Source organism: Pagrus major, chromosome 3 (genome assembly GCF_040436345.1).
Source record: "Pagrus major chromosome 3, Pma_NU_1.0".
Taxonomy (NCBI): domain Eukaryota; kingdom Metazoa; phylum Chordata; class Actinopteri; order Spariformes; family Sparidae; genus Pagrus; species Pagrus major.
This window is the reverse complement of record NC_133217.1, coordinates 21,090,019-21,378,376: the sequence shown is the minus strand read 5'-3', so window position 1 is coordinate 21,378,376 and position 288,358 is coordinate 21,090,019. Positions and strand designations below refer to the sequence as shown.

The 288,358-nt window shown below is 40.2% G+C and overlaps 2 protein-coding genes and 1 long non-coding RNA gene across 6 annotated transcripts in view; 2 read left to right on the top strand and 1 right to left on the bottom strand.

Annotated features, from left to right (window-relative positions):
• The first annotated feature begins 104,215 nt into the window (after window positions 1-104,215).
• On the top strand, window positions 104,216-105,250 carry LOC140993401 (uncharacterized). Its single transcript, XR_012178663.1, has 2 exons — window positions 104,216-104,350; window positions 104,821-105,250. It is a non-coding gene; the product is annotated as an uncharacterized lncRNA (long non-coding RNA).
• A 7,292-nt stretch (window positions 105,251-112,542) lies between these two features.
• phf14 (PHD finger protein 14) lies at window positions 112,543-233,847 on the top strand. 4 transcript variants are annotated; one of them, XM_073463080.1, is made up of 18 exons: window positions 112,543-112,631; window positions 117,458-117,568; window positions 121,765-122,504; window positions 124,154-124,286; window positions 138,647-138,806; window positions 139,596-139,707; window positions 141,035-141,172; window positions 151,101-151,247; window positions 151,604-151,874; window positions 153,802-153,908; window positions 157,126-157,221; window positions 165,946-166,052; window positions 166,303-166,434; window positions 173,466-173,616; window positions 180,666-180,728; window positions 184,371-184,492; window positions 206,450-206,567; window positions 232,528-233,847. In XM_073463080.1, coding segments are annotated over exons 1-18 (2,784 nt in total). In that variant the 5' UTR covers window positions 112,543-112,630; the 3' UTR covers window positions 232,603-233,847. The 4 variants fall into 4 exon arrangements, with proteins under 4 accessions (XP_073319181.1, XP_073319180.1, XP_073319183.1 ...); XM_073463079.1 differs by having other exon boundaries at window positions 173,466-173,628; window positions 232,528-232,695; XM_073463082.1 differs by lacking the exons at window positions 206,450-206,567; window positions 232,528-233,847 and adding an exon at window positions 186,866-187,312.
• A 24,210-nt stretch (window positions 233,848-258,057) lies between these two features.
• glcci1a (glucocorticoid induced 1a) overlaps window positions 258,058-288,358 on the bottom strand; it is a 54,049-nt gene continuing 23,748 nt past the window's right edge. Inside the window, exons 2-8 of the mRNA XM_073463475.1 lie at window positions 282,010-282,161; window positions 276,562-276,651; window positions 264,290-264,442; window positions 263,441-263,593; window positions 262,935-263,145; window positions 261,735-261,855; window positions 258,058-261,656 (exon numbers count right to left, since the gene is read on the bottom strand). Of these exons, the coding sequence (XP_073319576.1) occupies window positions 261,347-261,656; window positions 261,735-261,855; window positions 262,935-263,145; window positions 263,441-263,593; window positions 264,290-264,442; window positions 276,562-276,651; window positions 282,010-282,161 (1,190 nt within the window). The 3' untranslated portion in view covers window positions 258,058-261,346. The remainder of the gene's footprint in view (window positions 261,657-261,734; window positions 261,856-262,934; window positions 263,146-263,440; window positions 263,594-264,289; window positions 264,443-276,561; window positions 276,652-282,009; window positions 282,162-288,358) is intronic.

The window sequence follows — 288,358 nt, the reverse complement described above, 5'->3', positions numbered from 1 at the left end:
CTAGCGGGAGGCCGGCTGCAAAGGCGGAAACCTTTTGGAGGATGAGCGGGAGCCTGGGAACCACTGGTGGACATCGGCCGTACATCTGACGGAGAAACACTGGGGTTGGTCAGCTGGGGCGCCGACAGAGAAACACTGGTGGATGTCGGCTGGACCACCGACGGAGGAGCAGGAGCAGGAGTGGGCTGGGACGCCGATGGGGAGCCCCTGGCAGGTGTCGGCTGGAATACCGATGGAGAAACACTGGGGTTGGTTGGCCAGAACGACGAGAGAGAAACACTGGGGTTGGTCGGCCAGAACGACGAGAGAGAAACACTGGGGTTGGTTGGCCGGTCTTCAGACAGTCCTTTGTGAAGTTGAGGCTATCAACAACCGCTGCATAACTAAAGCATCCACTGATTCCAATGACTTGAAAGCATTGACCCCTAACCACCTCCTGCTTTTGAAGTTCTGGCATATGTTACCACCACCACATTTACGCACGTCTCCGATGGAAACAAGTACAGTATGTACATGTCGGATCTGTTTTGGATGCACTGGGTGCCTTTTTTTTTTGCTCCGACACATGTTAAGACGAATTAATCATATATGCAGCGTTGTGACATAGGAAAAGTGGCAGAAACAGAGTATCTGAGTTATATCAAATCTTTGGTGTGGGCGTCATCAGGTTTCCTTTGTGTAGCCTACTGTGTTGTGGCTATTTTTTGGATAATTAGTCAACTGCAATAACAGGTGTATCTGAGGCTGATGGGAATTGGGGCTGGGTGGTGTGGCCTTAAAGGGGAATTGCCGTTTTTTACAACCTGGACCTTATTTCTAGCATAAAATACGATCATTTACTCACCCAGATAACTTTGGTGTCATGGAGTCGTTCGGACGAAATTAGATCCAGTGGAGCGCCGTGTATATCCATATAATGCGAGTGATCGGGGCACCGAAGCACAGCCTCTATATAACGCATTATCTGCCGCGAAACTAGTTCATTTCACCAATATTTTGTTATGATACGCTAGTGCTATTCCCCTCTGAGTCCGGGGTCGCCTGTTATCAACATCCGGGGTCTGTAGGTTGACCTACTAACCTCTGGCTCCACTTGAGTATTCAGGTCCATTTTTAGCGCAACTAGCCAGAGCTTGAGTAAGTCCAGGTTGCGGAGAGGTAGCCTGTAGAAGCTGAACTTTGTCCAATTGGTCATTTTGTTCGGAGAATTTGGAAATGCGCAGTAACGAACCATAGCAGTGCCAAATTGCAGCTAAACGAGCCGACCGCCGCAGAGTGGCTGTGCTGTGGCTGCGCGCGGCGCTCAGAGATGACATCATCCAGGTCAGAGGTTAGTAGGTCAACCTACAGACCCCGGATGTTGATAACAGGCAACCCCGGACTCAGAGGAGAATAGCACTAGCGTATCATAACAAAATATTGGTGAAATGAACTAGTTTCGCGGCAGATAATGCGTTATATAGAGGCTGCACTTCGGTGCCCCGATCACTCGCATTATATGGATATACGCGGCGCTCCACTGGATCTAATTTTGGCCGAACGACTCCAAATGACACCAAAGTTATCTGGGTGAGTAAATGATCATATTTTATGCTAGAAATAAGGTCCAGGTTGTAAAAAACGGCAATTCCCCTTTAAAATAATATGATATTTTTAGGCTGTATCATGAAATACAATGTATATCTATATTTTGAAATGTCTAAATGCCTAAAAAGCACTTCATAAATGCTGGGACTGGGTGACAAAATCAAATATCACAATATTTTTGACCAGATGCTTTGATATTGGTACTTTCACAAAATGTTAACAATGACATTTTTGATAATCAATAGTAATGTGGATATAATGACTAAGTGGGTAAAGGCAAGTATTATGATGTGTTCAGACCAAACACGAGGCAAATTATTTGCGTCTAGCTTACATATAAAATCAATGATAAGACGCGAATAGACTCAAATTTGTGCCGTGGCACACACTGTGTGCATTCCACCTGCACCAGCTGCAACCCAATCTCTCACGTGAGCCATACATCCCCACGCTTGCCAGATTCTAGGGTGAATTAGGTGACTGTGGGCAATTTTCACATAAGTGTTCTCTTGTTTTTGATTAGCAACCTAGTTCTTATGTTTCAGATAATGCTAAAATTACATTTGTTTGTTAGCCGATAAGGCCTCTCAGTGGGCAGTTGCCATCTCTGATTTGAATTCACCAGTGTGACAATCGTATCAATTGTTGTCAGCAGAAATGCTAAAAATATTTGATCATCCTGTGCAGCGCAAGGAGGTATCTAAGCGTCTTCTCTCTCTTAGCCAAGGGGCTAGCTCAGTTGCTAACTATGCTGTTAGAAACTGTATGTTTGTTCCCCTTCATGTCAGTGTTTGTGACATGAAGACCAAGTGGAATAGTGGTGCAAGCACCTCCCACCGTTCCTCCCACTTTAAAAATAGAGGCCTGGATGAGGCCTTCCTCCTCTTTGTCTCCAAACTTTCACCAGACTGAGTGTGTGTTGGTGCTCACCTGAGTTTGCTATGTGTCTTTGAGGATCCCTCACTGTAAGTAGTGTCTAATCTTTTCATTTGGACTATGAAGTTTAAATATAATGAGGAACATTTGATATAATTTGCTAAATAGTACCGCGATTGAAATATCTTCAGCTTATTATTATTTGAAATATTAATTGTATTCTAATTCGCAAGTATTTAACATAATTCGAAGCTGGATTTCTAATTTGTTTGGGCAAAATATTGTCATTTGTTTCTTTTCTTTTAGAACCATGGCAATCAACCAGGAATCATTCTTAACCCAACATTCACATCATTCTGGGAAAATAAACAAATATTAATTGATTGCAACCTGTGTTTCCTGATGGTTTGTGGCTCCAGTTCAAACCATTATATCCACAACATACAGCATAGATTTCAGGATTCTAGCTGTAGAGAGTGGGTGGGATGAGGCAGCGCTACAAGTAGAATGCGAGTAGTTTTGGAAATATGCCTCAGCATAGCATAGCGCTAATTGATCCAAACTCTATTCAGGGAAGAAGCATTTTAAGAGTTTTTAGCCTGTCATCTGGCCAACAGACCTGATGGAGCACGAATCAGACTTTTTACTGACGGCATTATGATGTTGTTATTTTGGTGTCCTTTTGATCCATTTATTGCAATCAGATCATTTTGGGTTCATACCGATGTGGTGAAACAGATTAATTCATTCTACAGCTACTTGCTGGTCAAAGTTACTATTTATTGATTTTAACAATCCAATTAAGAACCTGCCACTCAGCGGGGACAGATGTACAGGTGCTCAGCGGCTGAGAACTGGGCACTGGTCAGCCTCAGGTAGCGCTGAAAGCTGCAGTCATCCAGACGCAACTCCAGACGGTGAAATTCACTCAGGAATAAAAGTTAAAAGTTCACCCCGCAATCAAACTTGCACGAGGAACGCAGCGCAAATATTTTCCTTGCGTTTGGTCTGAATGCACCATTAGAACAAGTAGAACAGTCTGATAGAACTGTAATGCAGCCTTTAAAACCAGGAAAACACTTATATACTTATATTATGATATAGCGATATCCATATAGAGATACAGATATATCTCAGACTGTCCATAGTTTCAAATCACGATAATGATGTATATCGTATATATTGCCCAGCCCTAATGGGAATGTTTGTATGAAATTTCAAAGCAATCAAACTGATTGTTGTTGATATATTTCAGTATGAACCAAAGTAATGACAACATCCCAAAGGCCATGGCACCAGCGTGGCTAAAAATCATTAGCAGGTATCCTGATTAATTAACAGCTATATGCTACACAATCCTAAATTCTCATACATATTTGTCTCTGCAGTGACTCGAGCTGAACCCAAGATTGTAGTGTTTACTTACACATATAGAAGCATGTAAGGTACTTCCATGTGTCCCAGTTGCCCAGCTTTAATACTGTGCGTGGCTTTGAGTAATCCACTGCAGACGATCGTTGGACTCTTCAAATCCAGCGTGCCTGCTCCTACCACAGAGCAGCAAACAATGACAAGATTACACTTTATACTGAAATATTCAATGGTTGAGCTCAGATGTAATCCCACGATTAATCAATCCTCTCCAAGAGCTTACTTTGATCTTTAAAGAATAAAGGACAAAGTACATGTTTTGTTTTGTTTTTTGCAGTGGAAAGAGAAGCAAAACAAAATATGTTTGTGTTTTGTAGGTTGGGGGATGAAGTCCACAGAGCTATTTATTATTTTGTTGATGTAGGTTTATTGTAGATAAAGCTTCCAGAGGAAAAAAATGCAAAGAGGAAAAGTTAAGGGTTTATTTTTTGCTAAGCTTAATTATATTTCTAAATGCTTCAGTGGGGTTTTCAAGAGCAGCTATCTGTAATGTGTAATATTTCATATTTATGAAGCATCTGCATAATAAAGATAAGGTATTCAATTAACCAAGCCATAAAAACTCCATGTTATTAAATATTAATCATTCCACATATTGCTTTGATTTCTAACTACTTAATTACAAACACACTGCACTGCTCCAGCACTGAGAGTTGGGCTTTTCGTCTTTTAGCAGACTATAAAGTGTTTAGCAAAGCACTTCACACACAGCAATAAAAGCATGTGTGAGCTCAGTGAGTGCCACCCAGGCCCACTCATGCTGCCCACTGCTCACACCACCCATGTGTCACATGCATATGTCACTGATTTTTTTCTTCTTCTAATGTCTTATTGTTATTACAGTAATCAAAGTGACATGCAGCTGGTTTTGAGAATAATTTTGTCATGTGACCAGATCCTTTCAAGTCCTCAATTGGTACGGCATACCGAGGTACACTCATGCTTGTCAATTTGGACCAAGTAAAAATGTACAAAAATCAATGTCGTGTTTCATGTGTATGAAAAGATGTGAGCCAAGTGGACTCACGGCGCTGTCTTCCAAATGAAACAAAGTATGTTGTTTATAGTGTACAGTACACATACTGTGTAAGTGTTCTGGCACCCTGAATGACAGGACCACATAATTAGCCATACCAAGATCAGGGTTCAAGTGAAAATTATTAGTTAAGGTTTGAGTGTAAAGAAACAATGTTGACTGTCTGTAAACAGAAAACAAACTATATAAAGTCTATATAAAGTTATTAGAAAGAGCTCATCCTTTACATTAAATTACATTTATATAGATAATGAATAGGATTGTGGTTTACATTTCCTCGTCACTGCTTTGTTTTACAGTTTGGTCAGTTTTTTTAGAGTTTTTTTTGCCTAGGTGTTCACAGTACATACAATACAAACAATATGGCGGGAACTTCTGGTTCACGATCTTTCTCTATTGTAGTTTAACAGTACACTAAAATATGTTTCTCACCGCATTTATGGCAAGAAATAGGCAGTGTAGTAACAGAATCTTGGTTGATATTTTATCAATACTGCCTAGTTCAGTTATTGTTGTAATCCATCCATGACCATATTAATATAGGCAATGGGTGTTTAATATAGCTGAGCCTATAAGTTCTTTGTTCAGTCTCTGTGTGACCGAAATGAGCCGTATTTCGTAGGCCTAATGATGAAGCCTAATCCTCAGTGATCCTCAGAGTGATCTTTAATTTACATTCTTGAATCACGTATGTCCATGCATTCCTTGTTCTGTGGACTAAAATAAAAAGGCATAGAAAAAGAGATTTTTGTCTTGTCATGTCATTTTAGGCTACATTATAAAAGGTATAGGTCTGTTGTGTTTCATATGACTAAGCCTACAATTAAAAATATTTATTCCTATCTCATTATATATCAGACTTTGATCCTTTGTCTGCCTGCTCATCACTGTGTCCAAGGCCATTCATTTATTTAAAAGATCTAGGCTATTTAATTGTTATTAATAGGTTATTTGGGCATTTTCATGAAAGTGACTAAAAAGTAGTGTAATAAGAAGTTTGTCTACTCTACACAGACAGTAATATTGTAACGTAGCGCTGTGTTGTAGTGTTGTCATTATAACAGCTGTGCCCAATACGGTGTGCCTCTGACCAGTTTGCTGTCAGATTGTTAGCAAAATAAAGAGCTGTAAATGTTATATTGTCTGTCATTCCTATTATTACTATTATTATTGTTACCGATTGTGGGCCGTAAAGAAGGCTAAAAATGATGGTAGATTCAATACATTCAAAGATACATTTACAGTTGACTACACGCCATCTAAATGGTAACTCTAAAGAACTCTAATGCATTACATTTCTCAGGAGATAACGCAGTAACATAAGTACTTTTAAAAGTAATGTTACACAACACTGCTCCCTGAGCAGCCACTAATGCCCAATATTCACTGCATAGAGAGATTTGTTTGCGTGAAATGACACACATTTTGTACTAACTTTGTGTGCACGCGTGGATGCGTGTGTGAAGAGAGGTGTGAATACCCACCAGATGCAGTTAAAGGTCAGAACAAAAGGGTGGTAACATTTAGCTGCTTTCCTGTTGATCAGACACATTAGCATATATAGATTAATGTAGATTAAATATGAATTCATCAAGATGGATCAATCAAACTGCCATAAAAAACAATTTAAATAACCTTTCTTTTCTGACATTGTGACCTTTCTATTATTGTAACCATTGTGGCCTGAGGGACATGGATTTGTGTCTCATCTGTTTCACTGGCTGCCTCATTGATAAATTCCATTGACAAATAAAAGGAGAGCCTTGGAAATTGCTCTTTTCCCCTCTGCTTAAGTGTCAATCACACATATACACACAATCAGTAAATTGAAGTGGCTGTCTCGGATGTGTGTGTGCGTGCATTTGTGTGTGTGTTTGAAGCAACAATACACCAAAACAGGGGAGTCAGACTGGGGCAGGAATCAGCTCTTTAGCCTACCAGCCATGGAGGTTGCAGACCGAGCTCCCCTCAGCTCTGCAGCATGAAATCCAGGGCTGTAGAGGGGGATTTGGCTTCTTGGTCTAAAGCCAAGCAGGGAATTGCATGACTGGCCATCACTGGCAGCTACACCCAAACCCGGCTACGCTTCCCCTCTTATCTGCCCCTCACCATCATGCTGCTGCAGCTCCTACCTCGTGGTGCATAAGCAATATTTCCACCAGCGTCATCCCCAAACCCTCCCTAGAGATTTATCTGGCTGTTGAAGTAGAAAATGAATATTTTACAGTTCACTTGCCTGATCAATTACCTACAAGCTGTTGCTGTATTTTGTGGCTGGTCGGAGAGAGCGCTTGTAGGTAGTGATAGAAAGGTCCATAGGGAGCCTTCTCCTCTTCCACAACAATGGCAAAATCAAAACAAGAGCAAGAACAAGAGCAAGTTGTGAATGAGATGGTCTCTGGTGAGCCACTCCTTTTTGTATGCATGCTGCTCTGGAATTGTTGCTAAACAAATTAAAGCTTTTAGGCATTAATTAGTGCAGGGTAATTTCTAGAGGTTACAGACACACTGAGCTGATTATAAGTTGCCAAGTGCTCCTTGATTCAAGACCAATTTGAATATTTACTAAATAAATATATAATGTCATCAGTGTTCACTGATTAACATCAAGCTGCATGTAGTGTCTTCAAGGAATTTCTCTCTTTTTTGGCCTTAAAAGTGTCTTAGTGTTTAACAGAGCCAGTCCTTGGATTTCGGTGGCCCACATAGCATTAAAGCTAATTATTAACTTGAAACTATTTGGGGCAATTTGGACTTGTATTAAAATAATAGATCAAAACAAAGGAAATATAAAATATAAATGATGCTTGCAATCCTTACTTACTTTAGTCAGCAAATACCAAGAAATTACGCTTGTTCTCATGAAAAATTAAAAATGTACTTGTTACTTTCTAGTCGTGGCTATGTTCTGTTTAATTCATTTAAAAACATGACTCTAATGTTGCAAGAAAAATGATAATCACATATCTTTATCCTGTGTTCTTTTATCCCATCTCCAATTTTCTCTTCTAACTCTAAGATTCCACTGGATGCATGTCTGCTGCGTTCTGGCTCCAGTACGGTTTTGCTCCGTCGTCCGTTGTCAGGCAACCCCCACCAGCTGCATTTTGAGTCCGCCACGGTGCAGCACCGAACAGCTGGAGTTACGAGACCAAGGAGTTCCCGCGATGATTACATAATCACCCACGACCGCAGTTATAGGTATGTGTTAGAAACACAACAACACGAAGTGTTCCCGACCGAAGGATTAGAAGAAGAGCTTGTATTTGTTTCTTTTTTGAGGTTTTTGTGCTGGCATCAACACAGAGTGTTTTATTTTGAAAATTAACCGGATTTGATGTTGTTGTTTCTTGTCTGACTTCCTGTCTGCTCTGTGCTGAATTCGGCTGAATTGCTGCGTCATGCTCCGGCATCCGCCAGAAATAGAAGTCCTGCGTATCTGCTCCGGAGGGCTGCGGACTGCCGGAGCTGGGACGGAGCAGACACGCAGCGCAGCAAACCTGGTGGAAGTTAACACAAAGACTAGAGTGAAACCTATCAGACACGTATTTGGTGGAATCGAGGGGTTACACCCTTGAGCATCAGTTGTAAAGTTTTTGTTTGGATCCATTTGTGTAATGTTACTCAGTTCCTCAAAAGAGTTGCAAATGGAGATTAATTACAGCACTAACAAGCAAACTCAACAGGATGACGCTGTTATATATCAACAACACATCAACCAAACACTACCAACAATATTGCTGCATTACGCACTGAATTCATGAAGTGGGAAAGTCAACACTGTACAAAGTTTGAGGAGCAACCAACACAGAAAACCACACTGATTGTGAAGATCCTCCTTACTGTTGTGGCCCTAAACAGCCCATAGAGTGTTTATGCCAACAGCCAGACCTGGTGTTTAGAACTGTTGACAGCCTGCTTATGGGTTTCCTCAGACACCATGGGTGGATTACTGAATGGACCTACAGGCCTGTGACTTTGTTTGAAGTGTCTGTTATTTAGAGTTGTCCTTGGAAAGTAAAAAAGCTCATTCAAAAGTAAATTTTTTTTGGTTTTATAGTTTTGAATCAGCACCTTTTGTAAGTGGATCGCGTAGCTCCTGAAAAATGAGGTGGGCCAAATTAAGGCAGCTACAGCTGCTATTTCACTGTGACAGATAAGTCTAAGTATCAGGTCGGACTCAGTACCCAGCATTAAAGGACTTAGATCAGGACAAGGGCTAAAACACTTGACTGCACTTCCCTAGTATTTTGCATCATATTTGTGGAGATGAGTGCCTGTGTGGATCTGTGGCATGAATAATTCCCAGCATGAAGAAACTACTGGAATTCAGTTCCAATTTTCACTCAATAGCAGCACATTACAGTTGTGGTTAACCTGCAAATTGTTACTGGAAAACGTGGATTGGAAATAGGTCATAGAAAGATATAAAGTATTCATGAGGAGTTGGGAAATGACCAGAGTGCTGAGAGATTCCCACAATAGCATATACACTCCCTTGGATGTTTTCCCCTTTTATTGCTTTTATAAATGGAATCATGGTCATTATAATTTTGGCTTTTTTTTATAAGAATTTACAAAAAAGAAACATCTATAATGTCAAAGTGAAAACAGAAAGTAATGTCAATTAATAAAAATATATAAAGTAAATAAGTGATTGCACGAGTATTCACCCCTTTCAAGTCAGTATTTAGTAGATTGTAGTAGACAGCAGTGAGTCTGTGTGGATAGGTCTCAATCAGGCCTGCACATCTGGACACAGCAATTTTACTCCATTTTTCTTTGCAAAACTGCTCAAGCTCTGTCAGGTTGCACGGGGATCGGATTTGAACAGCCCTTTTCAAGTCCAGCCACAAATTCTCTATTGGATTGAGGTCTGGGCTTTGACTCGGCCACTCCAGAACATTCACTTTGTTGTCTTTAAAACATTTCTGTGTAGCTCTGCTGTATGCTTCAGGTCACTGTCTTGCTGGAAAATAAATCTTCTCCCAAGTCGTAGTTTTCTTGCAGACTGAATCAGTTTGTCCTTGAGGATTTCCCTATATTTTGCTGCATTCATTTTACCCTCTACCTTTACAAGCCTTCCAGGGCCTGCTGCTGAGAAGCATCCCCGCAGCATGATGCTGCCACCACCATGCTTCACGGTGGGGATGGTGCGTTTTGGTGATGTGCAGTGTTTGGTGTCCACCAAACATAGTGTCTAGTCTGATGGCCAAAAAGCTCCATTTTGGTCTCATCAGACCAAAGAACCTTCTTCCAGTTGACCTTGGAGTCTCCCACATGCCTTTGGGTGAACTCAAATTGAGATTTAATGAGCTTTCTTCAACAGTGGCTTTCTCTTTGCCACTCTCCCACAAAGCTTTGACTGGTGAAGAACCCAGGCAACAGTTGTTGTATACAGAGTCTCTCCCAGCTCAGCTTATGAAGCTTTTAACTCCTTCAGAGTAGTCAAAGGTGTTTTGGTGGCCTCGCTCACTAGTCTCCTTCTTGCATGCTCACTCAGTTTGTGAGGACGGCCTGCTCTTGGCAGATTTACACACATGCTATATTCCTTCCATTTCTTAACAATGGATTTAACTGAACTCCAGGGGATGATCAGTGACTTGGAAATGTTTTTGTATCCATCCCCTGACTTATACTTTTAAATAACCTTTGCACAGATTTGCTTGGAGTCTTCATGGTGAAATTGTAGCCAGGAATACTGACTGGACCCTGTAGAAATCTGTTTTCACTTTGACATTAAAGTTTGTTTTTTTTGGTAAATTCTTGTCAAAAAAGCCAAATTATATTGACCATGATTCCATTTATAAAGGGAATAAAAGGGGAAAACATCCATGGGGGTGAATACTTTTTATAGGCCCTGTACATTAACAATGTATCAGTCAAGCTTAAGCCATCGGATGGTGGGTGTAAGCCTCTGTGCAAACTAATTTCACAAGGCCCCGATCATATACATGCATGCATCTGAGCTAAAGCAAACACACCTATAGATGCAGTGCTCGATTTTATATAAATGCTTTTAACATTTTATTCCATTAATGGGGATATTTACATTTATAATTTGAAATGGTGGAGAAGAGAAAAAAACATCAGTGTCAAATCTAATTTAATTATAAGCCATATGGAAACTGTTATGTGGTATTGAATGAAGGAGCAGAAGCACCTGATCCAAAAACTAAATAAAATTACCACGAAGCCCCAAATTAATATCATCAAATACATTAATACAAAAGGGAGGTGAATGACAGAAATATCTTATTCTTTTTTAGTTTCACATACACACACACACACACACACACACACACACTGTACATACTGTAACGTTCAACAGCAATACATACACCCAAAGAAGCCCTACACATACCTTTTACCAGGCTGGGTGGATTGTCTTTGTACAAACTGCAGGATACCAGAGACTGGGCTTCCCCTCATGTATACTTAGATTTGTATGGATCAAAAGCAGTATGGGAAAGATTGTGGTTTTAAACATCAACCAAAAAAACATGTTGCAGGGGGCATTGTTTCTGTTAAAACACAACAAATTTGTCATGCATGGCTTCTAGGGGACAGGGTTCCTATTTGTAACATCTGACACAAAGAAAATTGGCACAGTCAGAGAGAGGAAAAGAGAAATGTCTGAATGAGCTACATTTGAATATAACCACAATCGACTTAACATGACAAAACAGCCCATCAGGTTCATTTTAGCTAGCAGAACTTTAATGTGTACAGTGATACTAATCATAATAACTCTAGTAAGGAATTGACTGTTTCAGTAAAAATCTTTTATATGGCTGTTTACGCAACATGTATTGTTCAATGACAATATTTTTGAACATTCCATGATGACATTTTTAAACTTACTAGGAGTTTTTAAGTGGTTATGAAACAGTCAGTTAATTTAACACTGCCTCTATACGACCTACATGAGGAAACCAGACCACCAGCAAGAAGATTGGCTTTTTCTGTAAACTACACTTATTATAGTTATTCTTAATTCATGTCATTAGGTTGTATTCCAACTTATACAGTTTTAATAAGTCATAAAATTAAAACAACTTTTTGCTGAGGATGAACTGAGGAGTCTCACAGCCTGAGGAAAGGCACTGTAGTCTGCTGGTAAGGCACTTAAACAAAGTTTACTTTTACCCCCACCGTCATCATTTTGTCTACACGGGCCGCCAGAACCAACAAAAAAGATTAAAGTTCCTTGTAGTGGCTTTAAAGGTGCTGTTTGTAAGAAGAGTCATTTTTTGAGTCTCATTCCCAACTTGTCAATAACTGGCGCTTTGGGATTGTAGGACGGGTCGGCCACCATCCCAAAGCATCACTTTTTGACGAGTTGGGAAACCCAGAGCGTGATTATTTGACGTGTTGGGAATGAGATTCAAAAATCAACTTTTCTTACAAATAGCACCTTTAAATAATTAATTTCTACATCAATCCAATGTCCAGCACTAACGTAGAGGAGGTGTGACAGCCAATCTGTGTTGTCTGGGGTGAGCTTGTGAGGAAGTCCAATATGTACTCCAATCAGCTTCATGGGAGACATTGTATTTAATGCTGAGTTGAAGTCAACGAACAGCATTCTGATGTAGCTGTTGTTATTTTTAAGGTGTGTGAAGACTGAGTGAAGGGCAGTAGATATGGCATCCTCTATGGACCTGTTGGTTCTGAAAGCGTATTGGTGAGGGTCCAGGCTGGCAAGGATGTTGTCACATATGTTTATGCTGTACGGGTTGAGGTCCCTCTCCAGTCCCTACTGATGTCTCCTCTTTGCCTCCTTGATACCAGCTTATAGTCTTGCTCAGGCAGTGTTGTACGCTTCCTTGTCACCTGACCAAAAGGCAGCTTTTTGTGCCCTGGATAGAGCCCTCACTTCTCCATTCTTCCAGACCTTCTGGTTGGGGAATGATCTTACTGTCTTTGTGATCATGTCATCAACACAGTTGTAGATATATGATGTCACTGAAGATGTATATTTCTCAAGACTGATGTTTCTACTGAATGGCATCAGCTCTGAACATTTGCCATTCTGTGCACTCAAAACAGACCTGTAGAGCTGCTGTAGCTTCATCTGTCAACACTTCAACAGTTTTTACTGATGGTTTGACCATTTTGGTCAGCAAGGTGGTGCCTTGGTTAGCTCTGTAGCCTCACAGCAAGAAGGTCCTGGGTTTGGTCCTGGGTTCTATGTGAAGTTTGCATGTTCTCAGCATGCCTGCATGAATTTCCTCTGGGAACTCCTGTTTCCGCCATTATCAAAACATGCACATTAGGTTCATTCTCTAGTCAGAGCCCTTGACCAAGGCACTGGCTTCAGTCTGTTCTTTCTGCAATGTCTTCTTCTGGAGTGGAACTGGCCAGTCAAGTTCTTCCACACCAAACTCATCCAACCATGTTTTTATGGACCTTGCTTGGTGTTCTGGGGCACAGGCATGCTGCACAAAGTTGGAAGCATAGAATTGTCCAAAATGTCTTGGTAAGCTGAAGCATTAAGATTTCCCTTCACTGGAACTAAGGTGCCTAGGCCAACCCCAGAAAAACACACAAAGCAGTCAGGCAGGTAACATTCTCCTGGCATTCGCCAAACCCACGCTTGTCCATCAGACAGCAAGATAGAGAAGCGTGATTCATCACTCCAGAGTCCAGTGGCAGTGTGCTTTACACCACTCCATCTAACGCTTGGCATTGTGCTTGGTGATGTAAGGCTTGCATGCAGCTGCTCGGCCATAGAAACCAATGCCATTAAGCTCCCAGTGCACAGTTTTGGTGCTGATGTGAATGTCAGAGGTGGGTTGGAACTATTGAGTCAGCAGAGCGTTGGCGACTTTTACGCACAATGTGCCTCAGCACTTGGCGACCCGCTCTGTAACTTTACGTGGTCTGCCACTTTGTGGCTGAGTTGCTGTGGCTGAGTTGAATGCATACTGCCTGACTATACTAACACTGATTCCCCATAGCTCTTGCTGGCATGCAGGGAGATGTGTGTTAGTGGCTAGTTCACTAAATTCAACAAGCTCTCGTAGCTTTTTTAGTGCTTCCACTTTGCAGTAATACCACTTAAAGTTGATCGTGCAATATCTAGGAGGGAAGAAATTTCAGGACACTGACTTGTTGCAACGGTGGCATCCTATTACAATACCACACTCAAATTCAGTGAGCTCTTTAGAATGACCTATTCTTTCACAAATGTTTGTAAAGGCATACTGCATGGCTAGGTGCTTGATTTTATACACCTGTGGCAATGGGACTGAATGAAACACCTGAATTCAATGATTAAGAGGTATGGCCCAATACTTTTGTCCATACAGTGTATATAGTTAAGCTATGCCAATTAGTTTGCTAGTCAAAGAAAAACGGCAGAGAAAGTACAGCCAAAATGTTCCATTACTAACATGCTAGCTTGACAGCAGTGAGTAACAATTGCCATGTTCTTTGTTTACTTTCATTAAGATAATATTTAGTCTCTTCTTACATGTGAATCAGACATGAGGTAACGCTATTTTAGTACTATTGGTGATGACAACGATGCGCTCACAGTACACAGCCCCTGAGGCTGTTGTTCAGCAGCTAACTTAGTAGCACAAAGCACACAAAAGAACGAGTGATTGCAGCAGCAGTGACAGTCTTTAAGCTGCTAATGGATTTGCACCAAGCACAGCAGTATAACAATAAGGAGTAACTTTCACACAGGGTTGGCCATTTGCAATGGCCATTTTGCTTAGGTTTCCACAATTGTGGCATTTCAAAGACTAAAAAAGCTACGAGAGCTTGTTGAATTTAGTGAACTAGCCACTAACACACATCTCCCTGCATGCCAGCAAGAGCTATGGGGAATCAGTGTTAGTATAGTCAGGCAGTATGCATTCATGTTTTGGAAGATGTTTTGGAGAAGGGTTTTTTTCAGTTGGATACTTTTAAAATTTAGGTTGTACTTGTTCTTTTCTCCAATCCTACCAATCTACCTACGAGTCCTTGTTGGACTATGATGCAACATGAGCTCCAGTATAGTGAAAACTTGGTGCTCAGACTATCTTGGATGACACTAATATCATTTGCACACTGAACATGTCTGACAGGGTACAATTAGCAATAATTTCCAGGTTTGCAGTAGTCACTGGTGTTTATCGGCTAAGATCATCTGTGATGGAAACATGACTGTTTTCCAGCGCAATGCTAAGACGCATGTTGAGGGTTCTGACATTGGTGCATGAAATGTTTTCTATCAGTCTCTGTTCAAAAATGAGGTTAAAAGTAAAAAGAAAACAATAAAACAAATATACATTCTCTCTCTCTATAGACTAATTACCTGTCCATGCTGATAGAGTGCCACAGCCCAGGTTAAGAAAATATCCACGTAAGTCTGACATTCTTTAAACTCTGAAAGAAATTACTACTATTCATTAGAAAATGTTGCCAATTGTTACAAATATATATGCTATACCTAAACTTTTTTTTATTTGTATGAATATGTGCCACAGTTCCTTTAAAAACAGACTGCTTTGACCTCTTTCCAATAAGGACTTGGACTATACTGTGTGATTTTTATCTTCTGTCTGCATGCTGCTGATTTTCCTTTGAAGTCGAATTAGTGAAGTGTCTGATTATGTCTCAATCAAACACATCCATTGTCCTGCAATCAATGCCCTGATTGCAGAAGAGACAGAAAATGTACTTGGTAGTTTTAATAATGGAGTACTATTCATCAGGGGACATTCAGACACGGAAGTTGGCAAACCCTGCAATCCCTCCACGCTGCAATCTCACACTGATCACAACTACAACATATTGAAATACATGCACTGTGAGTGGCAGTGTGAAGTTTTATTTGGTAAACAACAAAAGAGAGGAAAAAAGCAATAAAATAAACTTGAAAAGTTGGTGAAAAAATCATTAAAATGTCCCCAACTATCACACAGGAGCATATGAGTTTTGTGATCAAAGCATTTCACAAAAATATCTTGGTAGACATTAAATTGGTACATTTCATATCCATTCACACCTCTCCTTTGACCTTGAAAATCATGTAAAAAATCAAACTTGACAGTTACCTTTACACTTTTTCTCTCTCACATACAGTTTCTAATTGTTTTAACTAAATCAGCTGCTGTATTTTCCCCCCAAAATATGTTTATTGTTGTTTTCTTGTATTGTCCAATCCACCATCAGAAATTAGGATAAAAATTAATAAGCTCAATACTTACAAATTAATTAATTAATTAGCTAAATAAATACAAATAAATAATACATTAAATAAATAAACAAATAAAATCACAAAAACATAAAATACAATTCACTCTACTGTTGACAAGGTTTTTCAAGTTAATTTACATTTTAATCTGTCATGATAGTCGTGTATGGTTCCCAGGGCTTATTAAATCTTTCGACTTGCCCCAAGCAATTTACATTAATCTTTCCATTCCAATACAGCTAGACAGTTCCTTTATCCACATTCCTAAAAAAGGAGCATCCATGTTCTTCCAGCAAAGTGCTATAGCTCTCCTGGCTTGAGGAAGTCCAAAGTCCAGTAGTGTAGTCTGTTTCGATGTATGTGGAAAGTCATTTGGGTATATTCCAAGCACGCAAGTTTGGCATTTAAAGGCTGTTAGGGTTACAAAGGTAAGGCAGATTTGGTTATTAGCGATCAACAATTACTTATAGTAATTATTAAAATCAATAATAAAAATTATTAATATAAATTAATAATACGGTACACCACCCCTGCACCCAATAAACCAGACCGGAAAACAGCCTCAAAAGAAGCGTGTTCACTTTAAATGTAAATATTTATAAAATATTTAAAATTAAAGGAACAGTGAAGGAAATGAATCAGAGCACTGACCATCACAACCAGCTATTATTACAAAACATATGCACGAATAATCACAGCAAATTGGGGAGGGGAGAGAGAGACTACCAATGGCGAACGAAAATGGCAGACGTAACCTCAGACCCAGAAGTGTACATGGATGCGCGTAGGTGTGTTTGTGTGCATGTTCACATGTGGGTTAGTAGAGAAAGAGAGAGAAGGAAGAAGAGCTGACGCTCGGAGCGCAGCAAGGAGGAGCAAACTGCCGTGGAGAGACACAAAACTTGCCTTTCTATCACTCAGCGGCCGGTGAATGAATTCAGGTTCGACTCACCTTCCACTGGTCCTTGTCCCCTGATAGAATTGTGGCTTATTGTGCACTGGCACGGCGGCAAAGCTGAAACTTGTGATGAGCACAAAGAAAAGGCAAACAGCAAGCACAATGTGTTACAGTGTAAAACAGCAGCAAATCGGGCTCTGCGGTTCACAAACTCACAAATAAATGTAGCTCAAAGCATACAATACACACAATAAATCTCTAGTAACTGCCAACACTAATTTGGCCTCACTTGTGACCACACTGGTGGCGCTTAGCTTGTGTCCGTCCGCCTCGTTAATCCAGCATGTTCCTTGGCGTGGATGAATGCCGTTGGCTGCTGCAGCGTCCTGCTAGCAGGCTGATGATGGCTGTTCTTTGCATTGTAGCGGAGGAAAAAGCCACATGGGCAAGAAAACGGGGCTGCGCAGCGGTCCCTTCTTGCTGAGGGGAAATCCTCTTTCTGCAGTGATGAGAGGCTGGATTGTGCAGTGACTCCTCTGGATCCAGAAAGTACATGCAGCAGTTTGTGGCTTGTCCAGGGAGGTAAAAGACTGTGGCCTAGGCGAAGGTAAAATCCAAACGTTTGTTTGCTCTCTTTGCGCAGGTGAATGCTACTGCTTCCAGCAACATATTGCAATGGGATTGCATGAGTTATGGAATGTAGCTGTACATAAGCTCTTGTGCATCAGGCTGTTGCACCAGAACTGACTGTGCGTTCAGTTGCACTTCCAGCCAATGGGAGAAGGAAGCTTCAAACCTTGGGAAACTAGCAACCACCGTTTGACTAACTGGACACTGGGGTTGGCGCACTTTCCTTTGTTTCCAAGCTATGTTAGTGCTTGGAGGCCATATATTAGGCTTTTGTTTACATGCAGGCCTCTCTATTATTTAGAGAGGGTATTTTGGGTATTTATTGTTTGTTTTTGTGCCTTTAAACAAGCTTCATTCCAGTCTATCTCATCAATGTCTTCCTGTATGTCCATTTTCCAAGCATTTAGTTTGTCGAGTGTTGATTCAGTACTCTGTGCAACTAATATGCCGTAATATTTAGTTACATGACCCTTCCTTTCTTATTTTGCAAGTGTTATTTCCTCCAGTTTTGACGAAAGGTGGCCAACACATTATGTGTTTATATTTTGAGGACGTATAGCTTTAACTGCAAACACTTGAAAAAGTTTTTGGGGATTTTATATTTCTGACATAATTGATCAAAAGCAAGCAAAACTCCATCCACATAAAGATCCTTTATTTTCTGGATGCCTTTTGCATTCTATAGCCTAAATCCCCCATCCTTTTTTCCAACTGTTCATTGCCCCAAATAGGAGTAAATTGAGATATATGGTATTTTTAAGAAAAGGGTTTTGTATGTCTTTTCAATGTCTTAATGTCTGAAGAGTACAGATACAAACTTAAAGCTATGGTCTATGATTTGAAAGATTGATCATTATTATTAACATTATTTAGATGGTGGTTATGGCCCAATAGTAAGACCTACACAATGTGAAGAGTAAAAGGAACCAAATAAATCCATTCTCTCTAGCGCCTGCAAAACCGCAAAGAAATTGACAAATAGCAGCCATGCGGTCCGCATGGCTGCTATTGGTCAATTTTTCCATCCAATCCCCTCGCTCACTCTCTTGCTCCTGGTTGCGTCTCGTCCCAACCCACTTCCGCATTTGAAACTACAAGCGGAAAAGAGGTTTCTTTGGCCCTGAGCAGGTAATCTTTCGTCTTTATTGTGGATGTTGTGACACAGATAACTTTCATACCGATGCTGGCTTATGACTGTGAAAGCTGCCGTCTCGACGGAGACGTTAGCCTCTATGTTAGTATTGTAAGCTAAAATTGCTATCATGTTTACACCAAATCAGCCTATTTATTTGCTCGTGGCAGCTAAATGAAGCAGCAAGTAATGCAAGTAAGATGAATGAATGGATGAATGAACCCCTCCGCTTCGTGTTGGGGTTTCATTCATCCTGTCCGGATTTATTTCTCCATAACAACCTCTTGCCCGGTCACTACTCAACTGTTTTGCTAACCCTCCTCCCGGTCTTGTCCATTTGTTTTCAACGAAGCCTTTGCTAAATCAATATGATGGATTATCATATACGCGTTACGATGTGTGTATTTGTGTGTCTTATCTGTCATAAACAAGAGATTACGGTTTACGGGGCACGTTTGTGTCGCGGTCTGGTGCTACTCAAACAGCTGGGACACAGCTGGTCCGAGGCTCATGCAGGTTTAGTTTTCAGCCACAATGTGGAAGTGATCGTTGTGATTAAAGCTGACGGCAGCATCTGTTAGTCTCTTGGTCCTCAATAACTTTTAGAAGTGGCTAACTTAGCTGTTGATAAATAGTAACTTATTACCTAGCTGTAACGTAACGTAGCTGTAACATGCTAATGACGTTACGCTAGCTTGGCTGTGGAGCTTAGCTGTGGACATTGTAATGACTTACACGATTTACGTTAGTTTCAACGTGCATTGTAGTAACTTTACCTGTGAATCCGACATCGTTACTCCGCATTCAAAGCTGGCGCCGTATTTCAGCCGGCTTGTTGCTCTTGTTGCTTGTTGCGGGAGGGGGTGTGTCGTGGGAGGCTCGGAGGGGAGAGTGATACGAGCTCTGAGGGGAGGGATTAAGGAGCACAGAGGGGAGGGGTGTGTGTGTGGGGGATGCTTTTTTAAAATCTTTCTCAGATCGTAGACCAGAGCTTTAATGGTAGTTCTGGAATGGACTCTGGATGTTCAGTGCATACCCAGGCAGGAGGGGCTGTTGTACAGAAATAATATGATGCTGAGGTTAGTTGGGCAGCCATGTAGTACCACCTAAGATTGGGAAATTGAAGCCCTCCCCCCTCATAAGGCAAGTACAATAGCTTAAGGCGGTGTCTGGCTCTCCTATAATTCCAAATGAATCAGCTGAATAGTTTGTGAAGTTTATCATAAAACATCTCTGGTAATGGCAGTGAGAGTGTTTGAAAATAGTATAAAAATTGTGTTAAAACAGTCAGTTTTATTAGATTTATTCATCCGACCATAGATATAGACAAGGTAGACCAGTTATCCAGTGTTTCAGTTACTATTTCTAACAGGGTTTCATAGTTTGCTAAGATGATTTCATTTTGTTCAGGAGTAATTTTAACACCCAAATATCTAAAACCTTCAGTGGAGTATTAACTATGGAATTATGTCTTTCTTCTTTATTAAGGAACATTAGTTCTGAATTGGAATTGCTCATTTGATATTCAGAAAACCCTCCAAAATGTTCAATTAATCTTATCAAATTGGGAATTCTGTTTTTTAAGTTCATTAGGAAGAATATAATATCATCCACAAATAACAAAATGCGATAATCTATCCCCCCAACTGTAACACCTGCTATTCCTAAATATATAAAAATGAAATAAAATAGTTACAGTATTGTTGGTTAGGATCTCAACAGTTGGGCTTGTGTATATATGTTTGTGCCGAATCCATTTAAGAAGAATTTCACCCAGCCCAGATCTTAAGTATATTAAAGTATATTAAAAAGATAACACAATTCCATTCTATCAAATGCTTGACAGGCATCACTGTTAGCAGTGCAGTGTCTGTTGCATTATGCTTTACATTAAGTATATTCAAGACACTAATAATATGATAACCTCTGTGTCTCTTTTGTATAAAACCTTGTTGGTCATCATTAATCAGTTGAGGAAGATATTTATCAAATTTTTCTTAGATAAATATCTAAGAATATGTCTATCTAATCTTTTTTGAAAGTGCTTTACAGTACAGAGTATTTTTGTGTCACATCCCAATAAATTAATTGAAAGACGAGCTTTCAGTTGGGGGCTTGTTTGGTTTTAATGTAGCAGCTGTAAGGTGGTTGCCCACAGTCTTCAGCCTGTGGGCAGCTGCTACATTATATACCAGTCACACCAGGAATCAGGATCTGCACGTTTATTCTCTATAAGAGTAGCACAGGGTACCGTCAATACACACACACAGCGCAGCAGGGTCTCTCTCAGTCTCCAGCACAATAGCTGTCCAAGTTTTTTTTTCTTTTGTTGTGTGTATTAAAACAACTTTATTATATAAAAAACTATTGTAAATAAAATAAAATGTACCTTACAGTTCATTTGAAATAAATAGTTGTAGGAAAAACAGAATAAAAATTCATGTGAAATTGATATCTACCGGAACAAAACTTTGCATTCTCTAGTTCACATGTAAATATAAGTGTCTATTCACAAGAAAAATAAAAGGTACATGTTAAATAAATACTGTTAGGCTACTAATTCAATGCAGTCCTTCCATAGACATTACAAATAACAATTTAACATCATAACGCACCTATAAGAGTAGCACAGGGTACTGTCAATACACTCACAGCGCAGCAGGGTCTCTCTCAGTCTCCTGCAGTGAGTCAGAGCATATGCAAATAATTAAAACGTTGTCAGATTTAACAGAAATTACTGCCGTTTTTGGCAATAAAACACAATGGCAAAACACAGACATACGTTAACAAAGGTCTATTGTTACATTTACGTTCAGTTTGAGCATTATAACACGTCTTGCCAGCACAATAGCTTTCCAAGTTGTTGCCAGGAGTGTGGACCTACGTCACTCATGCATCCTTTGTGTGTTTCATAAATTAAGCCCTCCATGCTACAACAGGTGAAATGGAACTATAAAGACATTTAATGTAAAACGATGTACAGAAATTTCAACTATGTGATAGAATATTAATGTAGGATATCACACATAGGTTTTGAGAATGTTCAGTATAAAGTATTGACCATTGAAAGTGTATATGTTCACAGTATGCTGTGGACAGTCGAGCTCTGTTCCATAAAAATACCTCATCATGTGGCTCATCTGTTGCTTTACAGGCCAGAATTCAAGGACTACGTTTGGAGCAATAACATCAAGTGCTGGAACTCTGTCGTTCTGTATTTACTCCTTGTTTAGCATTATCTGTAACTCGTTTGAATAAAGTCTTTAAAATGATAAATGCCTTTTCTTTACACTTCCAGCATAAACAACCATCCCATTACAGTTCTTACACTTTACATGATGCACTAATAATAACAACTGAATTAGGAAAGACTCTTGTTTATTGAATTTTTTGGAACACATGTAAATAGATAACACTACAAAAATAGTATACCTTTTATCATTTAGACAATATACAGTACAATTAGCATAAACAACTATATACAGGAAGGACGTCCAGAGGTTTTTTGACTGATTATAAACACAGGTCAGTGTTGGCCAACAGGTTAGGCTGTCGGTGCTGTCGCTGTTTCGACAGTGATTGTCCCATAGACAGAATAGCACAGTTACATATCTGACAGTAAATACAGCTTTTCAAGGACCTTGAAATACCATATTACTTTACAATATTACTTGTCCAACTCCTCAACTCCTGTGACTGAAAAGTCATCATTTTTGCAAAAAATATAATAATTACAGAAAACTGGATAAGGATGGAGAACTAAATGTGTTTACAGGACATAAAGTTACATCTGGATGTGTTTATGGGGCATAACAATTTCATTGATTCTCTCAAAGACAACACAGGACTTTTGCTATGTAAAAAAATAAAGTAATAATAAATGTCTGGGGTTAGGTGGGTGATGGGAAGCTTATGTGATAGGTAGCAAGCACTTATTTGAAGGAAGTGGTAGGTGCATGGTGTGCAGCAATTATGGTCAGTGTTTCCCACAGTTCTATTGTGGCCAGCTGACAGTCATGAATTGAAAAGTCTATTTTGTTAAAAAAGTATCTTACTAATATGTAATAGTCTCAAGCAGTAGGCTAACATGTGACTGTTTGGACCAGTACTTGAAGCATTTTCCTGGTGCAGCTAATGAAATGATGCCATTCCTTTTTGTATTGTATCCCTGCTAAGGAGCACATTCATGCACATACAGCAAAAAGAAGGGCACATGTATGTATGAAATGTATCCATCAAAGATACATATTACATGAATAACAGTGGTCTGATCCATGTTGCTATCAGCATCAAGTTACACTCACCTGTCAGAGAGAGACTCTGCAGAAATAGTGGAAACATCAGGGCATGGTTCTGCTGTGAACTGACGCTTCAAGGCTGGAAGTTGATGCGTCCCTCTCATAACTATAGGACACAGAAATAGACGACATCAGCACATTTGTACAACATCCAGTTCAAAGTCTATATGAATGAACGTCACATTAATACCATGTAACAACATCGGCTCACAAATACAATGCAAACCACATTCACAGATATATGCAATCTTCTCATGACCTCCTAACAGTGAACTTGGCCTTTAGTATTAGTCGAATTAGTCTGCCCCTCACATACAGCTCGTCTGGCTAATGTCCAAACAGCCCAGGGTAGCAGTGCATGTGTGAACACTGCTATGGATTAGAGCCACAGTACGTGTAAACATTGACCTGCATGTAAACGGTGACGTTACATGTAAATACGTTTCATATGGTAGTAGTCTATCATAGCTAGCTAGCTAACGTTACAGGCTACAAGCTGACGATGCTAACGATGTTCCCCCAACCAAAACAAACCAGCTCATTACCTGTCCAACAAAGACACAGCTACCATGGCATCCATTTTCAGGCCTTCCACTCCATCAGTTGTCTCCATTGTTGAACAGCCACTCCAATGTTGACTCTCGTTTCACCTCTTGAGCTACCCAACTTCTTTGTGTTTGTAGCCTTCACCAGTTCGGTGTTTCTTGTCTTGCTCTGTTTGGCAGTACAAGCTGCTGTAGGTACAGCTGCTAATGAAAAGTGTGTCTGTACTTTCTCTGCCATTCTTGTCTGTAAACAACGAGCTCACTCCACCACAGCTCCAGCATGCAGCAATGTAAATATGACACACAAGACAATACTTTAACATCAAATGAAGAGATTAGTTAAATGAGTAAAAACATAAAAAAGTGTTTCCCTTCATGAGGGAACCTTTCTCAAATCATTTTTTGACAATAAAGTACATATCCTTTAATTTCAGTTATAAGATATGACCTTTTAATCTTATTTACCAATTCACAAGCTAACTAACAGGTCCACACACACAGTGGGTACATTACATGCAAACTAATATTCCACTGATATTCTTTCGTGTGATCAGACCAGTTTTCTCTCAGCAGTAGGTGATAGTTTGTGTTTTCTTCCTGATCGTGTCAGTGACACAACTGTGCCATGCACTTTATACTTACAAACAGTTGTTTGAACAGTTGGTCCTGGAACCTGTAACTGCTTTGAAATGGCTCCAAGTGACTTTCCTGACTTGTTCAAATCAATAATGCACTCTTTCAGATCAATGCTGAGCTTCCCATTGTAGTGTTTGTGGCTGAGTCTAATGGCTGTATCAAACAAGCCCTATTAAAATGGGCCCAGAGAAGTCACCAGCTGTTATCAATCAGAATCACTCAGAAGAAGTTAAGAGGCCATGCTACAAAGAACATTTGATTCACACAACGTTCTATAATCACCAACATGATTGTTCAAGTTACTGTATGTACATTTTTGATCCAGCAGATTTGGTCACATTGTCAGAAGACCTATAATAAATTCATTATTGAACCAAACTTCATGAAGGTTTTTGTGACAAAGTAGTTTGTGTTCCGATCATTGTGGAGTGCACTGCACTAGTCTCCATTTTAGTTGCTGCAGGGCTGCACTAGTGAGAGTTTTCCCTTGGTGAAGTTTTGGGAATATATGCCTGTTTCATAACTTCATTTATTTTATATAAATGATAGTTAGATGGCAAATTAATTATTCTTGAGTTGTTTCTGAAAAGATTTGAATGTGTTTTGGAACAGCTAGTATATTGCTTGTTCATGCTAGGCTGTTTGGTTAGCAGTGCCCTGTCTGGTTGGCTGGTCAGCTGCTCAGGTTCACTTTAAATTGAATTGATATTGCCTGTCTAGAAACAATGTATTTCATTGTGTTGGACATTTTAATGTAGTTTTATTTAACCATTCTGTTGCTACAGGGCTTTCCCAGAAAATGTATTGTGTATCTTTGTAAATATGTACTTCCTTATGGCGTACCTGTAATGTGAAAGGCAAAAATAACTAAATACAACTAAATGTAATGACTTTTTGTTTATATATTTTGTTTCAGTTTTACAAAGAAAGGATTCAATGACACTTAAAGAAAGCTGTAAAAACAAGGAAACTGAGTAAACATGTTGATGAAGAATTTCAGTCATCCAGGTCAAAGTGCTGTATCTCAGGCAACTGGACGTGTTGCAGTTTCTCAAAGACGTTTCTTCGGTTTCTTGAAGATGTTTCACCTCTCTTCCAAGATAAACTGAGTACAGAACTTAACCTTATTCAAGCCTCATGACATAATAGGATCCACTATGTAAACTATCTGTATAATCTGATATGGAACATTAGATTAGGGCAGAATAAGTAAAACACACTTTTACCTAAAACAACAACAAAATAATTACAAATAACAGGTAACATAATTATATAAGCTTATTATTCATAATGTTATCCTGTTGCAGGGTTTGAATTGCATTCACATGAAGGCCATTCAAGACTAATGTAAGGCTAAGACTAATGTTTTATGTATTACTGTATAAATCCTGTAAGTATTAAAAAGGCTTTATTTAAACTGATCCATCTTGAATTTCCAGGACAGACGTTAAAATCGGCCTGTCACACCGCGGTGAGGGGTGTCTTGTCCTGGGTTTTTGTGTCTCGTGAACTTCCTGTTTTATTTTGAAAAGTAACTCTCCTCTCATTTCAGGTCACTTGCCCTTCCTCATGTGCCACCAGTCTGACGTCTCCCCTACTCCCTAATTGTTTCCACCTGTGTTCCCTCACCTGATGTGTCTTATAGTCTGCGTCTCCCTTTGTTCTGTGCCAGAGTGTTGTATTCGTCACGCACCCCAGCTCTCGTCCACAGCCTTGTTCAAGCCACGATTCCAAGTTTGTATTTCTTGTACTTTTCCTCTTAAGTGAGTGACCATTTGTTTGTAATTGTTCTCAGTGTGTTTCTAGTCAAGTCTAAGCCGTTTGTTTGCCTCCGGTGGAGTGCCTCTTTTGTTTCATTCATTTTCATAGTCAGCCGAGAGAGTAGTTTATCTTTATAGCCTTTTCTTCTTCCTCCGATTGGAGTGATTTTTTTTTTGTTACAAGTTTCATAGCCGAGTGAGCCAGAGTAGTTAAGTTCTTAGTTCATTTTTTGCCTCGTTTTGTTGTTGTACTGTTTTCTCAGCCTGCAGATTAGATATTGTGATTTATAGCCTGTTGGTTTGTCACCTTGCTTAAGAGTTCAAGTGAAGAAAACAAATTTCACAATAAAAGCCTGCTCTAATTGCTCTAAATCTGCTCCTGAGTCCTCTTTCCAAGTCCAGGCCTGACACGGACTGAGTCTGATTTATACATCTCAATCATTGTGGAAATGTGTGCATGTGCATGAACTTCATTTCTACTCATTCATGAAAGAATGTAGAAACACTCTTTCCATCATCCATTTGTATATCGATACTTTTATAAAATTCAGAAATTGAATCATCTATATGTTGACGTTGTTGGATGCTTTCAACTGTTTGTCATCTGAAGTCTGCATTCTGCATATGCAAGCAAAATGAAAAAAGTAAATTGATTAATTTTGACCCTGACTTGTGACTATCCTGTCAAGTGAAAAGTAAAAAGGTAACATTTGTCCTGAGTGCAGGGAATAAAGGAAAGTACAGAGGGTCAAAATATCTTGGAATCAAAGACAAACTGACATACCAACACTTTGGCGTTCGCCAAAAAAAGTTTAGCGAAAAGCACTGGCAAAAAGTAGGGCATGAACTCGGATTCATAATGGGGTTGGAAGTGATTATTTCTGGCCTGGATAGTGTAAATTAAATCTGACTTTATTTTGCTTCTGTTTATCAGGAGGGAGATGATAAAATAATCCGGATTGTGAAAATTGCTGGATTACACAGAAAATCATCACAATGGGAGTGATTGAGACTTTGCAAAGCGCATTTCTGTTTGGCAAGAAGTTGATGCAAGTACAGATCATCACGTCAGATATGAAAAAAAAAAAAGTAATTTAGGCTTTGTGAATTTTAACAGCTATTCCATGCTAAGAGCTGTAACAAAGGTTTTGGTAATCCTCAACCTTCATTCAACATGCAAGGCATACATGATTGAAAAGATTATGGTGGAAGTTATTTGATGAAAACGGCTGAAATGTGTCTGCTAGAGAATAACCACACCAAGTTTGCTCATGCGACAGCACAGGACCTGCACACTCTTTCTGCAGAATCCTGTCTAGCACTGAACCTTGAATTATGAACAGAAATCATACCCATTATCAATGCTCCTTTTATCTGTCCAAACCAACAGAATCCATTCCATCTCAAGCTCATCAACTCATTTGTAAAATGTTGGAAATTAATTTCAGTCTAGTCTTGCTGACAGTGATAGAGCACATTCACTAATTACATTGTTACCATAGTGACAGATTTGGACAAAGCATGGCGCTGCAGGTTTAATTTCTAAAGAACATTTTTTCCTTTTCAATAATATCTTTTATATCTGATTTATTCAGCATGTAAGTATTCAATTCTATGAGGTTCGGTGCTCACATTGCTCTGGTAAAGAGGCTAAAGCTTTAAGCCTCAGCACTGTAAAACACCAGTAAGAGGAATGAATGCATATAAACAAATGTTAAACAAGGAGGCAGACCTTTTATGACTCCTTTATCATTTTTTTTTCCTTCCCCGTTTTTTGTCCTGTTGTATTGTAATGTAGATTACTGTGTCATATGCCTCTAAGGGTTATTAAAAGACCTCCATTCTTTATTTTTCCACACACAAAGGGCAGCTCAAATAGACACTTCTGTTGGCGAGACCTCACTCTGTTTGAGTGCATCAGCTGTTTCTGATAATAATAATAATATGCAGTCAGATTTATAAAACCTCAGGTACCTCTGATTCTTTTTTTATGAATCTCAATCATTGTCGAAAAAAGACACACATGTACAAGCTTCATTTTCACTCCCACAATTTGCCATAGGTTAACACAGAGACATGTTTCAACATATAAATATCTAGCCCAACGTAAAAGAAGAAAAAGTACGCCTGATTGTGACACATCAGCCAGGCTGTGCATCAGAACAACTTCCCTTATGCACAACCACTAAACACTGCTGTGGCTATTTTTATTACCACCACATGTACCTTAATCCATCATAGTGGTGATATCTCAATCATCTTTATTAAACATCAGAAGGATGATCAATAATTAATCTATAGTGCTCATATTGAAACAGACTTTATAAAGTGCATCACAGTTCAGGATCAAATAAAAAGATCATTAACAGGGAAGTGATGGTTCCAATGTAAATAAAAAGAATGATAATTAATGCGAGATTTTTCCAAGCCAACCTCATCAGAAAAACAACATTATAGGTCTACTGTGAAAGCAGATGATTATGACCCATATATACTTTTGTTTTTAGGTGGCAACCAGGGGCGATTTTGGGATTCAAGAACATCAGGGGCTAAGGGGAAAAGAACAGGGGCTGAAGTCGTGCGCGCTTTGAACATTTTTGGTGAGTGTCAGTGTGCTTCTTTGTGTGTGTGTGTGTGTGTGTGTGTCTTCCTCGTTGGTTTGCTTCCTGTGTGTGTGTGTGAGTGTGTGTGTGTGTGTGTGTGTGTGTGTGTGTGTGTGTGTGTGTGTGTGTGTGTGTGTGTGTGCTCACACTCTGCTTGCTCTGCTACCCTCTCCTCCATCCCAGGATCTGAAAAACATAATCACAAAGATATGGAGTTACAATCCAGTCAGCACAATAAGACTAATAAGACTTTCACCGTTGTACAAAGAAAATAAAGATTGACAGTCTCTCTTGTCATTGGTTTAGTTCTGGACTGGACCATCAGGGTGCAGTGATGCAGTCCAGCCCAGCCTGGTAGACGATAGTTGCGGTAAAGTCTCATGTCTCTAACGTCACCCCACAGTTCCCTCTCATCCATCCCAGGACCTGAAAAACACTACCACAAAGATATGGAATTACAATCCAGTCAGCATGTACATAAGACTAATAAACATGATGCATTAGCATATAGACTTTTACCATTTGACAAAGAAAATAAAGATTGACAGTCTCTCTTTGGTTTCTCATTGGTCTAGTTCAGTACCTGAACTGGACCATCAGCGTGCAGTGATGCAGTCCAGCCCAACCTGGTAGAGACTAAACTCTGTACATACACTGATCACATCACACACACAACATAATTTTGCCATTTTGAGGAATACTTTCCTTCAACGGATAGCCCGGCGCTGCTTGTCTGGACTAAAACAGAAGATAAACTAACGTAGCTAACAGTTTGTTTGGAACAACACGTGTGGAAGGGCATGTACAGACTCGCGTGACGTGAGTAAACAAACCGGCTGGTTAGCAGCTTAGCCTATTTGACAGCTCCTGAGTCGTGCAGGCAGCTGTGCTAAACAGTTGCCTAGCCAAGTAACGTTAACGTTATGTCATGTGGTTGCAATTAAACTGAGGATAAGCTGTTGTTGCAACTCAAAACAAAACACAATATTTTACTGCTAGCCTAACTGTTACTGTTTCCACGTTAAGCGAAAATACCACTGTGCAGATGAATAGTCTACAGGTGAGGTGCTATCTAACGTTATCGTTACCTAAGGTAACGTTACCTGAAGTTGGTTCTTGATTTTTGCCAGCATTGCCTTTGGCCTGAAAAAGCTACGGATATCCATGTCTGCGACGTCTGCCCATGCTTGTCATGCTCTGTGAAGGAGTTACTTTTACGTTGTTGAGGCAACTTCTCACGCGCATTGATCTGTGCAGTTAGGTCTGGGCTCGTGTGGGCGGGTGAGAGTTGTGACCAGAGTCATATGGTTGTGACTGTCTGAAGTGGGTGATTTGATGTGTCTATTTCTGTATTAAAAACTGTCATTTTTGCCGGAAAAAAACGTCCAGGGCTAGGTTTAAAACATCCGGGGCTCTAGCCCCGGAAGCCCAGGGCTAACGACGCCACCGGTGGCAACCTCTATTGGCCATATAGAGCCAGCAGCATAGGAGGATGTCAGGTGAAGATAAAGAACAGATATTTCAGTGGACTAAAGTGGTCAACAGACAAACCTACATTGCCATAGCCCACCACAAGCCACACTAGCATGGCTAAGAATATTAGTATTTGACCCATGTCAGCTTTAATTTCCAGTTGTTGATCCCCACCCTCCTGTTGCAACCTAAAATTTTGTCACACATGGTATGCTATCCTGCCAACCATAATCAACATTTAAGGACTGACACACGAATTCCCTGAGTGATTACAACCACTGTTGCTTCCTGTCTCTATGGTAGAGGTAATTTGTGTTCCTATTTTGTACAGTATGCTACTGCTGCCAAACTTCTGAGAATAACAAAGAATAGAGATCATTTAATGCATAGTAGCTTCCCTGCTTCGACTTCCAGTTGATTTTTTAAATCTTAGTCTGTACTTACATGCTGTAGCATTTGACATTCTGTTGTGGCCCAGCAGTCATTTGTGGGTTTGTGGGCACCTTTACCATCTGCCCTCTGGTCTGGACTCAAGCATAAATGTCTGTGTATTTTCTCTCAGGGCTCTCTACATCTACATTCCCTAAAGTAGTGTTTATGTGTTAGTTGTGTGCTGTTTATGATCTCTTCTGTGTATTGTTTGTCCCACTGCATATAGTCCCTGAAGACTCCAGTTCTGCTCTTAGACAGGAGGTTTAATTGTAATTATGAGGTCATTTATCCAAATCACGGTCTGTTTATTTGCCGTTTCTGATATCTCTGATTTCAAGAAGGGTCTGCTTTGAGGTCATTAATCCAAATCTCTGTTTTTTTTTTATTTAGTCACAAGTTAATAATATAACTGGATTTAACATCTAAGGTAAAGCCAAATATTTGGTTTACAATGTAGTGATATCCTTCATTATTTTACTGATTTTACTGAGCTTTTGTCTTCAGTTATAAAGTTTGATAAGGTTGTATTCATTGGTGATTTTAACTTTCATGTCGATGATGCTGCCTTCTAAAGCTACATCTGAATTTCTTGATATTATTGAGTCTTTAAAATTTACACAACATGTCTCTGGGACTACTCATAGTGGGGGACATTATTTTTTTTCACTTGGTCCTAATATTGATAATGTTCTCACTTAAGATTTCCTTGTCAGCAATCATAAGTGTTAATAACTTCCAAAAATGTTTTGTGGACAAAGTCAGTGGTATCAGACCTCCCACCATCTTCATACCATTATACCATTAGTGTTCCCTGTTACACAACTCCAAATTCATTTCATCTCGTTTCCCAAGAGGACGTCACTAAATTGCTGCACAGAATTAAGCCTATATCTGGCCCCCTTGACATTCTTCCCTCATCCTTGTTTTTTAATGTCTTTAATTCAGTCAGCACCACTATTGTCACCATGATCAATCCCTCCCTTTCTACCAGCTCTGTCCCTAGCTATTTTAAACATGCCATTGTTCAGCCTTTGCTGAAAAAAACAAATTTAGATCCCCCCCTTCTAACAAATTATCGGCTTATATCCAAGCTGCCTCTTATGTCAGAATTACTGGAAAAAGTTGTTGCTTACCAGCTTGTAGCTATCGTTGAAACGCATAGCCTGTTTGATTCCTTTCAATCCGGATTTCCTAATCAGCACTTCAAATAAACAGCTCTTCTTAAAGTTAGTAATTACATTATGATGGATGCAAATGATGGGCATTGCTCAACTTTGGTGTTACTTGACCTCAGCTCCACCTTCTACACTGTAGATAATTTTATTCTTTCAATAGGCTAAATCAGTTGTTGGGTATTTCCAGGCTTGCCTTGGATTGGTTCTCATCCTACCTTGCCATTAGGAGTTTCTCAGCTACCGTGGGTCAGTTCATGTCAGACACCGCACTTCTGTCATGCGATGTCCCACAGGGTTCTGTTCTGGGTCCTTTATTGTTCCTTTATATGTTGCCTGTTGACAGATTAGTATCTGTTTTAGTGGCATCTGTTATCATTTTAATGCAGATGACATACAATTGTATTGTTTTTTAAACCTGATGATATTTATCAGTTGTCCATTTTAAATTAATGTCTGACTGCCATCAATATTTGGATGGCCGATAACTGCCTGCGATTAAATGCAAATAATACAGCTCTTATATTTGTTTAGGTTATTGTAATGCTCTTTTTACCTGTTTAAATCAAACATCCTTGAACCATCTTCAGTCTGTCCAAAATGAAGATGCATTTGCTTCCCATCAATTTCTGCATCCATTTTAAAATTTTAGTACTGACTTTTACATGGCTTAACTTCCAAATATATTGCTTACCTCCTTCTTCATTATTCCCCAAATCACGCTCCGAACACAAACTGCTGGCTGTCCCTCCAACATGCTATAAAACCTGTAGTGAACTCTAGATTTCTGTGTCAGTTTCATGAAGCAGCTAAAACATCTTCACCGTCTCCTTTTATTTATTGTCTTTTATCTGGTTTTACTTCCTTGTTGGTTTATGCTCCAGCTATCATTTCCTGGAACACAAGGAAACACACAGCCAACAAAGAAGGACAACTGGGGCCAACCCTGAGGCCTAACATGCCCAATATTTGTAACTGACCAGAGGTGTCATCAGATCCTTCCAATAGATGAAAGAACGCTAAATTGTTCCCCTCATTATTTAAAGGAAGAGGGAAATAGACGAGGCACGTGATAAAGTGAGATAATGATACCTCTCACACCTTTAATTTCCCTTAGTATCAAACGTTAATTTTAGATCGCCGTTATCGTAAACATTCAAACCAGCAGCCATAACTATTCCATAAGCACCGTTAGATTTGAATAGATAGGCCTATTTTTAATGCATAATATGTCATTTCTGCTGCTAGAGGTCTCTCAAGCAATCAAAACAAAACACAAGACTTTTGGCAAATGTGTGGGGAGTTTGGTGCAAAGCTGCTGCTCAAAACCAGCTAGCTCTGGAGAAGAGAGTCGGATGCAGATCCGGACCTTCTGGAGGAATCAACATCTGAAATCACATCAGATTCTGCTCTGATCCAGAGAAGTTTACCGACAGAAGGAGAGCTCAGAGCTCATTTTAACTTTTGGGATTAAAAAGTGGATTTATCTTCACTCCCTTTTACTACAGTTTTTTCTCGATTGCTAAAACACAAAACCTGGTTCCTGTAGCACAAAAACCCAAACCTTTTCGTCATTCCCAGAAGCACACACACATTTCCCATAACCAAAAACACAATTCACCTGTTTCCACACGTCTCAATACTCAAAACTCTTTCTGCAAAACCTTACTCAAAAGTGGCCAAATAAATCATTCATTGCACTATGTGTTCATTCAGCAAACACATGCTCTCAATATAATTAACTCAAGTTATCATAACCTAAACTCAGAGACCACACCCTTCTCCAGGTGAAAACACTCAGCCTAAAGATTGTTAACACACCAATCAGAATTGGGGGTCAATAAATAGAGCCTAGATGCAAGTTCATGTCCTTTGGAACAATGGATCCCAACCATGCAGAGGTTGAGAGACAACAGAGAGGACTGGGACGGGGACGAGGAAGAGGAAGAGGAAGAGGAAGAGGAAGAGGAAGAGGGAGAGCACAACAAAGACAAGTGATATCTGATGAAATCCGTGCCACTGTCGTTCATCATGTGGTGGTACATGGGAGGACAATGAAAGAAGCTGGCCAGCTAGTCCAGCCAAACTTAAGCCGTTTCACAGTTGCATCCGTTGTCCCTACTTTCAGGAGGGAAAACAGGTAATTTGCCTCATTGTCACTGTACATTTACATGTATTGTATCACAGTACATGCACAGTAATGTTGTAGTACATATAGACTGAATATCCACTGTATGCTGTGTAGTTTTTACTATACTGTATCACAGTACACCATAGACCAGTAATGGTCAAATTTCATTTTTGCAGAACTGAGAGGCAGCCATCTATTGGAGGCAGGCGGCGATTGCTCACTGCTGAGCAGGAGACTGCCTTGGTAAATGTGGTGATTGCCAATAATGCCATCACTTTGAGGGAGATTCAAACCCGCATTATTGAAGACCAGGGATTATTTCAAGGGACTAACAGCATAAGCCTGTCCACCATTGACCGGGTAATACAGCGGAACCACATAAAGATGAAGCAACTTTACCGCATGCCTTTTGAGAGGAATTCCGACAGGGTTAAGGAGCAACGATTCCAATATGTGCAGGTAATTGCTATACTGTACAGAAATGCTATAGTATGTAAAGACCCCTCTTTCATTCCAATACACACAGTACTGTGTTTGAAGTAAAATGTGTGTTTTTTGACTCCTGTAGACAATCTTTGAGATGGATGCAATGGCTGACCCTCATGAATACATCTTTATCGATGAGGCAGGGTTCAATCTCACAAAAAGGCGCAAAAGGGGCCGCAACATCATTGGACAGCGTGCAATCACACAAGTTCCGGGCCAGAGGGGAGGCAACATCACCATGTGTGCAGCCATTAGCAATCGTGGCATCCTCCACCGCCATGCCATACTGGGTCCATACAACACTACACTACTCCTTCAGTTTCTAGATCATCTGCACAATAACATTCTTCAACAGGAAGGGGAGCCAGGGCAACCAGAGCAAGCCCAATATGTTGTCACTTGGGATAACGTGAGCTTCCATCAGGCTGCTCTGGTTCGCACCTGGTTCAATGACCACTCCAGGTTCAGGGTCCTTTTTCTGCCCGCATACTCGCCTTTTCTGAATCCAATAGAGGAATTTTTCTCAGCATGGCGGTGGAGAGTCTATGACCGCAACCCATACACACAGCACAATCTCTTGGAGGCAATGGTGAATGCCTGTGAGGATATTTCTCTGGAATCTATCCAGGGTTGGATCCAACACACAAGGGGATATTTCCCACGCTGCCTGGCAAGAGAAGCCATAATGTGTGAAGTTGATGAAATACTATGGCCTGACCCTGACCTGAGACAAGATCATGCTGATGTTGATGCCGATGCTGATGAACCTGTATATGTGCTCAATATGGAAATACTGTGAATGAACCCTATTCTTGACATTTTGGTGGCAGTGTGTTGAATTAATCCCTCCTGTGTGTAACAAACACTCATGTAGTCTGTGTTTTGACAGCTAGTGTGTATTGTCTGAGGGTAAAAACTGATTGGGACCCAGAAGTTAGATGTTTGTACTGTTGGGTGTGAGTTTTTAAAATTGTGTGTGAAGATTTGAGAAAATGGTGAGTTGTTCCAGGAATTGTGTCTAAGCAATTGAGAAAAACTGTAATCTGAACCCAGCAGAGATCCACAGAGGTGACCTCTATTGTCAGATCTTTTTATACCGTAATGTTGACTGCTGACTGGAGCTGGAAGAGAAATGTGCTATACTTTATGAATGGAACTTTACAGAGTTGAAGGGAAAAGAACAGAGAAAACCTAATTCTCTGGTAAGTGCTGAGTTTAGTAAGAGCTGACCTAATTTCAAATACATACACATACCCTCAGTACGTGCTGTTGCTTGGTAGCTTATGTACAGTAAAGTAATCTGGCTGTTTTGGGCGATTTCTTTGGTTCAAATATTGGTGGAAACATTTTGGATAATGTAAGTACATAATTCAAGATAATATACAAAAACAGTCTGGTGATTTGTATACATTTTAATGCCAAGATCAGACATCTCTTTAAGTTTTTAGAGAGGACACTTAATTACTAAAGACCTTTTACCTGTTTAACTTTTAACTGAGCCTTTAATGACTGTTTGTACTGACAGCCAGGCAAATCACAGGTGTAACAAAAGCTATCAACATCAAAGAGGCCTCTTTTCCATTGACCTGTCAGTATGTCACAGCAGTAAGCCAGCATGTAATGCTGGTGCTGTGTAACTTCCAAACCTAAAGAGAATACAGCCATTATTAATTCAAGTTATTAAGCATGTCTGTGTCTTCCCTGCTATGACAAACCAACATGGCTGCTATGGAAAGGGTCTTACTGTTACTTCTTTGCTGCATTGGTGGACAGAATGATTTTTACTATAGTTTTGATTCTTACCATGTTTAATCATTTCTTGCTGGAATGAGAACCTGGCATGGCATTATTAAAACCGAGGGATTGTTCAGTATCTGTAGCTCATCCAGTGGGCTGTCCACACTGTGGGTACACTGTGGGTTTACTGTGGGCATACTGGGAACACAATTCTTGGACACATGGTAAATGAAAGACAACATGGAACCATTTAATATATAACTCTTAATAGATATGACTGGCGTGGTTTACTTTTCATCTTTAAATGTCTCTCCTCTAATGAAGGATTTTATTTTAAAATATAGAAAGGAAAAAAGGAGCATAATTGTTGTGATTTAATGTAAATTTATACTATATAAATGTATGGGGGCATACTGTTCCAATGTTTTGTCCTACTTTGAACCTGCATTATAGTGTTACAAAATCTGGACTCAATATAACTCTAAATGCATATGCAGAATAATTGCACTTGTGGACTTGAGAGTAGCAGTAATAATCTAAAAATCATATGTTTTTTTAATAATGCATTTATTGCAAGTGAGAGACACCTGTACATATCCAAGTTAGAATAAAAGTAATTCAGGACTTTTGAAAATGCTCCTGCGTTGCCACACAAGAGCATTTTTACATCTAATTCCTATACTATATGCTACCTTAACTATACACTGTCAAAGTTTTTTACGGAAGCACAACCATAAATTCCAATCCCCTAATCACATTTCTAATCACAAAATCACAAATCAATATTTGACATTTGTCTTTATCTGAAAGATAGGACATTGTTAGTTACTTTGACATACAGATTTTTTTTTTTTTTTAAAGGGAAAAAAGGCGTATATTTTAATTTTTAAAATAATTCTGCTCTTTGTTCTAATTGTGTCCAGACTATTGCATGGAGAGACTGACCCAGTAATATTTGTTGCTGCAGTCTGCCAATTTACCTATGACTTATGGATTAACAGTAATACATTAAATGCAATATAATATACAATAATATACACCGATCAGCCACAACATTAAAACCACTGACAGGTGACGTGAATAACATTGATCATCTCATCACAATGCGATGGTCTGCTGGGAAACCTTGGGTGCTGGCATTCATGTGAATGCCACTTGACACACACCACCCATCCAAACACTGTTGTGGACCAAGTACACCCCCTCATCACAACAACACTACCCGATGGCAGTGGCCCCCCAGCAGGACAGTGTGCCCTGACACATTGCAAACACTGCTCAGGAACAGCTCGAGGAACACAATAAAGGGCCCAAGGTGTTGACCGGGCCTCCAAATTCCCCAGATCCCAATCTGATCGAGCATCTGTAAGACGTGCTGGAGCAGGTCTGATCCATGGAGGCCCCACCCCCCAACATACAGGACCCAGAGGATCCACTATAAAACGCCCTGGTGCCAGACACCACAGGACACCCTCAGAGGTCTTAAGTCCATGTCTTGACAGGTCAGAGCTGTTTTGGCTGCACAAGGGGAACCTTCACAATATTAGGCAGGTGGTAATAAAGTTATGCCTGATTGGTGTATATTTCATTGTAGACTATAGTCTAAGTTAACAAATATTTTAACCACATAATTACATTTTCACTCAATTTCCAAATAAAAAATGACCTTTCATTAGCTTACCATACTTACACACAAACACACACTTTCCAGCTGAAATAAGCTTTATCCAAAACTAAACTATGCAGGCTTGTGGGCCTGCAGTATACACACTGGGCTGAGTGTGGGCAGCTGTTTCACCTGCTAATACCACCAGCTAACACAAATGTTGTCTCCTTAATAAATAATCAACCAAAAGTTCAAACTACATCATACTGAGGTAGTTTTAGCTTCAGGTGTTGGCTTACAACACGAATTACACTGCTAATACAGACTGCTACCACACTGAGAGCTATAATAATGTCATTAGCATGCTAACACGCTAATCCCAATTAGCACCATAGCTAGCTAATTATAAACTGGTTGAAGATAGCACAGTATTAAAACAATATGAACACGTATTTACCTTCTTCAGGCAGTGCTCTTCCTCATTAACTGAAGTTATGGATTTTTTTTAGCAAACGTTACTTCTCTGCCAAGATCAACTGTGTGAACATAGCTGGCAATAGGTCTGCTTTGTGTCTGGCTGCCATGTAGCTAACCCAGTAGTGTTATCTCAACAACTATGGCAAAAACTTGAGTTAAAAACAGACAAAAACAATAAAAAAAATTGCGTTAAGTAGAGTATGATTCCTGGAGGAGTCCAGACACAACTGAATTACAACAAGAAGCTGAGCTGCTTAAAAAAAGAAGAAGAAACTGCTCAGCTAGCAAAACCAGTTCAAACTGGATCTATCCTGTCAGGGTCACGGCAAGCTGTCATGGGAACCTTTGATTTAAGAGCTTTCATGGAGTCTTATGGACTTAATATTCATAAATAGACATAAAGTTTCATGAAATACAATTTAATATAAGGAAGAAAATAATGACTTGATGAAATATTGATAATTTTTAATGAGGTGTTAATTTGATAAACAGAAATTAACATGAAATTTAACAATTAAAAGTTCTACATGTAGTTTTGTGTCAGCCATGCTGAACATGAGAAATAAATGTGCGTCAGGAATAGTTCCAGCACTTGACGTGACTGCTCCAAACATAGTCCTTGAATTCTGGCCTGTAAAGCAACAGATGAGCAACATGATTAGATAATTTTATGGAACAGAGCTCGACTGTCCTCAGCATACTGTGAACATATACACTTTCAATGGTCAATACTTTAGACATTCCTGGACAAACTGTACAGATGTCCCACTGCTGGTTGCCCTCCTGTCGTCCTCTGACGGGATGATGTGCTTCACTCTGGCATGTCCTCGTCATCGGAGTCAATGATGCTCTCATCGTGGAAGCTCTGACATGCAATTGTATTATCATGAGTCCAATACGATATTCATGTCTGTCTGTGAATCACTGAGGGTAACAAAAAGATAAAACATGTAACAGGCCCACCACCTATCTTATTGTTTAAGCTTTGCCATATCTAACTTTACCATAGCCAGCTGCTACTAGCTAACCAGCAATAATTTCTGAATAGTAACAAAGTTAGCTTGACAGCTATCATTGCTAGCAATGGCTATGTTTATTGTCTACATTCAATATGATAATATTAGGTGTTTACTTACAGGTGACTGAGACATGAGGAAGCTTTTTGTAGTTAGATATTCTGATGAAAATGATGCACTGATACTCTTCTTCCCACTGCTCGTGAGGACTCCCCACTCCATTGACCATATTTCGGCAGTTGTCAGACAGTGCACACTCATGGTTTGGGGGGAGTGGCTTTGGAGAGAGGCCTGAGTGCAGAGGGGGGTTTACTGGCTGGATACTGTCAAAATCTAGCCTGGGTTTGATGGTTTCTCCATCTTACCAATCCTAGCTTTAAGGTTAAAGGGCTTGTGGCTGCCAGTTAAACATGCTGATGAAGGAGTGGAAACAGAAATTGAAATGGTGAAGCTGGTTTTTGGGAGTACTGCTACTACCAAGGAAGCCCTCCTTGGACAGCTTTTTTGGGGGGTGTGGGCAGATAAACAGAGCAGCCTGGGGCATGATGGGAGAGGAAAAAAATGTTTTGTAATAGCAGAGCATATCCTCCTGTCCTCAAGTGCAGCTTACCATATTTGCATTTCAACTGCATGTGCTTTGAAGATTCAAGGATTTCTCTGGATGTCTGGACATGTATCAGGGATTTCTGTTCCTTTACTGTCAGACAGTCTTATATGTACATGTTTACCTGCTCTGTGTACGCATGTACTGTACTGTATATGTACACACTGTGATGTGTAAAGTATGAATGATGAGTCAGTAGTTAAACCTGCTTTGCATAATCATCTTTCACCTTTTGTTTTTACTGTATATAGTCACACACCATGTACACTTGAGGATAATTGGAACGCTGTGTTTGTTTATTTGTCGTATCTATGCAGAATATAATGACAGCAGAGATTTAGCCATTGAGTAATTAGAATGATTAAGTAGTGAAAGACTCATCTTGTGCCATTACAATGACAAATCTCTCAACTTGAGGGAAAAGCAAAATTTAAAGTACCTCCATGAATAGGGCAAGAAAAAAATCAAAGCAGTAAAATGAGGAATGTTACCACCATGCAGAAAATGTGCACATTTTATGTGCGCAAGTTAATTATGCCACTTCAGAGGAGCTTGTGAAAGGATAAGGAAAGCTGCATAAATTTAGCTGTAATCCAGGCAGGCAGAACTCATTTGCAGGGATGGTCTTATCTGGGCACTGCAGCTTTCTCACAAAATTAACCTTGGATATTTGGGCCCAATTCAGCCAGCGTTTGATTCTCTCTCTCTCTCTCTCTCTCCCTCTCTTTCTCTCTCTTCCACCCCTCCCCCTATATCCCACTACACCCCCCTACCCTTCATTTTCCCTTTGTCTATCTCTCTCAGCATATGTGTGAGTTGAGAGTTTATCATTGCAGTGTGTGATGAAATAAATACACATGTAGATAGATAGATAGATAGATAGATAGATAGATAGATAGATAGATAGATAGATAGATTGCTTTCTAAAGCAAAGTCTTATGTAAAGCAAAGCTTTGCTTTCAAAATAAAGCAAAATTAAAGAAAGAGAAGAATATTTACAGTTAGTAAAATGCATCCAAAAAGAGGGGGAAGTACAACCACAACAAAATAATATGTAAAATAATTTAAAAATTTTAATTCTAAAAACAACGTATTTTAATAAAATAAAATAATAATTTTAAATAGCACCTTCCATACAGAAAATGTGTCTTCGGATGTTTAAAGAGTATAAAGAGTAACAAAGACAATTTTAGAATGTATCCACAAAAACGCGGGAAGTTAAAATAATATTAAATCGTACTAAATACAATAATGATTGGAAAGTTCTGAAATTTAGCAGAAGTGCTTATAATGACCCATAGTGGTACAATATAAATACTGACCAGTATTGAAGCCTGTGTAACTCCACAGAGTAGCTAGAGGATAGATGTAATGCGGTCAGAGTAGTAACTGACAGCAAACTAAGAGACAGAGAAAATAAATTGCTGTTAACACATTAAAATGCAATATCCAAAAAAAAGCAGAGCCTTTTGGCATTCCCTATAAAATGAGATAGATAGTCCAAACAAGGTAGTCCAGACATCCCTCTTCTCAGCAACAATTTCCAGCCCATCTACTTGGAGACTCATTTTGGCTGCCTGTATCTGCAATCTGCAGTCTTTACTTCTTTTGGTCACTGCCAGGAGCTCATGCACATAGGCTGGGTTGGGTTACATAGATCTTCTCGTAATTTGAAAACTTTGTCTTCCAGCGCAGCTCTCTTTTTTATCTTAACGGTACAGTACAACACCTGCATTACTGCTGACACCTGTCCATTGGTCAATAACCATGTCTCTCCTCCACCTGCTCATGCAGTAAAAGAGAGAAGAAATTTTCTGGTATCCCTGCCCACTTTATGCAATCAGGACAGAGAACTCCATAAAGAGGCAGTCCTGTCTGCTCTTGAACACATAGAGAGCAGGATCCTCATGTTTGCTGCTATGTCTGGTGGTAACCGCTGTGTGTTTATGTGGTGATGTAGAAAGGAAGGAGGGGATTGCTAACACAAAATGGACAGGAAGTTGGCTAAAACAGCAGATTTAATATTACAAACAGAGTCAGTGACAAGGGGCAACCATGATGGAAGCTACAACACACACAAAAATGGTTGACATTGCACCGAGAATATGAACACTGTTCTCACTTTGGTTATATAAGGACTGTCCTGCAGAACCCCCTGCAGGAAGTGGTGGTAGGACTTCTTCAAGTTCAAAACACTAAGATTGGCTGGTTAGTCCAGGTCAGTTCTCTTCCCCCACTGAACACAGCCTGAGCCAAGCCCTGCTTTCTCTTCCTGTAAACTCAGAAATGTTGTATTTACAATATTGATAAGGTAATAATACAAACTCAGAAATATGTTTTTTCCATAAATGAATAAACACTGCTTGAAGCTAGAAAGGTGGCAGGATCCGCCAAATTTAAACAAAGTAAAACACTAGGTCAATTTGATATTCAATTTATGCAGTCAGTTTATGCATTAAAATCAGTGAAGATTTTTCTCTTCTGATCAAAATCTCTCCCCCAAAACTACATAGTGCACCTTTAACTCCTCCACCCTCCCACAGCTTAGGCCACCACCGAAGTCGCAGCACATCTGACATCCTAGTGACCACTGCTTCAGGAGTTCAACCCTAGTCCAACCAAGCCCAAAAAGTGTCCTTTTAATCTTAAATGCCTCGTTCAGGTCTATTCTTAAGTTGCTGTTGACCACACCACTTCCAAAAAGGAAACTTTGAAAATGGCCCATTCAGATTCCATGTTCCAAACCTCCCAGAGAACATACGACAAATTCTTTTAGAGGTGGGAGTTGAAGACCTCACAGACGGGGGCCTTTGCCAGATGTTCCTGGCTCATCCTCACTACCAGTTTGGATTTATCAGGTCTGTCCAGCAGTCTCCCCCGCTATTTCACCAAACTCACCACCAGTTGGTGATAAGTTAACATCTCTGCTCTGCTCTTCATACCAGCATCCAAGACATATAGCCACAGATCCAATGATATGACCACAAACTCAATCATTGGTCTTTGGCTGAAGATGTTCTGGTACTAAAGAGTCAAATATTTTTTTCTCAGGAGTTGGTGGACACCAAGCAGAGCAAAAAGGAGGTTTTTTGATTAGTGGACTGACCTTATCAGACAGACATTATCAGTTATACACAAAAGCAACTCCAAATGATTTCTAGTATTACTCGGTGTCTGCTGATGTGTTAACAGACAACTGTTTGCTAAAGCCTGTTAACTCACTGTGGGTCAGATACTGCAGCCTGGTCAGTGGCCCTACGCTTCAAAGTTTCATGCTATAGGTAAACCCTTATAGTATTACTTGTTAAAACACCCCTATAGTGCAGTCGTATAAAGAACAAGTCCAAAGTCCACATTGGGGGCAGCTGGGGTGTTTGGCTAGATCATTCACAGGACTTTCCTTCCAGAGGCTGGATTGTGACCAAGAGTCAAGAGTGATTTGTTTTAAATTTATGTCACGTGTATTTTTACCAAAAGCATGTTCGGTCAAGTTGTATATTACATATTGTTGACCACCGAGCCTTTATTGTTAGTCTAAAAAAACTTACCAAGCAGCCAAAATAAATTTCTTTGGTTTGTTAACACTTGGGTCATATCAACTTTATAAGGTGATAAAATGCCACTGAAACCCATTAAGATCACCATTTACACCTGGGTCAATTGACTCTGCAGTAGACACAGGTTTTTATCACTTTGGCTCGGCTTTGATCGGTGATCAAAGTGATGATGATGTGTAATCAACATCTTGTGAGGGCGGAAAAAGAAATTTGGGATGCGGTTTTATTTTATTACTGGACACAGCATTTATCCACCATTTAACAGCCACTTCTTTCACAATGGGTCTATTGTTGTTTTCTCTTCTGTTACAACTGTTTCCGGCACGTTCGTGACGTGAAAACATGACATCAGTGACGTGCAATGTAATGCTTCAGATAAAAATCACAGATGGGCTGCCTTGCCTGCAGGAAGTGGGAATGGGGTCTATACGTGTAAATACATAAAAACCTGTGTAGACCCTCTAATTTTGGTGGAAAAGCGGCATAACACTGTTTGGCAGCATAGTTCTCAGAACTCCTCATATGTTGGAACTTATGGCCAGTGTTCCATGTCTTTGTTGCTGTCTTTGAATACTTTGTTTTTTAGACTTGTTATTGTTTCTACATGTACATGTTCAGACAGTAACGTTTTGAAACTTGCAGAGACAGGTAGGACTAGCAAGTCTTTTTTTGTCCTTTTGTAGTGATTTGTGAATCATTACTTATGTCCTCTCCTTGACAGGAATAGTTTCCCATTGAAACATACCCCCCTTGATCTTTTAAACAGGCCTTTCATACAGTACTGTGCTGTATGGTGTCAACTGTATTTAGTGCCAACATGATAGCAGTCATAAAGTATAATAGGCCATGAATAAGTCATAAGCTCACATAATGCGATAAATCTTGTCAGCATCTGAGCATGTACCCAGTGAACTTATATTAGTTGCCTTTATCACTGTAATTGAGTTCTGCAAGAGAGAGACACTTTCAAGGCATTCAAAATTATTGAATTGTCATTTGTCTTGTTGCAGAAGTGTTTTTCCGCTGATGCTGACAAGGTAATCTTCTACTAGGTGCTCTGAAAGCCAGTGAAGCAGCCGCAAAAGCTTTTTTTTCCAACTCTGACGCTTCCCATAATCCTTGCTGCCTGCTCCTCTCACATCATTTTGGCAGTGCGTCACCTGGAGACTGATGATCCTGACAACGTCACCTGTCCCAATCTGTAACACTAATGTCCCTGTCAGGTGATGCCAACAGAAAACATAAATCAGCCCGTCTGCCGGGCTGCTAATGGGACAACTCCTAATGTATGTATATCCCCCCTCAGATTCATTCTGTATGCTGGAAACATATGCTAATCACGCCTTAGTATCTGTGAGGCATGAGTCTTCAAAGTCAGCTACAAATCTAAAATTTAGATATTTTCATTTTTGCTTTGTTTCTTGTTTCTCTGGAAAAGGTGGAGAAGGATAAAGTGTTTACTGTCTTATTTTATAGTGGTATTTTCACCCTTTGAAACTTGTCTATTTTAGAATTTTTACATAAAAATATGTGTATGTGGATGGGGGATGAACAAAAGTTGGTAGGGTCCAAACCAGAGCTAAAAGGATAGTGATTATACTGACATTCATTAAATAGCCAGAAATATGACTCCAAATAAATATCTTTCTCTGTGTCTGCTGGATGTGTGCACAGACAATTGTTTGCTAACAGGTTCAGCATATCAACTTTATAAGGTGCTAATATCACCGTGTTGTGTTCACAGCTTGTACCACTGCCCTTAAGTGGCCAAAAAACTGAGTTGATGCTACCTAAAAAATTACCGTCCTCATCAATACATACATAGTGACCATAGTAATATAGTTCAACCGATTGTTCTACAGTTCACTATGTATGTATTGATAAGGAATGGTTACTCCATGTTCTATCTGCATCTGATGCATGCATGCATGTGCACAATCAGCTTGAGTTCATTGTTTTCTACTGTACTGGTCTGCCTGGCCAAAACGGACGCAGCACTACACACTATTTTGAGCACAACAATTGTTTCTACTGGTATTCCTGTAACTTGCATTGAAAGCGTGACATGGACGAGGAACAGTTCATTCAGTTGAAGTGAAGAGATAGTAGTTTATGGCAGCCATTTTCCCCTGATCATGCTTAGCGTAGGAACCTCAAATGTCATACTGATTTGTTCCAGGGATGTGAAAAATTATTATCATTTTACCCATAATGATTGAAAAGCAATTGAAAAGATAATGGATTGTGAAATTCTGGAGAGACATTGGGCAATTTTTTGACAACACATTTAATTAATTTTATTAATTAATTACCCATTGACTTCTGTTGGATGGCATCTACTGTTAGCATTCAACCACTTCCTAGCTAACATTACTGTTTGATAGCATTACACTTCAGGAAAGGTATAAATTAATACTAGGAAGTGGTTGAATGCTAATGTTAACTAATGGGTTATCAAATATGTTGTTTGACCTTGAAATATGGCATTATGTCCCTCCAGATTTTCACTATCCATAATCTTTTCAGCTGTTGATTAATCGGGAAATGGTGAAATGATACCAATTTTCAGATTTCCTACATATACACAACTTGCAACCTTGAACACAGCAGCATGACATTAATCCAGTAATCAAGATTCCCACCCTGAGTGTTACTTTAGAGGAAAATTGAAGCCGTGTGAATATGGTCTATACAGTCTCCTTTTATTACAATTAAGGTGAGGGAGATCGCCATGGAACTAAAAGTTTCTGGGACGAAAACACACCATCTCTACTTGCTTTAAGCTATTTTGTATGTCACTGTCAAAGAGAAACATCTAAATATTACAGTATAAAACGTGCATTTTCTGTTTGAAGTACAAACGTAGAATAGGCTACATTAGAAAACTCACTCATCTTTTACTTGAGTGGTTGTCTCCAATCTGATCTCCAGCACATGGTTTGGTTTGTTTACATGACGTAACAGAATGCATATTTAGCTGATTTAGTAGGAACAGCAAGTGTCCGATATCAGGTCACATCTGCAGTTAGGACACAGTGTTATGTTCAAAGGCTGGATTCTTAGTAATTTGCATTAGTACAAATGTTGATGTCATATGAGGTTTTCTTTAAAACCCAATTCATTAGTTAAATCTTATTAAAAAACAAAGACGTGTTGTTATGCTGGTCTACTTCCTCACACACACTGTACCACATATTGTTATTTAGAAATTTGCTTAAAGCTAATCCATGCAGAAGACTCACTGCTGTGATTTCATGGGTCACTCACTCACCTTTAAGTGCGTTGACATTTCAATATGCCTCTTACCTCAAATAGGGGTCTTCAACCAAATGGACTGCTTTTGATCCTCTCAGACATCTCTTCAGTGAAGTTTGATATATGAGCATTGTGGCTCACACACTGCCTCATTTATTCACAAGGGAGTTATTAGTCACCAAATGAGCTGAACTTCATTCAGCGGGACTTGGGAAATTCACCGCTAACCATGCTGAGAAAATGTAAGAACTCAAAGGAAGATTGTTTAGGACATAATGTTCATATTCTGAGACAGTGGAACATCTTTGCTGAGCATGACTTCATGACAAAATGAAAGCTTGTCTACAGAAAGATCCACCCATTAAAGTTATTTTCTATGGAGGTACAGTACGTGCATAGCAATGAAAGGAAGGAGACAGTTCCTCGCTATTTTTTCTCTAATTGGACTGAAATTAAGTGGAAGAAATTGCAAGACAATTAACTGTGCTTTTTTATCAGGGTTGCACAGTCTGAAGGAGGTTCAGTGGTGGCCCGCCTGCGCTGCCAGCCACAATCTTTCCCTCTGCTTTTCACAGCCGTTGTTTATCTCATTTTTCAATTAACCTCCACGATTTAACTCCCTTCATAGAGCTGGGCGCATGTTTGCTCCAAAGAACAAATAAAATGGTCTCCTTCTCTCTCTCTCTCTCTCAGTCTCTCTCTCTCTCACACACACAAATAAGCTATCTTTTCTTTTCCTGTTTCTCCATCTATCCCTCTGACTCCCCTCTCTCTTGGCTGCAGTGTTCTTTCAGCCCAGGATGCTGAGCTTCACAGAGCCTTGCAGGGTTTTAGCAGGCATGAGGCTGTATGTGTCAGATTAAAGAGGGGAAATCTGTGGCGTGCAGGGAGAGCTTTGTAGATATGGCAATTTGGTGATAACTTCCTCTTCTCTGCACTCTCCCTCCCGCCTCCTCCTACCTACCACCCTACTACCCTGTGCCTTCCATTTGGAAGAGACCACTGGTGGGCGGGAGGGGAGGAGGGAGGGCTGATGCCGCTGGAAAGCTTGGACAATCTTTTTCCCAGATCAGGTCCGCCCTGGCAGTTATCACAGGGATTGGAATACATGTTTATTTTATATTCCGACTGTTTCCGAATTTGCTTTCTAACTCTGCTGATCATGTACTTTAAATTTTAATTAAAATTTGCCTCAGACAATCTGTCAGCCTAAAATGATTCGGAGCTATATTAGAAATATATCTGGCCGTCACACCTGAGAAATTTGTCAATGCCTTTAATCTAGCCTATTGATTTCAAGCACTGCAAAAATGTGACACCTAACCTGAGAGAGTGAAGATCATTGTGTGTTGTTTCACATTACTCTAACACTGGTTAAAAGTAAGAGCCCAAACCCCATGACTCGACGGCTACTCCGTGATTAATCATCACTAATGAGGAAGGAGGCCCAGGAAATACACAGCAAATCAAAATGAATTAATTGCTTGAAGAACATAGAGTAGTAGAGTAATTGCATTACTTGTTTTCAGTGTCACATGGGTGCCATTCCATTTTGCAATCAAAGGCCAGTTTGAAAATCAAATACAATACCATCTTGAGGCTGCACCGCTTCTGACAAGGCTGATTGAATGAATGTTTTACCCAGTGCCGAAAGAAACACACATTGTTTGCCAAAGTCCCCTGCACCCCACCCCCTTTTTCCTCCAATGTAGGGGGAATGTTTATCAGTGCCGCAGTTCCATGGTTATGGATGATCCGAGCACGATGCAGTGAAGGTTGTCCCACCCCGAGGAGCCCGAGTGCTGCTTATTTCAGCAGAAAGCTTCAGCAGAGAGCAGGCGTTTAGCAAGCATAAGCACAGGACATGGTGGATGTGATGTCAACAGAGGGCCTCTAATAGATCAATCTGACCCTCCCAGATAAATCTGAGGTTTTATGATCTTGAACAGTGCTCTGGTCCTGCTCCTACTCAGCAAGTCAGATATTCTGGGCTAAATTGCTTCAAGAATTAAAGGAGTCAGTGGTAAAACTGAGTGTGCAATGATATGAACCATCAATCACTCTCAACATGTTTATCATCTCGCTTGGTTAAATAGATATATTTTAACTTTTTTTTCATGAAATGTCTGTTACATCTTCAATATATATTTAATGTCTAGGTTCAACCTATAGCAAGTTGTAAAATCTTTCAGCTTTATTTGTTGTCTTTACCTGTTTACACCTGTTTTTGTTTTTTGCTTTTTTTCCAAAATTCACAAGGAAAACCAAACTGTTTCACTCCCCAATACTGGATACAAAGTTAATTTCTCTCTATTATACAAAAGTGATGCATGGAAACGTCATACCAACAATCCTGCATTTCGTTGATCCTTACTTAGTACAGCTGAAAATGAAAATGTCTTAAATGATAGTGGTGCCACAAGAATGGTTATGGACTTGGCCCTTTGGGGTCATGAATGCAGCAGAATAAAAAAAAATTAATGGAACACTTTAATCACACATTAGATCTTGATTAACGAATTATTCAAGTTGAAAATATTTACTGATGTACATTTTAAAATTTGTTGAGAACCAAATGACGTAACAACAGTCAATGGAAACCAAAATCATCAACCCACTGAGGGCTGGATTCAAAATCATACTGAAAATCAAAGTAAAAATTGCAATCTCAGACTGATCCAACTTGTGTGAATTTTATCAAGGCAACTCATAATGTGACTCAGTAGTGTGTATGACCACCTTGTGTCTGTATGCACTCACGATAACATCTGGGCATGCTCCTGATCAGTCGCCGGATGGTGTCCTCCCAGACCTGGAAAGGGCATCAGTGAGCTCCTGGACCGTCCGTTGAATGCACCGATACATAACGTCCCATAGGTGCTCAATTGGATTTAGGTCAGAGGAACGAGAGGGCCAGTCAATGGTATCAATGCCTTCATCATCCAGGAACCGACTTCACATTCACGCCATATGAGGCTGAACCTATTCTCATCTGTGAAGAGAAGGGGGTGCCAATGGCAGACCAGCCAATTCTGGTGTTCTCTTGTGAATCCCAATCGAACTGCATACTGCTGGGCTGTGAGCACAGGTCCCACTAGAGGACGTCGGGCCCTCATGCCATCCTCATGGAGTCTGTTTCTGACAGTTTGGTCAGAAACATGCACACCAGTAGCCTGCTGGAGGTCATTTTGTAAGGCTCTGGCAGTGCTCCTCCTGTTCCTCCTCTAACAAAGAAGCAGATACCGGTCCTGCTGCTGGGTTAATGTCCTTCTACAGCCCTGTCCAGCTCTCCTCATGTAACAGCCAGTCTCCTGGTATCTCCTCCATGGTCTTGAGACTGTGCTGGGGGATACAACAAACCTTCTTGCGACCGCACATATGGATGTGCCATCCTGGAGGAGCTGGACTACCTGTGCAACCTGAGTGGGCTGCAGGTACCGCCTCATGCTACCATTAGTGACAAGGACACTAGCAGAACACAAAACTAGAGAAGAATCAGTCAGGAAGGATCAGGAGAGAGCCATTGTCTATGGCCACCACAATTAAAAACCATTCCCTTTTTGGATGTTGTCTTGCTTTTGCCTCTCCATTGCAACTGTTGTCACTTTCATTCGCACCAAAGCAGGTGAAACTGATTCACAATCACTTGTGCTTCCGAAAGGGACAAATTGATATTCCTGAAGTTTAACTGACTTGGAGTTATACTGACAATTAAGTGTTCCTTTAATTTTTTTGAGCAGTGTATTAATCTGCCCACTGGATTGTATAAAGTTGACATTTTGTCCTGATGGGGGCGCTAGAGGAACACTTATGGGTGTTTCAAAATAGAAGAAATGAATCCTCTGATGAGCATTAGTGTAAAGTTAATGTCATAGTAACCTGTCCATGAGACTTTTGTTAGTTTTTTACGTGCTAGAAATTTTGATGTGATGATGGTGCTATAAATGAAAGGAATTATGCAAGAATAACTAGAACTGCAGCTGCAGCTCGGTGGCGCAGTGGTTAGCACTGTTGCCTCACAGCAAGAAAGTCTTGGGTTTGAATCCCACTGTGGCAGGGCCTTTCTGTGCCTGTCTGGATGTTGACCCACCATCAAAACATTAACACTGGGTTAATTCTCCAGTCAGTAGCTCAGATCTGGAGTTGGTCCCTGGGCGCGTTCATTGCCCACTGCTCCTTTGGGATGGGTTGACTGCAGAGTACCAGTTACACTCAGTTGTATGTACCTAAATAAAGATTCCTCTTCTAACTGGAACTGGTTTTTAGCATGATATGTCTCCAGGCAGGGACTCTTACCAAACGTGTGAAGTTTGGGGCAGATTCAACTATGTACAGTCAACTTCCTCTGTCATGGCAAAACATTAAAGGTCCCATATTATACTGTTTTTCATCAATTTCACACAGCTGTCAGAGGTCTAACAACACTGTATTCGAAATGTATTGCCCCAAACCCATCCTGGTCCTGAATTTCAGCTGTCTGAAAGTCGCTCAAGTGAGCTCTACTGAGAGCAGGCTGTTTCTGTGCCTGCACCTTTAATGCTAATGAGCTCCGTCTGTCAACGCCTGCCTTGCCTGCTACACGCCCCTCTCAGGGGGAGGATGCCGCTTATGCTAGCGGTAGCATGCGCTAATGTTTACGGTGGATGTATCGCTATGGCTCGCCGAGATGCTGTCGTTCAACCATACCAGTTTGACCCAGAATCGGACCCAGAAGGAGAGGCTCCTGAAGAAATACAGACTCTACGGCTGCAGCAGGACTCCCCACTCCCCAAAACAAACACCCAGTTCCCATCCCCCACTGACCTGCAACAGGTGACATCTAAAAACAGCTAGCGAAAGCTGTGTTTGTCTCCAACACAGTCTCCAAACTCTTGGACACTGTTCGCATAGTCTCTGTCTCCAGTCTGCACATGTTTCCAGACTTTTTACTGTGACAACCAAGCTCCCTCGTAATATTATTAACATTAAACTTACTTCAAACGCCATTGCATAGCGGACCGAAGCGGAGCTAACTAGTTAGCCAATTTCAAGCTGACTTCACCATACTCATAGGCAACTGTAAATACTATCAACACGTGGCGACACTTACCTGTGGCTCGGGTGCAGTTGCTGGGTCCCGTATGGTTGGGACTGATCCTTTTACGAGGGTCAGTGTCGGGGCAAAGCCAGCTTTGTACTGACCCTCGTTACTGAAGCAGTCCGATGTGAAGTGGTTAGTACACACAAACAGACTTACACAAACTGTAGCCGGCACGTTGTCGTTAAAAATGAAATGCAACCACTGTCTCTTCTGTTCTTCTGTAGCTGGGACAGAATATAGACACTTCTCATTGCGCTTCGACATGGTGCTTTCGATAGCATAATGGCGGATCTCCGAGACGGTAATGCTGTACCTGGTGGGTGGACAGTGTGGGTGGGAATATTCAAATGATCGGTCAATGACGTCGGTGACCGATGCCGAATTTGACTCGCTCATCTGGAAACTGCAAGCAAGACACCGTCAGAAATCTGTATCTCACTCAAAAAAGCACGGATGGTCTTTTTTCAAAGTTTTTGTGTGTGGCAGCACCATAGACCCAAAATAACACCCCAAATCCCAGAAAAGGTGAGTTTTTCATAATATGGGACCTCTAAAATTCACTGCATTACCACAACCACGCTGTTGAACAAGTACTCAAGCATTTTTCATCGCAAGTGTGTTAAGATTGCTTTAAAAAAAATTATGGAGTTCAATGAAGTGCAACACCTGTAAATGGCAAAAAAATTACCACAGAATTCAAAATGGCCGACTTCCTGTTGGGTTTAGGCATGCCACCAAGAGGCTTTTTTGTAGATCTGATATACGTGTACTGAATTTGCTGCAACACTGTTTTGCTGTGAGGCTCCAGAAATGTTTTGTGGACTACAAGCTGGCACTTTCTATCAGCATGGGGGTAGTAGATGACCTAATTTTCCTTTTAGGGGGAGCTTTTCCTATAACCCAAGAGTTATTCGATACATTTTTAATATAGATTATATTGCAGTTTTAAAGAGACAATAAAGTTGCTAACCCTGTTTTCTGTCCACATACGTATTTGTATAACTACAAATTACACACAGCATTATTTATTGGTAATATCACATTAAACTTGAAATTGCTTTGTAAACGTGCCTTGTTTTGTACTAGTGCCGTGAGTGTTTAAGGCCATCACAGCCTTTCTCCTCTGTTCATACACAACCAGTTAAAAAAAATTTTTTTTTAAAAAAAACAGTAGCTAGAGACAAATTACCACTCAGGCATAATCCCTTTTCTCTGATCTCCCCCGATTTTGGTTTAATATATATATGTATCACAGGAAGGAATTATTCAAATAAAACTGCTCAGTGGAAGTCTGTTCTGTACCTGCAGGCAATTGAAGGGAGGCAGGGGAGGAGAGTCAAGAGAGATAAATTGGAGGAAAGTATTGAAATGGCCTCCAAGGTTTCTCTCCCTTATATTTTTCCTCTTACTTTCTCTCCTGCCTTCACTCTCTCAGCCTTTCTTTTCCCCGTATGTTGGTGGAAATCTTAGCTATTTTAGTTCATATCCCAGCTAAGCCTGATAATAGACTCTAGGCTGTTTGGGTTGATCTCCTAAATCAGACACTAGAGCACAGACCTTCAGCCTGCTGCATGAGCTCACACCCCAGCTTTGAAGTAATAACTGATAGGCTGTAGATAGCTGGTCAGTGCAGTTAGCATTCATTTGGAGGGGCATCAGACCAACATAAACATGGTTCTGGACTAGGGGCATGCCAACAGAGATAAAGAGCTGCTGCTAAACATGGGAAGTATGTGTTTTATATAGGAAATCTACTCTGGAAGGGATGGGTGTTATTTTACTGTATAACCACTACCATATACACCTTATAAGAAATGTGTGATCTAACCTAATCCTAATCTTTGCCTTTAGATTTATATAATTAATAATGAGACCCTGCTAACATTTATAATATAATATAACATTTCTGCATTAATTGTCTAAAAATCTAGACCTTTGTGTACACACATTGTCCTTAACAATTCCAACAATGTTCAAACCCAGGGAAAAGCATAATTTTGTTAAAGACTTTAGGCTTTTTTTTTTAGACTTTTAGACTTTTATTCATCCCACATCGGGGAAATTCACTTGTGACAGTAGCAGGTAGACAGACATACAATAAGTACACGAGCAGGTAGACAGACATACAATAAGTACAAGAGACATTAAACAAGTAGTAGTAGTAAAAAATAAAAAAATAAAAATGGTATTATTGCACAGGATGGCGGAGGTAGAAGTGGTAAATAGTGCAAGATAAGTAGGTGCTTATGGTGCTTATGGTGCTACATTAAGAGTATTGGTGTTGAACAGTCTGACAGCAGTTGGAATGAATGACCTGCGGTAGCGTTCCTTTTTACACCGTGGGTGAAGCAGTCTGTTGCTGAAGGAGCTGCTGAAGGCCCCCACGGTCACATGTAGGGGGTGAGAGAGGTTGTCCATAATTGATGTCAGCTTGGCTAACATCCTCCTCTCACCCACCTCCTCAATGGAGTACAGAGGACAGTCCAAGACTGAGCCAGCCCTTTTGACCAGCTTATTGAGTCTCTTCCTGTCCCTCTCTGACCCGCAGATTCCACCGGATACGTGTCCGCTGCGTTACGGCTGCGTTACGGCTGCGTTACAGCTCTGCCACGGCAGCGGAGCTGATAACTTTCACTCTAGTCTATGTGTTAACTTCCACCAGGTCCGCTGTGCTGCGTGTCTGCTGCAGATACGCAGGACTTCTATTTCTGGCGGATGCCGCAGCACAACGCAGCAATTCAGCTGAATTCAGCACAGAGCAGACAAGAAGTCAGAGACGAAACAACAACATGACATCTGGCTAATTTTCAAAATAAAACACTCCGTGTTGATGCCAGCACAAACACCTCAAAAAAGAGACAAATACAAGCTCTTCTTCTAATCCTTCGGTCAGGAACACTTCATGTTGTTTTGTTTATAACACATGCGTATAACTGCGGTCGTGCGTGATTATGTAATTATTGCGGGAATTCCTCGGTTTCGTAACTCCAGCTGTTTGGCGGAGCTGTGCCATGGCGGACTCAAAACGCAGCTGGTGGGGGTTGCCGGATGAGGATGACGGAGCAAAACTGTACCGGAGCCGTAACGCAGCGGATACGTATCCAGTGGAATCTCGGGGTGAGCTTCCACAGCCCCAGCAGACCACAGCGTAGAAGATAGCCGATGCTACCACAGAGTCATAAACATTTTTAACAGTGTCCTGCACACACCAAAGGACCTCAGACTCCTCAGCAGATGGAGACAACTTTGGCCCTTCTTGTACAGGACATCTGTGTTGTGTATCCAGTCCAGTTTGTTGTTTATGTGAACACCCAGGTATTTGTACTCCTCCACGATCTCAATGACCAAACCCTGGATGTTCACCGGTGCGGTTTGAGGAGCCTTCCTCCTGAAATCGATCACCACCTCCTTTGTCTTGCTGGCGTTGATGCGCAGGTGGTTCAGTTCACACCAGGCGACAAAGTTGGTGATGACCTTCCTATACTCCAGATCGTTCCCCTCTGCCACATGTGCAATAATGGTTGTATCGTCGGAGAACTTCTGGAGGTGGTAGCTGTCTGTGTTGTAACTGAAGTCTGATGTGTAGAGTGTGAAGAGGAAAGGGGAGAGCACTGTACCCTGAGGAGCTCCCTTGCTGCAGACTACCACATCAGACACAGTCGCGGAGCTTCACACACTGCGGTCTGTTTGTGAGGTAGTCGGTGGTCCATGCAGCCAGGTGGCAGTTGACTCCAGCTCCTTCCAGCTTCCTCCTGAGCAATGATGGTTGGATTGTGTTGAAAGCACTGGAGAAGTCAAAAAACATGACTCTCACAGTGCTCCCGGTGCTCTCCAGGTGTGAAAGTGACCTGTGCAACAGGTAGATGACAGCAACTTCCACACCAATGCCAGGTCGATAAGCAAACCGGCATTGGTGTGGAAGACGCTGTCATCTAGGTAACAGTATATGTATTAGGTCACCTGTCACCATAACTTCCAGTGAAAGAGGAAATCGGTTGACGAGACCAAACGTCACATGAATTAAACTTTACCTTATTACCTCATCTCAGAACATTTCTGCCTGAGTCACGTAGATAGATTTCAATCACTAATGGTCCCATGATCCCACGTTACTACACGTCTTTTTTATGATTTGGAGACACCTAGTAGCAGAATTTACCAGTTACAGCCAAATTTAGCTAGTGAGTTTGAACTGTTCAGAAAGCAAACACAAAACATAAATTACACCAGATGAGTGTTAAAGTAATTTGTACTTGTTACTTTTTTGTTGTCAAGAGTAACATAACGCGTTAGTTCTGCAAATCAAGTAATCCGTTATTTAGTTAGTTTTTAATAAAAGTAATCAGTTACTAGAAAACACTGCTGCCATCCAGTGCGCCTGTGGAGAGGCTTGTTAGCCTTGAAGTCTTGTCCTTACACCCAAGGGGAACCGACTGTCCTCTATAACTGCATTATAATCACTTTGGAGTAAAGTAAACTAGAAAGTTGAACATTGGCTGGCTAAGTCATTGTGTTTGAAAAGCCTAAATGCACTTATATAGTTTGTGTGTAGGAATGTGTTTTGTAAAAAAAAAAAAAAAGCCCATGCACTTTGATCGTATTTGTGCTTTTATTGTTTCTATGTAAGCACTCATAGTTTAGGGGTTCAGTAATTGCATTTTTAAGCATCATATACTGGCTATAAGAGCCCGTTGTTACATTCTGTCACTGTCTGTGGCAGAGACTGGGGTTGGTGTTGTTTTTTGTGTTGCAGAGGTGCATGGAGAAGCTGGGCGGAGCCGGCCACCAGAGCAGCTGAGACCCACACACCTGCAGCAGGTTGGAGAATCAGCGCCTGCTCATAAGCCCTGCTCTCGGCGTTACCCGCTGCCAGATGATTTCGTCTCCCGACGTGGTATATGGCTCCGGCTAGAACGAGACTGTTAGATCGACTAGTATATTGTGTTATTCTCCAGTGGAATTCAAAACTAACTTGTATTTTTCTCGTGTCCAGCTGCTACCGGCATCCCGACCACCTGTGTTCCTGCCTCAGCCGCCCAGCTCTCTGCACCTCTCCAGCCCGCTCCACTGCTCTGTGTTCCCCGGAGGATTCAGCCCTCGCCTTCGTGCGCTCAGCTCCGCGACAGGGATTCGGCCCCGGACCCTCCATCACCTGCATCTGTCCTTGCTTCCTTAATAAAGCACCTTATACCCCATTCCCTGCCTCCGCCTCCGTTTCTGGGTTCTCCTACCTAAGACTCAGCCCAACACCCGTGTTGTATTGTTTTCATCGAAACAGCTGTACAGCAATGCTATACGCGAATAGCATAGCTTACAAACTGTGGTTTTCTTGTCGACAACGTGAATGTTGTTGACATAACTCACTGGGAACTGGTGATTTCAAAGAAGCAGGAGGGGGTTCGAGTTCAGATGATGCGTCTCTTATATCAGCAGTTGCCATGGTGTCTTTTAATTGGTTGCAGCTTCAGGTAAGAGGAGGTAACGTTAACTCGCTGCACTACAACATGATGTGTGTTTTTTTTCCTTCTTGGCACGCCTGCCGGACATGATACTGGGGGGCGTGGCTAAATCCTTTGATTTCCAAGGTCGAGATCGTGACATCATTTCGATCGATTTTGAGATTGTGACACCCCTCGTATTTAATGTCCTGCTGTGGCTTGACTGGGGGGTCTCGGAGTTTTGTTCTGCCTGGGGGCCGGGGGCTGTTCTGGGCTTTCTCTGTAGTAGGCTGGCCTTGGATATATTGGACATTTGCAGGGGTGCTTGGTGGCTGGGGGACCGTGCTTTCTGTGGCATCCCAGGGATCTCCTGGGGGCACTCCAGGTTGTGTTGGGTGGCATGGGTTGTTGGCTTTTTTTTTTGCAGATTTGTGGGGTCAGTGTCTTTTGTTGGAGCTGTTGTCCCTCTATTCTACTTATGTGTTTTGTCTAACATTTTTAGACATTTTTATTAATTTCTCAGGGAATAATCATGGATCTTGTATTAAGGCGGCTGGTATCCATGAGTGAGTACAATTTGATGGAGATCCTAGATCTGGTCGGCTTAAATTAGCGATAAGCATTTATGTGTGGTTTCAAATTTAGAGTGATACAGGGCGACTGAATTCTCTTCTAGGTTTTTGTGCCTGTGAGTCCCTTGAATTGAATCGGAGTGCACCATTTAATTGCTGGATTAGCCTTTTATAATGCCACTTTTTCCAGTTTACAATGTGCTTTAGTGGTGAATATAGTAATGCCATATGATTTTGCTGGAGCAGTTATCCACTTTGCCCAGTTCATAATCCACTTCTGAGAGTCAGGTCAAATGTTTTAGAAGGTAATGTTTGCACATATGTATTTATGTTGTGTATTAATTTGTTTAGTTTTTCTGTATGTCAACTTATTTACTTCATTTATTTTCATCATTCATTCTGTTCATTATTTTGTGCATTCATTCAGTAGATTGTGCATTTATTTATTGTTCAGTGTTATATAGATATTTTATTTTATGTATACACTTATGTGTATTTAAGTGTATTTATTAATTTACTAGTCATTCAGTTACTAGTTACTCAGTTATTCATTCCAGTGCACCACTACCACTCCAGCCCCAGGTATGACCATGGAATTCCAACAACATCTCTCTGACTCAATGCCAACAACAACTTACATTATATCACATGAATGACACTTTCAGTTCCCCAGTCAGAGGAGAGCAGAATTAAACATACTACTGTGTTCTGTGCTCCTCAGCTTTAGATTACAGCACAGACTAATAGTAATGTATTCACACACAGAGATACACACTGTTTAACAAACAGATGATGTGGTTAATGTTTTTTCTACATAGGCTAACTGATGGTTTAAAAATAAAAACTGTAGCCTTTGCTTGCAGCTGTGTGTGAACCTGGTGGAATGCTGCTGCTGCTAGGTGCATGGTGATGATGCTGGCAGTCAGGTACAGCGATGGTACAGTTGGAGAGTCCTGCATAATCCCTCAGTGTGAAAAGCCCTGCCACTGGCAGCTCATTTTGCTACTGTGGTATCAGTTTGTGCTACAGCCTCCCTCTGCAAATCACAAACTGTCCCTCCAAAGTTGTTTATACAGTCAAAGCAAGTGACAACAAGTCCAAACCCGCTCAGGATTAAGGCAGTCTAGCTAACGGCATGCATGCTATTAGCTTTTGATTATGTTTTGATTATTTCTTATGCTGTTTAACCAGAAAGTAAAAAGGAGGTATCTGGCAGGTAAGCTGGTTAGCAGGTTGTGTCTACGACATGTGTTTTCTGTATTTTTAATGATATCTATTGAGAGAATTTTTAAAGTAATATTACTTGAGATTGACTGCATGTTTCATTATGGCCACCACTAAAACTGCCATATAAAGAACTTTAATAATTCTGGCTTTGTTTCATTAAAAAAAATCCAATGTTCTTTTCAATTTCTTGTGTTTCTGATCAGGTATTTTATGTGCAAATACAAAATAGAGAAACACTAAGAAGGGAATTCTAGTATTTTTAAACCCGGACCCAATGCTAACATATTTCGGAGTGTAAGTGAATGAGTACAAAAAGGTCTGGAATTAGCTGACTGCAAGGCTGCTATTCAAAGTGTCTGACAGCATTACAGAAATCCCAACAGAGATGGACCTTTTTCATGAAGAGTAATATCCTAACCCTAACCAGAAACAACCATTATGCTGCTCTTACCAAACAGCCAATAGAGCCAGAATATTTTTACACCTGCCAAGAGGATGTAAGGGTACAGTTGAACAGTGAAAAGACGATCCAAGATGGTTCTGGAGAGTTTTTATTTTGTTTTTCTGTTGAGTTTGAATGAAGTGTGTTTTACTGCAATATAATTACCTAATGTTCCTGTAAACACAGTCTGGCAACTTTGGCAAGAGATATAGACATAGCGGCTGTTTCTGATTAAACAAAAAGGATGTTACTCTTTAACTAAAAGGTCTTTCTCTGTTAGGATCCTTTCTCTAATGTTGTCAAATACTTGAGTGACCATGTCAGCCTGTCAGTGGCAAAAACAAACACTTTTAGAGGGTGTACATTACAGGTCAAAGTTGCCCCCAAAGATTATATTGTAGCCATTGTAGCCTTGTAACGGCTGCCACCAAGGCGCTCTGCTGGAATGATTCCAAAATGTTTTGTACCTATTAATCATTTACACACCAAAACATGTAAACAAACAGTAATTTAAATATACTGGAATAACACTTTAACAGGTCAATTTTTTCTTTATAATTCTCTTGTAAGTGTTAGCCTGCATCAAGTCCTCCGCCATCATCCGACTTAATGACTACAGACCCGTCGCCCTGACCTCTGTGGTGATGAAGTCCTTTGAGTGCCTTGTTCTGCCCCATCTCAGAACCATCACTGACCCATTACTGGACCCCCTGCAGTTCGCCTACAGAGCCAACAGGTCTGTAGATGATGCTGTCGATACTCCACTACATCCTCCAGCATATGGAATCCCCAGGAACCTATGCCAGGATCTTGCTTTCAACACCATCACCCCAGCTCTGCTGCAGGACAAGCTCTCCCTGCTGAGCGTGCCCGACTCCACCTGCAGGTAGATCACAGACTTCCTGTCTGAGAGGAGGCAGCACGTGAAGCTGGGAACGCATGTCTCTGACTCACAGACCACCAGCACTGGATCCCCCCAAGGTTGTGTTCTTGCTCCTCTGCTCTTCTCCCTGTACACCAATAGCTGCACCTCCAGTCATCAGTCTGTCAATCTCCTAAAGTTCGCACTGTGATTGGGTTCATCTCAGATGAGGATGAGTCAGCCTACAGGTGGGAGATTGACCATCTGGTGACTTGGTACAGAGAGAACAACTTGGAGCTCAATGCTCTAAAAACAGTGGAGATGACTGTGGACTTCACAAAGAGCACAGCCACACCCAACCCCATCACCCTGGGTGACTCCGCTGTCAATACAGTGGAGTCCTACCGCTTCCTGAGCACCATCATTTCCCAGGATCTGAAGTGGGAGCTAAACATCAGCTCTCTCATCAAAAAAGCCCAGCAGAGGATGTACTTCATGTGGCAGTTGAAGAAGTTCAGCCTGCCAAAGATGATGATGATGCACTTCTACTCTGCCATCATCAAGTCCATCCTCACTTCCTCATCACCATCTGTTACGCTGCTGCCACTGCGAAGCCAAACACCTGTCTGATCATCTGACCCCTTGTGTTTCTTGTTCCATCCAATTTTTATTTTAGCAGTAGCAATGTCTCAGACTTAACTCTGGTGAGTAGAGTTATCATAACCAATAGACATTATGGCCAAAGTATCAAAACTGAAATAAATCACCTCCATGCCCAAGGACAGTCTGGTGAAGTTTTGTAGTCCACAAAACATTTCTGGAGCTACATAGCGAAACAGCGTTGCAGCATTCTCCTAAACAACTGAAGTAGATGGGGATTTGTTTTAAAATGTAAAAAAAACAAAAACAAAGAAAATCATTAAATGACTCCATATAAGTCAGCCAGTATAATCCAAATCTCTGGAAGGCCAGAGGTCCCAAATTGACTTAAAATTCGTTATTTACATCCTTTTCTAAAGTAAAATTTTCACTGTAGCTTCTTCAAAATTTCACCCAACTTTCCATCAGCATGCGAGTGACCAGATAATGACTTAATTTTTAGTTTTGGGTGATCTGTTCCTTTAATAATGCTCACTATACATTGGTTCACATGGGAGCATTTTCATAGATGTGTTTGATACACATCTATAACGGACAGGTTTGATTTAGGGAAGCTAATGAGCCTGTATTAACAATAGTCAGTATTGTTTGGCAGCGCTTGGCAGTGGCACGGCTTAATAACATCTTCCCAATATTGATTTGATTAGCTGCAGCTTTGATCATTGACACTGTTTTTTACCCCCACACTAACATCTAAGCAGTATCTCAATCCCAGATAACTGTTCATTCAGTGTGCTAATTACACTGATTTTTAATAACACTGCCAGCCACTATCTAGAGCTGTCTTGCAAGTGGCAACCATGAGAATTATTCCCATCACTACCCTTCACTGCAAATGACATAAATGAAGCACAATTTGGTGTGCACCCACATTTCAATTCACCTTGGAGGGGGGTGGATGTTAATTGGAGACTATGGATGGAAAAATGTAATTCACGAAAGTAACTGTTGAGAGCTTGGAACATTAACCCAAAAATGGTTTAGGTACAATATCCTGTGCAGCCTATATGAAACGATTTTCTTTAGTTCATAATGTTTTTCATCAGTATTTATCATGTCGAAGTGAATCCTGAGGGAGGACAGTGGCTTCCTGGCCATTTACCTCGATTTGATGCCAAGGCTGAGAAACAAGGGAATCAACTTCCTTTGGAGGAGCTGTCCAGCAGTCAACAGATAAAGAGAGAAAACAAAGCTGAGGCTAAACCTGCTGCCAGCACCCAGCTTTACTCAACCTGCCAATTAACTGATTGTGGGCAAGTGATCAGCAGCAGCTGGCACCACAACCACTTCCACCTCTTCCATGTTAGATTCTGTAAATACATGAAAGTAGTCAAATTCAACCCCTTTTTACACACATTTGCCTTTTTATTTTGGAGCATGTAGATGCTGTTCTTAACTAGATAAAATGACATAGAAGAATACTCAGTCCATGAATCGTCAGCATACAAACACATAGAGTACATGAGTCATTTGTTTATGTTTGTATACTATATGTTGTAACAAGGGTTGTCAGTCTTAATTTCCTGTGTGCATAATAGGGTCCAAATCCCAAAAATTCTACAACATAGTTCACGCTCAAAATACCGTGAAACCTCATCGTGCACTAGCAGAAAAATTCTAGTTTTGATATTTTCAAAAAAAAGATTCCAAACTTTTGTAAATGTCCCATGCATATGTTAAGCCTCTTGGATATAAAGTGCTGCATGGATGACATATTTTTGTAGGCCTGGAAATTAGCATCTGCCTCAACTAAAAGCCTATGGGATTTTTCAAATCAATTTTGGATTATTGCATAAAATAGGCTATCTGGCAAACACAAGTTTATGTTACTTAAACATTTTGAAGTGTATATGAAACCAGAGGTAAGAAGCTAATGTTAGGTTATGAACTACATCGTGGTCACATGACTTTAACGTCACTACCACTAAGGAGCTTACTACACTATACACACTTTATTATAAATTAATCAATCTACCAGTTGGAAAGATAAGAGTTAGAAGAATAGCTAAACTCCTCCTGTAAAGGCAGACTAGTGGGTAGATGAGTCTCCGTGTTCAGCATGATGATGTTTAAGGTCCCCAACAACTTCTTTAGTCTCATTTAGCCACCTGCAACATGTAAACTCTTTATATTTCAAAAGTGGAGTATTTACTTATGTATTTTATGTTAATAACTTAATGTGAAAATCTCATAATCTTTTGTTAACCATAGACCTTATTTCAGGCATTTCACCGAAAACCTATACAAAAAACCGGCTGACTTTGAGACGAGGGAACCGAAGTGCAAAAATGCTAATTTTCTTCCAGCTTTTAGGACTCATTCCTGCAGCACTCTATACACAATATGTTTTGGTGAGAAACACTCTATACACAATATGTTTTAGTGAGAAACACTGAATGTAAACATGACTGTTTACAAGAACAATTAACAGCATGTCTTCAAGCAATTCTTTAAAGCTGCATTTGTTGATATTTTTGGCTACCCAGGGGCAGCAGAGCAAGATGAAAACAAATCATCTGTAACATTAGTAACACAATCAGTAACCTCAGCGGATGTGAGAAAACTCCTGCTGGGATTGAATATAAATAAGACTGCTGGTCCAGATAATATACCTGGCTGTGTACTAAAAACTTGCCGATCAGCTAGCTGATGTTATTACTGACATTTTAACATCTGTCTCACAGGAGACAGATTTGGATTGGCAGTCACACCGTCTCTACGTTAATGCTCAACACCAGAGCCACGCAGGGCTATGTGCTCAGCCACCTCCTGTTCAGTAGTATTTTTCGAACGACACCACCATCATTGGGCACATTATAAACAATGATGAGAACTCCTATCGGGAGGAAATCAACAATCTTGCAGAGTGGTGCACAGAGAACAATCTACTGCTCCATGTCAGCAAACCAAGGAGCTGATTGTTGATTGAATTTTGTATTGAATTTTGTACTGAGTTTTGTACTGAATTTTGTTGAATTTTGTACAGTTTTGACAAATAGTACACACAGTATATATACATATATATGGAAGAAAGGAAAAAATGAATAAATAAATACATAAATAAATAAATGGGGTCTCCTCTCCTCAGTCACAGATGGCTTTCTGGCAGGACGTTGCGAACACTTGCACTAATTAAACACAAATTAATAATAAATAAAACAAAGAGAACCTTCATTCCATCAAACTAAAACTTGATGCCTGGCCACCAAATAGGGCAAGGGAGGCTGATGGTTCTAAGGTTTCATCAACAGTGTTGGAAAGCACATCAAATATTGGTTGGCAAAAATGAAATAACTCAGGACACTCCCAAAAACATATGAATAAGAGTTCTGCTTGCAACGGTTGCACATGGGGTCTATATTCCAAGTGAACTGGGATAGTTTAACTTTGGGCCAGTGCAGTCGATTGAAAGAATGTAAACTGCATAAGAGTATGCTTCATACATATTGAGGATGAATATATTCCCTTCATCATTTTGGACCAAATGAGTTCTGAGATTTATTTACCCAAATCTGCCTTGCTCTGGCCTTTAAGGGAATTAAGACATATCATGCTTTCTGTCGTTAATAAAGAATATATATTTCCCTTCCCAGATTGATTGAGTCTAGAAGTGTGTCTGGAGGCTGTGAGGGGAAGGAGTTATATTTGATGATATGAAACTATGAATTTGTAAATATCTTTAAAAAAGTGTGGTCTGGGGATGTTGAATTTCTGAACACTGATTGTTGATTTTAGAAAAAAGGAGGCAAAGACACACACCTCTGTCTACATCAGTGGAGCTGAGGTGGAGCAGGTGAACAATTTTAGGTTCCTTCAAATTACCATCATCTTGGTCATCACACATCACCACCCTGGTTAAAAAAGCACAGAAAAGGCTCTACTTTCTATGGAAATTTAGGAAGGCTAAATTCCATTGAAAGATTCTGGTCAGCTTTTACTGAGGAGCAATAGAAAGCATCCTGACTGGAAACATCTCAAACTGGCATGGTTCATCACAGCCCAGGACAGGAAGGCTCTGTAGTGGGTGATTAAAACCACCAGAACATCACTGGTACCATCTACAGAGCATCAGTGACATCAGTGAAGTGAGCTGACTGCACAGAGCCCAAAGATACTAAAAGACAACACCCACCCAGCCACAGTCTGTTCACCCTGCTGCCATCTGACAACAGATACAGAAGTATCTGCTGCCAGACCACCAGACTACAGAGCAGCTTCATTCATCAGGCTGTGAGACTCCTGAACTGAAATCTGCAACACACCATTGTCTAAAATGGATGTAGCAGAACTCAAGGACTATACATTGACAATACATTTACCTTGTACCCTTGTATTATCACCTAATTATTGTTGCCTTTTTACTGTAAGCAGACCTAGTGACACATCTAGCAGACACAGACCAAATTTGCATACATTTGAAGTCCTGTTCGTACTCACTCAACTTTAAGCTGCTTTTCTAGTCTCTAGTCCAGAGTCCTGAGAATATCAGGCTCTTTAGCTGCCAAATGGTCCACTATGTTTACCTGCAAGTCACTGTGCAGCTGAGACAAGACTGCCATTTTGGTTATCTCTTTAATATTCTTTAGAACCCTAAGCTTTATTTAAAAAACCCCACTAATTTACGCCATAAAATGGGGAGATACAATTTACAGAAGATGTTAAAAGTTACATGAATGAAATGTGACATTTTTCAATTTCTTTAACACAAATTTAGCAGTTTGGTTGGTGGCTGGGTTAATTAGGAGCCAAGAACTCAGTATTTCTGAAATCATGACTACAACCCAACCTCAGCTTTAAATTGATTTTCTCTTTACAACAATCAGTTGTTGCACTATACATTTGCATTTTGCTAAGGTCAAGTATTTTCATTTCAATATCGGTTTAGATAATAATAAACAACACTACACAACTATCTTTAAAGCCCCAGAAAACTATGATGTTGGATATTTATGATGAGAAACAATCAATGTTAAAAAAACATGTTTACATTATACATGTTTATCTGCTTCATCAAGACTGTGTGGGTGTGGTTTTATCAGAGTTTGATTCAAATGTTGCTCAGTCCTGATTGGTGCAGTATACCTTTTCCTAACTGAGCACTACTTCTTTAAAGGAGACATGTTCATTTTCAGGTTCATATTTCAATTTGGGTTGCTACTAAAATAGTTTTGCATACTCAGATGTTCAAAAACATATCACCACTAACAATGCCATTTTGTATCAGTCTTTGTATGGTGTTAGCAAGCTAACTACTAATCAAAGTTATACACAGTTGCTAAGCAAATTAATTCCTGCAGTTTGACCCTGTCTTTTTCACACATACCTATAACATTATCCTCAGGACAAGTCTATCAAGTGAATTTACAAAAAGCAGCAACACACATGCACATAGCACTGAGGATCCCAGAGCAAACATGCTTCACATAACAACAAAGCAAAACATAACAAAACATAAAAAGCCAACAACGGAGCACCTGTGCTTAACTCTTACCTTGAACATAATTCTAGCACTACACTTGCAAGAAAACAATACCGGACCTTTACGAAGGTAGCTCTCGAACTGTGTGTGGAAATACTCAGATTATTATTCAAATGAGCCTCAACCTTGCGTAAGACGGAGGCCAAAATCTGAATGGCTTACTGCAATTCTTTCTGACACAGGCAGCCAACAAAAACTGAGGCACTCTAGATACCAGAGTTTGTTTATTTTGTATTTTCAGTCATGAAATTGAAGAGAGTTTGTTTATTCAGTTTGTTTTGGCAGAAAAAAATCAGTCAAAGAAGATCATAGTATACATAGTGCATCTTTCAGGTGTATGGGGGCCCAATACATTCTGCTTAAGGGACTGAAAAGACTTTATACTGAAGTATGAACATTACCTAGTGTACATGAGAAAGCAATTTGAGCCAGAGATCACAGAGAGAATGACACAATGCGGACCTTATAAGATATTTCATGCTCTGTTTGCATGTTTTTGCATGATAATATGATAGGACTTTGCTGTTTATTTGCTCTGGCTTACATCAGCCTCTGTGTTTGCTGTTACTTTTACTGCCCCCTGCAGGGCATCAGTACAAGGCACACCACACATAAACACATAAACACACACAAACACACGCACACACACACACACACACACACACACACACAACAAACAAATGTGCCCTTTTACCTTTTACCAGTGGAGCAGTAGATGCACATCCTCTGCAGGCTATTTGCAGTTGGATGACAGATTAAATACATTAAATCACCTGCATTAGTACATAATGACACACTGCCGATCCTCTTACAGGCATAGATTAATAAACCAATCAACACATACAACACTCCCATATTCTATTAACTTCATACACATAAACACTCAACTCATGACACTTTTTTCTCTCATTGTTAGTCTCATTCAAAGTTCTGCAGAGAGCCATGACAATTAATCACACAATGCAACATAGCACACCCTGCATGGTGTTCCTTGGGTCTCTAAATGGGGTAAATAACCCCAGCACTCACCATGCAGGGAGACATTTTGTCAAACAAATATGATCAAAACAAAACTAATGACGTGTAAATTGTTTATGATGTATTCTGAAATGAGCAGGCCCAGCGCACTGTCTGGGAGTAATCACAGACACCAGAAAGACATAATCAGGAGGAAATGAATATGAGCATAGCCGCAGCACACTTTGACACTCGGTGCTGTGTATTGGAGAGGTCTGAAGGTGTGGGATACAAATGTGTGGTGTCTGGCAGCGGGAAAACATGTGGTCTCTGCCATTTGTGCTCTGTGAGAAAAATGCTGTTTGAAGAGTGAATGACTGACAAGGATATGAAAAGTGTTCATCCATTTCTAAAAGAGCAATCACAATACTGAATGAAGTGTTATTTATAAGAGAGGGGAGCTCTATTGAATTTCCTGAAATGGTTGCTATTGAACAGTGATTCAATAAATGAACTTGAAGGGCATCATTACACTACATTTCAATTAGCCAACACACACTGGTTACCAACAACACTTGTTATAATCTACAAATTAGTGCTTTATATTTACAGGCAGAAACAACTATTGCATATAAGATGTATACATTTGTGTTTATTTAACAATATAGTAATAATATCGCTTGTGGTTTATTGAGGTTGAGCATGACATTTAAAAACATGTTGGTGTTACATTTTTTGAGTAGCATTTTCAAAAAGCTATCTGTGCCCCAACAGCAGGTGTATACACAGTGGAGTCAAAAAGTCTAAGACCATTGGTCAAGATTCTTATATTTAGTATTTGTTTCAAATGTAATACTATTTTTTATTACAAATCATAAAATCAGCCAAACATTCTGAGTGAAAAGCAGAATCTTTCAAAAAATTTGAGAATATGTTATTAAAATGTATGTTCCTTTTGTTCCCCTCCTGAGAAGTGGTTTAGAAACTGCTCATCCTCTAGGATCGTCCTACATGACAGCCTTTTTCTGACAGTACTTTTGTTGTTTGGAGTCTTGCATTCTCTATTTGGCTCATTCTGTATCTGTTTTGTTAGTTGTTGCTGTAAGTTGCTGTTGTATCTCTCAGAGATTTAAGCTTGATATATAACCTCAAAGTTGTCTAAATGTGTTGCTGACAAAAAAGTAGTGCAGGGTCTTAAATGTGAGTAATGTGCTAAGTGGAAAAACTTGATTTTGGACGAGAGAGAGAGATACCAGACCATGGGCCATGGAATAGGCTGATTCGAGACTAACTCATAGATTAATAATAATTTCAAGGGATGAAAATTCATGGATGAACTTCACCTTGCCCAGAAAGCATATGAGAGCAGGCAGCAACAGCGTTGGCAGAGACAGAAAGCTGCAGCTAAGTCAGACAGTGTTCCAGCTGCCTTCAGTGTGTACAGGAAGTCACAGTAACACTCACATCCTGTTGGATCTGATTTTGGTCTAGCAAAATATAATCAGACCCACAGATCAGTTTATACCTAGCCTTGAAGTGGTTTATTAATGACACGGAAGCCTGAAAACAGTAATAGTCACAGAGAAAAGGAATCCAAGACAATAGCTTTCATTATTGATCTGTCAGATATTTAGACTCTCCAGGTTAAGAAAAGAGGCATTCCATTTTCATGAAAAACATTAAAATCAAATGCACTGGCCCACTTAAGTCTTTTAAATATTCATGACTTTAAATTTAAAACCATTTAAACTAGACTCATATACATAATTGAGTGTTTCATAGTTCATTCCAAGCAGATGAGTTTGCCCCCATGAAAATCTTTGACCATGCTGCACCGTAAATATCGTGAGGAATGCAACATAATTGGATCACTTTAATCTAATATTATATCTACGTTGTCCTTTGTCCATTAGTTTAAAAAATACTTAAAGACAAAACTTAAAGTTCGGATTGTATCAAAATTTTGAGTCATGGATTGCGTTATGATGTTATTTAATTTTATGATATATGATATATAAATACCTATATTTATGATTTGTGAGATCGCAAGAAGGTTTGCTGTGTCTCCCTGCACAGTCGCAAGAGCATGGAGGAGATACCAGGAGACCAAGCAGCAGGACTGGTATCTGCTCCTTTGTACAAGGAGGAACAGGAGGAGCACTGCCAGAGCCATACACAATGACCTGCAGCAGGCTACTGGTGTGCATGTTTCAGAAACAGACTCCATGAGGGTGGCATGAGGGCCCGACGTCCTCTGGTGGGACCTGTGCTCACAGCCCAGCACCGTGCAGCTGGATTGGCAAATTGACAGCTTTTAAATCAGTCACTCATTGTGTTTCAGAGTAAAACGGCACACATCTACAGTGAGATTCAGGGAATTATCACTTTCAAAAGTAACAGTGGTAGTAAAACCGTTTTCACGTTACTATGGTCAAATTTTGCAATTAAGGTGTGGTTTACATGTGCGCTGAACTGTGGGGGTGATCCAAACAGATCGTCTTTAAAAGACTGTCTTCCCAACAATGACAGTAATGTAACTCCGGTTGAGAAATGGATCTTTGGCCTAAAACAATCATATTTAAGACATTTTACTCGAAAAAAACCTGCACCTCAGGTCATTCAAACCTCCAAAGTCCCCGAAACACTGCTGAGGACATGCCTTCAGTGTTTTCAATTGTAGCCAAGTCCCTGGTTGTAGTAGTAGCTTCAGTGTTATTTGCCAGGAACCATTGCCAGGATGTACCTCCACCGTGGGCCCCCTCCCACAACCAAAGCAGTGTGTGTGCAGCCTCTTTGAGACTTGTGCAAACCAAAGCCAGCCCCTGCCAAGGCAGTGAATAACCACTGCTAATCCCACAGGCTGAGGCTGGGGATCTTTCATCGGAGAACAAAAGCTCTGTTTCCACAGTCTGACAGAGGCATAGACACAGGTTTGTTTGTTATAGTCCTTTCAAGAAGCCACAATATTAAGCAATAAATGACAAGACCCACTGCACATAGGCCTACCTTTTATAAACTCCCATGACAAGCCTAGAGACTGGAAACAGGAAAATGCTAGAATTCATCTAAAGTGAAAAGTACTCCTGTCAACGACTCCAGAAGTTATTGACATCTTCTATATTAGCTAGCAAACTAGTCAACTGAGTTCTGTTGACAATTATGTCACTGTGGCTGTTGGTAATCAACAATTCACAGCATATGTATATATACAGTACATCAATACAACTCAAACACACTCAACACACTGAAGGATTTGTCCCTGTTTTTATGGAGTGCTAGTATTTTTCCCCTGCTTCCCAGTCTTTTGTTGGGCAATGCAAAGCCCATCCTATTGCTGTACTTGATGCAGAGAGATGAAAGGAGTATCAGTCTTCACTTTCTGGGTGTAAGTATATTTAATCAAATGTAAGACTGTTCGTTCAAATAAATATTGAAACTTTTTGGGGAAAAAAATCTTGCAATAAATTGCTTTCATTGCAAGAATTATACAGGAAGATCAATGTTAATCTCATGTCTGTGCGTTAAGTAAGGAGCTGGAGTCAGGATGTGTTTAGCCTAGCTTAACATAAAGATAGGAAACAGGGGGAAACAGCTAGCCTGGCTCTTGCCAATGTTCATAATCCCCCTACCAACACCTAACAATGTTAAGGAGGAGTGGCATGCAGGAAGTGTTTATCGCTGGACAACCTGATGCAGCAACTGTGTGAGAGTTATCCTGCTCAAAAAGTTGCTAAATGTGTGTCCCATGCTAACTTGTATATCAATGACATCATAATTCAACAATTAGTTAAAAACGTTAAGAAGTCATGCTAAACCTATATTTATTTACAGCCTTTTCAAGTCAAAATCTTCAGTCTGAAGTTTGACAGTCAGGTGTGTAAATAACGTCTTTTCAAATCAGTTTGGATCTCAGGGCTTCTGGAGACTTCTGGAGCCATTTTATTTATTAAGGAGAAGGCTGCAACGCTGTTTTAGGAATGTCTACGAAACTTTCCATCGGCATGGGTGTGAGTAGATAGTGAAAGAATTTTTAATTTTTTTTATGAAGTTTTCCTTCACTGAAGGGTGTTTCATTCAACAGTGAGTGTGACTACAAACAGCATTACACTATACTGTATATACACTACATACTATATATATATATTTACACATTTTGTCCTACAACATAAAATACACAATTAAATGTCCCACAATTTGATTATAAAGCGCTTATGTGTCTTAAAAAACGGCGGTTGCTAACAAGTGACTAAATGATACTACAAAAGTCAGGGATATTAAACATCATCATGCCGAACACATAGACTCATCTATTCACTAGTCCGACTTAACGGGTGGACTTTAGTTACTAACTATTCTAACTTTATAACTTCTAGATTGATCAATTTACAGAAAACGTATATAGTTATTGTGTAGTAAGACACTTAGTGGTGGTGGTGATGATTAAGTCATGCGACCGCAAGGTATTCTGTTTAAAGCCTAACATTAGTTTTTTACTTCTAGAGATTTTATTTATGCTTCAAAAATCACAAAAGTGGTGATCGTCTGTGAAGATTATCTTGCTGAACAAAACGTTTTAATATCATAAATTGATAATGATAATGATGATCATCCAAAATCCAATAAAAATTCCACAGGCTTTTTGTCAAGGGAACCAGGGCGATGCTATCTTCCGGGTTGGCCTTAAATACATCATCAAGACGCCACTCTATTCAAGGGAGTAGAATTAAGGATTGGACTTCATTAAAAAAATGTCTTAAAAGTCACTTAGTCTAGCAAAAAAGTACTAAGCATGCACCACTGGACTGTGTGCAGCTTCATGTACACTTGATCATCAACATCATACCTGCAACCAAAATGGTGTTCACTGGTGGTCATTTGTCAAAAAAAAGAGAAAAAAGTAACAGCATTCCTTTATTAATGGCTACAGTGTAAAAGTGTCCGCTTCAGCTAGTTGCTACTGGACTTTCATCCGGTTGACCTATTACGTCACATACCAAACAAGTTCAAAAGTGGCAAACTTGGGTTTACTTGGGTGTCCTTTAACTAAGCGACTCAAAATCCAGCTCTGTTATGCTTTCATTCTACTTTTGTGATTATTTTCTGCCTTCGCAAAGCTCTGAGAAGCCTATGACAGAATATCACCATGTTGCTAGGCAGATCCCATAAAACATTTACTGTAAACCAACATAACATCCTTCTATAAAATAATATTTGTAGGAAGAACTGTTTCCTTTTTCCCAGCACCGTATAATAGAATACCCTCTTTATTTCACAGGAAATGTATCACGTGCAGCACTGCCAGAAGTTAATTTACCATGGCGCAGATATCCCGTGCTGCTCTACCTGTTTTGATGTCGATGTAAATGGTTGTGTTTGAGGGCTTGAGGAAACATGATTTCTCCATACAATCTGTGGGCGCAACAGATGGATTTTCCCCTCCAGGAGCTGAATGAAGAAAGAGAACATTCAATATGTAATTACCTTCCATAGACATTGTCACAGTGTTGTCAGGAATTCTATATGCACCCATGACACTGGCGGTGTAATGCGAAGGAAATAAATGTTTGTTTGGCTTTGTGGAGGAGGGCGAGAACCTCCTTGGCTGTTCATCATGAGAAGCAGGTCGAACCCCCTTCTGACACTAGGAGATGTCTCACCATGCCAATGAGTTCCTGTCGCAGCACACATACAAACCCCACCAGATAAGTCTCTATGTAGTGTTTGTAATGGTTGTGTGAGACTCCGTCGCAATATATTTTTTATTCTTATTAACTGCATGGGTGCAATTTATTTTCCTCTCAGGCAATGGAGGTGGTTGGGAGTGAGGGCAACTCTGGTCGGAGCTGATAAGCTGCTCCTCACACGCAATCCTGCTGGAGGGACCAGATTTACCAGGAAGACAATGTCCACGAGGTCAGACGCTCACATGTGAAAAGCACACGCACAGACACATACACACTCATCTGTATAACTATTCCTGTGAGGACATCAGCTACATTTCTACCACAACCTCTCACCTCTCTGCTAGATAAAATATTTCAGTGGTTTTCTTGGATAAGAAACAACAGTTAACTCAGCAGCTGCAGCGCAGAATTTCTGGAGATGGAGTCTATGTTTATGTCTGTATGACTGGAATACTGAAACAGCAGATTGTGACAAATGGGGCACCACAAAATGAGGAAACTGGTTGAAAAAAATATTTAGGCACATATATATTCCAATAAAAAATGTATGTTTGCTTGTATTATTTGAAAAATTTGTCATCTTCTTGTCATCTTCTTCTTTTGTTGTTTTTCCTGGCTTCCTGCTACGGATTTTTGCCATGGACGACTTCTGGGTCAATGCCCGGCGCGGGGACTGTGGTTCATGTGCAGAACGCCTAACGGACTAACACAATAGTCTGACTTTTTCGAACAAAAAGTAAACGGGCTGATTGTGTTTACTTGGGGTTCCTTTAACTCAACGCCTCAAGATCCAACTCTTGTTATGCTTTTATTCTACTCTTGTGATTATTTTCTGCCTTCGCAAAGCTCTGAGAAGTCTATGACAGAATATCACCATGTTGCTAGGCAGATCCCATAAAACATTTACTGTAAACCAACATAACATCCTTCTATAAAATAATATTTGTAGGAAGAACTCTGTTTCCTTTTCCCAAACACCGTATAATAGAAACCCTCCTTATTCAACTTTTCTTACAAATAGCACATTTAAATTGATATATATATATTTTTGGTGGCTAAAATACGTCTTGCAGTTGGTACGGTTTCAGCAGTACAAAGCTCCTGTTCCTGCCGGTGCTGCGCGCTGCTTCTCCATCCAAGCGGAGAGCTGATGGTCATTTACTGCAGGTAACACACTGACTAGGGATAAGTACCTCATACAACCCCACATCAAAAGACCCTAACTATCCCTTTAAATTAAGAAGTTATACAATTTTTTTAATTTTTTTTCTTTTTACAAGTACATTATTGGCTCTCTTGGTTCATACCAACCCTCTCTTCAGGTAGAGATTTTGTCACGATGGTATAAAGCAATAAATTCAAGTATGAAGGGAGGAAGTTGGGTGGATGTGTGGGTCAACAGAATTGGACTTTCACAATGACTTTACTTTTGTTTTATGCATGAACATGATCTATCCTTAACCTTAATCAAGTGTTTGTTATTGTAACCATGACAACAATGGTCTACTTACCATATTTTATAGCCACTTACATCAACCAAAACCATGATCTTTCACTAAACTTAACCAACATACAGTACTTTAGTGCCTAAACCTCACCAAACATTAACGCTAATAATAGAACATAACTTAAACACATGCTTGCACACTAACATACAGCACATGCATGCATATCTCTTCTGTGACATCATAAACATAAACACCATCATAAAAATAAGGTAGTGAATCATGGTGATTACCGTGCATGGCATGTCAGCTCCATCACCTGAGTTAAACAATCCCAAAGTCATGATTATTCAGTTGTCCTGCTTGTTTGTTTACATAAGGAGGCCGGGAACAGCAGTGTGACGATAAGGGAGAAAAACTACAGCATGCAATGCACAGTCAGGGGCACAGAGACGTCTATAAAGTGAAAGAAGCACTGCACTGTCGGAATATGACAGCCAATCCATCAGAGAAATGGAGGCTGTGTCTAAAGCGCCGAGGAGAGAGTGCCTGGAAGTTTTATAAATAGTTGTGCCTTTTAAAGGAAATTGGAACTTGTCAGAGACATGCCATCTCCATTTTTTTGAGAATATCTCCAATAGAGGCACTATTTGAACATGACTGAAACATCATAACATACAAAGTGGCAGAGCTGAAAGCTTATCTGAAAACGATTGGATCTCTTGCTGCACTGAGAGGAGTCTATTCACAGCCCGGTAACATGGTGTCAAGGTGCCAGGGCTAATGAATCGAGTTTCCATGACATCTATTAACCTTGCTTTTACTTATGCTGTGTATGTGTTTGTGTGACTGATTGTGTCACTGTGTTTTGCAAACATCTATTTTTATTAGGACAGTTCATGAAAATCCTCTAGGGGCTCTGATTCTTGTTCTGCAAAAGTGGACAGAAGATTATGACTTTAGCACTTAGCAAACTTTCAGTGTAGTTAAATGAATTCATTAAGAATACTGATGTAAACTAATGTATTTTTGAAACAAATTAGTGTTCTCCAAGATACTTCCAGCTCAGAATGCCTTGATTGATCAATCAGGAGTCATTTCAAATGTTCCGCAGAGTCGGAAACACTTGCAGTACATTTCATTTTTACCTTAAAAGAAGAGTGGCAGGGATGTTCCTTCAGGCTCTGCAACCCATCATTACACATTATTATGGTGCATTTAAGTCTGTGTTTTTACTTTAGTCTTTGTTGGTTCATCTGTAGCCCCTTTCAAGCTACCTTTTCAAGGCGGGAATATTGAGTCGTTGTTCTGCCTCACCATCTGTATAAAAGTTACAGAGGCGCAATAGGGGGACAGTTTCATTCCACCTGTGATTCGCCAGTGGAAATAGTAACAGAGCTGCATCAGAGGTGACAGTGTTTCCCACAGAATTTCCTGAGACTATGGTGGGTGGACCTCACCCAGAAGAAAATTTTGCACATTTTACAGTTAAATGCATCAATCTGGTGCACTTTGAGAGAAAAATTAGGATGCAATCTCATAAATAACATTACCATAAATGAGAAATTATGGAAAATAGAAAATGTAGAAAATAATCAAATATAACACTAAGCTTTGGTTCTGCTGCCTGGTAATTAGTCCAGTCCTCTACACAGCTCTGGCTATACAATGTTAACACAAGCCTATTAGCTGTAGTCAGTATCAATCTATTGCTGTTCATCTTGTAGCCTGTTGGTCCAGACTTGTAACTAAACCTTGACTGAGAGACCAGATAATTGTTGACTTGTCTCAATCATGGGCAAAAAGTGCCCGTGAGTGCCATCTTCACTATATATTGCCTGGTCTGTATTGTTGATGGTGGTGCTGGAAGTGTCATATCATGAGCAGTTCATTGACACAGCTGCCCATTGCCATTTATCAAATGTATTAAATAATGTGAGGTGTATTTCAATCTCACATTTTTCAGGCAGTTTCACAAAACAGAGCTGGAAGTGGCTGGCAAATAAAACACAGACATATACATTATGTAGTGCCCAGGCAGGGGGGTCAACTAACCCCCAAATTCCCCCAAATCCGTGTTCGGTCTGTTTCTGATCCGCCAAGAGTAAGATAAAGATAAAGATGTTCCTTTATTGATCCCCCTTGGATGAAATTTGCAGGTAACACAGCAGTACAGAGTATAGATAGGTTTCACTCAAGTCTATGTGTGTACTTCTACTGGCTCTGCTGCGTATCTACTTCATTGCAGTTCTGGCAATCCAGACCCTTCCGCAGCATTAAGCCAAATTCAGCACAGAGCAGACAGGAAGTCAGACACCAAAACAACATCAAAACATCCGGTTAATTTTCAGAATAAAATGCTCCATGTTGACACCAGCACAAAAATCTAAAAAAAGAGACAAATCCAAGCAAGTCTACTCTTCGACTGGGAACACATTTTTTGTTTGTTGTTGTGTTTATAACACATACATGTGTAATTGGGATCGCGCGTGATTCTGTAATTACCACGGGAACTCCTCGGTCTCGCCACTCCAGCTGTCCAGCAGTGCTGCACTCAAAACGGAGCCAGTGGGTGTTGATGTTGAGCTGGACGTTGACCGTAGCGGAGCCGTTCCGCAACACACATGCACCCAGTGGAATTCTAGGGTGACTGGGACTGAAAGATGCTTTGCTGAGGCAACAGCGCAAAACGTTAGAGATCTTCAGTGCTATTATGAGAGGTAAAAAGCATTTTTTGGATCAATATGAGACTATGGGGCAGCAAATTAAGACGATGGCGGGCCACCAGAGTCTCATTAATTAATGGGAAACACTGGGTAAATCAACATATGTGTGAAAGTGTAAGCCAGCAGGGCAGGACATGGGTGTGGTGGTCTGATGGCACTCACAGTCTGACAACCAAACAGATCTCTCACCGGATATCACTCAAAATAAAAGAGAAATGTCCCACACGTCAACTCAAAAAGCAATATTGACCAGCAAGACCAGACAACAGTAATGTGGTAGCAGGTAGTGTCTTTGGCAACTTATATCATGCAGAAATGATATATGGAAAAGTCGCTGTCATGCTGTGACACTTCCGCCCGTCTGCCAGCGAGAGCCAAGCAGCTCTAAAAATAACAGGTATTTCCAGGAATAGCCTACCATTTCCCAGAATTAAACCCTCATACGCATTGATATCTCATCCTTTTGGTCTTCATGATTCTTTTTATGACGTCTAAATTTAAATGAATGATTAGCAGGTTCTGTTTTATTCTACATTGCTGTAGCCCATTTTTGATCATATATCATCTTACACGTGTTTAGAAAAAACATTGTTCATTGTTGCTGTTTATCACTGTCCAAGCTTGTAGCTACTAACGAGCTGGCCAAAACATAGCGTCAAACAACAAAATACTCCCTCTGTAATTATCTTTCCTTTCAGCCCTGCTGGTCTTGGTTTTTTTCTAGTTAATCTTTGGGAACCTGAAGAACGTCTGTAGCACACCTCTACGCAAGCCAGGAGTAAAATTTTGACACTTGTCACCATTACCCATTCACACACACATTCATACACTGATGAAAGAGGCTGCCATGCAAGGTGCCAACTTACTCATCAGGAGAAATTTGGGGTTCAGTATCTTACTCAAGGATACTTTGCAGCCAGAGGATCGAACCAGCGACCTTCCAATTACTGGACGACCCGCTCTACCTCCTGAGCTATAGCACCCCCTAAGTTACAGAGACCCCATGACTTACACATTACAACGGCAATGTATTCTGTTTGTCTAGCATTAGCTTTTTACCTCTGGTGTTTTAATTTAAGCTTAGAAAAATGACAAAAGTGGCCGCTGGACCAAACCTGCACGTATCATAAGCTTGTGTTTGCCAGAGAGCTTATTTTCAGTGATAAATCTGAAATCCAATTAAAAAATCCCATAGGCTTTTTATTTAGGGGACCAGAGTGATGCTAACTTCCAGGTTAGCTGACAAAAATACCTCACCAAAGTCACGCCACTTACGGTTTGCTCCATTGGACCTTATTTCAGAAAAACTTTGTATGGTAGTGAATGGAGAGAGAACAATATTTTTTTTTAATCGCTTGCAGTTTGTCATAAAAGTGATGAAATATAAGACTGTGAAAATATGTAATTATAAAGGCTACACACCCAACAGTCACGTTAGTCTCGTTGAACGGTCACCAAAACCTGTAACTTAAACATTGTAGAGCTGGTCCTATATATTAGCAGCTTGCAGAACTAACAAACTACCCTTTTACATAACTGCAGTTGTCAATAATGTCAGATTTATTGTTATTTTCAACTTTGTTAATACTTTTTCAGTGCCATGTCAGTGTTGGTGACGTTTGTTGAGTGAGACGATGTAATTCACTGGGCGGTTTAACACAAAACTAGATGATACTTTACTTTATTTACGACAAACTGAGACTTTATTGACTTGGAAAATTATCTTTTAAATTGAAAACCATCATATGTGATACTCATGGCAAAATTTAAGCCGGATCAAAAAAATCTTTGTCTCTCTCCATTCACTACCATACCATACTACAAAATCTTTCCAAAAAATGGTCCCATGAGGTCTCTATTATATATGTCAATTATAGACCAATCTCAAATCTCTCCTTAATGTTGAAACTGTTGGAAAAGTGGTTGCCAGCCAACTCACTGCCCATCTTTCCAGTAATAGTATTTGATCAGTCTCTTGAGCAATATATCAAGAATAACATGAACTGCCTTCTTCCAACTCCATAAAACTGCCCAAATATGGCCCATTGGATCAAAATCAAATTCTGAAATTATCCTACATACCTTCATATCCTCAAGAAAAGATTGATGTAAATTCACATTTCTCTGGCCTTCCTAAGACAGCATCAAAAGGTTAGCAGCCAGAGTCTTGACACGATATAAGATGTTTGAATGAATAACGCCTACACTTATATCTCTACATTGGTTACAAGAGCTGATTTTAAAATCCCTCTAATCTATAAAACTCTAAATGAACCGGCTTCCACATTAATTCTCCTTACATTCCATCATGTCCTTTACGTTCTTTTAGTGCCGGGTACTTAACTCTTCCCTGATATAATAAAAACTCTTGGTGGTTGAGCCTGTGCCCACAGAGTTCCACTTCTTTGGTATAACCTACCACTACACATATGGGAAGCAAGCTCTGTTGATATCTTCAGATCCACATTGAAAACACTTCTGTTCTTTGTCCATTATCTCTCCTGACTTCACTGGCTAGGAACCTTAATCACTGGCTGTTTTCCTCACTGACAATCCTGTTACGGATTCACTGTATGATCCTTGTTTTTAAATTACTCACCTTAACCATGTAGTCTCATTAACACTGTGACCTATGTATTTGTGTGCATGAGTGCCTACAAATGTACTTACATATTTTTTTGTATAATGTGCTGTTAAATTATTGGTCTTTTTTAGTCACTAAAGCCAGGCAGTTTTTGGAAATGAGCAAAAGTTGGCATGGAAAGTTTCATCTATTGATCCTTGCCAGATGTTAAAAATAAAACTATGTAAGAAATGAGAGAAACAACAATCTAAAATAACAGTCTTAAATTGTGAATTCAATTATGCTCTGGATTTGTTGGAAGGCCTTTTCCCCCTATCTATTTCCTGTATGAGACTATGAGACTATGCAACTTCTGGTCACTTGGGGCCATGGGCCACTTTTCAGTAAAACTTAAATAGTCTCCTCTTAAGGGGGCATTATTAAACTTTTCTGTGTTTAAAAACATTTTCTAATCTCTTTTTAATGCCAATGAGTGAACAGACTGTTATATAAGTTTTAAGCCTGTGGCCAGCTCATCTTGTGAGGCATATTCCATATGTGATGTGCATGCTCGCTCCCGACTGCTTTTCTCACCTAGCTCCTAGCTAGCAACAGAGCATCGCAGAAGCTCAGAAATGGAGTCACTAACAAGCGACAGGCATCGTCCACAAAACACATACCAACACAGACTGCTCGTAAGCCCAGAAAAAGAGAGTAACATCCACTGAAGCCAGTCTGGCCAGACAGGAATTGGACTCACGTCAGGCGAAAAGTAAAGTAAACATCGGTGGTGCATTTGAGTCATAGAGGGAGCTTCGCTCTGTTGTGAAGCTCCTAAACGATGCAGATGTGGCTTTCTTCCTGTTAGACAGGTACAACAAAGCATGTGAAATAGCTGTGGATGTCGTCGCCTTGTTACCACAGGTTAGTCAGGTTAGCTTTCTTGCTAATGCAGATGAACTGCAAAGTAACTAACGTAGCAATACTGCGTTGAGTGGATAACGTCAGCTAATTCATCTGGACTCCCCGGGACTGATACGGCTGGAAAATTGGCTGGCTTGTTTGAGAATTACTTTGTCAGCTAACGTTACGAAGCAGTCAAGGCCGGATCAACGCAGCATCACTATGTTACCACTGAAATGTCTTCTACTACAGCAATTGATAGCTAAGCTAGCTACTGCGATTAGTGGTGGATGAGCATGTATGTCACACAGCATTATCATTTCTACTGAAAATACCATTTTATTTTAGGGTTTGTGGTGAGGGGTGCTTCACCATGTCACAGGTGTGCATGAATGTGGTGAGTCGCCACATCCAGAGGTGGATGTTGACATCTGCCAAGGGCCTGTTGACAAGACTACATGATACCTGGTTCTGCAGCACATCAGACACTCTCACAGATTATTCTCAACAGATGCTGGCCTGAAGGATGTTGAGAAGTTTCTGACCTTTTGGTAAGACTAAACACCATTATCCTGTCAGTTTTTTATTATTTAATGTTAATTAGCTACATCCCTCAGCTGCAGCATATTATCTTGGGTAAACGCTTGAACTCTGCAGGGGGACTCAAAAACGGATAAGTCTCAGGCCAGACGACCCACAGGCTATTGGACTTGTAGTTGTGCCTCCACCAACAGCTGAACTGGTTGAGGCACAAATCCACAGAGGACAGATTTGTCAACCACCTCCCTACAGTCCTATCTGGTCTATCACAAAGAGCCACAGTGTTTGATTATGGTTCATGCAACAGTATAGAATTCAGGGCTACAAATCATGCCTGTAATGGCTCTTCTACTCAGTCTCCTTTTCTGTGGGTTATATGCCACTGTGATTTCATTTTGATTGAATATGACCCGCCAGTTTGTTTTTTCTGCCAATATGACACACATGCTTATACTTCATAGATTTCTGTGTATGTTTAGTCACGTAAACATACATTAAAACATTACACATTTACTACTTACCGCATGTTTTGTGTAGACGTGCATACGATGCACTCATGCTCCAGCTCGATCAGTCGTCTCTTGGACTGTCAACTGCATTTTTGGAGCTTCAGGAGGAAGATTGAAGGAAGTTAACGTGTTTAGTGCCACTGTGAAAGCCGAGAATGTGGTGTGTGTGAGAATCTCGTGGAAAACTAAATGTTTTCTGTCACAATTTCACATGGATATGATAATGTATGCACATGCATTCATTGTTAATTGTTTGTCCTGAACATTATTTCATAAATTAATTATCACCAAACTGTTACCTTGACAGCTCATCCATCAACATGGCTAGTATAATAGCAAATACAACCTACACCTGGACACTCATCGTGGATCATCAAAATACCTATAACCTGTTCCTAATACAGTTACACAATAGTAATACACTTTATTAACTTCTGTTGAACACTTCAGTGGAGTGATTATTAATAAACTGCATCCAAAAGATGGATGATGACCTCCACTTTCCTTCATCAACGCCTGGTGTCAGAGGCAATTCACGCGTGAATTTTAATAGCACAGGTATCCATGTGACCTCCCAGGCTCCTTAGTTTAACAATGAAGACAACAACTCCTATGATTCCATGTTACCTCAAGGTGCTATAGCCTAAACAGGCTGGACACACAGGATGCGTGTGCAGCACTGCTGCTTGGCATTACCTTTCGCTTTTCATTTCAGCGTCCATGTTAACAGGTTAGACCGTTCACACTGGATGCATGATACGCGCTTCTCATGCATGTGTCGCTGCTGGGCCACGTGATCTAGAGATTTAGGGTCTCGCCTATTTCTACCGCGACACGCGTGCAGTTCTCGTAGCAGCGGTTTACGATAGTTTTAATGTAGAATATGTCACAGACATGAAGAGAAAACACACAACAGGTGAGGGGCAGTTTCTTTCCTTTGCACTATCTTTATTTCAATTTCACTTTCTCTCCCTCCCTCTCTTTCCCCCTCGTGTTTTTCTCATATTTATCGATAATCATCCAAGGCAAACTCCATATAAACAGATAGGGCAAGAAGGAGCTGCACTACACAGGCATCCAGAGTGTCCAGCCTGTAAGCCATCATGGAGAAAAATAGACGATTGTCAAGTCTCATTTCCAGGTTGTCACATACATATGCTTTGGTTGGTGACTTGGATCTAAAGCATTGTTATTTGACAACCCGTGAATGAAACTCAACAATCAACTCTTTTTTTCCAACATTGATTACTGCACCTTTTCAATGTCATCAAACTTGTTTTTATTGTTTTGATTGAGAGACCCCATCGTGGCAGAATTGACATCCTATGCATTTTACCTCGGCTAAACATGAAGTACACCTATCATTGCATTCACATAGAGATGAAAGTTATCAAACATCTCTTGATTCTGGATAATCTCTGTCAGAATAACTTTGATTAAATTTTCAGAGTCAATGAAACCACAGTAAATTGATTCATGTCTCTTCCATAAGGGCTCCTGGAACTCCTGAAGGCCCCGGTTTGACAACCACTGAATTAAATAGTAAAGCATTTTATTCTATGTTCATCAAATTGCATTATCAGACTTATTTTAGAGAGAGCTGAAAATTACACTACTTTAAATATAATTTGTTCTGCATGCTTCAGATGTAATTGGTTACTGGTGGACATTTTATTGCTAGACATCGTTGAGCACTGCCAGTGGGGTAATAATACAATTCACTCTCTCCAGATGTAGAATGAAATGTAAAGGCAGCCACATGAAAGATAAATGCAGAACGTGGTGTCACATGATTTACACCATATGAACGGACAAATATTCCAATTTAAATGCAAAATCTTGAGGGGGAGCGAGGCTGTAGATCAACACAGACATTTTGGCACATTTTACCTCAGGTTTCATAAATAACATCCAATGCAATTACTCCTCTTCAAATGAGGTTTTAAACCTTACTTGTCATGCTGTGTCCTTATAGTAATGTTTTTATTTCCTAAACCCTGTGTTATTCTTGCTCTCAATGTAATAGCTTCTGTCCTGTGGCTCATCAGGCTGACTGATATCTGTGGTAGGACACTTTCTCAAGATCTCAGCTCTCTGCACTGAGCCTGCAGAGCCCATACTACTGCTCCTCTTAAATCAAACTTCACTAAAGTCACCACCATCTAGTTTTATTGTCTGCCGCATTTCATTCAAACTTGGATTAATGGGATAAGGGTAATTTCCAATGTATACAGTGTGTTTGTGCACCTCATTTGTCCCTTTTAAATGACTCCAGTGCTCTTGAATCACAGTATACTAAATAAACAGTTGAATCTGTGTGTTATCACTCAGGAAATTACTTTTAAATTGAACATATTAGTAATTCATACCTCTAATGGTACAGCTGATGAAAACATTATCACCGTTTGTGATTACTGTCTGATCAGACACATCTTTAACTCCTGGACAACTCCACAGATCTGTTATTTCTTAACCACTGAGTGTACAACCTCATGGACACTCCACCATTTCAATCAACCAATTTTATTGCCACTACTTAAGGTTGAAAGGCTCAAACTGTCCGCCATTTGATAGTTCTTCCAAAATTATATTGTTTGAATTGTCCATCAAACTATAACATCACTCAGTGTGAGGATAGCATGCACTGCTTTTCTTACAAGAATTAACAAATTTCAGTGGCAGATTTGTGAAAAGGTGATGTTTCTTCAATTCACTTCACAGTTACTTTTTAAACTCCAGATACACTATAGATTGGTGCAATTTTCTGGGGGAACATTTCTACAATTCTCCTGGATGTGCCCTACATTTTAGGGGTTTTGACAGGGGGAATGTGAGCCCCCCATTCAACATTCATTGACTTGTTTTTCCATTTGATCCAGAGATTTGTGTAGCTTTACTCACTCCAACCTTAAGAATAGTCACACTATTAGGCTCACAGAGTAAAGCATTTTACAAGATATGGCAACCCTTTTTGAATCATATGGAAAATAGACTGATTGGAGCCCTGTTGAGTCTGTGAGGATGTGCTTTACCACATGATCCTGGTTTTGTTTATAGACTTTAATTTGTTTTTACTGTGGAAAGTGTCTATTTGATGTTAATTTTGATTTGCTAATTGTTTGTTGTACTGTCTGTTTCCATATTTGGTTTTGGAAAAGCAAAATAAAATATTCTAAATAATAATATTTTTAATAATACTAACCATAATAATACATTTCAGTCCAGAAGGACTGTATGTAGAACTGCACAGACAGCAGAGGAAGGTGTACAAAGTGCAGGACTTTAACACTGGAGGCTGGACTCCTCATCCTGTTTTCCAACTAGGTTTAGGCTATTGAAACACTTTCATGTAACGTTTTAATCAGATTTAATCAGATCAATTATCAAAAGTACCCAGCCTACATGGATTATGACATATTAAGACCCATTGTGCACATAGACTTTGGGAGTGGGGGTGCCCCTTCCCCCTACCGACTGCTTCCTTTTACTTCACCAAATATTTTCTTTTAAAATAAAGAATTGTTGCTCTGTCTTAATTTCATTTCTGACTATATTTACAGTCATAAAATTGGAAATTATGAGTGAGAATGCCTGCAGTCAGTTATGGCACGCCAGTGCAGTTTTCTTTTATAAATTCCAAATCAACTTTAAAATGAGTTGATTCACATGTACCACCCTCTCCACAACCACATTGTTAATTCTTTCATGAATGTTGTCCTCTCACAGTGCAAATACAGTCTGTGCATGCAGCATTACGCACGAGTGGCACCACACTATTTATATGGTATGTTTACAGAGACCAGACTGACTGCTTCAAGTGCCGAAATTATGCATGACAATCAGTGATCTTCCCCACCATGTGATATCATTTGAAAATGGAAGTTTGATATGTGAACACAATTTATTTATTGAATTTTAGTTTTGGTGAATGATGCATTATGATATCGACTCGTGATGGGGATTTAGAGTGTAAAGATTGTGTAAGAGCTGTAACTGGGTTCATTTCCAGACCTTGATCATTTTTACGATCCATGTGTGCAGGAGGTTAAGATGTACTGGGTGAGCTGACTGAAGAAAGCAGAGTGTGTGCATGGAGACCATGCTGTCTCCAGTTTGCCCCTATGAAGCAGTCATGTTCACTGCAGTGATTCTACACACAATGTTAAACTTAAAATCGTATATGTGATATATGCACAGTATTAGTTCTTTCAAGCTATTTGATGTCGCCGTTGATTTCTACAAGGTCAAGGTAAACTTTATTATCCCACAAGTGGGAAATTTATGTGGTCACCATTGCATGTTCCATTGCTACTGTATAGCATTAAAAAGAAAAGAAAAAACATAAGTAAAAAGCATTAAGAGAAAAAAAAAGAAGACAAGACAAACAAAACAGTAGGAACATTGGGGAAACATGACAAGCATGTATGAATAAATAAAAATAGTTGAAAGTTCATATGGAGTAGTTTAAAGTGCTTAGGATTTTTTTTTTGCTTCAATATTTTTTTTTATTAAGGAAAATCATGATACAACACAAACAATGACATAAGCACAAAAATATTAAGTAAACATTGAATGCAAGTCGTGCATGTATGAAAATTGGATACGATCACGAGAACCCAGCTACCCACGCACACTAACTATTTAACTTCGCCTACCTGCCCTTGCCAACTACACCCTTCCTAGCAGTGACGGGCCTGGGCCGCTGCGTGTTCAGCTCCCATACCCGGACCCGCCCCCGCTGACTAAACTATAAAGTGCGCGAGCAGCCAGGTGCCCGTGGATCCCAACTTGATAGAATAGAATAGAATAGATAGAATAGATATACTTTATTGATCCCAAGCTGGGAAATTAAGGTGTAGCAGCAGCATTACACACAGAGACGAATGACAACACAGTGAAATAAAAAGAACAACCTAGACATATTAACATAGCAATATAAAAATGTAAAAATAAAAAGAACAACCTAGACATATTAACATAGCAATATAAAATGTAATATAAAAAATGTATATATACAAAAAATATGTATAAAAATGTATAAATGAGCAGTGTAAAAAAAAGAGCAGCGTTTTGTAGTGCAAAATAAAATATAAGGTGCAGTGAACAGATGAGGTGCAGAACAGTGTAAAAACATATAAAGTGCGTAGAGACTGTATGTTATGACCAGAGTTTTAGCTGTTATTATACAGTGTGATGGCATGTGGCAGGAAAGATTTCCTGTATCTGCCCCTTCGACAGCAGAGCTGAAGCAGCCTGTGAGAGAAGGTACTCCGCTGTCTGTCTACTGTGTGATGGAGAGGGTGCTGATCATTGTCCATGATGGATAAAAGTTTCTTCAGCGTTCTCCTCTCCACCACGGTCTCAAAAGAGTCCAGCCTGAGACCAAGTACGGAGCCAGCCTTCTTGATGATTTTATCAAGTCTGTTAGTGTCGCTGGCTCTGATGCTGCTGCCCCAACACACAGCAGCAAAGAAAATTGCTCCAGCAACAACAGACTGGTAGAAGATCTCCAACATCTTGCTGCACACGTTGAAGGATCTCAGCTTCCTCAGGAAATAGAGTCTGCTCATCCCCTTCTTGTACACAGCCTCGGTATTAGTTTTCCAGTCCAGTCTGTTGTCTATCACCACTCCCAGGTACTTGTAGTCGTCCACCTCTTCCATTACCTCCCCCCTGATCCGTAGTGGCTGTGAAGGCATCTTCTTCCTCCTGAAGTCAATCACCATCTCTCTGGTCTTGTTGACATTCAGCCTCAGGTGATTCTGTTCGGACAACTCAACAAAGTTGTCTACCAGTGTCCTGTACTCTCCCTCCTCTCCCTCTCTTACACACCCGACAACAGCTGAGTCGTCAGAAAACTTCTGCAGGTAACACGACTCAGAGTTGTACTGAAAGTCAGTGGTGTATAAGGTGAAGAGGAAGGGAGAAAGCACAGTTCCCTGTGGAGCTCCTGTACCACTGACCACCACATCAGACAGGACACTGCCCAGACGGACAAACTGTGGCCTGCCTGTCAAGTAGTCAGTAATCCAGGAGATCCATGCGTCGTCAACACCCATCACCTGCAGCTTCTCACCCAGTAGCAGAGGTTGAATGGTGTTGAAAGCACTGGAGAAATCAAAGAATGTGATCCTCACAGTGCCTCCTCCACCATCCAGATGCATATGGGCTCGTTGCAGCAGGTAGATGACAGCATCATCGACTCCTAAATGGGGCTGATAGGCAAATTGCAAAGGGTCCAGATACGTCCTCACCTGTGGCCTCAGCTGGGCTAAGACCAGTCTCTCCAGGACCTTCATCACATGAGATGTGAGGGCGACTGGTCTGTAGTCTGCCGGGTCGGATGGTCTCGACTTCTTGGGGACTGGAACCAAGCAGGATGTCTTCCACAGCATTGGGACTTTCTCCAGACTCAGGCTCAGGTTGTACAGATGTCCCAGTACAGGAGACAGCTGGCTGGCACAGGTCTTCAGGATCCTGGGTGTAATGCCATCAGGGCCTGCAGCCTTTCGCTGGTGTAGTCTTTCCAGCTGCCTCTTTACCTGGCCTGTAGTCACCGTTGGGCGGGGGTTGGTGCAGAAGTCTTCAGTGGAGGTGGAGGAGAAGGATGTGGGGGACAAGGAGGGGGGGCAGATGGAGAGGTGCTGTACAGGAGAAAGCTGGGGGGTGGGATGAGCCATTTGGGACAGTGTGGGTGTGTGGGGGGCAGGGGTGTCGGAGGGGTGGCAGGAGGTGAGCTAAACCTGTTAAAAAACTGGTTCAACTGGTTTGCTCTATCCAGGCTCCCTGATGTCTGCCTGTCTTTCCCCTTCATCCCCGTGATGTGCTTCATTCCTGTCCACACATCCCTCACACTGTTCTGTTGGAGTTTGGCCTCCTTCCTCCTGTAGTTGTCCTTGCACGTCCTTAGCACATGTGATAATCTCTCCAGTGGTAAAATGGACATTAGCTTTTCATACCAAGTTTTTATATCCGGAGGATCTCCGTCCAACCACTTCTGTAATATTGTGAGGCGTGCTGCATAAAGAGCAACTCTAAGAATGTACTTGTATCCACAGCCATAATTGAAGTCTAGTCCCAGTACAAGATTATGTGGATTTAAAGGTATAGCTATCCCAAGGGTTTTATTGATCTCGTTTTGGATAGCTATCCAAAAACTTTCAATTTTGGGGCATGACCACATTAAGTGACTATATGTACCACAACTGTTTTTGCATTTCAAACATAATGGGGAGCACATGGCATCATATTTACATCTGATATTTGGGGTGACATGTAATCTGTGAATAATCTTGTATTGGGTTTCATAGGATTTGTTGGAGTATGTAATTTTTTTTGCATTCAATAAAATATCACGCCACATGTCATCATCAATATGGGACCCAAATTCTTCCCCCCAAGATGTTTTACTATTAATAAAAGGGATGTTAATAAATAATTGATCATAAACATAGCTTATAACCTTTTTCTGTAAAGAAGATGCTTTCAGTAATATTCTTTCCAACTGGTTAATATGCAAATCATTCTTATATGTTGGTATAGACTGGAGATAGCTCCTAAGTTGTAAGTAGCGAAAGAATTGTGCTCGAGGAAGATCAAATTCGGACATAATTGGCCAAATAACACAGCTGGTTTGAAGTTCAAAGTTCAAAAAGTTCAAAGTCGACTTTATTGTCAAAACTGCAATATGTACAAGACATACAGAGAATTGAAATTGTGTTTCCCTCTGTCCAGACAGAAATAAGAAATATAAGAATATAAAATAAAATAGAAATATAGATCTAAAAATAAAAATAAAAATAAAATATGTACAGCTAAGAGACATTCGGGAATATAAAGTCCGGAGATATAATAGTGTGGAATAGGTATGTCAGTATTGGGATTGGATATAAATATAGATATAAATATGGCAGTTTGATATAAATATGACAGTATAAAATGGTGTAAACTGGTCTATGACAATGAAATTGTAAACATTCTTACACAGTGCAAATAGATTTTAAAGTGTTTTTGAGTTGTAAAAGTGGCTGGTGCCATGGGGGGGGGGGGTCAACAATGTCCATAGTTAGTGGGGGCAGCGGGCGGAGAAGGAGAAGGAAGGGGGGGCAGCGCTGGGAGGGAGTTCAGCATCCTGATGGCCTGATGAATGAAACTGTCTCTCAGTCTGCTGGTTCTCGCTCGGAGGCTCCTCATCCTCCTCCCGGAAGGCAGGAGACTGAAGAGTTGGTGGTTGGGGTGGGTGGGGTCGCCCGCAGTGCTGAGTGCTTTGCGGGCCAGACGTGTGCTGTAAGTGTCCTGGAGGGAGGGGAGGGAGGCACCGATGATCCTCTCAGCTGCTCTTACTATGCGCTGCAGGGTCTTCTTGCAGGATGCAGTGCAGCTGCCGTACCACACAGTGATGCAGCTGGTCAGGATGCTCTCGGTGGTTCCACGGTAGAAGGTTGTCATGATGTGGACTGGTGCTCTGGCTCTTCTCAGTCTGCGGAGGAAGTAGAGGCGCTGCTGAGCTTTCCTGGCCAGTGATGCGGTGTTCCTGCTCCAGGAGAGGTCCTCAGAGAGGTGCACACCCAGGAACCTGGTGCTGCTCACTCTCTCCACAGCAGCTCCATTGATAGTCAGTGGAGGGTGCTGGGTGGAGGCTCTCCGGAAGTCGACAACAATCTCCTTTGTCTTCTCCACGTTCAGAGAGAGATTGTTGTCTCTGCACCACTTGGCGAGTTGGCTCACCTCATCCCTGTAGTTTGACTCATTGTTGTTGTTGATGAGCCCCACCACAGTCGTGTCATCCGCAAACTTGACGAAGAGGTTGGTGTTGTGTGTTGGTGTGCAGTCATGGGTCAGCAGGGTGAACAGTAAGGGGCTGAGCACGCATCCTTGGGGAGCCCCTGTGTTCAGCACGATGGTGCTGGATGCGCTGCTGCCGACCCGGACTGCCTGTGGTCTTCCTGTCAGGAAGTCCAGCAACCAGTTACGGAGTGAGGTGTTTAGTCCTAAACAGTCCAGTTTCTGTATCAGCTGCTGGGGGATGATTGTGTTAAAAGCTGAACTGAAATCCAAGAACAACATCCTCACATATGAGTCCTTAGAGTCCAGGTGGGTGAGAGCTGAGTGGAGGGCGGTGGAGATTGCATCATCAGTGGACCGGTTGGCCCGATATGCAAACTGGTACGGGTCCAGGGAGGGAGGTAGGATGGATTTGATGTGCTGCATGACTAACCGCTCGAAGCACTTCATGATGATGGGGGTCAGTGCCACGGGGCGGTAGTCGTTGAAGCACGATGGGGAGGTCTTCTTTGGGACCGGGATGATGGTGGTGTTCTTGAAGCAGGTGGGGACAACAGCTTGGCTCAGGGAGGTGTTGAAGATGTCTGTGAGGACATCTGTGAGCTCCTCTGCACAGTCCTTCAGCACACGACCAGGAATGTTGTCCGGTCCTGCAGCTTTGCGAGCGTTGATCCTGGAGAGGGATCTCCTCACGCTGGCTGGAGTCAGGGACAGCACCTGGTCATCTGGAGGGGGTGTTGTCTTCTGTGCAGGTGTGGTGTTGTCGGCTTCAAACCGTCCAAAGAAGTGGTTCAGATCGTTCAGCAGAGTGATGTTGTTGTCACAGGTCTGTGGTCGAGGTTTGTAGTCCGTGATGGTCTGTAACCCCTGCCACAGGCTCCTTGTGTCTCTGCTGTCGGTGAAGTGGTGGGTTATCCTGTTGCTGTACTGCCTCTTTGCAAGTCTGATGCCACGGGACAGGTTGGCTCTTGCTGATCTCAGACCAGCCTCATCACCTGCTCTGAAAGCAGCGTTCCGGGCTTTCAGTAACCGATGGACTTCCCCCGTCAGCCATGGTTTCTGATTGGCCCGTACTGTGATGGTCTTGGTGTCCGTGACATCATCAATGCATTTGCTGATGTAGGCAGTAACAGTGTCTGAGTACTCCTGTATGTTGATGTGGTGGTTGTAGGTGGCTGCCTGCTTGAACATGTCCCAGTCTGTGGTGTCAAAGCAGTCCTGGAGTGCTGAGGAGGCACCCTCTGGCCACACCCGTACCTGCTTCTGAACCGGTCTGGTGACTTTGACCTTAGGCCTGTATGCTGGCATTAGCATAACAGTGATGTGGTCCGAAGCGCCGAGATGGGGGAGGGGTGAGGCCTTGTATGCTCCTCTCAATGTTGTGTAAACCTGGTCCAGTGTGTTGTTTCCCCTTGTTGCAAAGTCAATGTGTTGGTACACATTAGGAAACACTGTTTTGAGATTTGCATGATTGAAATCTCCAGCCACGATGAGAAGTCCCTCTGGATGGGCAGTCTGCTGTTCACTGATGGAGCTGTACAGTTCACTCAGTGCCTTGTCTCTATCATTGTTGTTACAGCTGGGAGGGATGTAGACTGCGACCAGCAGGATGGCAGAAAACTCCCTTGGTAGATAGAAAGGCCGGCACTTGATGATCATAAACTCCACAAGGGGTGAACAGTGTCTGCAAACCACCACAGCATCCTGACACCAAGCATCCCTGATGTACACACAGACCCCGCCACCGCGGGTCTTACCTCCTTCAATGAGGGCTCTGTCTGCTCGGTGGCACGTTAGCCGGTCGAGCTGGATGGCGGAGTCCGGTGTGTTGTTGTTCAGCCATGTTTCCGTGAAAACAAAAACACAGCACTCTCTCACAGTCCGCTGGGTCGATCTCATGAGCTGTATGTAATCCAGTTTATTGTCCAAAGAGCGTACATTGGCTAGTACGATTGATGGAAAAGCCGGCTTGTTCGGGTTAGCCGCTAGCCTGGCCCGGATACCTCCGCGCTTTCCTCGCTTCTGCCTCCTCTCGCACCGCCTGCGGCGCTTCCTCTGCGGGTGAGCTGCAGTAGTGGGGGTCGGCGACGATGCGGGCCGCTGGAGAAGGCCGAGGTTGTGAAGCTCCTCAGCGTGGGTCGGGTTTATCTTCCAGGAAAAAGTATTTCCGATGTCAAAAAGAGTCCTGCGGCTGTATGTGCGCCTTAGGACGGACAAACGCGACGAAAACGTAAAATTCCTCGAGCACACCGAGGAAGACAAACACGAAAAACACGTAAAACACACCATTTCGGGACAGAGAGGGGCCGCTGCGTCCGTACGCGCCGCCGGCTAGACTACTACGTTCGTTATAATGTGGATCTATAATTAACATTTGATACTGAGTGAAATCAAACACGTTATGTGTAGAATAATGTCTCACACATTTAATTTTGATAATCTGACTTCAGTTCATAACCTCACCATCTTGTCTGTAGACACAGCCTTCATAAGAGGTCCGTCATTCTCGTTCAAGTTTTAGCACTTTTATGATTTAATTGATATGTCTTTTTTATTGTCAAAATAATAATCTTACTTCTTATCATATATATTCTCATCTTTTTTTTTAATCACTTTTATACTTCTCAAATTATTTGAAAGTAAAGTCTTGGGAGGGCTCAGTCTAACCAGCCCACTGCTGTGTTGTGTAGTGCTACTCCCCATTTACAGCACCCTCTCAGAAAAATACCAACGTCCCTGACTGTGCAGTAAAGGCAACACAGGGTAAGATATGGGAGAAGGGCATCTTCCAGTGGCTGCAGATGTGGAGAAAATGCAGTTGTGGTATGAGCAAATGTTTATGTTGAAATTATTGCATATGGTATGTTGTTGAAAAGATGTACCTGCACCTTGCTTGTCAGAGGTAGGCTGAGGGCGGCTGGGAAATGAATGCAATCTCCATCAGCATATCGGTGCAGGAATCCAGATCCTCCAGAAGAGGATCATGATCGGAGTCGGACATCAGCTTTGAGGTCAACGACAAGGTTCAACACAGGGTAAATACAATTAATGCCATTTGTGCAAATGCATGAAATGACAGCTGACAACAGAGAGGAGAGCAGGTTTAAGTTTAACAGCAGAGACATGATTGGCTGATAGTGTTCAAGGCAGAATCTGGTTGGTTAAATGGAAAGAGTTCATGAAGAAACTCCCATGTCAGGTGAATGGAGGGAGCAGGGAGAGAGGTGAATGAAAAGATAGTCTTCCTGATTGAACTTACACTGAGCTTCATTTTCATGACATATTAGAGGGAAAAACATTTAGGGGGAAATTTGGATTAATCACTCCATAAATCAAAAATACAGTCAATATCCATAAAAAAAATTGTCGTCATGTTTTCAGGTATAAAATGTTATAAAAATCAGATGATGAATGATTTATGAACAAACCCCTCTGTAAAACCTTTCAGAATATTCCTGGCTTGGAGTATGAGAAAATTAATAGAGAAGCATCTCCCTGAGCTGTGTAGTAGAGAATATAGATAAAAAAAATAATATTAAGAAAATAGAATAAGATAGTTAAAGAATATAAAATAGATAGCAAAGATAAAACTTTTGCTAAGAATAAAACTGCCATTAAAAGGATGTGTTATTTTTTTTAATGTGAATTACTAAATCACACACACACGTTTTAAATCCAAAACACTTCCTGAACGTCAGGTTTGATATGTTACATCATTTCAGTTTTCCCGGAAACATTCAACCTCAATATAGTTTCCATTGTTCAAAAGACATAATTACATTGATTTCACAATCAGAATGTCACTGAATACAGAGGCATAATGAATAAATATATAAACACATTCTATGGAGGTGAAAAAGGTCATTTGCCTCTGAGCCGACACAGTACACTGTATAAATACACAGTATATACACACAGTATATAGTATAATTACACAGTACTCAGTATAAACACACAGTATAAATCAGACTGCAGCTCGTTCTTCATGCGCAGCTGTTTGTTAAACAGGTAACAGACAGAAAATCACAGACGCAGTTTGAACTTTAAGGTTGTGGGTTCACACAAAAAATCCAGAAGTTTAAAGTGTTTAACAGAACTTAATTTGCACAAAATTGAATAATCAGGATATCAGCAGGTGCATCGCATCCCAACATGTCCAATGAGAGAAAAGTAAAAGAATGAAACAGGAACTGAACTCAAACCACAAAACCAGAAGGCAAAGCAGATGCAGATGCAGCTGTTAGTTTCTCCAGAGATCAGCCATTGAAAAAATAAAGTGATCATCCAGCCAAACTGTTTGTCGTCTCTTTAAAGATATTTAAACAGGTATAAAGGACAGGATTGGTTATAATGTAGGACACAGACAGCAGTAAAATAATGCAGAGTACTAACTGCAAAAGAAAGAATATCTTTATTTTAATCAATCTGTGAATCAAGTTCATCACAATCTAATTTCCAAGTGTAGTTCTAAACTATATTCACTATAACTTTAATCACATAAACGTCTGAACTGATTACACTTTACACTGCAGACACGTTTGATTTTTATCATGGTGATGATGTGGGATCACAGGTTCAGTATTTATTAGGCTATTTTAAAAGTTCATAGATATCTAGACACAATATAAGACATTACAGGTGAATATGGGGAAAGCTAATAAATAGCACCATGAAGCTTCTTCAGGACTTATATTAAGTCAATTATTTTGTGTATTAAAAGTTTTGTAAAACTGTATGTTTGAATATGCAAATAGAGCTGTCTATTTAAATATGCAGTAATTTGACGGATCCCTAAATGTGTATTTTGTACATTTTCTTTCCATTTGTCTGAAAGAAGAAATGTTATGGAAGCACAATGGCCCAAAATCTCATAATTGACCAGTGCTTTGTTGTTTTTGACCCACAATAATCTCATACGGTATTATCCAGCCTATATTGTACATCCAGTGATGTTTTTATATCAAAGGATACAAGAGAAGAACAGCACTATGACGTTAAACTGTAATTTAGGTGAGCTCTCCGGAGTCTGGCTTGATTTAAAAAATAAAAACAACAACAACAACAATAACAATAATAATAATAATACTGCAGCTTTAAAATGCAATTCTTGACATCCACATGCTTTTTTGCTAATTGTATCCTCAGGAGGCCCAGTGGAATATCTTTACTGCCCAATATCCATTTGTATTTCTCAGGAGTTGTGTAAATGTTCTGCTTGGAAAAAGAAATTCAGTGAGTGTAATTCTGTTAAATGTACACTTGGCCTCACTAACATTATCAGTGCTATCTGGCTGCATCAAAGGCTCCATGTTGATCAAAGCAGGGCAGGATAGAAAATGATGAAAATGCTGATAGTGACGATGACAATGATGGCTACTGCGATATCCCCAAAGTGTTTTGATGTAAGCTGGGAAAAAAAAAAAAAAAACCTACCTCTTGCCAACACAATACAGGGCCATTTGTCATCAAGCAAGGACAGTTGTAATCATCCCTTTTGCTTCCCTGCCCCATCAGTCTTCCCCTTTCCATGTATCAGGATCAATCTAGGCTCATTTATTTTAATCATCTCTTATTTGCTAAACTGGCAAAGTCAAAGTAGGACAATAGAAACAAAGCTCATTTTGAATATGAGGTACATTTTTATGCAACTGCACCCTTTCAAAAGGAACTTGACCATTCCTTCATAAACCCAAAATAAAGTCTGAATACAGTAATTACATGATGAAATGTTTAAGAACATTTGTGGAGAATTACAAACAGAAGATTCAGAGGGAAGATAATTAGGGTCATCTTCAGCAGTCGTCCAGAATCCAATCTGACCAATTTTGGCAATTTTGGTACCAAACATGTCACGAGTTAAGGTTTAACAAAATGGAGGACCAAAGCGCAGACACACAGGAACACACACGAGGCAGGATAAGGGGAACGAAAAGTGAGTGTAACCCACACACTAAAAAGTGTTTGGTTACTATAGGGTTAACTCTTCGCGTTGTTTGTTTTGAACCTGTCGGCACCTATACTGACGTCAGGGCCGATCCTCCGTTCGTTAGACTGACGGAAAAGCACGAGAGGGAAGCACAAGGAGATAACCCCACGCATGTGTTTGGTGAAACCGAGAGCTCAGAGAAAACTGTTGAAAAGAGAGGAAAAGTGTGTGAGAGGAGGTGCAGCGTCGCCGAGCATGTTCGCTTACACTGGCGGATCAGGATAATTGTTGACTTACCTTTGAAACTCCGGTGAGTGAAGGCATTGATTATGTGTAGCTGTCGGCTAATACGGCCGTCGGCTAATACGGCCGTCGGCTAATACGGCCGTCGGCTAGCTAATTGGTCACGTTAGTATCATTTAGCACGGTAGAATGTGAGTTAAAACCAGTCGGAGTATTTTGGGAAGTTATACATGCTGAATATTGCTGAATATTGTATTGCTATATGGTGTTAATAAGTTCATCAGTTCGCATGAAAGCACTGTTAAAAATGTGTAAAGGTTAAAAACATGTTACTGTGTTATTTAAAATGCTGAATTTCATTGTGAATGTGGATGTGAGGAAATTCATGTCTAAATACTGTTAAAAAACTAGTAAATTCATGGGAGATTATCTCTATAAGTTAAAAAAGTGAAGAAATCTTGATTTGATTGAATCTGATATTTCATTTATGATGATATCATTTTTATTGAAGATGATAAGTAATTTGATTTGTTGTTCTGCACAATATGTGTAGACTGGTTTTTGGTGACCCCGGATCCACTGAGAGAAGTTGAAGATTGATGGCGAGCGAAGCCCACCAGAAGAACTCTGAGGATTTCTGTTAGTAGACTGGCCAGCTACTACAAGGTCCCCACTGTCAGATCGTCTTGGAATGCAACAGGATTTCCCAGATAAGCACATGAGCACATATACTAATACCTACCCGGGTAGTGTACATTAGAAACCCAAGACCAACAATACAAAGAACAGTACCAGTACAACAAGAACTGAACGAAAGAAACTGGACCCAGAGACAATTATTTCTTTCCAGAGAATTTTATTTTTTTATTTTTTTATTAAAAGTAAAGAGAGCTCTATTTTATTTGGGGTATTTTTGAGTCACTGTAACTGTGATATTTTTGTGTTTGTGTACTGAAATAAAACTGTCAGATTATTTACCTTATCTATGTTCTCTATTACTCCTTAGAACCTAGGTTTCAGTTAGCACAGATTTAATACCGGTGCTACATAAAATTGGCGAGCTAGCCAGGAGGAGTGGCTGTTGAATCTTTGAACACAATCTGACAGTATGGATGTCATAAAGGCACAGAGCATCAAGGTGCCAAACTCAGTCTTAGTTCATGGGTTAACAGGAACAGATGTAGATGAGGAACTAGTTGAGTTCTTGCAGGAATATGGTTCCATTTCCAGACTAGTACCTGTTGACAGTTCTGACCCCGACTTTAAGAACACAACCATAGTTGAGTTTCAGTTTGGTACAGCTATTGAAGCACTTCAGGGTGAGTTACCATGTCAAAGACCTACCTCTGACCCTAGTATCACCCACAGCGTCCAACTTTTGTCACCTATCTATAGCTCTAAGCTGACTTCTGACCTTACTCAGTCCTACTTTACTGAATTGAAGGGAGTTGCAAAGCTGAGTGGCTCAGACTATGAGAAGCTTTTGCTAGAAGAACTAAGCAGAATTCAGAAATCGACTAACAGTGAGGACAAAGTTACTCCTGAGGAGTCCTCCTCTGATTCAGATGTAGTGACCTCATTGATGACAGATCAACCTCAGCCTCCCCAGATTAGTCAGGCCACACCCAAACCAGACCACACTACCTTACCTGCTGCTGCTGAGAAGTCAGCCCCTCTCTTGTCACCTGAGCAGATCAGTATACCTGAGGTACAAAGGGTGATAGTTGAACACATTGTAAAAAGCAGTGACTTGTCCCAAACTTACCCAAGCTCCTCTAAGTTCAGACCGTTCTCAGGAAAGAGCCCCTGTCCAAATATGGAAGTTGAATATGACAGTTGGCGGAGTAATGTGGAGTTTTACTTTGCCGATCCCTCTGTCCCGGAAAGACAGGTGGTCCGGAAGATCATAGAGAGTCTCTTACCTCCCGCTGCCAACATTGTCAAACATCTGGGCCCTCTTTCCAAGCCAGACGATTTCTTGACCCTTCTTGACTCAGCCTATGGGACAGTGGATGATGTTGATGAGCTGTTTGCAAAATTTCTCAGCACCAATCAGAATGCAGGTGAAAAACCCTCTGCCTATTTACATCGCTTACAGACCACACTGAGCAAAGTTGTAAAAGGTGGTGGTGTTCCTGCCGCAGACCTTAATCGTCAACTGCTGAAACAATTCTGCAGAGGGTGTTGGGAAAATAGTTTAATCATTAGCCTTCAGTTGGAACAACAGAAATCCCAGCCCCCCACATTCTCCGAACTGTTGTTGCGGCTACGAACAGAGGAGGACAAACAAGCTGCAAAATCTAGCCGCATGAAGCAGCACCTTGGGTTCTCAAAATTAAAGGTGCAGTCCAATCCTTAAGTGTGTACTCAGATAGTGACATGACAGCTAGTACTGATGAGACGACACACACATCGACAAAGAAACTACAAAAGCAAATAGCTCAACTTCAGAGTCAGCTCACATCCCTCAAAGCTTCCATAGATGTGCCCACTACCAAAAAGTCACAGACAAAAGCAGCACAGCCAAAGAAAGGTAAGCTAAAAGAGACAGATAGCCACATCCCAGTGGGTGAAAGTGTAAGCAAGAGTAGCAGGAGGCCTCGGCCCTGGTATTGCTTTAACTGTGGTGAGGACGGCCATATTGCTCCCACATGTGACAATGAGCACAATCCTGATGTTGTTGAATCTAAACGAAAAGAACTAAAAGCAAAGCAAAAGGCCTGGGAAGAGCAAAACAAGGCTGATTTAAACTAAGTACTGTTCCAGTTGAGGGACAGACTGGAACAAATAACACTGAAAGTCCCACGCCTAAAGCTTTTCTGAAAACCTCATCATACAAACCCAAATTAAAGCACCAGGAAAAATTTCCAGAAGGGCTAATTGGCGGGAAATGCACAGCTAATGTTATTGTAGCTGGAGTTAAGTGCAATTCCTTGTTGGACACTGGGTCACAAGTGACCACGATATCAGCGTCATTTTATAATGAGAACCTATCAGACAGACCTATACAGCCTATCAGTGATTTTGATGTTGAGGGTGCAAATGGGCAAGCAGTACCCTACCTGGGTTATATAGAGGTCAGCCTTGAGTTCCCAAAAGAGTTCATTGACACGCTGCCAGAGATCTCCACATTAGCTTTAGTTGTTCCTGATTTGCGCTCCAACACTGATTTGCCAGTATTGATAGGCACAAATGTTCTTGATCTGCTGTATAGTGAGCATTGTCAGGACAGAGCTACATCTGACATTTCCTCTGCCTATAGCTATAGGCAAATTCTCAAAACTCTCAAACTCAGGCACACAGCAACAACCACCGGGAGGATTGGTTTGTTGACATTAAAGAATAACAAACAACATGTCATTCCAGCACGTGATAGGGTCAGTCTTGAAGGCTTCATTAACGCAAGAAACCCCATTTGTGAGAAATTGGCAATTTTGGAGCAACCAAGTTCATCCACCTTACCTGGGGGAATCTTTGTTGACTGCTGCCTTGTCACGTTGCCCGACCATGGTCCTCCTACGTTTCCTGTGTGGGTCAGAAATGAGACAGAGCATGATATAACTCTTCCAACCAACTGTGTTCTTGCTGAGCTGCATGTAGCTGATCAAGTTCTTACCCCTCAGAGCTCTTCTGGATCAGACTCTGTTACTGCAGCATGCTGTAGTGCATCTACTCAATCCTCCAGTCAGCCAAAAGAGGCTGAGTTGACATTCGACTTCGGTGATTCGCCTCTGTCTGGGGAATGGAAGGACAGAGTGACCCAACATCTCCGTACTTACTCTGATGTGTTCTCATGGCACGATCTTGATTTTGGCCATGCTACGAGAGTCAAGCACAAAATAAAGCTCAAGGATGAGGCGCCATTTAAACAACGATCGAGACCCATTCACCCTAATGACTATGAGGCGGTGAGGAAGCATCTTCAAATGCTTTTGGAAGCTGGGGTGATAAGAGAGTCAGAATCCCCCTATTCTTCACCCATTGTTGTAGTCAAAAAGAAAAACGGCGATGTTCGCCTGTGTGTTGACTATCGCAAACTTAACACACAGACCATAAGGGATGCCTATGCGCTGCCAAACCTTGAAGAGACTTTTTCAGCCCTTTCTGGTTCAAAATGGTTTTCAGTAATGGATTTGAAGTCCGGTTACTATCAGATTGAGATGGAGGAGGAGGACAAGCCCAAAACTGCTTTTGTCTGCCCTCTGGGGTTTTATGAGTTTAACCGAATGCCACAAGGGATAACCAACGCACCCAGCACCTTTCAGAGGCTGATGGAGAGGTGCATGGGAGACATCAACCTCAAGGAGGTCCTGGTATTCCTTGATGACTTAATCGTGTTCTCAGATTCTCTAGAGGAGCATGAGAAAAGGCTGCAACATGTTCTCCTGCGGTTGAGGGAGAACGGCTTAAAGCTGTCTCCACCAAAGTGCAGATTCTTCCAGACATCTGTGCGGTATTTGGGCCATATTGTCTCAAGGGAAGGAGTTGAGACCGATCCTGAAAAAAGTGCTGCCACAAAGACCTGGCCCATACCGCAGACACTGAAACAGCTCCGGTCATTCTTAGGATTCGCCGGCTATTATCGCCGTTTCATTAAAGATTATTCTAAGATTGTGAAGCCTTTGAATGACCTCACAGGAGGTTACCCACCACTGAGGAAAGGTCAAAAGACAGTTAATTGTGCTGGCAAGTATTTCAATCCCAGAGCACCTTTTGCAGAGAGGTGGACCCCTGCTTGCCAAGCAGCTTTTGAGTGTATCAAAGAGAAACTGACTTCTTCTCCTGTACTGGCGTTTGCCAACCCAAAGATCCCGTATGTCCTTCACACGGATGCCAGCTCAACCGGACTAGGCGCCGCTCTATACCAGGAGCAGGAAGGGAAAATGCGGGTAATTGCTTACACCAGCCGGGGAGTGACACCAAGTGAGAGCAGATATCCAGCTCACAAGTTGGAATTTCTTGCCTTGAAATGGTCGATAGTTGAAAAATTTCATGATTACCTCTATGGTAACACCTTTACGGTGGTGACGGATAACAATCCGCTAACATATGTACTCACCTCCGCTAAACTGGATGCAGCAAGCCATCGTTGGTTAGCCGCCCTATCCACCTTTGACTTCCACATCAGATACAGGGCTGGGAAAGCTAACCAGGATGCTGATGGTTTGTCACGGCGGCCCCATCATGAGTTGGCTGCAGACCATGACTCTCAAGAGGAAGCAGAGCGCATCCAACAGCTCACCTCACGCCTTCTGTTATCGTCCTCATCCGACCACTGCTTAGACTCACACACCGTTGCAGCTGTGTGTCACAAGCATCTTCTTGGTGAGACAGACAACCAGTTGCCTTCCATTACATTGGTTGAGTCTTTGGCTATTCATGCTGATGCCGTACCTGATGTGTATGGTGAAGAGGAGACATTTGGTCAAGTGACAGTGCCTTTGTTTTCTAAAGCCGACCTCAGGGAACAGCAGGAAGCCGATCCAAACATAAATCATGTGATTAAGTTGCTGAAATCAGGTGTTGATGTCCCACGTAACATCAAGGTTGACTCACCTGATGTCAGGTTGATGCTAAAAGAGTGGAAACGCTTTGAGATGAGAGATGGTCTTCTAACCAGGGCACGGCAGTGTCATGGTCAAACAGTCTATCAGCTTGTTCTTCCAGCTGCCTTAAGGCCAACAGTTTTCAAGCTCCTCCACGATGACATGGGGCACATGGGGTGGGAGCGTACCCATGACTTGATAAGGTCAAGATTTTATTGGCCAAGAATGGCTGCAGATATTGAGACCAAGATAAAGACCTGTGGGCGGTGTGTGAGAAGAAAATCCCAGCCTGAAAAGGCAGCATCTTTGGTCAATATCAGGACATCATGACCAATGGAATTGGTCTGTATGGATTTCTTGTCCTTGGAGCCAGACAGCAAGAATACCAAGGACATTTTAGTCATGACAGATCACTTCACAAAATATGCTGTTGCCTTACCTACACGAGATCAAAAAGCTACAACGGTTGCAAAATGTCTTTGGGATCACTTCTTGGTACACTATGGGTACCCGGAGCGCCTTCATAGCGACCAGGGCAGAGATTTTGAATCACGTGTCATCAAGGAGCTCTGCACTATGACAGGTATCCGGAAAGTGAGAACGAGCCCATATCACCCGAGGGGCAACCCAGTTGAGCGGTTCAACCGTACGCTCCTCAACATGCTGGGCACATTGAAGGAGGAGCAGAAAGTTCATTGGCGTGATTTTGTGAAACCTCTTGCTCACGCATACAACTGCACCAAAAATGAAGTCACTGGGTTCAGCCCTTATGAACTGATGTTTGGGCGACAGCCCCGGCTACCAGTCGACTTAGCCTTTGGGTTCTCAGTAAAGGATAAAGAGCCAGTGCCTCACTCTCAGTATGTCCGCCATCTAAAAGCTCGTCTGGAGGAGATCTACCGGCTTGCCCTGGAGAACTCAGCAAAATTGGCTGAGCGAAACAAAAAGCGGTTTGATAAGCATGTCAGAGAAGCTACTCTCCAAGTTGGTGATCGAGTCTTGGTCAGGAATCTTCGCCTGCGAAACAAGCACAAATTGGCAGACAAATGGGAGTCCACTGTGTACCGTGTTTTGAAACAGATGGAGAACTTACCTGTATACACAGTTCTTCCAGAGGGTGAAGATGGCCCCGCCCGCACCCTCCATCGGGATCTTTTGCTTCCTTGTGGTCATTTGTCTGAAACTGAGAATGAAAGTGCAACAGAAAGGCCAAAACCTCCCCAACGGCCGAGAACTAGGCAAAGCTCTCCTCAGTTACAGCAGCCTGACTATTCTGACTCTGAGGATGAGTATGTAGGTTTTCAGGGAGACCCACCTGTTCATACAGAGACATTCATTAAGGTGTATGATAAAAACAGACACTTAGAACCCCATATTGTATCTGATGAGCATGATGAGCCCGAGACCTCTAACACCCCATTACCTCTTACTGTAGGTGACCCTCAGACCATGCCAGATGAGGTAATGGAGGCTGGTCCTGACACTGACAGAATGGAGGGTGAACAGGGGTCTGATGACATAGTAGAGTCATCTAGTGAGGAGGTTGCAGGCAATACTGATACAGACGATATGCATGTGTTAGATCTGGAGGACATGGACAATGACCATTCAAACACTGACATACCTGACCGACAGACTGTGGAAGAGATTGAAACAGTTAAGACGAACAGTGACAACACAGACATGAGGAAATCAGACAGGGTAAGGCGAGCACCAGGTCGGTTTCATTACCCACAGCTAGGTAAACCTCTGATTTCCTTTGCTCAGAGTTTTCTCGAGGGTTTTAATCAAGCACTTGATTTATTTAGTAACGGTTCTGATCAACCAATTTATGATGTTTAAATCTCAGCATTAAGTACATGATGGGACTCATGCTAATTAAAGGGGGGAGGGTGTAACCCACACACTAAAAAGTGTTTGGTTACTATAGGGTTAACTCTTCGCGTTGTTTGTTTTGAACCTGTCGGCACCTGTACTGACGTCAGGGCCGATCCTCCGTTCGTTAGACTGACGGAAAAGCACGAGAGGGAAGCACAAGGAGATAACCCCACGCATGTGTTTGGTGAAACCGAGAGCTCAGAGAAAACTGTTGAAAAGAGAGGAAAAGTGTGTGAGAGGAGGTGCAGCGTCGCCGAGCATGTTCGCTTACACTGGCGGATCAGGATAATTGTTGACTTACCTTTGAAACTCCGGTGAGTGAAGGCATTGATTATGTGTAGCTGTCGGCTAATACGGCCGTCGGCTAATACGGCCGTCGGCTAGCTAATTGGTCACGTTAGTATCATTTAGCACGGTAGAATGTGAGTTAAAACCAGTCGGAGTATTTTGGGAAGTTATACATGCTGAATATTGTTGAATATTGTATTGCTATATGGTGTTAATAAGTTCATCAGTTCGCATGAAAGCACTGTTAAAAATGTGTAAAGGTTAAAAACATGTTACTGTGTTATTTAAAATGCTGAATTTCATTGTGAATGTGGATGTGAGGAAATTCATGTCTAAATACTGTTAAAAAACTAGTAAATTCATGGGAGATTATCTCTATAAGTTAAAAAAGTGAAGAAATCTTGATTTGATTGAATCTGATATTTCATTTATGATGATATCATTTTTATTGAAGATGATAAGTAATTTGATTTGTTGTTCTGCACAATATGTGTAGACTGGTTTTTGGTGACCCCGGATCCACTGAGAGAAGTTGAAGATTGATGGCGAGCGAAGCCCACCAGAAGAACTCTGAGGATTTCTGTTAGTAGACTGGCCAGCTACTACAAGGTCCCCACTGTCAGATCGTCTTGGAATGCAACAGGATTTCCCAGATAAGCACATGAGCACATATACTAATACCTACCCGGGTAGTGTACATTAGAAACCCAAGACCAACAATACAAAGAACAGTACCAGTACAACAAGAACTGAACGAAAGAAACTGGACCCAGAGACAATTATTTCTTTCCAGAGAATTTTATTTTTTTATTTTTTTATTTTTATTAAAAGTAAAGAGAGCTCTATTTTATTTGGGGTATTTTTGAGTCACTGTAACTGTGATATTTTTGTGTTTGTGTACTGAAATAAAACTGTCAGATTATTTACCTTATCTATGTTCTCTATTACTCCTTAGAACCTAGGTTTCAGTTAGCACAGATTTAATACCGGTGCTACATGAGCTTTAATTAAATAAAGCTAAAAATACAAAACACAAGGAAACTAGACAAACCAAAAAGGATCACAAGGACCAAAAAACCAAGTAGCAACTAAAAACTTAAACCAAGTTCAACCAAAAGCAAAGTACAAATCAAATGAAAAAACAAGGAACCAAAATCCAAACATACCAGATGGGGAAACGCAGGAGGAGACACTGGAGGAACACAGAGTAACAGGAGAAACCAGGGAACATCAGAGGGGAACGACCGAAACGAACTGACAGACACATGAGGGAGAACAAAGACTATATACACAGACACTAACGAGGGGATCAGCAACAGGTGGAGTGAGGAGGGAAGAGGAACAGGTGAGGAAACAAGTGGAAAAGCACTGGGAGGGAGAAACACACAGGAGGAACTGAAAAGCAGGATGCGACACACAAGGGTAAAACTTCAAAGTAAAACAGGAAACAGAAACAAGCAGACACAGAACCATGACAAAACATTTTAACAGGATTGAAAAAATCCATTACATTCATCATCATCTGCATGTTTATTTGGACACACTAGAAAACATGGATCATAACTCTATATGTTGTTTAGGGAAACAACAGTTTCACACATTTCGGGAAAACTGTTCATTTAATAACTTGCAGAGAGGTCTAAAATTAGACACGTCTATTGATCAAGAAGAGGCCTCATCAAGAATGTGGTGAGGGAGGCTTGTGGTTGTTTCTTTTGAGAGGCCATTGTATTCAAATAGCCGTTCTGTTTTATTGTGACTTTTGTAACAAAAAACAAAAACAAAAAAAAGAATAAATTTAAAAAAATAAAAAGAAGACTGTGCACAGTAAAATAACAATGCACTATAAAATATTAAAGTAACCAACAAAATACTGTATTAAATCTAAGTAACCAACAAAATACTGTATTAAAGTAACAAACAGTGTGCTGTATTTGATTACGGTAACCAACAATTTACTAAAAGAAACCCCATAACCAACAATGTACGGTAAAAAAATCACAATAACCAATAATATCCTGTATTAAATCAGAGTAACAAACAATGTACTGTATTTAATTATGGTAACCAACAGTTTATTGCAGAAAACCGCAGTAACCAACAGTGTACTGTAAAAACAATCACAATATCCAATAATGTACTGTCTTAACACAGTAATAAGCAATGTACAACATACACATCAATGATTTGCTGTAAAGACATTATGATTGTACAATAAAGCAGTTTTTTCTCCATAATACAGTCATAGATTCATAACACATCATACATACTGTATGTCACATCGTCACAATCTTAATAGTTTAATATATTCATGAATAGAGTGGTGTAGTCTGTAGTCCTAAAACCTGGAAATAGGGAAGCATTCAGGAAGTTTGTTTCAATAATGAATCTATTAAAGGTCTTCTGAAAATGTGACCAAATCTGCTGGATCAAAAATGTATACAGTAATTCTAATATTTGGTTAAATGTCTCTTGGCCATTTTCACCTCAGTTAGCTGCTTTTGATAGCCATCCACAAGCCATTGTGGGCCTCGCTTTCTCTGGGGAGGCACCTTGTAAGCTAGGCGGGTTCCCCTGAGGAGACTCTTGGGACCTGTCTGAGGGGTCAACAGTCCTAATGCCCGTCAGCTCAGAAATAGTCTTAGGCTGGGGACTAGCAGGCCCTGGAGCTGACAGGGGGCTAGCAAACACTGGAGCTGACAAAGGCTAGCTAGCTGGTGGCTAGCATACGCTGGAGCTGACAGAAGACTAGCAGCCAGGTGGCTAGCTGACACTGGAGCTGAAGAGAAGCTAACAGGTGGGTGGCTAACAGACACTGGAGTTGACGGGAGGCTAACAGGTGGCTGACAAAATCGAGTCTAATTGAAGGGAGTGCAAGACACAGGTGGACACAGAAAAAGGGCGGGAAATTCACACAAAGGGAGGAACCGAAAAGCAACACACGACACGAGGGCAAAACTTCTAAATAAAACAGGAAATCACCGAAACACACAGAATCATGATAGGCAGTACTTTAAGAATCTGGAAACGGATAAATCTAGACATTAAAGCTCTAGGAATCTACTTAATACACTCTAATTTGTGATTTAATTTTTTTTCTACCTGGAAACAGAGGTAGCCTATCTGTGTGAAAGAGGCAAAATTCCCCATACTATATAAATCACCTACATTACAGTTACACACAGCTTAGAGTTTTCCTGCCTCAAGTTTTTTCAGATATTTAAAAATTCGAGAATATGTCAGAAAGCATGTACATTACTTTGAAACCCTGCATAAATAAATTTGATCCCTCTAGACGTGAGGATGTTTCCTATTTTTATTGCATCCTACAAAACACAACTTTGTCAAACAGAACAAGATTCAGACAGGCGTGGGCAGAGGAGCTAAATGTAGAACTTAAAGATGATGTTTGGGATGAGTGTCTGAAGAGCATACATGATTGTTCAGTAAATGTGAGACATAATCTTATACAGTTTAAAACATATACACATATAGACAGACTGTATTACTCCAGAGAAAAATTACATCGCTTTTTTAATGAAGTCTCGCCCATTTGCAACAAATGTAAGTCTGTAACCAGTGATTTAATGCGCTCTCTTTGGTCATGCAGTACACTGTACACATACTAGAAAAAAATATTTCATTGTTTTTCAGAAGCCTGACATACTCATTGCTATTCTCAGAGCTACTAGTTCCTTGTCTCAGGCAAATAACTATGAAAAAACTGCTGTTTTATTGGAATGGTGATTGCTAAAAAGTCAATTCTGGATGTGTGGAAAACAGAAGCTGTTCACACAATGTCAAACACATTAGATCTGGAAAGACAGATTTTATGATGAAGACAGAGGAGATGTGTTCGGTAAGTTGAAATTTTTGCAGGGTAAACACTAATGTGCTGTGTCTATTGTGAAGCACCTTGCTGTACATACTGCTCTTTATATACTTTTGTATCTTTTTCTTTTTTTCTTTGAGAAGAAACAAACCTCTTTGTATTTGATTTAGTCATGACTGTGGTTATTGATACTAATACCTTCTGGATGTGTTTTTTTTAAACTTTGTTTGTGTATTTGGTTACTTTTCCTTTCCTTTTCTCTTTTTGCTCCTTTTTTCCATGTCTATTATTGTTACTCTTGTTCCTAAAGTAATAAACATATATTATATAAAAAATGTTCAAATGATGCTGAAGTCTTCGGTATGAATCAGCACTATCATCGCTGGTGCAATTTATGTGTGTAGTTTATTTCTGTGCATAACACAGTTTAAACCTCTGTTGAGGCGAGTTCAATTAGACAGATTGTCAAGGTAATGTTATCTGTAAGGCTCAGTTAGAGGCTGTCTACATCCACGGTTCATATAGCTAACTTTATGATGCACTTCTGAACGGAACAAGTGAGATGTGGATATGTAATTAGCTTTGGGTAATTCTGCTAACTTTACCAAGTGGCATGTCAACAATTATATATCACTCTTATATTATACTCTAAAACTAAAGTTAGTGAGTATTTTTGTACTGGGTGCTATCTATCTATCTACAGTATCTATAATATAAGCTCCGTTTATATTGACAATATGAATCTATTTTAATCATGTTGTCAGTTCATTCCCAATCCTGTTCTCAGTTAAATCCTAACAATTTCTACAGCTGGTTAGTGACTTCATCCTGGCTATGGCTGAATGAGGAAATGGCTGTTCAAATCCCCTCACTATGAGCCTCGTTTAATCAATACTTGGATCACACAGTGTGATCTCTACACAAAACTCAGGTTACGGCCTAGGGAAAACCTTGGATTTGTATTAACGGTGTTTCTAATATTGTGCTCCTCCATAAAAGTTTCATGAACGTAGTACTTCTGTAAAGGTCATGTAAAGGATTACTTTTTGGTGTAAAGATTTTTCTGTTTTTTCAGGTATCAGATGTACATTGTTACTTATAGTGCTTGTGAACCTCAGTTCAAGATCAGTCCAGTCAGTTATAAATACTAATATATATATATATATATATATATATATATATATATATATATATATATATATATATATATATATATATATATATATAAATCATCAAATGTTAATAGATCAAAGACAAAAAATGACATAACTAAATAACTCATGTTTTATTCCATTTTGTTTCAGGAGACACATTGACTAATGGCATTGGATGGTGAGCACTGAAGGCAATTTTGCACCCTGCAACATAACCCAACCTTGAGTAACAGGAGCAGGGGGGTTTGAGCTCTCACAACCTCAGAACATGCTTTTCACAAATGTGGATGTTGACTCAATTAAGAGTAGACTGTATGGTGACAGGAAATGTTTTGTGTCTTTCCTGCATAGGCACGAATCCTGTGAGAGAAACAAACATGCCACAATAAGTGATTTGTACATAGAGACAGGTTGCAGTGAATCCACAATATCCAATATCCAGATTTACTACCAGTGGCAGAAGAATTATTTATTCTTTTTTCAACCTTCTTCAGATGAAACCACGGCCACTTCCATGTGACTCTCTCTCTCTCATATCACTCTCTGTGGAGTAAGAGCTTGAATGCCACTCCTGTCAACAAACCCTGTGTTTCCAAAAAGCTCTTACAGTAAATCGTTAAATGATGTTATAGCAGACAGACTTCTCTCATAGATTAGGAAAACGAGAACCGTGTAAGTTTCCCTTTTGTATCAAGCCTTACTTAGCATCACATGTCTTACGATGTAATCATTGCATATGCGCACATCGCGATGTTGATGCTGAAATGTTATGAAGTGTATCCAGTGTGTGTGTGTAATTATCTATAATCATATCTTTCTGTATTTCTTATTTTCAGGGGGTATTTTGGGGGTAATTGAGCCTTATATATTGTATGGATCTGGACCTGCGGTACTCTTCATGTCATTCTTTTCTTGTTCAGAGGATTTATAGAGACTCACTTGGTGCCTTGTTGTTGACTTTAGCCATGTTGGTCAGTTCACAAAGTGTTTTAATTATCTTCAATGCCCCTGTGTTTTGATCATGTTGGTCAACTTATGTAGTTCAAAACGTATATGCTCTTCGTATCATTCTGCATTGTTTGGAGGACCATGTTGATATGTGAAGTTTAAAAAAAAAGTACAAATTGAATTTGTTTTTATGATGTTCTTGAATGTTATTGGTTACCTTCCTTTACCTCAGTGTCATGCTTTTATTTCTAAATGTGTCATATGAGCTGATGTTGGTTACAAGTAATTCCAACCCACTCAGTGTTTTCTTTTTCTATCAGACTTATTTTTATATTTGATTATACAGTATGTACATTTGTAAGATACTTTATGCAACCAAAGGACTTGGGGGACATTTTTGAACAGCTGTGAATGTAATTTCTATTTTCAATAATGTTAATGGCAGATAATTTACTGTAATTTTTGTGTGCAGTAAGATGTCAGTGGCTGCCAGTAAGTTACTATAAATTGTGTTTTGTACAGGTCCCTGTACAAGTCCCTCTTGTAAAAGAGTTCTTAATCTCAATGGGACTTCTTAGTAAAATTAAATTTAATTAAATTTAATAAAAGATCTTTTCGTTTTCTTTTCTGCTCTAATTAATGTTATTATGTATTAATTTTTGTCTCTTTGTTGGTTGTACTGCTTTAGTCTTTACTCTTTTCCTCCATCTCTGCATGGCAAACCTCTTGGCTAAAGGAATATTTTGAGAAACAACTGGCTGTTTTCTGAAGGAGGGTCCCAGAAGTCTGCCTATGTTTGATATCAGGGTATGGGATTTTAATGTGCTGACAGCAAATACTGAGTGCTAAACTTTCATGTTTGGGTATTGGGCCCTTCTACTTACACAATCAATGAGTATGTTCATATGTGCACAAGTATCCGGGCTATAATCCACCTTTTACAGTTTTCCAGTTATCATATTGTTTATAACAATCATCGAAAAAAAAACTTCAGCCAGAATGGCACTCAGTAGAGCGCATACCTCCCCAGGGCCCAACAGTCCCCTTTAATTCAATCAAGCTTAATCCAGTATCAAACTGGATTGAACTGTATCACTCTAAACTTTCAACTACCAATAACTGCTTAACTGAAACTAAACTCACCAGATCTGTAACAGCCAACCACTAGGACACAAAACAATGCAGATGGTATCATAATCTCCATTCTGTTGTGGAGGAATAATAGGTTTCTATTAGGATTTGCTTAAAATTGTACTCACTCATGGATACCAGCCATCTTTTTTTATAAATATCCATGTGTTATTCCCTGAGAAATTAACTAAAATGGTAAAAACTGCTTGCAATGTTTAGACAGTGAGAAAAACTTTATCCAGATCTGCACCAGAAGTTAATGGGGTCTATTCTTGGCCAATTAGGGTAGAACTCCTGACAGCAAATATTGTTTATGAGCTAGCCTAGCTGTGCTTTTTTTTTTTCTTTTCTTTTTTTTGGCAATAGATACAGATATAGCCACTGCCATACCACCAGACTACGGAGCAGACTCATTCCCCTGGCCATAAGACTCCTCAATTCATCATCAACACTCCATTTTCGAAAACAGATGTAGCAGGCCTCAGAGGACTCAAACATTGTTTTGCTTTTCAAACCCATGTAATTTAAAAAATGACCTTGTAAATCCACTCAGTCGTTCTTGTGTAATCCTGCTGACAGACCAACCAACAAATGGACACAGGTGAAAACATTACCTTCTTGGCAGATGTAAATATAAGGGAATGTATTCTGGAGGAACGCCCCCCGCCCCCCCCCCCCCCCCCCCCAGTAGAGTTTCATACACATGGGCAATCAGTGATAAGCAGCAATGAAGCTGTTTTTGAGGCTCAGGGTGGAAAAACACCTTACTTAGACACTTAGCATTGCCTTGGATTGGTCAGTGGTTGTATTTTACTGTCCAGCATACCAATGCCAAACTAAAGTAAAAACAGTGAAGAGATGGGCTTAGAATTTCTAACTCTAACTCTTTTCAATGACAGTAATTTGCTTCTTTTCTCATTTGTTTTTATTTACAATGCATGTAACAGTGTTCTTGGTTTAGCTCTGTTATAGGCTACAGTAAGTCAGATCAAATCAATCAGAGACCAATGTAGTGTGCAATTTATAAAATAAAGTATGAAACGAACTGATTAAATAATACATTATGTTTACATTTATCCCCCGTTTTTTTAAATTCATTTTGTCTAACTATCCTGTACCCTCAACTGTCCCCATGGCAACAACATCCAGTCGTCTTTACGTCACTGCTGTTGTCCATTGTCCACCGAACATGCTGCTAAAGGGAGAGCTGCCTCGTTCCTTGTAGTAAATACGAACTACAGAGTGAGTGCTGCTTTCCATGTTGTCACTTTTTACTTAGATACAGCACGGTTTTGTTAAACTGCGTTCACCGGCGAACCGATTTATTAACGCTATTTGCTGGCTCCAACTGCTGCTAATCAGTAGCTAGTCGGCTGCGCTAGCCTAGCTGTGCTTTGTGACTAGCACTTGGCGTTGCTAATAATGCTAATGATGGTTGTTGTCGTTTGATACTTGCTAATTCTGTCATTATCAATCTAACCGGAATCTCAACTTTTAATTCTGTTCTTATATCTACGTGAAGCAGACTTAGGGGTTTTCGTAATAGTGCCGTAATTTAACGCGAAACACTGCAGCTAATGCTAGCAACAATTAGCTAACAGCTACCTTGCTTGGCAGACAAGAATGTGATGTGGGGACACAACTGTAGTACATGTGAGGTCGTATGGGTGAATTACTGTACACACTAAAATGTTATGTTCAAGAGAGTTTCTGTGGTTAACTAGTGACCGAAAGAGCAATACTTTACTAACGTTTAAGCTGCTGCTAGCTGCAGAGGTGCAGCGATGCACAGTTGCTAATATCAAATGCGGTGTGCAGGTGAGGAGCGTTCATGATTCTCACATTTGTTCCAGTTTCTGCATCAGAGTTACGTGTTATGAAAGCATTTGGGATGAATCCCAATAAACGTGTACTTCACGTTTCTGTTGTTGCTGCTTCATTTATTCTCTGGTTGTGAGTGCATTTGGAAAATGTAAACAATCATTAATGGCGGCGATCTTTTTTTAAGGAGGATGAACAAAACCCAAACCCAAACTGATGCAGCGCTCTGCACCAGCAGTTCTTGGTTTGACTCAGCAGAGCAATAGTTTACGTTTAAGCTCAGTTAAACTGCTTCATGAACAGCAGAAAAGCTGTATAAGTAACTTCTAACACACAACTTAGAGCAGTTTAGCATTTCCAAATATGTAGGCTGCTTTTAACTTTAGAATGAGGTTTTGGGAGCAGACTAACCAAGTTTACTATAATGGTAAACTGAGAAGAAAATGAGAGTGGTGCTAAGATCAAAGTGTAGCTGCCACTATGGGTGTTTCCTGCTAGTGCACACACATGTCCAGCTGGGTGGAAGTAGTAGTCAGCTTGGGTGGGGTGGGGGGCAGCGTGTCTATACACAAATACACGTATACTCAAAGCTGTACTCCTACTATATTTATTTTATTTCTTAATAAGTAAAGATAAACCTTGCAACTGGAACTTGGCCTACTATATAGAATAAATAAATAAATAAATAAAATGTAATAAAGCAAAAAAAAAACTTGAAGAGAACTTGATTTGATAAATGACTGCCCAACGCCATCTATAGGGGTCTTGACACTTTTAATGTGGACTGGAAAATTTCAATAAGTAGCTGTGAATCAGAGGCCAACTTCAGCATCGACTGTTGCAGTGTGGTGGAAATCCCTGCATGTGTCTTGCCAGTTTCAAATTAGTCTTTGTCTTCTGGTTATTCAGACTTTCTTTCACGCTGAACTGTTGGTGGGTGAATTTGCTGCATGCTTATCAAGCGCAACATGCGAAGAAGTCAATAACTTCTGGGTCAGACAAATCGGACAAACAAATATCAATCTTAAACCAATTTAACAAATTTCTGCGTTTCCTGCAGCTTTGTATGTAGTTTGTCCAAGTCACGTTGCCATACCTAATTGTCCAAGATGGCGGATGTACTTGCGCATGCGCCACTGACATCGGGCAGCCACTCACATCGGGTAATGACAAGGATGACATGCAGCAAAGGGCCACAGGTCAGATTTGAACCCATGTTCAACCCACTGTTGGGTTGTCACTGTTCACTATTGGTATGACACTGCTGTTCCACTGGCACATACCTCTTTCCATAGCTACGTACTGATTCTTACTGACATATGCCACTACTGGTTATGGAATGTTGCGTTGCATTACTTGTACGAGGTCAACTCAAAAGGAAGCTGAAATAGCGCTAATAATGCTGCCTTGTAAAAAGCCTAAATTCATGCTTTGTCAGGTCTGTCGGCCGGACGACAAGCAAACAACAAGCTTGTTCCCTGAACAGAGTCCGGACCGATAAGAGCTATACCTTGCTGTGCTGAGATGTATTTCAAAAACTTACCAGGTAGTCTTACTTTCTAGCTCACTTCCCTCCTCATACAGCTCTTGGTGTCCACAAACGGCCACGATTAGTGATTATTATCCTCTCCATTGTTGTTCATGAATGTCCAGACATCAGACGATGAGACGCAAATTTGCGTCTAATCTTGTCTTATCATTGACTTTGTAGTCTTGTGGCACAAATAATTTGCGCCATGTTTGTTCTGAACACAGCATTAGACTGCCAGATACTGCTATCCACTGGCATATCCTGATGTTGTGTCACCCTCGGTTTAGTGTCATATTCTGAAAGTTACTGGCATGCCACTTTGATGTTGTGTAGCTGCCATCCACCTTATATATAGGACTAGAACAAGATTGTGCCTCTTTTTCTCCACTGACCGGTGCCAAGTATTGTGTAAAAATTGGTATCTCAGAATCACAGTTCGGTTTGTTATCAGTAGGGGAGTGAAGTCCCTCCCCTTCTGGTGGACCACCATAGAGCTTTATTTCAGAAAAAATACATTTGGTAGTGAAAGGAGAGAAACAAATAATCTTTTAGTCCAATCTGAATTGTGCCATGAATTAAACAAATGATTTTTGCTCGACTGCTTCTCAACTCGAGAAATGGCAGTTTGTATGGGTAAGTAATAATAGTAAGTGTAAGATTGCGAACATGAGAACGGAACATGAGAGATGCGCTGTTTTCATGTGCCTTATACCCGTAGAACAATAGGACTGCACTGCTAGTCATTGGTGGCATTGGACTAAGAACTGACAAGTCATAATACTTGGTGGCATATGTAAGTAAGAATTGGTTTTAGCTAAATAGAAGTGGGACGTGCCAGTGGAACAGAAGTGACATTTGGCAAGAGAAACTCAGCAGCATACCACTACAGCTTGATTTACAGTTGAATGGTTCATGGTGTAGCTTAATATCCTACATACGTAGCCTCCTAAGCTAAAACTGTAGCTGACATGCACCCCCTAAAATGTGACCATGTGGGGAACTAGCGAATTGTGTCTTCTCCTACAAGTTTCTGATGCAGATTTAGGTTGTTGTTAATGCAAACAATGTTGAGGAAGTTTAAGAAAGACTCAGTACTGAACTATAAATCAAAATCTGTTACTCTTGATAACCTCTAGAGTCTAACACAGTGCATTCAGAAAGTATTCAGCTCCCTTTAATTTTTTTTACATGTTGTTATGTTGCAGCCTTATGCTAAAATCTTTAAAATTATTTTTTTCCCTCATCAATCTACACTCACTACACCATAATGACAAAGCAGAAACAGATTTTTATCGCATCACATTGACCTAAGTATTCAGACCCTTTGCTTTGACACTTGAAATTTAGCTCAGGTGCCTCCCATTTCTCTTGATCATCTTTGAGTTGTTTCTCCACCTTGACTGAGTCCTCCTGTGGTGAATACAATTGATTGGACATGATTTGAGAAGGCACACACCTGTCTATATAAGGTCTCAAAGCTGACAATGCATATCAGAGCAAAAACCAAGCCATGAGGTCGAAGGAACTGCCTGCAGAGCACAGAGACAAGGTTGTGTCAAGGCACAGATCTGGGGAAGGCTACAAAAACATTCTGGTGCATTGAAGGATCCCAAGAGCACAGTGGCCTCCACAATTCTGTAATGCAAGAAGTTTGGAACAACCAGGACTCCTCCTAGAGCGGGCCGCCTGGCCTAACTGGGCCCTTGTGGGAGAAGGGCCTTAGGAAGAGGGGCCTTGGTAAGAGAAGTGACCAAGAACCCGATTGTCACTCTGGCTCCATCTCTGTGTGGAGATGGGAGAAACTTCCAGAATGACGACCATCACTGCGACACTCCACCTATCTGGGCTATATGGCAGAGTGGCCAGACAGAAGCTTCTCCCCAGTAAAAGACACATGAAAGCCTGCTTGGAGTTTGCAAAAAAGCACCTAAAGGACACTAGAAACAAGATTCTCTGGTCTGATGAAACCAAGATTGAACTGTTCTAAGCGTTATGTCTGGAGGAAACCAGGCAGCGCGCTCATCACCTGCCAAATATTCTGTTTCTGCTTTGTCATTATGGTGTATTAAGTGTAGAGTCATGAGGGGAAAAAGTAATTTAAACAATTTTACCACAAGGCTGCAACATCACAAAATATGAAAAAAGTGAAGGGGTCTGAATGCACTGTATACCTGGACTAAGATATATGCCAATATATCAAGAGTGACCTTGGTGATTTAAATGTTTCACATATCCTGTTGAATTTACATAAGTGATGTAATAAAAATTTGACTCATAGTTTCAGTGAACATCTAAAGTACCTTTCACCAAACACAGCCATCCTTAGCTTAAACCTCATACTTCTAGTATTTAGTGAGTTTTCTAGTTTTCTGATAAGGCACTGTATACATGTATTTATAGAGGATGACAGAATTAGTCTTTTGATTAACCTGTATTATATGCTGTCATCAATCTGATGCATTGCGTTTGGGTCTGCTTGTAATATCAATGTGTGGGAGTAATCATCGTTAGGCAAAAATTGAATTACAGGTTTTACATGGCACAGATTAAGATTTCTCTGATTACCTGCTTTGTATCGGTGGTGTTTTTTTTATAGTTTCGTGCAGCTTGTCACAGCTCTCCTAAATCCAAATCTGTTATCTTGCCGCATGGACGTCACATCTTACTCAAACTATGTTTTCTTGTGTTTTGTTTCTTTGTAACTGTCCCTTTTCAGTGGACCGCAGTTTAAAGCGCCGGCAGGTGAAACCACTTGCTGCCTCTCTCTTAGATGCCTTGGACTATGACAGCTCAGATGACAGTGACTTTGAAGTAGGAGATGCCTCAGGTAAGAACAGTGTCTAGCAGACTTAAATCTTTATTTGAACCATTTTTCTACATCCGAATTAAACAATTAAAGAAAATATCCATAAAGGTCGACGCAGGACGATTGAAGCTTCCCTCATTGTGTACAATCCCCAGTATGAAACCTTTTTGGCTTGTGACCTCTAAGATATAATGGGTAAGAATTCAGCATTACAATGTCTAAAAGCAACTAGACCTTTGTTATTATGTTGAGTTGGCAAATTATCCGTAAAGGTCTCCAACAATGTTCACACCCAGAGAAATCCACAAGTTTAATGGTGCATTTCATTTGGTATCTGTCGCTATAACTTCCAAGAGAGGATCAGAGAGTGATGAAGGAAGTTGGTGAACGAGTCAAAACGTAATGGGAATTAAACTAAACATTACCTCATCTGTGAACATTTGTGCCTGAGTCATGTTAGATTTTCATCAGCAATGGTGGTTGTTTAATGGTGTGTTCACCTCAAGCAAAGTAAGTTTGACCACAGAATCATTTGTGTTTATTATGGTTATTTGCGCAAGTGTTTATTTGCCTCAAACAGCCAGATCACTTCACTCTACATAAGCCGTAAGATAGCGAGCAACGGCATGCACTGAGTGTGTGTGTGTGTGTGTGTGTGTGTGTGTGTGTGTGTGTTTGAAGTCAGAACTCAGCACTCACCAGAGACTCCGGCCCTCTCTCTTCTTTTCCCCTCTTCTCTCTGTAACGTTACATTTATGAAGTACAGTACATTTCCCCTCCACCTCCAGTCAGCAGACAACATTACAGTACATAAACTGCGACTTTCTTGTCGATTTCTTTGTTGTAGATTATTGATATAAAATGTAAATAAACTAAGTATAGTAACCAGTAGGGCTAATGCTAACTAAGCTAAAGTGGAATAAAAGTGTAATATTTGCCTCTGAGATGTAATGGAGTAGAAGAATAAGATTTAGGTTTAAAGGGTATGAATGAATGGACGTGTAAAAAGGGGAACCCCCAGGAGGAGGTGGGGACTCCCAGTGCCTGGGAATAATCTGGGAACCAGCTGGCAGTCGGCTGGCAGCCGAAAGGCCTTTGGTTGGGAGGGTTAAGGTTAGGGTCAAATCAAGGTGACTGCAACTGTATATCGATATAAACGACATATCGTCCTATATTTTGTTTAAAAATGTATCAATATATATTAGAAACTTGATATACAGCCCATGGTGGCAGAAATTGCATATTGTCCCTTTTAAACAGCCTTGGTGTACATTGAGACCAAATCTGATGTTAAGGCTAAACGCGGCAGGGTGGTGCGGTGGTATGCCCACTCCATGGGCTGTGTTTATGACATGTTGTGAAACCCCCCTGATCAGTTTGCAGAGAGGAGTAGCTGCTATGTTGATATGCTACTAGCATGCTAGTGCTATTAGTGATTGTTTGATGGATTAACAATAATAGTACGCAACCAGGATGTCTGGCAGATCATTACTGTGTGTCTGGGGCACAAGACCAAACCGAGTGATCACAAGTGAGACATTACGCTAAACAGAGAAATGTGCGTTGTGTCCCTCTTTAGCATTTAGCCATGCTAGGCATGTCCTGCTACTGACCTGTTCTACTCTGCTTATGATCTGCAGTCATTCCTCTAGGAAGTAGGTGAAACATGCCAGTCCTACAGTGATTGTCGGCATCCACGTGTATTTTAAACTGGTTCACAATGCCAAACTGAGTTAATACACATGACGCAAGCGTACACTCCACTGTGGTTGTACTCACTCATGCTGCAAGTCTGATTGGCAGCTAACATGATTGGCCACTGCTTTGTGATGTCGGGCTGTGTTTCTCCAAAAGTTGAGCCTGTGCCAATTTTTTTGCTGCAGCCGGCTGGTTTTTCTTTTTCGGAACCCCCTGCGGTTAGCACCCCCACAGCCAAAATGGACTACTCTCATTAGGATGAAAATAAACAAAAGGCTTTTTTTATTTATTTGATAGGGACAGATGTAGAGGCTGACAAGACATGGGATGAGAAAGGGGGTATGACATCTCTGCTGTCCTCCACTTGCCTGCTTCTCAGCATATAGCATACATATGATGGCAATCACTCTAATGGTTCAAAATTAATTTGGACTAATTTAATTCTAAGTGCTGTATCGTAGGCAACTGGACTTGTTTCAGTTTGTTGAAGACGTTTCACCTCTCATCCAAGAGGCTTCTTCAGTTCTAACTAACTGGAGGGGAGTTTCAGGCTTTTAAACTCTGTGTGGGAGTGTCCTTACAGAGTTGTTAAGGACACGTGTGAGCTCTGAGTTTCAGAGTCATTAGGGCCACTTGTGGGTCGTTGACCCAACCAGCCTTCATGTGGGTTGCTAGGGCTAGGTGAGCCCAGGTGTGAATGGTTGTTGGGGAGGGAACTCAGTACTGCATTGTAGGTGGGTGATAAGTAATGTTGTAGGCCGCCTCCTCTGTTCAAAGACGGTCATTCCAGTTTGACATAGATGGATTTTTTATTCCTCTTTCAAACCATCTGTCTTCTCTGGCCAAGACAATTTCCACAACTTTTGAATGTTGTGCAAACTTTCATGAGTTTTTGAGTATGTTTAGTCTCTCAAAAACACAATTTACTCTGGCATAGAAAGAAAGAAAGAAAGAAAGAAAGAAAGAAAGAATAATTCCCTGCATTTCAATTACTACTACTGTGTGAGTTGATAGTTTTACAGGCAGAGCATGGCTGGTCTTGTGAGAACTGCAGTCCATAGTAATGCCTCTGACTCCCGCTTCTGTTGTTATCAGTCACATGGCGATGGTGTAAACTAACTACACACCTGATAAATGATTGGCTGTTTGCGTGTCACTCGTGGCACGCTCCATTATCAAGGGATATGATAGGCTGTTTATAAGCCAGGGAGTTAAAGCTATCTGTTGTCAAGTTGCATTTAATGCATACACATGAAGCTATAGAGCATGTTATCGATATTATTTACTTTGAATGTATTATTATTACTATTTTCTTATTGCTATTGATGACATCTCGCCCATTGATATTGCTATTGTTATATCGCCCAGACCCACATAAAACTTCGCCAGGCATATCAATTGCACACTTTTCAGTCAACTCCACATCAGGCAATGGCTTGTTAGCTTCAGCAAGACTCCACAAAACGTGCAATGATGCAACTGTTGTGCTCTCTTTCTGTGATGTTGATTCATTCATAGTAGAAACGGATTGCTTGTATGATGTTAGCATGTTTGTTATTTTGTGTTTACACTGACCTTTTGTAGGGTAGTTGGCATTGGAACTGGCGGCATGCATAGTGCTGACGTGCCGCTTAAGCTTCTCTGTTCTGCATACAGCTTCAGTCTGCATTTATATTAAGCATGACAGTTAAGCAGTGATGTGGTCTGGTAAAATAAAATAAAACAAAACTGATCAGTCCAGTCAGATTTGAACTGTTCTCTTGGTCGAGGGCAAAGGCCATGTTGTTCTTGGTTTATTGATTATCTGAGACCTACTGGTGATCATTTGCTCTGATGACGGGTGCTTTAGTTAATGTTTAGATACTCAAAAAAGCGAATTATTTTGGCATAAAAGAAAGAAAGAAGGAGAATGTGAAGAAAATGAATAGTAATTCCTTGCATTTCAAGAGGGTCCTTGCACCATTTTGGCACCTTAATGATATTAAAGCTATTGTGCACACTGTTAAATTTTCCAATAGGATAAAACAGTTGTTGGACTTTTATTGGAAACAATATCTAAGCCTCCAGCTTACATAACCTGCAACCACTGTCCTTCTCTGAGGATACCACTGAGTGAGTATTTCCCATCGTGGGACCCTGAAACATGGCGAGTTTGAAAGGGAACTGGCTGTTGGAATTAAAATGAAAAACAAACTTTTAGTGGTGCCCTTACAGATATTGCTCAAACCAAAGTATGGGACCGAAATCAGTCTTTACCAAAAATTAATTTCACTGTGGAGCACCAATGTAGGGGGCACTGCCACTACAGTAAATTAAGTTCATTTGTCTAAACCTCTTAGTGATTACAAGAATTTTGACCAAACAAGTACACAAGTCAAAACATAGTTTCTTGACAAAATTCAATTTTAAATTCAGTTTGACTGTTCTTACAGATGCTATAGTGCAGCAACCATGCCTTTTGAGAATGACCTTATTTTTCTCTCTATCGATTCTGTTGTCATTGCTTTGTGTGCTGATAGGATCAGACGGCACAGGCAACGGCAGTGATGAAGAAGGGTCTAAAGCAAGCGCTGCTGGGTCAGAAAGTGATTCGGAAAACGCTGGTTCTGCAGACGATGGAATAGATGAGGAGGAGGCCAAAGCTCTGGCTGCTGAGGACAATTTAACGGAAGATGAAGACAAGATCAAACAGCAGCCTTCCTCAGACAGCTCCACCAAAGACACCCCCGCTGTCATCCCACCCAAAAGCCGACGCAAGAGCAAGAAGACACCAGAGCCTGAACCTGCTGCAGCTGTAGCTGCTGCCATTGAATCTACCTCAACATTGGGGGCTGCCAGCGCTAACACAGATGAGTCTCAGTCTGAGCCCAAGAAATGGAATTTCCGCAGGAACCGCCCACTGCTGGACTTCACCACCATGGAGGAGCTGAATGAGATGGACGACTACGACAGTGAGGATGATAATGACTGGAGACCGACAGGAGGGAAGAAGAAAGGCAAAGCAGCTGCTCAGAAAGGAGGGACTGAGGAAGAGGAGGGTGGCAGTGCTAGTGACGATGATGACGATGATGACGATGATAACGATGACGACGATGATGATGACGATGAGGACGATGACAAGGAAGACGGTGATGACAACAACAACAGTAGCAGTGATAGTGAAAAAGAGGTGAAGAAGCCCAAGAAGAAGGCCAAAAGCACCAGTACGTTTGATGAAGAGCTGACTAATGACAGCATGTCCCAAGGAAAGGGCAACGAGGTGAGTGCAACTCCATTCTCACAAGACCTGACTTCAGTTTAGCTCAAAGTAAATTCAATGTTGTTGTCGGATTTTTGCACAAACATACATATTTGCTATACTCCTTTTCTCGAAGAATCAGTACCCTAGAGTTTAGTGGTCAAAGGTATGGAAGGACAAAAGCATTTAGGTTAAGTTTATTATGGTAAATTTACATTAACGGGATAATATTTAGGATTTTCATAAAAAAATACATATATGAATGTTTTTGTATACTGTATAAGATATGTGTCCTATCTTTGATGCAATAAACAAAGGGGAAAAAAAGGTGTATTAACAAAATGTAATGTAAAGTGATTCTAGTATGTTTTAGTGCCATTTCAGGAGTTTCAAGCATATTTTGATGATTATCTGGATACTATCGTTAAAAGGAGTAGATCATTATTATTATTATTATTAGAAAAATGCTGAATATTGGCCCAGATAATTGGCCAGGGCCGATACTGAGCATTTTTCTAATAATAATAATCTGAATCTGCAATGTAACTGGAAAACTAAATGTACCAAATACATGTAGTGAGAGGAAGTATAAAGCAGTGGGTAAAAAGGAATTTCTCAGGTAAAGTACCAGAAATTGTTACTTAAGAACAGTACTTGAGTAAATAGTATTTAGGTTAATTCCATCAGTGGTTGTTCGAAATTTGGTCAATTTAACTGCAAATGAATATCGGTCCCAAATATTGGTTTGCAGTCTCTTTGATTTCTAATGATCAGCATCAGTATCAGCCTTGAAAAAGCTATATTGGTCGACCCCTAATCATTAATGGCATTTTTATATCGTCTAATGCCGACTCCAAAGTCAAAACAGGTTTTAGGCCATAATCCAAGATTTCATACACTAAGTTTGGCAAAATTGTGAGTAACTCTGGGATTCCCATCCCTACATATGAAGAGCAGCTAAAGATTCACGCTTAAAATGAGCACTGCAATGGTCCAGTTATTTGTCATGACTACTAAAACGTGAACTTGACCTCAAACACCCAACTTCTCTGCCAGTACATTTTTGCTTGATGGACTTGCTTTCCCCCTAAAGTTGGCAGTATGTGCTCCTAGACTGATTATCACTACTAGCAAACACCAGATTAATGTACTTGTATATTTAAATGTAATATACATAATTTCTTTACTATCGGTTCAAGTTCAAAAGTGATTGCATCATTTTAAGTGTCAATGACACTTTCAATGACATGAATGCTAACCTTCTATGTCACAGCACTTGGACCCACCCCTACTGGTTCAGCTGTCAATCAAACACATACTTGGAGATAAGTTTTATTCTCCCTTTTAAATGCAGTCTTCCACCTTGTCCTAGTTATGTAAACCACTGCAGATGAATTAGGTATTTGGTCTACACATTGGCCACCTTTATATGTTACTACATAATACCAAACAACAATTTGAGTCACAAAGTCACTATATAATCCATTGAGAGGTTTAGATGGTATCAGGGTAATTCCAGGAGAATTTCTGCCTTTGTTGTTATCGACTTAGCACAGTGTCCATGAGCATTGTATGTGGGATTTACTAACTGCCAGTTACTGGATCTGTGGTCAGATCAGAGGGAGAGGGGATAAGGGGCTTTACTGTAGCTCTGTTTCCTGATTCCACAGGATGCCTTGTTGGACCGGTCCCAGACCTGGAGCACTCAGCACATCCTCATCTGCTGTGTGTGTCTGGGTGACAACAGCGAGGATGCAGATGAGATCATCCAGTGTGACAACTGTGGGGTGACCGTGCACGAAGGTAAGCTGTGGAGTTATTCCAATATGTAACTGTGTAAATATATGCAGAGCAGCTAAAGATTCATGCTTAAAATCGGCACAGCAACAGTCCAGTTATTTGTCATGACTACTAAAACGGGAACTTTGACCTCAAACAACCAACTTCTCTGCCAGTACATTTGCTCATTTACAGCATGTGCCCCTAGGCTGATTATCACTACCAGCAAACACCAGATTAATGTAGTTGAATATTTTAAATGTAATATACATAATTTCTTTACTACCAATACAGGTTCAAAGGTGATAGCACTATCATTTTAAGTTTCAAATACTTCTCAATGACAATTTCAATGACAAATGAAATGCTCACCTTCTATGTCACAGCACTTTCCTTTACTGGAATAGAGGCAAACGTAGAGGCATCGATTTTTGTAACTTTCCAAAACAGACAATCTGACAATCATGCTCATTTCATTATTCATTCCATTGGTCAAATATGTGGCGGTGTGAGAGCAAGGTTTGAACTTTCTTTCTCAAGCTCTCTTTTTCCATTCTTCATGTCAACCACTTTTGTTACTTTTCATGTGTCCAACCAAGTACAACACTATGATTGTTAACACTGTGATTCTAAGTGTGCATCTATGACTTACTATTTTGAGACTACAAAGACGTACAAATAAATGGTGTCGGATGTGGCCAGTTGGAGGCTGTGCCGTGTCTTTAAGTATGGCTATTTATTAATCACAGCAGATGTTTTAGATGTCAAAGAGCAAAAGCACAGTGTGTTTCATAACATTAGTTATGGCTGCATTCCACTCAAGGGAGGTCCTGGTATTGTGTATGCTGGCACGCTGAAATATCTTACTGGGACAGGTACTCAGGACGCCGACTCCACCAACTGAGCTAATGGGTGCTCCCTCTAACAAGATTTGAGGTGGGAAAACACCCTAGACTTTATCCCTCATCTTAGAACACTTGAGGGACATGTATTGTGTTTTCCTTCTAGTTATTATTCTTTTTCTTGTTGTAATACAACAACACAACCTTGTAACAGAGGTTGAGGAGGGAATAATCATCCTGTTTCAGCATTATAAGCTGAGTGAGCATGACTGCTTGGAAACAAGATCACAAATTTGAAATCCCTCCATTTATTAATTTATTTGTTGAACTAATTAAAAAGCACAAGACAGACAGAGAAGACAGAACATGTGTATACAGTATAACAGTTTAGCTATTCTAGATGTCAGTGCAGCATGTTGCACTGAAAAAAAGTTTATACAATTTTAATTTTGACAAACATATTAACCCTCAAAGACCTAGAACACTTTTGGGATGCCTTTTTGTTTTTGTACTGTGAACCAAGAAAGAACCTCAGAAAGTTTTTTTTTTGTTTTTTTGGGAAAGATGACTTGCATCATATGCTGTTGGTGTGTGTAACTCTATAAACTGCATCACAATTACCCAAGGCACTTGTATCGAGTCTGACCCTGAAATAGTTGAAATAAGATAGGGTTTATTTCTAGCACATTTCATATACAGCCTCAGTTCAAAGTGCCTTCCTAATTGAATAACAAGACAACACTGTCAGCACAGAAAACATTGACAGTTAACACACATATATAGAGTTACATAATCAGCTACCATGTTCCCATATGCCCGTAATCACACACAACATAAACTCACCACTTGAACACACAACTTGCACTGCACTGACACTGTCCAAATTACTGTGATTGGCACACCTTTGAGATGCAAGCAGGACTTGTTAGATTATCTCAGTCTAACGCATATACTCTCTTATGACATTTCCACACGCGTATGCACACACACACACACACACACACACACACACACACACACACACACACACACACACACACACACACACACACACAGAGTTCTAATCACCAATTCTCCATAGCACACACGAGATATTAGGAGCAGGTCTTAAATTTATCTTGTTCCTTTAGTTGGTTGATATTTTCTACCTTTGAGACATGTCTAATCTCCCTGAGAAGACACAGAAGGGAGACTAAGTGGTTTGCAGTGGAGGCTTTAGAGTGAAGAGACAGTGGCAGCACTTGTGGCCAGTTCCTATCTTCGTTAGTTGATGTCAACAAGTTCATTAACTGGCCCAATATTTAGCCTGTTGATTGCTACTTTGCACTCAGGCAGATTGACAAAAAGCCTGCACACAGATAGACACAAGCTTGATGCCCAAATGCCAGGCAGCAGGTGGGTCACACACTGTCACCACAAAAAGCCTTGATCACAGAAAGTATGCTAGGTACAAAGAACGGAAACATGACAAAAAGATGGCAAACGTGACTAAAAGGGAGAGAAAGAGATGAAATGAAGAGTAGAAGAAGGAACAAATGAACTAAACAAAAAATGATGAAGGGTACATAGGTAGGGAGGAGGTCTTCTGGAGGTCCTCTGCTGCTCCTCTCTGGGTCACTCATCCTCTGGAGCCGCAGCCCACCACTAGGGGTTGACCGCTTATCGGCTCTGGTATCCAGCATATCAGTGTTTTGTGGCTGTAGCCACTGCCTCTCTGTCTGTATGCACTTCTGTGGTCTCACTTAATGTCCTGCCCTCATAATGATAACGTATACTAATGTAAACTCTTTTAGAGCTAATTTGAATGCGTTAGTTGATGTCAACAAGTTCATTAACTGGTCCAATATTTAGCCTGTTGATTCGCAAAGGAATGATAGGCTATAACGTTATTTCTTGCACTTGCCTGGGCCAGTCACATTCTCAGTCTCAATAAGTTAATTGCTGCAACGTTACTGAGGAGTCCTGAAGCTGTCTTACTCTTTCTTGTAACCCTAGAGAGGTGCAGTTCTGCAGGATACTGTTGTTAGATACTTGAGACATACAGTAATGAAACTGTATCAAAGGTGTCTCAATCCCAGTGGTAAAAATAATTCCTTGAGTAGGCTACTGTACAAGTACAATTTTGAGGTACTTGAATGGTACTTTAGTTGAGTATTTGCATTTTCTGATACTGTATATTTCAGATTATTAATATAAAATAAAAAACAGCCACTAAATTGAGTCACTGTTATAGATTAAGCTATTCAGCAGTATAAAAGAAATGAATATGAGCTCTCCCATAACCAGTTAAAGGGATGAATACATTAATGCATTAGTAATTATATTCCAGTAGTATATTATTCTGAAGTGCACTTTCATGTTTTGGAAAACTAAATTATAAACATATACTTAAATGCATTTCAGCGAAGCTTTGTGTCAGAGTTTTATATCAAATTCAAAATTTTTCCAAATGTCTGTTATCGGTCGCCTCGATTACAAATAATCGGTATCAGCCCTGAACAAGCCATATTGGTGGACCCCTAATTGACACCAGACAACCACTGAACAAACAGTAAGGAAATAATAATATTTTTCATGGCCCTGGTAATGTTAGTCTACTGGACATCAAGAGATGTTGGGATCTGCATTCACGGCCAATTGCATGTTCTCGGCTGTCCTCAACTCAAGTGCCACACGCCCCTGGGTGCCATGGTAGCCCTGCTTGACAATCAGATGGAGGGGGGACAGTGGATTAACCACGATTAATTCACTGTTAAATCACACCAGAAAAGAGACAAGAATTAGCTATCTAGCGTGCTATCTTCTTCTTATGTTCATTGGTTGTCTGGGATTAATGTTAATTCTTGTCTCTTTTGTGGTCCGATTAAACAGTAACGCCAGGTTCAGACAGGACGCCGAAGTGCCGCGATTAGCTGCGAAGCGCCGAGGAGCGGAGCCATTTTCGGTTCGGTGCCCATGTTAACCAATGGTGTCGTTCACATAGGAAGCGCCGCGGTTTGCTCCGCTGCCGGCGCGCGCCATGCAGCGATCATTTTGGTGTCTGGTCTATTTTTTTCGCGTGCCACGGCCGGATGTGTCAAGCCGGGCAGGAAGTCAAACAAAGCAACAACGAGAGAATCCAGACAATTTTCAAAATAAAACAAATTTCAAGATAAAGCTATTTTCCATAATTAAACACCCCGATTGACAGAAAACTACTCATTACTATGAAGTGGACATTTATTTTATTTTTATTTAATAAGTTTATTTGTATCAGGGACAATGTACAAAATAACATTAGTCTCGAGATGGGAGAAGATGCTTTGTACCGGATTTAGCTTACTAGCTACTTTCCATCCGTAGTCCCTGGACATACATTTACAGTTGTCAGGAAAACATGGCATTGTAATTTTATGCGGTTATTTACTTTCCTATGGTGAAAAAACAGCTCCAAGTGTGACTACAGAACAGCTGAGGAGCAGAGCTGTTTGCCGACTGGCGCGGAGAAATTTGTGTCTGGTGTGAACAGAAGGGCCGTGGCTCGCGCGAGAATTTCTGAGCGCTGCGCTTCGGCGTCCTGTCTGAACCTGCCGTAACTTGGCCAACTGACCTCCCTCTCTCTCTCTGGTTGTCCAGTGGGATTACCAGGACAACCAGGGGGGAGTGGCACTGGAGGACAGCCGAGAACAGGCACTTGGCTGTGTGCTGAAGTCCCACCAATCAAAAGTCACCAGGGCCACGAAAAAAATTATTTCCTAATTGTATGTTCAATGTTATTGTGTCTATTGTGTTTCTATTCTCATGGTTGGTATGTAAAAAACAACCAGCCAGTGGCAGAGCTGATGCAGCTGATTATGAGCTAGTTTCCTCACCTTCACAGCAAACAGGCTGAGTGGCAGAGCAGCCACAGGGCAGCCCACCTCTGCCATCTGGCCTGTTCGCTGTACTACCTAATGAGGCCAGAGATGCTGCCGTAAACAGAGCAGTTTCTGAGCCAGACCAACTGTGTTAATCAATAAAGCCATAAGAAATAACCGGGACACACAATTCCAACAAATGAAATATCAAAATCAAATACACCCCATGTCCCATTGTTTAAATTCCCTGTTTTTGATCTGAGCATTAAATCAAAAGTACAAAAAACAACTCGTTTTTTTGTAACACATTCATAAAGAAATAATGAAATTACAAATCATTTTTTCATTTTCTAATTTTGGATTCTCAAATGAATATTAAATGAAAGATTGATAGAAGGACCGGGGAGCTCTAGCTGTAAGCTTGAATTTTTTTATTATTATCTTCAAATCTTGTAATTGTTACTGCAGTGCCACCATTACATTAGCTGATACTACTGGGCTCCTGAAAACTAAATGAGATGTTCACATTTGTTCAATAAAGAACAGCAAAAAGCACCAACCCCCTTAAGTCATTATGTGTGTCATATTCATCTAGATATTTCATTAGATTTTTTGTGTTGGATTTTAAGTTATTTGCATGTAACATGTATTTTCAGCCAAATAAGTATGTATCAGGAGCCTGTGCCACAAAGTTGTTATAAATTACTCATCGATTCAATTTCTGTACTTTTAGCTTTTTAAAATCTTCAAATGTTATGAATAACTTTTCTCATAATAGTTTATCCAGATAAAACCATCAATTCACCTGTTAAAAGGAACAACAATACAAGAAATGAATGGGAAACATTTTTAGGGGAGAACCCCCAGACCCTTGTTAGATTGTCCCACCCACATTTTAAATGCTTCCTTTGCCCATGGTGTACCCCCAGGACCTGAAAGCTATCTTATCATTGGCAGTAGCAGTGTCGTGTCACCCAAGGAAAATTCTCCCTTGAGGATAAGGCTAAAAGCAATTGATTTCATCAAGTGTGTTAACGTATTGGATCGGGAGGCATATTTCTCCAAGCTTTTGAATTGTGTAGTTGTAATCCAGTCAATTTTAAGTACTACACTGTGATCTAAGATGTTGCTAGCATAAATGAACACAGGCCTTTCCATGCATGCACTTATTTTGAGGAGAGCTGAGCTGTACTCTTACCTTAAGATTGAGCTTTTTGATTATGGTGAACCACCATGCTGAGGCAGGCTACTTTGTCTTGGCAATGAAAGTATATCCTGTCCTCCCTTAACAACAATTGTTGATAAAGCCATGTTTTATCAGAAATGAATCTCATTTCATGATTTTTAGGAGCACGCACCTTAGTACATGAAATGAAAATGCTTGGGTAGACGCTAAAAAACAGTCTGTGTGCTGATATAGTGGCCGACTGTAGCTTTTCCAATAAAAGTAAATTCCCTGTGCAAACTGATAATGTTGCACCATTTTTAGAACAAGTTTCTTGTAGGAATTCCAGTACCAATGCCATATTGATTCTGCTTATCAGCCTGATTATGTATCGATTCTCTTACTGATTTCTCATCAGTTATGGTCGAGCTGGCTGTAGGCCGAGAGCTAGCTGTAGCAACAGTCTGTCTGTCGTCATTTAAAATGGATGAAAGAGAGCATATTTGTACTGCATTCACTTTCATTTAGATTTTCTTCAACAAAGAAAAAATCTACTAAGCTTGCCAGTTTGCTGCTATGTTATTATACAGTAACATAGACTTTACCCTTGGTAACAGACGTGCTGCTTGGATGGGAAGCAATGACACTCATGAATGTCAAATACATGGTATTCCTGGATTCAAGCCCATGTTGCATACAAAGATGTTTCAGCATATTGATGTTTCCACCCTTAATTGAAATGATCATTTTACAGGCATTACAACTAGCGCTGTTTTCAACTTTCTTTGTGAAATGAAGCCATGCTTTAGACAGTTTCTTAACTCCGCCATGACTGCTCCTTGTTACAATTCAAGCAAGTGATGCTTATGATAATTCCCATCTCAAGAAAATGCATTAACAAGGAACCTGCTCAGGGGAGGTGTGAATTTAAGTAACATTTACTGTTTAACCAGTTTCTACGTTATTATCCTATTATAGTGTTATGTTTGAACATAAAAGCAGATGTCTGCTGCACTTTCACACACTTTTGAATGTTTTCTCAATGAGCGGAGGTGGGAAAAGTTTTACAGTGCATATACAGTACATGCTCTTCTTGATTAAAGGATAAGCCCCTAAAGTGCTTTGTCCATTGACAGAAAAATGAAATTCAACAACAATTTTTAAATGAAATGATTTAGTCATGTATTAGGAAAAAAGGACAAAACTTTTGCAGCTTCTGAAATTTGAGCATTTGCTGCCCTTCTGTGGTTCATATCACTAGTAGTTTAGGAGTATAAGAGTGCATTGTCCTGATAGTGGTCTTACCCATGAATGCAGATGGTCACATGGGCTCGGTTTTGCTAGAATTATGTGCAGCATTTGATGTTATTGACTATTACAGTATCACCAACCCAGATGGTGGGTGGGAATTTCTGAAATTTTCTGAAATTTGGAAAAATAGTTTGTGTTTTCTTTTCTTTTTTTGTGTGAGAAAAACATCTGAACTTCTTGTCCGAATTTTTTTTTTTCTCCTTCCTCTTTCTCTAGGCGATTGCCATGTTCATCATCACGAATGTGCCTAAAAAATCAGGGAACAGTAGAAAGTAGCAGATCATACACCTCATCAGAGTACATCAGAACATGTTAAACTTGTTTCAATAAGGCTTAATCAATAATATTCTGACACTGATCTTTCTGATGCTGTGCTCAAAATGGGACTGTCCAGCTGATATCACAAAAATACATACTTGGGATTTTTACTGTTGATCAGACAAAATAAGCAATTTAGAGACATCCCTGTGCGGTCTGGGAAAACTTAATACACATTACATACTATTTTCAGTCAGTCTTTAGACTAGATGATTAATGGATTAACAGAAAATAATAAAAATAATCCTTTTCTACATTAAAGTGTATTTTGCTTATTTGTCTACATGCGAGCAAGATACGTCTTAGTTCTGATAGTGGAGATAACGTTGCGCACCTCTCTTAAAAAGGTGTATTCATAACATGTTAGCTCCATTTTAGAGATCACAAAGCACCTTGTTCAAGGTTAAGGCAAGGTCAAACAAAAAAGGACTTTGAAGCAGAGATGAGAGATGAGCTGTCAGTATCTAGAGCTCATACGAGTTAGTCTTGCTGCTTGACTTCACTGCTTCTCTTTGTTCTTGCATTCGCACCACTGTCCGGACACCATCACTCCCACTCATATGAGAAGAGAGGCTGACATGAAAGGTAGACACACAAGACCTGGGTGAGAGATCGAAGATGGAAAGTCCACAAAGCAAGTATCTACACAGAGCACATAGGGGAGACCTGTTTTTACCAGCCTGCCCATTGATTATCAGACTCCCACCAGTCATACAGGCAGACATCATTACATACTACAAGTTCTCCCTTTGCTTTTATTCGCCTTTGAGGGTAAATGTCAAAGAAGGCCCTTTTTTCATCTTGTATGTTCATGTATTAAGCTTTACTGGTAAAGATACATGTTAATAACACATAGTGCTGTGCGATATGGACAAAATTTTATATCTTGATATAGCTAATTTTATATCCCGATAATGATATATATCCCGATATAGTATTTTTTCTTAGAATTATATATATATATTCAAATCAATCACATCTCAGCACTATTTTTGATAACCATGTGAATGAAAGGCAAATGAATGGCACCTTCTCCTTTTATTCGTGACTTTTTGCAGGACTGTCACAACAAATAAGAATTTGTAAACAAAAACTATTCCAAGCTTTTATGTAAATATAAAAAAATAAAGATCTTTTTCCGGGTAGGACAGCCAGTAGGCCTCGCGGCTGGGTTCTGCTTCTGTATCCGCGTCTGATGTAACGTTACTAGTAATGTTATTTTTGTCTTCCATTGCGCTGTCCTCCGTCTCTGCCATGCTGCTTTGCCTCTGTTTACTCCCGAACGACCAGTGCCGTAAACGAGTCCTTGCGGGTGACGTAAAAATGCTACCACAAAGCAGTAGCGTTGCTGCAGTTACATTCGCCTTCATACAATGAACTTGTTTTGAACTCAAAATTTGGATATCCAACGGTCATTCCGACGTTCAGTTGTGCTTTACACGGCGTATTTAATCACAACCGTAGTGTACGTTAACGTTAGTGTAGCAACAGTGCTAAACAAGTAGCCTACACATTAAAATTACGATATAAACAACAGAGGGTTATATCCTACGGTAGACATTTTTATATCGCACTACGATATATATCGTAATATCGCACAGCTCTAATAACACATCACCATTGAATGTCATCCTTCTCTGATACAGTAATGTGAATGTGATGTTGGATTTTAGGCTTAAATGTTAGTGATTTGCATTGTTTTTGGAAATATGACTCATTCTATACAGTCTCTAGAGACGTATGATTCAACTTTGTCCCATGGTCAAGTGTTAAAAACTGCAATCCATCATAATATTGATTTGCAATACTTGTAGAATCGCAATACTAAAAAATTGCAATACATATCTAATTGACACCCAAGTGTCATGACAGTATCAAATTGGGAGATATAAATGTTAGAGAAATTAACTCAGATGTGCTGAAAATATAATTATGTCCCCAAATGTGCTCACCTCATTCATGCTGTCACTTTATTTTTTCAATTTAATACTATGAAAAGGTTAAGTCCAATGTTATTTTGCTATTGTCAACAAAACAGATGAAATTACAAAAAAACATCTCTGAATTAGTCTGTCTCTTAATGCTCTCTGACTTACTTAACTTGTCTGTGGCACTCAACATTAAGGGCAAAACATCTTAAAAATCTATCACAATTTTTTTTTTTTATAGTTTTTACATATAAATAAGTAGAGTAATTTTCTAAAACAACTGGCCACTGTAGTTTTTTTTTTTAACAAACATTGCTAAGATAGGAGGAAATAGTGCTTTTATTGGGGACTATTTTCAATAGTGGATAAATCAATATTTGGCTAGCAGGACAGTGGATTGGAATTGGGTCAGATTTGGTGTTCATGGTAGTGAAACACCAAATCTGACTGGAATGGTCACCCAGTTAATGTTTTTTAAAATAGTTTTTGGAAAACCTTTTTTTTTTTTTTTTAACAAATCTATAGCAAAGATGAAGATATATCAGGCTTTTGATTCACACAATACCTGTTAGTGGGATTGGCAAGTGGAATGTGTAAACAATAAAAAACATACAGAATAGCATTAGCCTTATAGAGATACTGTAAATTAAACTAAGTATAAGAAATATGTTGTGAATATATTGTGTGTAACGTGGCAGGGTAGTGGGAAACATTTCTCCCACTATCCTGGCATGTATGGTTATTGCACATTTGAATGTGGCGATGAGAGATAAAATCTTCATCCACCCACTGTATCTTTTAGTCTATGCCTTAAAAGAAACCAGATCTGAACTGAATAGTATTTTGAGCTCAAATGTTTTTTAACAAACAGGGCTGGGCAAAATGATTTATTCTTTTAAGTGTTGTGATTCTTTCCTTTTTACGATTCTGAATCAATTCTTTGATTCCTGAATTGATTATATGTAACTAGCACTTTGTTCTTGGTGTCTCTTAGCTAGATGCCAAGACATAAACAGGATTTACCATTAATGTGCTAACTGAAATAAGCATCTCAATAAAAATATTTTTAAAAAGATGATCCATTTTACTATACATAAAACATGTGTGGGCTTACTCAAAGACATATTATAAATATTTCCTGTTTTATTAATTATTGTGATAGCAATTGCTTGATGACCCAAAATAGCTAAATGTAGCAGTTCAAAAAGCATTTTTTTTCAGCACTTTTATATGCATTATTGCAATGATGCTGCTAAAACAAACCTCAGAAGGACTGACTGACAAGTGATTTGTAATGTTTTTGGAAATATGACTCATGCTATACAGTCTCTAGAGGTGTATGATTCGACCTTGTCCCATGGTCAAGTCAAAAACTGCAGTCAATCATAATATTGATTTGCAATACTTAGAATACATATACATATCTCATTGACACCCAAGTGTCGTGACAGTATCAAATTGGGAGATATCAAATTTGGACATATGGTCCTGGCCCTAATAACAAAGTTTTTCAAGAACCATTTGTGATAGTTTACTCTAATAAGGTAGGTAGAAATAAGAACTTATGACAAATCAGTATATCTATCAAAAAAAATTAATACTGAAATTTCCCAGTAGCTGATTTCTATAAAGTGTCTCATTAGTCAAGTCATGTCAGTTTTATTTATATAGCCCAGATTCACAAATCACGATTTGCCTCAAGGGACTTATTAAGACTTGGTGCCACCACAAGCATCCAGAACAACTTCAGTGCTCCTAGATTCGCCAAATGTGTGGAAATCTACTGGATGGGCAATGAAGATGAAAGAAATTCTCTCATTTAGTGTTTCGATGATGGGTGTGAAGGGTACTATCTAACAGGGTGCTTCAAAATTTCCCCATTGTTTTTTAGTTGGGTTGAGACCTGTTGATTGTGAAGGCCATACCACATGATTCATATCATTTTCACACTCATCAAATCATTCACTGATCATTGTGTCCTGTTTAGAAGGATCCACATTCATTATGTTTTTTCGATCATTAGTTCATATTCCTCTTTTAATTTGTCAACCATTTGTATTCCTGGGTATGTAGATAACTATAGATGGATGATTAGCAGAGGAAAATGTGAGTCATCAACGTTCTGTCAGGATAACAGATGGCTGGTTCAGTAATGTGAGGTGCTTATGAGTTTTCTTTTCATCATATGGTAAAACAACCCATGGGAACCCTCCTGCGTTACCTTAATCCTATGTCTTCATACTGACACGATTTTATATTCTCACTGCTGGATGCATCCACACCTAGTTGGTTAGTCTTTGTTGGAGGCAGGCAGACATTTCTTTCTATTAAATCTCAATTCAGTTAAAAGTACTTGGTTCAGTCAACTCTACCTTGCCCCTTCTATTTTTCCTGCCAAGCTCGTCATTTCTGACAAGGATAATCTTTCCTTCAGGGATTATGAAGCTATCCTGTAGTCATCACTTTTTGTCAGCTTAGCTCATATTAGCCAGCAACCCGTGGCTTAACGGTCTGAGCTTTGTATCTCAGTTCAAAAGGAACACCGAAGATCTGTGCCACGTTTCAAGTTTTCAAGTCGGTTAAACCAACATGGTGGTCATTCACAACTCCCAGTTCCACGGTTCAAAGCCCAATCAGTGAAGATGAATGCCCAATGATGCCAGAGGTATTCCAGTAATACCTATACTGGAGCTATATTGGAGTGTGCAGGACTTGGCCTCTTGCCCTTGCCACATACTGTGAAGGAAATGGAGGTAGAAATAGGCAGTAGTTTTGTTCACATCTTAGATAGCTAGATTCTAAGTATTTCTTCCATCTTGAAGGTCAGGGCGAAGTCCAGCTGGGACTTCATAGCCCCTTTGCTATAATCAGTATCTTGATTGGTGTATCCTGCCTTTAAGCTGATCTAAAAAAAAAAACTAAAAAAACATCAACGGTGGCCTGTAAAAACTGTAGCTACCCACGAGCCTCTGAAAAGCAGAGAGAGTTTAAAATTAGTGATTCACCATGACACACAGCAAATGGTCTCTCAATCAGAAAAGGACATGCACCTACCACACAAAGTGTAGAGCTGAATAAACAACTCCATCTGCCCCAGTGTTTGCTTTCGATGGGCTGCCCAACTCCCCAGTGTGGCACACAGTGACGTGCATGCAGAACATTGAGCTTTTGATTTGTGAGTCTCTCCCATTGCTCAAAAAGCCTGAAGGCTGGTTGACTGAATTAGAAGTTAGAGTGTTATCTCCCCAACGGAGGCTGAGTACTGATTGCTGCCCTCATTGGTAGTGAAGAGCACGTCTGCCTGGTGTAATAGCTGCCATAGAAACCACATCAGCCAAGTAATTGTTTATGCAACCTCAGAAAATTAAGATGACAACATTAAAATTCTTTCCCTTGGCTTCTTCTTACTTTGTGTTATTTTTTTTATTTTTATGAAATGTTCAGTTGGTGGTGCTGCAGTGTCACAGTACATTGGCAGCTGTGGACCAGAGCAGACCAGGTTTGTTTTCAACCTTTTGTCTTCTACTTGGTTCCTAGAGTGTTAGAATAACAAAATCAGTACAGTTACCAATAATGACACTGTGGTACATTGGCTACTGATTTGAGTCAGTTGAATACAGGACATAAAGTATAACAATGCCAGTATGTCTCTGGTTGCTGATTGGTTTCAGTTTCGTCTCTAAATGGGAGCATTTAGGGGTTGTCACAATTCTCCAAATCCATGATTTGGTTTGATTCAACTCAGTGTTTAATTTAAACTTGTTTTTTGCTATGCCATTCTTTTTACTAATGCATCTGGATTTGTAAAGACCAACAAACCATTGACTTTATGCCCTGACAACTTCCATTACATTTTCAAATTCTTCTTAAAATAGATAAGAGTACTTTACTACACCTTGACTTCATCCTGGTGTCTTTTTGCAGATTAGAGTCAGACAAAGGTCCAATAGAACAACAATATACAGAAATTCAGTCCGTCGTTTATCTCTATGCACCAATTTACAGTATAAATGTCTGGAATTGCAACTGCAGACTAATGTTAAGCTAGCTGGCGCTCTTCCTGGGGGCTTGATCTCGATCTCTTGAAGAGGAAGTTCCGGTCAAGTCAACCATGTTAATACTCCTCCTCTTCTTTGTTGGTTTTACCAGTGGACTAAAAACCACACCGCCATCCACAGTATCAGAGTATAAAACATTATGCGTTCCTGTGAACGCATAATTGAGTGAGCGAGAACGGGATGTGCAGCTCCAAAAATAAAAAACAATATGTGGCGGCTAATGTTGATATTGTTCCAGCCTGCCGCAAAAAAATGAATGTGTAGGAAACAGAAGTAAATTGCTGATGCCAGAGCTGATGCATGCTGCATGATGCACACGTGTGTGATGAGGTGGGCGGGGCTGGATGGCGGATGGTCTGTGTGCGCTGTACAATTACATCATTGATTGGAGAAAAAAATGGAATTTGGATTTTATCTTCCTGGGCGGGTCTCAGTTTACTTGGGCAGGCCTCCCAAGTAGAGCCTATGTATGGGAAACACTGCTTTTATACGCCTTCAAACACACAGACAGTGGTACTAATGGACACAGACATTTATGGTATAGTGTTACATGTGCACAATGTGCAGCGGAGTTTTTTCATTACAGTAATGAAAGGGACGCTGTTGCGATTTTTAAATGCGCCGGGATAGCATCTTACTGTATTACTGCCCAACTCTAATAACAGAAAAAGATCAACGGTAAACAATAAGTTGTTTATTTAGATTCCAAAAATTAGATTTTGACAGGTTCTTATTGTTGCCATTTAAAGGTATGATCCATCTGCTCATTTGCCTATATCTACCTTGCTTCGTGGAGCGTGTGATGGACGGCAATGTTCACGCCACTGCCTTTTTATAAGAGTCTGTTATATGGACAATAGGATGACTGTTGTCTTTAATAATGTCATTAATATTGCAGCACCGGCAATCCTTTTCTGTGTTTCCAGGATGTTATGGTGTGGATGGTGAGAGCGACTCTATCATGAGCTCTGCATCAGAGAATTCAACGGAGCCCTGGTTCTGTGATGCCTGTAAGAATGGAGTGACTCCCAGCTGTGAGCTGTGCCCCAACCAGGATGGCATCTTCAAAGAGACGGATGCCGGGAGGTGGGACACAGTTGCACATTGACACGGTGGTCAGTTGCCATTTACTAGAGGCAGCGAGTGGAACGTGTTCAGAAACAAATAGCGCCTTAGTTAATGACCATAGCTGGTTGAATGGCTGAAGGCAATATGTGTACAAGCTAAATTGTACATATATTCAGTAGTGGAAAGAGAGGAAGTTGGATTAAGGAGAAGAGAGAGAACTGGTAGAGGAGTGAAATAAGGGGATGGAGGGAAGAGACGAGATAGAGGAAGAAAAGGAGTGAGAGAAAAGAGTGTGTTATGTGAGGCGTGGAGACTTCAGCCACGTTATCGCTGATAGTGCTCCTCAGCCAGGCTGCACCCGAATTTACTACTTCACTAGAGCATGAAAAACACAGCAAATTAAACTGTGAAGCTGTTGCTTGCTAGAGATGGATATCTTTATATTGGACTTCGGATTCTCTTCCCTAAAGTCCGCATTTGAATTGTGTCCCACCAAACTGTAGCTGAGTCTGGGGCTACATAAATCTATGAATCCATTTCTTTTTGAAGTGTCTGAGCAACTCACTGCAGCCAATTTCATGATATTAAGTTTTTATTGTCTGCAGTAATTCACCACCCTAAATGCAAAAATAACCACAGCCATAGATAAATGTCACCTTTTTAATGCAACTTTACATCTTGAAACATTTTCAGGTCATGATTTGCATACTGATGTGCTGGAGTTTGTTATGTTTCTCTTAAAAAACATAAGTAAAAAAAAAAAAACTGTTTATCAGCCAATTTGATGTTTTTCCTTTTCACTTTCAGATGGGTGCATGTGGTTTGTGCACTTTATGTTCCTGGAGTAGCATTTGGAGACATTGATAAACTACGACCAGTGACGCTGACAGAGATGAATTATTCAAAATATGGGGCCAAGGCGAGTACTCTATGCATGTTGATTTTGGTTTTACTGACATGTTTAACATACTGCAGGAGCCACTTTTTTAGATGTTCTTTTTGATTAGTGTATCTTGAATGTATATCCAAATATATTATTGATTCATCAGCATTCCTGCTTAGTTATCATTGACTAGACAATGCCACATCTATTAATGAAATGTAGCATGCTCACATTCACTGAAAACACCTGAAACATTTCAAACTTGAATGTTTAAAAATGTTAGTTCTTTTTGGCAAGGTGTACGATGAGTAGGGGTGTAACGGTTCACCAAACCCACGATTCGGTTCGAACTTCGGTTTTTGACTCACAGTTCGGTTCAAACCTTGGTTTTTAAAAACATACTGAAAAACCTTTTGGAAAACTTCCAGAAAAAATGTCTGGATTTTATTAAAGGATTGTTGCATTGCAATATCAAGAACATGAACATTACTTAAGTTATATTAACTTAACCAAGTATAACACTTCTCTTTAGACCAGTCCACAATAAAAAAAAAATGTAAAAAAAAACACTTCTATTAATCTCTTAACTATCCAGGAATAAAAAAAATAAACATTTGTCTTAATGAGAAATGAAGTTGAAGCTGAAGTACTTAAAAAGTTCAAGTACTGAAAGGGCTTGAAGTGTCAGTTTAAGTGTAAGGATTAAAAGGAGTTGAAATTTAATCACCACAATACTGCGATGATGTGATGCCTACTGGAGGGTTGAGCTCATTAACGTCATCACCACTTTTTTTTATGTCATTTGTTTGGCAGTAAACTGTAGGCATAGGCCAGTAAACTGCCAAACCATAGGGATATGTTGCTTTTTCACAGTGGTGAAGAAAAAAATCTGCACCGTCACAAGGAGAAAGGAGAAAAAAACAGTTGTGCTGTGTACACTGTTGGAATATCGTTTGATGTGAATAGATTAGATAGACATTAAAACATATAAACAGAATTGAGAGCAGTTGATAGTGGCATCATTTTTAACACTTGAAACTGCTAAACACCACACCACTGTAAGTCTGTTTGGAGACTTTGAATGTCTGTGAAAAGGCCTTATAAAATCTGGCTCCAAGGGAAAACGGGACATTTTAATGACTTAGCCATCCTGTTTTACATTTAACACATTGTGTGGTGTTTCTAAAGGTGATGCCTTCAGTGATCATAAGATAAAATGCATTGTTGTGCGGTAGATAATGATAGATGTTGTGCGGTCTGCATCCACACCATTGGAAAAACTAGGCACACAGAAATCAGTATTCTATTCCTCCTTGTAGCAGCTACAACTTGAAGTCTCCTTGTTGTGTTCTGTTGCATTTAGGAGTGCAGTTTCTGTGAGGACGCCCGCTTTGCCAGGACGGGTGTGTGCATCAGCTGTGATGCAGGAATGTGTCGCTCTTATTTCCATGTCACCTGTGCTCAGAGGGAGGGACTCCTGTCTGAGGCTGCAGCGGAGGAGGTGAGAAAAAAACCTGGATATTTAAACCAGTGTTCAAGATATAATACTTCAAATACCCTTTAACTGGGTTGTATGGCTCCATAGCAAATCTTCTATCACAACCAATCAAATTGGTAGATTTACATATGACTTCGGGGTATTTTTTTTTTTCTCTGTGGGACCATTTAAACAAAATTTTGCTTCAACTTACAGACACAGTTGGCATATTTGACTTAAGTGTGAGTTACTCATGGGTAGTGGAATTGATTGATGGATATAACAGTAGCTACAAGCAGGTCAGAGCCAACAGAAACATTTTAAAGACGGCTTTAAAAAAAAATAAATAATATGACACTGCTCATTTTGTCTGTCAACTCACTGCTGTTTCAGTCCCAAGCTCTGATCTGTCCAACAAAACAGCAGGCAGCAGCATTAGCATCCGTCCATCCGTCCATCAATCAATTCCCTTCTTTCCTTCCTTTTTGATACCATATGTTATACCTCCTTAAAACAGTGCTTTACAAGTAATTGAAACATGTACAATGTAAAGAAAACATATGATTTAGAGACTAGCCTTGCCTAGCTCCTCTGTGTCCTCTCTGATGCTCTGCAGTGACTCTGGACAGAGGGTTCGAACAGGCTGAACACACTGGATGTGTGTGCAGCGCTGCTGCGTAGCATTACCTCTTGCTTTCAATTTACGTGTCCATGTTAACAGGTGTAGAGCAGACTGGACTGCTGCTCTCCTCTCCCTCACAGCAGAGATTGCTGTGAGGGAGAGGAGGGGCTGTGAAAGTGTGGGTGTGGCAAAAGTGATATAATGAGTGCACACCTGTGGGTGAGAGGACAACAGGAGAGTGTGTGTGTGAGGAAAAGCAGAGACTGGGAGCAGAAGCAGAGGAAGAGGGTCTGGAAAGGAAGGAGTGTTTGGAGAAAAAAACACGGGAGAGACCAAGTATCAGGACCAAGGTTCCGCTATCATCGGAGCGGGTTTGGAAAAGTTTTACCTTTTTTGCTGCTGATACATGTGTGAGCTACAGCTCCTGACTGTGAGTTTTTAACAGTGGATCATTGCTCGTCATTGGGACACTCCTTTTTGTCCAGAGACTGCCTTCCTTGAATTCATAACTGCTCCCCATTTCACACTAGCCCCCATCCCCTTACCCTTTCATGAACCTGGGAAATCACCACATCTCCCAGTTGGGACTCTCCCTTCCCCCTCCTATCCCAGTAATACCACGTGGACTGAACACACACCCACCCACCCACACACACACACACACCCACACATTCCCATTCAGCCTACATTTCTGGACATTTACCAATTTACACTATTCAAATGACTTTAAAGCACAAAAAGGATATTTAATTTGAATGAATTGATTTGTTATTTCTGATATGTTCTCTTATATGACCCAGGACCAATTATGAACTGTACTGAAGTGTTTTGATTATGTTAATAGAAGTCAAATTTATTTTGTTTGAAGTATTAATGTTTACTGAAATTTAAACTTGAAGCGGACATTCTTTTGATTTTTATTTAAAGGGACATGGGGCAGGATTTGTGAAAAAATAAACATGCATTTTAAGTTTTTTAATGCTAATGGGTGATGAAGTGTTCAAAACCGAAAAGAATGAGCCCACCCACGTATCTCTCCATTGCCTTGAACAGGCTATGTGCTACATAATGTACTGCAATTCGTGGTCCGAATTTCCCGCGCAGTCCTGCAGACGTGACATCAGATGACGCTGAATGCACGTCCTCGACAGCTTTCGACTTGGATATGGGAAGAAGACAAGCGCGGTGGACCCAAACTAGTGTTTGGGTAGTAATGGATTCTGCTATGGCCAGCAAACAACCCACCACCACACAAAGTCCACTAAAAAGTCATACTAAGAAGAAAACGAAGGTTTTATCAGTGGCATGTCGTGAGTCAAAACGAAATTACGACCAAAGCCTGGCTGGCACCCGAATAAACATTGGATACACGTTCGACTTGTGGAGGCAGCTTCAACTTGAATTGGGACTGAAAACTGATGCTGACATGGCTCATTTCCTAGTAACCAGGTAAGAAAACATTACAGGTCATGTTTAGAGCTTGATTTGAAAATCATATGAGATCACGAGGACTCGGAGTGACCCAACGTGCAAAGTAGCGTTAGCTGCAAACATGTAACTTAGTCCACCGCTGTGTAACACTGAATAGTTACAGACTGCGCATTTTCCACGGTCCTTTAGTCTGAAACCGAATAGTTAGAAATATTTCCCTTTTTATATATGGGACCGAAACCCCAACCTGTTATCCGGGAGGTGACGTTAGCAGCTAGCCACAGGCTAACAGTTTGTTTGTGTCTGTGTAGTAACATTAGCCGCTTACACACAGCAATCCCGTATCAGAGACGATATTTTTGTCCCCCAATATGCCGTCTTTGCTTTTGCCTGTGCCTTTCAGACTGCATCAACCGTAACGGTAAATCGCCGCGCTTGTGTGTCGCTACACACAGCGAGCTGGCTTCCCGGCTGCTTCATGTGTGTAGGGGATAAGGCATCAGCTGCACTGCTGTGAAGAGTTCATAAGCGCTCCCCCGCCAGCTTGGCTGATGGCTGCAAGTTACCCTAACGGCCGCAACGGCGTCGTGTCACTATTCAGTCTTATATCTTGATCCTGCCCCAAGTCCCTTTAAACCTATTCTTTGGACTTTTTGTGGAGTGTACGTACGCTTATTGAGGCCGAAAACCCTGAGGTATCTTTTGAAAATTCGATATAATTAATGGTATATCTGGCACCCTAATTAGAATACATGTAGGCCTTCTTAAGTTACGCTACAGAAATGGCGCCCAACGTGGGGCCGGCAGCCACCAAAAGTAATTAAGACGACGAAAGTCAACTTTTCTAAATGGCTACAGCCTACTTCTTTATTTAAATGTTTTCAAATGTTTGCAGATTTTGGCATATGGTGCTATGAAATGTGTTGGTAATTGAATAATGTGACTGATGAAAAGTGGTATTTTCATTAATGATTTGGGCTGACTCATTGATTCATAACTAAGAAAACTAATAATGTCTAGTTCTGACCAAGCCCAACTCCACTCCAGGTCTGTCTCTCCGGATATAGAGGCACCTGATACACCAAACATACACACTCCATCACAGGTTCACCCTTCCTTACCCATACCAGCTCCTATTCAAACATATCTCCAGACTCCAGCCCAGCTTTCTCTAAGGAGGAATGACCAACGTGTACAGTTTTCTCCTTTTCCACAAACTGAACAATTCAATTCATCCCTTCGATCTTTGGTTTTGGAGAATGAACCAATCACTCCTCAAAATCCACCATACTGGACTGCTCCACCAGAGGTCAGCAGAGAAACCTTCCCATCTTCATCTTCTTTATCAGTGTCTTGCTGTGCTTTACCTGGAGAACTTGAAACACCTGCAAAAGAATTGGGTCAAATAGCAGCAGCCACTCTGGCGGACGATGGTAAAGAAAATGGAGGACCAAGATAAAGAAATAAAAGAACTGATAAAATGTGTCAAGGAAAATCAAACTCATTCTAAAGACCAATACCAAGCCTTTGTTGACCAAAATAATGTCCAATTTTCTCAACTTAAAGTAGCAGTATCATCCACCACCGACAGGATGGAAACGGAACTGGATCAATTAATGAAAGTAGATAAAACTGTGACTTAAGAGGAAATAAAAAACTCTGAAAGCTCTCTTGTCTGAGATTCGTTTCATGATGGAACAACTTCAAGTGGAACTGCAACAAGAGGTGCGTGCCTTACATAAACATGTCCTAGACAGTAATGGCAACTTATGCAAAGCGGTTGACTACTGTGTGACCCAGATCCACGAGCTATCCATAAAAGTTGAGAAAATGGAAAACAATATAAAGGAACAAAGGGATGATGGGGAAGAGAAAATGGTCGCTTTGGGAAGGAAAAATAAGTCTGAACCTTGTTTTCAACCTTTAAGTTCAGCTTCACACCCAGGGGAGTCACATCTAGCCCCTCCTATATCATCCATCCCCTCCTGCGTTGTAAAGGGTGATCATATCAAACTGATATTCCCAACTTTTGGGAAACCTAATGATGATCCAGATCCCCTGAATTATCTATCTAAATGTAGGGATTTTCTGGCCCAACAACCATTAGCTAACCTGATCTTCTGGCAACTTTCAGAACAATACTTCATGGTACAGCCCGGGGCTGGTGGGACATAGCCAAATCCAGTGTGTCCACATGGAAAGAGTTTGAATCTGCTTTTCAGGCAGCATTTCTTGCTGAGGACTACGAGGATGAGTTGGCGGAACGAGTGAGAAATAGGAGACAAGGAAAGGAAGAAGGAATAAGAGATTTTGCTTTCTCCTATAGAGCCCTGTGTAATAAATGGAATTCTTCTCTCCCTGAGTCTACAATTGTCAAGATGATTTTCAAGAATATCAACCCACATCTGGCAAGCCAACTCAGGGGTAGAGTTAATAGTGTGGACCAGTTGGTACGCTTGGGTCATCAACTGGAAAAGGATTTTGAACAATGTCAGAAATGTTAATGCTCCAAGAAATCAGAAAAATGTCTCCAATAGATTAGCTGAAAACCCTGTGCTGTGCTGGAGATGTAATGGTCAGCATCAACCTGGTCAGTGTCCCAATTATAAGATAACCCCATCCAACCCTTCCAAAAATCTATCAAGTGCTCAGCAGAGCAGAAACCCCTCTCATCCAGGTAATACGACTGTTTGAATGATTGATGTGAAATTGACATTCAAGGGAGTATGGTTAGCCTACCAGCAGCCGTGCTGGCTCCTAAAGCCCTGGCTTATGGTATTGTCCTTGGACTGGACTACATATTCCTCAGCACCATGCAGATTAATGTGACAGAGTGTACAGTTTCAAGTCAAATTCCACAGTTGTCTATCTATTTCAGCCAGGCAGTGCCAATATACCTGAAACGGTCCACCATCTTCAGAGGCAAAATCAAGTTGGAAAAGGCCCCAAACAAAAATGCATGCCAAGTGTTGTCTTAATAAGCTCCATTCCACCTCCTGCACTCTGTTTGGAACCTGTCCGCGTGGATGTTACGGACTATATCCATCTTGCTGTTACCAATGCCCATTTAATGGATCAAGACCAGCAACGGCTACGAGAGTTACCCGAGTCTAATCCAGAAGTCTGTACACACAAACCAGGAAGAACTGAGGTTTTGCAACACCAAATACATACTACTAGTGCAGTACCCATCAAACAAAAGCCTTATCGTATGTCACCTACAGAACAAGTCATTGTTAAGGAACAGTTGCAGGAGATGTTGACAGCTGGTATAGTAGAGCCATCACATTCAGGATGGGCATCCCCTGTTGTTCTGCCACCAAAGAAAGATGGGGGACACAGATTTTATGTTGATTTCTGAAAAGTCAATGCCATCACTGAAACTGATGCATATCCCCTTCCAAATATAAATGAAATTCTTGAATCCCTCTCGGGCGCTGCTTTCTTCTCTACGATAGACCTGAACAGTGGGTACTGGCAAGTACCTATGGAACGCAGATGCAAAGAGAAGACAGCTTTCATTACACCATTTGGACTCTATCATTTCAATGTTATGCCTTTTGGTCTGAAAAATGCTCCCGCGACCTTTCAAAGGTTAATGGAAACTGTCTTGGGAGATCTGAGGGGACAAGTTTGTCTGGTCTACTTGGATGACATCATTATCTATTCATCCTCGGTGTCACAACATTTCAAGGTCCTCCAGAGAGTTTTGGATAAACTCCATGAAGCAAGACTGACCATCAACCTAAAGAAGTCCCGATTCTGTCTACAGGAAATAAAATTCCTGGGCCACACTGTTGATGACAGGGAGTTTCAGCTGATCCTGACAAAGTCAATGCCATCCAGTCATATCCAGTACCAACTAATCTAAAAGAAGTTCAGTGGTTTCTTGGGCTTGCTGGATGGTACCACAGATTTGTGCCAGACTTCTCAAAAACAGCTGAACCATTAAATGCCCTGAAGAAGAAAGGAAAAAAATTCATCTGGAGTCCAGAGTGCCAAAATGCTTTTATCCAGTTGAAAACAAACCTGCTTCTTCCTCCCATTCTGGGTCATCCCAATCTCAATTTACCATTCACTGTCTATACAGATGCAAGTGATACAGGGCTAGGAGCTGTTCTAACACAGAAAAAGGCTGGCAATGCGGAGGAAGTACTTGCCTATGCCAGTCGAACCCTGATTCAAGCTGAACAAAACTATTCTGACAAGGAAAAAGAATGTCTTGCCGTGGTTTGGGCTTTAGTCCTTTTAGGACTTTTTTTTCTGCAATGGGTTTTGAGCTCCACAAAAACCACCAGTCGTCTTATCAGATGGGTTCTGCGACTGCAGAAATTTGACTTTATAGTGGAGTATCGGAAAGGAAAATTAAATGCTGTACCTGATGCTCTCTCCAGGATACCTACATGCGGTGAGTGTAATCTCTATTCAAGTATAAAGGATGTGGATGCTCTTCCAATGACACTCCAGTTGGTCTGGGAAGAACAACACAAAGACCCCAAATTCAAGAGAATCTTTAAAACTCTGGCAGAAAAAGATGACACTGGAGAACACAATTTGTCATTTGTTTTCTGAGATACAATTTGTCCTCCAAAATGACATGACAATCAATGTCACTATTGCCTCTACATTCCAGAGAGCTTGGTTCATCCTATGCTAAGAGCTTACCATAATAGTCCCTTAAGTGGTCATTTGGGAATCTTTAAAACGTACAGAAGACTTCAAGAAGTAAATGTTTGGCCTGGGATGTGGAGAGACGTTAAATGCTGTTTGAAATGTCAAACTCTGAAAGCAGATTACTGAAAACCTGCTGGGAAACTCCAGAAAACCCAAGTTGCAAAACCCAACTCAATGTTGGGTGTGGACTTAGTGGGTCCTCTACCTTGGAGCCCTGAAAGGAACGAGTATCTCTTGGTCTTTGTGGATTACTTCACTCGATGGGTTGAACTTTTCCCTATCAGAGTTGCCAATGCTCAGATCATCGCTTGTATCCTCAGAAAATACATTTTCACAAGATGGGGTGTTCCAGATTTCATCCTGTCTGAGAGAGGATCACAGTTTGTTTCCTCCGGTTTCAAAGAGATCTGTGAGCAATTGACAGTAACACCTAAGGTTACCACTGCCTATCATCCCCAGACCAATATGACAGAGTGAATGAATCGGACATTGAAATGCATGATCGCTTCATATGTGGAAGATAACCATAAAAATTGGGACAAGTATATACCAGAATTCCGCTTTGCCCTGAATTCTGCTGATCAGGAAACAACAGGTGTCTCCCCAGCTGAGTTGCAACTGGGAAGGAAGTTGAAAAGCCCCATGGATAAGCTTCTACAAAGTGGTGCTGACTCCCCTCCTTATGATGTTGTTCATCAGTTGAAGCAGCTCCATGCGAGGGCCAAGGAAAGCAGTGAGAAAGCACATAAACGTCAGTTGAGGAACTACAATAAAAACCGACGAGATGTTGGTTTCAAAACTAAGGATATAGTGTGGGTCAGACACTTTCCACAGTCCAGTGCGAAGGACACATTCATGGCCAAGTTGGCTCCAAAGTGGAAAGGACCATACCGAGTAGTTACTCAACTAGGACCCCTTAATTACCAGGTCGTAATGGAAGAGACTGGTGAGGATGTCAGAATGGTAAATGTGTGCAACCTTAAACCATGTTATCCCAGTGCTGAAGAATGGGAGAGCCAGGAGAAACAAAGGATGCTGGACCTTCTTGAAGACACTTCTGAGGATGAGGAGTTTCTAGGTTTCTCTGACTGGAAAAAAAAAAAAAAATCGAAGGGGGAAGAGTGTGCTGTGAGGGAGAGGAAAGGAGCTGTGAAAGTGTGGGTGTGGCAAAAGTGATATAATGAGTGCACACCTGTGGGTGAGAGGACAACAGGAGTGTGTGTGTGTGTGTGTGTGTGTGTGTGTGTGTGTGTGTGTGTGTGTGTGTGTGTGTGTGTGTGTGTGTGTGTGTGTGTGTGTGTGTGTGTGTGTGTGTGTGTGTGTGTGTGTGTGTGTGGAAAAGCAGAGACTAGGAGTAGAAGCAGAGGAAGAGGGTCTGGAAAGGTGTGTGTGTGAAATGTGACTTTACAGAGACTTACAGTTGTTATTGTTAATGTTCTCACTTGCTCTGTGTGTGTACTGTATGTGTGTGAGGGGTTGCCCCTGCATTATAGTTTTGTGAAAGAGTTTAATATGGCGTGATATTTGTGCCACATTTGTAAAGGAACAATGGGAGATTTTGAGCACAGAAAAATATATTTTGCAAGCACATAAATTATATTTTGAAGAGAAAATATGCGCAAGCACAAAAAATATATTTTTGTTTGCTCAAATGAAATTATGTTTTGCTCGTGCATAATTTCTCTCAAAATATAATTTATGTGCTCAAAATCTCCCATTTCTCCTTCCCGAATGTGGCACAAATATCACGCCCTAGTTTAAGTGCCAGTTCTAGTGCTACTTCTTTGCACAGTGTGATTGTGGCTGACAAGTCAACAATAAATAATATTCCTTTTGGGAATAACTTTGACTACTGTTTGAACTACATTTAGATGAATAGGGTTGCCTAATTCTACTACTGTATTTTTACATGGGTCATATTGTTGGTACATGGAGAGCCAGATATTTTCTGATGTAAAAAGTTTGAGAACCACTGGGTTAGACCATTCACACTGTATGTATGGATACTTCTCATGCGCATGTCAAGCGTGGCTGCTCATGTGATCTAGCGATCCGGAGTCTCGCCTATTTCTGCTGCGACACGCACATGGTTCTCACCAAAAATCAACCTGAAAACGACCTGTAGACATATGGACATCATACCAGCATTTAACTACAGTTTTAATGTCTGTATGTGTAGACTATGTCACAGAAAGAACACACACAGCAGTTGAGGGGCAGTTTCTTTCCTGTGCACACTCTTTCTTTCACTTTCACTCTCCCTCGCTCCCTCTCGTTCCCCCTCTGGCTTTCTCGGCAAAGGCAAACTCCATGTAAAACAGATAGGGCAGGCAGGAGCAGCGCTGCAGCAGCAACGCAGCCTATGTGAACACAAACACACAAGTGAGCAGCAGCAGCAGCAGCTCAGCAACACAGCCACCATGCACTACACAGGCATCCAGTGTGTCCAGCCTGTTACACCTGAGAAAGTCCAAAACACAGAAGTTCAACTTCCTTCAAATTTGTGCTGCGCCTGCAGCAGGATATACTTGATCAGATGTATAAAAGTACTTTTTATGTTGTTATTTTATGATATTTCTTTTAGCTTCACCCTTTTAGTGCTGTTTGTATTCACATAGGCCATTGGCTTGCTGTGTAAAATCCAACCTATCCTTGAAAGTTTTCAATGTATTCCTCTTTAATTTGTCATCGAACTATATAACATTTGTACCACATTTGTACCACATAACCACATTTGTAAATAGTATAGTTCATATGTATATGTATGTTCATATTCATATTATACATTTTATAATAAGTATATACAATATTTGCCCCTCAGCTTTACAATTTTACTAGTGATATCTATTTTGATACAGTATTTTTAACAAGAACAGGAGTATTAATAATCACTGTCAATGCTGCAAGGCAGGATGCACCATACATCCTCTGCTTCTTCACAATATAAATATCCTATCGACTGCAAACCTCTGAATTCAGTCAATCACACGAAAAGGCTTCTATCAATAAGTCAAAGTCCTGATGGCATCTATCTCAACAAGTTAGGCTCAAAAGGTTTCTAGAAGGCCAGCAACTTGACTAAATGTTTCTGCTTTTTTTATTTTACTTCATGTGGCAGAGTGAGGAGTGGAGGGGACAAGGTTGTCAAATGTCAATGTAGTCAATGTTGTAAGCGATAATGTTCCCTTTCTTTACCAATGGTGATGTATGTTTTTATGTCCTCAGGATATTGCTGATCCATTTTTTGCGTACTGCAAACAGCATGCAGACCGCTTTGACAGGAAGTGGAAAAGGAAGAATTATCTGGCCTTACAGTCTTACTGTAAGGTCTCTCTGCAGGAGAGAGAGAAACAGCTTACTCCTGAAGCTCAGGTTAGATTCCTTCATTCATGTCAGCTGCAGCAACCAAATGTCAGAACAACATGGGCATGTGTTTTTGTACTTCTATTCAAATAAGCCCATATGACTTTAAAAGGAGAAGATGATGAGGGGAATATTCCAATGTTCTTCAGTGGAGTGATGACATTTTTTAACATGTTTAATTTGATTTATTTGAATCTCTTTTAGCCCATTGGCTAATTTTTCCAAGAGTAAATGTTACCTTTTTTATTATTGATTTAACTTGGGGAAAACATCACAAATCATGTGTAGACACTGGCAACTCAGTGATGGTTTATTACCTTTAGACTGTGGGATTATGTGAACGTGTGTGTGTGTCCCATCTGCAGGCCCGAATCACTACCCGCCTGCAGCAGTACAGGGCAAAAGCAGAGCTTTCTAGGAACACTCGGCCTCAGGCGTGGGTGCCCCGGGAGAAGCTGCCTCGACCTCTGACCTCTAGTGCCTCAGCCATCAGGAAGCTGATGAGGAAGGCAGAGCTGATGGGCATCAGCACAGACATTTTCCCTGTGGACACATCTGATGCCAACGCCAGCATGGACGGACGCAGGAAACACAAGCAGCCCGCCCTCACAGCAGACTTCGTCAACTACTACCTGGGTGAGGAAAGTGATATTCAGCTAGCTGAAGCATGCTTTTTTCTTCCAGATAGCAGAACTGTATACTCAATAACAACAACTTGCAACTATGTATTTCCAGATACAACTGATCTGATCTCAATTTTACAATAAGCTGAAAACCTTTACCCATTTTGCTGCCATTCCTGTGTTATTCTTTATTCTGTGGAAGATGGAGACACCTCCATGTCTGAAGCTATGGGGAAATTTTTTGTTTGTTTGAAAGGCATACACAAACGATATGTATTAAGAGCTAAAGCAAATGGAGCTCACCACGGAAAAGCAAGACAACCCCCCCAAAAGGAAATGGTTTTGCATGTAGTGGCCACAGACAATTGCTCTCTCCTTATCCTTCCTGACTGATTCCTCTCTAGTTTTGTGTTCTGCTAGTGTCATTGTCACTACTGGTAGCATGAGGCGGTACCTGCAGCCCAATCGGGTTGTGCCAGTAGTCCAGCTCCTCCAGGATGGCACATCCATATGTTTGGTTGCAAAAAGGTTTGATGTGTCTCCCAGCACAGTCTCAAGAGCATGAAGTAGATACCAGGAGACTGGCCGTTACACGAGGAGAGCTAGACAGGGCTGTAGAAGGACATCAACCCAGCAGCAGGACTGGTAACTGATCCTTTGTGCAGGGAGGAACAGGAAGAGCACTGCCAGAGCCTTACAAAATGACCTCCAGCAGGCTACGTGTATGCATGTTTCTGACCAAACTGTCAGAAACAGACTCCATGAGGGTGGCATGAGGGCCCGACGTCCTCTAGTGGGACCTGTGCTCACAGCCCAGCACTGTGCACCTCGATTTGCATTGATGAGAGAACATCCAGATTTGGCTGGTCCACCATTGGTGCCCCGTTCTCTTCGCAGATGACAGCAGGTTCACACTGAGCACATGTGACAGCCGTTAAAGAGTCTGGAGAAACTGCGGTGAATGTTATGCTCCCTGTAACATCATCCAGCATGACCAGTTTGGCAGGGGTCAAAGATGGTCTGAGGAGGCATGTGCTTGGAGGGTCGTACAGACCTCCATGTCATAGCCAATGGTACCCTGACTGCTGTTAGGTACCGGGATGAAATCCTCAGAGCGATTGTCAGACCTTACGCTGGTGCAGTGGGCCCTGGGTTCCTCCTGGTGCAGGACAATGCCCGGCCTCATTTGTTCAGAGTGTGTAGGCAGTTCCTGGATGATGAAGGCATTGATGCCATTGACTGGCCCTCTCGTTCCTAAATCCTGTTGAGCACCTATGGGACATTATGTATTGGTACATCCGATGCCGCCAAGCACTGCCACAGGAGCTCACTGATGCCCTGATCCAGGTCTGGGAGGAGATCCCCCAGGACACCATCCGCTATTGATAAAATTCACGCAAGTCGGATCAGTCTGTGATTTTAATTTTTTACTCTGACTTGAGATGTGATTTTGAATCCAGCCCTGAGTGGGTTGATGATTTTGGTTTCCATTCACCGTTGTTACATCATTTGGTTCTCAACAAATTATACAATGTACATCAGTAAATATTTTCAACTTGAATAATTTGTTCAAGATCTGATGTGTGATTCAGATGCACTTCACTATGCATTCACTTAACTTTTCTGAGCAGTGTCTACGCTTCCGATCTCTATTAACATTTTAACCAAGTTAAAATTGTTTAAGCATTAATCTCCCCATAATCTATATCTCTAACTGTTATACAAGGTGGTTAAGTTATTGTGTCTAATACTGTGTAAAAACATGTTCTCCCCAAATAAATGATTGTGATACCAGATGTGTGAGACACCATGCCAGTCACCTTGAGTGCATACTAGGCCTGCAGCAGAGGGCCTATCTGCCATCAGTACACTCTCTCATGTGCTTTTTCCTGTATATAGATTGTGATCTTGCTATTGATTTTTGTCCCATTGATATTCAGAGCGGAACATGCGAATGATCCAGATCCAGGACAACATCTCTGAGCAGAAGAACTTGAAAGACAAGCTGGAGAGCGAGCAAGAAAAACTGCACGTGGAGTACAACAAGGTGAGCAGCACAATCCAACCCCACAGAAAAAAGGGTCGTTTCTGACTAACTGGAATGGAGTTGCAGGTAGTGGGAGCTCAAAATCTTTATTATTTTAAGTGTTAACTGAACATTCACAAGGTAAATAAAAATGTATGATCCACACACAGACGTGTATTAAAATACATTAGAGTGAATGTCAAACTGCACTTATTGAACCAAAGGTGAATTGAGCCTTGCCCTACACACACTACCTGTCCTTTCTGTAACACTGGGGCAGCAGCAGGGATGCCTTATGGTAGACAGGACACCCTTACAAAAGGAAACCCACACTCAAAATGTTGGAACATAAGTGTATAATATTATGTTGGAACATAAGTGTATAATATAAGTGTATACATAAACCCACACTCAAAATGTTGGAACATAAGTGTATCAGTGGCAGTGCACAACACCTAACTGCTCTGTGACACTGCACAGTTTTGTCTTTGGTCATCATTCCTTTTTAATGCAGTTCAGAGTGAACGGTGTGACGCGGCTTGCTGTCCCCTGCGCTACTGCAGGTGCTTGCGATGTACCGGTGCTGGCTGAGGCTGACGCTCTAGACTCGGAGACGTCAAACGCGATACAATTGTTCACATCGATGCCTTGCTGCCTTAAATGTTTGTCAGATTTGAAGTGCAACCTGACTTGTTGTGTTTTTCTTTTACAAAGTGAAGCCACACTTTTAACTGTTTTCTGCGGTCCCTCTTCTGCACTGGTGACTGCTGCTGTGACATGCTGGTCATACACGCTAGCTCTCCAGCTCACTGTTGTATTGATGAGTGACGTAACAGGTCGTGACTCCTGGCAAATGAAAAAAAATCCTAGAAGGCAGCCAGACGAGCAACGGCCTCGCAAAAATATGAGCCTTCGTTTGCACTAATTCATTTTTATGTCACGTTTAAAAAATCGAAAAGCAGAACAGACATTTTTTTTTTTTTCATGGGTACCCAGTTCTTGCCATTAAGTACTCGGCTCTAACTTGAAACCGAGTTTCGGTTCCCAACCGTAGTTGCATGTTTTTAAACCCTGTGTGGGTGTGTCCTTACAGAGTAGTTAAGGTGACGTGTGAGTCGTTGACCCAACCTGCCTTCATGTGGGTTGCTAGGGCTAGGTGAGCCCAGGTGTAAATGGTTGTTGAGCTGTCTGGGGAGGGAACTCAGTATTGCATTGTAGGTGGGTGATAAGTAATGTCTTTGGCCACCTCGTCTGTTCAAAGTCGGTTGTTCCATTTGACATAGATGGATTCCTTTACTCCTCTTTCAACCATCTGTCTTCTCTGGCCAAGATGTTTACATTGTTGTCCCCAAAGGAATGATTTTTCTCCTTTTTAAATGGAAGTGGACAGCAGAGTCTTCACCTGAGGCTAATTAGTACCAAAAGAAAACAGGCAGCAAACACAACTTAATGCACAGGAACACTAAATCCAACTTTTTTTGATTGACTGATTAGTGGTTTGGTCTATAAAATGTCAGAAAATGGTTGAAAAAAAAAAAAAAGTGGATCAGTGTTTTCCCAGGATGACGTCCTCAAATGTCTTATTTTGTCCACAACCCAAAGATATTCAGTGTACTGGCATAGAAGAGGAAACTAGAAAATATTTGCAATTACAAAGCTGAAAATGTTATTTATTTATTTATTTTTTGCATAAATTATTCAAACCCATTAATCAATCACAGTATAGGTTGATATTATATTTAGTAGTTGACAACCAATCAATTAATAATTGCAACATTAATGATTATATGAGGGAGTGGGCCCTCTTCCATGGTCATGTTGCACCAAATTGTTTCTACAGTAGCCCAGAAGAGACGAGCCAAACACTGGCCCTAGAGAGGGCCTTTTGCATGTTGTCTGACCTCCATAGGGGAAAATGAGATGAGGGGGATGTTCAGTTGGTTGCAATCTGCAACCTCACTGCTAGATGCTACTAAATCCTACACAGTGGGTATTTGAAGATTCATGTCTTCATGTTGACAGATGGCATGCCAGTCTGTTAAGAATGTGGCTTGTGGGGACAGAGAAGCATTAGTTAGTAAATATATCTGAGTCTCTTGAAGTGTTATTATTATGTGTAGTTTTGTTGACATTTGCACCATGCTCTGGTGGTGTCTGCAGTGGTGCTGTGTGTTAAGTTAAAAGTGCAAGATGAAGGCAAATAATGTAGTGAGAGAATGTGTTTTCAGATGAAAGAAAATCAATGTATGAATTTCAAGTGGTATTTGGTATTGTCTTACTTTGTTTTATTACCTAGGTGGCCATCCTACCTCAGTTTCTTATGGCCAGTGTTCAGCCTGGCACGTACAACTATGTCATCACAATAGATAAGGCTTCACTTTGCTATGTGGTAAAAACTGAAACCTGTACATGGTTTTCTCCCTTCTCTCCTCAAACATGTGACCTCTGTGAAGAGGCTGCCGCTCTATTTGTCACCATGAGGAAGAGAACACAACGGCAGAGCAAAAGTCACAAGAGTTAATGTTGCGTTCAGTACTGTGCCGTGCATGTTAAGCATTATTAATGGAGTGTGTGTTGCTAATTGCACTGCATGAGTTGCTCTTACATGGCTTTGGCCTTGGAGAAAATGGCAGTGGATGAATACCATTACAAGTCCTTCTTTGATTATTTTGATGATTATGATTTGCAAGAGTTGAGTCTTGTGTCATGACTACTACTTATCCGTCAAAGTGTTAATATGAAACGGTTACATTGACCGCAGAATTAAACGCTCACCTGCAGCTGTGCACAATATATCATTTAAATGGCTGGTTTATCATCAGTGATGTTTTTACTTCTGCGATGTTTTTAAATTCTGACCTAGAGCTGCATTGATTAATCGATGAGTTGGCAACCATTCAATTATTTGCCAACTATTTTGATAACAAATCGGTTTGAGTATTCATTTTAAGGAAAAACTTCAGCTTATCAATGTTTTCTGGTTTCTTTCTGAATATTTTTGTGTTGTGGACAAAACAAGACATTTGAGAACCCTAGGCTTTGGGGAACACCGATCAATATTTTTCACCATTTTCTAACATTTTATAGAACAACCAAACAACTAATTGATTAATCAAGAAAATAATATACAGATATACAGACAATGAAAATAGTCGTCAGTTGCAGTATATCCGTGTGTGCTAACAGGGGCAGAAAATGTGGTGTCCTTTCCTCATGTTGTCTCTTTCCCATTTCGCAGCTCTGTGAATCTCTGGAGGAGCTGCTGAATGTCAATGGAGAGCTGCGAAGTGAAGGCCAGGCCATGTGGACGCTGCTGGGGGGCATCCTCGGCCAGGTACTAGCACCATTGCTGCCTTTTCACACACCGTCTCCCACTTCTTCTCTCCCCCAACCATCCTGCTTTCCACATACAGATTAGTTGTTAAGAAAGTCTGTGTAAGACTCCTGTTGATCGATTTCCCTTTTTAGCGTAGCAGTAATTTATGAAGGAGAGTTATCCGGATTGTGAGTAGCAGCTCATATGGCCAATAGGGGGTGATACTGCAGTCTGTAATAACCCTGCTGTTTATAAAAATCCTTTCATTTTGCACTAACTGATTGACCTGTCATTTGCCATGAAGTCAGACCTGACCATGGGGAAGTAAAAGCTGTCTCCCACTTCTCGTTCCTATGGCAACCAATTGCCAAAATGTGCCACTATGGTTGATGGGTTATTACCGTATGTGAACTGCAGTATACAGAAATAGACTGAGATCAGTAGTTTTATTGTTGCAGCAAGCTAAAACTTGAATTAACACACAAAGTAAGTAGCTGAGGTTACATGGACGATATTTCTTCAATCTGACTGAAATCATTTTGATTAAAGATTCCAACTTAACTGTTTACATAGACTGTAGTATCTAGGTAAGTAAAATAATCTGATTACATTAATGTTTACATGCCCCAAAGCATTTGATTAGAGTATAACATTTTTGACATGTGCAAGTGGCTCTGCCCACTGTGAAGTGTATAATCTGTCTGAAAGTCTTTTAACATCTTTATTGACAAAAGTAATACAGTTTTCAAGATGGATTCATATCGTGTCCTGGGAACAATGTTATTGTTTCTGGTTCAGTGGATTCAAGCCTCTTTCATCTTTTCAAACTTGTTTGAACAACTCGATGTTTCAAGCCTTTGGACCAGAGGTGGTCAACAAGTCTTAAATATGTAAGATCTCGAACGTCCCCCAAGGTTACCCCCACGTACGCGAAAATGTGCAGAATGAATATATTTATTCCAACTACAGAGAAACAATCGCATTAAGCTTTTACATGGTTATTACTCATATTTTCTTATTGAACAGATCATCAATTAACGAGTATCTGGTCCGGGAACTTGGCCGGTCCTGAAGGATGGCCTAGATTATTTGTTAATTTGAGGAGTGTACAGATCCAGTCTTGAACCTCCCAAACTGCTCCAAGACCGATCTGGGCAAACCCAATCAATATCAAGTTTTGATATTTAGGATTTAAAATCTGGACGACCAGGATTCTCATTATGTATGTGCTTTCACAATAGCCAATGAGAGAGATATCCAGGACGAGCTCATGGTGTTGCCAAGCAACAATGAGCATTTTAGTCCTTGAGGCTAAGGTGAGATAAGATATACCTTTATTGATCCTCTTTAGGAGAAATTCAGTGGCGATAGTTAGTAGAGGTGTCACGATCTTGATTGTAAGTTGGATATTGGTCTAAATGATGTCACGATCTCGACTGTCGAAATCCAAGGTGGAATGGAGGATTTAGCCACGCCCCCAGGGTCACGTCTGGCAGGCTTAGACATATATACGTAGACGCCGCATTGACTGTGTTAGCCCGTTGCCGCAGTGTGTGTGTATGTATGTATATATATATATATATATATATATATATATATATATATATATATATATATATATATATATATGTGTGTGTGTATATATATATACAGTATATATGTGTATATATGTATATATATGTATATATGTACATATATACATATATATGTGTATATATGTATGTATATATGTATATGTAATATATATATGTAAGCAGATTAATCACGTTACTTTTTCTATAATTAATCGAAATTATTGCATTATATTGACAGCCCTAGTTTTATGTAAGTAGCAGCTAAATCCATAAAAAGGCTTATTAAAAGTATGGACCTTGCGAGAATGAGCTGTGTATGCATGTATATGTATGTATGTATATGTATGTATATATATCTATAAATATTTATGTATATGTATATATGTTTATATGTATATATATATATATGCATATATATGTGTATATATATATATATGCATATATATGTATATATATATATATATGCATATGTGTGTGTGTATATATATATATATATATATACATATATATGCATATATATATATATATATACATATATATGCATATATATATATACATATATATGCATATATATATATATATATACATATATATGCATATATATATACATATATATGCATATATATATACATATATATGCATATATATATATATACATATATATGCATATATATACATATATATGCATATATATATATATATATACACACACACATATGCATATATATATATATACATATAAACATATATACATATACATAAATATTTATAGATATATATACATACATACTGTATATATGCATATACAGTCATGGAAAAAATTATTAGACCACCCTTGTTTTCTTCAATTTCTTGTTCATTTTAATGCCTGGTTCAACTAAAGGTACATTTGTTTGGACAAATATAATGATAACAACAAAAATAGCTCGTAAGAGTTTAATTTAAGAGCTGATATCTAGCCATTTTCCATGGTTTTCTTGATAGTAACCAAAATCACTTAAGTTCTTACATCAATAGCTATGGCACTGTACTGCCAAAAACACTGCTTTTAAGCATTCCATGTTTTCTTTTCTGTTTGCTTTAAACACATGATACACACAGGAGTTAGTACTTGATTGCGTAACCATTGTTTTTGATGACTGAAGCCATGCGTCTTGGCATGCTCTCCACCAGCTTCTGACATTGTTCTGCTGTCACAGCAGCCCATTCCTGTTGCACAAATTCAAACAAATTTGCTTTGTTTTTGGGCTTGTGGTTCTCCATTTTGAGTTTGATGATTTTCCATAGGTTTTCAACTGGATTCAGATCTGGTGATTGAGCAGGCCAAGGCATGGTGCGAATGTTGTGGTTCTCCATCCAGGCTTTAACTGACCTTGCTGTGTGGCAAGGGGCATTGTCTTGTTGGAAAATCCAGTCATTCGAGGCAGGAAAGAGTTTTCCAGCTGATGGAAGAAGACTGTTTTCAAGAGTAGCCCTGTACATGACCTGGTTCATTCGCCCTTCACACAATTGCATTTGCCCTGTTCCACTCATACTGAAACAACCCCAGATCATCACTGATCCACCCCCATGTTTTACTGTAGGGGCAAGACAGTCTGGTTTGTAGGCTTCTCCAGGCCTCCTCCTAACCAGTAAGTTAGCTGGAGTGGGCATCAACTCAAAATTGGATTCATCACTGAAGAGAACCTTAGCCCAATCATCAACAGTCCAATCCTTGTGATCCCTAGCAAAGAGTAACCGGGCCTTCCTGTGCCTTTCGTTGATGAAGGGCTTCTTCCGTGCTCTGTGTGACTTCAGACCAGCTTCAACAAGTCGGTTTCGAACTGTCCTTGCCGAACAAGTCACATTTCTCGACAGTGCCCACTCATTTTTAAGGTCCCTGGAGGTCTGACGACGATTCCTGACACAGGAACGGACGAGTGCACGGTCATCTCGTGGGGTAGAGAGACGTTTCCTGCCGCGGCCAGGTAGCAATTTGGTAGTGCCGTGTTCGGCTTGTTTTTTCTTGTTGTAATGAACAGCTGTCTTGGAGATCTTTAGTTTTTTTGCTACCTGTCTCTCACTCATGCCAATTTCCAGCAGTGCCAAGATGGCTGCCTTTGTGGCTTCACATAATTCTTTTGTTTTAGGCATTATGTGAGAGCTGACAACTTCTGAGTTGTGCTATGGCTTGAATGTCAGCAGGAAACCACTCTAAGCCTTTGCATGTGCAGTGCTGCTTATGACATGAAATGGCCTCTTATATACCCTGGGAATACAATTAAGCTTAAGAATGTCAAATAGGACATAAAGTATTATGTGATCAGCTGCATTTTTTGTCGTGTTCATTGTATTATACCTTTAGTGGTACCAGGTATTAAAATGAACAAGAAATTGAAGAAAACAAGGGTGGTCTAATAATTTTTTCCATGACTGTATATGTATGTATGTATGTATGTATATATATGTATGTATGTATGTATATGTATGTATATATATATACACACATATGTATACATATGTATACATATGTATATATATACATATGTAGTCTATGAGTGTAATCCAAGAAGAGCAGCAGCCGACCTGTCAGGAAAGACTGCAGCAGCCAAAGAGTTCAGTGTATTTGTTGGGGACACAACAGGTTACAATCCCAGTTATTAGCACCTCCACTAAGTACCAGAGGAGAAGCCATAAAATGCAATGCTTCCAAGCAGTCCAATCACATCCCCAGTGGCCGGCGTCACTGCGACGTGCAATTACATTTTTTGTGGGGTTTGCGTGTTAGGCTACGCCGTGGGTATGGCGTTGATTCAACAATTAACCACATCACATTCTTGGTTTGAGAAAGAACGTTAGTTGTTAGAAATTCTGGCTAGAGCAGGGCTTTAGTCTTCTTCCTCCATCATGGTTACAAAGCTGCTGGTCAATTGGTGTCACAGAGTGCAATTAATCTGCAGCGTTTTTTAAAACCAAGCAGATTAATCACGTTACTTTTTCTATAATTAATCAATCGAAATTATTGCGTTATATTGACAGCCCTAGTTTTATGTATATAAGTAGCAGCTAAATCCATAAAAAGGCTTATTAAAAGTATGGCCCTTGCGAGAATGAGCTGTGTAGATAAATGGTCAGATGATATTAATGTGGTGGCGAGGCAGCAGAATGGACAGGGATTAGAAAGAAAACTGGCAGTGAGTCTGCAATGACCACCATAAATCACCTAATTATGAACACGAGTGGCTTAAGTAGCAACATCAGTCACAGCACTGCATGCTTTTGTGTCATCTATCTGCCACATTTTCATCTCCTATTTGTCATCCTGCCTGTGCATTTGCAGAAATTATTGATGTCCCCAACTGGGACTCTCATCTCTCTTCCAGTACACAGTCAGTGCTTTTGTTCCTGACGATCCTTGAAGTTTAGCACTCCTGGCAACTTCACAAGAAAACACTCAGAAGACATATTCCCCCAGCCTCAATAAAACGCCATCAGGCTGTAACAGCTATGAGGTGGCAAAACAGTGAGAAGTGCTACGGTGTAGTCCAGTTTAGTGTTGATCAACAGGAAAAATTAATTCCAACTAGACCTGCAACCTGATATTTTGAGGTCCAGCATCTTACAAAATTCAGAACTGAAGGAACTTAATAAAATGTAATAAAACTGAAAGGAATAGATACCAATGTGTGAATGAAGTTGAAGCTGAGTGACATTAATACCTGAGTTTATATTTCAAATCAATAGATCATATAATAACGAAAAAGAATAAAACAACCCCAAATTCAAACAGGATGGCAGGTAACAGTTATTGTTTATGATCAATCATTAAACCGGTAAAGTGTCAGAAAAGTGTTGAACAATAGTCCAAACCCAAAGATATTCAGTCTGTAATGAAGATGGAGATAAGATATATAGAACCGTGAAAGACAGCAAATTCACACATTTTGAGAAGCTGAAAATATCCTTGATAAATGTCTGAAACAATACGTTGTTGATGAAAATGGTTCACTTTTGAACCCTGCAACTCCCCCCCAGTCAGTTAGAACTGAAGAAGCCTCTTCGATGAGGGGTGAAACATTTTCAACAAACTAAAACGCGTCCACTGGATGACTGAGAACCTTCATCAACATAGTTGCTTAATTGACTTATTGTTTCAGTCCTCAACTAAACAACAAAGTTTGTTGCCTATGTAGTTGTAAGCCTTAGCCCTTTGAGGTTTTAGTTGTCAAATCTGTTGCACAGAAAAGGATGATGTTTGTTGAAAACTTGAAAGGTTTGACATGTGTACTTAAAGTTCCCTCCAGTTAAAACTGTGTTTTTCTTCTTGTTCCTGCAGCTGAATGTTTTAGCTTCACTGTGTTGAATGATGGATGTGTAAAATGTTCTTTATGCTTATTGAATATCTGGTATTAAGATGGAGGCCTGCAGGCATGATTTTTTGACATCACAAATAGTACACAAGTGTGATGTGGAAAATTGAAGCCTCCAGTGTGCATACACTGAGAATGTACTTGACAGTGAAGTATAGGAGACATCTGGTGTCCAGCAGTTAAACTATTCATATTCATAAATTGGACTGGATTGAAAGAGGAGTAGATGCCCTTCAAAAGTATTTAAATGTGGATACTGTACTTTTATTGAGGAAAAAACTATTTGTATGTATGTCATAACACATGTTGGGAGGGGATTTTTAATAACAAAACAGCAACACCACTGAAAGAAAGGCAAAAAAAAACAACAACAAAAGAAAAACAGACTTGGTCAAAATCGACCAAGGTAGTATGAGAAGAAAGAGGAAAAACGAACTTCAGAACTACAGCTCCACTTGGTTGTGTACAGACTTTAAGAGTGGCTTCCATTCTTGCTGCTAGCCACATGCATCCTCAGGAGGTAATGGAGAGATTTTAGCATTACACAATCTGCTATTAGATCAGAGAGCTTCAGATAGAAGAGGCTTTAGGGCCCAGAGATGGGTGGTTTGGTTTTAGAGCACTTGCAGACAAAGCTTTTTATTCATTATTTTACTGTATTGGTGAAAATGCTCTCAGCAACGGTAAGTGCCTGGTTTGCTCTTGCACTGTAATGTTTTGATGAGTTTTCCCTGAGAACAGAACAGCTTGAAGCTTGTCTGTGAACCTGTTTCCACTCCTCCGCTATTTATAATCTCTGCTTTTAAACTTCTTCATCTGTCTGATAAAGCATGTTAACAATGTTGATACTGCTCCATATCAGCAGTAGAGATGCTTCCTTGTGGTGGGACTGCAGTCCAGGTTGAGGAGATAGCCCCAGCAGCCCCTTGTGCTCTGGTCACCCCATCCCTCCATCTATCAGGCATCCCTGCAGGGACGCTCCCTTGGTGCTGCCGGCAGAGCGAGTGTGCCCAGATTAGAACTTCCTCAGGGAAAACCTTGTCTGTTAAGTGACAGACTTGGTCCCTACGAGATAAGTTTTCTAATTAACCTGTGTGGCAGCAATGCACCTGAGATGCAGGGGCAAATAAACTGGCTGCTGCAGTCTGCTGCTTCTTTTCACCTGCCACGTTCAATAGGTTTCCTTCGTTTCTCCTCACAACTCTGCTGTGAGGGAACTTTTACAGCTCCGCTTTGGCTGACACTTTATTTGGACAGTCTAAACTCTCCAACACAAAGCAGGTGTTCAATAAAGTGTCACAGGTCGTTAAGTCTAACAACTCCAGCCCAAAATTGCACTTTTCTCTCTGAGGTGTCCTGGGCATGGTGACCTGGATGAATTTGCTCAGAGACAAATGGGATGCACAATAGATGATTGACAGTTTACTCTTTTAACAACAACATGTACTCTTCATAAACCTGATTTTAAGAACAATCCACTTGTTTGACTAACATTGGTCTGTACTGTACAAACTAAAATGTTTTTCCTAAACTATCCACCAAAATGAGTTTGGCATCGTGAAGCAAATATTATTATGCAATTAAAGATAGCAGAATCACATGTTATTGTATCTTTGACACCAAGTTTAAAGCTAAGGTTATTTTAGAGTTCTTCTGGAAGTATTTTTTTGTTATATTTACAGAAAATCTCATATCATCCTGACAGCAATCAATAAAGCAAATGCTCTGACAAATACAATTTTAAAATGAATATGAAAAGATTGTACAGGCTACCTGTCTGTCTACCCACATACCAGCCTGCCTGCACACACTCTGAGTGCACGCCTGTGAACTCTGCCCTTGCACTCATTACTTAAGACTGGAGTCCTCCACAAGGCTATGCGCATCTACTGCTAAAGCTATTAGCGAGCTAGTGGCACAAGAATGGCAGAGAAAGTTCAGCCATAATTTACCAATAGTTACATGCTAGCATGACAGCACATGTAAGATGTAAGTGAGACACTAGGTAGTTGGATATGGTCAGTGATGACAACGATGCACTGTGCTCACAGTACATGGCGTCTGAGTCTGCTGTTTAGTAGTTAGCTAACTAAGAAGCACAAAGCACACAGCCCCTGAGCCAATAAAAGAGCCACTGGGGCAGCAACACACTCCTTTAGCAGGTAACGTAAGCATTTAGCACACACCTTGGCAGTAAGGTGTAACAATTGCGCTGGGTAGCCTTTCTGGACAGAGGCATGTTTGTGATAGCTGTTATGCTTTTGATTGATTTGATTGATACTTTTGATTGTGGTACTTAACAGTCTTTTATTTATGTATTTATTTGACTATAAAAACTGAGAGAGCTTGTTGCTTATAGCGAACTAGCTGCTAACATGTCTCCAAGCTGCCCAGCGAGAGCTGTGGGGCAGTCGGTGTCAGTGACGTCAGGCTGTGGAGGAATTCCTGAAGGGAGAGGGTGGGATTTTGTTTTGGGGATATTTTTCATAAACATTGGTATATGCATGCAAAAAAAAGTATAATAATAAAAAATGCATAATCTCTTACCTTGTTACTCCTGACGTTTGAGCATGAAAATGACAGTAGGATGTCAAATACTATGATGTGGTTTTTTTTGTTTTGTTTTTTTCAAACGCTACAATATTAAACATTAGTATCATTTAGGTTCCTTGTTATCAACTTTGTTCTGACTTTATTCTGAAAGATTCACTGATTTCTGTGTTGACTTACTCCAGAAGAAGTTATGTTTAAAGTGTTTCAAAGAAATGCTACTGTTCATAGCTGGAAAACAAAAACATTTGTGGACCTTGTTTTGGCAGAAATTAAACACCCCAGCTGTTCTGAAAGCCCCAAAAGAGAGGAAACCCAGCAAGAAGGAGGGAGGATCCCCAGGGAAGTCATCCAGCCTGCCAGCAATCCTCTACAGGTAAACACACAGTGTCTGCAGAGAGGAATAGGGTGATATTGAAACCAGGGTGCATTTGTTTTAAATATCATCGAATGCCAGAGGCAGAAAGAGTGTGCATTACTTGCATGTGTCCATCATTATTTGGGGTTGAGTGTGTGAATTCATTTGTCACACAGTTGTGTTCCAGTGTTTTTACATTGACAAATCGTGACTAAAAATAACAATAACCAGCCTTTTCTCACACATAATGTCACATATTTTCCTGCAGCTGTGGCATCTGTAAGAAGAACCAGGACCAACATCTGCTGGTATTGTGTGACACCTGCAAGCTTTACTATCACCTGGGCTGCCTGGAGCCACCATTAACACGCATGCCCAAGAAGACCAAGAACAGCTATTGGTGAGAGACATGGAAATGTGAGGGGGGTGGGGAGGAGATGGGAATACTGTGTAAGGACACATAAGAGAATTTTACTTAAAGCACAGGACCTTAACGCTTTCCACCAAAAACCATGTAGAGTAAATTAATGTCGGTAGCTGAGAAGTTATAACAAAATGTACAGTGTAAGGCCGCAGAATCACTGAGTGAATAGAGAATAGGGGAGGAACATGACCGTAGAGACAGGGCCACTGTATGTTTTCTTTCTTTAACACAATGACGGATACATCGGTACAGAAAATATGCAGGTGCAGAAAAAAAGATTTACGGAAGAGAAAACTGATTCCTCTATTTCTGAAGGTATAACAAGTTCACCCATTGGCCATATACTAAAACAGGTCCATGCTCCTATCATAAAATATGAGGATGCATTTCTAAATACAGTCATTACACCAAAGTTGGGATGCTACTATTGGCTATTTTTATTGTTGTTTAATCCTTTTTCCTTGATTAATCGATTAGTTGTTGATTAGTAGTTGTGATCTATAAAAGACATCAAATGGTGAAAAATGTCAGTGTTTCCCAAAGCCCAAGCTCTTCAAATGTCTTGTTTTGTCCACAACCCAAATATTTTCAATTTACTGTCATAGGCAAAGAAACATATTTAAGAAGTTGAAAAAAAGATAATTTTGTGAGTCAACCCGATAAATCGATTATCAAAACAGTTAGCAATTGATATAATAGTTGACAACCATTGATTAACTGTTGTAGCTCTACAATAAATCGCCTAACACAGTATGAAGTTTTACCTAATAATCTTAAATAGGCCTCGAGATTTTTAATTTGTTTCTTTAATTTTTTGCAACAACAAAGACACAATGGCTTGCAGATAGGGACTAAAAACAACATAAAGGATTTGGAGATGGGAGATAAACTGTTGATGTACATAGAGAACATGTGTGATGAATGGTCGTTGATGGGAATATGCGGTGTGGAATCAACTCAGGAGAACATTCAAATGTATTGATTATGATGTTTTGTGGCAGTAGTGATAGTAGTTGGTTAATGAATGAATAGAGTGTGTGTGTGTTTATGTCCGTGTGTGTCTTGTCTCTTTTATGTCTAGTTGTATGTCTAGAGTATATATGTCTTTACAGTTGTGTATGCAATAGGGGTGTCATAGTCTTGATTGTAAATCGGATATCAATCGAAATTACGTCACGATCTTGACCGTCAAAATCCAAGGTGGAATCGAGGATTTAGCCACACCCCCAGTGTCATGTCCGGCAGGCGTGCCAAGAGGGAAAAAAACACACACAGCCTGTCGTAGCGCTGAGTGGATTCACATTGGATCCGGTGTCGCGCAAAAACACAGGTTTTCCCATTCATTTTAATGAGGGTAGTCCATGTTGGCTGCGGCGGTGCCTGCCGAAAAAGTTGAGACTGAGTCAACTTTTGGAGAAACACAGCCCGACTTCACGTTGCGGTGGCCAGTCACATAAGCTGGCGGTCAGACTACGACTGAAGCCACAGTGGAGTGTAAAGTGTTCACTCAGTTTGGCTTTGTGCACCAGTTTAAAACACATCTATGGATGCTGAAAGTCACTCTAGGACAGGCATGATTAACCTACTGTGGCAGAGACATGACTGGCGATCATAAGCAGAGTAGAACAGGTCAGTAGCAGGGCATGTTATTTAGACATGGATAAATACTACAGAGGGAACACAACAGACATTTCTCTGTTTAGCGTTAGTTTAGCGTTTAGCGAAAGTTTCACTTTCACTTGGTTCGGTCTTGTCCCCCAGTTTTAAATACACAGTAATGGCAGTAATGACTTTAATATTATTTTTAATCCGTCGATGAGGACAAACAATCACCAGTAGGTCCAGCATGCTAGTAGCAGAACAACATAGCAGCTTTGCCTTTCAGTAAACTCATCAGCGGAGGTTCCCAACATGTCACACATGTGGACCGTGGAGTTACTCCCACACTGCCGCACCAACCTGCGGCATTTCACCACACCACTGTTTGCTATGCGTGTGTAGCATATGCGTCCACAGGCAACACTACATATGTTGTAGGACATCCCTGCAGGCATCATAAAGACGTAGACTGAACTGAGAAAACAACACCACATGATATATATGTATATGTATATATATATATATATATATATATATAATGTGTGTGTGTGTGTGTGTGTGTATATGTGTATGTATATATGTATGTATTTTAAGGCAGGTGTGAAAAAATGCTGTAAACTAAGAAAATGGAAGTGTTAATATTTTATTTTCATCAATCAACAAAATGCAGTGAATGAATAGAAGAGAAATCTAAATAGAATCAATATTTGGTGTGACCACCCTTTGCCTTCAAAACAGCATCAATTCTTCTCGGTACACTTGCACACAGTTTTTGAAGGAACTTGGCTGGTAGGTTATTCCAAACATCTTGGAGAACTGTTTCAGTTAATGACTGTGTTTCAACCTACATGTGAAATTGATGATCATTAGCACCTGTTTGGTATAATTGGTTGATCATACACCTGACTGTAATCCTATAAAATCCCTGCCTTTTTGCAACTGTACCTATAAGAATTGATGCTGGTTTGAAGGCAAAGGGTAGTAACACCAAATATTGATTTGATTTAGATTTTTCTTTTGTTCGCTCACTTTGCATTTTGTAAATTGATAAAAATAAACAATTATTTATATTTATTAAAGCATTCTTAGTTTACAGCATTTTTTCACACCTGCCTAAAACTTTTGCACAGTACTATATATGTGTGTGTGTGTGTGTGTGTGTGTGTGTGTGTGTGTGTGTGTGTGTGTGTATGTATGTACATATGATATGTGTGTGTATATGTATACATGTGTATATGTATGTGTGTATGTATGTGTGTATATATGTATGTATGTGTGTACATATGAGTGTAAAGTAGGGATGCACCCATACCATGTTTTTCAAACAGAGTAGGGATATTTTCATTTGTGTACTTGCCGATACCGATATTTCTACCACAAAAATAACTATTAGGTTACAGATGCACTGAATTGGAAGACAGGATTTATTTTCTTCTCTGCTTGTTACAACAAATGATAATAAATTAAATAAAAATAAATGTAAATAATCATTTTTTCCTGTGTCAACAAAAAGCCTCCACATTGGCACTGTCTTCACATTTGACAAAATGAAACTTGACAAATTAAACAATGAAACTTATTACACAGTTAACACAGTCAACTTAATATCTTGCACAGTCACCACATTTGAATCAAACTAAATATGACACGACATCTCCCCCTAGACACTGACAAGCCGCCCTCTGATGGCTGCCTTCAGATTCATGCAATGTAAGGCCTAATGCAATAAAGTGGTATCGGTGTGTGGTATCGGTGAATTTTTGCGAGTACGAGCATATGAGCGCTGTATCGGCCCGATACCCGATGCCAGTATCGGTTTCGGTGCATCCCTAGTATAAAATTTTGTTAGCTTAATCCATTTGTGGTGATTGTTGCCATGGGTGTGCTGTAGAGAAAATTCTCCCCGAGCTGTCCCAGATTGGGTCTTTTGACCAGTTCACACATACCGACCGCCGGTCACAAGAGTGCGTGCTGATCTGCCCCTGATCTGGGGCTTTTTGTCACCAAGCTCCAAAAACTGGGACATAAAAGATCTGGTCTCAAAACTTGTAGTGCGAACTTAGTGTTTCTCATGGTGTTTTTTTCTTTTCCTGATCAGAAGGATAGTTCCACCTCATTGCAGTTGTAAACAATGACACCCACTTTGATACGAGGGAGAGGCGACGTTATTCATGGGGCCGCAAACTGGAGTGTGTGTGTGTGTGTGTGTGTGTGCGTGCGTGTGTGTGTGTGTGTGTGCGTGTGTGTGAGTGTGTGAGTGAGTGAGTGAGTGAGTGAGTGAGAGAGAGAGAGAGAGAGAGATTGTGTGCGTGTACAGCAGGGGACAAGGGGCGTGTCACATCGCCGACTCTGACAATGCGGTGTGTCATAAGGTAGTATGTGACAGGTGAGTTTAATTTTAAACTAGTCAAACAAAGGAAAAGAAACCTAGACCATGAATTCAAAACACTGGCTTCATTCACTACTTGCTGAATTCATTGAAAAATTCCAGATTGTGTTTTCAGCTTTCTCAACACTATAATCTTTAGCTTCCACCTGGTGTTAGCAGCACACCTAACAGAATTTTAAGCTCAGTGATTGAAGTGTTTTTTACACATAGGCTTATACCTTTGACTTTTTATCAAAGAGTCAGATATTTTCTTATTTAAACTTATTTTTTGTACTAATGATTTAACCAGGAGAGTTTCGTGTTACAATCCACCCAGAAGTACTCCAACTGTGACTCACACATATTGTCTGTGAGAAAAATGAATTGGACGTTAAATTCCAGAAGCAGAGGCACCCAAAATAGCCAACAAGGTCCACCAATCAAATGGTTCTGTTTACGTTACAGTGACAGATGGATAGGGTTTAGCATACTGTTGGGCCATACTGGTCCGATATGTGTGAGATACTGGTTATCCATTATTCCATATTTAGAGAATAATAACTTTGACAATAATAGTTGATGCTAACATCATAAAGCATCTTCACCCTGTGAGTATGAACTGAAATTGCTTTTCATATTCATTCTTTGTCTACTATGAGCAGCATTAGGATCCACAGTTTGTTTATTCATATTAGTCCTGACATTTGAGGCCAGTCGGTGGCAGCTGGATTATCAGATGACGGATGCTAAGATGGTGGAAATGTCACAGTCACTTCCCTCAACTACTGCAGTTCCTTATCTAGAGAGATGTAGTGCATCTGTTCTTCCACATGTGATAGTTCTAAGATATTTTCTCGTTTAGTGGAAAAGAGAGAAGCTTCTCTTTCTATAGTAACTGAAAGAACTGAGGAGGTGCAGCTGGTGTTACAATACAGAATGTGTTTGTGTAAAACAATCTGTTTGTGACAGTAATTCATTTTGCATTCATTTTTGGCATGAAGATCTTTTGGTTTATTGGGTGAAAATTAGAAACTGTTGAATGATTTAAGTGTGTGGGTGGAGAGTCATGACTAATTACAGAGTTGTGCGCATACAAAAAGCCACAGAGACTGCAGGTTACTCTGTTCCTTTGTACAACAAACAGAGGAGGCAGAAGCTGCTTGTTTTTGGAAACCTCATTACTGATTGTAAAGCAGTATCCATTCCACATCTAACTTTGACTTGCTGCAGTAAATTTCAGCATTATCTAAATTGGTTGTTGTTGGCTTGAACCTCTGATAAGGTGCAGACTTTTTCAAATGCTGAAACAATTCCAGGAATTGAAATAGTGAGTTTGGTACTGGTCATCCATAAATGTACAGTATGTGTTATCCATCATCCACTCTGAAACACAGTGATGAGTGTTGTCTCCACTCAGTATATATACTGCTGTTTTCTGCATGGTTTTAGGGTTTAAATTTGAAATGATACACACCCAGTGTCCAATTGAATTGGTCACCTCTATTATTTTTAAAGTAAAACATTTTTAATGTGATTTAAATTACAAATGCGCTGATTGCAATTTTAAAAGTTTGACCTGCTGATTCTGATTTGGTTGATTCCAACTTTCTTTCTGAGAACTAAAATCGACAACACACAAAAACATTTTTTAATGGAAAATGTATATTATTATTATTATTATTTATATATTCATGATAAAAAATGAATGATTAAACAAGACGAGTAAACATTACATTTTACCTTACTGCACAAGGTTACAGGTCCTTCCCTCACTCAAACAAATCTCAAAATAAAGTGCTCCATAAAATCCAACTGAAAATGAACTACAGTATTTCCCGTAATCGTTATAGGCCATCCACTGGTCACCGGTAATGGCCAATCATACTGAGTGACAGGAACTAGAGATTAAGTTGAGTTTAGGTCCTGGTACTTCTCAGTGAAACAGGTCCACAACATACCATTATATTTACAGGAACACTTTTTGATATAATGCAGTCATAAGCTACAGCAATAACACACACTACTAATTATCTCTCAACAAGATTCTGCAGCCATGCTACAATAGAGGCTATGTGAGACTTCATTTAGGCAAAGTGATGCTAATTTCTAGTACTAGCATGCTCTTGCTCTTAATGATAATGATGTTGAGAGGGTATAATGTTGACCATGCTCATCATCTTAGTTTAGCCTGTTAGCATTCTGACACTAGCTTGTTAGCATAAAAAAGTACACCTGGGGGTAATGGGACTGTCCTTAGTTTTTCAGGTGGTTAGATATAAAACAAAGTATGGGACAAATACAAATTCTGATCCGATGATGGTGGGGGTTGAAAAGTCAGTGGATGCAATTTCTCACGGAATTCCATATATCAGCTCTACCTAGCTAACATGGTGATTTTGTTGGTTTCCAAACAGTTGCTTTGTTTCTAAATACTAAATACTATCAGATCTACTGGCAAGTCAATATTCAGTAGAATATTTGTAAAGATATCTCAGGTTGGACCAAAGATTGATCAACGGACGTTGTCATTCCTCGAGCCACACTGCTACCATGGTGGATAATCTCTGTGAAGCATCTCTGTATTGTCAACATGTACAGAACTGGAGTTGGGATGTGGTTAGACTAGCTTAGCATGAAGGCTGGAAACAAGGGGAAACAGCTACCCTGTCTCTGTCCAAAGTTAAGAAATGGGAAGATATATTTGTCTAGATGTTTTAAATTGCTGCTCATCACCAATAAAAGTTACAGATTACTTTATTCTGTTTAAGGACAAACTGTATCAAAGAACAGCGTTAAGTACCAGCGGAAATTTAAGAATTTGCAAAAATAGTTCTTTATCAGAAAGAAGTCCAACATATTGGTATGGTGGTTTCTTCTTTCTTTCTTTTTTGTCACGAGCAATGCTGCTCATGTTTTTTACCTTTTGATCATAAGCAGCTGTGAGGGCCTGTTTTTCTTTTTCAGTGTAAACTAAAGATTTGGGCCTGTGATAATAAAATCAATACAGTTCATTGAGAAGAGCTGTCTTCCGTCTCCTCAGGCAATGCTCCGAGTGTGATCAGGCCAGCAGTGATGAGGCTGATATTGCCATGGAGACGCTACCGGATGGCACGAAGAGGTCCAGGAGGCAGATCAAGGGACCAATCAAATTTATCCCACAGGAGATGTCGCCAGAGCCCAAGAAACATCAAGTGAGAGGCACGGTGTGTATCAGCACACTGGAAATATAAAATGTGATCAGAAATGTATTTCATCCTGAAAACAAAAACTTCTCTTGTTACGGCTATAATAACAGATTTGTATGCTCAACTCGTCCTCCACTCTAATTAGAGTGTAACTGATTTCAGTGTTGGCTTATTGGTTGATCTGTATTGATCTCAAATAATTAACTTGAGTTCTCATTAATCTCATGCTCTCCTTAAGGCTTCACAAAGTTGCACAAGGTGATAATGTTAGTGTTCCCAGGAGCACAAAATAAAAAAATTGTAATCAAAAGCACTTTGTTAAAATATAAAAGTCAGTGGAACAATAAACAGACGTGGACCTCCTCTTGATGGAACTGAGGCAGGATGCATCCAATCCACACAAATGAGAAAATGATTGTTATTGTTTGTTGTATCATCACTTCATTTGATAAGAAGCAAGAAACAAGAGCAGGAAGGAAAGAGCCTGGGGAAATAATTTGAAACAAAAGGCTTCCTAGAAGGAAGTCTTAAAATCAGTCTTCTGTCACACACTCCTCACAAATTCTTGTAAAAAAAGCAAGACTTAAATTTGGTTTGCATTGTATCTGCAGGGCAGTCTAGTAGTTCACAGGTTTTTTTTAAAATAGGCCTACAGAAGTATGAAGAAGCAGAAGCTCCAACTCAACAGGCTAGAGTCTCAGCCTACAGCTCAGTCAGGTAATGAAGCATCAGGCCTCTGCAGAATTAAAGCATTGATGTCTGCATTCACTGCACTACGTGATGTGGATTTTCTAACTTAGAGTAGTTTCATGAAAAAATTATTGATTTGTGCACTTTTCATTAAGATGAAATCTCTAGAAGATAGAGAGATGATTTCAGGCAAGTGCATTTAAATGTCAGTCCAGACTTATTAAGAAGTTAAAGGACAGGTCTAGTGCTGTCAATCTTCATCTATAATCCCGTTCAGTTTTCATTCCTTATTATTTTTAATATTGAATTATATTTGAATTAAAGCTCAAATGTATTTATTTATTTATTATTATCAATATGCACTATGTACTTCTACACTGTATACACAGGCTTATGCATTGCCAATGCCACTATCAACATGTGGTTGTTATACGTTCTGTCCACTAGAGAGCATTCACAGAAAAAAATGTATAGATTTACTAAGTAATAATAAAAATGCTAAGACGCTGATAAGCCCCGTGATGAGGAGTGAGGCATAGCATCTGATACTGTCAAGTTAGACGTTAATGTTAGCATATTGATCATGAGCTTGTGATTCAGAAAGCTTGACTGTTCATCCGACAGGGGGAAGCATCTTGTATTCACAGATGTTTAGGCCAGAAACTATCATAGTACAGACAGAAAAGTTTGTGTGTGGGAGCAGATCAGTCAGACACTGAATGTTGTCAGTGACTGTTGTCCTTTTATCACTCTACACATTTTACCCTTGTCAACAGCTATCAAGCCAACCCTCAGCTAACGTAGCTAAGTTAGCTACCTAGCTGGTCTCGGTGAAAACCCACGTTCAGCACTTTTTTCATCCCAGCACTCTGCTGTGTGTTATCGCCACTTTCCTATCAGAATAAAAAGCCAGGGACATGGGGCCCTGGGCAGAGCCAGATTAAAAAATGCTCTTTGTACTTGCTAATAGCATGGAGAAATTATTGTTATTTGTCCAGAGCTAACTTTTCTTTTAAAAAATTATATTTTCTTAAATGTATACAAGTATACTAGGTGAACTTATTTCCATGTCCTTTCCAGTGGAAGTTTGAATCTTCACTGGCCTCACGATTCAGCTGCCAATGATTTGAATGCAAAGTGATGCTCTATGTATCTTAATGCAACTCAATGCATGGCATTCTCAATTTTCAACATTGCTGCACATGGCTACTTTTTCAATCATTTAAATTCCCCATTTATTTAGAAAGTCCTTAAAAATCATGCTAGAACTGTCTACAATATGAATGCTGTATCTTTTAATACCAGTATCTGTGTGACCCACCTCACTAAATAAATATTACAAAAACAAAACATAAATACATCTGCAGTGCATTAAAAGTGTGCTGTAATCTACAAATATATTATTTTCACATAGCAGCTCTAAGACAGGGCACTTACTGAACGTGGAAAACATCACAAACATGACTCTGCTGCACATACCTTTCTTGGGATTGGACGGTGAAGTTGACAGTGCCTCATCAATTCTAGGCTGATTAGCTCGGCTCTGTGTCTTGTCCAGTTCATGTTTCCCAGCAAGTTCATAAAATCGAATATGTCCACTTTCAAAACTCTTTGCCTCCTTCCCTTATCTCCCAACATGAGTAAAGTTACCCTCATGTCCACTTACAATTCAAACGTGCCATTGATGTTGCAGCGTAACTTTACAACTTTATTGTCCAGCTGAGGCCAGACAATCAACACAAGATGCAAACTCTCCATTATGCTCTATCTCTGCATCGACGCAGAATTTTTACTGTCCAGTCCTGCATGCACAGATATGGTTTTCTTTGAATCATAATTTACATAAGTTAACGTACATCCTCAAAACTTTCTGTGAATTTTTATTCTTAAACTGAGTATTGTTGGAACTTTACCAAGTAAAATCATACATACAAACACAAGAGGCTTTTAATGGTATCTTTTTTCTTTTATTTTGACCCAGAATGTCTTCAATAGTGGGCAAAACACAAAATATGACCTAATACAGCATGATGATGAGAAAGCTAAAAACAACAGACGTGTATTATTACTATTAACAGCCGAAATTGATGTTCAAATGTTGAGAATCAATGACAGAAGATGTTCACACAGTTGGTGAAGTCAATTTTGTGTCAGCGTTGCCATAAATCTTCTGGCTGTTTCCCTTTGACTTCTTTCTGTGACCATAGAAGAGCGACGGTGTAACATTTTGTGTCAGCTGTGAGAGGGGACAGAACCCTCTCTCCATCCCTCACTGGATCTGACTTATCTGTACCGACCATGCTCTGATCCTGCGATACAGAGCAGCTTCCCTGCTCCCTCAAGAAGCACTCCAGATTGATATCTGACAGCTCGGTGGTGAGGAAGGGGGGGAGGGCTGGGCTTGTCTTTCACTTCCCTTTTTTTCCTCCACTGTCAATATGTGACCCTGTGCCACTCACCTGGGACTGGAGGGAACTTTCCTCTTGTGACTGTGGACGCTCACAGCAGAGTCAATTCCACTGAAGCTGCTCCTGACTACAGTCTCTGTTGAAAATAGAGAAATGAACAAAGGAAAGGAGGAGCGTCTCAACCACTTCTCCCCTCCCTGCACTATATCTGTTTTAGAGGGGAAATAGTGGAGTGTTAGAGCACAGTGGCAGTCTGGGTTAATGTGTTTTTCTGTTCAAGTTTGGAAACCAGGACCCAGACATGTGCCGAAGACCCTGCTGGAGCTCTCAGGGATTAAGCAGCTTTCTGATTTTTCTCACAGCCACAGCCACTAGGCCAAGGCACTTCAGTGCAGCATTTATCTTCAAATGCAAGGCCTGCAATGGCAGATTCTAAAAGGACCCTGCTTTGCATTTTTAATGCTTTTACCAGGGCACCCAGGCACTGGCACTTCTCTAAAGCCATGTTACAATTTATCAGGACTGGCTAATCGACCTCCTGCTGGCCTCTGAGGCTGCAGAGTGTATGTGGGTGTTGGGTAGTTCTTATGTAGGGATGGAGCGTGTGTGCGCACATACACACATTTACATTTGCCCAAAAGGGCTAACATGGACCAGTGCCACTTTGATGAAGCTGAGAGTCTTGTGGTTGTTATTCATGGCCTGTAGTTGGTAGTGCCGACTGGAGGAAAACCTTTAAAGTCAACCTGTGAGCTCCATTTGATTTAACATGTATGTAATGTGGCAGCTGTAAAATTAATGCTCCATAGCACACTCAGTCTGGATACAAGAGTGTTTGAGATGGGCTGTGCAAAATCATGCAATGACATGCAAAGTTTTTAAAAAGAAAAAAATATATATGCAAAAAAGAACAAGGGAGCAAATGATGTTATGTACTTTCTATTAATATTTAAGGGGAAATTCAGGTTTGGAGAGGCTACCTGCAGGTGGTACTACAAAATACTCCTCTTAATGGGTTATGATTTACTGCAGCCCCCTATCACCACAGTGTTAGTACTAAAACGTCCCATATGAACATATGCCATTAATCAGTTGGAAATTATGAGAATTAAGTTAATATATCTGGTTACTACCACTCCCTATGCTCTGTTAATTTCTCTAATCCTGTGTGAAATGATTCATGCTTGTTAAAGATGCACTGATGTACTTAATTAAAAGATTGATTTTGCCTGGGACTTATAAACTGCCTGCAGTTTTAATTTCCTCACCTGAGCAGAGCCTGAGATTAGCTATGCTGTGTGGCTGAGTGTTTTTAGCTGAACCAGCTATTGAACTGCACTCTGCCCTCCCCCCTGGCCTTATAGATTACTTAACAAGACACTACTTTAATGCAAAAATAACTAAATAATGTCAGGCCTTTTGTTTGGCAGAACAGTCACAGGAGAGATAGTGAAGGTCTATATGAGCCAATTGGCAGCTTCTTGCAGTTAGCATTCTTAATGATAAGTGCTCCATCTGGCGAGTGGTAGTGAGCCAAAGGCGACAGATGGAATTGTTTTCACAATCTGTTTAAATATGTTGTCGATTTTTCTTCCCCTTTTAAACCCTCCCCAGCAGCTCTGACGCTCGCTTGCTAACAACAAGAAGATGTTTGATTCTTTTTTCTTTCATGCTTGGTTCAGTCTTCTGCAAAGAGAAAACACACTTCAGAGCAGTGTAGTGTATAGTAGTGTTGCTAAACATCTATCCAGCCTTTTTGACTTCCATAGATAGAATGTAAAGGAATGTTACCGGTGTCCTGGCATGTACAGCAGTCATATTTAGTGCCACAGCATGACTAGTTGTGGAGGTGGCTAGCCAGTAGTGCTGTCAGTCAGGCTGCCTGCTTGTGTTGAAATGAAGAGATTAGTGGTTAGGACACAGAGGGGCACTGAACTGATCAGCTTTGAATCCTCACAATCTAAACCACATCTTTAATGTGTCCGAGTTTGTCAGTCAACTTTCTTGTGAACAAAAGTTAATTCAGCTTTTCCCTTCTATTTCTTTCTACCAACGATGTAGGTTTGGTCTCAGGGGTGGGGCGCAATGAAGTCTGGGGTTCTTAAAGATATACATGTAAGATTTCTACATTAAAATGTCTAAAAATGACGAGACCTTTGTTATATATTTTGTTGAGTTGTGTACATTATCCCAAATGTTACCAACAATATTCAAACCTAGAGAAATCTGCAACTTTACTGAAGGTAATGGTGCATTTCATTTGGTTACCTGTCACTATAACTTCCAGGAGAGAGTCCAAGAATGAAAAAAGAGGTCAGCAAATGAGACCGCATGAATAAAGGGTCATTGGGATATGTTGTTTGTGCCAGAATGGGGAATGTTCCAAATCTCTCTCAAAGTTTTCAGGCCTGTTTTTTGTGCGATATATACGACCTATGTGTTTGCAAAGGCAGGAACAGTTAGGAATAGCTCGAAGGTGGGGACACTAACCTTTTATTGTCAGACTCGTGTCAAATTGGTTTTCAAATGTTTGTCAATCCACATTCTTAACCATAGCTAGGGGTGGTCGCTATTCTGTCTAGAAACTCTGTAAGGTCTTGCAAAATCTGCAAGATATTAATTTTCAGGATTATATGAAAGCAGCTATGGACGATTTTTCATCAGTTAATGATAATAGTGCTGTTTCAGATTCTTTTTTAGTAAGAGGCAAAATGATCGCAGATGAAGCTTTGAATGAACGTGAAAAGAACCGTGAAAGGTCAATAAGCAAATAATTAAGATGAGACAAAAGCAATTTGAATTGAATGACAAGCCAGGAAAGTTGTTGGCCACGCTGTTGCAGGGTTCACAGGAAGTAGATCTATTTTCAAAATCAAGTCGTCATCTGGGGAAATCTTAACCAAGATATAAATAACTATTTAAGAGATCTCTATGAACAGTTATATCCTTCTAACTGTACTGCAACAGTTGATGATATAGAGAAATTCCTGGATTCTGTCAATTTACCTAAAATCAGTGAATCTGCTAAAAGTGATCTGGATTCTAATTTCACTATTAGAGAAATTAAAGGGGCAATTAAATAATGTCCTAGCGGTAAGGCGGCAGGCCTGGATGGGTTTGGTGCAGTTTTATCAGACCTACTGTGATTATATCACCCCCTTGTTGTCAAGAATGATTAAACGTTCCACTGTTAACACATTTTTTCCATAATCCTTTGAGGATAATATTTGTCTAATACTTCAAAAAGGTAGGGATGCCTCAGATCTGCTGGTGTATACAACCCTTAGTCTTTTAAACAATGACTAGAGAGTGGTAGCACAGATGCTGGCCACTAGGCTCAGCATACATATTTCATCTCAAATACATCTTTATAAAAACATACTTTTTAAAAAAAAATTTAAGATGGATTTGGGAACTTGTCTCAGGGATACATCTTGAAAAGACAATAGACATTTTAAGTCTCCCGGATCTTAGTAGAAGGCCCTATGTGATATGCGGGTGGGACATTCCTTGTCATATGTCTTGTTTAGGCTGAAACTTGGTGTGTATATCTCTTACTGGTCTGGCTTTCTGTGGTTGTTGTCTTTTGTTGGTGTTGTTTTTGAATGTGGTGTATGTGTGTTTGGTAGTTGGTTTTTAGTTGTCATTCTGTTTGGTCTGTATGATGAAAATTAGATATAATTTTAACTATCATTTTACAACACCAGTGTTGCAAAATGAACCTGAGTTTGTGAGTCCCTTTATGCTACATCATGATGTTGTATTGCATCTATACTAGTAATGACTGTGACTGATGTACAACAACTGTCCTTTTTAATAGGCTATTAGAGCCCTCAAAACCTGGCCTCAAATCTTACCCACTCAGAAGAAAGTGCGAAGAAAAAAAAATTCACTGAAGAATTGTAGTGCTTTGTGCCTTTGACCACTGCTTAAGAGTGAAATGTTTTTGTTTTGCAGAGAACCAGGGGGCAGAAGAGGAAGAGAGTTCCCATCTGTGAGGATCGAGAAGATAAAATCGAGGTTTGTCACATAATTATTCTACAGAAAACTACTGCTGTTGTTCCAGCTTACATGCTACTGACATATTCCAAGTCTGTATGCACCAGTTCAGCTTTGCTCTTACCAACTTACCGTATTGCGTATATCTAACAATATTGACCCTTCTATGAAAAGTAAGATATCAGTAAATGGATTTCATCAACCTCAGATATCTTAGTAAATGTGTTTTTATTACTACACGGCTTTTTATATACCAAGTCAGAGAAATCATTACAGTATTGTGGGGGAGTAATGTAATAATCAGAATATGAAATTCAAAAAGAAACCTGCCTCAACCTGACCTACAGAGCTGCTACCCTCCTAAGCCCTGGTAACTAGGGGCATTATTATACATGTTTTTAGTCAGTAGAAGGGCAGTAATAACTTTTTTACTTACTTATTTTCTGTGGTTTAATCATTAATCCTTTATTAATTTTGATTATTTAGTGTAATAAGTGCCAAACATAATATGAAATTTCAGAGATTCAGTTTCAAGATAGCTGAAGTGTTACATTTATTGAGGAAGCATGTAACTTTTGCTTTCGATATGAAGCTGTGCAAAGCAATGTTTGTTGTATTTACTTGATAAATAATTAAGACACTTGATTACTTTATGTCAATGGATTCACAGACTCAGAAATCATTTCACTGCTGGCTGGCTCCAGCAGAGAAAAATAAGTCAACATTTTGTAAAATTCCCTTTTTTGCATTCTTTACAAGAGTGAAAGAATGGTTTTATGTTAACTACAGAGCTGGAGGCAGGAGGTGTTAGTCTAGCTTTGACTGGACATCAACTGATTATTTTTGACAGAGCTTGGTTAATAAGCCTCACTCGGGCCAGTAAGCTCTGTGTAAGAAATAAGATGTATAAGGCCTTCCCACGTGCAACCAAATGCATTGTTAACACAAATTGATGCAAAGATGAAGTAGAATGATTTCAGTCAACTTTGGCTGTAAGAAATAATCAGAATTATACTGAGTAACAATTTAACTTGCATTAAATTTACCTCTGGGCACCACTCTTAAAAAAGGGAAAATGATTCTCGAGGTTGCTGCTAAGTTCTTGACATTTTTTCAGTGACCATAATACTTCATACAGTAGTCAACTCCATCATATATGACTACACCCACAACTTATAATTACTAAACATTCAAATGAATAAATAAGTGCAACCATGAATACAGTGGTGGACCACCGTATACCAGATGAAGCAGTATGTGATTTGTTATTGATGAGAGACCTTACTTTAAATGGAAGATGCTCTGCCTTTATACAGCGCTTTTCTAGTTTTTCTGACTACTTAAAATGCTTTACAACACAAGTAAGTATGCATGCTTTCTCACACATTCTTACACTGGGTGCTCCTGGAGAAGGCCATACTCCCATATTTGAAAATGTATCAATTAGTAGTACCTTCACCTTTGTATGACAAACTTGGTTCTTTTGTTTCTTGTCCTTCGGAGTCCTATGCTTCAATGTCTGTGTCCATCACCTGACAATTAGATGGAAAACACAGATAATGTGTTAATTGATGACCTGTTGAGATGTTAGTGTAGTTTTGAGTTTTGGAGAGTTCCAGACTAGCTGTTTCTCCCTGCTACTAGTCTCTACGCTAGGCTGACCATGTCCTGACTCCAGCTCTGTAGTTAACACACGGATATGAGATTGATCACTCACTCTTGTCAACTCTTTCTCTCTTGACAAGAGATCTGATCCAGGAAAACTAATGGGGCTTATCTGTGGCACTTTTGGCCCTGAGTCAAACTGTGCAGCGCTGATGTGCGGTTCCATTACCAGTTTAACTGTGCCAAATTGTGCTGAGCCATGGCTGAGATGGACTGTCTCTGGAGCGGAGTAGAGTGCTCCGGACCCGCCTTTGAGCGGGTTGCAAACCCCCTCAAACAATCCTGTGTTTTAATATTGATACTGAGACCAGAGAGAAAAGCGTTTTTAAAAGTCCTCATCTTCAGCTCTCAGTACTTTTGTTGCTTCTAACCGAATCTCTGTGGTTTGAAGTTTAGTTTCTCTCCTGTGTCCCTGTTTGGTCTTTCAGAAATTTGCTTTATTTTCTTTCCTTTTATTTCAGGATTTGTGTGGATTAAGTTACTGCTGGTAAAAGGCCAACATTTCCTGGTTTTACAACTTTAGAATAAAAGCTCTCAAAAAACAAACTTATGGTGGGCTTTTATTGTTAAGGATTTATATTAAATGAAACATGTTTATCAGGGATGCACAATATGGATTTTTTTCACTCCCATTGAAAAACGTAAAACATACTTTGGCTTCTATAGACCATTTTGTTCTTTGAAATAAATGCTTTGCCAAAAACTGTCAAATGAGACGTGTCACTTGTATTAAATACTCAATACACAGTACAACGGAAAGCCTATGGCTGCTTAATGTGCCATTAGCCAGCAAAGTCCTTGGTTTTCAACCATGGAAAGGGGCTGGTCCTCAAGTGCAATAAATTCTGTGATTTTGTCAGTTAGTGCTTTGCCTTACTGTTATCTTTAGAAAACTTCCTGCAGATTTCAAATGCCTGTTGAATAGACACTAGTGTGGAGTGGAGAACTCATCTTTTTTAGTGTGTTAAAGCTAGCTGCTGCTGCTCTGTATCCCTTTAATACACTTTCGTGGCGATGACAACTTTTTAAGTGATTTAAAAGATTTGTTGTGTTATAACAGAGACTTTTTTCCTCCTCTCGGAAACCTTGAGGAACATGTATTTCAATTGTGTTGTCTTCCTCTGAAACTCAAAAATATGTCCATATGGGCGACAATATCTTTGAACCACTAGCATGCTGTGCTTTTTTACATGCCACTCCAGGCGCCCAGGAAGATTGCCATCCTTTGAAGCCACATAGTGGCCAAACCCTATTTTTACATCATCACGTAATGCACTGTGGCCCAAAAAGACTTTTTCCCATAAGCTTACATTGTGAAATAATTTTCTGTAAAACGGTGGTTTGTTTTGAGTGTTACGACCCCCGGGAAATGACTCATTTCACTATCACTAATTTGAACCATTCCAATAAAATTTGGAAAGCTTAGAAGAGCTGCACAATTTAATAACTTTATTCCCATTCAAGTTAGCTGGGTGCTTAATCAGAAGTTAGCTCGCTCGGTCAGTGGAAATCTCTAGTGCGCATGCTCTATGCATGGACCTATTACTACTGGACACATCCTTGGAGGCAGAGCCCCATTTATTCCTGTGAAAACTGCTCAGTGGCGCATGAACCCAAAAACGCTCAGCTTCCGGCTGGGGCTCTTCCACATAGCTTCCACATTGTGCGGCCCATAGACCGTGTGCACGAGAGACTCCTGCTGACTGAGCCGGCTAACTTCCGAATGTGTAAATTCTCTTTGGGAGTGACTTTTTTTTATTAACATAGATTAAGGTCATAAAAAACTATCTGCAATATGCAAACAAACTGTATGCATATTTGCTTTAAGTTCAGAAATGTCAACTGAAGACAGTCACTTTCATGAATTGTATTCAGAAAAAAAAATTGCTGTAATGTTTTCTCCATCTCTCTCCAGTTTAACATTTCATTCCTTTATACAATCCAACCAGCACCAAGTGCCCATACAGCTCTCGATTCTAATCAGCTGTGTTTCCATAGGAACCACTGCCACGGGAACGCCGACAACGGCAGTCTGCAATGCAGAAAAAACCCAAAGCAGATGACACAAGGACTGAGTGTACAACCTGCAAAGGACCGGGTGACAACGAAAACCTTGTGAGGTGAGGGAACGTGTGTGTGTGTGTGTGTGTGTGTGTGTGTGTGTGTGTGTGTGTGTGTGTGTGTGTGTGTGTGTGTGTGTGTGTGTGTGTGTGTGTGTGTGTGTGTGTGTGTGTGTGTGTGTGTGTGTGTGTGTGTGTGTGTGTGTGTGTGTGTGTGTGTGTGTGTGTGTGTGTGTGTGTGTGTGTGTGTGTGTGTGTGTGTGTGTGTGTGTGTGTGTGTGTGTGTGTGTGTGTGTGTGTGTGTCTCAGAGAGCGAGAGCGGGGGGTTATTAAACATGCTCTGTGTTTGTCTGTGTGTGTGTGTTGGTCTCGTGAGGAAGCCATATCCTCCTGATGATTAAAGTTCAGTCTTCATTAGGGCCTGGCCGCCTCGGCTCTGCAGAATGAGGGGGCTGAGGGTATCTTCTCCATAGGCCCCCTATATTGACCTGCCACATACATTTGCACAGTTCATTAAGGCATAATGAATAGCACAATTTATTCTGCTCCTTTCATAGGATTTCAGGTGTCAGGCTCCTAATCAGCAGGATTCTTCTTTGACATTGGTATTCTGTGAGAAAATATAAACCTAGATCACAGCAGCCACCAGGTCAGCACATTGTCATGTGATAACTGTAAAAAGAATTCTCCATTGTCACCAGAATTTCCTTCATGAATTTAATATTGGCTTTCCAAAAGTTTCATTGGCTTATTGTAACCTAAACCAGTTTCTGGCTTTTTGAATTGTTATGTTAAAACAGTTCAGTGTTTACCATTTTGAGCGTGACACCCTTCTAAATCTTTTTACATTCTACCAATTATTTACAGAAGCCTACATCTCAAATAGTGGAATGAAGCCTTGAAACTCTGTTTTATTCAAGACAAGCATTGAACATTTATTTCATGTTTTTAAGCAAGTTTTATCATTTTAACAGGACATCTCTCATTCCTTTCTCTCCTTCACATGTGCTCCTGCTTTTATTTGCTGTTGATACAAACATCCACACTTCCTTCATCTTTACCTGTTGTCTTGATACATTTTGACTAATGCACATTCTACAGCACTGATTCCATTACTATAACAACAGTCTTGCCACTCTGTTGAGTAAGGCAAGAAATACAATGGTCATTCACTACTTTATTCCACCAGCTTCTACTTTGCTGTTTTTTTCGATAGCTGTTAAACTGCTATCAATGGAAGTCAGCAGCTCCTGCACAGATGTTTCTAATTCCCTAAATATAAAGAACATAATCCTTCCCCATTTAAACAATCAGTCCAGAGGTGACCAAACATTTCCTCTGAGTGTCAAAATTTAAAATTAATGGTGGACCACAGGCCAAAAGGTAACACATATTGTCTTGTATGTTAAGATGTGAAATAGTACTATACAGAAGCCTAGACAGGCTGCGAGAAAAACAATTCTAATGACCCATTTTCTGACCTAAGTCTGATCTTAATTATTTTCTCTCCTGAGTTTATGATATATGAACAGGTGAAATAAATATTTTTGTTTATTTGGATGATTTTTTGATGTTCCTTAATGTTTTTTTTTTATTTATTTTTTTACAATGGTCCCAAGTTCTCTTAACTGACTGTCTTCCTACACAAATTGCTACTCTGCCCACTGTGCTCAGATTATGAAAAAAATATAATTAGACAGCAATTCATATTATAATTTTCTTTACATATTTTTTTGTGCCAAACTAAACTCTATATGGCAGCCCACTTTGGGCCACCAACTATTTAGATAATTTATCTTCTAATGTTTTAATCAATAAATCGAAAAATAACTGGCAGATTGATCAATGAAGAACATAGTTGTTGCAACCCTAAATCCCTTCCTTTCTTAGTAGGCATTTCATGCAATACACGTACAGAAAGTGTTGCATTCCATTGACTTTGCCGTTTTTATCCTTCAACAGCGATATGAAAAACAGCAAGTAGATTTAAAATAATTATACAGAACTTAAAACAGCAGAGTAGTGATTATGGCATGACTGTTGTTGTACTGATAAGACTAGTCAAAATGTGCAAAACACTGAAAATAAGATCAGAAAGGTCATCACCCACCATACCCACATTTTTTTTACCCACTCTTTTGCCTTTATTCACAACATTACACTGCAGGTTGTCTAGACAGGAAGCATCAAGAAACTTTATACTTTTCCATTTACGTGTATGCAGTGACATCCTGTGCTGCTCTTAAAAATGATACTATGTCCATGGTAAGAGCAGTATCATGGAAATGGATGAAAGAAAAAGCCCAACACTTGAAAAAAACAAAGCGTTTGTGTTTTATTTGTCATGCTCTTGAGTAAGTGTGAAGTTGTAAGGGATGCTGGTCGGGGTGTGAGGTGTGCTGCCCTGACTCTTTCTATCTTTGCATTGCACAGGTTTTGAGAGCCGGGGCAGCCACCTCACCTCCCATAAAAACTCGGGCCAGATGACCATTGGCTTAGAGACAGAGAGAGGCAGATTGAGGCGTTTGAAGAAAGGCGCTCGAGTCAGGCTGAAGAACGAGACCGCCATGCTGCCCCGCAACCACCTCTGAACCAAACTGGACCAACAACTGTCCAATGAAAATTGGGTGGAACTGTCTAGAGTGTTGTTGGAGCCCAAATTCTTTATTTAATGTTGGACTCTTAGCTGTCTTTACACTCCACAATTAACCAATTGTGGCACCAGTTGCACCTATGCAATTGTCTTAATCTACAAAGTTTTGACCAAGAAAGAAAACGTTTTGTGTTCATACAATTATTGATTAATTATTATTGAGTATTAAACCATTTTGGCCCATTAACACAACACCTCTGTTGCACTAATTAGGTAGCATTAAACACAAACAAGAATAGAATGACTGGAGAGCTTACCATCAAGCCAAATGATGGATGCAACTGTTCCAGATTTAATTTGCATGACATTGAGTCCATGAAATGGTGTACTTAGGGTTAAGGTTAGTAATGTAATGGGGTTAGAGATAGCATTATTAATGTAATGTATTTCCTTTAGAAACAGGATGTTGGACAGTGAGGGATCTATCAGCTATGAAGTAAATCAAATCAAACTGGTTTGATAGGACAGTATACCCACTATTGACACGTAGATTGCCATCCACAGATTTTAATGAAGAGTAAACTTTCTAGATAGCTCAAGCACCCATGGAATCTTTAAGATTGTGTTCAAATGCAGCTGTTGAGTATAATAAGTTTGTCCAAAGCTTACAAGCCTCTGGACTGCTCACATGGTAACTGAGCTTCCCTCTGTAATAAATAAGTATAAGACTCTATGCTCGTTGATTGCAGTGTTTAAACACACCAAAACACTCAAGCTGCTATAAAAGGCAGAAAACTGCTGTGCTCAGTTGATTTTTACATCCTCTGACTTTGGATGCTATCTCGAATAATTCCTCTCCATGCCTTTAGGGGCTCACCTGCATCCAACATGTATGTTAATTCTTGTAGATCAACTATTTTTTTTTCATTGGTACTAGGCTGGTGCTCTGCTCTGTTGTCCCCATATGACTTCCCATCAGTACCAATCAGTATTATTGATTGAATCATCTACCACCCAATCACCCTGAGCATTTCAATGTGAATTCTGTTCATTTAGGATGCACTTGAACTTCCCAGACGTGAATGTTGTGTTTTCTAAGTAAATGGAGGACCAGAGTTAAGAAAAGTCAGTGTTGTATATAGAAGAGCTTACTGTTTCATATGTATCAAGTGTAGCAGTTAAGTGATGCTACCATAAAGCATCTATAGTAGAAACAATCTAGTGTAGTTAGCAGTAATAGCAATTAAATATTAGTCCAACTGTCTCTAGTGTTTCAAAGCATTTAGAAGTCTTCGTCTGTCTTCATATCTTGAAGTGACAGTGAAACTGCCATGTCCTCAGAAAGAAGCCCGGCTTTGTCTCTGTGTCCCTGATGGACCATAGTCAGTGCTGTCAAAACAACAGCTGCTTGCTGCTCTGTCAGGGCTCATGACAAGTGTCACATTCTGCCCTCATATGTCACTCTTTTGCCTATCCGGGGTCCTATATGCATGCTTTTGGGAGCAGTCAAGCCCAAGCAGTTCCCTGCTTTTTGTCTCCCTGCAGTGTGTCCAGAATCAGCACCACGCTGGGTTTGTCTTTAGAGGGGAGATCTCAGTGTAGTATGACTTGGTGACCTGATCAGTCCTTTCCTATCACTCATACTCAGTCTCAAAGACAGCATGTCACTTCAACAATGCATGGCTATATCTACTTACTTTTAGAACTGTACAGTAATTTAAAACTGAAAATAAGTGATGTGGTCTTGTAGAATTTGAATGCCAGGTAACTATGTAGTGTGACAGTGTGTACAGTATTTATTGCAGAGGTCAAACATACATGTCTTTTCTTTTTGTGCCTACATACTTGATTATATATCATAAGCTTGTGTTGTGAACAGAGTTTAGCTCTGATTTGTGGTGTAGTCTTACAGTGACTACCATATTTTCTTTGAGTTGCCAAACATTTGTTTACAGACATGCGTTGAAGGGACTGTTTCTGATTAATTGTGTACTGTATAGTGTATTACTGTGATACTGTATGAAGTAAGAATGTGAATGTGGCTGCTGTTGTGTATGTGAAGTGTCTCAGCCTATAGCCCATAGCTCTTGAAAATTCAGCAGAGCTTTAATAAACTCTTGACTTTTTCACCTTATTGACGCAGTGATAAATGAGTGTCAGCCAGCTAATTAATTGTTGTAAAGGTACGGCAGCGGCGGTCCGTTTGTGCGTGTAATGCCCTCTGTCATCTGTGATTTATCACCTGGGAAGTGGCCTTCTTGTTGGGGGGTGGGGGGCTCAGACGAAATGTTGCTTCTCAGCCCACATACAGTATAGTCGACACTGATCTGTTGAATTTTTTTACCGCAGTAACTGACAAGGTTTGATCAGCATCGACTTTTTAAAACACAGCTAAATGTCTTTGTGCACAGTATTGAAGCTGCTGATTGCCAATATCTTGACCTTAACTTTTGTACATTTCCATGCCATATAGGGATGTCACAATAATCCAAATCCACAATTTAATTCAACAGCATTTTGTTCAGCACCGACTGGCTATGGCATTGTTAGACCTTTGCATCTGGATCTGTAAAGATTGGTTTAATGTCGTTGCAATTAGTCAAGTTCAAATTATATTCACAGAACGTAAAGATTTCAGATTTCAACAAAAAATACCATCCATCAGTGATTCAACGATAAACAAAAAAAGAAAAACAGAATTCAGTTTGTTGCATTGTTCAGTTTCTCTAATATGTCCCCAGTAAACCCTCTTCCCAAACAAATCATAACAGATCTCTAAAAAAGAAAATAAACCAGACTATATTGCAGTTACTTCTGGTACCAGGCAGTTGACTGTTCGTGCATACTGGATAAGTGCAGGCTACCAGTAAGCAAGCTGTGCTATCTTTGAAGTGTTTTTGAAGGACACATGCAAGCAAGTTGAGGTGGAGAGAAAAAAAAAACACAAGGAGAATCACAGATCCTGCTTTCGATTTTCATGATTGAAATTTAAAGTGACACTTCTAATTTTGTTCCCCAGGTATAGAAAAATTTGCACATCTGAAAAATAACCAAGATGTCTTAAAAACCATTTAGAGCATGGTAACCTAAAGCACATCATATCAGAGTTGAACCACACTGAAGATTTTTTATGAAAGACCTAGAATTGCACACAGTAGAGCGTATACCTCAGCCACAGCCCAACAGTTCCCTATAATTTAATCAAACCTAATCCAATATTAAACTTGATAGCCCCTTGATAACCACCCATAACTGCCTAACCATAATTTAAGATCACCAGATCTAGATTTCCATATCAAATTGTACTCACTCATTGATACTAGCACCTAAATATGTCAGATTTTCTTCATCAATATCCATGCATTATTAGGCACAAAAAAGTCGAAAAGCTCCCAATGCTAAAGAAAGTGACAGAAAATTCCCTGATTCGTCCCTTTTTCTGTATCCACACCAGAAGTTAATGGGGTCTATTCGGGGATCGTCCCAGTCCAAGTTTTCAGAGAAATCAGTTCAATAGCTTTTATGTAATCCCGCTGACAAACCAATTTATTAGCCATTGGCCATTGAACACAAATACAGTGGGGTTAATCTTCTCAGGAGCATGAATATGGTCGGACAATTTCATTGCAGTTTGTCGCTTAATGTCATTTAATAAGATGTGTCTGAAATTTACATCTTGGCCTGAGGTCAGCGCTAGACAAAGGTGTCACATATTGTCCAAAATGTAAATGGCTCATCCTCTTGAGAGCAAGACTTTGCTCAGTAAATTTAATCAAAGCCTGGCAACTAGATGTTGATTGAACGATGTCTCGTCAAAATGATATTTTGTACATAACATAAACACATTTTTTATAAAAAAAATCCTTTAAATTTGGGTCTTTAACAATTAGTGTAAATATAAACTTGTCAGTGCTTTCTGGTTGACATACAATGCTGCTGAAGACTCAAACATGTTTGCTCTTTCTGTACAGCAATGTTTTTGTCACATATCATCCTACATATATGTCAATACACCTATTGTTAGCTAATATTTGTTGGTCTGGTTCTAACCTTGATGGGGCTTGATGGTGGGGTAAGAAAAAAGGTAAGGAGGGCCACTGGAAGCATTATGAATCAACCACATCGGACCCACGTCATTGGCAGTACTTGAGTTTTTAGCTTCATTACTGACTTCAGAAACACCATTTGACAAAAAAAAATATACTCGATAGTTTTCTCAGTTGTCATCAAGAACAGAACAAGTGAACAATCTGCTGATGGCCGGAAGGTATGGCTGAAAACCCTGGGAAATTTCCAGTAAGTGGATCGTGCTTAAGAATTTTTTTTTATATCCATCATTAATAAATGGTAAATTTATAGTTCAACTTCAGTTAATAGTTATTTCACTGTTACCAAACAATGATTTTTTTTATAAACCATGTATTCGTCAATTGTAAAAGTGTATAAACATCAATTGCGACTATAATGGCCATCCAAATAATGTTTGAATATGAACTACACAGTATTTATTAACCATTTAAATTTAAAGTAATATAGACATCAGTTGTAACTTTACAATGAACAATTGTAAATGGTTTATACATATTTCATTGATGGTTAACAGTGAAATAACAGTAAACTAAAGTTTAATCAATGATAATTGTACCATTTATTATAAAGGATTTTTGTCATATTGTTTGTTTGTTGTGGAGCAGTTTTTGACAGATGGAGCTGATACTGCTGTCCCTAGTCATGTAAAAAGCCAACCAAAAAATTTGGAACACACTAAAACAAAAGGCACTTTGTCTGCAGGTTGATTGACAGCCTTTGTTCTTTAAAAAATTGTGGGAGACAGACTGAAAGAGAGACATTTTGGTTTTCAACACGGTGGCATCTCTGTGAGATAGAACCAACTCACCGTGGCGAACTGTAGCTGCCCCAATCCCTCATCCTCGACCCCAGGGTCTTTGGGGACCAACCAGCAGCCGACAAACCAGAGATGAGCTCTGCTACAGCTGGTTTCTCTTCAGGAGGATGAGACTGAGGCCAGTAGCCACAGGATGGGGAGGGGCCGAGGGATAAAGAGAGAGAAAAGCTAGCAGGGAGGTTCTGGAAAGCAGTAACCTTTCCGATGATGAGTGCATTTCCCATTACTGCTCTGACACCGGATCCGGAGAGATGATTTAATGGCGGCATTTTGTTTTTGCTGACTTCACCCTTTTTCCCCCCTATTAAAACAGAAAACACAAGAGCTGGGACTGGGGCTGTGTGGGAAGTGTGGCCAAGCAGCTAAAATCTATTACTCTTCAGCTTCTTCCCCCGTCTCTTTATCCAACTGATTCTGCCACAGTGTGGGTGCGCTCAAATGCTTCCTGAGGTACACGCTCTCCTCCTTAACTGCTTTCTGTCTTATCATCTTTAAACTGCACTGTGTTGCCTCTTAGCCTATTTTTCATCATTACACACCGAATATGAACTGTAGAGCCCTGTGGGTGCCTTATATCTTAATTGATTACCTCGTCAATATACTTGTTTTTAATGGAGTTGAAGTGTGCTACAAGCTGTTTGTATCGCTCATGGAATTTACGTAGCGAGGTGGCGCTTGAGTAGACTTGAGATTCTGGCTGGGTCAGATGCTCCAAAGCTCCAGTTTGTCCTGCAGAGGTGAGCACAGAGACCTGCTCCTGAAATCAACTCTTCTCCGTGGTTGCACCCAGTTCACTGGGGCCCCCTGCTGGAAAAAAAGAGAGACTTCAGACACGTACAAAGCACCAGGTGAGGACCGTAGAGATCGCTCCCCTTCCCTTCCACCCCGGCTGTGAATGAGTTGTGTCTAGATGAGCTAATAAAGGCAGCTGCTCTGACTTGGCCTTCTCCATAGGTGCGACTTCAGCAGTCTATTCATTACTTCCCCGTCTTGTAAAACAATGGCTCTTTTATAATGATGCAGTGACCCAACAGTAAATCAAAAAAGTTGGAGGTTCACAAAGTCCAATAATCCACTCCTTTCTATGGAAAGACACCAGCGCACTTTGTCATGGATGAGAGTCAATGGCGGAGCGCTTTGTGTCATATTGATTTCTGTCACGTGGCCACTCCCAAGATAATTGCATTGCCCACTTGTGATAAATTCACTGCCTTGTTTCAGTCACTTGGGCTCAGACACCAGGGCTGCTGGAAAGAAAAGAAGTTTTTGAGGCTACAAACCCACTGTCAATACATGGACCCAAGACTGTGGATACAAAGCAGCTGAGAAGCAACAAGCATCAATAACCCCCCAGGTTCTGTGTCTCATCATTAAAGTTTTTTAGCTTAGTGCTTCATTTCTGTTTGATTTTTGTCATTGTTTTTGTCATCTGGTTTGGTTTTGATAAGGAAAGAACAACATGGGAGCTGATGCCTTTCAAAAGAGCTACTTCTCTAGGGGTTTAGTCACAGAGAAGCTCATCAAAATGGGCAAAATGCTTATGCTCTTAACAAGTTCACAGTTACTCACATTTAACTGATATTTTAACACCTAAAGCTAGACTATGTCACAATTGTAAAGCTGATTTTAAAAGAACAAAACTTGGACTTTCTCAATTCAATACACTAAGAGGTTTTGTTGTTAGACTTTAGTCTGGTTGGACCAGTAGCTTATTGTTGCTAATGTTAACAAACTTTATGTCTGTATTGCTGTAAAACTACAGAATCAGTTTGCTGCCTTGGTAAAACTCGTTTTAGCATTTGCCATTATAGCCTAATTCTTACGTTTGGCCACAGTGACAAAGGTGGGTCAGTATTTAAGATAAAATATCTACATTTTTTACACAAAAATACATACTGTACATTTAAGGCTGGGGTATGCTTGGAACAAGCTTGTTGTTATTAGAACCCAACCTTTATATCGGTCAGCTGGTCATATTATCAGCTGATATTGGCCTATCACAGATATATCGGTATCGGCGGATATGTTTTTTACAACACAAAATGCTGAAAAAGATGCTTTTTTTATTTATAACTATGAAATACTCAGTGAAGTTTACTGTTTCCCAATAAAGTGCACATAAGTTTCTTCTTAACTACATCAGCCGGCTGGCTGGTACCGCCATCGCTGAGAGCAAACAAAGACCGCACAGCGAAATCCCGACTCTTCTCTGTTCTGGCACCTCAGTGGTGGAACGAACTTCCGACCAACGTCAGGACAGCAGAATCGCTCGCCATCTTTCGCAAAAGACTCAAGACTCACTTGTTCAGACTTCACCTCGACCCCGCATAGCAGCAACCCCCCAATCCCCCCCCCCCCCCCCCCCATACTTATATGCACTTGTATGTTCCTACCTTCAGCACTTACATCATAGCACTTATGAAAGGTATCCTTGTTAAATAGTAGCTACTTTGCTCTGATGAGGGCTTGAATATTGCTTCTATCTTTTCTACTTTATTAACGGTGATATGTTGTGGTTTCTTTCTTGTGACAAATGTACTTATTGTAAGTCGCTTTGGACAAAAGCATCTGCTAAATGCCCTAAATGTAAATGTCTTAAACTTTAAAATAATTTTAAAAAATCCAGTATCGATCTGGCTCTAGTCGTTATCACCTGTTGTCAAACATCTCTGAAGGCAAAACTGTTTTTAATACCTGTCGTTGGAGACAGGGTTGAGATGTGATAATCCTTCAAATTGGTGTAAAGGTGCACACTTTGGGACAGTACTAAACAGACATTTATGGTCTTGCACTTGGTTGCACATATGAACAGTGATGGAAATGGTTATGAAAAGTAACAAAGAGCATCAGAGAGAAGCTCTCTGCTCTCTTGTACCTGGCCTATCATGACTGGAAGTAGGCGGATTGATTTCTGGACTCTGATTTTCAGTTTCAAAAAGTTACAAATTTGTCAGATGCAACCAGCCCAATTCCATTAACTGAAAGTTGGGACAAGTCGATTAAACTGTTTACTATCCAACAAGCACTTCCTTTAAAGCATACTGAGCCTTTGACTTGGTCTGATGTGAGCAGTACTTTATTTCACTGATTTTAGAAAACTTTTTGGAGATCCATTTTGCTGACTTTTATCTCTACACAACTTGTGCTCCTGTTTCTCTGAATTTTACCACTTACCATTACTGTATCTCATAGCTGTCATATGCCCACAATGATGCGGGTGGGTCATGGTCAGGGTTACTACTGCTTTTGAAAGCAGGGCTCCACAGTGCATCTATTTTGGTCGCATATGCACTCAAAAATCTGCCAGTTGCAACTAAACATTTTCATTGGTCGCACTACGGCACCTGAGATTTAGCCTGGGGCCAGAGGTTTATTTTTTTTAAAAATTAAGATTCTCGCAATTTCTTTTTGCATGTGATTTAAATGAAGAAAAAAATGTATTTCCACCTTTTTCCCTGTTTACAATCATTTACATAATATGTTAAGAAATTAAGTTAAAATGTATTGTTGGCTGCACCTAAATTATTGTATGTGCTGGTGCACCTACCTAGTGCAACCAGTCTGAAAAATTAGTTTGGAACCCTGGCAGGAGTTGGGTAGGCTTGATTTAATTGCTTTTGTGTTGGTATCTTTATAGTGTTATTTACAGAACACAGCATGCTTCGTGCTGACCAACTGCCATTGACAATTCCACACGTATAATAATAAATATAGCCCTAACCCTTATCAGACATAATGTGTAAACTTCATTCATGTAACATTATGTATGTCTGTATATAGGGTCAATAGGGTTATTCTGTCAGACACTACAACACAAAAACCTTAAGCAATAACACAGAAAATCCTTTTGCTTAGAGTTATTACTACTCCTTTTGAAATTGTAATCAGTTCCATCAGGAAATAAGGAGTAAGATGTGTTGCTTTCCCCTGCTTTGATATACTTCATCTACCTTGAATTATCTCGCTCCATTTTTTAGGACTAAGGCTGTATTCAAACCAAATCCATTGTGCGGCAAAAACACAGGTCCTACTATTCATTTTAAATAAGGGTAGTGCGTCTTGGCTGCAATGGTGCAGGCTGCAGGGGGTTTAAAAAAAAAACAACACAGCCGGCGTAAAAGTTGAACCAGACTCAAGCTGGTGATTAGACCAACAGCGTGAATGACTGAAAACACAGTGGAGTGTAACATCATTGTTTATTTACTCAGTTTGGCACTGTGCACCTTTTTAACACCTGTGTCCATCGTCGAATGCCGACAATCACTATATGACCAGCATGCTTAACCTGCACTGGCAGAGGCATGACCCACAGATCAGAGGCATGTTAGAACGGGTCAGTAGCAGGGCATGTTATTTAGCATGGCTAAATGCTACAGAGGGAACACAACAGGCATTTGTTTGTCTAATGCTATGTTTTACTTGTGATCACTCCGTTCGGTCTTGTGCCCCAGTTTACAACATACTGCAATGATCTGCCTCACAAACTGGTTGTGTACTATATATAATCCGTCAATGTCGGCATACGATCACTAGTAGGACCAGCATGCTAGTGGCATAACAACATTGAAGCTTCTCTCAGCAAACTGATCAGCGGGAGGTTCACAACATGTCACACAACACGGGCCATGGAGTGACACTCCCACACCGCCGCACCACCCTGCAGCATTTAGCCACAACGCCTGATCTGGTCTGAATGCAGCCTTAAGTGTTCACATTAAGATATATAAATGAGTCAATTTAATATAGCATCATGATCTCATCAGTGTGATCATGATGCTAGTTGTGGTGATAAGTTGTGGTGATAAGTCACTGAATATTTCTGCAGGCTATGTGGATGAAGGAGGCTCTTTGCAGTTCCTCAAGTAATGTCGCTTTGTCTTTGAGACCTGGACAGAACTGTGACAGCGAGATCAAATGAAGCCAGCTTAGATATGTGGGCCATCAGCCCAGCTTGGTGAGGACTGGTTCCAGGGGTGACACTGGAGGGGAGGAGGGGAGGAGGGGAAATTAGAACTTCACACAGAGATTAAATACAAGATGAAAGTGGACACAAATACCAAACTGAGAGCAACACGTGTAGCAGACAAAAGCAATCAATCATGTCCCCTCCACCACCACTCACCTCCAATAAGATTACATCAATCAATAAGCTCTCTTATGAGTGATTGGATTTTGTCTGCTTCCAAAGTACAAGGGAGGGGGGGGGGGGGTGCTGCTCAATTTTCCCAATGATTAAAGCAGGGCCAAATTGCTTTGATAACATCAAGGACCTTGCTATGGCTGGGTGTGTAAGGGCAGTAGTGGGAGCAGATAGGCTGCCGGTAGCAGATGGCTCAGACAGTGAAGAGAATGAACACTGGCTACATTACGTATATCGGCCAGTGAGGGTCTAAGTTCACCATCCTCCAAGGGCCCAATGCTGCTGAAATTTGACTTTTATGGATCAAAAACCAGCTTGAAGCATCTGGTCTGTTAACCAGCTGGCTAAAACCACAGACTGTAGGAAAATGTGTGTCTGTGATGTCACCCAGGATTTTCTGAATATATGTTTCGTTGATTGATATTGTGGTTGTCTTGGCCACTACTAAAGCCGCAAAATCCAGATTTTGGCAAGATAGGTACTAGATGAAAGTATTAATCTGAAGCTCCCCCAGGCTTTACAGAGCTTTATAGTGGGTTTCGCCTCATTGTTAGCTGTCTGACTGCTGTTTTAGTTTACTTTCTATTTTTAAACAAAAACCTGTTTTGCACAAAATGGTAGACTGACACTGTCAGCATAGTGGAGCATTTAGTAGCTTAAGAGCCACATGATTCCATCAGGAGTTTGGAGAGACCAAAAACAGAGCTAAATGAGAGTGAATACTGGACTTAAATTTTTCTGTTGGCCAAATTCGGGATTTCAACTGAATGACAATGTAGCTCTGTAACTGTTGGATGTGTAACTAAACAACTGTTTGCTAAGAAACAGCCCTTTTTCTCAATATCAACTGAAAAGGTGAAGATAGCTTGTGCTCACAGTTGTCTCCATTGCCTCCAAATGGCCATATAGTCAGGCATTGCAGGTTTATTTTTTAGCCACACAGCTGGTTTGCCTCTAGGGATGATGATGTTGGTCAGTCTGCCACTTTGGTCCATACCGAAATATCTCAACAACTACTGGATGGAGCACCATGACATTTTGCACAGATATTCATAGCTGCCAGAGGACGAAAGTGAACTACTTTGGTAATGCCCTGGTTTTTCTCTAGCACACCAGCAGCTCAAAGTTTTTCTTATCCAGTGCAATATGTTATAACACCTACTGGACTGATTAACAGACAGTTTTGTAGAGATTCATATTTCTAGGCAATATATCCATCTGGCTTTGGTGAACTTCTGACTTTCCTGTGCCACCATCCTAAGTTTGACGGGTGGTTTTGACTGAAGTGAGACAGTAGTTGTAGGTAAAATCCTCACACTGTCAGTCATTTGTACTCACTGGAAAATAAAAGAGTAAAGTGTGTGAGAATTTTGGTTCCTTCTGATTACATTTCTTTAAAATCACTGATTTCTGAAGTCACCAGCCATTGTTTTTTTGTGGCACTGCATCTCAAGGAACTTTGGCATAACTTTCAGTGTCAAGCCACAGCGGTCTGTTGATAGACACTGAATTAAAGCATGGCTCTACTAGCTTTTCTTAACAAATATACATCAATCTGAATTGCCAGTGAAAATATTGTTGTCGGGTGATTTTTTTTTTAAATTTAGTTTTGGTTTCTACAACAAGCTGACTGACCAAAGTTGGCAGACTGAACAGTTTGACATGTTAACTGGCATGAATGACATGAAAACATGTATTGAGTGATGGAATTAGTGGATGAAAAGATAATGAATCCTTTAAAGAACAACAGCTAACTAGTACCATGCCAGTGCTAGTGAGCCACCAAGCTAGCTGGCTTGTTAACTGCCAGTTTGTAAGTTTATGGAGAGAGAGATGTATATACCATTAATGGAAAATGAAACTGGAACAATAACAGTCATTGCAGGTCTCACCTTCCCTTCTAAAGTCAGCAATGTCAAGATGTTTTGCTCCTGGTCAACGCGAAGTACCGTGCCAAAGTTCACCAAAATTGATTCCCACATGAAAGCTTCCTGTGTATGTATTTTGACTCCACTCCAATTCATCTGATTACACTGAAAACAATCTGGTCAGCTCTCAGTGTGGATGTGTGGAACTGTCCGTTTAAACTCCATTTTGCTGAAAAAGGATAAAGTTCAACTCACCTGCCATGGATAAATGAAGATTAAAAACCACATTATCACACACACACACACACCCAGAAAACCCTGCATCAATGAGCACTGCTTAAATTCAAAGATCTTCCCCACGATACACAACAATCATTACAAAAGGTTCATTAAGGTAAAGTAATTAGGGGAGCATGTGTGCAGTCGTCACAGTCTTGCTAAATAAAAAGAGCCCTCCTGTGAGTTTGGAAGGTCTTCAAGAGTCTCCAGCAGCGAAGCTGAAGAGTTTGCTCCTTCCTTTTTGCTTTAGTTGGAGATTCATGTGAAATCAATTGGCAGTTTGTGTGCAACAAAAGGAGTGTGCTCATTAGTGGAGCACACACACTTTGGTCATTTGTCTTCTATTCACTAGGTGGCCAAAGGGGAACTTTAAATTCACATCATTTCCTAGGCAGATATGCCTGCTCATCCCGTGTGTGTGTGTGTGTGTGTGTGTGTGTGTGTGTGTGTGTGTGTGTGTGTGTGTGTGTGTGTGTGTGTGTGTGTGTGTGTGTGTGTGTGTGTGTGTGTGTGTGTGTGTGTGTGTGTGTGTGTGTGTGTGTGTGTGTGTGTGTGTAAGAGAGGGAGAGAAAGAGATCCACCTGCCTTGGCATATTTGTGCTAATGTGCAGCAGCTGTTAGCTTATGCCCCTACAACTCATAAGATGCCAATTATCTATGCCAATTAAATTTCTACTCTGATTTGAGTAATCTACCATGCTTAATGTGTAAACACTACAGGTATATTATGAGACCTATTTCACAGCTTTTCTTAATCCAATGCTAGAAGGCTACCTTCCATAACGTTATGCTTCCTGGTATTAGGCCCTTCTCACTCTAAATGTGGTTGAGACTCCCCTGTGTTCTGCTGTCTGTATGATGACCTGTGAATGAGACTTAGCAATCAACTATCTTTCTCCAGAATTACCCACCTTTAACGGGGTGGTCTAGTAGTTATTTAACACTACCATAAATTACATGTATATAATCACAGTGGAAAAAATGCAAATTTGGCTCATTATTGTACATTACTTAAGTCATCAAAAAAAAAGATCATATTATGCATTTTCATTTAATTTGATGAATCACTTCTTTCTTTTTTACAGTTATTATGTCATAAAATATAATAACAAACACTTTAAATCCTCAATAGAAGACTCAAATGAAAAGATTGGCACAGCCCCACATACTGTCAAATCTAAACATTGTAAAAATCCATCATTCGTCATTACTTAAAACTAGAATGGCATGCAGTAGAGTCCATACAGTACCTCCACCAAGGCTGAAACCTTTTAATTCAATCAAGCCTAATCCAATATCAAACTCGATAGCCCTGTATCACTCTGAGTTTTAAACCAGCCATGATTTAAGCTCACCAGACCTAGGCTCTGCATCAAACTGTATTCACTCATAGATACCAGCCACCTTAATGCATCTGATTTTTTGTCTCACATTGTTAGACTGTGGTGCACTCAGACTGTCTGAGGGGCAGGAGCGAGAAAAAAAAAAAAATCTCACAGTTACTACTCACATGGATACAACATTTTGAATGAATTGCACAAGAAAATGCAGAATGACCCTCTTCAGGCTCTTGACTCCTTCATGTTCAGACTGGAGGTGTTTTTAGCTCTTTCTGTGGAATGTCAGCCTCTTTTCACATTTCGCCTCAGTCAGTGCCTGAGGCACAGCTGCCATCTACCTTATTGCCATTGTCTGTAGAGACATCAGATCTGATACCATCAAAATGCCGAATTCCTTTCACTCGCCTTCATTGTTGATATTCATCCTGAAATCGCAGCATGAAAAAACAGAACAATCCCAACAAAATGAAACAAAATCAGTGTTGAAGGAGCAATGATAATCCCTTGATTTCTCTATATGTATGCTCTTCATTTTATTGACTAAGGCTGTACTGAGTATTAGGTGACTGTTGCGCAAAGAGCAGACTTCTCTTTTAAACATTTATGAGGCTGATTGCCCTTCAACAACACCCTGCCTGGTAAACACACACACACACAGTCCACAATTAGAGCCAATTATGTCCTAATCAATGAAGGAGATTCACATTCTCCAATGAAAATCTGATAACAGCTTAACAGCCAGGGAGGTCAACCTGAACCCTCTCTATTCGTCTCCATTACTGGAGAAAGGAAAGCATGAGCGGTTTGAAGACGGGGAGAGAAACACACCAAGACAATAACGACAAGAGTATCTATCTTGACCAGTGCAGCTGATGTTAAAATCACTTCTCTAAAAATAAGTCAAGTGGCAGTGGGACTTAAGAGTGGACATGCAGTGCAGAGAAGAATAAATATCACTTCTCACAAGTACATTTACCAAGTAACATGGTTTCTATTTCCTCATTTATCTTTTCTGAAGCATTGTTCCACTGTTTTAAAGATACTATATGTAAGAATTCTTTATTAAAGCTGGGGTTGGTAATTCTTTTCAGAAGCATTGTTTATTATATTTGTATAACATCTCTTAACATCTAGACAGCAATGAAATATAAATGCTTTGGGAATTTATTTTTATTTTTAAATCCATGGTCTGTGGCAGCGACAGGGCTGTAATAACTTCATCCAATCAATTTTGACGGCTGAAGATATTGTATGGAGAGTCTACCTGTCTATCAACCTGTTCTTACCTGATCACCCTACGCTGACTCCACCCACTGGTGAAGGCAATGGAGTTGAAGGCCTGAAAACGGACGCCATGGTAGCTGTGTCGCTGTTGGACAGGTAATGAGCTGGTTTGTTTTGGTTCGGGGAAATGTATTATTACTCTGCATTATGTAGTCAACCTAGCTAACATTAGCTCCTTATGTCACTGTCATATGTATTAGCCCAACACTATTATCATTAGCATCGTCAGCTAGTTAGCTAGCTATGATAGACTACTACCATATGAAACGTATTTACATGTGACATCACTGTTTACACGCAGGCCAACGTTTACACGTGCTATGGATCTAATCCATATAGCAGTGTTCACACATGCACTTCTACCCTGGGCTGTTTGGACATTAGCCAGAGGAGCTGTATGTGAGAGGCCGGCTAATTCGACTAATACTAAAGGCCAAGTCCACTGTACATGGTATTTATGTGACGTTCATTCATATAGACTTTGAACTAGACGTTTTACAAATGTGCTGATGTCGTCTATTTCTGTGTCCTATAGTTATGAGAGGAACGCATCAACTTCCAGCCTTGAAGCGTCAGTTCACAGCAGAACCATGCCCTGATGTTTCCACTATTTCTGCAGAGTCTCTCTCTGACAGGTGAGTGTAACTTGATGCTGATAACAACATGGATCAGACCACTGTTATTCATGTAATATGTATCTTTGATGGATACATTTCACACATACATGTGCCCTTCTTTCAGATCAAGTTGGTTTGCTGTATGTGCATGAATGTGCTCCTTAGCAGGGATACAATACAAAAAGGAATGGCATCATTTCATTAGCTGCACCAGGAAAATGCTTCAAGTACTGGTCCAAACAGTCACATGTTAGCCTACTGCTTGAGACTATTTCATATTAGTAAGATACTTTTTTAACAAAATAAACTTTACATTTCAATTCATGATCTGACTGTCAGCTGACCACAGTAGAATGTAGGAAACGCATAATGCACCTAACAATCCTTTCAAATAATTGCTTGCCACCCATCACATAAGCTTCCCATCACCCACGTAACTCCAGACTTTATTTTTTTTAACTTTTTTTTACATTGCAACAGTCCTGTGTTGTCTGAAAGAGAATCAATAAACTTGTTATGCCCAATAAACACATTCAGATGTAACTTAATGTCCTGGATACACATTGAAATGTACTTTTATGCCCTGTAAATACATTTAGTTCTTCATCCATAATCAGTTTTCTGTAATTATTAGTTGTCAAGTTGTAAAGTAATATGAAAGTTTCACTAAGCTGGAATTCCTTTCTCTTATGCCAGGTACTCCGAGGTGTACAACAAAAAGTCCAGAAAGTAGAGCTTGTACACACTACTGTTAAAATGCATAGTAAAAATAATAAAAACATACAACTATGTAAGTTACTCTGAAAATGTAATTCTGCCAACCCCCCGAAACAGTAGAATTGGTAAATATGAAATGACTGTAAATAGTGTAATTCTGATGTAACAGAGGCTATTTCTGGTTGATGTCAGGAATATTTGTCACTGCATAAAATGCATCCAAAGTTGTGGTGGTATAATATATTGAAAGTAATTTCAAAGTCCTTGAAAAGCTGTATTTCCTGTCAGATAAGTAATTGTGCTGTTCTTTCTACAGGACAATCACTGCCAAAACAGTAGATGATTGCGACAGCACTGACATCAACAGCCTAACCTGTTGGCCAACACTGACCTGTGTTTATAATCAGTCAAGAAACCTCTGGACGTCCTTCCTGTATATAGTTGTTACTATAAGTGTAATGTATATTGTCTAAATGATAAAATGTATACTATTTTTGTTGTGTTATTTATTTACATGTGTTCCAGAAAATGCAATAAACAAGAGTCTTACCTGTTATTATTAGTGCATCATGTAAAGTGAAAGAACTGTAATGGGATGGTTGTTTATGCTGGAAGTGTAAAGAAAAGGCATTTATCATTTTCAAGACTTTATTCAAACAAGTTGGAGATAATGCAAAACAAGGAGTAAATACAGAACGACAAATAAAAAGGTGAATGGCTGGATACTTTCAAAATCTAGCCTGGCTTGACGTCTTCCCAACCCTTACTTTAAAATGTCTTTAAATGATTCGACCTTTGTTATATATTTTGTTGAGTTGTGTATTTACAGTATCCCAATTATTAACTATGTTCAAACCCAGAGAAATCCACAAGTGTACTCAGTGTAACAGTGCCTTTCATTCGGCCGCCTATCGTTGTGTTTCTTCTGCAAGTGTTTATTTGCCCCAAACAGCCAGACTACTTGACTGTACATTAGCTGTAAGCTAGCGAGCACTGGCATGCACCAATGTCATGTGTATCTGTGTTTTTGAATTCAGGCCAACCTCAATCACTAAACTCAGCACTCACCAAAGACTCTCGTTCTCTCTATTCTCTTCCCCTCTCCTTTCTGTATCATTATTTTCATATGGTAAAGTACATTTCCCCTCCACCTCCAGTCAGCAGTCAATATAACAGAACATAAACACCCAACAATGGATGTCACCTCCGTGGATCACTGCTGCAGTCAGTCTGATTTTCAATTCAAAACTTTATTGCAAACTCACGGCCCAGACAAAAGACAAGACATTCCATAAAATAAATTCCATCCAAAATCACAATAAAACATCATAGTTTAGTTTAAAAATAATATATATCATGTCTTACAAAGAGACAGCTGTACCAATGTCTCCACAACTGAGATTGGTAGCATGTAGTGCTAAACCTTATGTTTGATAAAACAAGATGATTTCATTTTAAGAGACATCAAGTCGGCAAATAAATGTATACATGAGGTTTCTTAAAACAGCTTGGAAAGTACTGACTCCTCCAGCAACAAACATCTCAGTTGCATTATTCCATCTAGGTCTCTTAAGTAATATTCTCAAGGCATCATCATAAGCTACTTAAAGTCTCCGTATACTTGTTTTTCTGTAGTTTGACCACAAGTGTGCAGTATACATTAGTGTACAATATGCTTTAAACAGAGACATCTTTACTCCATCCACACATATTAAACTTGCATGAAAGAATGTTTGCTTGCGCATACATCTTGTGGCATTGCCTATAAATGTCATCATTTGTCATTTCTTCTGTAATGAAATGTCCAAGATATTTAACCTTATTAGCAACCTTAAGATTATTATCAGTCAATTTAAAGTCAAGGAATGTCTTACATTTGTCCTGTTGGTTCTACAGATTAAGACAACACTCTTACTGGCATTGTATTTGATGTCATGTTCAACACCATACACAGAACATACACCGATCAGGCATAACATTATGACCACCTGCCTAATATTGTGAAGGTTCCCCTTGTGCAGCCAAAACAGCTCTGACCTGTCAAGACATGGACTTAAGACCTCTGAGGGTGTCCTGTTGTCTGGCACCAGGGCATTTTATAGTGGATCCTCTGGGTGCTGTATGTTGGGGGGTGGGGCCTCCATGGATCAGACCTGCTCCAGCACGTCTTACAGATGCTCGATCAGATTGGGATATGGGGAATTTGGAGGCCCGGTCAACACCTTGGGCCCTTTGTTGTGTTCCTCGAGCTGTTCCTGAGCAGTGTTTGTGGTGTGTCAGGGCACATTGTCCTACTGAGGGGCCAATGCCATCGGGTAGTGTTGTTGTGATGAGGGGGTGTACTTGGTCCACAACAGTGTTTGGATGGGTGGTGCGTGTCAAGTGGCATTCACATGAATACCAGCACCCAAGGTTTCCCAGCAGAACATCGCATTGTGATGAGATGATCAATGTTATTCACGTCACCTGTCAGTGGTTTTAATGTTGTGGCTGATCGGTGTATAGTAGGGGGCTGCTGGAGACTAGTGCTACTTGGACTAAAGAATGCAAGCTCATCTGCATACATAATATAGTATGACAAAGACTTGTTCAGTTCTGAACCACTTGCATTATTAACTACTTGCAGGGTTGTGCCAGCCTGTAATTCCTTACCCATTTCAACACTCATATGTGCTTTATATCTGCTTTAAACAAGACAGTTTAGCTGGCTATTTGCTGGTTTATTTCAGTAGTTGTTAAACCAAGTTGTTGATTGTGTTGTCAGTCTGTTCATTTGTTCGACCATTATTTTATTATGTGAGTGATAGCAATTATTTTCACCCATAAAAAAGAATAATGGCATCTAGACTCCTCCATCAGTGCTTTTCAAATTCAATAAATACAGGAATATTCTCTATCAAAGCAACTTCTGCGTATAAGCAAAATTTTCTTAAAGGTTTTTCAGTGTGTGTCCTGTATTGTCTGACCCCTGTTACCTCACCTGAGGACAGAGTCAGTCCAGCTTGAGGGGAATTGACAGCCATTTATCTGACACTAACAAGGCCTGAATTTATCTGGCCGCTGATATGAACCATTGGACAGCCAATGGCTGTGTATGGTCAAGGGAGTGGTGTGATTAGAGGGAAGTTGGAATGCATTAACAAAGCCTCATGACTGACAACAAGCTGCCTTGTCATCATCCATCATAGCTCCTGAGCGGGCCTCATCATTGTAGGAAGACAGACAATTTATTTATGTGAGGAGTAACACATGCCCTTCCTGACTGTGTCTCAGGTGTGACGAGTGCCGGCTCTGCTATCACTTTGGGTGTCTGGACCCCCCACTGAAGAAATCCCCAAAGCAGACGGGATATGGCTGGATCTGCCAGGAGTGTGACACATCTTCCTCCAAGGTGAGTGTGCATTGTATGTGTGTGCATGAAAGCAACAAAGTGGGGAGGTTCAGTTGGGGTAGGGATGACCTGCTTTGACATATTCCATCATGAGAGTATTTTGCTAAGATATCAATTTGGTGTTTATAATGACTTGTGTACTTATTAGTTAAAATTGTTATGTGCGAAAAAAGACCATATTTAAATGTAGTTTATTTCTGCTGTAATAAGTACCCTATATTACCAAAAATGTTGGGACTGTCATTAGATTGGTGTGATTAGGGTGGTATCTTGGCAGATGGCACTAATAGTTTATTATTCCAAGATGGATGTCTGCATTGACAACATTGGTGATAAACCAAAGCCTCAATTAGCTATTTAGCTATAGGTACAGGTACAGACAAACCGTGTATAGCTCATCTTTCATCAATGGAACCAGCTGAATTAGTATCAATATTGGATTTAATTTCAACGTAACTGCCAACAATGGTGGCTTTGCAGCAATTTTGCCCCTGGTTTGTTGGTACGTCTATAGTTCTTTTCACCGAATGGGAGTTATTGTTATATCTTAATCTTAATGATAACTGGGAACCTGACATGAACTTGTTCTCTCTCTTGGCTGCCCATAAAAACAATCTGAAAGATATAACCTGATCAAGGCTTTACAAATTGCAGAAGAATGTACTAAGTGCTGAGGTCACAGATGGAGCAACCCAAGTTGTGGCAGACTGGTCTAGTGCTTTCACCTAAACTGGACTCCTGAAAGAAAGACTGCTAACGCTAGGTAGACACTTTATTTTCCTGATGTAGCACAGAGCTGAGGAGCTTGACAACAATTCTGCAGTAATGCGCATAATGTCTTCAGTGCTGCCAATAGCAAGCTAGGCTAACTAGCCTCCACCTTCAGAGTGGAATACAAACTTAACAGCATAATGGACTCATGGACTAATTGAGCACATTTTAGTGATACATTTTAAAGAAAGGACATATTCAATGTCAACTCAAGCAAAACAAATTCAGAACTTTTTGTTGCGATGACAATTTTTTTTTTAAACATCTTAGTTAACATGATGAGCACGTTCTTGTTTTGTTTGTACCCTATGCTTAACTAGCACACACACAAGGACTGACATGTTCACAAAACAGCATACAGATATTTTCAGATATTTTCATGCCTTTGCACTCACTGAGTTGTATTGGTATTGTGCTAAAAAATGTAGCAACCACCAGGAAATGATAACTGTGGCTATAAACAGTGCAGGTTTTAAAATATTACACATTACTTTTTAAATGTTTTCTGTAAGTTTTCTTAATATGTACACGCATGAAACACATTTGATAGACCCTAGGGGTACACACTGTTCGCTGGCACAATTATTTTTTTGTTCTTTCTGTTTGGTTGTTTGCTTATTTTTATTCAATTATATTGCAGTAAAGGTTGACATTTGGCCGCCTCTCAACCTAACCGATAAATGTATCCCCATTTCCATTTCTCTAGAATCTAGCAGTATGTCCAGCTAAGCTCTATCAATGCAGAAAATGGGGGATGATTTATGCTGCTGAAGAGAGAGTGAATTATAAAAGCAGTGGTGATAATGCTGAATCGGAGGAATCAAAATTTCAATCATCAACAAAAACCAAAAGGTTAAAGCTCTCATATATTGTTAAGTAATCCTGATATAAATCTATAATCTATCATTTGTTTTACAATGTACCCATATTATGTTTTCAATTTAAATTGTGTGTACTGTAAACGCACAAATATAAACATTTGGTGCCATAGTAAGTCACATATTTAACTGATTAACCTACCCTATCTTAAGCTAACCTGATGTTCTCATTTGTTCTCTTTGGCATAACTGACCTCCAGTTTGCCCCCAAATGAAAACGCATGAAGACAAGCTGAATATGAGCAGTAGTCTGGGCAGCTATCAGAGTATCAGACTTGAACGTCTGACTTCTTATATCCATAAAAAGATTTAGGGTTAGTCCCAGACCATTAGGATTCCAATGTTAAGTCTTACAGACTTCTGTTGAGAAAGGACAAGCACTGAATTTTAGGGCATTTTGCCTTATCTTGAGTCTCCGTTAATGATTAGAATTGACTCCATTCAGTTAATAAATTATGTTCAAAATCACTTTATTGTACATTTGTATCATCTGATTCTGGTTCCAGACAAAAGTGTTTCTTGCAACAGCATTTCTTTTTTCCAAAAGATCAAGTAATTCTGTCCTTAAGAATAAAAAAAAACATTGTCTTTAATAATAATAATAATAATAAATTTTATTTATAACGCGCTTTTACAGTTGCTCAAAGATGAGGATAAAAGAACAGAAAATTAGACATATTTAATTTAATTTACAGATTAAAAGCCAGTTTAAAAAGGTGTGTTTTTAGGAGTGATTTGAAGGTGTGGGGGTCTGTACAGTCTCTGATGGGTTTGGGGAGTGAATTCCAGAGGGTGGGGGCGGCAACGGAGAAGGCTCTGTCCCCTCTTTAATCCCATTTGCCCATTGTGTAGAAGGAGCAACATGTTCACACCGATCTGGGCAATGCCTCTTTGATCGGGGCATAAAAACAGTTCACTCTCTATTGTGGTCATACACTGAATTGAGATCCAAAAAGCTGTATCGGTGCACTCCTAAACTTATGGCTAATGTGAAGGCCTAGATGCTAGCAAGGTAAAACTATATCTATTTCCAAGAAGACCTAGATACAGAATCAATACATTGTCATTACCTTCCAATCCATACCAAGCCTACCAAAACTGTCCCCATGCCTGTTACAAGTCAGAAATGCCTGAACATTTTCATGTCATTCAAATCCTCAAGTTAAATTAAACCTGTTCCACCCTGTATTTTCCCCATTACTCATTTCACTGTAGTACAGTACACGTGTACTCACATGTATCCACATATTCTACTTTTATTCTGTAGACTTTTAACAGTAAAGACAAACAGCGAGTATTAAGTCAGTCTCTGTGGCTTTTCATCCACAACACTGTGTGTCATCTCCCTTGTTCTGCCATCTCTTAGACTTGCGTATCTCACTCCCTCTGGAGTATCTTGTCCCTATGAAGTTGCTCCCATCCTCCTCCTCCTCCCTCCTACTTGTTAACATCAAATGGGAGAACCTCTGGGCTTTGGCTCTCTCTGCCCCAGAGCAGGGCGACATTTCACTGGTGACAGGAGAATAACGTTTGCACCACTGATGTGACAAATGAGTGTGAACGTTTTTCTCTCCATTCCTTCAGCAAGCAAAGATCACTTGTGTTCAGTAACTGGGAGACTGTTCAAAGCCTTGGTTATACCAATCTGTTTATGTGGTACTTCATAAAGTAGCTCATGGATATACATGAGGGCTGCAACGGTTCCGATTCTGAAGCATTTTTTACTATTCGATATGAGTTCATCTGGCACATTGAAGAGGCATGTTTAAGCAACAAATGGATGAAAGAAACCAACACGTGTATGCCATTTCCAATATTGCAGGGTCTACATTTTAAGAGGCAGTTAAGAATGTGACATTTTTGAGAAAGCATGGTGTACAGACCTCTTAAGGCGCAAGGTGCTCAGAGTGTCTCAGTAATAGCAAGTGTGGGGAGATAATTGACTCCACTAAGGGCATCTAAAAAGCACTCTGAGATGAGAGCTGTATTTAAGGAAAGTTTTATTATCTGCTTTTAAATGCCAAGCCATGCACCATTTTTGCCTGTGGGGGGAGAATGTTTCTTAAATGCCAGCATTAAGTGCAGAATATTACCTGATCGCTGCGACTGAGAATCAGCTGCTGGCAGAGATAGCTTGCAGTCATCTCCTCTGCCTGACAGTCAGAAGAATGGTACAGGAAGTGATTTGTCAAAGCTCCCTGCAGCCACTGCTCTTATCTGAGAGGAGGATGTATGACATCTGAAGGAGGAGGTACGCAGGAAGTATCTTACAGTATGTGATGCAGACCTCAGCTTTGGGTAAAAATAACTTGTTTGAAAGCCAGCCTGTTTGTTAATTGCAAATGTTTCCCAGAGGTTGAAATAAGTAAAACATGAACAGGATACTGTTTGTACTGGTAGGGTTTCCAACAGAATACTGGAATTTCTAACTTTAATACAATACGCTGAAAAATATCATGGTTCAATGCCATGTTTGATACCACAGGAAAAATTGACACACCGGTATCAAAGTTAATTTACTTCTGACCATAGTCAAAGTATTTTCTCATCAACTGAAAGTCTGCTGTCTGAGATTCCTCAGGCCTGGTAGCTCCGAGGGGTAATTAGCTTAGCTTTTAGCCCAACAACAGGACAACACACTGATCAAGAACCATCTAGGGCCGTCATGTTAAATCCTTAGTGAGGTTGAAATGGGAAGGTTGGTGTGTTGGTATTTCAGGAGCTTTGCTAAACTTGTTGTGTTTAGCACCTTCAGTTAGCACAGCTCTGTAGCATTGCTTGCAGATGGGCATGCTTGTATCCTTTGCCTTTCCTTGTTTATTTCCCTCAAACGTGAAGTATTTCCAAATGGCACTCCTGCTGGTTTCTTTTCAACCAAAACTTGTTGGGGAGGCTTTGCACTTGCCATCTTTAATGAGTCTTAACACCATAACACAATGGAGCAAACGAGACAAGTGACGAGAAGACAGTGCTTTGATTGAGCAAGAGGATGTGGGCACTGCAGCAGTGTGTGTGTGTCAACTCGCTGCCGGAGAGTAAGAGAGAGCAAAAAAATGCAGCAGGTACTGGTGTATTGCTACTCCCAAAAATGAATATTGAAATCAATCAGTTTGTTTAAGTTAAGTTTTGTCTGTCATGTCAGATGACAATATGTTTATACCTGTTCCAGATGGCCACACTCAAAGGTAGGACGATAAGCCTGCTGTCATGAAGAGAGGCAAGCTGCTATAAGTCGACATAACAGCTCGCTAGTAATAATTACAGCAGGATAAGGAGCATCAAGGCTGTTTAGGGAGAAGGTGGAGGGTTGGGTAAAACAAGCACAGGACTTTTACCCAAGAGACCTCTGTTCATGTCCAGTATTCGTCTTCTTTTCCAAACCTGGCGCCTACATTACCAACAATGCAACTTAGTCACTGAGTGACAGCACTGAAGGCAATTTATCAGATTACATGCATTTTCATACTACCTTTTTCACATATGCAGTAGCACTCCAGTCTTTCCCACAGGATTTTGTGAGACTGTGTGGGGTGGACCTCGCTCTTGGGAGTCTAGGGGCATGTTCCCCCTGGAGAAAATTTTGCACATTTTAAAATTATATGTATCAACCTGGTGCACTTTTAGAGAAAAAATAAGAGACTATCTCATAAATAACATGACCATAAATGAGAAAGTATGGAAAATATAAAATGTAGAAAATAATCAAATATAACACTAAGTTTTGGCTCTGCTGTCTGGTGATTAGTCCAGTCCTCACAATTTATTCTACTTCACAGCTCTGGCTATACAATGTTAGCACAAGCCTATAAGCTATATTCAATATCAATCTATTGCATTTAATCTTGTAGCCTATTAGCACTGACCTGTAACTAATCCTTGACTGGGAGACGAGAAAATGATTGTCTTGTTTTAAAATTCTGAGTGCCCATGAGAGCACGCGCATGTGAATGTGTGTACATGTGCAATGGGGTTATCCTTCCGAGCCAGGCTGAAAGCGAAAGACGCTTTGCTGAAGCAACACTGCAAAGCGTTGGAGATCATCAGCGCTATTATGACAAGTGACAAACATTTTTGGATCAATATGAGTGTATGGTGCAGCAATCTAGACTACGGCAGGCCACCAGAGTCTCATTAATTAATGGGAAACACTGTACTCTCCAAGACCTGTAAACACACTTTAAATGTAAAATTGGTGGAGTTACCCTTTAATGATCAGATTCTGGCCGCAATGGTTCCTAGGAACAGTTAACAAATGCAGATTGACCTCTACAGCTGCATCCATCTCATCCAAGTTTGTTGCCATGTTTGTCAATTTTTCTGTCACTAATTTTAAAGGATGGCTTCAAAGCTGTACACAAAGATCTGTTCAAACTGTTTCTCCAACCAGAGGAAACAGTCATCAATGAGCAAAAAAAACAGGTCTTTTTGAATGACAGGACAAATCAGAGGTTTGGGTGTTGATTCAGAAGTCTAGAAACAAGCCTTTCACTGCTGGCACAGATGTGTCCCAGACACGTTGTAAGAACTTGTTCTGTCATTTAGTGAATCTTGTTTGTGATCCTCAGATCCGTTGTATTTTGGCTGTGTGACCAAACCAAATACAAATGTTCAACAGTAAAGTCAATTTTCTTGTGATAATTTCTACCAAGAAATGACACAAGTGCTTTTGTTGCCGTCTGTGTATCTCTTATTGTCTGGGATTATTTCTGTGCGGTCCTGATTAATAACCAAATATCTGTTTGATGATGATTTGTCCCTGTGATTTGCTTGTATTATTGAGATGTTTGTAGACTGGTAGTCATTACGGAGGAGCAGCTGGTTTACAGTGTGGCAGGAAAATGCCATTTCCGACATGTTTCTGTTGTGCAAAGGGCCAATAAAAGGCTTTATTAGACAGGCTTGAGTTCATTATAGATGCTGTGTTTCTCTCAGCCTGCTTGGCTTAGATAAACCTCGCTACGACCAAGGCCACATTCCTCCCGCTGTTGCCCCAGGCTTTCTCTGAATTGATTTCAGTAATAAAGTGACAGTCTTGCCGTAATATACGGATGGCCTTTAATTCAAGCCTGTTACCGTGCCAAGGAGTGCTTGTTTAATGCTTTATTTACACCCTTGCAGCTCTGCCTAGCATGCTGGGCTCCACAGTGAATCAGACCAGAAGATTTGGATAAAAGGTTTGAAATGCCAAAAGCTCTTAAAGTTGCTCAGGCAGTGTTTAAAGTACTCAACTGTGAACTTGTGTGGGATGCACTACTTTAGCTGCACTCAGACGTGTTGTCATCAAAAGGATTGCAACTGTTGAAATTACTGTGCGTAAAAGTTTAATTTTCTTCACTTCCTCCACTGCCATAGGCCTACTCCTACTCAGCAAACAGTTTGTATTTGAAGTTCTTTTATGACCTCAGAGTATTCAGCTCTGTTTGTGTATATTTTACAGTTATGCGTTTGAGGATAGTGTTTGCCTGCTTCTACTTCGGTGTTTGAATGTATGTTGAGTGTTTGTAATTTGTGATGGTAGCAGTTAATGTTCGTTTTGATGTCATTCCCAATTCAGAGGAAGATTACCTTTACAAGCCGTGCCATCAATCAGGAGCTACATCGCTTGACCTGTGAAATATTCTAATTAAGTTAGCTAATTAACTTAATGATGTGTCACACTTGGCTGACTTAACTATAGTGAGTAAATTGAAAGAAAAATAGGCAGCATTACTCATCAGATGTTCTGCTATTTCAAGTGAGGCAGAGGGAATGCATTCTCAGTGGGAAAATTTAACCTTTGCCTGTTTTTATTCTCTCAATGAGCTATTTTTCATTAGATTTAATCAATATCATTAGTGCTTTCATGGAACAAAAAAAAATCCCCAAGTGTGATTTGAATTTTTGTTGCTCTCATTGTCTTATCTGTATTCAAGTTTAATCTTAATGCCATAAGGACTGTGCGATCAATAAGCCCTACAGTCGAGGCTTTTACTCAGGCGTATAAGGTGCTTAAAGCATGATAACCTCATCAATGATGGTTGTCTTTTAGACGTGGCTAAAGTTTAACCACAGTTTAATGTGATTTAGAGGCAGGCAGTAGCAGCTTAACAGGGGTAGCTAGCTAAAGTAGCCTGCAGGGAGCATAGGACATGGTCAAGGGTGGCCAGGCGGGACGCCAAAGACGAAGAGAAAATCAATGGCTAGGAGTCACCTCAATCACTTTAACTAGGCGCTATAGACGCCCATGCCCCTCTCAGGGGCCAATTTGTGGCGTAAACAGGAGTGTGTGATTGCTGTCGGGATCCCCAGTGGCCCCAACAGTCCATTTCTCTGGACCTGGCTCATTCTAATAACCCTCTTAGTGGAGAGCGTACATGAGGCCACTTTTCGGACCCCCCTTAGTATTTTATGGCCATAAACAGTGTAGCAGACACTGAGCAGCAGCAGCACCAGCCTTCGTTAAGATAACAGTCCCACAAGTCCCTGGCTCCTGCTGCGTGGGCAGAAAGCATGCTGTATTCTAATGGCATTCTGGATGGAGACACAACAGTTTCCTCCAATAAACATACAAACTAAACTTTAGTTTAACATTTCTCTTTGTGAACACACCAGATTTGAATACAACTTTGGATAGATATCTGGCCTAAACTTGTGTTAAGGAATAAAATAGTACACATGTGTCTGTGTACAGTATGTTTTGATTTCGATTTAGGTACAAACCTTCAAGTTCAATTAATCTGGCAATAGACAAGTATTCTGCTTCAACGTAATAATAATATCATTATGCCATAAATGTTGATTGCATGATAAATGGATATAGAATAGGGATGAAAAGATACTCACGGTATGATATACTCACAATAAATAGTCCATGATAATAAATCTGATTTCCACAGCATTTATTATTCGTATACAATTTGTTTTTACTTTTTACAGACATTACCAGCACTACTGTGTGAGTTACCAGTTTGAGTCAAGCATAGTTAACGCAACCAATGAAGCTAACCAATCAGAGTCTGTCTTCTTGACCAGTATGCCCTCTGCTGTTCAAACAGAACAATACAATGATGGAAAGGAAAGGAGAGATAGTATAATGCATTTATACTGATTTCCCTTGTTATATCCATGAACTTTATTAGCAAAATAACCACATGATATGTTGGTCAATATCATCACAGTCCCACAACAATATCGCATTTTTTATTGTGATGTCATGAAATTTGGTATATCATTACATCCCTAATATAGAATAATGAAACCATCAGTGCTTACATTGGTTCCCTATAAACCTGTCTATCACTATGAAATTTTGTCTACCATTGGACACACTCACCCTGGAAAAGGAAGGTTTATTGGAGTTCCATTTCTGTTACTAAATGATTGAATAAACTCAGGTTTTGTCCTGTGTTGTTATTTTTGTGTCTCCAGTTCAGTTGTCTTTGCAACAGCGGCGTGAAGAATAACACCACTTGGAAACGCTAGCAGAAAAAATTGTCTGTTGCCACTTTCAGTCCAAGTTTGTGCCCATGTTTGAACTCCACCTGAATCCGTGTATCATTCGTTCATTCGTTTTTCAAAATAAAACCAAAAATAAGAAAACGAAAAAACAATTCCTTTTCTCAGTATTCGTTTCCTAAACTAAAATGAAAAAACGGATAACGACTCGTTTTTTTCAGTTTTCGATTTTATGCTCAAATGAATAATGGAAAAAACGGATAACGAGCGTTTCCCGTTTCATGTTGCAAGCATTTGACTGCGGTCAAGCCAGCCGTGGTTCGCGTTCGCTTGGTCAAATCAGCCGCACGTTGTTTTCTAGTGCGCGAATATACGGACATTTACGGTAATCGTAAAGACACCGCTCTAAAGAGCTGCTGGTAGTGACAGTGGGGCGGACTGAAGTCACACAGTCAGACCCGTGAAAATTACGATACTTTTTCAGTAATTATTCCTGGTAATATACTGAAGGTATCACGGAGGTTTGCGTACGGATTTCAAAGTAAAGGACGAAAGTCAAAACGTAAGGATATTTCACCCAACTTTTACGTGGAATAAAAAGCTTATTTTCCATCAGCATACTGCTGAACTTAGTACTCCCCAGACTACCTTCATGCATAATATCAAGTACTTTTACTGTGTACTTTTTGAGTAATCCTCTGTCAAAGTCCTTAACAGAGGACATGATGAGCACATTTCACCCAACTTTGATGTGGAATAAAAAGGTTAACATGTAAGTAGTATTATAGATGTGAAATAGATCATTCTAATTTAAGAGATGCTTGTGTTTGTGTGTGTTTTTTGTAACACCAAAGCAACCCTAAGTAAGTTCAACATCAAAAGCCAGAAACATTTGTTTGAAATCTTTGGTACTCCACAGGACCCAGCTTGCTCTCAACTAGTCTTGCTAGCAGCACTGTCTTACCCTTGTGCTCATCATGTCCTCTGTTAAGGACTTTGACAGAGGATTACTCAAAAAGTACACAGTAAAAGTACTTGATATTATGCATGCAAGTAGTCTGGGGAGTACTAAGTTCAGCAGTATAAGGATCATAGACTACTTATGTAAAATAACCTTTTTATTCCCTGTCAAAGTTGGGCAAATTGTCCTTATTCTCGTCCTCTGTTAAGGACTTTGACAGAGGATTACTCAAAAAGTACACAGTAAAAGTACTTTATTATGCATGAAGGTAGTCTGGGGAGTACTAAGTTCAGCAGTATGCTGATGGAAAATAAGCTTTTTATTCCACGTAAAAGTTGGGTGAAATATCCTTACGTTTTGACTTTCGTCCTTTACTTTGAAATCCGTACGCAAACCTCCGTGATACCTTCAGTATATTACCAGGAATAATTACTGAAAAAGTATCGTAATTTTCACGGGTCTGACTGTGTGACTTCAGTCCGCCCCACTGTCACTACCAGCAGCTCTTTAGAGCGGTGTCTTTATGATTACCGTAAATGTCCGTATATTCGCGCACTAGAAAACAACGTGCGGCTGATTTGACCAAGCGAACGCGAACCACGGCTGGCTTGACCGCAGTCAAATGCTTGCAACATGAAACGGGAAACGCTCGTTATCCGTTTTTTCCATTATTCATTTGAGCATAAAATCGAAAACTGAAAAAAACGAGTCGTTATCCGTTTTTTCATTTTAGTTTAGGAAACGAATACTGAGAAAAGGAATTGTTTTTTCGTTTTCTTATTTTTGGTTTTATTTTGAAAAACGAATGAACGAATGATACACGGATTCACCTGAGTTACTGCATCTATGGTTTCAAAAACATTAGACAAGTTGATAGTTGATACTGATAAAGCCTAACCCAAACCCACTGAAATAATGGTTCTATGACAATTCACAACACATCTTCAAACTAAAGACTGAATGGTGACTCCCAAAATCACGTACATTCACAGTTTGGTAAGATTTAGGCAACATATCTACTTGGTTAGGTTGAGGAAATAAGCATTTTACCTACATAACTTAAGTTTCGCAATGTGTATGATGTAAGTTTTCTTTGTCAGTTAGTTAAAATAACTCACTGTTGATCTTTTGGTTTCACACAAAACACATAAACAGCTGTCTTCTGGTTGAAAGTCCTGTGCTTGCTCCTTCTGACACAGACTTTATACTTCGTTATCTGACTTTATCCTTTGCTTCTGTTATAAATACTACAGCCACTAGAGGTCGCCACCTAACAATAAACGTAAATATGGGTCAGAATTAGCTACACTGCACTTTTTCCTTAATGACCTTGGCCAAGTACAGACACAACCTTTCAGAGCACATTAACCAGCAACAGCCAAAAGTTTTTTTTCTTCTTTCTCACAAAATGAAGTTAATTGTCTACAGCTGATATAATCTGTTATTGTTATTGTTGTTGTTGTTGTTGTTGTTGCGACCGCTGCTGCTGCTGTTCTTCAGTAAGCATACTGTGACTATGCCACGAGTTTGCTGTGCATGAGACCTTGTCATTTTCATTTCTGTATTTGAAATTTTCAAGGGAACCTGCATCAAATATTCTGTGTAGAACCCATTATGTCATGTAAAACACATTCCCCACTTAGTGAGAAGTCTTTTCCTCTTTGTTTTCATTTTATAAGACATTTTCACTTTGACATGTTCCCAGCCTTGCTCAAAAAGAAAGCACAGATACGCAATCAGTTTTCCCACAGTGCCTAAGAGCTCAGCCCTATTTAATTTTCTCTGCTTTATTCTAAATGCTTTAAATTGGAAACAGAGAGAAAGCAGCTCTCCTTTTCCCGACTGTATATCCTCTTCCAGGAGGCATCTGCAGTTATCTGACAAGGCAATAAAAAGAAAAACCTGCTTGTGAATTTTACCTCTGATTAAATTAGGTGTTGCCTGGTAACTTCACCTCAGTATCAGATATGCCTCACTAAAATGGAAATACGTTTCTTCTGGAAAAAAAATGGACATTAAAGAATGCCCTTTGTAATAAATGAAATGGGAATTTCAAATATGCGCAGTCATGAAATTTAATTGTGCTCTCTGGTGACTGGTTTGTGGGTGCTGAGGAGCAGAGGCGCAGGAGAAGTGCTGGGGGCAGAGGTGGTTAAATGTAGCGCATAGCGCGCTGCCTGAACAGGCTAATGAAGCCGCTGTTTATGACCCACTACAATTGTGTCATCTCTTGAATGGCAACAAGATGCCAGTGTGCACTCACACACACCCAATGAGCAGCACATACACACATATACGCACACGCAAACACAGTCACGCACGCACACAGAAACACACACACACACACACACACACACACACACACACACTCAGTCCAGAAAATGCCCTTCTTTACAAATGGAAATTTTGTCTTTAGTCAATTTATGTTTTTAATGAAAAAGGGGAGAATGTGCCTAACCAAAATTCAGGCCACTATCTACAGTACAACAGAACAATCCACAGAACAAAAGTATACATTAAAGTCAGTTATGATACCTATATAATGGCAATCAAAGGAAATCCATAAATCAAAGCAATAGGAAAAATATAATATAAACAAATACAATGACACATAAAACAGTGTAATTGCAGGTGTAGTCCCTATAGATATATGCAGGCGTCACAGTTAGCCAACTTTTGTACAGATCACCAAAATGGTCTATATTAAATGAATAAATAAAACATTATTACATAAACAAATGAAGAATTTCCTGAAAAAAGTGTGTGTGAGTTCTGCAAACTTTCCTGTTAACTGGCATGACTGTTACAGGAATGTATATTAATATGAAAGCTAGTTGACCTCAGTGTATTTGCTGAGTAATGGATGCAATGGGAGGGAGCGGTGGTCTGTATTGCACTTAACTATATTATTGTATATAACTCATAAACTGTACATGTTGATCACTGAGCATTTAGAAATATGAATCCAGTTTGTAAACCTCTGTTATCATGAAAATAAGATAAAGAAGAATATTTATTTATTAATCAGTTCATTTGGCATGATCGATACATGTAGGTATTGTTGCATCTATTTAAAATGTAGCCAATGCTATGTATATAGGGCTTCTGACTGTGGCTTATTTGCAGTCGTTGTCCCCAGCTAGGCTTTTGAGGAGTAAAACACATGATGCAACATTCTAATGCAGGCATAAAAAGTAACAATAAAACAGACGTAGACAAGCAGTAACTACAAAGACTGAGAACAACAATTCAGAATAATGACTGAAACAATGACTAAGAACAGAAAAAAAAATGAAAAAGCATGTAAAATATGTACACTATATAAAACATGTAACATAGTGTTCGCAGATTTGCCGTTGTTTAAGAAGCAATAGTTTTGCCCTTTTGAAAGCTTTGAGTTCAGTTAATATTTTTATTTCCAATGGTAAGGTATAAGAAAATTAATGAATAAATATAAATCATAACAATTAGTGATGAATGATTGATTTTTATTTGTTTGTTTGTTTTCCCGCTGTTGTTTTGTTGTTGGGTTTTTTGGTTTTTGTTTTTATTATAGTATTTGTTTTTGTTTTTATTTCCTCCACCAAGGAGGTTATTTTTTCATCCATGTCTTTTGCTTGGTTGGTCGATCGGTCGGTCGGTCGGTTTGTCAGCAGGACACAAAAACTACTGTGTGGATTTCCATGAAACTTGGATGGAGGATGGGTCTCGGCCCAGAATAGACCACGTTAACTTTTAGTGCAGAGATGGCATTTTTCCACATTTTTGTTAATTTTTCAGAGAATAATTCATTGATCTTGATGACAAAAACCAGGCGCATTTTAGTGGCTGGTATCTATGAGTGAGTGCAGTTTGATGCTGATACAAATAAATCTACCATATTAAATATGTTTTCGTAGAGGGTTGTCTTTTTAACCGCTATACAGTTAAAAATAGGGATATGAACCTATAACTACCACCAATGTGCAGCTGAAATAATGGAGATTTAGAAAGGTAGCATGGGTGATTAGGCTGGATGAATTAAAGGGGACTGTTGTGCCTTGGGGGAGTAATGCGTTCTACTGAGTTTATTATTTAATGATATTTTATTTGTTTCATTTTTTACATTTTTCTGTCGTGGCCCATTTGTAAACAGCATGGCATTCCTTCAAAAATACCTTTGAAATACTTTATTGTTTTGACATGGAGCATGACAGCTGATCACACTAAGAAAGACCATGAGATGTGGTTGAAAGTTACTAGTAAGTGGATTCAAAATTAACCCTAACCCTTCAAAAGTGTGTACAAGAGTAAACTATTTTTTTTTTTACACTCCTTGTATTACTACTTCAGATGTAACTGCTTGAGCATGTACCAGTATTAGCCCTGGGGTTATTATTCTGACAAATATCATAAAAGCCTATCCTAACCTTTAGCATTACAAATTAATGAAAAAAAAAAAAAGAAAATGAACAAACTGGGATGTAATTCAAAGTGTGCCATGGCAGTTTCATGTCGCATTGGATTTGATTATTTTAGATTTAGTTTTACCTGCGATAACCCTACTGTTGAACATGAATTTTAAGTTACATGAAAACTTGATGCTCCCTAATGTTTTTAGCACTACACAGAAATGTGCCTGACTGTGCTATAATCTGTGCAGCTGAACAGTGAGGGCAGTGAATCCATGATAGGTGAGAGGACACAATAATGCCAAGCATCTCTGTGTCTATGGTTTGCATACACAAAAAGTGCAGTGTAAGACACACTCATAAGTAAATACAGTGAAAGCAGAAAACATGATAAGAGAATAGGTCACACTAATTAACTGCTAATTCTTTTCAGGAGTGTATAGGCTTGATAAAGGATGCTGTGTTGTACATTATGATTCCTTTACAGTGTAAATTTAATCCAAGTTTATGAGGGTGATTGTGTGGGGTGTGTGGTCGGCAGATCTCTTTCTGTGTGTGTGCATGCGTGTGTGCATTCAGGAGTTGCAATTACTGGTGCCAGCAAGCAGGGATGTGAGGCTGAGCACCGTTAGAGCTCCACTGGTCTTTGTTGCCACCTAGGGCTCAGTGGAAGCTCTCCTCTTCTCTCTGCATCATATGACAGAGACGACGCTCTGCTCCTGCCCTTTAAAACGACGACCTCAACTCGAATGAAAAATGTGGCATTTGATTATCATATATGTATATGTTAGTGCCAGAGGGCCTGCCAGCCTATGGAAAGCAAGTGGCGGAAACAAACCCGGCCTCCTCCCCTCTCTCTCTCCCTCGCGTCCCCAGAGGAAATTGATGGAGACATCCCACAATGCCAGAGCCCATCAGCTCCTGCAAGCTTGTCGTAGGGAGAGCGTCTGCCTCGCCACTCTCCACAAAGCAAACGTCTCTAGTAGGGGCCACTGATGCATAACACAGCTCCATACCTCTGTAGTCCACAGGCAGGAGGCAGAGAAAATCACTGCCTCCCCTCCTTCCCCTCTTTCTGGATCAGGGGCTAGAGCTGCACTTTATAACGTGCTACAAATTTTAATACGGCAAGAAGAACACAGATGTCTTCTAAACACAGATAATATTAAGTTTGGAGTTATGAATATGGCTAAATGTTGTTAGGATCTTAGACATGTCATCCACTACTGATGTGATGGATACAAGGCAGTTTGGTTGATTACGTATTGACTCTAATATTCATAAATATACAGTTCTGAATTAAACATATGTTGTTGAATATAAATTTCCTTACAGCAATTTGAGTACAATGCACTTTGTGTCTTATATCTGAGGTCCCCAGTTAAAAAACTAGTATACTCTCCCCCACTGAAATGGTGTACCCTACAAGACTTTGATACGTGCAATGCCATTTGCCATTTATCTGATGGAGATAGAAAGCGTAGACACTCGCAATTTATTCACAGTTTTACTCTATCAGTCAATTAAATACTGCTTCATTACCTGGCTACTAGCGGTGCTTTATAGGCTAACATTAGCAACCTGGGCTCCTGACCTGCCAATCTACACTGATATTAGAGGAGCGGTACCAAGTGACACAACTTTGCTGCTGGACTTTTGTTAAATGTCAGGCTTCATATGGCATCAAAGTGGGGAATGCAACATTAAAATACATCAAAATACATGACTGTCATGCACGATTCAGCTATAATAATTTAAAGCTAGCTAGGTAGGTAGTACAGATTGTGTTATGCTTGTTATAATTAAAGGACCATTATACATTGAAACCACAGAGTTCTCATAACACTCGGTTTAAAGTGTGCCTCTGAAAAGCCTCTGTTTGGAGGGCCATGTAGCCTTAACACTTCACCCTACCCGTCTATCCCAACAAGAATCAGGACACTCTGCAGGGTGCCTAGGGACCTGAATGTGCAAAGCGGAGATGTAGGGCTAACTAGTAGCAGCAAGGGGTGTATTAGGGTTGGGTCTGAGAGTCATACAGAACAAAAAACAGTTTGGATCAGCACCTTCTCTGGTTGCAGTGTGTTTCAAATTTGGTATTACTCAAATCAGCATTAAGGGGTTTATATTGATGTGTCTCTAGCATCTACTAATTAATATTTTATGGTAATAATGAATCAAATAATTACATGTATGATGGAAGGGACAAACCCAGCTACCAACTCTGCAGTTCTCATCAGCTTTTTTTCTGATATAGCAGGCAGCTGTTTATAGCAAAAAATATCTAACAAGTACAGCGTACACAACTGGCACAGATAAGCAGACAGACAAAGTCACAACTAGCTAATGAACCTAGGAGAGCATTTAGCAGTGCAAGATATTTTTTTCAGTAGGTCAGTGGGCACCAAAACATAGCTTAAGGAGAGTGAATATCTGAGTAACATTAAGCAGGTGGACACAAACAATTCAAAAGTTACTCTGTGTCTGTTGGATGTGTAACATAGCCATCACACAGATTAATAAGGTGAGCTAACACCATATGGTTGTGTTTACAGTAGGGATGTCCCGATCAGGTTTTTTTTACCCCGATCCCGATCTGAGTCATTTAATATTTAGTATCTGCCGATACCGAGTCCCGATCCGATACTTAGCCCTAACTAATATTTTCTTAGATAATACAGCTGCATTAAGAAAAAAATCACCTGCATCCAAGCTGTTCTTAATAGCTTTTTTATTTTGTTGAAACAAAGTAAATACTTTCATATGGCTCTTTCTTATTCTGCATATCCGATTGCAACATTGGTTTTCATTTGTTTTTTTGTTTTTTTTTTAACAAAAACACCAAGTAAACAAAGTCAGTAACTAAACCCTGATCCTCTACCACAGAGGTGGGCTGGTTATCCAGAGCGATGAATTCAATGACCTTCTCTGTAATATTTGTGGCCATGTCGCTGTCTCGAGGATATTTCTCTTTCCTTTTGAAAGTATCCACGAGTGTTTGTTGCTTCGGTGCCTTTGCCTGTATTGCTTGAGTGAACTCGTGTTTTTGTTTATGTGCCGTATCAAACTTGTAGTATTAAAGGCAGCTCTTTTGTTACCAGCTCACGAAACGGTCGTATTGCAGACGTTACGTGTTGCCGTTGGACTGCTTTCGCTTTCGCTTTCTAATTTGAAATATTTCCACACTGCAGACATTTTATCCACAGGTTCTCTAAACTAACGTTACGCGCACGACTGCATTCTGCCACAAATTGTGCTCCGTTGATGACAGCTGACGTAAAAATAATCGGGCTTGGGTCCACGTTCAAAATTGCCGATCCCAATCAGTGAAAAAATGCCCATATCAGCCCCGATCCCGATCCCAATCCCAATCCCGTTCCCGATCCCGCAATCGGGAACGGGACATCCCTAGTTTACAGCTTGTTCTAATGCTATAAGTGGCCAATAAATCAACTTTAAATCAAAAAGGTTTTGATCATCTAATTGCAGGACAGATCTTTCAGTACAGCTCATAATGCTATGACACATAAAGATGCTGGTTTACAGAGTTATAATGACTGACTTCTCTCCACTGTATGATACAGTATGCTCTCTAACAGGACTTACACCTCTCCCCAAACAACTTGTCAGATACTCCCCAGTGATTTGTGCATTTCAAATATGATTAACAGGTCATCTTCTTCATCTCTCTGACACTTTAAATTGCATGCTGCACAGGCAATTTCTGTAGACTCACTCCATAAGCCTGACTATAAGGGCAGATAAATGAGGAGTGGGCCCTAGCAGAAGGCAATTTACAGCTGTAGTATCACTTGCAGGTCGGCATTTCACTGAAATTCAAAGAAACATGAAAACAGATGAAGATTGGGCCTTGTCCCTCCCTGCTGCTGCCCTCCTACCCATACTGGAGGAGGAGACTCTGCAGGCAGGCAGACAGCAGGATAATACCAGCAACAGTGAAGCTGTGGAGCACTGACACCCATCTGCTTCCCTTGGGCAGAGACATGAGTGATAGGTGGCTGAGGGGTTGGAGTGGGGAGGATAAAGAGCACATGAGAAATCCTGTGAAGGTCCTGAGAGGCCAGGAGGACTGGTGTCACCCCTCTCCCCAGGGACACACACTAAATCAGTGGAGGAAGGCACATCTCTTGCTTTATGAGATAGTTAGCATGCGCTGGCCCCTCCTCCCCTCTTGTTTCCCATTTAAGAGCTGACTGGCCCTCCGATAACGGATGGCGCCACAGGTAATTGGAAAATTGGCAGGCTTGTCAGGGAGATTTGGTGGATGGCACGAATGTATACGATGGTGGGGTTCATGAGGTGTCACCCCACAGCTAGATTTATATCAGCCCTATGGACCAGCACCAGAAAGTACCCAGAGTTCAGGAAAAAGTAGCACATTTTTCTCCAGGGGAGGCTGCATATCAAGACTGCTCCAGAGGCACCGACAAAGCTCCTGTTAGTAAAGAGATGATATATGATCCATCCTTTGCATTAACCCTAACCTTAATTTACTGTTTCTACACGTGCCTTAACAACTGCAGCAAATAGCACTACACTTCTTCCACTCTAATTTATTTACACTGAGATCGAGGACATACATGAATTCAGCACATCTTCATCCCAGGTTATCCGACACTTTAAATTTCAATCTTGTTAGAAAATTATCAGACCAACATGTATTTTTACTAAACTTCATAATAAGATGTTGCCAAGAATATTCATTTCACTAGTCAAGACTATCCAGTGACTTTCTACAGAATGTCATCCACAGTTTGAACATTACGGCTCAATAGCACAGGAAAGGGGGCCAGTGGGGGCCACAGCCCCTTGTAGACAAGTTTAAATATTCCTCATAATTACTCAAACCTCATGTTGCTTCTGTAAACATAGTGGGTAGATAGTGTTGTTATGACTTCTCCTAATGACCACCAGTGTATCTTTGATTAGCTAAAATCAGTCAGTAATATCAGTCAAGCTCAGACATTAGACATCAGAGCAGGCAGTGAGCTGTCATGAGGGTGCTATGGCAACCATGACAGTCTTTATTCATGATTACAGAAAGCAAAATCATTTCTTTGATATATTTTCAAATCAGATAAAATTGGGTTTCATTGTCACAAACATTCATACACACAGTACAGTATAGTGAAATTTGATCTTTGCGTTGAGCCCATCACTGGGGAGTAGTGGGTAGCCACTATGGGCGCCTTGGGAACAACTCCAGCCATGACCGAAGAAATATCCTCATACATACAGAGGATGAAAATCAGGACCTTCTGTGAGGCAACAGTGTTTTTGTTTTTTTTATTTTACAAACAATTGAACTAACTGAAGAGGATAAGTCCTTATATGTCTGTTGCTCACTGAATAAATATCAAGAATTGCACCTTTTGAAATTTCACTGTTGGAAATGTCAGGAGAAAAAACACCAGCACACTGTCCTCTTCACTTGCAATCATGACAAAAAAATAACTTTTGACAGGTGTGCCAAAGTTTTACTCTGATTGTAAGAAATGTACATTATACAAATGTACACAAGATTGAGGGTAAGGCAATAACATCAGTTGTTAATCTACATAGTCCACATCCATAACATGAAAAGGTGTCTGATGAAGTGAAAGGCAGGAAGAGGCAAGAGTAGTTCTTTTTCGGTCATATTTTGTAGGTGTGTAAAAGCATGTCCTTCCTCCAAACACACTGCCAGTTGGTGAAACTCACTGTCCTCTCAGTGCCTCACTTAGACCGTCTAAATACTTTCTTTGTCTTCAGTAAAGAATAATGAAAAGCAAAATGTGGCCATCATTACTAGAGCACAGACTATTTTTGACCAGTGTGGCTAACAGGACACTAGAACTAGAACACAAAGAAGTGCACCATTTCCAGTGTCTGTTGGCATACATTGTTACTGACAAGTATCGATAAGATAGTATCACTGTGGGCTTAGTAGAAGGTGTTAATGGTAGTAATGTATGTAGTCAGGCTAGCTGCATTTCTCTAGAGCTCCACCACTTTGGTCCAAACAGAAACTTCTCAGTAACTACTGGATGGACTGACAATACATTTGGTATCAACAGTTATGTTCTCCTGAAGATGAATTGTCATAACTTTTCATGAGTTATAACTTCACATCTTGTGGCATCATGAGGTCAGAAACTTCCTTTGTCAAATACTGTTTTGAGTCTTCAGTCCCAATGATTTCTACAGCTCTCATGTTTCTGTGATGAATGAGTGGAACACAAACTACTTTGTTAACCTTAACTCTAGCCTGATTGATCCGTTCATTTACCACTTCTGATGTGTGTTTGGGATCATTGTCCTGTTGGAACACCCAACCGCACCCAAGAGCCAATCTTCTGCTGATGATTTGAGGTTTTCCTGAAGAATTTGGAGATAATCCTCCTTCTTCATTATTCCATTTACTTTCTTTAGAGCAGCAGATCCACTGGCAGCAAAACAGCCCCACAGAATAATACAACCAGCTAGGGATGCACCGATCCACATTTTTTCACTTATGATCCAATCCCGATAACTGAATTTGGATATCTGCTGATACCGATACTATTCCGATACCAGAGCTCTGTTTGCTTTAATATTATTATTATCATTATTGTTGATTTTATATGAGGCTGAAATAAACTCCTCTCTACAGGCAAGTATGATATGTACGTACGTATGCATGTATGTCCCAAAAGGCAACTTGAGGTAAGTATAAGGTCAGAAAAGGAAGTCAGAAAAACAGGAAATCCTGTTAACAGGAAAAATCCCATCCTGAAAACAAAGATGCAACTGTAAGGGTTTCAAATTGATTGTCAATATTTATTAAATTCTAAAAAACAAAAAATACCTGTCATATTAATACAAATACTTGATACAAATCAAGTAGACACTACTAAAATACAAAGGGCTGCGTCATCTGATCAGCACAAATTAAGTACACTGGCTCTTGTAGCATCAACAAATCAAGGTTTTCAAATGTCAAATATTTGAAATAAAAGAAAAGTGCAATAAGTGTAAACATCTTACACACACACTATCAATAAAACAGTGTGCATCTGAACAGCACAAATCAAGTACAGTAGGAGGTTTGGCACTGAAGGTGACCTGGATTAAGCTTAACGCCAGAATCTGTGTAACTATTCTTCAAAAAAACACAATAGTCAATCAATCAGGCTGCGAAATCCAGCGTTTTCCACCACTAATAACGGTTGGTCATCGAGTACGATGAAGTTGAGCAGCTTCTTGGTAATCCCTTTAGCTTTCACGTTGTCGGCTGGGAGTTTACCTTGCTTTTGGAATGACTCCAGAAGTGATTCCTGGTGCTTTTTCAAATGCATTTTGCTGTCTTGCTTTTCAGTGTTTCCAGTGTAAAATATTTCCACACAGCAGACATGTTGGCTAGCCACAGTGCTGCTCAATGCTAGCCAGCTAGCAAACTAGCTGGCAGGAATCACTTGTGGAGTCATTTCAGCAGACAACATTAAAGCACAGACATGGCTTATGGATCGGGAATCTCCGCAGGTTGGATCGGAAATTTCCGATCTGTGAATTACGTTGGTATTGGACCCGATACCGATACTAGATCAGATCGGCCCCATCCCTACAACCAGCACCATGCTTGACAGTAGGTTTGGTGATGTTGGGGTTAAAGGCCTCACCTTCTCTCCTCCAAACATATTGCTGCTCATTGTGGCCAAACAAGAGTTTTCCTCCAGAAGGTTTTTTTCTTTGTCCATGTGATCAGCAGCAAACTTCAGTCCAGCTTTAAGGTGCCACCGTCTGGATCAAGGGCTTCTTTCTAACACGGCAGCCTCTCAGCTCATGTTGATGTAAAACACACTTGACTGTGGACACTGACACCTGTCTTCCAGCAGCTTCTGATTCACTGCAGACTTGCTTTTTGGTGGTTTTTGGTTGACTCTTGACCATCCTGACCAGTTTTCTCTCAGCAGCAGGTGATAGTTTGTGTTTTCTTCCTGATCGTGGCAGTGACACAACTGTGCCATGCACTTTATACTTACAGTTGTTTGTGTATGGTCCTGGAACCTGTAACTGCTTTGAAATGGCTCCAAGTGACTTTCCTGACTTGTTCAAATCAATAACGTGCTCTTTCAGATCAATGCTGAGCTCCTTAGACTTTCCCATTGTAGTGTTTGTGGCTGAGTCTAATGGCTGTATCAAACAAGCCCTATTAAAATGGGCCCAGAGAAGTCACCAGCTGTTAGACACAAGACCAAGACCATATATATCAAAGGAAAATCATAACAAAACATCAAAATGTGAGTTTTCTTTTTATTTAAGTGTGCAGGGGGGCGTGTCAGTCACTCTCACACTGACACCCGGCAGGTAGCAGCTGCAGCTGGGGGAAATCTTTACACTACCAATGATTTGAAGTTATTAGCTGTTTTTGAGAGGGTCCTTTTTCACTCTTATCAGTAAGGCATGGACAAAAAAGCCTATCAGCGGTGGTCTTGACCGGTCTCGTTCAAAAAACCCGAGTCCGCCCAGTCCGAGACCGAGACAAGGCCGAGTAAAAATGCCCTCGATTCCAAGACAAGACCAAGAACCTCAAAAAATGGTCTTGAGACCAAGACCGATCCCGAGTACTACAACACTACCAGCTGTTATCAATCAGAATCACTTAGAAGAAGTTAAGAGGCTACAAAGAAATTTTGATTCACACAACTTTCTATAATCACCAACATATGTGTGTATATATATATATATGTGTGTATATATATATATGTGTGTATATATATATATACATATATGTGTATATATATATACATATATGTGTATATATATATATATATATGTATGTATGTATATATATGTGTGTGTATATATACATACATATACATATATATATGTGTGTGTGTATATATACATATATGTGTATATATATGACCAGCGATGTACTTTTTCTGCCCAAGAATTGTTAAGTGAATATGCAGATAAAATTCTACTAAAAGATCCAAGCTTGTCTTTTTTTCTTTGCACACAGTCAGGACAGGCTGGAGTATTAAAAAAACAGGTTCCTTGGGGATTTTTGTTTTTTTGGAGCAACATTCACATACAGCACTGTATTGTTTTTTGGAAGTAGTTTTGAAGTACCAACATTTTTATGTAGTCATGGACCAGATTGTGCCGGGATAAGTATAGCAGACGAGGTTCACAATATATTAAAACATAACATATTTACATTGATGTGAGTACACAGCAGTAGACATGCCTCACTGACAGAGAATAAGAAGCTAGTTCATGTCTGCTCTCAGCTAGCTGGAGGAATGTGGTGTTATGGGCTGCAGATCCTAACCGTGATCACACATTCTGGTGTGTAGATGTGTTCATTAACCTCTGGAGGGGCGATAATTGTATCTGTCAAAGTCGTTTAATCACCACTGCAGCTCTCACCACTGTCACTTTCACTTTGTCCGCTTTACTAAATCAGCTGGCTCCCTGGTTGGCCCACTATGACTCCTGCTCTCTGTATGTCACCTTCTTTTTGTTGGCTTTGAGACTTGCATATACATTTGATGAAATTTAATCAAAAGGAAAGCATCATAATAGTGTGGCCCAACAGTTTTAAAGTAACACCAATTAAATCAAACAATACAGTACATTAAACATCTATACATGCAAATTAACAGGAAGTGAACAAAGAAACATAACATGATATGGAGTGACATTAAATGGCATCCAGTAAAATTACAGCACCAGCAGACTTGCAGTCACAGCCTCCGTCAGCTCCACCTTACACTTTGACACATGTGACTGTCTAACATCACAACACTTGGAAGGCCACATAACGAGCTGAAGTCATGCTAGCTGGCTTTTGTAACCCAGTGGGTTTTCTCTCTGTCAACCGTTTCTTTTTTTCTGAAAAGCTTAAATATGTTTCTCCATGAGGCTTCATGAAAGAGTCAAGACTCAGGAAATGTTTTGTTGAATGCTAACAAACTGTCATTTCATCACAGCTAAAATAATGAGCTGTTAGAATTTTACAATCCTACTGTTGTAGATACCCATTTAGCTTAGAATGCTTCTTGAAAACCAGGGCTATATGTTAAGCTTTTCACAAACATTGACATTGAGATGGCAGTGAAAAAGAAGCTAGCTAGGAGAGGGTTATCTAGATAGTTACAAGAAGTTCTACTGAAAATGAACTACTTTACATTTATACAACTTGACCTTGTTTTCTGAAACATTACCCTCAGTAACCATAATTAAATTGGCATGAGGCAAATAATTTGCCTCATGCCTTCATTTAATCCAGGTTAACTTTGCAGTGCACTGTGTTTGGCATGGATGATTATTTATGTTGCACAAAGAGCTTGTGGTGTTAAACAGAGCTTGTGGTGTTAAACAGAGCTTGTGGTGTTAAACAAGCCCTGGGAACTAAATTATTCAGAAATGATTAAATAGCATAAACTCCGATGTTGACGCTTCTCTTTGGTACTTTTTAACGTTTTGGCGTAATTGGTGATCACATTGTTGCGGCCTCTCTTCTGCTGAGCTCCTTCACATACATACACACGGAGCAAGTCAGTGAACAGCAGAGCAGAGTGGTGGCGGTGGACACAATGAAGTGAACTAGGTGATGATTACTGACGTTTCCTCAAGTTGACAGCAACAGTGCTCGTTACTGTAAGTGCAATAAAACCGTCAGGAGTAAAATGCTAATCACCTGAGCTGAAGGAGGTGGACTGATACTGACTGCTGTCTGTCTTCTTCATTCTTTAAACATCACTCAGTATTTTGATGTCAGGAATATTATTTTTTGACATTTTAGGTCCGTTCCTGCTGAGATATTATTGAGATTATAGTTATTTTGCTGTTGTAAATATTACTGTTGCTGCTCTGGTAACTATATAGTTATATTGAAACATTGCGGTGAAAGATATTTCGATTCAAGCCATTAAAATGTTGATTTTCAAAAAAGGAAACCAATTGTTTGTTCATTTGTCTTACTTTCTCTTTAGTATTTTATTATTGCTCTTAAATAAAGCAAACGTAATTTAATAAAAACAAATTGCAGAGCTTCTATGACGCAAGATTTCTTATCCGAGTACTTGATAAATAATTGGTAGAATACTCGATTACCAAAATAGTCAATAGCTGTAGCCCTACTCGGAACTTTTGTGGCAGGTTTGTGACAGAATACAAAATTTCTGTCTCCTTCATGAAAGTCAGTTGTGCTATGTGCCCACATACTCCCTGACCTCCTTATCTTCTGTGTCACTACATAGAGAACACCATATTTCTTATGTTGGGACTGACAGCTGATGTTAAATTTGAGGTGAGGTGTGTCCATTGTGAATGTAATTCCTGAGGATAGTAGCCGTGTCAGCAACACTGCATCCATATATAAATGCAGTCTGTAATACAAAAGGATACGTTGAAAAGGTAGTTACAGTTGTAACACCTTGGATATAGAGTGATAAGGGTCAGTATACTTTTGTTTTTTTCACTGCTTTAAAGGTTCCTTCTGTCTTGTGACGGTATGATGTGTCATGTGTTTGCAGGAGGAAGAAGAGCAGCAGGTGGAGGAAGATGATGCTGTTAAAGACGACACAGCAGAGCAGGAGATTCCAAACTGAACCTGACGATTGGACACAAACACACAACTGCTCTACGGCTTCACCTCCAGTCTTAGCATTTCTGTTCAGACTATAGCATACATAACTTTCTACCAGCCTCCCAAAGTTTCTAGACAGCCAGCAGTTAGCTTCTACGCCAAACAGTTTAGCAACCAGAGGTGTATTTTAGAAAACGCAATTTAAATGATGATATCTCTTCAAGGGTAGAGTTTGTACTTTTTATGGACAGGGCTGGACAGACCGATTTCAGACAGATGTTCATGAAGCAGCACATCAAAGCATTCAGACACAGCGGCACAAACCACTGTGCTTCCTCTACAGCAGAGATCCTGTCTGACTGCTAACACCCAGCCACCTGATGAATTTATGACACTTTCCATGTAATCTATTTTCATACACTAATGATCATCACAGTGTCCACACAGAGTATCCTCAGTGTCCTGTTTACAAGACGAAGCTAGCAGAGTGGGTGTGAGTCCACTTCTTCTTCCCCACCGGGCACGCTCACACCCGTTTGATGTCAGCTGTGAAGTGCTTTCCACCATCTTTGAGTGCATTTCACTTGACATTCGACTGGAGGATTTTATTTTTATATCTCATGCATATCTACTTACGTCGACCTATTTTCTCACTTACTTATTCACACTTTGCATCTTTGATTTACAGTATCTCTAAGTGCTACATACCAATCGATAGTGTCCTCTGATTTGTAATAAAAATCTTCCATGTTGTGGCTACTCATAGATTCTATTTACATACTTTGTAAAGTAGAATTACTGTAGTTTTGTTTTTTTCTCATTATTTTTCGAAGCCAGATGGTTCTATGACCTGCTAGTACTGTGTGGTCCACACTGGATCTCTAAGCTCCCTGGGAATCATCACTCACTTGTCAGTTAAGTTTAGCAAATTAAAATTAATTGAAGGCACAGAGGCTGCAAGTATTTATAGTCTAACTATCAAAAATCACCTTTCACATGTAAGTTGATACTAAATATGACCTACTTTACTGCAAATTAGAAATAATGTAAAGTTGATTTGATATAATGGTTACATTAATATCATGTGACCGTTATCAGAGAGCTAACAGATCACTAAATTGGACCAGAGACTACTGTCAGGCCAAAGCACATCAGACTTTCACAACAAATCTGGAATTATCCCTTCAAGTGCCAATAAATCTGAACTGCAAAAAATGTTTGCCTCTCTGTCAATGATAGTCAGTGCACATTAAATGTATGAAATCTCTTGATCAGAGTGGTTCTTGGCCTGTTTGGTGTCTAACTGACTGTAGTGACACATTAACAGTAATTAATTGTTATTTTAAGCCACAAAGTTTTGATTAATGTATTTTATATAAACACCATTAATAAATGTATGCTTGTGATTGATTTGAATCCTGTCCAGAAATGTATGATTGTGATTTTTTTAGCCCCGACTTTAGTAATCATTACAGCCCCGGTAACCTGCTGCTTTTCACTGAACTTGCTGGTCCTCCTACAATAGAGGCAAAAGTAAGACACATTTTACGAGACCAATTTCCATTTTCAGCATGTAGGTTGCAAGCCCCCAGGAAGCATGCTGAGCTTTGAAGCCAACTTCGGTAGAGGCCAAACTGTGTAATTACATCATCACGGGATGCACTGCGGCCCAAAAAGACTCTTTTCCATAAGCAAACGTGGTGACAGAAGGGTCTGTAAAATGGTGGATACATTTTTGTGAGCGTCACAACCCCCGCAAAATGCATAAGTTAAGGTCGGTCTAGAAGAGCCACAAGATGATATAATTTTATTTCTATTCAAGATAGTCGGCTCAGTCGGCAGAAGTCTCTGAGCAGCTTTCATAGAAACGAATGGGGCTCCGCTTCCAACACTGTGTCCAGATTTTAATGTTACGTCCTTGGTAGGTTGCTGGCTTTGAGGTTGTCGTTTCCTGTAGAAACAGAGATTTTGATAACAAGGGAGGAGAATGCCATCTGATAGTCCACTGATGAAGGTCCTATCGTTGTCCATTACAGAACTACTTCCTGTAATTTACCTGTTATCTTTGATTGAATTAATATTAATCATTCCTGTCAGAATGGGCCACTAGTGACCACTGCAGTTCTCGCTGCTAAGCTACTGCAACTGGAAAAGCTAACTAGTATCATGCTAGTGCTTGCCAGCCACAAGGCCACCCACCAAGCCTGCTGTCAAACTGTCAGTTTGACAGCTAGCTAGCAAACACAATTTTTTTAAAGGGATAGTCCAGGTCCTTTGATGTTGTCAGTGTATTACCTGCAGTAATGACCATCAGCTCTCCGCTTCTATGGAGAAGTAGCAAGTAGCGCCGGCAGCAAGCAGAGCATTTTGCTAAACTGGACCAGCAGCAAGACGTATTTTAGCCACCTAAAACAAGTCACATAAAGCACCAAAAATGTTCAAAACATAGCGTACACTTAGACTGATATATATTTTTTAGGAGAGACTAAAATATGTCTTGCTGCTGGTCCAGTTCAATGCTCTGCTTCCTGCCGGTGCTACTCGCTGTCATCTACTGCAGGAATGCACTGACTAGAGATAAGTACCTCATACAACCCCACATCAAAAGACTCAAAATATCACTTTTTGTGGAACATTTTAGACCCTGGGTGGAAACAGGTAGACCAGTATAATATCTCTTGTATTTTGAAACTCTAGCACTCCATTGCTTCAAAGTTCAGCACTGCTAAGATGGTTTGCAGATAGATACATTGAATTCAAAAAGAAGCTCTGCATGAAAGTCAGTTGATTATGGTTCTAATTTTTACTGCTCTGACTGGGCTTTAAAGGTGCACTCCACTGATTTGACACATAAAGATGTAGTTACTCGTCATGTTCAGCACTACTCTGCCTGTGAAAACAGTCGTTTAATGTCTTCTGTTTTTCATATGAAGCAAGAAACAGTCATGGGAGAAAAAGTTTATCTTTTCCATTTTCCCATCATATAAAGTAAAATGTTGTTCCCTTGAGATCACGAGTTATTGATAACATTGTCACAAAATAACTAATGTTGTTTTCCTAAGATAATAGGATCATTTTCTTGAGATCTCAAGAAAAAAGACTTTGTTTATGTCGTTGTCATGGAATAACAAATACTGTTTTCCTGAAATAAGGAGATAATTTACCATGAGAAAACAACTTCTTAAGAGTCATAAGAGTGGACCATGACGTACACACTGCTCTTGGGGGTGGGTTTGGAATGACATGAGCTTTATATGAACTTTTGCTATTTGATTTGTTTTACCTGATTTGATATGAGGGTATTTACATTATAACTACAGCCAGGGATAGGCCTAACTATAGTATTATTGTGTAATTCTTGTTTCAAGGACTTTTTAGAGGGATACACTTTTGAGAAGTAGCTGGCTAAAGTGTAAAGGTATATCAGTGTAAGCAGCTTAAAATGCTTTGATTGTTCATTCTGTGTACAAACCCCTAATTTCATTGAAATGCAATACTGCATTACTGGAGGTATAAAAAAAATCATTCTGGGTATATATATATATATATATATATATATATATATATATATATATATATATATATATACATATATATATATATATATATACATATATATATATATATATACATATATATATATACATATATATATATATATATATATATATATATATATATATATATATAGAGAGAGAGAGAGAGAGAGAGAGAGAACAGTTTGCTGAATGGTATTAATCCTCAAGTCAACAGGAGTGTCAAAGATGTCCACATTAAGCATAGAATGAAAACATGTTTTAAGATGCAAAGAAAATCATAAAAATAAGAGATTCAGAGATGATGCCACGTTATTTAAAGTAGTTTGTTGCTATGTAAACAGAAAAAAAAAGAAATGATATAAAGTCAGACAGTGCTGGATAATGTGATGTGATTATTCAGTCTCACAATGTTTCATGAGGCCAAAGAGTTTCTCTCTTAATGCTGAGGATTAAACACTTCAAATGTCCCATTCACACAGACCACACAGTACTGTACTGGTCCATGCTGAGCAGGGAGGGAGGAATATGTGTGTGTGAGAGGGGGTCCTGCATATTTTTACACGCCCCCCCACACTGTCCTCCCTTCCAGTGTGTTTCTCAGATCTTCATATTCCATCAGCAGTCAGATCCAGGACATCAACGCACTAGCATTCTGACATTAAGGCATCGAGGGGTGTAATTCCAATTTGTTTCAAAGGAACTATTAATTTGCCCATTTCAAGGCCAGGCAGGAGGGAAGCCCTGTAAGACTGCTGAACCGTGAAAGACATTATCTGGAGGCCTCAGATTTTGGTGAAGAGACATGTAGAATTGATGAAGGGAGGCGTCAGCGCCTGCAGACGTTTGAGCCGGGCTCCCTGCGGTCGAGCTCCCAGCATGCCATCTGAGCGCGATGTCATTAGGCGTATGATAACAGCGATGGGCACATTAATGACAGAGTGGCCCGCTCTGCCACCCAGTGCCCCGCCGATCTCCCATTTACACCCGTAGCATACTAAACAGCTCCTGAGAATAATACACAGAGCAGGAACGGTGCTTAACAACCAGCTCTCACAGCAACAGAGGAAACGCTGCTTGTTTTATTGTGTCTTCACATCCACATTACATCCTCCCCATCACAGAAAACACTCATGATTCTGATGCTTCCAGTGTAGTGCATCCTACTGGACTATGCACACACTGTGACAAACTGAATATGTCAGACATATACGTATAGATTGCAGCAGGTATGATGAAGAAAGGAGGGAATTAATGTCAGAACTGAATGACATAAAACTAGGGCTGTCAAAATAAGGCATTCATTTCGATTAATTAATGAGAGAAAAGATATGTTAAAAAAGCAACCCAGATTAATTGTGCTCTGTAATGCCCCTTGTCACTGAACATGTTCCCTTCACGTTCCACAGTAGCTTTGTAAACATGATGGAGGCAGATGGCAAAGCGATGCTTAGCTTACTGAACTAAGTCCCACTCCAGCCGGTGTTACTTCCTGTCTAATGGTTAAACATTCTGTCTCAAAAAGAGATAGAGGTGTGGTTAATAGTTGGACACGATCCATTACTATGAATGTATATTACTACTACTGCTGTTCTACCAAGATCAACATCATTAGCATGTATTCTACTAGCATAGATGTCAGCTGGATAGTGATGGCGGTCACTCAAACATAGGTCTTTTTTGGATATTGAGGAGTTGCAGAGTTTTTTCATGGGGAAGCTAACCTGTACTGTACATTTACAAATTACTGTACAAGACAAATTCACTGCTTAACTTTCCCTCTGCTGCCATCAACAACACCTGTCTCCTTTGAGTGTAGTCACAGTAGCTTGTTCTCTGCCCCATTTCTGAAAGGAGCCACAATACTCTTTTATGCCACATAAGCCAAGATTGGAAGATGAGAGGACTCCCAGTTTCTACTATAGTCCATTCCATTTCAGCAACAAAAGCTTCTTTTTTTATTTATTTGAGCACACATTACAGAGTAATTTGTCAAAAAAATATTTGGTGAACAGTTGTCACATGTAACTGCAGTTCAGAAAAGTTAAGTCAAACACACAGCAGGACTCCCACCAGCTGCTAACAGCTAACTAGCTCTCCCTCTGCTGACTTCAACACATATTTGTTCTTCACAATAGCCCCATTCACACTGCCCTTTCAGTGCGGGAATTTTGTGCTGATACTCTGCCTCGCCATCTGTGTGAAAGTTTCAGATGCGGAGAGAGGGGACAGTTTCGCTCCAGCTCTGATCCGCCTCCAGAGGTAGTATCAGAGGTGAGACAGCGTCTGTGTGAATGAAAAAGCCGGAGGCGTGGATCAGGGGTGTGTCAGTCTGATTGTGTTCACAGTCTGACAGCTAAACAGATCCTTCACTCATCAAATCAAAGAGAGATGTCCCACACTTCAACCCACGAAGCAACATTACAGCACCAAACAACAGTAATGTGGTAACTGGTGGTGTCTTTGGCAACTTATATGAGGAAAAAAATACTGCATCAATACGTGGAGAAGCCTCTGTCATCCTGTCTGTCATCCTGTCTGTCATCCTGTCTGTCCTACCAACTCTTAGTCACATTTCTGCCAGAAAAACAGCGTCTGTCCCTGGCAGCAGAGCCAGATGGCTCCAACAGTTGAATGGCAAAAAACTTTAACTCACCATGTGTTTGTTTCCTTCTGCTATTGTCTTGTAGTAGTTACTGTCTCTGGCAACTTGTATTGAAAAAAGTCACTGTGACGGTCAGCCCTCCTGACCGAGACTCCAGAAAACAGCATCCCTCCCCACGAGTGAGAGTCAGACAGCATCCTGTTTACTGATGGTCATTATGTAATTGATTATTTAGAGCGAAAAACATAACTTTGTCACTTTCCAGGATGCACAGTGGGTCAGGATCTCAGTCACAACACATTATAACTGCATCCATATGATTAAAACAGTTGAGAACAGATACATGATAGATACATAGATTAACAGGTGGAAACTGTGGGAAACAAGTTGAAAAAAATACACGAATGTCAACATCATGATGTGTAGCATCATGCCTCTTTTGGTTCCACAACACTGGCGTTCTGTATGAACTGACACACTGGAGCGGCTTTAAGTCGGCGCTGCTCGGTTCAGTGTGAACAAACAAAGCAGGAGAAAAGGTGAGCCTTTGTTGCGGCGATAATGTGGAGTCTCTGTGTGAAAAGGGTTATTGTATCTTAGATATCTTGTTCTAGATAAAAGTATGTATATTATTGCATGTACATGAACCTACTGATCCTGTTTGGGTAATAAAACGTCACATCGAGTGCTTTGCAGCAATGATGGAGACCAATTTGAGGTAGTACTTTGTGTTTAATGTTTTAACCAGGAAAAACCCTGAGAATGTTGCAGCTTGATCACACTGCTACATCTCATCAAATGTGTGTGTGACGTCCACAGGTCAGCCCAGCTTACTCGGTGCCAGGGGAGCATGTAGTCTGTGAGTTACATCAGTGGCAGAGTAACATTTTATTTCATGGTGACATTTATCAGAAGAGTATGTTCTTCTTCTGTGTGTGCTCATAGAGTGTAACCCCACAGAACCCAGCCATGTATCTATGCTGTATATTATAATGTATCCTGTCTTTCCAGACATGCGTTAAAAGGAGCTTCTGACAGCAGCCTGCCCAACCTCACTCCCCTTTGTGCAGGCACTCCAACCAACCAGTAGCAGTCACTAATGTAGCAGTTTCATGATTGGAGGACAGGATCCCTCAACACCTTCCCATCCAGCCCATTCTCATCCCCAACGTGTCTGCAGCAGCCTGGTCAGTGGCCATACGCTTCTAAGTCTGACACTGTAGTTACTCCTCTAGCGTCAGGACTTGAAGCGCCCCTCTATGCAGTAGTGTAAAGAGAGTCCAAGTCGCGGGATGGTCAGGGTGGTTAGATGGATCATACACCTGACCCTCCCTCTGGAGGTTTGCATACTGTTTGTGACAAGAATGATTTGTCTTTATGTTACGAAGGTAAGTTAACGTATGTTAAATGATGTAGCTCCTGTCATTTACATTGCGTGCTGTGCGTTACCTAAGTTGTGTTAGTTATTGTAACTATGAACTTTACCTAAACCTAACCAAGTACATTTGGAGCAAAAAGTCATAACATGTCATAACATGTGAACTGTTTGTCCGCAAGTTGTATTCTGAAAGTTAACCCGATGTTACATGGATTATTGTTAACTTACTTTCTTCTGATTTTTCATAAGCTAACACCTTCAACATTTTTCAACATATCATTCCATTCCAAAATCAAAATATTTGTCTCAATTAGGAGATGGTTGCTTGTATTTTTCTCATTGATATCGCTCATAATTTCAGAGATATTCAACGTTTTTCTGCCATTTTTTTTCTGAATGTTTAAAAATCCCACATTTTCACACTTTTTCACACTTTTTGAAAACACAGGAGTACACAAGTATTTAAAATGTATCTACTCATTCACGCTTCCAGATAGAAACTCCAGTCTAACTTTGAAATATTCCACAATTTGTCTACATTCATGGTATTATTCATCTTTCAAATCCCATTAAAAATTAAATATAAAATATTAAACTTTCTTCTAAGCTTAGTCGTATCCCTATTATAATGGAAGTCAATTAGAAATCACTTCAAACCCACTCACTTTTGAACTCTTCTCACTCCTTCATACATTCTCATAGAAACTCCATTCAAACTTTGAAACATTCACAAAGATTAGGACTTTCTCACACCAATTCAACATTTTCATAACATTCATACTTTTTGAAGAGTCACAGTTAAAAAATTCACAACTTTCAGATTTTTACATTGGTGTGTATGGGGCGGAATGTTGACAGCCAGAGCGGAGGACTCAACTGACAGAGTGGGGATGAGCTGTAAAAAATAATCATAACCCTTGTCTTCAACTCACTCCCATTCCCACAATGTTCACTTCACCTACGCAATTTAAACATCTGCTTGTAGGGAAAAAAAGTACTGGTCCCAACAATGTGCCTCTGGAAGCAATCGGACAAAAACTTTTGGCTCGGTGGGCTTTTAAATGACAGGAGAGCTGACCAACTGCTGCATTAAGTCCCATTATACTGAGAGGAAAAATATCTGGAGGCAGGCAAACACATCCACTTTTCTGACCTGCTCCACTAGCCAAATCTTTGACCATACACGCTTGCTGTTTCTACCATATCATTATTTGAGTGACAGCAGTTACTGTTTTTGAGAGAGAAGCATGATAATATGTGGTGACCCTCAGCTACAATCATTATTAAATCAACTCTATGTCCGTTACCACAACCAACCTATTTACCATCACCAGGGCAACCGACAACAATTGGGCCGACACAGAGACAGATGTGCCAATGAGTGCAGTTTAAAATACACAGTGGTACACACACACACACACACACACAAATTAAGTCAATATGCACGCGTAAGCTAAACACATGACCACATATGCACACACAGACACACATATTATACTATACTATTATACTAGTATACATATTATATTTTCCAACATTTAAACTATATTTAGCTATTATCATTCAAGCCAGAAACTCCATTTAAATATATAAATGTTCTCAAGCATTGATACAACTGATTTTGCTGCTGTCTGGAAATACAGAAGTATGTGCTGCCGTACTACTAGACTACAGAGCAGCTTCTTTCCCAGGGCTGTAAGACTCCTCAGTTCATCCTCAGTACTCTGCCATAAAACAATAGTTTATTTTTTCAGAATCTGACTGAGTGACAGACATTAAGACACTATACAGCAGTTTTGTCAGTCAACACTCTGCCTACCCCTCTAGTGCCAGTCAAGTGAAGGGCTTTGCGGTCAAGTTAATGCTATATTGCAATAAGGGTCATATACAACACCTATGTTAATTTGTAGGTAACATAACTTCAAAACGCATTACTCTTGACTCACAAACCGGACATGAAAAAAAAAGTCTATTGTATGCAACCACCCTGACCACCCCTTGATTCAGACCTTTCTTGATATATATACAACTGAGGGGCAATTCAAGAAGTGATGCTGAAGGGGTAACTACAGTGTCACTTAAGAGTGTAAGACCACTAACATGCTGTATTTGACACGTTGGGAATGAGGGCTGTAATAATGGTTATGTAGAATTAGCCAATCTTCTCACTAATGGTCTTGTCTCGTTCATGTGGGTCATATAGGGGCACCAGTATTTAATTGAGATTGTTTCATAACCAGTTAAAAGTTCCTTATAGTACTCTTATTCTTGTTTTAATTGTGTGGACTTGGTGGTGTAATAACATATATATTTATGTTCATGTTTTGGTTGACCATCTGGGTTTTAAAGGCAGATTCTGCTTCCAATCCAAATCTTTAAATTCGACCATTGTATTTAGAACTTTGAAACAGCATGTCAACCATCATGAATGACCCTGACCGACCCACATTTTTGTGTTTATTGTGGCATTGTTCTGTGTTTGTACTATATGTGGCCCTATGAGCCAATACAAAAAGGAAAGACATCTGGAACAAGGCCTGTCCTTGGCACAAGTCAAATTTACACCCACATAAAAAGGTAAATACCCTGCAAGGCTGCACAGATACAAGCTGCTGATTGTCCTTCCTATTACAGCTTTATGGAAGGTGTAATTCATACAGACATCACCCACCAGTGAGCCTTAACCGAGAATTGTCTACCTTCTGAAAATTATCAGCCCATATACAGTACCTCCAAAATACCTCAACCAGTAAAAGACCCTATAAAGGAGTGGATAAGATGATGGAGAATTATATGCTGCTCACGTTATCTGTTGCTGCAAGTGGAGCTTTCTTCTATCTCTAGTTCTATTTCAGAGGCAGAAACACTGTGGTGTTCAGCCTCATCCTTATTTTCAATTTTCACACACACACCCTTAGTGTATCTGCCTGATAAATGTGGAGTTTAGTGTGTGTGGCAGGGCAGAGGCTCATGGTTGGGGGTCAACTGCACAGTTTCGCTCTGTCTCATAAAACATCCACCTCAGAGAACACTGCTACTGAGCACTGTGAACCACCCCCTGCCATTCCTCTCAATCCTCCAAGGACAGACACATCACTTCTGTTGCCTTTCCCTCTCATATGTTGTCCAAACACTTTGCTGGTCACTAACAAACAACCAAGTACTGCAGGGTTAGACTGATATATTGGTTTGGAGGGATTGGCTGTAGGGTTAGGCTCAGGGTCAATAAAAACTAGATACAGTGCATCAAACTTTTCATTTCCTTTAAATTCTTCACAATAAAACTAATCCGTTATTTAGTTATATGAATGTTTTTGACAACCGATAAAAAATGAAACTGAAAATACATACAGTGACACTGGAGATAAACTAAACTAAAACATCTTTCTCTCAGTTTTCCAGCACAGACGTTGAGTCTCAATAGTATCGATACTACCAATACTCGGTGCACCTTTTGAAGCTCGAGTCTGGCACCAAGACATCTGTATTCTTATATTTGTATTGCATTCTGTGTCTTGAAAAGCCTTCTCTGTAGCCCATTTCACACTGCCTTTTCAAAGCGGGAATGTTGCGCCGTTATTCCGGCCCGCCTTCTGTTTGAGAGTTACAGAGGCAATAGAAACAGAGTCTGATCCGCCTCTGATCTGGTAGAAACAGAGTCTACCTCTATGTGAAAGGCAGCGCAGGAGAGGTTTGTGACTTCATGATGCTCGCATTCTGACAACTAAACAGATCCTTCACTGGATATCGCTCAAAATAAAAGAGAAATGTCCCACAGTTCAACCCAGTAAAGCAACATTACAAGACCAAACAACAGTAATGTGGTAGCAGGTAGTGTCTTTGTCACCCTGTCTGTCCTACCGACTCTTCGTCACACTTCTGGCTGAAAAACACATCTGTTTTGGTTCTGCAATGCTGGCGTTAAGTATGAATTGACACACTGGAGCATCTTTTCGCTGTAGCTGCTTGGTTCAGTGTGAACAAACAAACACAGGCGGTGTAAAGGCGAGCCTTCGTTACTGCGATAATGTGGGATCTCTGTGTGAAAAGGGCTATAATCTCATTCACCAACTTCCTTCTTTATACCCACAAGTTATAGTGGCAGGTGACCAAATGAAACACAATGTTACTTTAAGTAAACATGGTTTAAATATTGCTGGAAACATTTGGGATAATATAAGTACCGTACACAACTCAACAAAACGTATCACAAAGGTCTAGTCATTTTTAGACACTGATAAAAGCTTAGAATTCTTACATATTATATATTTAATATCCAGATCATTAGTTGTCCTTCAGCAGTGTCTGTTTGAAGATTTTAATCCTTGTATCTTTGCTCTTTGAAAATTTAAGAGGCTGCAGAGTTTTTCATCCACCTTCTGCATCTATATACACAATTTGTTTGAGTAAACAAGTTTGTGGCTTCAGGGCTTGTTTCAGAGTCATGCTGAGGTTAGTCTCTCTCACTTAAGTCTTGTCCTGCCAGTTTGTTTGAGCACTCTTATTAAATCGCCATACTGTTGTAGCTCTCTCCATGACCTGCCAAGGATAAAAAATCTGTTTACTGTAAATTGCACCCCACTCCCTCTCAAATACCATCTGCTGCCCGAACAGCTCTACACTCACAATCTCTAAAAATAGAGCTCCTGATTGGCTCCTGAGGAGACGGGGGTCCACATCAGGCTGAAACCCCTCAACGGTTGTTTATATGTCTGCTTTTGACTTATGGCTGTTTTCATCTCATCTAGTCCAACATTACATGCAAGGTAGTTCACCATGGTGTGGAAATGGTGTGTTTCAGTCAGGTTAAGGTTTTAAAGCCAAAACTGACACAGTAGAGTTATGTACTAATATTTTATACATTGAAAAAAGCTATATTGGTTGTGGTGGTGTTGGCTCACAGAACATCTGATGTGGTGCACATTTAAACACAGGATCCAGGGAACCGTTTGAAATGGTTAAGTTGGATGGTGGTTGGAGGATGATTTTTTTCTATACAAAGGAATATTAAAAGAAATATTACAGATCTGATTAGTATCAACAAATAAAAGTACTAAATTAGGTTATCATTTTAATTTACATCTATAATGCATTCACAATTTGGCATTTCACTCTTTTCTCCTTAACATGGTTAAACTCATATAAAATCAAATCAAATAAACAATCTGGTAACTTCCAAACAATACATGCCATGTAGACCAAATAGAATATTAAAAGGGTGAAAAGTTCATATTAACTCACAATCGGCTCTCATTGTTCTGCCTGGAATGGTTGGGAGGGACATGAGGGAGTCACAGGCCTGTGATGCTAGGCTAATTGTTCCTATTTATTAAGTCTTACATAGATTCAGGGCTTAAAAAGTATTATGTCTGTATCATCCATAAGTACACATATATTCTATTTTCTATTCTATTTTTTTACTTTACAAATTTGGATTAAATATACATAATGAGAATTCCTTTGATTAATCAACTGCACTGCAGGAAGAGAATGTAAACAAATTCATTTAAAACAAAAAAAACATCCATCTCATGGTATTTCACCACTCAAGTCAATGTTTCATGTAACAATATGGTACTACAAAAAACACTTTTTCATAGGGTTAGGGCAGCGGATACAGTAACTGCAGCTTACAAGCTAAGAAAAGACACTCTTTGTTTGTAGTGGTGTTGAAGAACGACGACCACAGCATTTACCGTCTAAACTGACTGATGTTGACATTATGTTTTTAAGCCGCTCAGTGTGAGCAACTGACCAGTCTATTAGCTATCTAGTTGTAAACAGCCGCTAGCAGTGACTTTTCCTGCTGGGTGCTTGGTTGGACTTTCAGCAGGTACAGGACATGTTGAAGTTTCTTTATTTGTAGATAAGAAGAAGACATTAGCTAGAAAGCTGATATAGGTTGGTTTAAAGTGGGGTCTCCAGTGTCTTAATGGCAGAAAATACTGCTAATGTCACTGCTGTTTGTAAATGTGTTGAAAATGAAATGCTTTGATTGGCTGTATGTAAAGAATGTATTTCTCTGTCTTAACAGAGATTTTCAGCTGCCGCCAACGTGAATATACCTGTATATATATACTGTAGCAAAAAAATATTATTTAATTTCAGTTGGACTTTAAATGATAGTGGATCATTGGATTCATCCTCTGGGGTCCATTAATATGAAGGCCCACATAATTATCTTTCACTGAATCCATTCTTGTTGGACAACTGGCAACAAAACCAGGATGCAGACATCACAGAAATAGAACTGGGGTGGTCTGATCATGCAGAGCTTATTGTTTAACTGTCTAATTGATTCTGCATGAAGTACCTTCTTTAAATCAATATCTCTTTTCTATTTTAACCCCTCTCTCCCTTGACCCATTATTAAATTCTAAAATCACATTTCATCTTTTGATAAGGTTAAAAGGATTTCAAAAACACAAGTGATGATTGAATATTTTACAGTTCCCCTTAAGGGTGGGGTAAAGTATTAAAAAAGACAGATGCTAGAAACAGCCTCTGAAATGGCAAACTTTTCCACCACTGCAGATAACATAGCTTGTCGAAAAAGAGAAAAGCAGAAGAATCCATAATAATCTTCCAGAGGCAGAGCCCGTATCTCCAGCTCTGCACATATTTAAAGGTCATCCGCGGTTTTACAAGTGGAGGTAATGGCGTTCCTATATTTCAATGAATTGGCTGATCTGTCACTAAAGGCTTGTTTATGAGCGGTTTGTTCCTCTCTGCGCTCCTCTCCAACCACAGTGCTCATTTCAGCCGCCATAAAATACACAATTGGTCCGATTTATCACTGAATTAGTGGGACACTGACAGTTCCCACCACGCTGCTGTATGATCACCAATTCACGTGCAGCCACGAGCTATTATTATATTAACTGATTAGTAGAAACTGTCATCTTTAGGCTGATTGGAGAGATAGAGGTCTTGCATTGCACTGATGCACTGTCTACACAAACAGCTGCAGAATATATTGTGTAGAGGATCTGATGATGAGGTGTTCATGTGTCACAGAGGGTCTGACCTCTGCTCACAGCTCGCATGGCCATTAATGATACCAAAAACTAATGGTATGATTTCATCATGATAATTAGTCCATGATATGATATTTATCACGATATTAAAAAAAAACAAAGAAAAAGATGACTTGACCAATGTCCTTTAATAATAAATCGGATGTGTATAGCATTCATTATTTGTATATAATTTGTTTTCATTTTTAACTTGAGGTACTTCTGCTTTTCTAGTAGCCGACCATGACCTAAGCATCCGCAAAAAGTAGCCGTGAATTGTCTTTGGCAATGAATGATTGGACTATGTACAAGTGCAAAACAATACAGCAGTCAGTGGCAATCCATCCCTCCCTATGGTTGTACAGCGAGACTACCTGGGGGATGAGACATGGGAGGAAATCTGAGAACAGGGACTCACAGGCCTTATCGTTTTCCCTCCCTCTTGTTGTGCAGCAGACTAGCGGGGCTACAAAAATCTCTCTCAGTGTAACTGACACGTCATTATTTCCTGACTGTATGTCCGGTGGTTGTCTGGTGTTGATGGCCCGCCCGTGGCGGAGCGGATGCAGCGGATTGTGAGCCATAGTTTCCCTGCAGGTAAACACACCAACACCTGGCTGTCGCAGCTGCAGTATCTCTGGGCTCCTCTGAATCAGAAAGGCCAGGTGGCGGAGCAGTGACAGGACAGCCCGGTGGCAGCCTGCCTTGCAGATAGCAGGGCTGTTTGCTCCACCTTACAAGCCTAGAGACACTCTTGTAGTGAAGAGGGGCTCAGGAGGAAGAGGGACCCTGACAGGAGCGGCAGAAGACCAGGAGAGAGGCCAAAGAGATTAGTCTGTCAGTGTGAAGAGGTCAGAGTGTTTCTTTGCAAAACTACAGCTCAAAATAAGCTGAAAACAGACATTACCTGGGCGGCTGTGGCTCAGGAGGTAGAGTGGGTTGTTCAGAAATCAGAAGATCACTGGTTCAATTCCCAACTCCAATTCCCGACTCGACTGCATGTCGAAGTAACTTGAGCAAGGTACTGAACCCCAAATTGCAAGCAGGTTGTGTATTGTAAAGTGCTTTGAGTGGTCAGTAGAGTCCATTTATCTGAGCTTCTATGCTAACAGTTTGAGTCAAGCATAGAGAATGCAACCAATGAAGCCAACCAATCAGAGGTGGAGGAGGTAGGATCTTATGAGAACAAGTCTGTCTTCTTGAGTACGACTGCACCCTCTGCTGTTCAAACAGAACAATACGATGATAATGAAATTATGCATTCATACTGATTTCCCTGGTTAGATCCATGAGCTTTACAGGCAAAATAATTACGTGGTATGGTGATGGATGTTGTCACTGTCCCACAATGTAATCGCAACATTCGGTATATGGATACATCCCTACTATTTAGAAATAAAAGCCCATGTGATGATATACTATTATGATTTGACAGCAAAAAAAAATGTCATGCTTGTTTAAGTATTGAACACAATTCAGTTTAGTGGGTTTTTTCTCTAAACTGAGGCACTACAGCCTGGGTCTTCTACAGGGGGTCCGCAACCCCTAGGGAGTCACTGCAGGGGTGTTACCAAATTATTATTTGATAATGTTTTGAAAGTTTTTATGTTCACACTTGTACAACCAGGTGAGCAAGTTACCCTTACCATACGCTAAATCACTGTGCAGCACTCATCCATAATGGTGACCTAGTCAGAAACATACACAGTTATCTGTATTATTCAAGTCTACAGATATTTTTGTGAGCCACAGTGGATTGTTTTGTACCTTATCAAAAAGGGGCTGAAATACCCTCCACCTCAGAACCCAACAGAGAAATTGCAGAGTGCGAGGCTTACGCACCTTACATTACCCCACTACAACTGCTGCTGACTTGTTTATACCTTACCTTATGCCTCACCTGCCCAGCTTGCACATCTGCTTTCCATCATCTCACCGCAGTTCATCTTCAGTGTTCCTGTATAGTTTTCTTATGTTGTTATTTTAACCATTATCTATTTTCCTAATGCTCCATGATCGTCCCTGATCTGCCTGTCTGTCTGGTAGGAGAAAATGCATTTTTCTTCCATTCTTTCCTTCTGACTGCCACAGACAGTGAAAATCCAGGTATTACGTACTGTCTCTGCCAGTCAGCCAGGATTCATCCATATTGGTCATTTGGAGTACAGCTGTTATGCCTCTGGTGTAAAGACGTGTATTTTATGTTTTTAGTCAGATGTGCACGAGACAGTCAACTGAAAAACCTTGCTATAAAATGTTTGCTGTAGACAGGGGGGAGCACTTTGTCTGCAACGGACATGCAGTGAAAGCAGCTCGTCGGCTGCAGCACAGCAGTCTTCTTCTGGGTCTATACTAATACAATGAGCAACAAAACTACTGTGCAATAGTGGCATTTTGGGCAGTACACACACCCCAACCAATGTAGATAAGTGTAAAATATGCTTCAGGAAAAAACAGCGTGAAGTTTCTCTTTGAAGTTGGAATACGTAACAATTTTAATTAAAAACATTAATTACAGTTTTGATATAAAATCAAGATGTCTGTGGACTGTGTTGAAGGAATATCTACTGATGTTAGCATGCTAACCAGTAGAAGTAACAATGACAATGTAAAAAACGATGTGTAATGTGAGAGGAGTTGCTTGTAGTGATGAACCTACAGAGAGATCAGCTCAATCTGCAGCTCCCTTTGGTTTTACGGAGATGTGTTTTAGATTATTGTTTAGCTGTCTTCTTCACAACTCAACTGTGTTGGTTCACTCTTCCTACTCTCATAGCATTGTTTTACGCAGCAAAAGGCAACTGTTTTCAGCAGCAAAGCTCTAATAAACCCAATGTGCACTACCTGCTCAGGTAACAGGCAGACACAGGTAGAGACTAGCTGGTGAACACAGTGCAGCATTTAGCTGCTAAAGAGCCTCAGGAGTTGGAGACCAAAACAGAGTAATAGATGTTAAAGCTAAAGGATATTTTTGCTCTGTTGCTGAATGGCTAAGTAACTGTTTGCTAACAAATCAACTGTACTGGCAATGACATAGAGTGCTGCAGGGATGGTGTATTTTTGTAGGCTAACACGGAAATTAGCATTGTCCTGGTTCCCTGGACCTAGGCGATTTTTCTTTTTTAGATTTTGGATTATTGCAGAGAAAAGGCTCTGTGGCAAATACAAGGTAATGATACTTACACGTTTTGTTCAGCAAAATGAACAGATGAGCTCTACTTTTATGATTTTATAAGTGTAAATAAAACTGCCAGAAGTAAAAAGCTAACATTTGACTATACATGAAACACATCGTGGTCACATGACTTCAACAACACCTTCCTACTGCGCTATACTAAAAATCTAATATAAAATGAACTATAAAAGTCAACCTGTAAATAGGGACTAGTTAGTAGATGAATCTTGTATGTGTTCACAATTTGATTGTGTTGCCCCCAAGTGACTGAGAAAAGTCTTGCAGGGGAAAGGGAGAGATGAGTAGTGTTCACACTTGAGCAGTGCGAAAGCATCTAGTGACCCCACTCACTTTAAAAAATCAATGAATGTGGTGTTCAGGGCCCTTCAAGGCCATTGCAAAAAAAAATAAAATCTCTATCTCGTCAACATGATGGCTTTAATATTCAAGGAAGCTGATGCTGATTTTAGTTTCCTTGGTGTCTTTACAGCAGAAGTCAGTGGGCTGACATTGAGGAAAAACAGCCATTTAAGCAGAGCGCGGTGCGGAGGACAGATACTGATGCTCAGCTTGCTGCCTGTGTATAATATTGTGAAAGGTCGTTCTTCTTTGCCCAGCATTTTTAGTACAGTTCTATCTCTCACCTCCAGCTCTGCCGGGGGGTGATAGCACCAAGGTGCGCTGTAATTTTCCTGCGTTTTCTCATCTTTATCTTCTCGGCTGGTTTGGCTCTGTATGAGCGGAGCGTGTCCTACACACACCCCGGAGTGTAATCTCACATTGTGTAGCAGCTTCATTTAAATGAGGCCCTTCTCAGGGTCATCACCCTACTCTTTCGCTCAAACACTCCACTCCAAAGAGTGACTCAGGGCTGCAACCTACACTGGCCCTTAGACACAGACCACACAGCCAGCAGAGGGAAAGGGAACGTACCATCTGTATTTATACTGCTGGCTGTGGTGCTAGAGAAGAACAATTTTTTGGTCTCTAACACAACATCGTCCTGAATGTTTCTTGCCTGTGATTAATACTTTTAATATAATTTGTCATTATGCTCATCTATGCAAGCAGCTTCTTATGACCCATATTCATGCTTATTGTTAGGCAATGTGTGTGTGTGTGTGTGTGTGTGTGTGACCCTGAACCTAATCCTAACCCTAACTATCACAGCACCATGCAAGAAATTTAAATGGGATTTCCTGGGACAGACATTGGCAACCGGGGGGGAGGTTACATTCTAAAATTAAAAATGTAAACATGGAGGGTACTTTATGAACAAATTCTAATATTTTATGACTCAAAATTTGCAGAAAGCCTTATTACCAGTGGGAATGCAGAGGACGTGCCATCTGATTATCAGACAGAAGTAAAAATGATTTTAACTATGTTTGGTGAATAACAATATACAACTGTATTTGTTTCCATAGCATTTCTATTTATTTTTTTTGCTATAGGACAACAACATTAATATGTAGTGCATTAATATTTGGACTAATTTTACTTTTGTTTGATAAATATGTCGCTTTTTTAAAATTATTCTTTTCTCTCATTGTGTCCTTACTACTACTAAAAACTAAACCTATGCCTATGAAAGTAGTAGTCCATCCATCCATCCATCCATCCATCCATCCATTCATCCATCCAGCATAAATGTTAGCAAAGTACGTTTTCTGCAAAACCACAGTTAAGTTCAGGGTGAACGTTTCTTTATGTTGCAACTTTATTTGTTTAGGTTCCATTTTCTATTTCTCTCCTGTCACAATGCTGTGATTATGCTCTGGTTAGATTTAGGCACAAAAACCACACTGTCAGGTTTAGGAAAACATCATTGTTTTGCTTAAAAATATCACTTTTGTCACCCCAAACACAGCTGGAAATGTCCCCAGGTTCCCCTAAAAATATCCTATGGTGTCATGCTTTAAAATGCCAACTGAGGTTGCCCATATGGCAGTTGTTGCCTGTAACTCCACTACCAACTCCTCCACCAGCCAATGTGAAAATCAGTTAATAAACATGTAATGTGAACATGATGCACATTTTGTACAAATGCCAGTATGGTACATAGCCTATTACACGTACAAAATTGGACTTACATAAGGTACAAGATAATTTATTTGTCATTATACTACACAGGGTTGTATTACAAAATGAAAGTTTGTAAACACTTTCATGCTACAGAAATTACAGAACATTTATACATATATTACAGTTATATCTGTGGTTTGCAGAAACGTTAACTGCTAACATTTATATCCTGGCAACTTGGCTGCATCCATCCATCATGTATAAATCAAATGAGAAAAGTCCTATTAATTATCACAAATTTGAGACCTTGCATAATGTAAGTTGTAGGGGGTGTTGGGGGGACTCATGACCTCAGTATTTCTAAGACCTTGGCTACAGCCCTGCTGTAAATCAGGCAGGGTGGCCAAAGCATTTGTTCGATAGCAGAGACGTGAATAAAAGATTGTTATCAATACTGTAAACACAATAATGTTTAATGCTTAGAATGAAATTGATGAGTGTAACGTTATTCGTTTTCCCCTTGTATTATAAGTGGGCAGGTGCTGTAGGTAGGAGCTGTAGGGTTTGGTAACAGCAGAAGAAGCAGCAGCAGCACTTGAGCATTAGAATGTGCTGGAGCTCTGTCAGCTGGCTGCAGGCCTCAGCTCGCAGCGGGGAGCTGCAGCTGGACGGCTCCACACCACTGGAAGGCAAATCACATCACACCCACCGTCTGAACCACACACGATAAGGCTTCATTACCATAAGTTTATTTTCTCCTGTTTAAATGGCTGCTAAAACAAAAGGGCAGTTGATTATTTTTCCTTGATCAGTGTAGCATTCAAGGAGTCTGATTTGAAGGGGGGGGGGGAGGACAATGAAATCCCTCTCAGGGAAAAGGGGAAGGCTGACATGCATACAAGGCAGGGAGGACGGTTGGATCCTCATGGTGGGATCAGCCTGTCCAGCCTCCACAATGCACCCGTGAGACAAAACGGACACACAAAAGAGCTGAATCTGACAGTCTGTCCACTCTGCCGGCCACCGTCTCCAGAGATGATGAGCAGGCCGCCTGCTCCTCCACCTTCACAAAAGCCTCCTTCAGCATTGTACTGAATATTTGACAGATTTGACACATTAGACTCAGTTCATAGAGCTATGGCCACACAGGGAATAAACTCATTTAAATAGGAGGGGCGTGAAACTTTATAGTACGTCTATCTCTGTTTAGCTAGGTTTCCATATGGTGCCATGTTGAACCAAATCTGAGCCTGTTTGCTTTGTTTTGAATGGCAGGTGTACAATTTTAGCTGGCAGATTTACCTGGGCCACAACCATGACCTCCAAGCGGCTACCTTTACCCATGTTACATGGATAATCAGACACTGAAGAATCCAGCAGATAGTGGAACAGCTCCATGAACTGGAGGCTTAATAGACAACAAAATACTACAGTGATTTGTATCATCATAGGGAGAGATTCTACAACTCTTGAAAGTTGTAAAAGGTGCAGCAAATGATTCTTGAGAAAGATAGTTAATTGTTGATTCTCATTCCGCTATTTATCGACCTGTGAGTGAGACTCAGCAATCAACTATCCCCCGGCTATCACAACAAAGAAGAGAAAAGCTCCGATGACAACACACATAGATAGAGTGTGATGTCATTCTTTTGTCAGAATGCCATCACTCCACTAGATCTTTATTAAGCAAATAATTGATTGCTGCTATATAAATGCTCCATATCTCATAGATTGAACCTTGAAGGCAGTAGATTCGTTGTGATAATCGTGAGGTATAATAGAAATGCACTGTTTACATGACAGAAGTAATCAAATAAGAATGTGTGCAAGCATATACTATTTGATGGATGTCATTAGTGTCATTAGCCAGATTACATTTTCCTGGATGATCCTAGATTTTTTCTTCTCTGGAATGACCTCATTCAATTTGAGGGGATTGCATTGTTTTTGAAAGCAAAGGCAATTTTTTGAGAAAACTTAAAAGAAAAATGTACTTTTAAGTATTTATTTATTTACTTACTTTTTCTTGGTTCGTGTTTTGGGCTACTGTAGAAACATGGCAGTGTGACACGGTAGATATGCACAGTAGATATTAAAGGCTCATCCTGAGGGAACAAAAACACTACGATTTTCTTAGTTTCAGGTGAATTATGAATCTTGTTTCCATTTCTTCCAATAACTCCTCTAAATCCTATACACTGGACCTTTTAAATGAGTAGCAATCTTACAGAAATGTTGTATTAGATATCTTGGATAAATGGTTAAAATGTCTAGCCTCTGCCACCGCACCTCTGATAGAGGTCTATGGGAGTACATTGGACATATTGTCTACCACTGTTTTCGCCCCAGCTTTGACATGTACATATCAAATGTGCTCTGTTTTGGACAAACTGAAGCCATTTTGCTTCTGAGGTAGTTTGTGCATCTCAGCTTTTAATCTTTGCTTTCATTAGTGTATGAATAAAACCAGCAGGTAATAACAAAACCAACAACAAATCTCCTATTCGGATCCAGTTGGAGGAGTGGAGCGCTGTGGAAATGTGCGTTTAACCTTCGAGCTCTGCCTTGGCTGCAGGACTGATTGGCTGGATGAGAGGGCTCTGATTGGGGACAACTCTCACTAACTACCTACTAATTTAAAGGCTTGATTGGCCGGGTAGTGAAGGGCAAACCAACCTGTGCGACAGCATGGTGCACTTTGAATGTATTCTTACAGCCGCATGTCACACATGTGTGTTTGAGCAGTGGGAAGCAGATTTGATGTGTTCCATTATCTTTTTCTCTTTGATAAATATGGATTAGCATTTTGCATGGTGTTGCATCTGAATGGAGAAACAGTAGCATTGCTAAGACGGCTGGAAAACAGAGGATTACAAGAGGCTTTTTCCACCGTAATTTGATTTTAAAAGAGTCTTACCTTTGTTCTATGTGCCCAGTTAGGATGTGCTGGGAGGTTGAGATTAGCACAGAGAATCAACTTTGTGACAAAGCCGATTAGCAGTTGAAACAGGGCCAACAACGTTTTCTTGTAAGAAAAAAATTAATTTAATGTATTGTTTCTCCTGTCACGCAAAGAAATGCTTCTATTTCCTCTTCTGATTTTATGCCAAAATGTGAATTATTTAGTATCGTATTTTACTGTAATGCGCTGCAGATGTAGGCCTAACATGTTTACTGAACCACTCAGACTGGACAGGTAGAGGTTTCAACATGACATAAAAGGAGACAAGCACAATTATTTCATCCATTTACAGATTAAAAAAGAAATAAATTGTGATGACATTTTAGTTTGGTCAGAATGAATGCCGCTTAAGCTGTACTGTGGTTGTCTACTGCCATCCACTGGAGGATTACACTCCTGCATGTCAAATGATGCATTATTCCATACCTTGACTAGAAGGTGAGTGTTTTAGAAAGAAACAGTCAACCTTAATCTTTTCTAATTGTCGGCCTAGAATAAAAGGCTTGTTTTAAAACCAATCTATGTGAAAAGGGCTGTTAAAAATAGAAGTTTTGAAATGGGCAGAGTAATAGAAATGCCACAGGCAGGTCAGGGTATCATGATTCTCCAAATCCACAATTCAGTTTGACTTTTGAGGTCACAATAAGATTCTGTTTTGGATTTCAAGATTTCTTTTTTTTATTTCAGCACTGATGGCTTAGAAATAGAGCCTAGACGGTATCAAGTCTGATATAAATGCCATGTTTTGGGGAGAATGTAGCACACTTAAGCTATATAGTTTGATTAGAATATATATGAAAAGAATGTTATAACAATATTGACCTGTCAATAGGGAACAAACAAACAACAGTTAGAGATTTTCTCCTCACCTGCAAAACCTACCAGGATGAGTTTCCAGGAAACACTGCAAGTGTTTTTGTTTGTGTGTTTTGCAAGTATGCAAGGGTGGACAGAAAAAAAATACGTGGAGAATCGTTGATCCTGCTTTTAATTTGTATGATTACAATTGAATGCTCATTTCAATCAATTTTCGATTTGTCACACAATCTTCCTCAGCATATGATCATGGAATTGTAGATTATCAACTTCAGACTGTTTCCACAGATTTTTTAGTCTTTGACAGTCAGGAAGGAACATTAAGATTACAACTGAGTAAACACACCAGTCAACACACTGAACCTCTGGAGGTCTTACAACCCTGCAAGTCCCTTGAGAACATCACTAATTACATGTTCTTATACCAAAACAAACATGGATGGCAATCAGCAAGCTGCACTGTTTATATGCAGTCACATTTGGGATGAAAGGACCAAAAAATTATGAAATAAAGCTCACAGTTCGGTGAGATCCTGGATGAAGAGGCCAGAAGGACTTAGAGATCTACATAGATAACCGGAGGTAGGGGCAAGCAGCTAGGCGCTCCACCATTGAACACCTGTAAATCTCATTAATTGACATGTTATATATCATGTAGTTTTGTGTATACATAACACACACCCCACAAAGACACATGATTTCAGAGGGAGGTAGGCCTAGGCTCAAGGCATTGACCTCTGTCACCGTCTCTGACATCCATTTACATTTGGCCTTTATGGAGCAATCAAGCCTACTTCACTAGAATGCCGTGTCAAAGTACTGTCCTAGTCGTATTTCTACCATTTCGGCTCCTTGCAACTTAAACTCACTAAAACACTTACCGGGTCGTGTCAGCTGAGGCTGTGAGGGTCCAGGGCTTCAGGCACATCAGGATTGGACCATTGTGAAGCAGCAGCCTGAATGAGGAACTTGACCTCTCCCCCTTCTCATTGCAGATATTAGGTGGAAGATGTGGTGCATCAGTTGTTGTTAAATGAAACATGTTGTGAGCTGTTGATTTTTTTTTTTTTCTAATGTGTTTTCACCTATTGTCTGCTTGTGAGTAGCTTTAAGGTTAACACACCTTAGGAGCTATACATTATGCCCTCATGTTGTATACAGGTTTCCCCCTAGTTGATAAAGCATTTAATGCTTCCTTTGCTAAAACTACCACTAACGATATAAAGTACAGGTGCATGCATGTACCGGCTTCACCTTAACTCAAGTGTGTGAAATTATTGGCGGCTTGAATTCATTGTGTTTCAAGACACAACAAGGAAGTGAGGCACGCAAGTCTAGTCTTGGGATGGCAACAGGGAATATTGTGGATACGTTTCCATAATTAGGATAATTGTGAATACCCTCACATATTATGAGTGACTTGAAAAAGCTTTGTAATTCGATTACAGTCCTTCTGCCCTGAGTACCAACAATTGTACTCCAGTCTGTGTGACCACCATCCAGCTATGTTCACTGAACAATGTTATCATGAAAAAGGATGTTCACTAAAAAAGATGCGTGTTTTATCTGCGATGCAAAAACAAAACAAAAACAATATCTAAAAAACTATTAACTACTCAAGCCGTCCTCAGAATTAACTGTAATCACTTCAGTGAATTGTGCCATCATCTGGTCTGACAAAATACATGTAAATGAATGACATTCCCATCAGTCTTTGTTTACTTTTTAAAAATGTCTTTTTGTAATTTGTGAATAAACTTGCCCTTAAACAAAGAATGGAATGCAGATGAAGATGTTTAGTATCTTCAATGCACCATGACTATGTCTATACAAAGAACAGCTGAATCTTATATGGTACAGTTGCTGTTATGAAGTACAGAGACATTGTACTTTTTCTTGTGGTATGAGCAGTGATGCTCACAGACTCCCTCCCCTGACATACACACACTAAAAAGTGGACAAAACAACCAATAGTTTTTTTTTATTGCCATTGTGCATGAACTTTGACACTGCAGGTTACACAAGGAGTATCATGTAGTGAGTTGATGAACACTCTGACCTGCCAGTGATGTGCTCTGGTCACTCTCAGTGCTGGTTTTGTATCAGTTGATGGCTTTAACAACAAACTACTTGCTGATCCAGCCCCCATGCTCATAACCAAAGTAATGCAAGATGAGATGCTTGTGTCAAAGAACGGACAACATCCGGGAGGACGACACCTTCTTTTTTTTTTTTATCCTATTATTGCACACAACTAGTTTACCAATGCCAAGTATATGTGGGACATTGGGAAAGCCATAGCTCTTGATAAGGTGCTGAAATGTCTTAAGAAACCACAACATTGCATTGAGCCTCTTTAAAAGCCACATATATACAAAATATGAATGGAGCGCCAATGCAGGAATTCCACAAGCACACCAGATATCAAAACAAATGTGGGTTATATTTCACTCTTGCAAATGAAAGTTGTGGATCATTTACACTTGGGCAGGGAGATGCTCATTTAACAGCCTAGAGGATGGTGATCTGCACAGGATACATGACATGTTCAGAAGGGTTTGTTGCTTAGTGGTAGCATCAGGGTGCCTACAACACTCAGTAATAACAGACAGACAGTGAGAGGGAGGCAGGCCAGTTTGATCCTTTTATCTGTGCATCAAACAGATGAAGGCGCTTCTGTATCCGCAACCAAACATCTCTTAGCTAGTCTCTTACATTGATCAAACCAAAAGTCTGAGAGATATTTTAGGAATGAATCAGCATGAGTCTATTTATGTCTTGGATGCTAAAATCTCATGGAATGCTTTTAATGGGATAGCAGTTATGCAGATTATCAGAACAGTCAAAGTTTGGATCTGTGGGTTGGGGTTAAAAGGTGTACAAACATTCTTGTATGGCTAAACTTCATTTTTAGCTTGTGCAAACCATGTGGTTATAACCATCAAAACCTCGACACGTTCCTGGTACTGACCAAAAAGTGCAGAATAGAACAGATAGATCGCATAAATGCTTACTCAGATTTGCTTGTTTCTTATCTTATTCTTTCACCGGACTGTTTCTGATTTAAAGCTGAATAATCCATTTTTTAGGCAACTTGGGGGCAGCAGAACAAGCTGAAACATTCACTGTTACTTACCTAATAACATATATGGCAAAGGTGTTAGTAAAGAGTTATAACATTTGAATTGATCTGGAGTTGTGTTTGTGTCCACCTGATGAAGTCCAATATTAATTTTACCTTTAGCTTTAGTTTGGCTTCTCAGCTCTTGAGAAATAAATCAGGCTAAATACTCCACTGGCCACACTCACCGGGTCAGACTAACTGTGTGTTTATACTATCTGGATGTTGGCAGGTAGTGTTCAGAAGGGGTTGAGTGGGCCATGAAGCCAAAACAGTAAGAGGCTAAAAGCTCTGTAGAACTGCAGGAATTCTGAATTTTGAAATTGAAGTTCTCAGCTTTAAATTATAATTTGGCCAATTAAGGTTAGGCTTAGGCTGTACTTTATTTAGGTAAAATGTTTGTGCTAGTAACTGTGTGAAGAGAACTGTTAACATTTGAGAATTTCAGTTTCTTCAAAGAAAAAAAACATGTTTGGATTCAAAGTAAGGTGCTAAATAATGCACTGTTTCGTTACTGAATCTGTCTTCTATATAACCTATCTTAAAAAAATCCAACAATAGTGTCCTACTGCTCCCCTAGCTGTCATGAATTTTAGTCAGAAAACAAAAAATCACTCCTGTGTATATTTTGTTCATTACAAAAAAATTGTATCATGTCTTTATTAGAGCCTGACCTGAGCCCATGTCATGGGGCTAAGGCTTTTTATTGAGATTCACACTAGCACTCAACATGGGAAAGATTTAGAATTTAATCCATCTATCTAAAATTTCAACTTAAAGGGATTCTTGTCAAAAATGTTTGTTTTAAAAACTTAACATCTGTCTATATATTATCTTTTTTATAAACGTACATATATCCTCAGGAATCCAGTATCACTCGGGCTCTACTCTTGATAAAGTTAGCTTAAGTTTCAAATAAAACCGCTTCTTTGGTTTAACAAGACAATTATCAAAACAACATTATTTCTACCCTTTAGAAAAATGTTTGTACAACTTCACCTCCAACCGGACCTGAACCAAATGCTTCAGTTTGATTGTATCTTCATGTGACGGTACCGCAGACTCGTCCACTTCTGGTCCACTGTCAACAGGCTCAGGAGAGCCAACCAGACATCGTCTTCAGGCTCAAATAACGGAAACCCACTGAACGTCATCCAAGTCTCTGTCCAGCATGCTTCCATCAACACACACACAGCCAGTAATGCCATCAGTCACAGTGTGTGTGGTCCATACAGCATCACAGGACCAGTCAAAAGGCAACCACGAGGGGATGTCCACTACCTCAACCCTTTACCCTCTGCAGCTATCACGAGCCCCGTCTCAGATTGGACTCTAGAACAGTAAGGAATGATTTGTCTGGGAATGAAAAAAAAACCAGGAAGAAATGACAGTGAATCTGTTCTGCTTTGTCAAGCTGCAGATATTTGTATGGACATACATTCCAAATTACCTGAGTATAGACTCTGATTGTGAAATACCTGAAGCGAGGCCAGATGCAGACACTGTGCAACCAATTTGAGGCCATTTTGTGTTTTTTTTTCTCTTTGCCGAATTCTTCTCTCATTGCATTTTTTAGAGAGGCTTAACAATGTGACCTGGATAGTGTAGACAGAATCCTGAATAGTACAGCTGTTTTTCCTGTTCCGTACATAACACAGCATTACACTTTTTTTTAACAAGCATTTTCTTTCTTTTCATAGAGATATATGTGTATATATATATGTTTAGAGAGCTTATTCATACTGTGAATGTTGAAACAGAACACAACACATAATTTAATCAGAAATATACTACCAGTTTATAATGCATGCCCCTCCCCCCATCCATAGTGCTCCACTCTTCCCTCCGATGTCTGCATATGAAACCTTTAACCATCAGGTCCTTCCCTGCCAAGGACAGCTCAGACATTATGCAGGACAGAACATTAAGGTGGCGAGTCTTTGTGGTGGTGTGGTGGTTATTCGGGACATTGTTGCTACGTCATGCAGAGATAGGGGGGTTGAAGGGGGTCAGCACAGAGAGACGGAGGCTCCCCTGGCAGAGCAAGAGGGAGGTGTTGGTGGGACAGTCAGTGGTGATGTTCGGTGGTCGCTAGCGTGGATCCTGGAGCCAGAGGCCAGCTCTGCTCAGGTCTAGCTGATGGCTGGGCTGTCTGTCTGGGGGTCTGCAGTCTCTGAAGGCGAGCCGGGCTCCTCCGGGGGGTCGTCTGTGCTGGTGCTGGTGGAGACCTGAGTGGGGGCACCGTAGAGCGACGTGGCCCCCTGGAGCTCTGAGGCGGAGCCTGCGTTGTCCTCGTCCTCCTCGGGCTCCGAGGCCGGGGTGAGGTGCAGGGAGCCTGGGAGTTTGACGGGGCAGAACGCTGAGCCCGTTGGGATGAAGTTGACCTTGTTTTTGTCGGGGCAGGAGAAGAGGGGGACTGATGCAGATGTGGACTGCCTGGAGCTGTGGAGACACACATGCAGAGTCAGTGAGGCAGCAGAGAGGTGTTTAAATTGAACACAAGTAGCAAACAGTCTTTACCTCATCTCCTCAAAAGCTTTAATCTTCTCACAGCCCTCTGGAGGCTCTCGCTTGAACATGTAACTGTTGTTGGGTTTTGGCGAGGAGGCAAACTTGGGCAGTGGTGAGCTGCTTCCACTGTCTGTGAACACAGAGATACAGGGTCAGATACACTGGAAGCATAGTTGCAACTCCCCTTCAGTTCTAACTAACTGGAGGGGAGTTGCAGGCTTTTAAACTCTGTGTGGGAGTGTCCTTACAGAGTCGTTAAGGACACGTGTGAGCTCTGAGTTTCAGAGTCGTTAGAGCCACTTGTGGGTCGTTGACTTAACCTGCCTTCATGTGGGTTGCTAGGGCTAGGTGAGTCCAGGTGTGAATGGTTGTTAAGCTGTCTGGGGAGAGAACTCAGTACAGCATTGTAGGTGGGTGATAAGTAATGTCTTAGGCCACCTCCTCTGTTCAAAGACGGTTGTCCAGTTTGACATAGATGGATTCTTTTACTCCTCTTTCAAACCACCTGTCTTCTCTGTCTGCTCTGGATGAACTGGAGCGGCCATCTTTGAACAGAGACATCCTCTGTTGTTGAATGAAAACCTAATCCTTTAAATATTGTGCAATGTTCTGTGCACATTACCTACAATAACAGTTTGTCAGAGCTAATTAAACAGCTCTAGCGAGAGGAACCCAACTATCATTGAAAACATTGTACTCACTGTACTGTACTATAACGTACTCTACTGTACTATAACGTACTGTACTGTACTATATGTCTCAAGGAGCAAACTTGAGACAAGTTTTTTCAAGTGTTGTCATAATGTGAGCATGTTTTATTTAAATGAGAATCAAGTGGTTTACAGTCCACTATCCCAGGTCTCAATGGATTGTGCCACAATTCTTCTCATAAAAAGAAGTCCATATTTTAAGTAGCCAAAAGCAGCACGCTAATTAAAGTTAGCATGCATTCAGCCTTGTTGTAGGAAACACATTCTTCTACAAAGTTGAAATCTAGCAATGTGACCCTACTTACAGATCTAAAAAAGTTTGCAGGGTAGATACTACTTGAAAAAGTAGATGTACATTTACTAATTCAGTTTGCCCTGGATTTCATTTAATGCATTCCTTGCTCAAATTGCAGAGTTTTCTAAGATCCACCAGCCTACTTCAACAACACCACAGTGGCCCTTTATGTCAATGCTTCTACAATAAGCTGATGTTCTTCACCTTTATCCCGGTCATACAGTAGATCCTCTGTGGAGTAAGGACTGCCGTCGTGTGATCCTGGTGGGCAGGCAGGCGAGGGGCAGGGCGACAGGCTGGAGCAGCTGCTGGACCGCCCTGGGGCTGAGGGAGTCTGCGTGTCCACACTGCGAGTGCTGCTGCTACGCTGCTGGGGAGGGAAGGGTGCCCGCCGCCCATCAGGAACCTCCAGGGACTGAAGAGTCCAACAGGAGACAGATAGAGGGAAGAAATCAGTACATTAATCAGAGTTAGAGTAACATACAGGTCTACTGATACACCGGCTGGTGAAACTTCAATTCAATTCAATTCAATTCAATTCAATTCAATTCAATTCAATTCAATTCAATTCAATTCAATTCAATTCAATGGGGGCTTTATTGGCATGAAAGTTTAACAACAATTTTGCCAAAGCATCTGTCCAAACACTTGGACGGAACACAACTCCACAACTCCATTCCTATATGAACTGAAATGAAACAAAGCCCCACCTTTAGCTCCTCCTTCTCTCCGTTGTCTTTGATGAAGACTTTCTCCAGCTCATGGTTGATGCCCTCCATGCTGCTGGGCACCCTGGAAATGGAGGGCTTTGGCACTGTGATGTTGGACAGCGGCATCTGGGCCGACTTCGACATGGAAAAGTGCTGCAAAACACACAGGTGCACACGCACACACACAGAGACACACACAGAGTATTTGATTTAAAAAAAGTATGTCTTCTTATATTTGAACCATTTCCTAATATAATATAATGTAAGTGGTTGTATTTACAACAGTAGATAGTATGTGTTTCTGTGCTGCTGACTGTTTCCCTCAGTACTTTTGTGGCTTCTAAAAGAATCTGTGGTTAGGAGTTTAGTGTGTTCATGTTTGTGTTCTACTGCTGATGCACACATTAACATTTCCTGCTGTGGGTGCTTCACATTAAAAACCTTCCATTGTCAAACCAACAGGATGCTGTCACTGTAATTGTCATAGGTTACAGGAAATACAATGTGTTTGTCCAAGTTGACCAACTTAGCAAAGCTTTGTTCATGGTCGTAATCTTCAGTAAAAACAGGTCCAATCAACCAGATATGAACACAGCTATGGCTGGCTCAGTGTGACTAACCTCCACAACATGGAAAACCCCAATTAATATGTGTGTTCTGCTTACACACCAAAATCTGATTTGCTTTTATTTTCCAGTAGGTACTGACCTTAAACTTGGTAAACAGATTCAAACATCTTCCTCTGTTTGCCAGTTTGTGACTAAAGCATTTGATTACCACTGATACACATTTATTCTCAGCGCTACCATATTGATGACATTGATAAAGATTTTCCAGGCATTACACTACCTGAATGTGGCTGGTTGTGGAGGTGTGGTTGGTAGTGCTGGTGAGGGCGGTGTAGGTGATGGTGTTGTACTGGAGGGGGGAGAGTCGGTCCTTGTCTTTACCGCAGCGTCCTCCTTGTTTATAGCACTGGAGATGCTGCCGGAGCTTCACAATCTGCTTGAATCAAACAGGACAAGAGGAATAGGCATAACACAGAGGAGAGACATAAACTTTAGCAGGTAGGTGAACCAGCAAGTTATTACAGAAGTCAAACCATAACTCATATGTGACAAATAATAAAATGCTTTCTGCACTGTCAGACTTTCCATCAGTGATGTTGCTGTGATCCCAGTATTAGAGCATTGAATATAATGATAGTGGTCCAGGTAGCTTAAAACAAAATAAACTGAAAATTAGAGCCTGGTTACTCACCAATATTATTAGCTGATATTGCCTTCCTAGATATACAGTATTGGCCTATATGTTGTCTGATATGCATCGTGATGAAAATATGTATTTGTTTAGAGATAATAATGGAGAAAAAGATGTCTGGGGTGATTTATAATCATCAAATTCCCAGTGAAGTTTATTGTTTCAGTGCACTGATGTCATTTTAGACAAAAAGTTTATTGTTCAACTGTAAATATCCTGTCCCCGTCACATATCTTTGCCACAAGTGTTTGGTAAAAACATGGGAGGGATCATTGCAAAAAAACAAAAACAAAGTGTCTATATCAGATTATATCAAAATCAGATTAGTTTTACTTTTAACATTTTTTACTACTATTTTTACCAATTACATCTGTATGGGTCCCAAAAGTCAAGTTGTGTTTGGGCTCTACTGAAAATGGCCATAAGTCTGATTACTTTAATATGACCTAAGCTAAAGAGACCCGACACAACAACCCGTTAAGGCTGTGGACCTCTGTGCCTTTCTCTTATTTCTAATATTTCTGAGTGGTCTATTTGCTTTATAAGAAGCACTTGTTTTTGTTTTCTTAAAAATATGACAACTTAGCAAACACCTTCTGCTAATAAGAGAGTGAGAATAGAGTGAGATGTGTTTGAAAGCTAGTAAGCAGATGTTGTTATTGATGCACGATATATATCTGATAATTTATAGAATCTATCTATTAATTTTTATTATTAATTATATTAGCGACTATTTATATGTATTACTTAAATGGAGACAATAATATGAAGCCAAACTGCTTTCATTTATCTAACAAGCACAGCACTGACACACTCCGATACAGCAGGTGGTGGTATGCACCTTTATAGTTGAAGAGGGAGAAAAACAAGAACAAGCGCAGCACGAGATACATGCCGTGCAAGAGATCGAAGAGCAGCGGAAAAGGGATACAAAAATGTGAAATTATCAGTTGTCTTATTGGTATCAGCCTTCCATATCCATATCATTCACTCCTAGAAAAAAAAAAAGAACACAAAAACAAATAAATTTCCCAACCTGTATCACTCACTGTGTTTCATTGCTTCTAACTGAATCAGATTCACAGGCTTTTACACAGCAGACATTTTGACTTGTTTTAGCAAGAAAGCAATAAGAACTATTAACAATAATGGCTCTGTTCCAGCTATAATGAAATACAGTGCACCAACTGATAATATTTTTAGTTACACCTGTGTTTGACAATCCTTTTTCTCCCCATGTTTCCTGGGCCTCTAAACTATCTTTAATATTTCTATGTTTTCAGTAGAAAGTAAACCACCAAATTGGAGATGCATTCTTTTGAACTAATACAAGTCCACCAGATGTCACTGTTCCTGTTGCAGCCGGCAGACATGACACAGGCATCACCTGCACTGTCAGTTATTCTCTGTAATCAGCCTATGACCCCTGTCAGAACCAAAGTAATTCCACACAGGTTAATTTTATTTTTGAAATTAAACTTTCAGACATATTCAGACAGTGGTGTATCTGAATCTGTTGAAGTCTCTATCAAATCCAATTAGAGAAGAACAATAGAGGAAGGTTAGTGATCAGCATTGATCATGTGCAGACCATTTGTTAGTTAACCTACTAAAGCTAGTTACTGTACACTTGTAACTGCAGCTGTTCATTTCTTGAACTGTCTAATCTGCATTAGCCTTATGTGTGTGGCAGAACAATGAAGGAATTCCCAGTCCTCCACTGTACACCAGAACTCCAGAACATGTCCATACATGTTCCCTTACACAGTCCTGACACTTGCCCTGTTTACTGTAGAAACACAACACATGCAGTACTTATCAATGCAGGCTCTGTGTGAAACGGCTGTTATGTGATCCCCATATTTGGCCCAGTGAACCAGTTACACTGTGCAGTCCTGCAACCTCTTTGTTCCCTCTCAGCCTACACTCAGGCCATGTACTTCTGTTCAGCAGCAAGACAGTGAAGTGAGTCTCACATACTGTTAGAGGTCTGACATTAAACTGCAGTGAGCTGACAACAGTGTGTACAGTCTCAGCTCACTATTTTTCCTTCCATGGAGATCCTATCTATTAGGAAAGACAGACATCAGAATGATGCATCCGGGTTAAAATAAAGGAGGTACCAGAGTTTTGGACAGAACAGGGAATTTCAAGACATCAGCTTGATCTCTACCAACTTGTGATGGGCATTAGTCAGTTTTCTGACTAATGCCCATCATTTATACATAAACAGTTATTTGATTAATTGAAAAGAAAAAAATACAGATTAACAAATAAAAATCATAAGCTTCATTGGAGTTTCATTCTTTTTTTTCTAATTTTCAAAAGAATGACTCGTGGTCTCGTGTCTGTATTTGAGCTGGAATCAATAAGATGGTAAATGCTCTCAGGCGAACTTTGGTCCCAAATTTCTGCTAGAAAAATGTCTGCAAAACCAGTGCACTAGTTTGTGTGCAGAGATAATATGTGTGGCTTGATCTGCCGGAAAACACAAAAGCAAGGAAGTGCAATGGAGCCACTCAGCTGTTATTTGTGTCTTTCCTAAGCCCTTCCTCCATTACCCTCAGGAAGACGGTGTTGTGGAGAACTCGGTTGTCAAAGCTGGTTTGTCTGAACACATTGCATCCTAAGTGATCAGCATCACAGGTAGGTTTGCCACTACATTGCGGTGCAGGCATATAAGTAGAGAACAAGTGATTGTCTACTAATGGGAGATACATGTGTGCCTGGTTGAAGTGGAAATACCTCCTAAATTGGAACAAAATTTTAAGGGAGTTTTTGACAACTGGGCTCAGGTTTTGGATACTTCAGAGAAAGGAAAGAGCAACTTAGCAGAGAAATAGGTGAAGGTATTGAATTGGATGTAGGTTTCATAAAGGGCCATATTGGTCCTTGTTTGTTTTAATGCGTCAAAACCCAGTAATTCAATTTAGAGATGCAAGTTGTAAAACAGACAATAGGCAAACCCGGCCCCCACATGCCTTTGGGCATCTCTAAAGCAGGGACTTTTAATTAGCAGGATGGGGCTGTTCCCGATCAAAGTGGTAATGTACTATTCAGTTGTTTAAACCAGGACATGTTAGTAAGATGGGGATAGAAATCGTGCCAATATTGTAATCTTGACTGTATTTATCCAGCCTGCCAATGTAATAGGGAGCATCGAAACATCTTTGGAAATCCTGCTTAGTGCGTTCTAATAGCGGTTTGAAGTTACAATGGTAAAAGGTCCTTGTATAATTATGTAACATTTACACCCAAATAAGTAAAGGATTGACATTCTAGTTTGAACGGAATCCTGCTGTTTTTAATGGATGCTGGTAGTTGGTTTATGGGAAAAAGCAGACTTTTATAAAATTTTATTTCCAGCCTGATAGTTCCCCAAACTGCTGTAATGTGTGTATTGGTTGGTTTGGAAATATATAGCAAGAGGTCATCTGCGTATAGTGATTGATACACCTTGTGTATGATATGATTTCTAATGACACCTTTCATGTTATGTTGTGCTCTTGGGGGTATGGAAAGTGGTTCAATGGCTAGGTCAAATAAAAATGGTGAGAGGCAACAACCCTGCCAAGTCCCTCTGCACACAATTTGTACGTACGAAGTCTGACAGCAAGGTATACAATATTTTGACCCATAAGGTGAAAGATGGGCCAAACCCAAATTTATCCAATACCACATGAATAATTCCACTCAACCCGGTCGAAAGCTTTCTCCCTGTCGAGGGAGAGTACAATCTCTGGCTGACAGGTTGAGTGAGGAGAATAGAGTATATTGTACAACCGTCACATATTATAAAATGACTCCCTCTCTGGTATAGAGATCCCTATCTGGGATCAATGATGATAGGCATTCATTTTTTAAAATTCGCCATGATAACACCCTAGTGAGTACTTTAAAATCGCAACATAAGAGCCTGATAGAGCTGTAGGATCCATAGGGTCCTTATCATTCTTAAGTAGGAGTGATATCGTTGCCTGTGTCATAGTAGGAGGTAGCTTCCCATCGGAGATAATTTCCTTAACCAGTAAGCACAGAAAGGGTGCCAGTTTAGATGATAAATATTTACAACATTCTGTAGGGAATCCATCTGGACTAGGGGTGCCGTGAATCTCAATATAATATTGAACAGTACGATACACCATGCACGGTTCAATACGCAATTATGGTTTGCAGTTAAATTTTGTGCTACTACTTCCCATGCATTTCTCTCCAAATTGGCTCTGTGTGTGTGCATGTGTCTGTGTCCTCCAATGAGAGCGGGTTGTTCTGTGACCAGAGAATACCCCTCCTGGTGAGTAAATGGACAATCACTGTTAGTATGCAAATGACGTGATGACACTGGAGGGGGCGCTTGAGTAGGACTGAATTACAGCGAACACGGCAGACAGCATAGCGGGCGCAGTGGAGAGGCAACCATTTGGCAACAGTTTTTCTAGTCTTCGGTGTGGAGACATTTTGGTTTTGGAGTTGAATACAACGATGAGGAAACAAAAACAGCAGACAGAAAATTTACTGTCTGCAAGCACTGCTTGACATGTGTGCCTACCTAAGTGGAAACACTTCAAACATGAGCATGCAAGGCCAAGAGGCACTTTTGGCGCTTTTCACATTTGAAAGTGTTTCATATACAAGTTTTTCTTATTTGACATTTTATTTATAATTTATTTTACACTACACTAGATGTGTAAAACAATTTTTGTTGTTGCTAATAAGCTGAAATAAAGAGAGAATTTTGGTTAGTAATATTGTAGCTCATGATCCAAAAACCAAGGTAACCATGGGCTAACTGTATTGTTGCATCCCCAATCTGGACTGGGCAGCTTCCCACTAAGCGTGGAACTTTCATTGCCTGTACTATGTCTACAGTTGTTATCATCGCATCGAAGATGGTTTGGTCTTCTGTGTTAATTTTTGGTAATTCTAGGCCTGGTTCCTCAAAATCAAAGTAGCTTGGGGCCACTGCTGGTGTCGTCATCTCTTAGGAGGGCCACTACAGCGTTCAAGTAATACAAGAAAGCGCAATATTTCTGAAAATGTTCCTTTTTTCCATTATTAACATAATAATACAAAAATACAAACAGCAGTTTTAATACATTTTATATGATTAGTTTTTAAGTTAGCGCAGATCTTAACTTACTGAAACCTTGCACTGAATTAACAAATTAAATACATTTGTACGTTATTTCTTGCCAGACACCTGGCAACACGCTCATATTTACCCAGAAAAATGCAAACTTCAGTAAACATCTGTATTCACATTTTTCTCTCTCCATATAAATATGGTCAACATTGTCCTGCTGGGGGGGCACTGCCATCAGGTAGTGTTGTTGTGATGAGGGGGTGTACTTGGTCCCCAACAGTGTTTGGATGGGTGGTGCATGTCAAGTGGCATTCACATGAATACCAGCACCCAAGGTTTCCCAGCAGAACATCGCATTGTGATGAGATGATCAATGTTATTCATGTCACCTGTCGGTGGTTTTAATGTTGTGGCTGATCGGTGTACATACAGTGTCTACACTCATACAAGCTTTTTGTATATAAGTGTATATGTGCAATATCTGTCATTATCTTTAACTGGTAGGTTGTGTGGGTACTGGGTACTGAGGTGTTGTGCAGTCTGATGGCTGATGATATGAAGGCTGAACGTGGCTGGATAGGGATGTAACGATTACTGTTTATTATGATAACCACCGTAAAACTCTTTGTTTGTGCTTTGAATCACGGTAAATACTGTCAGACTGTCAGCAACAGTCTCCCAAGACGCAGCGACATTGAATGTGCAAGTTTTGTATTTGTCAGTCCCTCCCTCTTCTGGAAACCTCCTAACATGAACCGGAAAGCATGGCAGAAGGCAGTACTAGCTGTAGATGTGCAATAAATCCAGGAGGCACTTTGTAGAATTTCTTTGCCACTCTCTTTATCAGCTTCATGATAAACCCTGTTGCTAGGCAACCATGACAACACACTACACTAGCGAAAGTAATGACGGCGCTCGGGACTCAGGAGATATTTCAGCCTTCTAAGAAGATTAAGACAGAAGTGTGGGTCTATTTTGGGTTTAATATAAGTACTGAGGGAAACTTGATTGAAGATGGCCAACCCGTCTGCAGCAAATGCAGGAAGAAAAATCTCTGCGGAAACGGGACAACACGACGAATCTCATGTGCCATCTTCACGACCACCACCAACAACAATATAGTGAATGCAAGGTAAGTTAGCTAACATTAGCTCATAAATGGCATGTGGACTTCGGAATGGGGTTTAAAATGTCATGGTTTGTCTGTCTAACTTGCTAATAGCTTGTCAAGCAGGGTTTCCCGCAGCACTTTATAGTTAAGGCAGCCGCTTAGACAAGAAAACCCCTCAGGTGATTGGAAGGAGCCGAGACATATTATTTTATTTGTGCTTAATACAAAATTTGGTGAAATGATTTCAGTGTATTAGTACTTCCTGAACATTTTCCAGCGCATTTTAACAATATCACAATAATATTGATAACTGTGATCATTTTGGTCACAATAATCGTGATCTGAAATTTTCATACCATTACATCTCTATGGCTGGATGAGTCTATGGCTGAACAGGCACCTGAGCTGCCTCAGTTCAGCATAGAGAGGATGAGAGGGATTGTCAATGATAGCTTTCAGTTTTACTCTAATCCTCTTCTCAGTCGCTGCCTCCACACTGTCCAGTTCCATCCCCACCACAGAGCTGACCTTCCTAGTTAGCTTACTCAGCTGCCAATGCCACCTCCCCAGTACACCACAGCAAAGAAGATGACACTGTCCACAACAGACTGGTAGAACATCCACAGCAGCCTAGTGCACACACTGAAGGACCTGTGCCCCCTCGGAAGGAACAGCAGCAGTGCTAACTGAACATATTGCATTTCCTGAGACGAGTCTACTTCAAAATAATAGTTTTAGTAATAATAATAATAGTCAACTTGTTGTTTTTTTTATAGAATTGTGTTTTCATTTCAATTACATATGAAGGTTTAGTTTAAATTAGTCTGAAACAACTAAAAAAATAATTAAGTAAAACAATATTTTTTTTATATTTAATCTTTGACATCAGAGGGGGATGGAGGGGGAGGGGGTAGTGGAAGTGGCCCCGGGACTGGCAGTTTGAGACCCCTGGTTTAGGCTATCCAGAGATGTTTGTATTTCAACAGAATTTGCAGATGTAAAGTTTGACATAGAAGTTTATTCTTGCAAGCTTATAAAAGACTTGTTCCATAAAAAGTAAGGAAGGAAGTTCTCTCACTCTTGTGGTCAAAAACATGGATTTGGAGCTACATTCTGAGGCCTTTCTGTAATAAGTTAGCAAGTAACTTATGATCAACCCAGATCAATTTTAGACGTAATTCGCAGTTTAAGCACCACTCACTTCCCATTCAGTGTAAGGATACAGACACTAATGATGTGGTTGGCTGTCAGGATACAGATACAGATACAGAAATGGTGTGGAGTTTGAGTCTGATAACAAGCAGGTTTCAGGGATTGCACTGTGTGTCGCTGCTTGTCTGAGCTGGCGGCAGTAATTTTCCTGCCTTTTCACTGTGCTCATAATAGGCTTGCTTTGTTTTAAGTAGTAACTATTCTGTTTGTCGTCTGGAATTTGTCAAATTCTGTTTGCAACAACAGCTGTTCTTTAGTAAGTTAAGGTGTAGACTCAAAGGCTAGCCTTTTGTCAACGTCCAATATCTGCTGAGTTAATTCCGCGAGGTGCCAAGTTCTTCTTTTTGCTGCGAGCTGCGAAATCTCCCCCAATATTGGCAAAGGTGAGTTGAGATCGGGGAGTTTCCCTATGTGGCCAGAGAAGAACTGAGGGTTATCCCAGTTGGGGCCATGGATATTAACAATGACAAATAGACTGCCAAGTAACTTTGCTGATACAATAATGAAATGGCCATTGTTATCTGGTATTACACTAATTGGTGTGATTTGAACACCTTTCCTTATTAATATTGCTGCCCCTCTAGATCTGTCCCCAGAGTTGGAGCAAAATATCTGAAAACATCTCATTTTAGTGCTGATATCAGTGGGATCAGTACTGATGGGAGAAAACAATAAACCCACACACACACCATAAGCATACACAGAACAGACAATGCGCATATCACACACAACCACACATGCATGTACGGTAGCACAATTAACTAATGGAAAGTGACATCAGAAAAGTGATATGAGGACCTATGGAAGCACTAATAACAACAAATCTTGCAATAAGACTAATTCTGAAAACACCTCTAACGGTAAAACTGTATATGGCATTTCAGGAGAGACCTATGAATTGTCTGTGAACAGTACTCACTCTGGCATGCAATGAAACGGCTCTTTAAAGGCAATGATTCAGTCATAGGGCTCTATATTAGGAGCTCAGTGGTTACATGTTGGAATCAGGCCTTCAACTTTTTTCTCACTACTGAAATTTCATATCCAGACCAATTCACACACATGGTTAACGCATAAAGCATATACGTAAACGAGGAACTTTGTGCTTACCTGAATATGTCAGCTCAAAGATCATAACAACAGGCAGGTGGGGACATGACCCCTCTCTATCCTGGGAAAAAGATGATCCCCACTCCCCCATGTCCCACACTTCAACCCACACAGCAACATTACTGGACCAAATGTTGTAACTGGTAGCGTCCTTCGCAACGTATATGAAGAAAAAAAATACTGCATCCATGCGTGGAAAAGCCTCTGTCATCCTGTCTGTCCTACTGACTCTTCGTCACAGAAGAACAGCGTCTGTCCCCGGCAGCAAAGCCAGGCGGCTCCCACAGTTTAATGGCGGTGATTATGTGAAACGATTTAGAGTAAAATACTTTAAGTCACCATGTGTTTGTTGCCTTCCACTATAACGTGTATTGAAAAAAATCACCGCGACTGTCAGCCCTCCTGAGACTTCAGTGAACTTTCCCCCTTAAAACAGTATCCCTCCCTGTGAGTGAGAGAGTCAGACAGGGTCCTGTTTACTGATGTTGATTATGTGATTGTTATTTAGAGCCATAGACGCTTTTCAGGATCCATGGTGGGTCAGGATCTCAATCACAATACATTATAACTGCATTCATATGATATGGTCATCGGATACATGTTTAGATTAAAACATGTTTAAAAAACCACACAGATGTCAACGTCATGCCTCTTTTGGTATCTCAGCGCCGGCATGCTGTATGAAATGACACACTGGAGCAGCTATAAGCTGGTGCTGCTTGGTTCAGTGTGAACAAACAAAGGCGGAGAAAAGGTGAGCCTTCGTTGCGGCGATAATGCGGAGTCTCTGTGTGAAAAGGGCTAGTGTTTGCAGTAGCAATGTGGTTTTCCTTCGCTGGCAGGGTGACAGAGTGTTACAGCACTACTGTTGGAATTGCTCTTTAGAAAATGTCATGTAACTGTCCCCTCCAATGGCTGATTATGGCCCTGCATGGTTGAATTTTCAGAGGTGTCTAACAGACTAGCTCATCACACCTCAAATGTACTTTATGTGTTTATGCTGCTGGCAGACACATAGAAACCTCCTGGAAAGTGTGCTTTGCGGATGTACAAAAAAGAATTGCCCACGTGACACCTCTGTTGCTACAACTCAATCCTATTGGAAACACTGCGCGGCTGCACTGACCATCCATTCTTTAATTTATAGAACCAGGAAGTGACTGCACACGACACAGTTTAGTCTCAATATAGAGATTCTTTCTTGGTTCTAGCTAAGACAGGAAGTTTATTTCCTGTAAGACTGTAAGACAGCAGCCACTAGGCAGCTTTAGTGCCTAGAATTTATTCAGCATACCCATAAGAGCCACCAGGCATCATTTTGTCAACTCAAAACAGTTTCAACACAACAACATTACAGCCAACTAAAACTAGAGTTTTATTTGACTAAGACATGGTTCCCTTTGACTAAAAAAAATGATGATGCACCCACTACAACACACGTCCTCTGACGTGCTGTCATTCAGATACAGACAGGATTAGACAGATGCGCCTTATTATACACACTTTTATCCCTGCTAACACTGGAGTAGGTGTAGTTCTTTAAAGCAGCTGTAATGCTCATGTCTGTCCTTTCTCCTCCTGCTCCTTGTAGCTTATCTACTGACATCTGTGGAGTCGGTGTCAGCACTGATCCTCCTCTGCAGCCCTGTAACTCAGTAACGTGACTGTGCACACATTAGTGAGGGCTGAGCTGTCATCCAGCCGGTCCTTATTGTTCCCTTTGCTGCAGGAGGCACAGAGGAGCCAGCTGGGCTTGGCTGACCATAAATTGCAGCGGGTTATGGCCATTTCAAAGAGAGGAAGTGAGTAGTTAAGAGTAAGATAGCGTTATCTGCCACCTCCCTGCTGCTGCTGAGTATCAGCAGGGTGGAGCTGAGAGGGGCTGATAGTGCCATGACATCAGAGGATGTGTCTGTCACTGCTGTACAGCATCAGCACCATGAAGACACGATACCAAACCAGTGATGTCACACAGGAGGTTATGTAGCTTGAGCAAAATGTCAATAACACAGCAGCTGCAGCTCATTCACTACTATTCTATCATTTCTGTCACTTCGAAAACTTGTACGTCTGATAGTAAAAGGAATTTATTATGTTTTCTAGGTTCCACTGAAACCGAAGGTGTAAACGAGCAAAAGGTCAAACTTATAAATTAAAAATACCGATGTTTAAGTCGGAGAAAGTCTTACTTTAAAGTCTTAATTGAGACAACTGTACCCCTACTTTTTTAAACTACAGTTCTCATGGATTCAGCGGGTTATGCTGTAGGCATAGGGTTAGGTTTTTTTTAGCCAATATTTGTTTACATTTTGTCAAAATAGACACATTAACTATTAGCAGTTCCAGTGTACAGTGTACCCATGGGTGTACAGGCAAGTGCGGGAGTAATTCACAAGTTTCCTGACCTAACCTAACCTAGATCTTCATGAATGAATGATACGCCATACCCAAGAATAAGGATTAACATCCTGTTACTGTGGAAAATGCCGGTTCTGGCCAGAAATTGCGCCCATAATTTGTGCAAGGTATCATAGAGGCTAGAAATAAGGTGGTTAAAAAGTGATGTTTATTCAATGTTTTCCAAGTAGATTTACAGTCATACTATACTATATTTTTGATTCTGAGATACTACATGCATCTAGTCTTTGTGTTGACATTTGACTGAGTTATGTGTTTGAGAAGGAGTGTCCTTTGTGCTCCAAACCCAATGTCATATCCTGGGGCAGAGATCAATCTGACTGGACCGTTAACGGGAAGGGAAGGATGTTTAGCATTTGTATTCAATTAACTACAGTACATGTATTTGTTTTTTTCTTTTTTTGTCTGACTCTGTTGTCTCACACAATGTCCCACCCACAACACTATCTAACTGGTTACATGTCACAAGTAATAGCCTATCAATGCTGAATAAATCTGAATCTGCAAAGTAACCAGTAACTGAGGTTATCAAACAAAGTTTGTGTAGTGGAGAGAGTGTAAAGCAGCAGAAAAATTAAATACTCAAGTATCCTCAATTACCTCATGATACCAAACTATTTATGTTTAGTGCAAAGTGAAACCTGTACCTAAGCCTTTATACACATCTATAAGAAAAAGTAATTATGATGTTGGTGTCCATGATCTCAGCACCTAATGGCATATTCCCTCCCTACTGCATGTGTATGGCTGAACATGCTTATATATGGACACTTTGAAAATCTTTTGTAAAAACAAAAAGACAAGGGGTTTCAAGTTTCAAGTAGGGTCATTTGAGAGCCTCCTAAGCTCCACACTGTGCAGCTTTAGCCCTTAGCATCAAAGAAAAGGTTTAGCCTAAAAGTGTTTGTATTCATGTTAGTGTCATGCCTCTTTGAGCTGGTCGGTGCTGCCCCAGGACGCAGACCGCTGGTGGCTGCTCTTCTTCTCTCCTGTTTCCTCACACCAACATCCAGGAGTCTGAAAAGAACATCACAGCTGCACATTAGCATACTTGGATGTTAACTTGTTTAAACAATGTTCTCACTGTGACTCTTATAGGATCATTCTGCTTAATCACAATTTTTTAAGTGTTGGCCATAATTCCTATCAGTTGTGATTACATTGTACTGACTAAAGTCGATCAAAGTGATGATCAAAACATTTAACTATTCCAGCAATGGATGATCACTGTGACAAATTCATAGAGGCAACATGTACAGACACACATGTATTAACACACACGCTCCTCAGTGAAAGCTGAGCTGGGCTCTGCGACACAGTGAGAGGGTACTAGTGAACTCTCTCTCATCCAAGCACACACACAGACACACACAGACACACACAGACACACACACACACACCAACCTCCCCGTCCCACATCCAGAGGAAACTGAACTGCTGTCTTGCTCATCTTAATGTGTCCAACTCAAAGGGCCATTTGTTTATTTCGAGCAGTGAGCCAGTTACTAGAGACTCCTCCTCTGTCTTCTTCTCTGTGTTGAAGAGGATGAAGCCACCCAGACCCGACTAGACAGACCCGCATTATTTTCTGACTAAAATTAAGCCAGAAAATGTACTGTACTGTACACAACAAGAAGTATAATGTTGCCACATAGCTCATATATACATATACTAAATATAAAAAAGAGATTTACTGAAACATTGGACTGAATCACAAAAAACACTGGTACAACGTTTTCACAGCAATAAACAAAGAAATTTGGCTAGCTGGCCAGATCTCTGCAGCTGTATCACTCATTGCAACACATTAATTGTCACGATCACAACAATTAATGCAAATTCAGCCAGTCTTTGTGAATTCTGCACAACGTTTTTTCAATTTTTCTCAGATCACCACAACTATCCTAGGGGTGTCAATCGCAAGTTTCATCACTATATGACATTATATCGATTCTTTGGACAACGATACGATATTTGCAGGTATCTGCCATGATACAATTTCGATTCGTTTTGATACGATACAGGGGCATGCGATTAATATGAGATGATATGATATCCCCATTAAACACAATCAGTTACATTTATATCAACTCACAAAAAGCAACTAAAATATGATTTGACAATTTTATTACTGAACTCTTCAGTGGAAATATGATTTTATCAAAGGTTCCAGACATTTAAATGGAAAACAATCTATTCTTTTTAATATAAAGAAAGCACTGTTTAGAAAGGAGTTGCGCATGGACGGAAACGGTGCCATGGGATTTTCATGAATTAATGTTTTCACTTTGCATTGATGCTATTGGATTGTTGATCATTGAATCGATATATTGATCCGGATCGATGTATCGTAACACCGCTAAACTCTTCCATACATTTTACTAATTACTGTAGTCACCGCAATTTTCGCAACTCACAGCAGTGTTTAAACAGTGTTTAATGTTCTCTTTCTTCTGTTTCCAAACACATAATCTCACTGACTAGCAGATCTGCACTATGTGAACAAACCAATAGAGTGATGTAGCCAAATGGAGCTATTCTGATTAGACAAATTACTTCACATGGCTCTTCTTGGGTGACATATTGTAAACAATGCGATGTGACTTACAGATCACAATATGGCGGATGAGGACTGAAAAAGATGTATATTTAATGCAATATTGTGTTTTAATGGTGCAAATGGAGAAATTCATTGGCTGTTTCAAGTCTGGCGATAGTCTATAGGGCATTTCAAAACTGAGAAATAAGATCACAATTTAGATTGTGATTGCGATGAAATAGATTGTGATATTATTTTGTTGACCAATCCTTACTAAACATCAATAGTTTTGCACTCTGACATTAATCAGAGCCTGAGAAAGAAATGACATGAACCTAATCTTTCTCTGTAAATATGGCATATAAAAACACAGTAACGTAGTAATCGGTTATGTTTTCTGTAATTTGTTTAAGATAGGCGGTTGTTTTACAGTTGCCTCTACAGGCATGTTGAAGTCTGATAGACTACAAGATTCAACAGACAGGACTAGGAGTAAGACAGGAAGACATCCCTGCATATACACTCATCTGTCAAACAGCAGCACCACACATTCAGAGTCATGCCTTTGTGTCTTTTCAGAGTTAATAATAAACTGTAAGCTAAGAGCAAAGAGGTCATCTGGCTTTTGAAGCTCCACAGATGTGTAGGTGGTAAATGTCACACAACCTGGAAGACACAGGATGTATTTGAGTGTGTGTGGGAACATCTGAGGTTGAACAGCATGAGAGGATCACAGGGCACTAAGACGCGGGCACAAATTAAGGTCAGGGATGACACAGAACATTACCACTATGCCATATGATATAAAATGATCCTAGATTTTCATTATCCATTAATCCGCCAGTTATTTTCAAAATTAATCATTTAGTCAATAAAATGTAAAATACATTTCCAAGAGTCAGAAGTGGTAAATCAAAGTAAATGACAAAGAAAAGAAACAGAGAAGAAAAGGAAGAAAACAATTAAAAGTTTATCAAAACAGTCAGCAATTCATTTTCTTTCAGTTCACCAATTGATTAATCAAATGAACATTGCAGCTCTAAATAATATCTTACAATCAGAGCTGACAGTGAACCAAAGCCAAGGACACGAAGGGGAAACTGTTCCCACACAGACAAAGACAAGGTCCACGAGAGGTGATTCAGTCTGGCCTGTGAACTGATATCTTTACTCTTTTCTCAAATTCTACTGTGGGATATGTGACCTATAAAGTCTGATAGTAGTGACTCATACAGTTCACACTCAGGCTCAGGCTGCAGATGGTCAAATTGAAGATGGTGAGGAAGATCATCCACTTATGGCACACGCCTGAGGTGCAGCTCTCCAGTCTTTAGAGAGGTATTATGAAAGTATGTATTTTTTTTAATTTTATTTTTTACATTTTACAGACATATTGATTAACTGAAAAATCTGCAGATTAATCACTCATGAAATAATTGTGCAGCCCTGAAAAGAAAAAAACAATACCAGTCATTATGTCAACAGCAGCAAATAAAATGCTGGTGGTAGTTTTCACTTAAAATTCTGACTCATTGAGCTGCTCAGTGAATAACACAAGCAGAGGGCTTTCATTCTGAGATGTTTGCATGTACAAGAACAGCTGCACTATGATGCGTCATCAGGGGAAAAAATGAGTATAAAAGCAGATTGACAAAGGCGTGACTGGTCACTTTGTGAAATTATGATTGATGTCACTTTCAAAGAGATCGGATTTAGAACAGCTTTGATTTATGTATGTGTTTTCTATTCATCCATTTTCATGCAGTTGTGAGTGGCTTTGGTACTGTTACCTTGCAGAACTGTGGCTCTGAGCTGTTGGTTGGAGTCCAGACCTCTGCTTCTAAGCTAATTTAGCCTGTCTCAGTAGTGTTGGGTAAATGTAAATGGTAATGCTAGCATGCCTGCAGAGAGATGCCATCAGACATGAAAATGAGAATAATTTTGCTTCTGTGGCAGCAAACACAACACATGGACACACTGATAACTGTGTTATATTTAGCCTCCTAGACACCTATGGTTGACCAACAGTAGCATTACCTTAACTGCTCTAAACAGCATGGATACGGCTACGTACTGGGATTTCCCATACACACCAACCGGTTGGGACTCCATCTTCAAAGGCAGAATATTTTTTATTTAAAATGACTGCTTCAATTAACATGACCTCTATTTAGATAATTGATTATCATTAACATAATGAAACTCTGTTAATATGACTCAGTATTTGTGCAATCTTGGCTTAAATGTGTATCAACTGATGGGAGAGGCGCACCTTGCCAACATAGGATGATGTAAGCAGTACTACCACCATGCTCGAGCACTTAAAGCGAAAGCATCGCGGGGTGGCTGGATTCACATTGGATCTGGTGGTGCGGCAAAACGCAGCAGGTTGGTGTGGCAAAAAAATCCACTGTTGTGATGTTGTTTGGTGTGCATTGGTTTTGACTGGCTACATAATTAACACTTAACTTTATTAACAAGCATCTTCCACATGCGGCTCACCCGCTGTTATGACAATCAAATGCAGGCGAAAAAATCCAAAACACAAGGTGTTTTTTTTTGGCCGATTTTATAAAACACTTACTAGTGACTAACAAAGTGGATAACATTGCTGGTAGAGAGAAACAGAAAGAAGAGGCAAGCCAGTGTGCCTGTATTATGGTGGACAAGTAAACTAACACTATGTAATATAGGCAAACTATTTAAGCAATTCTGAAGAAAGAAAGTTGATTTTTGAGTCTCATTCTCAGCTTGCCAGCCCAAAGCATCGCTATTTGATGACCTGGGATACATAGTGATTCGATACATATTGGTCAATTGAAATGGTTTTGGTACTAATTTCCTACAGTATCGATACACTGGTACCAGCTGTACTTTCTTGCACTCTGACACAGGCACATTTGCAGCCAGTGCCCTGATAGCCATGCTGCAAGTGCCGTTTGCTCCGTTTTGTGATCATGTTAAAGCTCAATAGATGCCAAGTGGCCTCAGCGACCAGTTTTGGTTGACAAAAAAAGGATAGAAGCATCCCCATCTGCAAGTAATGCTACCAAAAGCTGCTGACACGAGATAAGCAAAGCACCTGAAGAAACGACATGTCAACCTCTATAAAGAATTTCGAGAGGCTGGTGGTGGGTGGCAGGTCCCATTTCAATATCACTGAAGTTTAAAACAAGATGTCCCAGTAAACTGTTGTTGATCAGTGTGTTGTGCTGTTGTTGGCCCAACAGCCACTTGTAATTCTCAAAGCTAATCAAATCCCCCTCAGACCTATCAGGACTAAGGAATCTCAGACAGCAGAGTTTCAGTTGGTAAGAAAACACTCTGACATGGTCAGAAGTAAATTAACCTAGATGCTGTTGTCCTTAACACACAGTACATATTTATTATTATATTATATATTATATTTATCTTATAATAACAATCGAACATATTGTGCCCTCAGTGTTGTCAATTTTTCCAATTAGTATCAAAGATGGTATCAAATATTTATATTTCTCAAGGTATTGAATCAAAGTTAGAAATGCCAGTATTGTGACACCACTACCAGAATAACTTACTGCACCATGGAATGGTGCGTTTACAAACAGCAGTCGACAAATCATGCATATAGTATGCCTTTAAGGTATCAACGTAAAGCCTCTGTAATTTACCAATACATAACCAATACATCAATATAATTCTTCAATAACAGGCAACATACTGCATCAACTGCCCATTCTAAACTCTAATGAAGAAATATCCCAGCATCTGTCACCAAAATGCCACAGAACCTCTGCAGGGGGCCGGATACAGCATGACACATGAAGGGTAAAGCGATGTGAGACTGTGCTCACCTGTGTGGATTTATCTTTCATACAAGATGGGTAGTGCACATGGGGGTCACGAGGCCACTGCCCAGTGAGGTAGGGCCCAGTGATAGTGCCCAGTGAAGATGTCCGCCAAATGGCCCCTGAGATCCGCACCTGCTGGGATTTTGTCCTTTCAACTGCACAGACAAAAAGAAAAGAAAGAGACAGAGCAACATTGAGAATTATCACCCAAATACATACTCCAGCTGCCAACAGCCATTTTCACCAAAGAAGCTTTGATAATCCCACTGTACACTAACTGCCGAGCACCAAACTGCAGAAAAAGTTAGCACCAGCTGGTGATGAGTAGAGTTAAACATGGAGCTAAGGGATTTCTCCATTAGCAACAACACTCAGTTTTCAGTTGCCCTAAACTTGATCAAAATATCTCACCAATACAACAGCTTCACACAGACTTCAGGAACTGATGCAAGGCTTGTGTTTTCACCTACAACACATCTATCTGTACAGTATAAATATGTAGCTGAATATGTTTCTACACCCGTTTGGCTTCCAACCTTGCAAAACCTTGGTCCATCTTTATGGACCCATATCCAGTTTTCTCCTACCATTCCAAAATGCACAGCTTCATTAAGCTTCAACAATTGACCCCCTTTTATCAAAAATAAATAAGAATACACTTCCAGTCAAAGACAGCATCATCCTCAGAAACGTGCTTGTCACACTCATAGGGCAAAAGAATAATGACCACATTTATAAATCATTTCATGCTCATACTGTACATGAGGCCAGTGATCCTGTTGTGATCTGGTGTCTTGACTTCTGGTCTCACAATCCTATTTAACAAGAGGTCTGGGTCACTTGCTATAAATCCACAGGATTACAGGTACACTCCAGGAACTAAATTAGACCTTGCCATGATCTTCTAAACATGTTAAGTAGCCTGACAAGGTAGATAAAGTTGTATCACAGAAAGAATATATCTCTTCCTCACGCAGTCTTTCGTTTGTCAGTATAACTCTTCTTTCCTCTTTACGGACCAGTGCTTATTGAATCCACTAAAACTATTTAGCAGAGAGCACCAAGGGCTCCATAGGCATGATAATGTCTTAATCAATTCAGAAAATGAACTGTCATGAAGAACAAGCTTAGCATTTTGTCAAATATGGCCAGAATTCAAAGGTAACTCCAAAAACATGGGGGGCAGGCACGCAGTACCACAGTAATAGAGAACTGCTGCTCTTTGCTAGCTATCCATGGCTGTAACTAGCTACCATTTGCTGATTAGCTAATGGCTCAATTAGCTGTGGAGCCAGTGGCCCTAGAGTTTGTCTGGACCGGGCGTCAGATCACAGGGGGTAGCAGTGCCCAGCTCAACTGGATTTGGGAGCCTAAGAGTGAACACGGCTGGACTGAAAAGTCTCCAATATTGATAGAGGTCAGTTTGAAGACAGGGAACACAGTACAGAGGTGGTTTACAGCAGCTCTGACCAGGACTACGACTCCAGGGATGACTAGACTCAGCAGGCAGGCACAGGAGAGGCCTAACCCATTATTCACATTCTGTTGCTCATTTTTTTTACCGTTCTAAACTAAAATTCTTGCCATGTCAACCACAACTTTACTGACTTGGGTAATATGGTAATAAAATTGCATAAGTACTAGCACACAGCATTTCATTGGTTGCATAAGGTCTACAATAGATTCAATATATGGACACCAAATGAATAATCCTGTTGCAAATCAAATTGTTTTTAAGATTTCATAAACAATCGTGATGAAGACGTTTAGTGTGGCACTGAACAAAAGATAAATAGCTGAAACTTTTAATTGAACAGCAAAAATCTGATTTGACTGTTAAAATCCAGAGTACATCCTTATCAGAATCAGAATCAGAAACAGATTTATTGCCAAGAAGGATTTTACACCAACAAGGAATTTGTCTAGGTGAATAAGGTGCATACATTGAAGACAATAAACAATAAACAAACAGTGACTATAATATATACAATAAACAAACAGAGACAAAAAGAGTGGGATGACTGATAAATAAGGATGGAAAATAAAATATAAAAGATATAAAAAATAAAAGATGTACAAATTCTAAAATAATGTAATGCAAAGATTCAAGGGTGGTGGTGGGTTTGAGTGCCAGAGTGCAAGAGTCAGAGTCAGAGTCAGAGTCAGAGTCAGAGTCAGTGTCAGTGTCAGTGTCAGTGGGGGTGGGGGTGGGGGTCGGGGTCGGGGTCCCGGGACTTGTTAAGGATCCCAACTGCAGAGGGGAAGAAACTGTTCATGTGGCGGGAGGTTTTGGTCCTGATGGACCGCAGCCTCCTGCCAGAGGGTAGAGTGTCAAAAAGTCTGTGACTGGAATGGGAGGGATTGGCCACAATCCTACCTGCACGCCTCAGAGCCCTGGAGCTGTGCAGGTCCTGAAGGGATGGAAGGTTGCAGCCAATCACCTTCTCAGCAGAGCGTATGATACGCTGCAGTCTGCTCTTGTCCTTAGCAGTGGCAGCAGCGTACCAGGCGGTGATGGAGGAGGTGAGGATGGACTCGATGAGGGCAGTGTAGAAGTGCACCATCATCGTCTTTGGCAGGTTGAACTTGTGTCAGGAATGTCCCTTTGTCTCTCAAAGCGACAGTAGAACTTGTTCAGTTCATTTGCAAGTCGCAGGTTGCTGACGGAGTGGGGGGGGTTTAGGTTTGTAGTTTGTAATCCGTCTGAGCCCTTTCAGGACAGACCCAGAGTTGTTAGCTGAGAACTGGTGTTTAAGTTTCTCAGAGTACTGTTGTTTAGCTTCTCTCACTGCCTTGCTAAAGCTGTACTACGACTTTTTAAACCTGTCACGGTCCCCACTCCTGAACGAAGCTGTCTGAAGCTGTCTGAGTTTGGCTGTGAACCAGGGTTCACAGCCAAACTCAGACAGCTAAAGTTCTGTGTTGCGATCCACTCTGAAGAGTCGGAAGCCTGCTAGCTGCAGCGCAGAGTCCGGTATCAATCCGCAGAGCCATGTCTCCGTAAAACAAAACAACAGAAGATGAAGAAAAGTCTCTGTTTTTCCCCACCAGCAGCTGAAGCTCATCTAGTTTGTTGCACAATGAGCACACGTTGGAGAGAAATATTCCTGGTAGGGGTGTGTGATGTCTGCGCTGACGGAGACGCACGAGCGCACCAGATCATTTCCCTCTCCTCCGGCGTTTCACTGCGTGAGCAAAGGTGAGCACACCTTTGACCAGTATGTCCAATAATTCAACAGATGGGAGGAGAAAAGTGGGGAATAAGTCCGCTGAAGTGGTTGCCCTTATGGACACGAGTTCTTCTCTATTGAAAGATCACCGGGTATTCAGGCAAAAAGTTAAATTAACAAACAAGACAAAACAACGCGCACCAACACACCGTGGCTGCCGTCTGTGGCGCCATCTTGAAAGAGTCACATCATTCTGATACACTTGTCTACAAAATTCAAATAGTGGTTTATTTTTATGGTCACAACTTGTTTGAAACAGTATGCTGCAATCAAATATGGAATAAGTAAATCAACTGACAAAAATCAATGAAGTTGATGAGTTAAAAACATTGAATATATTGTCTTGATTAAGTATCACCCTCTGTTTACTTTCTTTTTTTTACACAGCATCCCAACTTTTTTGTAGGAAAACATTACCATCTGCTTCTTAGTTTTGACATCTATCATTGTGACATATAGTCATTGTTATAACTTCTAATTAACTTATTCCTGACCTCTACTTATTTTTGAAAACATTTCCTCCATCCAGTCCCTTAAAGATTCAATACTAGACCCTGGTGCCCTGTATAAACAACACTCTCTAATAAGTTGTCCACCAGTTATCATACATTGTATCACATTAAGATTCAGGTTTTTGTCTACATACATAGCCACTCCTCCTCCACTCTTATTTTTTCTATTTATATAACATATAATATATAAATGGATAGTTGATAATCTGTTATCTGTCTTAATGGTTTGATTATATTGTTCCTCTGTGTAGTAGCAGCAATTATCCTTTGTGTTACGGAGAAAATTATTGTCTGAATCAATATCATTTTCAATGGTCTGTAACTTGTGGTCAGAGTATTCAAATGTTTTAAGTTCCAGTTTAGCCTGAACAATAATCCACTGAGTTAGTGATTACTGTCTCCAGATGTAGATGAGTGAGTTCTTTCAGTGTGTGTCTTGTTTTTGCGCTGTGATGATACCTTACAGTCCAGTTATGTTGTTCATTGGTATTTGCCGAGCATGTCGATGTTTATAATGACCAACATTTTAGCTTCCTCTGGTGTGCGGCTTGAATTTTTTCTGTTTCGTCATGTAGCATGCTTTTCTGGCGACGTCGGTTTTTTAGGCGTTTAATCAGATGTTCATTTATAAAGACTTTTGTTCCTTTGAGTTACCTTCCTTGTTTTAACAGAGCGGTTTTGTCTTTTCTGTTGACCAACCTTACTATGATGGCTGGTTTATTGTTGGCATTTTTTGGGGCAGAGGGTGACATGCCTCGATGTTGTAGCAGTTCACTTTAATCCCTTTAGAGTGGAGGAAGGCAGCCACCTGTTGTTCAGTTGAATCAGCAAGTGGTGAATAAACATGCAAGGTCTGTAAAGAAGAATCAGTTCTGATCCATTCTGTATTCTCTCGTGATGATGATGACCGATGATGCTTTGCCGTTCGGGAGACAGGCCTTTTTGAAACCACAGAATTAAACTCCTTCCAGCTGAAATCAGTATGTTTTACCTGCAGCCTAAGACTCATGTTTTAACATCGTTCTTTGTTATCTGTGATGTGAAAACATCAGATTTCCATACAGTCAGAGAAAGTTTAAGTGTGCGCCCTGCTCATGGTTCAGGTATAAAAGGTTGTAAAATCCCAGAGTGACAAGGAGCCTCTTTTTTGCGGGCTGCAGACTGTACACTTTTTGGGGCCCTAGATGAGTTTAGGATTTGGTGCCCCTAAATTGCAGCTTCTCTCATCTTTTAAACACCATTGCATGTTGTCAGTTGGATTTTTCTTAACTAATGCGGCAGCTAATATAAAAGTATATTTATGCTTCCCTTTATATCCCCTTGCATTTTTGTGAGCTTCCATGTTTTATCCTGTTTTTTGTAATGTACTCTGACTGAACAGCTGATCAACTTTCTGGGGGAAGCCGTAGATGTGCCAGTGTTTTGTTTTCAGATTTGGGACTTTCTTTGTTTTTTCTTTGTTATATTTTCACATACATTTTCATCTAACATGTAACCATGGATATAACTATATAACATCAAACATGACTTTATTGGGGACCCACTAATTTTCCCTGGGACCCACTCATATGACCACCTTAGGGTCTCATGGAAAACGTTGGTGGGGGTGTAACTTATGTGGGGTTTTGCTTGCGGTTGGTTTGTATAACAAACAGCCAGCAGTGGCTGAATTAATACAGGCGATTGTGATCTATAGTTTCCCCCAGAAGCACGCTGACGTTTTTGGCTGTTGCAGTCCCTCTTCAACGACCTGCTGCTGCTCTTCTTGGGTTACACTCCTCCTCCAGAACCACTCTTCGCTGCCGGAGTGTCTCTGGGCCACTGCTGAAATGTGACCGCCGCTACACCTGCGCGTAAAGCATATAAGCGGAGAATAGAGTACTCCTACTTTAATTTAGAAACATATTATTTTGTGCTGTCACACAATTGTCAGTAAAGCTTGGAAATGTCTAAGAATTTTAGAAACTAAAGTTGTATTTTTTATTGCTACTGATACTTCATATCCAGACCAATTTACACACACGAGTAAAGCATTAAGCATAAACAGTGCCTATAAAAACTATTCACCCCCTTAATTATTTTCCCCTTTAATTGTTTTTGTAAATCAGGAAAAAGAGTCCCGCACACTGTCCACTTCACTTGCAATTAAGTTTATTGACAACAACTTTTGGTACTTAGACCTTCATCAGGTTGTTGCTTCAGCATCATCTTGTGATAATACAACACTGTGGTGATGCCAGTTAATTTTGGAGAAAAGGAGAGTTAAGAATTAATTAATTACTGGAAAAATGCCTTTAAGTTAGTCGCAAGCCACACCCAGTGGATGTAAACGGTCGACTAGTGGGTGATGGAGTCACACATAAACTGTGACACATAAACATAAACAACAGCCTGCTTGTCAAGTCACATAGGCGTAAATCCCAGGGGGGCAGGTGGGGACACGACCCCATTCCTGGGAAAAAGATGATTTGCCTGCCTTAGCATGGCTGAAGTCTAAAAGACTAGCTCACACCTCATATGTACTTTATGTACTTACATAACTTACACCTTGCGCCTCCGGCAGACACATAGAAACCTCCCAGACAGGGTGCTTTGCGAATGTACAAAAAT

What these genes read in the sequence shown, in the direction of transcription:
- phf14 (XM_073463079.1), top strand. An exon ending in TGAAGTAGGAGATGCCTCAG is followed by an intron (nt 117,569 to 121,764) that starts GTAAGAACAGTG and finishes GTGTGCTGATAG; the next exon opens with GATCAGACGGCACAGGCAAC. An exon ending in CTGAGGCTGCAGCGGAGGAG is followed by an intron (nt 141,173 to 151,100) that starts GTGAGAAAAAAA and finishes TTATGTCCTCAG; the next exon opens with GATATTGCTGATCCATTTTT.